Source organism: Tiliqua scincoides, chromosome 2 (assembly GCF_035046505.1).
Source record: "Tiliqua scincoides isolate rTilSci1 chromosome 2, rTilSci1.hap2, whole genome shotgun sequence".
Lineage (NCBI taxonomy): Eukaryota > Metazoa > Chordata > Lepidosauria > Squamata > Scincidae > Tiliqua > Tiliqua scincoides.
This window is the reverse complement of record NC_089822.1, coordinates 226,844,212-227,132,569: the sequence shown is the minus strand read 5'-3', so window position 1 is coordinate 227,132,569 and position 288,358 is coordinate 226,844,212. Positions and strand designations below refer to the sequence as shown.

Sequence of the window (288,358 nt, the reverse complement as noted above, 5' to 3'; positions counted from 1 at the left end):
AGGGAAGTGTGGAAAGGACTGCAGCCTCTGAGCCCTTCTTCTGCCTGTCTACTCAGGCTGCAAGGCTATGACATTTTCCCTGGAGTAAGCCCCATTGAACACAATGGAACTTACTTCTGAGTAGACATGCATAGGCTTGGGCTCTCAGGCTGCAAGGCTATGCACCCTTTCCCAGGAGCAAGCCCCATTGAGCACAATGAGACTTACTTCTGAGTAGACACGCCTAGGCTTGTGCTGCAGATTGGTCCTCCTCCTCCTCCTCCATGTTGGCGCGTGCCCTCTGTGCCCTCCATTGGCTTGGAAGCTGTGCGGGGAAGCAGAGCGTGGGGCGAGGGGAGGTGGGCTGGGCTCAGGTGAGAGCTTGGGAATGGGGGCAGGAGGGGGTCGTTGTGTGGTTAGGCAGGGGCCAGGTGCATGCCCACCCTGCACCCCCAGCACCCACCCAACGAATGCCTCTGTTTTGCTCCCCCCCAATACCACCGAAGGGGAGGGGCCCCTGCAAAAAGGTGCCGGAACTCCGCCCCCGTGTTCCATTAGAAAAAAAGCCCTGTTAATATTAATATATATATATACATACACACACACAAACACATACACACAGGAGGAGCATTTATTGCCCCTTTTTCAATTCTTTCATATACACAGGTGTCCTGTTTTACTCAAGGTGGAACTTATTATCCAGGAGGGCTTGGTAAATAGTTTGCAATTCACCTGATTAGTAGGTCCAGATGGGTACAAGTTATTCCTTTGTACTTGCAACTTGGTGTCTTGGGAACGTATCTGTAGTCTGGATCTGAAAATTACACTTCCCCGAACAGTCAAGGATGGAGAAAGAGGAAGTAGAGGCCAGACTTCTGGGCCACTGCCTGCTTCAGTTTGCATTCTTGTTTGTTACCTGCTCAGGACCTGATCCTATCCAATTTTTCAGTACTGATACAGCTCAGAGGTAAGGGAATAAATGTGTTTGTAAATTGGAAATGGGAAAGTTGGGATATAAATTTAAAGTTTATTCTCAAGAGCATCCAGGTTTTTGTAATACACTATTTTATAACAAAAATTCAGTGATAATGGGGATTGCTTACATTATTCACACATGCAGAATCTGGGCCATCATTTGCCTAAGTGCAGTAATGTAAGTAAACATTAGTGTTTAGACTGGCAAATTACTTACCAGTTGAAATATCCCACAGAAACCCATATTTCCTCTCTCTGTACTAATGTAAATGAGGCCTGATTGTAAACATCTCATGCCTAAATTATACCTTAGAGAGTCAACATGATGCAATTTTCCTAGTCTGAATGATTTCAGTAAAAGCCAGTCAGACAAATGAGTGTAATTGTCCTGACTTCTTTCCCTCTCCAGCAATTGGAAGTTTGGGTCAGGGATTGAATGCAAATTTACATCCATCATCTTGTGGCATGAAGAGAAGCACAGGGACCTGATTTGTAAGAATATCTGTCAATGTCTCTCTCTACCTGTTTGCCTGTCGTCCAAAGGCATCTCTTTATTAACTAATTCAATGGCGGACTTTGTTTGTATTATCCGTCCTTTCCTTTACATGAATTCTGAGCAGCCATAATGGGGGGGGGGGCCAGGAAGGGAAGTCAGATGCACCTAATTTCATTCTTCTGACATTTGAGGCCTAATGAAAAGTGTATGGGAAGCACCCATAGTTTCTTTTTCTCTGGAACAAATTTTAATACATCGCACTCTTGACAGGGTATGTCTGGAAACAGTCTGGTTTTCTAAGCAGTTGTTGGCCTGAGACACAGCTCACTAGGAGGCTTGATGGGCTGGGCTCCCAGTGCCTCTGCGTGGGACTCAGTGAGGCCTACTGCTAGCACCTCAGTTTCCTAGCTTAGAAATGCTGTCGGCCCGATTCTATCCTGGGCCTACAGCTGTGGATCTTGAGATTCGGTGCTGTAAGTACCATTACAGTGGTATGCTGCTCTCAGATGTTCTGAAGCCACTGGTACAAACAGCTGGTGGCTCTGTGCTCCCACCATTGGCCCACCCACTGGGGCATGTAAGGTGATTGTGGAGGGCATGGGCATGTTGGGGAACAATTGGGGCTTTTACGGGGAGGAACTGGTTTGGAGGTGGGAGGGGGAGGATCTTGGAGGCTGCACATGTGCCAAATCCAATCTCTCAGCTGTTTCTAGCCTAGATCAACCCCTTGACTTTCCTTGGTCTTATGCCAGCAGAAGAGCTAGCATGGGTCCAAAAAGATCTATTGACGGCCAGGTGGTCTGTGGAGAGGTAACTATAAAATATTTTTACTTGCCTTTTCCAGACTATCTGAACATCCCCCACCTTAATATACAGTGTAAGTTATGTCAGCTGCACTGCATGCTATGAACTGGCAGGGGACAGAATTGGGCTGTTAGTCTTCTGGTATTGCATGTGGTTTGTTCCATGGGAATTAGGGAAACTGTGCATGACCTTGATGACTATATCTAGAATCATCCTGAAGAAGTAAGGTATAGAGCTGGTGGCTGATGAACAGATTACTCAAATTGCCTCTTTCTTTCCTCTTTGTCAGCTCCCAGTTCCTTTCACCAGCACAGTATTGCCCTATCATGGCCCATCTAGTCCTCCATTTTACTTCACAGGTAGCCCAATTCACTGCAGCTTCCTGTGCTGTGATGCAATTGTGCCAACATGGTATCAGTTGAATCCCACATGGAAGTTTCAATCCCACAGGGAAGGGCAATTGCCCAGCAGGCCTCCTTGGGGTAAGTCCCTGTAGGCTGAGGGTGCAATTCTAACTCCTTATGTCAGTGTTTTCCAGCACTGGCATAGTGGTGCCAATGGGACATGTGCTGCATCCTGCAGTTGAGTGTCACTCACGGAGGCCTCTTCAAAGTAAGGGAATGTTTGTTCCCTTACCTCATAGCTGCATTGCCCTTATGTCAGTGCTGGAAAGCACTGACATAAGGGGTTAGGATTGCGCCCTGAGTGGGTCAACTTGGTTTTTGCTAGTGCAAATCCACAATGAAGGCAGAGGCCTAAGAAGTTCTGCCAGCAGTACTTCAGGATTGGGACCTAAATTACACCTGCATTAAAAGCCAAATTCACAGGCATATAATAAAAGATGTACAGGTTGAATCTCATTATTTGCAAGGGTTCTGTTCCCAGAACTCACATGGATGGCAAAAAAACAAACTAAAGCAAATCAATTTAAAAAACAAAGTCCTTTTGCTCCAGTGATTGAAAAACAGACTTGCTGACCTTTTGAAATGCACACAGAGGCAATCAGTCTTTCTCCAGGCAATGAGTCTTCACTATCTAACTAGCAATCCCTCCCTTCACCAGGAGTCACAGTGAGGGGGAAAGAATGGAAGTGATAATGGCTGCCATTTAGCCCTCCTTCACATGCTCAGGAGGAAGGAAGGGGTTTGCCTTCTGCCTGGAGAGAATGATTAATTGTCAGCTAGCTGCTAAGGACTGTTTTCCTTTAATTTAAAGGGTACTTTTCATCAGTTTGAGATAGAAAAATCTGTGGATAATTAGGTTATACCTGTAATTACTTGCATGACTGTCTCTACAACAGTAAAAAGTAGTTTTGAAAACTGATTTTAAAGGGATGCATTTTTTCCCCTTCTCCAGGGATCAGGACATTCCTTCTAATTTGCAGTGGCCATTCATGTTGAGTCAAATCCATGTATAAAAAAATTAGTGTATAACAAGGTAGGACCTGCACTATTCACATTTGTTCCATCTTTTATCATTCATCCTTAGCATGATCTGAAGCTTGCTGGCTGCAGAACTGTTTTTATGTAATGTTTTAAAGATTATATTCATCTTCTGATTATATTCATTTATATTCATCATATAAAGATTATATTCTACTTTCTTCCCATTCTGGGTCTGGAAAGCAAATCACATGATTTTGTCAAATTGTGGAATCTGCTTTTCTTTCTGCATGAAATCTGCTGAGCTTTTCAGAATTGTATGTTTTGTTTAAAACAGCCAATAACTAAACTCATCTTAAAAAACCCCACAAAGTCACTTCCCAGTTCGGACTAAGGAGGAAACCTTAAATCTGTGAGAAATTGTCTGTGCAAAGACTCAATTCAAAGACTCAGACATGAAAAAACAGCAGTGTGTGGACAGGCCCACTGGAACGGAAGGACAGAACACCTGCATCCTGCATGACCTAAGTCTACTGCTCCACCTAGTTCTTTGCATGATGTCAGTTGCATTCTGTCCATTCTATTTCCTCCTTTTCTATCCCTGTAAAAAAGGTCAATTTGGGGAAAAAAAGACAAACATATGAAAAAGACGTGCAATTGCACACATTATTTAATTTATTTTATTCAAATTGTTTTGTTCCACATTTCTAGTTTATGAGCAGCCCTGCTAGATCAGACCAAAGATTCGCCTAGCCCAGCTTCCTGTTTCCACAGTGACCAACCAAATGCCTCTGGGACAGGGCTGGCCCATTCATGAGGCCAATTGGAGCTATAATCTCAGGCAGCAGACTGGCAGTGGGCGCCTATTCCATCCACTTGTTTGCCTCCTCTGATCCTCCTCCTCTCACTCCTTAAATTGGAAAAGGAAAAGGAGGACAAGCTAACGCTGGTTATGTGGTGCTTTATGGAAGTCTACCAGTGAATACTAGCTGCTAGGGAACAAGAGTGGGAGAGGGCTGCTGCCTCAATGCCTTCCAGAGCATGGCCAGCCCAAGACCTCCTGGAACCTGAGGCAGTATGCCAAATGCTGTTCTCATGCTAAGCTAGTGACTAAGCTCATGGCTGTCCTTAATTGACTCTCAGTCAATTTGATTGGATGATGTCCAGTTCCAGAATTATGAGATGGGGGGGGGTAGAGAGAACTTCTCTCTACCCACTTTCTTCACTCTTTACATAATTGTACAATTCTCTGTCATACCCCCACTTAGCTATCCTTCTTCTAAATCAAAGAAACCCAAATACATTATTTAGTTCTTCCTTCCAAAGAAGGTGCTCCACCCCTCTTGCCATTTTGGATGCCCTCTTCTGCACCTGCATTTTCTTTTACAGTGGACCTAAGGCAACCCGTGTCCCATCATCATTATGTTCTAGCCACTTTCCAAAATTCTTTCTGCTTGGCACTGAGTTGCCACACATCTTAGATGCACTGCATCCCTCCTTCAACCCAATCTACTTTGGGAGGAGACACCCTCCCCTCCATCTACCTGAACCTTACCTGGAAATGTCACAGGTCAGTAGTTGGTAAGGAACAGACCAATGTTACTTCACAGAATTCATATGCCCCCATATTGTTATTCACTTACATTTTGCTCTATAATTCTGCCCATCTGTAAAGGCTCAAGTGGGTGACAATGTACTAATAAAGTACATGAACAAGAGTGCCATATTTGCACTCAAAAGACATGTTTTTCCCCCATTGTCCTTTCCTTACATGGAAAGGCAGGCTTTCATTAAAAGTGTTTGAAAGAAGCACGTTTAATGAAAGCTTGCCTTTCTGCACAAAGAAAGGACCGTGGGGGGAAAATATCTGCCTTTTGTAAGCAACTATATGTAGAGCCTTTAAAATCTGATTTCAATTAAACATATTTGACTTGCATTCTAAAAATCTAAGTGTGAAATATTCACATTTTCATTCACCTTCTCACCTGTGCTGATGAAGTTCACTTGACCATCATGAAGCTTTGATCCCAGTATTGATGTTGAGACTTTGGACCTTCTGCATGAAAACTAGGTGCTCTACCACTGAGCTACCAACTCTTTTCCAGCTTGTACAGGCTGTCCCCAACACAAGTATACAAGCAGTTCCTTTGAGGAGTAGATGCACCAATCAAAATTTCTGACTAGAAAAGATAGATAAGCGCATGGCGGGGGGGGGGGCAGAGTTCTCCTGGCACCTGAGGCAGCATGCCAAATGCTGCCCACCCCTTACCTGGTGAGGTGCTCCTCCCACTTTTAGACTGTAACCTATCACTATCCTCTCCTCTTCTACTCCATCCCCCTCTTCCTTTCCAATCTAGGGAATGAGAGGAGGAGGAGGAGGCCAGTGGATGAACAGTGGAGGCCAGTGGATGAACAGAGGTCAGTGCCCCTCACCAATCTGCTGCCTGAGGCAATTGTCTCACTTGGCATCAATGGATGAGCTGACCCTCAGCTGAGGAAATGGAAGTACAAATCAACTTGTATCCCTTTCCCCCTTCAGTGAGTTTAGGATCCATGAGTACTACATAATAGTGCAGAACACATGAAACAGATGGTTTTCTCTACCCCATTTCTGCTTCACTTCTTGAGAGGATCAGAGGTGTTCTGCAAGCAGGTGAAACCAGAGCTTGAGTTCCTCCCTAGAGAGGTAGCTCTCCTCTCCTTGCATATGTGCAAAACTCCTATGGGCGTTAATTGGAGTGAGACAGCAGTGATGAGAGGGGAGAGTACCCCAAAGGAAGTGGCTGAGGAAATGATATAGTTGGGAAGTAGTCATAGCAAGAAGAATACATTAATATCATTTGAGATCCCAGTGGATGTTGTGGGGATATAATGCTGGTTGATGGTGCTAGTCAGATGGCCCCTGAGGCAGACTCTTCTCTCCACAGAGTAAAAATACCACAGGGCACTGGCAACAGACACATCAATGTGCTGCCAGCAAGCATAAGCTAGAACTGCTGGTGTAAATATCGAGGGGAGGAAAGAAAAGGTTGTCTGCATTTTCTAAGGAAACTGCATAAGGCAAAAAAAGAACCCTGCCTTTTGTTTTCCAAAGGCTGTCACCTCTTGCAAAGACTAGCTCACCCAGTTGAACTTTTGCAGCAGTTCCATCCCATTTTGCAGACCCACCATGAGAGAAAAGGTGAAGCAAATCATTATGAATTGTTTCCTTCTTCCATCTGACTCTCTGCTGTGAGTTTCAGGGCCCAAGGAGATATAACAATGGTGGTTCTATTTGTTTAAATCATGACTGCTAACTTCTCTAGTGCAAATTTTCAACCCGGTTTTTGAGAGGTGAGGAGGTGAAAAGGACACAACATCCCCATTTTTGCTGCCACCAGTTTCACAATGTTATTCTGAGGAGGGCACACTAGGAAAAATGTCATCTGCTGGAAAGAGTGGTGCAGAATGCCATGGATAATGCCCTTCCTTTTGCTCCATTCATCTCCCACAATACATATTATTGGACTTAAGTTCAATAAATAAAACTTACCTCAGTTTTGCTACCTGCTAGTGGGCTGTCAAAATTGGGAGACATTTCAGCATGATTTCAGTTTAAACTTTAACCATGGAACTTCCTTAATCATCTGGAAAGCGGGCTATGAGATCCAGTTTTAATACAAGGGGCACAGAGTTGAAGAACACCAAACCATTCCCTACCCACTGCTTACTTCCCTATATAGGGCTTCACCCCAAACAATTTTCACCCAGTCAAGGTCACTTCCAGAAGCTTGGCTGAAAAGTAAGGAGCTTGGCTGGAGAGAAAAGCATTTGGAGAACAGACGGAAAGAGGTTAAGACATGGTCAGGGAAGGTTCTGTGCTTCTCACCCATTTTGCTGTTAAAATCAGATCTGTACCACCTATGTCATTGGGGCACTGGTTTCCTGGCTGTTCCACAGCCCAGGGGGCCAGAAACACACATGCTGCCCCCTGCCAGACCTGGAAGTACTTGCAGTGATGTGATAACATTACCGCAATTACTTCTGGCAGCGCACACTTTTTTCACATTATTTTCAAAGTGAAAGGAGCAGGCAGTGCTCAGAGCACCATCCACTTCTTTTGCTCTGAAAGAAAAGCAAAAAAAGCAAGCGGCTGCTCCAAGCGGAGTGCAACTGCTTATTTTTGCTTTTTTAAAAAAGTCTTGCAGGGGGGAGTGGATGGTAGTGCTGCTCTCATAGGTGTGCTGCCCAGGGTCACTTGCCCCTGCTGACCCCCTTAGGTATGCCAGTGCATTGGGGCAGTTCTGCATTGAAGTACACGGAACTGCTTCTATCGCATCTTATTTGGCCTTCAGTGATGTTTCGCAAGATGGCTGAACTGATGTGACTTCAAGGTCTCCTTTTTAAAAAATCAAAATAAGACACAACATTTTGGAAGTTGGCTTCAAAGTATTCTTTGTGTATGGTGTGAAAGTACTATCATCTTGTCAGAACTCATATGAGGATGGACAGAATATACAATTAGATATCAGCCTACATCAGTGTTGTATTGTGACTACCAGATTTGTAGAGACTTGGAAGTACTGTAGTATTGTAGAGCTGTCATCAACTGTGGTAAACAGGGTTATTTTGTTTCCCATAATAGTTTCTGATAACCAGTTTTGCAGGTTTGCAGGCCTTCATCTTCTTCTTGTGGGCTTAGAGGCAATTCGTGAGCCACTGCGGTAAACAGGATGCTGAGTTAGTTGAGCCTTTGGCCTATTCTTTTTAAATTCGTGTTGAGTTCCTCCTTAATAGGAGGGAAAAGGATGGGATACAACATCTGAAAAGAAATACATTTTTAACAAGTGCGTACAGAGAGGTGTGCACAGACTAGAGCTGCAGCCTTAACTGAAGGCTGAATTGAGAAGCCAGCATGTGTAGGCGTTTCATGTGTGCCATAGAACACACATGACTTGAGGTGATTTAATCATGACATTTATAAAAAAATGCTTAGCATCAAAAAATAAATTTGGCCAGATTGATTTATGCTTCAAAATTATCACAAAACTGAGAGCCAGGGAGTGAGACACATCTACCCCAGTGAAAGATTTCAGCGGGCCGTTTCATTTCCTCATCGCTTGCTATTATGCTAAAGTGTACAGTATAAAATTGCCCTGAATATACTGAACAGGTTTGATGTACCCCACTATGAGCAAATTGAGCTGCAGTAGTGAACACACAGATACATCCAGACACTGCATATTCTCTGGCAGCACAGAAGAGCCGCTGATTAGAAACAGCTCAGTTTCTCATGTGGTGTTACTGATGTGAGCTAGCAACACATCAGATAGGAACAGCTTGGCTTATGAACCAAATATCAGGCTTGGCTAAATTCTGAGCCTTGCAATAATTTTTCAGTTCTTGTTATCATAAAAGTAATCTAAGGAACAATGCTTCTTTTTATGAGGATCACTGATTTTAGTAAAGGGTTAGTAACAAGAGTTTATGACTTGGCGGGAAATTTCCACAGTGATTTTTTTTTTTCCAAGACAGATGTAAAAAAAAAAAATTTTTTTTTTGTTTAGACCCATCTAAAGTACTGGATAATCAAAATGAGCAAGAGTTTTGAAAATAGTAACAAAAACATGTTCATATCATCTTAACATCAGGCAGAGATGTGAGGTTTTAAAAGGAAAAAAATGGATTCTTCTTCATTTCCACAGTTCAGACAACAGTAAAAAGCCTCTTGCCAAAATGTCATCGTGTGCAACTCAAACCACCTCCCATTGAGTTCAGAATCTGGTTCACGGTTGTATTGCTTTCGACATGAAAACACAACATCTGTATTTGAGGATGGTGGCTGCTAGTGCCAGCCTATTAAATTATAACCAGTTCTTGAAGGGGGGGGGAGAAACATCTGCATTGGAATGAGACAGCAGTTGCATGCAGCTGTCTCACAGCAAGTTTGCTTCAAGCACCCTGGCCTTCCCCTCCATGGTGGCTGTTGGTGTGAAACTAATTCTCAGTACAAGCGTAACTGATTCATAGCTCAGCTTGCTTTTTGGTTGACAATCCACTTCCATAAAACAAATAACTATAAATGTTTGTTGCATCCCCCAGAGCACAGCTGAAGCACAGACTTGTGCACGGAGTACTTTTTCTCTCCCTAGGAGCAGTTGATGTAACTTGGTATAATTACTGTATTCCCATATTATCATTAATTTTTACTTTACAAGCCTGCTGGTCTGCAACGAATTAAAGTGGATGACAAGTTTTATAAACACAGAATATAACTGGCCACCATTTAGAGGAGCCAGTTCGCTTTCAGGAATGGGCTTTGACATATGGATTGGCTCTGCTAGAAGGAAGAGGCTGTTATAGGAGGAACAAAAACACCAGTATCTGGAGTTGTGCAGTGGTGCTGCTGAAGTAAATAGGAGGAGAAGGGAAAAGTGAGCACTAGACTCAGTTCAAACTATCCTACCCTTCTTCAGGCTCAACCTACTCACCAGAACTAGAAAGCCATCACCAGTGGTATCGCTAGCAGGGGATGCGGGCCACACCAGCTGATGTGCATGGGGTTGTATGTGACACTGCTACTTGCCAAAATTTTTAAAATCTTGGTATTTTCAAATACCATTGTATGTCAATTGATGTGTAATTTCATGCAGACTGCAATGAAACAAACCGTGTTGAAATATCTCTATTCTATCAAAAGTTATAGCCAAAAACCCAGCGGGGTGGGGCAATGGTACATCCCCATGCCCAACACCCAGGACATTACTCTGCCCACTGCATGAGAAGAGGTCCATCACGGGGTAACGCACTGGCCTCCTGCACCAGATGATGCAAATTCTAGTGATACCGTTGGCCACCACTGAAAATGCTGCCTGGCTTTATTGTGGTAGTTGACCTTGATGCTGAACCTCAGTTAAATGTGATGCTGAATATGGGAAAAACAAACCAAACCTTACCTATATGGAGTTGCATGTGGTTCTCACCTAAACTAGAGAACAAGCACTTCATTGCTTGGGAAAATGCCATACTGGATTCTTGGTGTGCTGGCACTGTGTGCGCAATGAGTGACCCAGTTTGGATGTCAACCAAAGGGGTTTTTTAAGCAGCTGCAGTGGTGTCACTAGGGTTCATGTCACCTGGCGCGGGATGCCAGCACATCACCCCCCATGCAGTGGGCTGGGCAACACCCGAGGTGGTGGGTGTGTACCATCTCTCTGCCCCCACTGGTTTTTGGGCTGTACCTTTTGATAGAACAAAGATAGAACACATTCTGCATGAAATTACACATTGATTGATATATAACATGATGGTATTATTCCTACAAACTGTGATTTTAGTGATTTTGGTCACTAGTGGTGTCACAGACACACACACACACACACACACACACACACACACACACACACACACACACACAGGGTGTCAACTTACTAGCACCTTATTGCAGCAGTCCTCAAACTTTTAGCGCTGAGACCCACTTTTTAGAATGACAATCTGTCCAAGACCCACCAGAAGTGATGTCCGGTGGAAGTGACATCATCAGGCAAATTAAAATAAATAAGTATAAATAATTAATAATCACCCCCCTAGTAATGCCACTGAGCAGCTGGCATCAACTTTTCCCAGGCCTTGGATAGCTGGCCTACTTAAGAGTGTGCTTTTGGTTCAGAAATGGAATATTAGGTTAGAAGTACATGGGTACTTCACTGAAACTTTGTATTTCCCCACCCCCTTTCCTATGTACCTGAAAAATGCTCTGCTGTAGCAAATACTCATCATTTAAAAAAAAAACACAACACACCACAATCTTCTGGATGATGATGATGAGATTCCAGGAAAACGGCCTATTTATTTCCAGTTTAACATATGACAGAATCTAGCTGTGCTTTTTCTACCTTGATAGTCAAAACAGCTGCAAAGGATACAATGAACGTGCAATTAGCATAGCTTATTATAAAAAATGACTGTCAATCATTAATTTACTAGGTTCAGGTATGAGGCATTGCAGTTGTGATTTTCCTTTCACCGTGAACAAATCAAAAAGGGTGAGTGAGCAGACCTTTCTGAAGGCAGTTCATGCGTTTTCTTTCTGCTGCTTACAGCTGCAGTGAATAGTGGAGCAAAATAAAAAAAAAATGTGTTTGATCTTGGCACACAGCCACTTCTAAACCACTTGGATATTTATTGCTCTGTCTGCTGAAAGGTCCTTACAGGCACTATAAAGCTAAGGCAGTGGAAACACTGGTGTTGACAGCACCCCTTGGTTTTTGCACAGAATTCTAGAGAGCCTCGCCCAGAACCGCCACTTCCGAGCCAAACTAAATATGACGCTAAATGCATGGCTTCCTCTGAACTACAACCACAGGTCTAGCTCCCATCCACCTTTGGGACATCTAATACTTATCTCATGTTGCGATGTAACAATGTTCAGCATTTTACGGGGGCCCCCTCCATGTTATTGGCTGCCAATGGAAGGGAGGGAAGGGAAGGGAGCAAGGAAACAGGGATGATCATGACATCAAAACAGAGTGTAGGTTCTACCTGATGTTACATGGTAGGGGTCTCCAAACCCCGGCCTGGGGGTCAGATATGGCCCACGACAAGCCTCTATCTGGCCCACCTCAAGCCTCTGGATCCCTGCAAGCCTCTGGCCTACTCAACCAAATGTGACCAGAGCTGTGCTCCAGTTGCGTCTGGAGGTATTCTGAGGGCCTCCCCTCAGAATCACTGGCATCGCTAGGAAGTGCGGGCCGCACCGGGTGATGCGCCAGGCGGGGGGGCGTGCCCTGGGGGGAGGACGTGCTAACATCGCGGCTACCCCATCATGCCATACACCATTGGATGTGGAATGTCCAATGGCATGCAATGCAAAAATCGATTTGAAATCGCTCCTTTCTTTCAAAAGTTATGGCCAAAAAACCGGAAGGTAAAGAATGTATGGATCCCTATGGAAAGTGAAAGTGAGCCGTATCTCGTGTTTACTTGCAAGTAGGTGTACTTGCCACAGTCCATCAGAAAGGGCAGGCAGAGAAGAATCCAATGACACCAGAATGGTCCCGATCCAATGAATGCAGGTTACAGAGTAAGCTCCATTGACCACTATGGGACTTACTTCAGATTAACATGCATAGGATTGGGCTCACAGGCTGCAATTCTACCCGCACTTTCCTGAGAATAAATTCCATTGAACACTATGGGACTTACTTCAGAGTAGATTCACTTGGTGGAACAGGACTGGCTCCCCCTTATTTAATTATTTCTTTTCTTTTAATTTAATTATAATTATTTATTTTAATTTGCTTGATGATGTCACTTTTAGCCTTGACATCACTTCCAATGGGTCCTGGACAGATTGTCATTCTAAAAAGTGGGTCCCAGTGCTAAAAGTTTGAGAACTGCTACAATAAGGTATTAGTAAATTGACACAGGGGTGTGTGTGAGAGAGATAGAGACTCTACAAGTTTTCAAAATCACTAAAATCAGAGTTTGGAGGAATAATACTATCATGTTATATATCAATCAATGTGTAATTTCATGCAGAATGCAATGAAACAAACCACACTGAAATATCTGTGTTCTAAAAAAAGGTACAGCCAAAAAACCAGTGGGGGCGGGGCGATGGTACATCACCACGCCCACCACTGGGGCATTACCCCGCCCACTGCATGGGGTGATGCGCAGGCTTCCCACAACGGTTGATGCAAATCCTAGTGACGCCACTGCTCAGAATGCCTGAAAACATCACTTTCTGGTTTTTCAGGGGAGGCACATGGCCTCGCCAAGTGACTTTTTTGGGCTGTCTGAAGACCTTTGGCTTTCTGAGGCTCTCTAATATATTTATTTAAATTTTATATTTAAAATTTATTCATTTTTCCAGCCCTTGACACCATGCCAGATATTTGATGTGGTCCTCTGGCCTAAAAGTTTAGAGACCCCTGTTATAGGGGAAAGGGAGTTCCCTCCCTTTCCCTGTATGCAGTTAGCATTTTTGGTGACATGTTAGCATTTTTTCTTTCCACATTTATGCATTTAGTATTTTTTTGTGACAGCCATGTGTTCCCCTGACATGTAGCTGGATGTTCTGTTCACAGTCATGGCAAGAATTCTGTGAAGGAAAAAGGATTGAAGTTGGATCCAGGGAAGACTGAAGCAGTAAGTGATGGTCATTCGCATCTGGCGTATGTCACTGATTGGCATCGAGAGGAGAAGGGAAATGAAGTTAAAGGAAGACGCATCACTAACGGAGTTCAGTCAGATTTAAGTCTCACCTCACCCTTACTCATGGGCAGCCCACTCCTAACTAGTGCTGGTGCAGCAGGGCCAAGTGGCCTCCACTTTGTCCAGCACTCCTTAGGAGCAGGCTGGAGGACTCTGCAGTGTAAGAGGAGATTTTTTTTTCCCTTACCCTGAGTAACCCCAGCCTGCCCAATGGGGCTGAGTGGATCTGCACCAGCTATTTAGTTGATGCAAGTCTGAGCAGTTCCGTGTGGAGAATTCAGACCCAGGAGGGAGGATAGGATATGGCGGAGGCCTGCTCTGCTGGTCCCACCCCCTCCTGGGGCTGATCTGCCTTCCACCCTCTCCTGCCCAGAAACATCCTTTCCCACCTCCGTTCCACCTTCCCACCACCCAGCCCACCCTCCCACTTTTACCTCTGCTGGTGGCTGATCGTGAGGATGCAGAGTTGGCAGGGCAGTGCTGGTCTCCCCGGTGTCACTCATGCTCCTGCAATGCTGCAAACGTGCTTTATGGCACATTTGTGACACCTAGCATTGGCACAGGGACTGTTGCACCAGCAGAGCAGGTCAGTAGGATTGCACAGTGAGTGGCTTTACACAAGCCATTATTTCTCAGCTTCAGCCGCTCTCTGTAACCCAGGGATTGTAAACTTGGTCCGTTCTCAGGTTGGTGTAAGTATTAATAAAACAAATGTATGTAGAAAACATTGAACATTTAGGGAAAAGTGCTCAATAAATCCTAAACATTACAATAAAGTATTTTACAGTGCAATCCTAACTTGTGCTGGAACAGGCAGGCCAACATGCCTTGTGCTGTATCCAGCACAAAGTTTGGGCGCTTAGTAGTTCAGCCCAGGGAAAGAGGAATCGCTTCCCCTTACACCGGGAAGAGCCACTGCAGCCCCAATGGGGCTACTCGGATCTGCACCACCTCCAGAGGTAGCGCAAATCTGAGAAGCTCGGGGCTGACCCAGGCTGTCTGGGATCTGGGTTATGTCCGGGTTAGGATCTGACATAACCGCCCGATCCTGGTCCCGCCTCCTGCTCCCTGCCCGCCCACCCCTGAGAATGCCCACCGCCCGCCCTCCCCTGCCCCGGAATGCCTCTCTCCCAGCTCTCCCATGATCCCTGCTCTGGCCAAACGTTGGCCAAGCTCAGTCAGCGCAAATTCACCTTCCCTGGGGCCCATGACGGCATGGGGAGGCCGGAGGCCACTCCCTCCAGAGTGATGCAAAAGTGCCTTACGGTGCTTTTACAACACTCCTGGGCCAGGATAAGGGACTTGTGCCGGCCTAACATGTTAGGATTGTGCCCTTAGGACGCAATCCTTACCAACTTTCCAGCACTGACATAGCTGTGCGAGTGGGGCATGTGCTGCATCTGCAGTTGGGGGCAGTCATGGAGACCTCCTCAAGGTAAGGCAATGTTTGTTCCTTTACTTTGGAGTTTCATTTCCCTTATGTCAGTGCTGGAAAGTTGGTTAGTATTGTGGCCTTAGTTAGATCAGAATGCAGCCTACCAAGTCATTTGGGAATGTGTAACATCTGTGCAGAGTGATCTGTACTGGCACCCAGTTTGGGCATGAGCTCAATTCAAAGTCCTAGGTTAAAAGCCCAAGTGGTCTTGATGGAGTTTATCTTAGAGCAGCGGTGTCCAAAGTTTTTGGCAGGGGGGCCACATCATCTCTCTGACACCGTGTTGGGGGCCAGGGGGGAAAAGGAATTAATTTACATTTTAAATTTGAATAAATTTACATAGGTTTACATAAATGAATATATTAAAGATGAACTTATATGAATGAATGAAGGTCTTGCAATAGCTCAAGGCCTATAAAAGGCCTTGCACAAAGCAAGGCTGGCCTTCCCTTTGCTGCCGCTACTGCATCACAGACATGAAACAGCAAGCAGTGGAGGGAACCCTCATTCCACAGCTCTCGCGAGAGGTCAAACAGTCGCCCTCATGCTGAGAGTAGTTGTGTCGGGCCAGTGTGGGCTTCAACAAATCTCCGGAGGGCCAGAGGCTCATTGGAGACTGGAGGCTCCCTGAGGGCCACATTGAGAGGCCTCGAGGGCCGCAAGTGGTCCCAGGGCCGGGGTTTGGGCACCCCTGTCTTAGAGAATGCCTCCTACCATATGTGCCCCTCTCCCTCGTATGCAGTGGATCAAATTCAGTGTTATGTGAAGTCCATCATTAGAGCAAACAGGCTTAACATTCCTTTAGAAAAACTTTTTTTGAGGGGGGGTTTGGGATCTGGAGGGACCAGGGCTGGGAAAGAGGGTTTTAGCTCATTACCATGATCCTGATCTGAATTGGAGCTTACTATTTATTAATAATAATAATAATAATAATAATAATAAAACTTTATTTTTATCCCGCCCTTCTCCCTAACGGGACCCAGGGCGGCTAACAACATGTTAAAAAAACAAATTTTAAAAACATTAATACATAGCAGATAAAAACATTTAAAAACACATTACAGAGGCCATAAAAACAGTAGTCAGATTAAAAGACAGAATAAAAGAGCAAGTCACCGAGGAATCAAGCCTGTAAAAAACTAAAAGATGTATAAAAATGTTAAGAAGGCCAGAAATCAGAAGGCTTGTTTAAACAACAGTGTTTTCAGGCCTCGCCGAAAACTCTCAAGAGAGGGAGCCATCCTCAAATCAAGGGGAAGGGAGTTCCATAATGTTGGTGCCACTACCGAGAAGGCCCTATTTCTTGCAACCGCCCCCCGGACCTCCTTGGGTGGCGGCACTTGCAAAAAGGCCTTCTCTGATGACCTGAGAGGGTTAGCCGGATTGTACAGGAGTAGGCGGTCTCTAAGATATCCTGGCCCAGAGCAGTATAGGGCTTTAAAGGTCAAAACCAGCACCTTGAATTGGGCCCGGAAACGAATGGGCAGCCAATGTAGCCCCCGGAGAAGCGGACTGACAGAGTCAAACCGCCTGACTCCGGTGACCACACGGGCCGCGGCATTCTGTACTAATTGTAGTTTCCGAACCGTCTTCAGGGGCAGCCCCACATAGAGCACGTTACAGTAATCTAACCTTGATATCACCGTGGCATGGATCACCGGGGCCAGGTCTGCATGATCCAAGTACGGTCGCAGCTGGCGCACCAGCCGAAGCTGAGCAAAGGCCCCCCTAGCCACAGCCGCCACCTGGGAATCCAGGAGCAGCTGCGAGTCCAGGAGGACCCCCAAGCTGGGAACCTGCTCCTTCAGAGGGAGTGCAACCCCATTCAGAGCAAGCCGATAATCCAGCACCTGCATCGAGGATTTCCGAACCAGGAGAGCCTCTGTCTTATCCGGATTTAATTTCAGCTTGTTAGCCCCCATCCAGATCCTCACTGCTTCCAGACAGCACTCCAGGCCCTCAACCGCCACCCTGGAGTCTGGAGGAAAGGAGAGATAGAGCTGGGTGTCATCAGCATATTGATGACACCTCACTCCAAACCCCCGGATGACCTCTCCCAGCGGTTTCATGTAGATATTAAATAGCATGGGGGACAGAATTGAACCCTGCAGCACCCCGCACCTCAAGGGCCAGGGTGTCGAACGGGCATCCCCCAGCACCACCATCTGGGACCGACCCTCCAAGTAGGAGCGGAACCACTGCAAAACAGTGCCTCCAACTCCCAACTCGGCCAATCGGCCCAGAAGGATACCGATACCCCCTATTTAACGGGGGGGGGGGGACGACGACGACTGCCATTGGCACCAATGAGAGCCTTTTGAAAAATCAAATAGCAATTGCAGGGAACAATCCAGACTGGGTCCACGGCAGAGCAATGGGTTAAAGCCTCCCACTCTCAGCACCAATGATGTGCGATTATAACATGTATTTTGCTCCTGAGGTCACCTGAAGGGACATTGTTCTGTAAGATCCATCTTATCAGATTGATGACAAGGGGCAGAGTGGCTGCTTAGTGGCAGGAGGAAGGGTCAGCCTTGCAGTATTTCCTCCCCCAAAGTGGCCAGTAAGGTCAGCTAAAGTTTTGCTTTTAGAAGGGCGGTAACAACTTGTCTGTTTCAGCAGAAGGTCTTTTTTTGCAGGAAGGGAGAGGAAAGAAAGAAGAGGCCTTCTTGATAAACAAGCTAGTGTATGATTCCTGGAATCTGTGGGATAGGTTCTTTATATCTTCCTTTCTTGCTGTCAATTTCTCGTTTATATGATATTGTATTTATGGCTACATTTTAAATGGGTATTGTTTTATGGCATTTTTATGGTTGCCTGATTATGTTAAGCACCTCGAGGGCTCCCTGGAGCTGTGTTTGGTGGGGCATAAATTTTAAAATAAATAAATAAAAACCTCTGTGTTCATGACTGAATGGTTCAGGCAATGGATTAGAAAGTCATTAAGGTCTCCATGCATAGGCTTGAATCATACCGATTATACTTTTTAATTTAATTGTATCCAAGTCCCAGTGTGGGATAGCAGACAGTGTCAGACATGGTCAAAAGAGACCTGGGTTCAATGTGTCATTCAGCTATGAAGCTAACCAGGTGGTTCTGGGCAAGACACCATCTCTCAGCCCAACCTACCTTGTAGGGCTGCTTTGAGGATGAAAGAGGTATCCTACCCTGAGCTTCTCTGAAAGGATAGTCAGAATTAAAAAATGAGATCAATAAATCCTGGATCCATCACTGTTGTTAAAATATTAGGATGAAGTAGTTATCAAAAGTGCTTTTCAGCCATTCTATCTTGTAAGAAAACCTGTGATCCTCACTCCTCGTTGTCCCAAACATTTAACTGCACTGCAAGACTCTAAAGATAAATGCCAAGTTTTATTTCTGAGGTGAGCCATTTTGTTCATCAGATACTCTGCTTTCACTTCCCAAAATAGTCAGCCAAGCTTCCAAGAACTGAAATGTCATAACTATGAAAAGCTAATCTTCATAGAGGAGAGGCACCTGGAAAACCTTTTGTTTTTGGCATGTAGGTTTTATAAACTTCAGCCCAACCCTATGCATGTCTACTCAGCAGTAAGTCCCATTGTGTCCAATGAAGCTTACTCACAGGAAAGTGGATATAGGACTGCTGCTTTATGCCTGGGTTGCCGGATGTCTACGCAAGATTTTACACTTCCTTTTGGCATGCCCTTACAAGATCTGAAGAGAAAACTTGTCCAAAATTCCTATGAGACTTATGGTTAGTGTCTGTATTAATAAAGGTACCAGGAAGTTGCAGATTGTACTCTTGAAATGGTGAGATAGCTGATCCTACTCTTTCCAATTTACAGTGAAATATTATTGTCTGATTGTGAGAGTCATAAGTCCAAGTCATCCTTATGTGGATAACAAAATTTTGATAGAGGTATTTTCTGACAATTTTGCATTTCTTATTTTTTTTTAGTTCCATATGAGAACAGAACTGACAGCCAAAGGGTCCCCCCCACCCAATTTCTGTGAATACCCCTCTAAGAGTTGCCAAATTTAACAGATCTGATTATCAAATGTTCATTTTGATGTTACAACAACATCCACAAAATTCAGATTCCAGGAGAAAGCGAAAGATTAATTCTAGGGCTGTTACAGGTGATCACAAAGTGTCCACTCAGCCAGGAAATTAACCAAGAGGTGTTGGGAGAGACATCTGGCAAAAATGGTGATGTCATAGTTTACTGGGCTACTATTTTCCTCAAGATATAAAAAGGCAAAAAAAGTAACCAAACTGAGTTTTTCCAGCATTGAGATTATGATTGGATAGAAAGTAATCCTGAGGAAATTCAAGTTCACAGTCCAAATGTTTTTGTCAGGTTCAAACGATATATAACCTGTTATGAATATATAACCTGTCATGAAACTAGATATTATGGAAGCAGTAGCGTAGCCAGAGAGGGGCGATGCAATATTATAGGTGCCACATCGCACAGTGTAAGCACCCATCAAAGTCATTGGGGCAGCAACAGCAACACGACGGCACTTGCCAATTGGTTCAGCAAGTGCCTGCGTGTTGCTGTTGTTGTCCTGAACGGCTCTGACAGTGCATTGCGGCACTTGTAATACTTACCGCACCACCACGCCCAGCTAGTCTACTGTATGGAGGATGTGTGACTGCTGTTGAAAGTAACAAGGCTACAACTTGGCCTATATCTCCTCCTCTGTAAGGTTGCAATCCTAAACATACTTTCCTGAGAGTAAACCTGTTAGACACAATGGGACCTATGTCTGAGTAGACATGCATAGGATTGTGCTGTAATGCAAAATATGTGACATGATGTCACTATGCTTCAAGTTATACCACTTTATTGGCAGGCCAACACACATTTTGCTTCCTTAAACATTACACCAATTCCTGGGTATATTTGGGGTGCTGATTCCAAAAATGGCATCCGTTTTGCCTTATCTAGTTTTGGAGACACAGCATGGCCTCTTTAGTGAATGGTTCAAGTAGCTTCCTCAAGAGGAAGCCTACACCATGGCTTCCTCATGAGGAAGCTGCTTGAACCATTCACTAATGAGGCTATGCTGTGTCTCCAAATAGACGTGATAGGGCAAAACGGATGCCATTTTTGGAATCCGCACCCCAAATTCATATCAAACCACCATAAAGTTTGGGAAAAACTTTTCTGACCCTCAGTTTTGTAGACCTGTAATTTGCAAGGGCAGAGAAACCTCCATTGATATGACATCATGGCATATGTTTTGTCATCTGAGAACTAAACTTTACTTGGGGAAGGCAGAGGAGGAGGGAGCAGGACTGATGTTGTCAGTGACAGCCATGCACTTCCCATAATGCCGGGTTTTGGCCAATCCAACCCTGCTGTTTAAAAACTTTGTATCAGAAGTAGAAGGTTTAGATGTTTCCTGGTCTTTTCATTCTACATAAAGCACCACATACTTTGTGATGCTGTAACAAAATAGTGTTTCCCTAAGTAAGACTGTTATCACAGGAAATCAGAATGTCTGCTGATTTAAAGATAATCTCAATTCTTTTAAAAATATTTAAGGAATATTGACTGGTGATACTGGCCATGCTACTTGTTTTCTCAAACAAGCAGCTGCACTGATTAGAAGGAAGAGATACTTATTATTATTTTTCTGTCTGTAGAGACTGATGGCCCAATCCTAACTAGGCTTTACAATGGCAGATTAGAGGTTCCACTATCATAAATGAGCAGCCGGTGACATGCTAGGCATGCTGCTAACAGTCATTTTGGAAGTGCTGCTGCTAGCAGTGGTGATATTGGTGGCTGCAGCCAGCTACATGCAAGACTGCAGGTATGCCAGCATGGGGGGTGGGCTGTGACTGGAACATGGTGGAGAGGGGGAGTGTCTGGGCTGGGAGGAGGAAGGCAGGAGGTGGAACAGGGAAGGAGGGGTGGATACTGACGGTAGCAACTTGCCCCAGTATCTACCCCATTCCTTCCCATGTTCCTTCCTCCTCATTTTTCTCTGACCTCCACCAGCAAAATGTTTGGTGCAGATCTGAGAGGAACCATTAGGGCAGTGGGGGCTTGTCTCAGGGTAAGGGAACAAATATTCCCTTACCTTGAGGAGACCCCCATGACTGCCCCCCTGCAGGGTGCATCATGCGTGCTATTGACATGGCTGCATTGCTTGGGGGGGGTTGGGATGGGACTGCTACAAAATCATTTCAATCTAAAATCTTTCCTCAAAAGCAATTCCCACTGATTTTGGTGGAATTTATTTGCAAATAAGTGTGCTTTGTATGACAGCCAGAGCCACTCTTGCATTCCTTTCCATACTTATTTGGAAGTCCCACTGCTTTCAATAGAATTATTTCCAAATATCTATACTTAGGATTGCTGCCTTAAAGGAACAGGGTCCCCTTCTTCCCCGAGTTCAACTGACAAAGATTGCTTGGCAGAATGTCAAGGTCTGTGACTGATAACACCCAGTCTTTTTAGAATTAGGATATGACTCACAGCCATGGGACTTCCTATGAGGCTGAGATGGAGTGACAGAAAGAATCTGTTCATTTGGGCTAACCTTTGCAGCTGCTGCTCATGTTAAAACCCCACAATGTTGGTAAGAATCTTTACTTTGATCACCAGTCCAGTCCAGAAGTTCTGCCTACAGTATGTGCTCTGAAGACCTCTTCCAATTTTTAATAGCTACACGTCTTAACATGCTCAAAAATGTCATTTAGGAATTGTTCTATGAGGGTGTGTACTGATGGAAAGAAAGAAAGAAAGATTAAAACTTCAGTCTTTAATCAGTTCAATAGCTAGAAGATCAATCAACAAAGCTTTAGTTCAGTGGTATTCAAACTGGGGCATAACCCCAGCCTGAAGGCCCTGGCCCTTTCCCCTTAAGGGGTGGGGGGAAGCAGGCAGTGATGCGGTCTGCAGGATCATGCCACTCAGGAGGGCTGCAGGGACTGGGATGCACTTACCAGTCCCTGCAGCAGCCATCCTGTGGTGCGGAGAGCCCTGCGCAATCGTCTGCAGGGCTCCCCAGTTCATTAGAAGTGAAAGTGGAGTGATCGCGCTCCACTTTCGCAAAACTGGAAGTGGAGTGTGATCACTCCACTTTCACTTCTAATGAGCTGGGAAGCCCTGCAGACGATCGCGCAGGGTTCCCTACACACCCAACAGGCTGCCGCAGGGACTGGTGAGAGCATCTTAGTCCCTGCAGCCCTCCTGAGCAGCGCAATCGGGCGGATCACATTGCTGCCTTCCCCCTGCCCCACTGCCTCTCCTCCCCCTCTGCAAGGACTTACAGCAGTGCAAACTCTCCTAGAGAGTTTGAAAACCACTGCTTTAGTTGATTAACCAATGGGGAGCAATGTTAAGGATGCACTTATTTATTTTTGAAAAGTTATTCCCTCCCCCCAGTGTATTACCACAAGAAGGAATGGAAAGGAAAACATTAATAATGGTCTCCAACACGAGGTTAGAGTGGTCATTTATTACATTGCAAGTTCTCAGGTTTCCTTCAGTATCTCAAAAAGGGATTATCCATCAACTAGAAATTCTTTCATTCAGTGTCTGTTGAAGTGAAAAAAAAAATGTGAGGCACATGCTCAAATATTCATCCTGACAGTGAAAAAGATATATGTATAAATACTGCATTCTTAAATACCATGCATGATTTTTAAAATCTACGACTTGACAAAATTCATGTTGGGCGGAATGGATGCCTGAAAAGAAATACAAGACACAAGAAATAGAATTGCCAGAAGAGTTCTAAACAGGGAAACGGTCTGGTGTGGAGTTCAGAAAGTAGTTTGAGCTGGTTTTGAAGAGGAAGCAAGTGGAGGAAACAGGCATGCAAGTGTTTGAGTAGTTTCTGGATTTACTTTGATCAAATACTGTAAATGAGGAAGCACAATATCTCAGAACAGCACTTAAGGTTGATTCATCTGGCGCAAAATGCTTCACGTACAAAATACTTCATAGACAATACGTCGCATACGTTTAATTAAATTCCCTGTTACTAGAAAGTAGTACCTGCATTTTTTGTATTGAGAGCTTATTCAGATGAAAAGTGTCTAATAAATGTATTAAAAATACTTACCCACATATAAGAACAGTGATAATACTATACATTCAGTCCAATCCTATCTCCTGCCAGCCCAGAGCATGCAGCACCATGAACAGAGCACATGTTGCATGCTATTGGTGGGGAGAGCTCACCTGGCCTCCAGTGGGTCTTCTTGGACCTATACCAGCTATTTAACCTCAGGAGATGTCATACTAGAAAAAGGGGATAGGATCTTGGTGTGCAGCATTGCTGTCGAGACCCTCTCCCTCCTACCTCCAGTTTGGCTTGCTCCTAATCCTAATTCTCCACGGATCCTCTCCCAAACAACCCCCACCGCCACCTTACCTGCCCTGTCAGGGTGTCCAGAGCTGTTGACCCACATGCAAGGTCTCTAGGTATTTGTGCCAGCGATTCTGAAGCATGCAATAGCGGCATGGCTTTTGTGCCATTAGAATGTGGCTTATGCTGACAGATCAGAAGAGCTATCAGCAAAAGCCCAACATTGAATCGGGCTGCCCACCAATCTTGGAGAAAATGTATCACCCAAGGACACCAAAAGACATTTTGGCATGAGCTCCCATTAGATCACAGTATTTATCCAGAGACTTCAGCAGATCATATACATTTGTGATTGCTCAGGATGGAACACAGCCCATGCCTCATTATCCACTAGGGCTCCAGTCTGGAAACCCCTATGGATTAAAAAAAACAACCAGTGGATACCAAATCAGTGGAAAAATAGCTTTAAAGACCCACTTCCAGGTTTCTTGCTCTTCCATTTTCTCCCCAGAGTGCATTGGTATAGATGCTATACCTCATTCAGCCACTAGATGGGATGAATAATGGAATTTAATGGAATGCAATATAATTATTTAACAGCATGAGAACACGAGGGAAATTGGATTTTGGTGCTCTTTTCTCTTGTTACAAGGCATTTAAAGGTGAACCTTGGTATCAATGGTGAGTCAAATCAGTGAATACCGAGCTCCCACCTGTATTTCATTTGTTCAATTCTCTATGTTTCTGCCAGTGGTACGGGGTGGGAGGGACACGAAAATTGGCAGGGGATACCTGGTTTAATCCTGCTCCCCCCAGTGAGTCTTTCCTATAATCCAGTGGTTCTCAAACTGGGGCATCACAACGTCCCAGCCTGAGGGCCCTGGACTCTGCCCCCTTAAGGGGGGGAGGGGGGAAGACAGCAGCGCGATCCCCAGGATTGCGTTGCTAAGGGGGTTCAGGGACTGGCATGCACTTACCAGTCCCTGCAGCAGCCTCCTGGGGGTGCGGGGAGCCCTGCACGACCCTCCACAGGGCTCCCCGAGCTTTAGAAAGTGAAAGCGGAGTGATCGCACCCCACTTCCAGTTTGCGATTACAAACTAGAGGCGGGGCGCAATCGCTCTGCTTTCATTTTCTAAAGCTTGGCTCCCTGAGAGACTGGTACAGGGACAGGCAAGTGCATGCCAGTCCCTGCACCCTCCTAGTGATGCAATCCTGGGGATTGTGTCCCTGCCTTCCCCACTCCCCCGCAAGGACTTACAGTAGTTCTCAAGCTCCCTGGGCGTTTGGGAACTGCTGCTATGCCCCTTCCTGCACTTGCTGGCAAGATCCACTGAGAGGGTGGGGCTCTAGGGCAGTGTTTCTCAAACTGTGGGTCGGGACCTAATAGGTGGGTTGCGAGCCAATTTCAGGTGGGCCCCATTCATTTCAATATTTTATTTTTAATATATTAGACTTTGAGGCTACCATGGTATGTGACTGCATTTGGGGAAATGTTACAGACCTGCACTTTTAACAAGCTACTATGTATATTCTTTTAAGAATGATAGTAAATGGGACTTACTCCTGGGTAAGTGTGGGTAGGATTGCAGCCTAGGATTGCAAAAAGTGTTCCTGCTTGATGACATCGCTTCCAGGTCATGACATTCCTTCCGGTGGGTTCTGACAGTTCTCATTCTAAAAAGTAGGTCACGTTGCTAAATGTGTGAGAACCACTGCTCTAGGGGATAGCTTTGCTTTGCCCTATTATCTTGGAAACATTATTCCTGAACATTGCTTACATTTCATGAGGAAAAAGAGATGAACATCAAGTGTTCATGTTCTCTTTGTCATCTACTGATCTATAGACACAGGCAGGGCCTAGGAGAGGGGGGTAAAGGGGCTAATTTGTACCTGGGTCCAGGGTCAGAAAGGGGACCCTGGAGCAAAAGGAGGGGGCCCAGAAATTTCCTGGAATTTTACATTTTCCAATATCACCCAGACTCACTGCCCATGCAGGATGCTGGGGGCATTACTGTGGGTACACATCAGTCCCAGGAATGCATACTTTCCTTAAGCCATTTTTGCCCAACGTTGCATATATGCAACAGGGACCAATGTGTACACCTGTGGGCTGGGCAAAAATGGGTTAACAGTGTCACACATTCAGAGAAACTAGAGGGTGGTGAACCTGTCAATCCAAAATAGGTGAAGAATTGGCTTCATCCACCTGGTGACCTACTCAAAGGGCTGAAGTGGGATTGGAAACAAATGTAAGTTTCCCAGACATACTGTTCCAGCTGGAGAAAGCAGGAAGAGTGAGAGGAAAAACAAGAAATGGCCCTGAGATAAGGAGCATTGTCCAGAAAGATTGATACCTTTGGATAAAAGATCATTTGAGCAAACGGACAGCATTTTGGAGCTAGGCGACAGTGTTTCTAGGAACAGATTGTAGAGCAAGGTAACCAAATAACCAACCATTCATGTGTTTACCTTTTGTTTTAGGAACACTTTGGATGCAAGTAATTGAGGCGGATCTGGGGTCAGAACTCCCAGAAGTGGAAATGGAGCCAGAGGAGGCCTTGATCTGGATCAGGGCTGTGGCACTGAAATAGGATTTTTAACTCTTTCCTGAATCTCCCCCCATATGAATCCTTCCTCCAAGCTGTTTCTCCCATGGGGCAACACATGCAGGTACCATATATGGGTGTGTATATTTCTCCCCAGAGGGCAACTGGAGAAGGGTTAAATCAGAAAAGGGTTTTTAAATGCTTTCCCTCTACCACAGTCTGATACAAATCTCCCAACCTATGACTGTGTTTACTTCTTCACATATTAAAGTTGAAACCACACAAGAGGAACAGCTGCTTGGAGGATGGTAATTTAAAGTATAGAAATGGCAACCATGGGAAGGATTGAAAAACTGTTGCCCCCCATTTCCCCCTTCCCTGAAATAGATTTTCCTTTTTGTTTTCTTTTTAAAAACAGTTCATTGTGTTACTATTGCACACACATAAGCCATTACACTTATTTTCTTCCATTGCACATGCCCAAAGAAAGTTGTATCAAAGCCTAAATAATTAAGGACATAAGGGACCTGCTGGATCAGGCCCAAGGCCCATCTAGTCCAGCATCCTATTTCCTACCATGGTCAACCAGATGACCCAGGCATGCGCACAAGAAGGAGGTGAAGGAAAATGGCCGTATTCCACTTTTGCTCCCCTCCAGCAGATATTCAGAGTCATAGAAGCTGGACGTAGCGTCTAGCCATCATGGCTAGTAGCCAGAGATAGGATTGTCCTCCATGAATTTATAATCTCCCTTTAAAGCCATCTATGTGGACATTACCACATCTTGTGGCAGTGAATGCCATAGATTAATGATGTGCATTGAGAAGAGTTACTTCATTTGGTCCATCTTACATCTCCCACCAGTTTGATCAGCAATCAGTTTGATCTCTCTCAATACTATACATCATGGGTGCCCAAACTCCGGCCCTGGGGCCACATGCGGCCCTCGAGGCCTCTCAATGAGGCCCTCAGGAAGTCCCCAGTCTCCAATGAGCCTCTGGCCCTCTGAAGATTTGTTGGAGCCTGCACTGGCCCGACACAACTGCTCTCAGAGTGAGGGTGACTGTTTGGCCTCTTGTGTGAGCTGTGGGATAAGGGCTTCCTCCACTGCTTGCTGTTTCATGTCTGTGATGCAGTAGTGGCAGCAAAGGAAAGGCTAGCCTTGCTTTGTGCAAGGCCTTTTATAAGCCTTGAGCTCATTCATTCATGTAAGTTCATCTTTAATATATTCTTTTATGTCAACTTATGTAAATTTATACAAATTTTAAATGTAAATTAATTCTTTTTTCCCTCGGCCCTCGACACAGTGTCAGAGAGATGATGTGGCCCTCCTGCCAAAAACTTTGGACACCCCTGCTATACATAATTGCATAATTATTCACCCCACTAGTTGGCTTTTTTTTTCTAAAGTAGAAAGTCCAAAATGTTGAAGTCTTCATACGGAAGATGCTCCAGTTCCTGATCATTTTGGTTGCTATCTTCTGCATTTTTTCTTCCATGAATTTATCTCAGGACAATGAAGCAACAGCTCTGATTCTGAACCAGGAGCTTCAGTCTGGTTTCTAGTGCTTCTATAAACTGGCATGGCACCCCTGTACTCTATGTTTTACTGTCGTTGTTGGCAACCTTCAGTCTCGAAAGACTATGGTATTGCGCTCTGAATGGTGGTTCTGGAACAGCGTCTAGTGTGGCTGAAAAGGCCAATTCGGGAGTGACATTCCCTTCCACACTGGGAGCAAGCACAGTCTGTCCCTGGTCTGTCTCCCTGGCTATGGGCCTTCCTTCTTTGCCTCTTAGCCTCAGACTGTTGGCCAAGTGTCTCTTCAAACTGGGAAAGGCCATGCTGCACAGCCTGCCTCCAAGCGGGCCACTCAGAGGCCAGGGTTTCCCACTTGTTGAGGTCCACTCCTAAGGCCTTCAGATCCCTCTTGCAGATGTCCTTGTATCGCAGCTACCTGTAGGGTGCTTGTATCGCATAGTCTACCTGTAGGGTGCTTTCCTTGCACGAGTTCTCCATATATATATGTTTGCTTTCTTTTAATTCATATATATATATATATATATATATATATATATATATATATATATATATATATATATATATGGCTTTGCTTTCTTTTAATTCAAATATCTGGTGTCAGCATCCACAACAAACTACATCCACAACAAACTACAAACTACATCCACAACAAACTACAACAAAGTCAACAATACAATGTTGTGGATGTACAAACAAACAATACAATGTTGTGGATGTACAAACAATACAATGTTGTGGATGAACAAACTGTTGTTGGCATCCTTCAGTCTCAGAAGACTATGGTATCGCGCTCTGAATGGTGGTTCTGGAACAGAGTGTCCTCTCCAGTGCACGAAGCCTGGGTAAAGTAAGTATGGAGGATAGGCTGTTACCCATGCAGCAAATCCCCCCTCTCCACGTCGCTGAAATGGTCCAATGGAAAGGCAGAGGCCAATACGATTGGTTCCAGCGGCGTCGCAGGAGTTGCCAGAACGTGACTGTGTTCAGCCATGAACTGCCTCAGGGACTCCGGCTACCGATTTTGCCTCGAGGTTGATTCCTGAAGCCTTTTCCATAACTGGATGTACCCACAAGGCAGTGGAGGTTTGGGGTCGGAGTTTTCCTTCTCTCAGATGAGCTGCCTTCCCAGGCTGACGAGTCCCATCGACCCAGTGGCTGTTTAGTTGCCTCTTATGACAAGTACAGGCAAACAGAGGGCCTATTCTTATCCCCAGCCCCCAGGGGAAGTAAAAACTACATCCACAACAAACTACAACAAAGTCAACAATAAAAGGAAGCTAACAAGTTCCCCGGAATGCTTGGTCTTCTTGGTTCATCTTTAGAGCCCAGGAAGTCCAGGTGGGGAGAATGTGCTTTGTATCCTGGTCCCATCTTTTAAGTACACACTAGGTAATTACTTAATTTCTTTGCAGATAACAAGAGAAACAAACAAAAGCATGTTGGTCAGTAGGTAACCAGCCAAACATTTGGACAGGAGGTCTGTGAACAGAGCTATTTTAAAATTCACCAAAGAATGAAATGCAACAAGGAAGGAAGTGAGTAACTGCCAAAAAAATAAAGATTAATGAAGTTGGAAAAACAACACAGGAGGGAAAGCAGTTTGATCTGGCACTTCAGCAGGCAGGGAAGCCACAGATGGAGGAAATGGAAGTGTGGCAAAGCTAAACATGGAAGACAAACGTGAGATATCCCTGCCATCTAACCAGTCTCTCTGCTTCCCAGAATTCCACCCATATGAATATGGCACCTCTGGTTTGCCTCTAGTCTAGCTGCAATGGCTTAAAGTACTGGCTGGATACCAAAGATATACTTCGTTTCAAATCTGCAGAGCAATGATATGGATGACATATGAAAGTAAGAAGAGCTGGTCTGGATCAAATTGAAAGTCTCTCTAGTCCAGCATCTCGCTTCTCACAGTAACCAACCAGATGGTTTCAGGAGTTGGGTTTACACAACCATTTCCTGCTACAGCTCCCCAGCAACTAGTAGTCAGTGCCCTAGTGCCACTGATGATGGGTTTCATGGCAACATCATAGGTAATGCCTTTCCTCTTGTTTCCACAATAATTAAAAACAAAAAATTAAACAGTAACACACAATTAACAGTAAACAAGCAGCATAGAAAACCAATCAATAAACAAAGAGGCTGACAGCCCACTCGTATGGGCTGGCTGTGCTGCTGGAACTCACAATCTAGCAGTGCCACCTGCTTTACAGCAGCACAAAACCCTAGTCACTGTTGCGCTGCTGCAGCAAAAGGTGAGTAGAAAAGTACGTGCGGCAGCAGCTCTCGGAGCTGCTCTGCCCCCATTAAGATGGCAAAGGAGGTATGCCTTGGGGGAGAGCCTTGGGGGGATCAGGGCGGCAGGAGGCAGGGACTGATCCAGAGGGGTTGGATCTCAGCAGCAAATGTGCATGTCAAATCCAATCCCCCTGGGTTCGGCCCGTGTTGCCTGCTTACTCTCTTTGAATGTACACCAGCTACATAGCTGTTGAAGGAGACCCATAAGACACCATGGGGCTTACCTGAGAAGGCCTCCTGATTCCCCCCTCCCCAACCATTGGGTGGACCTCAATGGCACAGCTGCATCAGCACCAATAACAGCATAGGATTGGGGTTTTAAATGAGAAAGCAGGTGGAACAAAGATATTTTCCACCCCCACATCGGAAGGCCACCAAGAAGAGTGACGTTCTCAAGTCCAACAAATCTCACTGCCTTGTGCAATGTGCTCCTCTTGGAAGTGAATGGTAGCGGAGCATCAGGATATCACCCACATGGATTACTGGACAGCAAATATAGAGAATTGTGCTGATTTAGTTATAATGACAAATTATGCTTGACGCATTTTTGTCATGGCGGCTCTGTTAGAATTCACCTTTGCAAAACGGTGCCAGTTTACTCCTATATTAATTTCATGTTTGCACTTTCCTATCAGTACTACTGTTCTGCTCTGCTTTGTCCCCAGGCTGAGGGGGAAAGTAGTTGCCATGCCATACCATGCTCCCTTTCACCGAGTACAGGATTAAGGCTAGTGCTACTTTTGAAACGGTTAGGTCTTTTTTTTCAAAATGATCGCTGCATCTACTCTCTACACCCAAATGGCTTCCATGGAGTCTCTTAAGTGGTCAAGGAGAAACAGCCATAAACAACAATGCCAGGATCCTTTGGCAGTAAATCAGTGGTAAAATGTGAGCACACAGTATGTTACAATTACATTATACAACGACATAACCGAATACCAGAAACACAGGGTTGCTCCACTGTTGCTGGCTTAGTACCATTCATATGATCAAATTTTTATAAGTGAAATGGCTGGAGACATCCTTTATTTTTACAAGAAAACCGAATATGGGGGTGGGGGGCACATGACCCGCAGAAGGCGCCTGCTCCAGCTTTCCAGAGGCCACTACAAGCAGTGGGATACTGGATTCTGCGTGTTGTTATTCAGAGGCATGACATCTGAACCAACCCAGGTTCCCTTTTGATTCTTACTCCTGTGAATGAGTTCATATTAAGATTCAGTACACTCCACTAGCACTTTGTCTGGCTTGCATGCCTGGTTTGCACTGACCCACTTGGTAAGTCAGGATAAGTCATTGTTTTCCCGCAAAAACCATCAAAAGGATCCCTTTCTGTGTGCTGCTTGCAAATGTTTTGAAAGGCAAAGTCATGTTGCACCAACAAAATGGCCCTTGAAGCTAGAAGTTTGGTTTTCTGCTACAGTTCTTGTTTTGGAATGTGGATGAGGAGTTATCCAGCCCTGTCCTTTGATGACTGCTCTACGTTATTTCATGTCTTTTGGCAGGAAGAACACCAACGTGGAGGTTATGGTCTCAACATGCCTCTCATCTCTTTCCTGACCCCCATCTGGGACCAGTTCTGAATCACAAGCATTTTGCTCCAACTCCAGGAAAGTGCGCTTTCTTTCCCATAAACTTTTGGCAACTGGAGCATATCCATGTTGGAGTCACAGGGTCAAACTTAATGTGATGGATACAACCTTATTTGTTTAACTGCAAGTCTGCCCTACTCATTGATTAAGCTTTGGGGTAGGGGTCTGCTTTGAACACTGAAGGAAGCACATGGAGACAGTAGTTCAGTTCTTCCCCAGCTTATGTATTTGCGGTTCACTGTCCCAGGCAGTTTTCTCCCAGCCTGGTTTAATTTTCATGAGAGCCATGTGATAGTGGGAGGGGAAGGCATTTGGGTTCAGCTCCATTCACAAATGTGACCCTTTTAATGTGAAAATTTTCACCGGTGTCTGGGGATGGTCTTCACCATGTGATGCTCTTGACCACTCAGGCTGCCAGATGACCCAACAGCAGCTCCACCAGGTGCCCTCATTGCTGCAGCAATGGGGGCCCTACATCTGGGAGGCTTTGGGGGAGGGGAGGGTGGAACAGATGCAGAGGGATTGGCATATCGCTTAAAAGCCCAGTCACAGGCTGATGAGGAGGCAGCCAGGTGCTAGGAGAGAGGACGCTTGGTAGGTGGGGGCCAAAAGGCAGGGCGCTTCCAACCTTACCAAGGATTGCTGATGAAGTCTGTGCTGTGGAAGAGCTGTGTTCAGCTGTGTACAGCTGAAGCCCCTTCCCTAGGATTCTCTGAAGCCACAGTAGGAACAAAATGACCTTAGTCCTCTCCTTCCTCTGTTAGTCCCCTTTCCGTTTCTTGGGCTGCATGAACTTGGCCTAAAGCCCTGGGGCCCCACGCCCTGGCTCAGGGATGGTTCCAGTGGATCTGCCATCTGAATTGAGAAAGCAGTCAAGTGGCAAAGAGAGGGGGGAACTGAGCAGAGCAGTGTTGCCAGTGACCTCACTTTCCAAATGTGCACAGTCCTCTCCTAACTTCATTTCGTTCCTTATCTGACATTCCTGAGGGTCAGCCAGGACTTACCCTGGGAGAGAGGATGACGCCCCATAATCAACTCATGCTAATTAAGGACTATTGATCAGACGATCAAAAGTCTGTATGTCTGCGTGTCACCTTCCTCCAAGACAGCATTCCCAAATGTGCCAGAGTCACTGCGCCCTTCTTTAGCAGCACCTTCTTCTTCCCAGCTCTTCCAGGTGCTGCCATCTTGGATCATGCAAGATCTCATGCAATCCAAGATGGCGATGCCTGGGAGAGCTGGGAAGATGGGCGCTGCTTTCTTGGATCATGCAAGATCCCCCACAATCCAAGATGGCATCTCCCAAGACAGCCAGAAGAAGAGGCTGCAGAAGACATCTTGCGATGCCTCTGTGAGTTTGCTGCAGCACACAGTTTGGGAACCACTAGGTCTCGCTCATTTGGGGAGCCCATAGGATCGGGCTGCAAGAATGGAAAAAGACAACAAGAAAGCCCATTTGATGGAACTGTTGATGGACTGTACCATGTGAAGGTGATCAAATGTTTGAGCACTTTTCCACGTCAAATATTTTTGACACATATACAAAACATGCACAGGGCAAAGATTTGAAACGAGCCATTTTCCTGGCATGCTAGTTTTATAGGCGTAAGAAGTTCTGCAGTGATGTGGAAGAGCACTCCAAGCATTTGCCACCACCCCCCACCTGCTCTTTGCACTGGTTCAATGGCCCAACTTAAGATATACCACATGAAGTTTCTGTTCACCTGCTTTAGCTCTGGATGGAAAACATGAAAAAAAAAACTGGATGAAAAACATCCTGTGTCAGAGTTGTAAAGTTGCATCATTGTGTGAATTGTGAGTGAGCATGAGCTGGAAAGGGGGAATCCACCTTCAGGATGCTGAAGTGATGCATTTTCATCTTTTCCTGTAACTCAACATGTTGGCATCCTTCAGTCTCGGAAGACTATGGTGTCACGCTCTGAATGGTGGTTCTGGTACAGAGTGTCCTCTCCAGTGCGCGAAGCCTGGGTAAAGTAGGTATGGAGGATAGGCTGTTACCCATGCAGCAAATCCCCCCTCTCCACGTCGCTGAAATGGTCCAATGGAAAGGCAGAGGCCAATACGGTTGGTTCCAGCGGCGTCGCAGGAGTTGCCAGAACGTGACTGTGTTCAGCCATGAACTGCCTCAGGGACTCCGGCTCCTGATTTTGCCTCGAGGTTGACTCCTGAAGCCTCTTCCATAACTGGATGTAGCCACAGGGCAGTGGAGGTTTGGGATCAGAGTTTTCCTTCTCTCAGATGAGCTGCCTTCCCAGGCTGACGAGTCCCATCTACCCGGTGGCTGTTTAGTCGCCTCTTATGACAAGTACAGCCAAACTGAGGGCCTATTCTTATCCCCAGCCCCCAGGGGAAAACTCAACATGAGAGATGAATAATCCACCTAATTTGCACTTATTTGTAAGGCACCTGTTATTTGTAAACTGAAGCTCTGCACAGGACACCAGCAATTCATCACAGACATTTATGAGTGAGATTAATTAAACTGAAAGGAGTAAGACAGCCAATTTTAAAAATAAAAAGGGAGAAAAACCAACCTTGCCAGGTGTTGCATCTTTAAAAAAAGGAACATTGTAAGCAACAGAGCCGACAATATTCCATATTAGATGCATTTTATTCACCTTTCTTCCAAGTATCAGTAACCACAGTAATCTTATGAGGAAGCTTAGAGATAGCAACCCACAAAACTCCATAGCCAACAACTGGAACATGAACCAACCCCAGCCTCTCATACAGTTTGACTCCAGGTGAAACCATATATTGTGGCACCTCACAAATCAACAGGAGGACCTGTACCTTACAAGCAACACACGGCAGCCTTGCAACACGTTCTCCCTTCCAAGATCCTTGATGATTAGTCCAATTTACCTAGCACTTGGGTATTGTTATGATATTTACTTCCCTGCCTCCAATGTTCTGTAACTGGGGCAGAGAAACACACTTCATAAAATGCCACCTCGATTGCCCTTATTGGGACAAAGGTGGGGTCGAAATTCTCCAAACAAAGAAATCAATGACGTCCATTGAATGTTATCCAGGAGAAGAGAAGAATTCAAGACAGAACAGCCATTTACTGCAGCAGCCTGATGTCCTTTGAGGCATGTAGTTTCTCCCTGTTTCTGCTGATTTTGAGGGCTGAAATAAATGTGATGAATTATAGCTCAGCATAAATTGGACATTCAGAAAACAGACTTCCTGGGAGGCTTCTGGACAGTGTTTGGCTTTTGATGGTTTGATTGGAGCCAGGCACTGGGTGGTCCAGGGAAACAATTGCGGGACACAGCCCCTTCCTACCTCTCAGTGGTCCCACCCAGAAAAGAAAACAGAATCTTAAAACTGGAGCATATACATGACTAATTAGCCTCACTGAGGGGAGATTCACTGCCCAATCCTATCCAACACTGGTGTAGTAGGGCCACTGGACCTACGCTGCATCCAGCATTGGATTCAAGTAGTATCCAAAAGGGAACATTTGTTCCCTTACCCTGTGTAGAGCCCCAGCTTGCTCAATGGGGCTGCTTGGATCTGTGCAGCTATTCTGCTCTCCCCCCACCCAGAAACACACCACCTCCAGAATGGGCTCCTGCCACTCTCCCTATGTCCCTCTGCTGCCCAGAGCAACCTTACCTGCCCTGGTGGCTGTCAGATGGGATGCAGCACCTGCAGGACAGCATAGGCCTTCCTGCTGGCACTGCTTACTCACTGGGTGCCTAAAAGCTCTTTACAGTGCTTTTATGACTCCCAACGCTGGCCACAGCACCAGCGGAGCCCGTCAATATGATCTGGCTGTCAGGCATGTTCCTTCTGGTTGTGGCAAAGTAAAGCTTACAAGGTAAAGAACAGGGGTGGTATCAGGGGTTGGAGAAGTCAATCACTGGTTGAGGGTCTGTGCCTTTCAGGGCTGATCCCTGAACCCTCAGTACTGGTGGCAGCCCACTGTGCCATTTGATGACAGGCACGGGAACCATTGGGAGCCAGTGCAAGGCTTTGTCCCTGGGCCCTCAGGAACCTGGCACCAGTGCTGGTCAAGTACCACTTAAGCCATTCATGCCACTGAATTTCAACATGTCATGGTGCATGTGTGCACACTACCAATCGCATGCAGTTGTGATTCTTTGCTCACCTTGTGTGTGTGTGTCCCCACTCATTCACACTAACTTTTCTCCACCTGCATTCAAAGAGGAACTCAGGAGCATGAATTGGCAGCAGATGACATGCTAATGGCTTACTCCCATGTTATGTCTACTTGTGACAATACCGTCACATCTGCACATACAACTCCAACATCTGGAGCCACTGAATCATTCGTACACAGGTACAGGCTGAAACCCAAACAAACATACCGAGAGGGTTTCAAGCTCCTTGCTACTTCATTAAGCAGGAGGGCTGGGGTTGGAAAATTGCAGGACACTATGCTGAAGAGCAAGCTGTGTTGAGAAAGAAGAAGTCATTCTGTTCTGTCATTCAGGTTCTGAGGGTTTAAAGTTCCTTAAAATATAGCCGCGTGTACTCATACGCACCATGCAACTTTGTTCTCCTGCTTACTTAAATAGCAGTCAGGCACTTTCTCCAGAAGAATGAACTGATGGTACTCACATGGGGATGGGACTGTACCCACTGTTTCTGCTAAGGTGCATGGCGGCACAGCCATGCACCTCCCAGCTACCTCCGCACAGCGCACAGCTTGGCAATCTGGAGGTTCAGTGATGACACAATGACATCATTCCCAATGTCCAGAGGCCGAGTTGTGACGAGTCATGATGCTGTGCAGCTTCTGAATTCCTTAGAAGAAACAGTGACTGTACTCTAGAGAAAGCACATGGTTTGCATGCAATTTATCCTAGATTCAATTTCTGGTCCTCCCATGTAGATCTGGGAAACACCTCTGTCCAAATCCCTGCAGAGCTGGCGCCAATTTGTGTAGAAGACATTGAACTAGGCAGACCAATGGGAAGCTTTCTACGTTCAATGTATTTCTCAGCCTCAGAGACACCCCCCCCCAAGTTGGTTTTAAAACATGCTCACACACACCACACGCAACTGGATAATCTGCAAAACACTGCTGAATAAACACACTTCATTTTAGTAGGGTTTGGAACACTGAAGTGGCAATGCTTGGTGGATTGAGCCCAAATCCTTTCGGATTCTCTGTGTTCCTAGATGACTGGGCAAGGTTTTATCTACTATCACAGCAACACACTGTCTCCTTGGAGATAAGATTGTTTCAGCTTCCAAGCCCTGTAGACACCAAAGGGTCTGACTCACAGTGGCTGAACATTACTCAAGCTTCATCAATGGGGCTCTTGTTTCGGACATTACTCTTGATTTTTCTCCAGTCAGAGTTTTAATCTCATGATGATGTTACAGAGCCAAGCTGAGTGAAGCCAAAGCAGAACCATTTCCTTTGTTTATAGCTTTCTTGTCAGGATTACAGTGGTTCTTATAAATTAGACTGGAAGGTTTCTCCACTGAAAGTCTGGAGGTCACAGAAATGAAAGGAGACCAGAATGAGAATCAGCTCAGCTCTGAAGTGGATGGAAAAGTTATAAACCAACACAAATTCTAATCCTTGATATTGGTCCCTTGAGGGCTCTTTTGAGGGATAGGAATACATTACAGTAATGGTTGCACAATGAAAGACAGCAATTTCATCCACCTCTCATTGGAGATGAAGGGTGTTTTCACACACAACACCAAAGCACTTGGTGCATTTCCACATTTTGGTAATGCAGATATAAAACCTAATTAGCTAGAAGGTACAGTCAGTGGAAGAACAGCTCTTCTGCGCTCGCTCTCTCTTCCTCACTAACAACATTCAGAAATGGCACAAGCAGCCAGCAAGTGAACCAGGGAAACTCCCAGTTGCTTTTCAGCGGCACACATAAACATGGCTAAGGAAAAGAGGAAAGAACAGCGGGTTTAAGAGGAAGCACTTCTGGAGCCCTTGAGAAGTCCTCCCAGCTGCTTATCTGCAACCAGCTCTCAACTACATGGAGAGGGGGGCAGGCATGTACTGTAGGTTTTCCTGAAAAAGAGCTACGGCAGATGGAATATGGGAAATTCCTAATTCTTGGATATTTGCAACAGCAGCTGGAAAGGTAAATGTTTATTCAGATGGTTGGAAGAGCCATGGAACCATTTGAGTGGTCATTCCCATGCACTCCTATGACTGTCTACTCAGAGGTAGAATTTAATGGTACTTATTCTCATGTAAGTGTGCAGAGGATTGCAGCCTTGGGAACCTTATCAAACACAATTATACTCATTTTTTACAAATGTGCATCTTATAGAAAGCAGTGTAATGCAGAAGGGCAATGTCCATGCTATGAGGCACATTGCGATGCACATTTGGATGCTCCTCCACATGAACGGAAGCCTGCAGCCACACAGGATCACCTCTGCTGTATTGTAGTACAAACCAGATGGAAAAAAGAGTTGAAATGTCATGCGGTGTGTGGAGGCCACAGCAGTTTAAATGAGCATCCGATCCTGTTATTCTTTTTTCAAAAGGATATCACTTCAGGGACGTGCAGTGCAGGGGCTGCAGGTGAGGCAGAACTGCCCCATCGTAGTCCATGGAAAAGCACCACAGCAGCCCTGCCTACAACCCCAGGAGGGTCTCCTTACATCTGAGAAAGCAGGCAGGGCAGCTGTGGTGCTTTTCCACAGACTACGATGGGGCAGTTCTGCCTCACCTGCCGCCCACACACCATATATCCCTGTATCACTGTAACCTTGAAAATAATCAATCAATGGCTAAAGAGAGCAGACATTTTCAGATGCCTGGGTAGTGAGAATAAAATCAGGCCCTAAGCATGACAAAATACTAAGAAGCAAGGGACTTCGGGAACATGAGTTCTAGGCTACTAATCACTAGTTCCACCTATCTCCGCTAGTAGTGGTATTTCATTGTCTGGCAAGTCAGTGGTCTGACAGCCCAATCCTGAGCTGCCCAGTGCCCAGGACTGCAGCAGCACCAAAATGGCTGCCGCTGCATCCTATGGGTGCTGGACAGCCACCAACAGCCCCTGACGTCTCCTCAGGGAAAGGGGACGTTCATCCCCTTCCCGTGGCAAAATAAGAAGCCCCACAGTGGGGCTACTTGACTCTGCCAGCTTGCCCCCCTCCTACCCCACTCCCTCTCCCACCTTGCTTTCTCCCAACCCTTCCTGCCCAGACTTACCTTTCCACTCCCCGGTGCTTGCCTGGAGCTCTGGGCGGTGGTCCTGTTCGCTGGCCAGCGTGGGCTCAGCGTGGGCTCAGGACAGGTTCATGCTGAGAGTGCTCCAGCACTCAAATTGCAGAGACTGATGCAGGTGTGCCTTATGGCATGATTGTGACAGTGCACACCAGCACTGGGCCAGCACACATCGCTCAGGACTGGGCCCTGAAGGAGCGCAGAGCCCTATTCAGAATGACTGGGCTCCTTACAGCTTTCTAAGGGCAGGAGAGCTACAGGGAAGCCTTTTACCAAAAACATATACAAAAGGTGGGAGACTTGTCTAAATGAGACATGTGCAATTATTTTTTATAGGGATTAGTCTAGAAGTGAACCTAGCACTGGGCAAATGGGACAAATGCCCCGGGCACTGAGTTCACGTGATGATAAGACCTTACTGAGGCTCCCAACTGCACTTCTGGTTTTCTGGGGACTGTAGGGAAGCCTCAGAATACTTCTCCAGTTGCTTGCGCTTAAAAGGTGCGGGGGGCAGCTTCATGTGCAGGGGTGACATCTCACAGGGGGTGGCATCATGGACTTTTGCCCCGGGAGTGAGGAGGGGTCAGTCCATCACTGGATGAGCTATAGGGAAATTGAGCTGCATTCCTGAGATGGAAGAAATCTCATGTGATTGAGCAGCTAAACTAATCCCAATATCATGTGAATTATCCACTCACCACAGGTGAGTGTATGGTGAGTGTTTGGAATGGATCTTAAAAGCAAACAACAGCTTGCCTTTCTCATGGAACACATCACCTTAACCTTTTACCTAGGTGAAAAAACAATTAGGGGGTCTGCAAATCTGGAATAGCTTCAACAGATACTGCATATATGCATCTTGTTTAACACAACAGCGCATTTCATTGATAGGCTCATCAAGAAGGTTTGAGAAAAGTGACTCAGGATAATTCACAGGTGGCACCTACGCCCTCAGAAACTTCATCATATCCATTGATGTATTAATCTATTCTGCTGGAGAGGATGTTGCAGCAATTAACTCTCTGACCACATGAGACTGAGATGGCTCTGTGACAAAATTGCAAACCCCTGGAGAAAAAATGTTCATGGAGATTGCTTCGATTTGGGTCACTTGTACTATGTATTTCCTTCTCCTAAATTTGTTTCTGTTTATTTTAAAAGAAAATCCCTCTAATGTCTAAAGACCTTGCAGGAAAGCGTAGCTGGAAAGGGCACTGGCATAGCTAGAGGGGGGGCGGCGCACTAAATTTTGCAGGGAGCCTCCCTGCAGTGTGCAATCAGCTTCTCCCCCTCCCCTTTGGAACCTCTGTTTAGCCTCACCACAGCGTGCAAGCAGCTCCTCCCCTCCCCTTTGGAGCCATGTGGGCAGTGGGGGGGGGAATGGGGGTGAATGGCTCCAAAGGGGAGGGGGAGGAGCTGCTTGCACGCTGCAGGGAGGCTCCCTGCAAAACTTAGTGCGCCCCCCCGCTAGCTACGCCAGTGCGTAAGGGTTCCCAGAAAAAGTACAACCCTTACACAAGGACAGGCCTTTGCTGAAAGGTAACAACATATGGGATTTCTGTAGACCCTCAGCTAGGAAGTCTCATGCCTGTCATATGGGGGGAAAAATGATCCTGAATAAGAGTCATGCTCAATGCTGTAAGTTCCAGCAGTGTCACAACCATTTCACAATGAGAACGCGGAGCATGGGACAGAACACATGGGCACAAACAGTCCAGATTCAGAATGCCAGATGATTGCAGAAGGAAGGAAATGAACTTTCCAGCCCACGCATATTCTAACAAGTCATGTCTACACTTGCAGCATGGCAAGACATTCCCATGTTCTAAGAAGGGACATTGCTGAATACTCCCCCCAACACCTTTGGAAAAGTTTGGCCCATTAGTTACACCTGTGGGATTGTTTGGGAAGCGGTTCTGGGAGGGGAGAGTGTGGGAGCCAGGTGGGCTTAGCACTGCCCTACCTGCCCATGCTGTGTTTCAATGCTCCTCACCTTCTACTTAATAGGAATTCAGTCTGATTCATATTCTGACAGGTGAGTTGTGTTCCTGGAACATTTTGTTTGCCTGTCAAGAGTCCCAAAATATTATTGGGAATGGCAACTAGTCAGAGCTGGCCTTAGGAGCTGTGGGACTCAATTGGAAACAGGTTCACAGCTAGGGTCTTTCGAATCTTTGAGACATAAATAAAATTTATTATAGAGTTTCTAACTCTATGGTAGAATGGAAAGCAAACAAAATGTGCACTTAAAAGTGCATGTGAGTTAATGGAACAAATGGATGTAGAGTAGATTACCCTAGCACAGGAGGGAGCCTTAGGCACAGGTCCCAACTGGGAACAGTTGGTCCAATTGCTGGCCCTGCAACGAGTGGCCTAATTTCAGAATGAATGCCATTTTGAGAGCACAGGAAATATGTTACTGTTTGCTGTTTCTTCTCCACTCCCAGACCAGACATCAAGATAAGACAGGAGTGGAAAACCTCATGGAGTTCTGGGGAGAAGGGGGGCTGAGTGGAAATGGCCAACACTTGCTTTTCCTCTTCCTTGCCTCCATCATGCTGTGGGATACATCCCTGCCTAGGCAATCAACAGGAAGCAGAGTTTCCAGTCGTGTCTGTACAGGCGAAAAGTCTTCAGGGTCTATGGAAACATCAGGGAAAGATGTTTGGATAACATCATCGGTCAAGGCTAGAATGTAATCTTGAGTCTCACTGCTCTAGCTTCAAGAGGAAGAGCATACTGTAAACAAGGAGAATTGGTTCTGCCGGGTAATTTGACTTGCTTGGGTGTGACCAGGCGGAAACAGCGGAAAGGCCTGTGAACTCTGGACTGCTTCATGCACATTGTAAGGCTTCCTCTGGCTGATAGTGCTGATAGGGCATAATGCTCAGTAGCCAAGGCAAGGAAATATGGAGTACAATGATAGGATTAAGATCTCTATTATGGCATCCAGAGCAGTAGTGTAGCCTGAGGGGGGCAACACGGTAAGTACAGCAGGTGCTGTACTGCACCATGTAAGCAGTCCCTCCCACTTGCCACCTGAGCAACAATGGCAATGTGTAGACACTTGCCACTTGCTGCCCCGAATGCTCCGACAGTGAGTGGGAGGGTCTGCTTACAATGTGCAGTGTGGCATCTGCTATAGTTACCGTGCCACCACCCCACTGGCTATGCTACTGATCCAGAGTAGCTTCAGTCACTCAGCATGTGTACAATCACCAGACAGCCCAAGCACTGAAAGCTTTGCAGACACAACAGAAAGGAAAGAATGATGGACAAAGATGAGGGGTTATGGGAGACAAGCATGCATTACACAGGTACGCCAAAGTAGTACAAGTGTTAGCAAAAATATGGTGAAAGACTGATGCCCAGAACAGACTGCCTTTGATCTCATTCAAGAAAAAGAGGCTTGGAACTGATGATAGTTCATAACAGGTAGACCATATGTATCTACATGAAAGAAAACGTGTAAGCTAATGGTGAAGAAAAAGCACTAAGAAATAAGATCCTGCAACATGTTTTGGATGAATTCATGAGGACATGTCTCTTAGTAGTTATGAGCAATGAGAGTTAAGTGGAATTTCTGTATTCAGAGCAGGCCACCTCTGAATAGCAGATGCTGGGCATAGCAGAGAAAAGTATGGTTATCATTTTCACGACTTGCCTGACAGCATCATTCCTGATTGGCTACTGGAGTTGTGGTTTTTCCACCTACCCCAGACTAAGCGCAGGGTAGGGCAATGCCAGGGAGGCCATGCCTGGCAAGTCAGTGCAGCTCAGGGAGGAGAAATGGGGAAACAGTGTCTTCCCTGACGCAAGCAAGAGTTGTGAGGGGCTGACCAGAACCGGCTGCCAGAGGCTGCCCAACATGGTGATGCAGGCTGGTAACAGACTTGAATTGTAACACTTAGAGGCTGTCCAGCGAGGGGCTGGTGGACCAATTCAGTTTCCTAGACTGTCTTTCACAGGGATTGGCTGTGAGGAAGCTGGGAGAGCCGCAAGATGATCCTAGGTTCAGAGCCAGGGTGACTATGCCAAAAGGAGAGCTCTGGCGAGTTGCTGTCTCCTCCAAGCTAGGGGCCCACACTTGGAGGGGTGGTCTTAGAGGAGGTAGGACCCACTGCATTTACCAATCATTGTCAAGCAAACAATAAACTTGGCCCTTGGATTAAGTGAACTACATCTTTAAATGAAATATAATAATTTTCAAAGTAGTGGTAGGAGAAAAAAAACATTCTAATGAAGGAATTTAAAGTTGGTTTTTGTTGTGTTGTTTTAGGAGACATGGCTAATGGGGGGAGGGAGAACCTGCTGGACTTCTGCACTTCAAAATGTATGACTACACAACCGATGGTGTATTGCTACATCTGTTTTTGAAGACAGAAAGAGCTGTGGGGGATCATAAGGAAGTATTCGTACTTATTCTGTGACCACTGGAAGCCAGTGCCGAAATAACCCCTGCTAACTGGGTAAGAGGCACTTTTTCAAGTGGGTGCTCCTCTTTTTAGCAGGGGGAGAGTAACTGGCCCACCTCACCCCAGCAGTGTCTGTTCTAGTGGCTGTCTGCTGGTGTTCTTTTGCACCTTTTTAGATTGTGAGCCCTTTTAGGACAGGGAGCCATTAGTTATTTGATTTTTCTCTGTAAACCGCTTTGTGAACTTTAGTCAAAAAGTGGTATATAAATACTGTTAATAATAATAATATGATAATTACTGCAGGACCCGACACGGCCTGCCTCCTTGCCTTTCCAGGCTTTTCTTCTCACAATCATCCAGTCTAGAAATGGGCACTTTTTTCATCATGAAAGCAACATCTTCAGACCTCTAAATGAGACCCTGGCTTGTGTGCAGTCACGATACAACAGAGTCCTAAACTGCCCTTCTTTGTAGGAAAATGCACTGTGGTCAAATCAGGCTTTCCTATTATATGCATCGTGACACCTTTCCTCACTTATAAAAAGGACAACGTTCACATGTGCATCAGAAATCACTAATTATCAGGCTGTGGCCCAGATGAGGAGAAAACAATGTTCAGGTGTCCACACAAATGAAATAAAGAAACAAACAGAGAAATACAGTACCTCATGATCTTCTTCCACAGTACCTCATGAAAGTACACGTAGTAATATCTTTGCCATAGTACTACAAAATCACCAATAATGAATGCACCTTGCCTTCTAATCTGCTCAGCAAATTGCCTTCATATTTATCCTTATTCCTTGATTTGGAAAGAAATAATATTTGAGCTGTGTGGAATAGTTAGGTCTCCTCTATGTCATACATTTCTAAGAAGCAACAGCTGAAGTTCTGAGCAGTGTTTGGATGACTATCCTTGGTTTTGAGGTTTTGTGATTGTTGTTCCCTAACAAAACCAAATGCTCTTCTGTTGCTATCTTGGCTGCCCCAGAGAGAGCCTTATCACCCTTCGCTGTTGTTTTCAATTACTCACACCGCCCAGGCAGGGGGCTGCCTGGCTCCTTACTTCCTAACTGCCACCCAGTTGTTTCCTAAGATAAAATAACTTGCCAGCATCAGGAGAATTTGGGGGGAAACTCTTTCTCTCTGTGTGAAGCAAGCAGACTGGCCTGGCTTTAAGGTTTCAGTCACACAATAGTCAGTGGGTTTACCCAGTCTCCCTGGGCTGCCCATTCTTCCACAAGCATTTGAGGAAACTCCAATCCTTTACCCTGTGTCTGATTGAGCAAAACCACTGAACAAAAAAACCAAAACTTGTGACAGGAAGTTCAGCTTTTGGATTGGAAAGCTGGGTTGCCACCTCTCCAGAGGAGAAAACAAAAGCCATTTCTTATTTGCGTACGTTAATCTTTGGGCCCGACGATGGATGCCTCTATTTTTATTTTCTTGTGAACCAGATTTAGCGCTTTCATTGTGATGATTTATTGTTGTCTTTATGTATAGTTGCACTTTATTTTTGGTGTACATTCCTCAACCTTTGGAGTAGTAATATACACATTCAAGTAAAGAAAAATCATTTTTTTTGACATGGATGCAAACTGGATTCCAGACAGGTAGCAACAGGCCCCTTTTACTATCTGAGTTCGAGATTATTTGATGGCTGGTAGATGGAACTTCACCCAATGGTACATTAAAGTCCCACTGCAGTCAAAGAAGAAAACTGGTTCATAATTTCTTTTGATTTCAATGGGACGTAGGTGTTCTTTGGGTTCTCTCCTAGCTTCTTTCTCCAGAACTGAAGACTGACACAATTCCACCTGCACTCTCAATCCCAAGGGACTAATACAAAGAAAAGTGGTCAGCAGGCAATAGAAAGACACAATAGAAAGACACAAAGACATTTGGTAGCAATAAACAGGCCACCTGCTTTTAACGGCTTTGGGATTAACATCTCCACACAGCCCTCTGAAGACACAAAATGGAAAACAGGAACAAGTTTATTTATGAGTAGCAAGTATGGGTGGTCTCAGGCTCAAGGAGAAGGCTGGATGAATGCCCAATTGTACTACATAGAGCTCTGGGATCCAAAAACATGCTTTTATCCACTCTGCTTTGTCCAGTGATAAGATAAATGCTTCAGGATGTGTGCACTGTAACTTCCACAGCACTACCTTCAGAACTATCATCACTCATCAGCCAACATTCAGTGGAGTTGCTCACCTCAAATAAATGATGCTTAATTGGCATATTATGCAGCTATTGTTCCTAAAAGCTTGCCGACTTTCAGCATGTCTTTTGCTCTTCCACTTTGAAGAGTGTTCACACCACTATGTGCTAATAGGCAGGAAAGTGCTGAAGCCAGAGCACCGAAACTCGAGTTGAGTCCCAAGTCTCTGCCCCCTTGACTCAAGTTGCCCACGAGTTATAATGGTGGCCGACACAACTTGTCCAGAGCTGTTTTTTGAGTCATTTTGACTTGAGTCCGAATCTTTTTGAAAAGCGAGTCAAGCCCTGGAAGCCGGAGGGGGGGGGGAAGATGGAACAACCCCCAGCAAGCAAGCAAGCAAGCAAGTACAAGCCCAAAACAGAGTCGCAAGGACACTCAAAAGCAAGTCTTGACTGAAGTCTATTAGAGTAGTTTCATTTTAGGGTAAAACCCCCAAGTCCCAAGTCAGTGCCCAAGTTTTTGACATGCATCATTTTGAGTCCATATGAGTCATGAAAAACTAGTGTTTTTTCAACTTGAGTCCAAGTCATCTGGATCTCAGCCCATCCCTGCTAATAGGTAAGAAAGGGGTGGCTCAAGTGTTACTTTTGACTCCTTTTTCATTCCCAGGAAACACCTACTCACGTGATAAGTGAAGTGCATGAACTTGGAGCTCAATCAGTCAACTCACCAACATTCACTGCTAGAGGGAAGGAATCATGGCTCAGTGGTTGAGCATGTACTTTGCGTACATGAAATCCCATGTGCAATCCTTGGTATGTCCAGATAAAGGCTCTTCAGTAGAAGCCTGCTTTAGCCCTTGCAGTGATTTGGATGACAGATATGGCACTGCAAAGGGACCAGTGGGAGAACATGACACTTGCCTGAGATATTTTGTTTCTGCCCACAAAGCCACCAGAAGTCCAGAAAATGACTTTTAAATTCAATGGGAAGTTCCAGTATGAAATTGTTGAACTAGAATTTAACAATAAATGCAGTTGTATCGAATTAGGATTCTGTCAAGATTGGGGATATTACTCCCACTACAGAAAGAAATTGTTCCACTTTAGGCACTGAAAGAGGATTGTGTAAAACAGAACAACTGTGCTGGGCATTCTTCATAAAATACATTAACCCTTTCCAGCTTGAGGTTCACCTCTTCCTGTGCTCGTCTGGTCTTTAAGATGGGATGGGTCATTTTGAAGAAAAAAAAAAGGATATGTGACTGTTTCACACTGTGCTGGGTTTAAGCAAGCACATATGAAAGCAACCACATTTGTTTTTCTGTGATGTGTGAACCTCGTAAGACAGATTGCTCAGGCACAGCCCTCTGGAGCAGAAACCACTGGTATTCATTCCACAAGCTTTGTCTGATAATGAGCTGCCCCTTTTGTCTCACAGCACGAGAGACGAAGTCATTGGAAAATACAGGAACAGGAAGGAACTGCAACTCTAGCTAGAGCTCTCTGTGTGTGTTTTTTCGGCTGTTGGTATTTCCTGCATGACTTCCACCACGAACCCTCATGTAAAAAATATGTTAATCTGTGCAGGATGCAGGAACTCTGGTCTCTCTCCCTCAAAGAGCAGCAGAGATGGCATGTACTGAGAGCGCAAGCTTTCCCATGGGTCGAGAGAGGAAGCCTCTCACACTAAACAAACACCTTCAACCAGTTAAAGAAGAGATGAAAAGCTGGTCCTTGGGACAAGAATAGTTATGACTCAGGCAGGAAGGAAGAGGTGGAAGCTGACTTTTCTGAACACACCATGAAAACAATGGAAGGAGGATCTGTCTATTGTCTTAGGGACAACTGCTGAACTTCTGAAAAAGAGCTTCATAGTATTTAACTCTGCCTGCTCACTGGCTTCGTTTTAGTGAATGACCAACAGCCCAATTCTACACTGTGCTGGCACAGTGGGACAGCATGGCCTCCGTTGTATCCAACGCAGCTTAGGAGCAGGCTGGAGGTCTCCTTGGGGTAAGGGTATTTCCCCCCCCCATCATGCGTAATGCACCAACCTGCCTTATGGGGCTACTCTAATCTGTGCCTGCTAAATAGCAGGCGCAAGTTTGAGCAGCCTTGTGCCTATCAGCAGGGCTGGGGAGTGGTGGTTAGGATATGGTGCATGCCTGCTTTGCTGATCCTGCCCCTTCCCCAGCTTGATCTGCCTTCCCTTCCCTCTGTTCCACCTTACAGCTGCCCCGCTGCTGCCAGGCACATGCCTTACCTCTGCCACCAGCTGATCTCCCACATACAGCATCAGCAGGATGGTGCAGGCCTCCCTGCTGGCACTCTCTGGGTGCACAAACATGCTTTACAGCACATTTGTGACAACCTCTGCTGGCGCAAGGACCACTGTACCAGCAGATCAGCTAGTTTGGATTCCGTCACAAGACTATTCATTGAATTTTAGCATAACAGAGAAATTCACTGTAGGTTTTTGGGCCTTCCAATATCTAGAACTGTTACTTCAATGTTTTTGATGATAACTGCATGCCAGGGCTGGCCTATCCATGAGACCAACTGACATAGTTGCCTCAGGTAGCAGATTGCTGGGAACACCCTCCTTCATCTGCCCAATTACTTCCACTACTGGAAGTCTGGTGGAGAGGAGAGCAGTGGGCTAGAGTGCCTCATTTTCTCCACAGTTCCTGTTCTGCTCTGCCCTCCTGCTCTGTTGCTTTTCAAATCCAGGAAGTGGGAGGAGTAGAGGCTGGCACGTCCCTCGGTAAGGGTGGGGCAGCATTTGTCATACTGCCTCAGATGCCAGGAGGTCTTGGGTTTGTCCTGGTGCATGCCTCTCTCCTTTTAATGAGTATCGAAAAATAACATTCAAAGAATGTTGTTTCAAACTATGTAAAAGGTAATATATGAAAAAATGACTAAAGAACATGTCTAGTTCTTTTTGTTTTATTAGATTTAGAAATTCAAGCAGCACTGCCCACAGCTACAGCTTCCAAGAAGTACAACATAACTTTAAAGCACCCTCTGATATTCCTGGTGCAGATTTTGGGGTCTTTTAAACAGGTATACTAGAAATGCTCCTTGCTTTTCTCCTGGGAAACTAAATACATTAGAAGTTAAATGAGCTGACAAGTCAGTTGCATTCTTTTTTATGGTCCTACTTAGATCCTAATGTTCAAGACAGAAGTGGTAGAATCCCTGTGGACTACACTACTTTAGAATGAACAAGGAAGCACACTTGATCCTATCCAAATCTTCCCTGCCAATGCACAGGCACCAAGGAGGCACTGACTGCATTCTATGGGGTGTGTGTGCGTGCGTGCGTGCGTGCGTGCGTGCGTGTGTGTGTGTGTGTGTGGGGTTGCACAGGACTCTTCGGGGTAAGCCTCCACTTTCCCCATGGAGGTCTTCAGTTCTACAGAATCAAGGAGAGTGAAGACAGAGGAAAGGAAGAGGGAAGGGGGTTAAGATATGGCCACATGTGACTTACCTTTACCATTTTAGTGGCAAAAGTGGAAAATCTATTAGTAGTTATTTATGCAATTTATATCCCACCTTTCTCCCAGAAGGGCACCCAAGGCAGCTTACAAAAGTGTTAAACATATAAAAGCTATAAAATACCTAATAAATATAAAAGTACACACATACACACAATACAATATTAAAACCAACCAGTGTCAAAGCAGCAGCTATAAAACCACAAGTCAATTAATATAACCACCAACAGAACCTGCAACCCTAAAATACCTTGCTGAGGTCAGGAGCCATTTTGGAAAAGAAACGTCTTTAGGCCTCACCAGAAGGCTTCTTAACCCAAAAAGGAGGGATTCCATAAATCAGGTGCTGCTACCAAGAAGGCCCTATTCCTAGCTGCTATCCCCTTAACCTCTCTCAATGGCAGCACACCCAGGTGGGCCCTCTCAAATGACCAGAGAGGATGGGTGGGCTTATACAGAAGAAGATGGTCTCTCAAATATGCTCAATGAAAATAAACACACACGGCCCATCCTCCCAAAACCAATCTATAACACAGCCACCCATATTTTATCCTATCACTGGCATCAGAACAACTACTCCCACAGATTGCACAATGAAGGAACAAGATAGAGGGAAGAGGAAAGACACTAGTCTGCAGGGATGGGAACTTGAGTCATGTGATCCAAGTCCAAGTGGCAAAAACACATTTTTTTCATTGACTCATGCAGACTCGAGGCCACTCGAGTTTTTTCATTGACTCATGCAGACTCGAGGCCACTCGAGTTTTTTCATTGACTCATACAGACTTGAGGCCACTGTCTCAGCACTCGGTTCCATGCATGCAGACTCGAATCTCTCTGTGTCTGGGTGTGCTTGTTTACTTTTTTTTGCAGCTTGAAAGACCTCGTGGGGCCATCATTCAGACCAGGCGAGCAGCAGGGAAGTTCCAACCAGGAAGCGGGGATTAATGTTTTGTTTTTGCATTGAGTGGGGGGGGGAGCGGATTCTCTTTCCTGTTTTTGAAGGAACTGATGATCATTGGATGAAGGATGGGTGGGCTGATTTGCATGAGGTAGAGCAGAAGGAGAAGCCTAAGGGGGTTCTTGCCTTAGAATTGCCTGGAGAAGCCCAGAGAGGGGGAAGCAGTTCATAGTGATCATGCTTTCCAACCACATGTCTCCTTTTGGCTCCATTGTTACTTGGCAGGAGGAAACCTTATCGATCATACTGGTAAGGCTCCCAGCTGCTGCATGTGACCCTCCTCCCTCTTGCTGCTTCTGTCCCAGCTCTCATGCAGTCTGTCCCACCCCCTCCCACCTTGTTTACAGATGGGATAGGGACATCAAGGGAATGTTTAACTAGAACTCGGATACACACATACACACCCTGTCAGCAGCTCCTTTTTTCCTGTGGAACTGCACCTGACACTTGTATCAAAATGACTTGTGACTCAAGTCTTTTTGAGCCGCGAAAACGCTCTGGGCAACTCTGCCCATTAGGACTTGTTTTTGAGTTGAGTCATGGGGGGCAGAGACTCGTGACTTGACTCAAGTCAAACTGTGCTGGATTTGCCCATCTCTGCTAGTTTGCAAAATATGACCCATCAACATGATGCGCCAGGACCACAGACCTCTCCCAAAACTCCTAGCCAAGTGTTTACCATGTCTAGCCAGGTCCTACCACCATTACACTCACCACCCCCATTCTCACCAATTCCACTCCAGAATCATCCTCACCCTCATATCAGTCCCTCATCTCCCTCTCACAGAGGTCCAGGCTCACCTCACTCTCTCATTCCTCCCCCAATTCCCACACCAAGAGTCAAGGGAAACATCAAAGAGGGGAAGGCCCTCACCCTCATAAGTCCCCAAAGGAATGATCCAAAGGGATGACACTCTTTGGTGGCGACCTGTTGGTCATGACTTACTAGTGGTAACCTGCCCCCACAGTCAACCTGGGGGAAACCCCCAGCCCTGGAAGCTGGCAAACAGGGGTGGGCATGTCCCCTCACCAGGCAGAAATTGTCAAATGTTCGTGCCATGCTCTCACAGGTGCTTGTAATCAAGGCTGCTGTTATTGCCACACTTCTCCTGACCAGTTTGCACCTTCGCGCGCTCTCTCTCTCTCTCTCTCTCTCATCTTCTCTCCAGCAGATATCAACTTGAGTGGGGGAGAGAAGACAATGCTGCTGTTCCATTGGCTGCGGGTCAGCCAGGGGGAAAACCCCAGCCTTGGAAGTTATGGTAGATATAGAACCCAAAGCAGTAACTAAGCAGTACCTTAGATACAAAGCCAGAGGCCTATACATAGGAATTGCATAGATCACGGACCACTCATGAACCAGAAGCTGTAAGAAATCTGTGGCATTATAGTTCGCTCCGTTCTTAATAAAAGGTTCTTTGTGTTACTGAGCCTGCTTCTTGGGTAACATGGTACTGTATGCCAAGATCACTGAGCTGATATTGGAGAACGACAATGCTCTGAAGAGGTGTTTTGTCCGTGGGTGCGGGGACTGATGCAGATAGTGGGAGGCTTCTGAGAGAGGGAAAGTAGCTTAGAGTTACAACTGTCTTTCCAAGGAATATCTTACAGCAGTGGTTTCCAACCTTTTTTCACTTGTGTTCCTCTTGGCAGCCCATTTCCACAAATTGTAACCCCCCCCCCCGTATTAGCAAAATGTTTGATATAGTTGCAGTTATTTCAAATGTATATGTTTTAACTATAAATAAATGGCCCAATAATGGGATTAAAAAGCAATGGAATCATTTTTATAAAACACACAGCAATTATTTTATACTCAATAAATGTTCTGTGTGATCCTTCAACTTGTTTTGAGGTACGTAGTTTTTTGAAATGAGGTTCAACTGATGCAAGATTTAGTCTTAAATCTGGAATTGCATTCCGCTTACTATGGTATTTATTTTTTACGAAGGCATAAGAAGAGAAAGCCCTCTCCACCAGCTCTGCATCCCTGTTTGTATAGTTGGCATATTCTGTTTGTAAATGCCACAAGAGTAAAGAAGGTTTCATGCTACCCACGTACTACACTCTGGGGCTTAGGACAGTCCTCATCTCCTATATATGAGAACCCATACTTCATGTATTCATCACAGCATTTTCTCTTTTTACCTGTTTGAAGAATTGAAGACTGTGCCTTTTCACTGTTTTGCACCTAAGTGTTAGATGTGCCATGAGAATTTCTTGGTTGATCATTTTCAGTATCATTTTTGATTGTGCCAGTTTTCACCTACTGATTGATATCTGATAGTACACAAATGCATGACCAAGAGCTAGCTGTTAGTGGGGCTTGTGCAGCCAGATAGCTGCCTTTGTTTCTGCCTTGCCAGCCCCACACGGAATTCTAATACAGACCTGCCTTTTTCTGCCATTATTCAGTTCTTTTTTGAGTACCTCTAAAGGTCCCAGCAAGTACCACTTGGGGCTACATGTGCCCTGGGGATGTCATAGGTGTGGTGATGGTGACTTATGCAGATAGTGGAATGCTTCTGAGAGGGAAAATAGGTTAGAGTTACAACTATTTTACAGAAGCATACCTTACATTATCCAATATGAAAGAAGCCTAGTCTGCAAATGTCTGAGATTCTAGTGGTTTATGGCCACTAGATGTCAGGCAAAGCCAGGTTTTGAACAAAAGTTGGAAGTTCTTGGCTGCCTAGCCCTCCAAAATTAGATTTTCTTCATCAGGCAAGTAGGATTGCCAAATGGAAAGCTCTCGTACCTTTAAAAGTAATGTAGAAAAGAGAATCTCACCAAGTTGATTTATAACCTCAGTGGTTATAACTCAGATGTATGCTGGGTAGAGATTAATTTATTTGATTTTATTAGGTGATTGAACATATGTACCATATGTAAACCAAATAGCTGTAAGAGCTGTAATAGCACATAAGATAAAACACAAGATCAGTGTTAAAAGCAGCAGTGTTTATTTTGCAGTGCTTCCCAAAACTTGCGGCAGGTGATGCTACAAGTTAGGATGACCAAAGATACTTGCAGACACCCACACACGTCAACCAACCTGATATCATCCGAGAAAGAAACCGACTGAAAGCGACCCTGAAACTTCTGTACTGACCACAGTAGAAGCATCAAATGCACTATTAGGGAGCAGGTGGGGGATGCCATGGGGGCCTAGTGCAAGTTTTCATCAGTTTGACCCTAGTGTTACTTCCAGGCCAAGTGGAGGTGGTTGTATGGAAGGGATGGAAGTGAGGAGGCAGTAGAGCTCTGAAACAGTAGGTCCTCCAAAACAAGTCTCAAACCTCTAAACACTGGCATCGCTAGGGAAGTGCAGGGGGAGTGGGCCGCACGAGGGTGAAGCGCCAGGTGTGCGTGTGTGATGCGCCCTGGGGGGAGGACGCACTAACTTCGCGGCTTCAGGAGCTACCCTGTCATGCCATGCACCATTGGATGTGGAATGTCCAGTGGAACGCAATGCAAAAACAGAATTGAAATAGCTCCTTTCCTTCAAAAGTTATGGCCAAAAAACAGGAAGGCAAAGAATGCATGGATCCCTATGGAAAGTGAGCTGTATCGCGCATTTACTCATGAGTAGGCAAACTTGCCATCCGAAAGGAATCCAACGACACCAGAATGGTCCCGATCCAATGAATGAAGACCCCAAAAACACAAAAGGGAGAAGGAGGTCCCTGCTTTCTCCCAGCGTCGTCTATTGAGCTGGAAATGAAGCCATGTGGCTGCATTTACTTGTGAGTAGGCGTACTTGCCATAGTTCATGGGAAAGGGCAGGCTGAGAGGACTCCAAAGACATCAGAATGGTCCCAATTCAATGAATGCAGCTCCCAAAAACACAAAAGGGAGAAGGAGGTCCCTGCCTCCCTCCCAGCTGCAGTCTATTGAGCCCTATGGAAAGCAAAGCAGCCTCACGGTTGTGTTTCCTCACGAGTAGGCAGATGTGCCTTGGCTGCTGGTCAGGCCAGGCAAAGGGGAATGTGAGGACACCAGAAGGGTCCCAATCCTATGGAGCTGGAGCACAAATGCTCCAGAAGGCAGCCTCCCCCCCCCCCAAGGAGGACAAAAAAGAAGCTTGAACTGGTAAGGGGAATGCTTTCTATTTTGCACTTGTAAAGCCAGGTGGGTCTTTATCTTGATGTGCCTGAAATAGAAGAACTTTAAACTGGGTACTGGGAGAGCTGGAAATCTCACTGATTCTTTTTTTTGGGGGGGGGGGGGTTTATTGTAGGCAGGCTACAGAGTAAGCCCCATTGACCACTATGGGACTTACTTCTGAGTAATGTATAGGCTTGGGCTCACAGGCTCCAATTCTACCCACACTTTCCTGAGAGTAAGCCCCATTGACCACTGTGGGACTTACTTCAGAGTAGATTCACTTGGTGGAACAGGACTGGCTCCCCCTTATTTAATTATTTCTTTTCTTTTAATTTAATTATTTATAATTATTTATTTTAATTTGCTTGATGATGTCACTTCTGGCCATGACATCACTTCCAATGGGTCCTGGACAGATTGTCATTCTAAAAAGTGGGTCCCAGTGCTAAACGTTTGAGAACTGCTGCTATAAGGTGTTAGTAAGTTGACACGGGGTGCGTGTGTGTGACTCTACAAGTTTTCAAAATCAGAGTTTGGAGGACTAATACCATCATGTATATATCAGTCAGTAGGTGGCAAGCTTCTGGGGGGGAGAAGGCAGGTTTTTCCTCAATTTTCACTTTTTAAAAATCGCAGGTGTGACATCACTTCCGGGGCATCATTCTGAGCTTGCCACCAGGCTACATGATCATTAGCTATGCCACTGCTCTCAGTGATTTGTTAGCATGAAAAAGTTGAGTTATTAAATGAAGTTATTAAATGAAGCCTCCTAGATCCTGCTGTTCTCAGATATCAAATTACTGGGGTAAATGAGCCACTCCAGACTCTGAGATGCAATAGTACAGCAGTGACCAAATTTACTTAAGAGCCACATACGATAAAGTTCAAATGTTTTTAATCCAGTGGCCTTTCAGTTCATACCTGGTAAATAATGATAAAGCTTGAAAAATTTTTATTTACCTTTTATATTAATAGTGATGCAAAAAGCAGCTCAGCTGACATTTCCATGAACCATACAATATATTGTCAAAGAGCCACAAGAGGCTCATGAGCGGTGGTTTGACCATCCCTGCAAGCATATGATGCAAGCATTGAGCAAAGGCTATGCCTGGAGACTCTACTGGCCCAACCATGAGGTGAGGTGGACTGCATCAGTGGCAGATTGTGAGGGGTCAGAGGGGAAAGCAGATTTGGGGGGCACTTCACCCCAAGTCTGTCAACATACATATCATCCCCCTCGTTCCCTTCCTGCCCAGGCTGCCTTCCTTCAAGCTGGAAGTGCAGGATTTCTTGCTTTAGTTATAAGGATTGTGTGTGAAACAAAACCGTAACACTTCTGGGTTTGAGAAAACTGCAGAAGCATGGCAAGAAACTTAAAAAAAATTGATACAGTGCAATGGCAAGGGGAGGCAGCTGCAGTTTCAGCATGGGGCAGCACTCCAAGTCACAAGGCCTCTGCTTAGTGAAGTAAAAAAAGGCACAGAAAGACTGTAAGGCCACAGCCTTAGGCAACTGAACTCTCTTAGCGTTGCTAGTCCAAAATGTGAGAACAAAACCTTCCTTTGTTCTCTCTGTGCTAGTTGAAACCACTATTAGAAGAGGTGGCAATAGAGCTTACACAGGTTTTGCCACAACAGTAGATGAAGAAAACCCTCATAAGTAGTGAGGAGTTTAGGACACAATCCTTCAATTTCGTACAGGTTTACAGCAAGGCGTGCACAGGACCTCCTGACACCCGAGGCTGCAAGCCAAATGCTGTCCTTTTTCCTCAATTATATACCAGTCTCTGTTCCTCCCACTCTCTTATGTTCTAGCCTAGCATAACACTTTCTGCCCTCTACATTTCTTTCTGCCATCTTCTTTCTTTTCCAGTCCGGAGAGTGGAAGGAGTGAAGGCAAGTAGGTGGACAGAGATGAGCATCTCCCACCAATCTACTGCTTGAGGCAACCACCTCAGTTGGCCTTATGGATGAGCCAGCTCTACTTTATACAGAAATATTTGAGGGTTGGGGGCAACTGGCTGGCTGCTAATGAATGAGAGGCAGCTCAGATGAATTGCTGCTCTTATTCTACCACTAGATGGCACACAAGGCCACCATTAGGTCAACCTGCAGATGGGAAAAAAATAAAAGTAGGATTTTAAACTTCCTTAAAGGTTGTTTAGGGAAAATTATTTCTTTTTCTCAAGCCACTTCTTATGCGGCCCATATAATTAGAGAAGTATCATGGGTTGGCTGGGTCAGGCACTGGGCAAGGGCCCAAACCCATCGGAAGGCCTCCTGATCCATGAACGCTTACTACCACCGGTGGCTCTTGAGGTGGCATTGGGGGGGTGGGGCATGACACAGCGTTTTAGCCCAGTCCCTTCAGCAGCCTGGCACCAGCATTGCACAGAACCTAATGAGTTCTCAGTGTAGATTTCCAACCCACATACTTGAAGATTGCAATGAGCAGGGCTGGCCCATTGATGATGCAGGCTGAAGGCCAAATGTCAAAAGGCAAGTTCAGGGAGGCAGCAAAATGCCCTGCTCCCAGCATCTCCTGCTGCTCTCTCTGGCCCGCCACCCACAGAGAAACTCCAGTTTGCACTCTGATCCACTTTCAGGCAGTAGCTGCAGTCCTTTTCTTCAAAAAGCTGCCATCCCTGACCTTCAAGTTGCTCTGGACACAGCCTCCTTGATCCACCTTAGTCCTGTTTGAAATGACTCCAAATAGCAGAGAATGGTTGAATGCAAGGGAAAGAGGGTGGCTCCTTCAGTCACCTGGGGGAGGGGACAGCTTGAAGCAAGGGAGACAGCGATTTGGGACTTGCTGGAACAGTGTGTGAGCACAGGCTGGGCCTGGCAGCAGAGTGGTATATTTAGTTTGGTTTTCAACCATCCTATTCTAATCAACCCCATAAACTATCCGACAAGGCTGTTTTGATGCTGTTCAAAACTGAAGTAAACATGCTGATAAAACCTTGAAGGATATTTGGCCAGGATAAATCCATTTGGGTATATGGGGCTCAATTGTTTGCTTGAATTTTAGAGCCCTTTTTATTCCTGACCAGGACATCAGTCACCAAAGCATCAACCCAAATTAAGACATGCCCAGTGTGTTGTCTTGCCCTACGCATTCTGTAAACAGACCATAAAGGCCTGAAGATGCTACAGCCAGGAAAAGAAATGGTCTTTATGAATCCCTTCACTTACTGTCTGATCTATCAAGGCAGATGCCATTTTCTGATATAAGAATATGGGGAAAACTTTAAATTCAATACATCTCCAATCTATGCAATGAAACAATACATAAGAGGAAAAATTTCAAGTGTCTTATATAAGCTTTCTGCTTGGATGCTTTTCCCAACTCTTCTGGAAAGATGATGGTTCAGGTGTCTGCACACATTACACTCAAAACATTTTGCTTGAATTATTCCCTGTTGTGGAATGGATGCTCCTTCTAGGTTCCTTCAACTGCTGAAATCCCTCATTATCTTAAACAGGAGCCCCAGACCTCAAATTGTGGAGTCAAGACATGCAGCTGAGAACCTTTTCAATCTCGAGATGCCATTTCTCTGCTGTTGAAGATGCTGATCATTGAGCTTCCAAAGATGGCTCAAAGAATTTCCTTTCTTTAATGCATGTTCCTTGCCTTCACTGGATGACTACTAGTACAAAATTCTTTTCCTTCCTGCTTCATTTCCATTAACCAGAACTGGCTGTAATAATTAAGATCGTCATCATATGCAGAGACTGACTTAAGCATCACTGGTGCACAGAGTACTTGGAGTTGCAGCCAAAGTACAAGCACAGAAGCAAGCAGAACCAGCCAACCTTTATTTCCTTGCTATTGGTAACAGATAGCATAGCCCTGTACCCAGCTGAAGGGCTCCCAGCTAGCAAGGAAGCATGGTGATGGGAGGTGATTCTGCACCCCCACCTTCCTTTTCTGCAGCCTGAGCAGGCTAATAGTTCTCATGTGACTGATTATGTCAGAGGCAACACAGCTGCATCACGTCCTATGACTTGCCTTTGTACCACATTTCATTCATGGCTTTCAGGCTGACAACTCCAGGATAGCAACAGTTGTCAGAGATGCAAGTTGTGCGGCATTACAGGGCTTACATGAGGAATACAGGCAGTGACTGAGGTACTGAAAGGTTTTTTCCCCTTAATTCTTTGTTATTTTGCCTGTCTCCATGGTCAACATTCTAGCCTTCCTGTCAGCCTTGAGGTAGGTGTGAGAATGCCACCCATTATGTAACAGGGTTGAGCATAGATTTGAAACACCATTTTACCATATCCAAGGATAATAATCAATTGCACTGCCTTTCATTAGCATCGGGAGGATGCAAATAACTTAATTATGGTTTCAGAAAGCATTGGTCTTGCACAGTGTAGGTGGAAGGAGCCCATTTTCTGTCCAGCTCTCCAACAATCCACCCTTTCCTCCCACAAGTAACTGCTGGGAGAAGAGTGTCACTTAATATGTTGATGTGAACACATGAACTGATAATGCAATTGCTTCACATACCTCTCACTTAGAGTAGTATTGCAGAGGACCTGTGTCAATGAAGAGAATGTTGAACATGGACAGAGGAATTCTGGGGTTCAATCCCTATCTGGCCATGAACTTCAATGGTATATCTTGGGGCCACCCTTTTTCAGTACAACAATTTTCAAGCTGTGTTCTTGAGAGCTTGTGTAGCCAGTTTTGGGTATATTCTAGTTACAACAGATGAAGCCACAAGGCTTTGCCAGGGCCCTACATGAACCCTAAAAACATAATCCATAATCTTGTAAGCAGAGATTCCTTGAGACAAACTGATGTAATCACCTTTGGGCGAGGCCACAGCTTGGCAGTCCAGCACAGGTTTTCCATGTAGCCCCTAGGTTCAGATCTGTCACAACTCCAGTGATCACAGCTCACTGTGGAAAAGGATTGGAAAAGGTTTCCGCTTAAGACCTCTGCTGGTCAGAGTAGACGGGATTGGGTTAGATCAGTGTTTCTTAATCAGTGGTACTTGAAGTGGTGTCCAGTGGTATCCAAGGGACCCTCAGACCCCTGCTGCCTGGTAGTGAGACCAGCAACGCAATGCCAAGCTGAGCCTCCTACCTCTGCTTGCCACAGGCAGAGCTCCAGCGTGAGCTTCCTGCATGACTGAAAAAGCCCTCTTGTCCACCCTGAACCTCTTACCGGTGTTTGTTGTGTTGCATCTGGCTTCCTAATCCAGAGGTAACTGGTGACGACATCATCGCCAGATATTTCCGGTGGTACTTCCAATAAGTGGATGATGTAAAGTTACACAGCAGGGGACAAATGTTGAGAAATGCTGGGCTAGATGGACTGAAGGCCTGACTCTGTAGAAGGCAGCTTTGGGGGTCACATAGCATACTGAACTCACACGGCTGTCACAGCTCAGAGGAAAAAAAAACACACACTACAGGCAAAGCCTCAACCAACATCTTGTTCTCTAGAATAGAGACCTTGGTTGACACATTAGCATTTCATGCCCTCACAGGTCTAATAGCTATCAATACCTTTAGCTTACGATTTTTTTTACTTTCTCTGACCCAATCCTGGCAAAACTGTCTGGAAAAATACTGAACACCACAATACTTAATATCTGAGGTCTTTATTTAATTTTATATACAGTATAAGGAGTCACAGACAAACCTGTGACTACCAGACAAGACAAATGTCAATCCCTCCCAACAATTAGCAGCTTAAAAGATCTATAAACTACAGTGTTACGTTCACAAGTGTCATTTCTGTACTCTTCATCCCGTGCAAGTGAGTTTTTATTTTATACTTTTAAAAAACCACACTTACAGTTATGTCAGTTGCCTACTAATGCACGATACCACCTGGCATACACAACACATACACACACATACACACATACGTACTTAGAACTCTTTAGCCACATTCAGAAATCTCTGAGAACACCCAGCCACTTCCCTTCATCATCATCTGGCTTCTTCAGTGGTACTGCTTGCAGTGTTTACTTCCTATAGTTCTGTCCCCCACCCCACCACAAGTAGCTATAAGACAGCATCCTTTTTGGCCAGTGGATCCACCTCCAAAACCCCACAATGAATTTGGATTAGCAAATGTCCACAAAACTGGAATAAACCAAGGAATTACTATGAATACACTCAGTATCACCAAGTACATATTCAGTATCATTTACTGAACAATGTAAGGGAAGAAAAAAATTACAAGTCTAAAAATGTTAAGTTTTCACTTAGGTTCTTTTTAAATAGTAGGGAAAAGGCAAAATATCTGTGAACCTTGGAAAGTGTGTTAAACTGTCACTTTTCTTTCCATCAAGGCAGTCGTGCTACATTCTCTCTCTCTGCGATATGCTGACATATGATTAATATATTCAACACCTCACCCTACCCAAAGAGGAAATTGTGTAGAAAAAAAATTCCACAGTTCAAAAGAGAGCCATACCAGTAAAAATAATAATAATAATAATAATAATAATAATAATAATAATAATAATAATGTTGCACACACACACACTACTCATTGGCAGTTACTGCATTTAACAAGTCATTCAGGAATGCTTCACCTACCAGAAAAATACAGCACTTGTAAAAGGAAGTGAGAGTTTTAAAGCTAGAATCACATTTCAAAACAATTAATTTTTGTTAAACAAGTCTGATGCAGTCACAGCCCTTCACACGCCCAGTGCGGGGGATGGACGGACTGTACAAGCTTGTTAGGAAAAAGGGAAAATAATGACACTAGAACCATGTTAGGATAGTCAGTCAGATGCACACTGACAGCAAACTTTTAGAAAGGGAAGGCGTTGAAAGATGATTATAACTACAGGCCAAAATAATTTCACAGAATGATTTTGGAGATGAGGGGTTCTTATCTATCACTTTCCTTCTGGAAAACAGGGCAGTTAAGTCTAGCAAAAATTGTACATCCTGAACTCAGAAGCTGAATTTTTACAGGAGAGAAATAAAGTCTACTTTTGAGAATTTAACTTGTGGTACAAAAGTGCTCACAAATAATTCATTTCATGGATGAAACAAATCATGAACACACCGTAGGATCAAAGATGATGCCAGAAACGGGGTTTCTATAAGAGGCCCACCTCAGATTGTAGTCCCTCTGCTTTTGCTTAGTTTGAGGATATCACTATAAAAATTAAGGGAGTTGGGTTGGTGGGAGGGGAGAGAAAGCATACAATTCTATCATATATTAGGTAGAGTGGACACGAATTCAGTAAAGAAGTGCTATAGTAGGCCGAATGGTAAGATACTAAATGCCACCAGTTTTCCATCTGCAATTCTAGGGAAAGAAATTATTTTTGGCTTCAGTGTATTGAAATTGGCATATTTATTTCCTCACAAGGGCAAGCAGATATTTGCCTGGGAACAACAAGGCATGATATTATTAGCATGAGGAACCTGAGTATACAAAGGGCTGCAATTATGAAGTGATATGCTGAAGTTTTCAAATGAGTGGAGGCAGAAGGAAGGCTTCCTGCTGCTGACTGATAGAAATCAGAAAAGCAAGTCCCGTTTATTAGCGTAAAAGGAGATTACATGGTTCTAGACAGAGTAAAGCCCTAACAGCAAGAGTTCCTGGACTTCCTGTTACACATCATTTTAGGTCACTTGGGCATTGTTAGGTTGTGAGGTGGAACACTGGCCAAGAGTGAATTACAATATGTGATTAAATTCCAGCACTGTGAAAGAATCAGGCTGAAACAGACAGCCAAAATTAAGAATCCACGTGAATTCCATAGAAATAAACCTGTTGGCAATATTTTAAAAAAGGCTCCAGAAAAACAGGACACCTTGGCCAAAGAGTCACAAATACAACTGACATTCCTACAATCCTTGGGCCAATTCACAGGTCACCAAAAAGCAGGGAAAGCAGAAGACAAATGGCTCACACTGTTTCTTACCACAGTTCTCCAACTAGCTAGATAGTATACCTTACCTAGGTGAGATCTGAGGGTCATCTAGATAGATAAGATGTAGAAGTTTCTATTTGTGTACTAGAAACAGGGAGAAATATAGAAAATACGTGGGGATGAAAAAGGCCAGACAAGCCACTGACAGTTCTGCTTTCCCCACTTCTTGGTAATGTATAACCCAGCTCAGTAAAGCTGTACCAAGTATGACTATACTTGCCAAGGGAAGGGGGTTTGCTCTAAAACATACTATGTGGGCACAAGATACTGAGGGGCTCTAACCACAAAAATACTAACAGTGAACACTGTCAGCCTGCTAATAGGACAACTTTGGTTTCAATTATCAGGAGTTTATTTGAAGAATAAATTAAATCTGGGAATATCTAAGAGATCAGCCTTTTGACCTGATATTTCCTTGAGAATTTACTTTTTCCTTCAAGATTCAGGGTAACTTTTTGAACAGACCCTAAGTGACTGGGTAGTCTATGTCCAATCAACAACCCCAACATTGGTATACAGAAACCTAAACTGAGAGTTTAAATCTCATGGATTATTACTGAGATTATGACCCCTAAATACTGGTTTCTTTTCTCAACACAGAACTTCTGCTTATTCACTTAGTTCCTTTCAAAAGTTACCTTTTATTTCTTATTAATACAAAACACAGAATTCCTTACTCTCAGGAGATTACTGAGAGTTCAGCTGTAACAGATCTGGGGGTGGGTGGGGTGAAAGCTTCCAATTCACCCCTCATGAGAGAAAAAAACAATGTGAAGATTGACAGGAGGATAAAGAGGATCTATTTTTCCCCCCACAATGTTACATCTGAAAGTGCAGGATGACACACAAAATCACATTTGAACAGATCTGCACTCAGCTACCTTCTGCCCTCCTCAGAACTGCTGCAGGACAAGACAGCTCACATTTATTCATACATCTTCATGAAAGAACATCACTTTTTTATTTTATAGGGTAGAGAGAGAGAGAGAGAGAGAGATGATGACCCTCCCAACCCCTAAGTTCAAAAACAACCCCCAATAAGAATAACAATTAAAAAATCCTATTAGAAACAATAAGGAAGCACTGAGAGTTTGAGTATTACACTCTTCAAGTATGCCATTTGGATTTTTAACTCTGTGACTATACATATATTAAAAAACCGTAAAAGTGCGACCAAGGGCTTTGCTTAAAGTATTTAAAGGGCTACTTCAAAATACTGTAGCACAACTGTGCAGTTACTGTTTACAGTATGACTCACCCACTTCATATATCTAGCCAAAAAGTTTAACAGGCCTTACAGAAAGAGAACAGATGCCAGGTGGCAGAAAAGGCTACCCCACCAACGGATCCAGAGAGTTCCATGCATTGCACTGGTCTTCTATTAGAGAAAGCCACCCTGAAGCTACACATTCAGACTCGGAATGTAGCCAGGTTTCACAGCAGCATTATGGGATCGTTGCGGTACCATTGTACAAGGCTGTGCACTAGATTAACCTTTGTTATGCTTTATGTAACCATTTTCTCGTCTTCCCAAAAGGTTTAGTACAGTAGTTCAAGACATAATTTAAATTGCCCATTGGTGTGCTCCAAATTGGTGTTTTAGTTTCGTATTCTTAAGGAATCTTAAGATTTTGCATCCAAAGAGAACCATGCTACATAAAAAAATTATCCAGGATTTCTGCCAAAAAAGAGCTCTTGAATAAAATCTAAAAAATACTATTGCCAATGCGTCTCATAGAGAGAAAACGTTATTTTAACTGTAAACAAATTCACACTCTGACACTTTAAAACTTCAGCAGAGGAAGGAGTTGCTGACTATGCCCTGCCACACTCACTTCCCAGGGCAAACTGGAGTGGGTGGGTCGACAACCAGTTTTTCGTGATATCATCTAGGTGGTGAAAAGAGCCGTTCCAAGTAGCCAGTTATGGCATCCCAGTGCTTGCACAAGAAGGCAATGAAGACCACTATAAATAAAGTGCTGAACGTCCTGCTGCGAGTTTTCATGAGAGGGACAACACAGTTGGCCACTGTGGAGACAAAGACCAACAGAACAGCCATGACAGCCAAGAGGATGTTGATCAATTTGCCCAGAAGGTTTCTGGCAGTGGCATTCTCCAGGCCCTCCAACTGGACAACTTGCTGCTGCTGTTGCTGGAGTTCCATCTTTGAGATTCTGGTCTGACATGCTTCTAGTGCTTCCTGTCGAAAAAGAACAGTTCAGTAATTGCATAGTTCCTTATTTTATCCATGTATATCACTTATTCCTCACCTCAGGGCCATGACCCACCTGGTACTGCATTTGAAAAATCTTCCCCCCTAAAAGGGGGAGCAACTGGTGGAGGTGAACCCATAGGTGAAGGCATCTGTCACTTCCAGGTTCTCCCTGCCGCCACCTATAGGGAGGTAAGAATGGGTTTTTTTACAGGGGTTCTTACCTCCCTGTAGCAATGGCGAGGAGAACCTGGAAGTGATGGGTGCCATCATCTACAGGTCCTCCATCATGTTCCAACCCTGTCTTAAAGGATCAGGTTGGGAACCACTGGTGCATATGCTAGTTACAACCAAATAGTGTGCAGAAAGGAAAGGGCTCAAATGGCAAAGGACAACCACTGGGCTAAGGGAGACATGTGAATGAGTTGCCAGTCTGACACTGACCATGTGCCAAGGACCTGACAGCTAGGGTGGTAATAAAAATCTATGCCTGACACATCCTCTGAATAAAGCACTGGACAGTTACTGATGCACGTGCTGGGATAGTCTGCATTCCTTGATCCTCATTCACAGTCTGCAGGATGTGAGTAACTTCCTGCAGGACAAAAAAAAAGTCTTTTCATGTTGCACAGGTATAGGTACTTAATTAACTGCAAGTATAAGAATGATGCTTGTTTGTATCGCTCTTACACCAGCCTCTTCATAACTTATAAGGACAGGATGGATTTGTGATTTAGACTTGGCAAAAAAAGGCAACAATGTTCTCCATTCCAACACTGCAGCCCTTTAACAGTGATTCTTGGGAGACATATTGAGAAATGCCTCAAACAACACGAAGTTAAAGCCAATTCTCACCTCATTTTCAGCTACTTGCCCTAACAAGTTCTTTCCTGCATTAATGCTCATTTACCCAGTGATAAGGGAGACGGGGGCATTGCTTTGTGCCAATTTCTCAGTCAGTTATATAAGTGTCATTTATACTGAGCAAAAATAGTATCAGTGGGGTAAATGATCAAAATGGAATAATTGGCACAACCCACGATCTTGAAATTCCCAACTCTTAACTTGGTTTGAATGCAACCTCAAGTCAAAATGAAGCATAGTACACAAAGGGTTGCATCCTTAAGGGAAGAAATGCCTCTGTCTGAAACAGTCTTGGAAGAAGAGAGCTAATTGAGGGGCTAATTAAGTGCAACAGTGGCATGACGTGGATCATAGAATACAAATTGTGTTACACAGCTACAGAGGAGGTAGGGTGAGACACATATATAAAACTGTCCTGGGTACTTGTGCCTCCACAGCTTTCTTCCCCTCCACCTCCCAAGTGGTGCTTTTCATAACTGGAAATCTTTCTGGTCTTGGAGCCTGGTCTGGAGAAAAGCCACTGGCAAAAGAGGTATTCAATTGTCCACGCTTGCCCACTTTTCATTTACTTTAAATCACTCTGCTTCCCCACTTGATTGCTTTGTGGTAAATTAATGATCCAACATAAACATTCGCTGCAATAATTTCTAGTTAGCTTCTCAAACATTATGTTTTCCACACATGGTAACTCCTACAAGGCTTGGAAGGACAAGCTACATATAAGTCTTTTACAGGAGTTTGGTTGGGGCCCTTGCTCTCTGCCTGCAGCTGCAACTCTAAAATCCAACTTTCCATATTTGTGGACTAAAAAGAGTTAAGGGCAATTCAGGACTCTGAGAATGCAGTTCAGTAATCAGATTCCATAATCAAAGGTGATTCAAATATAATATTGAACCAACCCACATTTGAAGAAAGTGCATCAAGAGATACAGTTTCAGCAACATGGAGATCTACTTGTCTCTTTCACCCACCTGAATGTCTCTGGCTCGTTCATAGGACTGATAAGCTATTTTTTCCTCCATGCTGGCCAGTTCCTGCTTTAAATTGAGGATCTCATTCTGGTGGAGCTCAGTCAGGTCATTCAGCTGCTCTTCTAGCCGCTCGCATCTAGAACAGAGAAACTTGTTATCAATTTATGTACTTGTACATATTTATTACAATATTTCAGTCCTGTCTTTCAGGATGGCTACTTTGGGGAATGTCAACAATTCTGAAAGCTAAAGTTGGCAAGTTCTTTTTTTGCAATGACAAGCAATGTTTTACCCCTCCTCAGGCTCCTAACATCTCTAGAACTTTGAAGTGCTCTGCAACAGCATCTTAAGTATTTTTCATTGTCAAGTAGCTAAATCTACCTCATCCCCATTCTTGCTGTAATTGAACCTGGAAGTTATTGACTAATTCATAGACCTAATTTTTTAATCTTACAATCATACTGCTAAAAGTTAACCAGCTTCTGTAAAGAAATTGAGAACATCACTGAGAAATGAATGATGAAAATGTGACTAATCTCCCAGGCTAAGAATGTGAAGCGTTAGGCCTGGATTTATAATAATGTAATAAATAATTATTGTTTAAGCTGTGTGGGAAGAATGGATGCTGGGAGGAGGATGGATAGCCTTTGGGGCCTGATTGCATTGAGACTATTAAAGTAGTGACACTTTTTTTTTATTGTTGAGCCTTGGAACCAGCCTCACATGGTCCTTCCCTAAAGAATGTAAAATAGTCTATGAATGTCTATGTAGGGCCACATCATCATATGTATAGGTCAGCTTAGCAGACTTCTATTTAGCCTCCAAGAAAAATTTGGGACAAGCCAGTTCCAAACTATTTACATTCTTTAGGGAAGGATCAAGGCTCAACAATAAAAAAGTGTCACTACTTTAATAGTCTCAATGCATTGGGCCTCAACAAAGTACTCAACAAACAATTAAGAATAGTTATGTGAGGACTTGAGGCTATGAAAAGTTGGCTTAAAATACAAACAGCAAATCCATGTAGGATGAATGAATGGCCAAATGTATGACCCATTATTTAACTATCATTTTTCTTGGCTTTGTTCAAGGGAAAGACATCAAACACTTATTGCCAATCTTGCATCCTGATCTGTTACAAACAATCAGAATTTGATAATGGCAGTTCCATATCCCTAATCTAGAGGAAGCATGAAGGATGTGTTGGAAACGTACTGGGACATGGAAACACTGGCATTATACCTTCTGCTCTAATGAACTGGAGTAATACCAGCATATGCCAAAGTAGACTGTATGTTCCTGCAGGACTATTTGTGCCAGTACTCACCATGGCCGCTGTTTTTCATGGCAACATTTCCATAAAAAGATTTCTGAAAAAGTACAGGTTGAGTCTTGAGGGTTCCAGTCCCAGAACTCACTTGGATGGCAAACATGGCACTATAGCAAATCAATTAATAAAACCAAGTGCCTTTGCTCAGGTGATTTAAAAACAGCCTTGCTGACTTTTGTGATGTTATGATAGAGCCATTAAGACGAGCCATTAAGAGACAATCCAACAATCAGTCTCTCTCCAGGCCCTTAGAAAGGATTGTCTTACTTTTAAGTCTTCAGGGGGAAGGGAGGGGGTCGCTTGGAGAGAGAATGATTGATGGATTGTCAGCTGGCTGCCCTCTCTCTAACTATTGTAAAGAACTGTTTTCCTTTAATTTAAAGGGCCCTTCTCAACACGTTGAGATAAAAATCTCTACAACAGTAAGAAAAGGATTTTAAAGGGGTGCATTTTCCCCTTCTCCAGGGATCAGCACATTCCTTCTCATTTGCAGGGGCCATTCCTGTTGAGTCAAATCCTGTATAACAAGGTTGGGCCTGTATTTCCATATCCAGTAAGTAACCACATGAAACCTTTAACACAATGATTTGGGGCTTCCAGATGAGCTGGTGACCTTTTCAAAAGACACTTCAGTCCCAACATTTTCTGTTCTAGGAACTAAGTGCTGTTTCTCTGGAAACCTCAGAAAATTCACTATCCCTGGGTCAAAAATCTACTGCTTTTCACATCCCTCCTGTAATGGCCAGATGCATTATATTCTCTTTAAGTGTTGGGAGACCGCCTGGGAATACTGGGTGCTGTAGGCTTATACCATAGTCTTTCAAGATTGAAGGTTGTCAACCACCAAGTGTAATCTTTAAATATTTTTTCTATTATAGCAAACTAACTAGACCAGTGTTCCTCAAACTGTTGGCTGGGACCCACTAGGTGGGTCACAAGCCAATTTCAGGTGGGTCTCATAGCACCTAGTTCAGCCGCCACTGAAAATACACAGCTAAAATACAGGGTGCAGAGCTGCTGGGCAGGGACATTTGGCTGACTGTGGCTAAGGTTTGAAGCCTAAACTGATATCACTTCTGGTAATGACATCATTTTCAGGTTAATGACCACTTCTGGTGGGTCCCAACAGATGGGCATTCTAAAAGTGGGTCCCAGTGCCAATAAGTTTGAGAACCACTGAGCTATACTGTTGGAGTGGAACAGCTCTTTCCCTTCCTTCCAACACCACCAATTATGGTGGTGAGGGATCAGCAATTATCAAATTAGAGAAAGTTATCTGCTCACTGGGGTGGGGGTATGCAAAGTAATGCCTTTAGAACTAAGCAGGAAGAGGGAAATCGCATGCAGAGACCAGAGGGCCTGAACCAGGGGAGAGTTTTTCTCTCAGTTGCTTCCATCATGCTTCAATCACTTCCCTCTTTGCTCAATTTCTAAGCCTCCTCAGAGTTGAACAAAGAGGGAACAGATAAGGATACCTGATTGTGGACTTGCCATCAGCTTCCCTCCCTACCCTGGAAAATAGACAAGGAATGAGCAGAGTGTGAATAGGAGAGTGGAGAATTTCTTCCCTCATAAGATCAGAGTACAAGTGTGGGAGGAAAGGGCAATCTGGGATTGGAGAACTCTTATCACTTTTTCCTGCGGGGCCAGCTCTCACCTTGGCAATGGTGTGGATGGCTTTAGGAAAGGGCTCGTCGATTCATGCAAGATGCTGCCATGGCTGCAGACTATGCAAGAGATTGGCCTGACTCATGTTTAGCATGACCATGATACAGTATAGATACATGATCTATACCCTGGAATGCATGGGTTTTGATGAACCTGTACTTCCTGAAGAGAGGAAGAAAGCATGTGCAATTGAATACAGTATAACGTGGCTAAACTGCTAACGTTTACATGACAAACGTGCTCACAAAGGCACATGGGATAAACACAGCCAGGTAACCTTGCATAACTATAATAATACAGTTTTAACACAAGCCTTTACAGTTGCCTCACCAACTCTAATCTTGCTCTGTCAGGACTATTTTGCATACTGAACGTACATGATTCTCTAGGTTCTGCAGGCTGGAAGTGGTATAAAACATAATGGATCACTCCCCCATATGCAGAAAAGGAAGCTGCTTGCTCCTAAAGAATGCTGATGGACATTTTCATCTTGCTGAGATTTAAGGTGTTAGTTTTAACTTACAAAAGTATTGAACACCTAGACCTGAAATATCAGATGTCACCTTTGACTCCCAAGTCAGATTGTGATTACAGTTGTCTTAAGAATATAGAAAACAGCCTTGTATACAGCCAGACCATCGGCCCATCTAGCTCAGTAGAGTTGACACTGACTGACAGTGGATCCTCAGTTTCAGACAGAAATTATTCTCTGTCCTATCTGGTAGTGCTAAGGACTGAATCTGGGAACTCACTGTATTTAGCCACAGCCTCTCTCAGTTAGCCAAGAGAAACTATGGCAACAGAGAGGCATTCTCTGTAACTGCTTCCCAGTGCTGGACACCATTTTGCTTAAGTGTAACACACACCTACATCCCACAAAGCAGTCTTTAAATACAATGCAATACTTGAAAAGCAATTTAGTGGCTAATGATAACCATGGGAGTAAATGCAGTTATTTACAAGAAACCTGCAAGAAAATCTCAAATTGAAAATGGGTGGGTGGAACTGATCTCTGCAATCACCTAGACCACAGAGAAAAGTTACTGTAATTTTGTTCAGCCTCACTCCATCACTTAAATGTCTTTACTGAGATTTCGTGCACATGCAGAGCTGAATCTGACTTTGAGGTGTGTTAAAGAACACACACTTTGGGTCCAATCTTCTGCAGCACCACCACCAACCCATGTGTGATTGCTTTGGAGAGAGAGGAAGATAGATTCTGCTCAGCCTCCCAGCAGAGAGAAGAAGTAGAGAAAAGGAAACTTGCATTCTTCTTTCCCTTGGAATCTGTTCAGGGCAGTTTCAATTCACTACCAGTCATGCTACCAACAGTTTCCAGAAAGTCTGTGGGCAAGATGACCCTGGGGAGGCTGGCACAGTGACCTCCTTTACATGGCCTCCTCAGTTTTCCTATCTGTTTACTCCATGTGCTGGCTGAAAGGAAGCAGACTGCAATTGCTTTCCTTCAACCAACACCCTTGCTGTGCTATCATAGTTAGTGCCTTTGCACTGACTTCCCTGCCAGGAATATTCTCCATCTGAGAATATTCCATCTCCAGGAACAACATACTCCAGAAATTAATAGGAACAAGATGGGGAGCTTCAGCCACAACTCTCAGAACATCAGCATTAGGATCAATCTGTAGCAGAATACTGTGCTCCAGTATGGCTTAACAGCTGTCATACTAACAAGATTGATGCCAGATTAAATGAAACCATGAGAATCATAAGCAGCTGTATAAGACCCACTCCTGTCTGTTGGCTACCCATTTTGAGCCACATAGCACCACCAGCCCTACGGAGACAAGAGGCTTTAGTGAAAGAATATAGAAACATCACCAACAACTCATTTTTACCAGTGCATGCTGATCTTCCTCATCTATCTATCAATTGGTAGGCTTAAACCCAGAAAGCCTTCTCTGGCACTAGCACAACATCTGCACAATAATTTCAACATCAATGTCCATTGGAAAGTTAAATGGGCAGTTGACCATCCAGGAACAGGTAGATATATAGTCAATCCTACACTTAAGGTGCCAGGTTTCGACTTGCCTCGCCAGCACTGGAAAACTTTGAACAGGATCCGTACCCTATATGGTGTTAGTCAAGACTCAATGTTTAAATGGGGGCTAGTATCTACCCCACAGCGTGATTGCGAGTTTTCCTGCCACACCATATATCACATTGTGCAAATTGTGCACATTGGCTGCAAATTGAGGGCATATACTGGCCCATGATCTGACTTTTTCAATGAAGGTAACTCTGTCCTTGAATGGCTGGACGAACTGGACATTGTTATTTGATCTAGTTTGTTATATAAGTCCATGTATTATATGTCATACGCTAAATAAATAAATCCATCCGATGGAGGAGACATACACACACAATCCTCACTTGGGGACAGTTTTGTGAATAGGGGTGTGTGTGAGTGAGTCATGGGGGGCATGTTCTGATCCTTCCAAAAGGGAAGAGTGTCTATTATGAGTAGCAACCCTCTCTAACACCCTTCATTTTCTGGCCTCTGTGCTTCTGAAACTTAATAAGGTACAGTGCTATTTTGATGTTATTGTGCTAGCTTTATAGTGTGGGTTTATTGTGTTTTTGGAATGATGAAGTCTGCTACCAACTTGAACACCTGGAAAACAGCTTATAAAATTGTTGGCATTTATTTTCTAAGACCTTCCAATTTCAAATCTTCCCCAGGGCCTATGTGCTGTCTTACCAGCCCTGTATTTTTTTTTTTTAAAAAGAGGGGGCTACCAAAAATGTAATATGCTCAGTGCTTTCAGAACATTCCAGTAATGTCCTCTAAATACTGTTATTTTCCAAAGTCATTAATACTTAGGATATTCATTGCACTCCAACAGAGAGGGAAGAATACCAAAACTATATATTTTTGTAGGACCCTGGCTGTGGGCCACTGCTAGTCAGTGTTGGCAATACTGAATTAGATAGACCAATGGCCTAACTCAGTAGAAGGCAGCTATTTATGTACATTGTAGCAGCACTGTGGCATGAGCCTTTTAAAAAAGTGGCTCCTACAGCACTGTTTTAATATCTTAAAAAGGTATCTAAAAGTAGTCAAATTAATATGTGCTGCCACATTTTTTACAGCATATCATCCTGGTCCAGCACTAAGAAGTAATACTCAAGAACAAAATTTCACTTTCTACTCCCTTAGTTCCCAAAGTGCAAATGCCCATTTTGTATGTAAGGGAATGTACTTGTGTGGCACAAGAAGTTCCTGAACACTATGGCTTCAGCCCCCACCAACCATTCTAAGCTCCATACAACAAGCATTCCAACAGCTTCACTTTTTACTGCATGATTTTGAAATGGGAATGTGAGAGAAATACCTCAAACATAGCACATGCTAGCAGGGGGGTAATGAACTGATAAGAACATAAGAAAAGCCTGGCTGGATCAGGCCAAAAGCCCATCAGCCTCCTGTATCTCACAGTGGTCCAAGAGATGCCTCTGGGAGCACACAAGACAACAGGAGACCTGCATCTTTGTGCCCTCCCTCGCAGTCCACCAGCACCCCAAGATCTCTCTCCTGATCTGTCACAGACAGCTCAGAACCCATTAGGCTATATGTGAAGTTTTTCCAGGTCATTTATAAACAGATTGAAAAGCACCTGACCCAGGACAGAACCTCAAGGCACACTGCTTTTCATCTCTCATTACTGTGAAAATTGCCCACTGACACCCACTCTCTGTTTCCAGGTCCTCAACCAGTTCCTAAATCTATGAGGACCCTCCCTCTTATTCCCTGACTGTGAAGTTTACTCAGCAGGCTTTGGTGAGGGATTGTGTCAAACACCATCTGAAAATCCAGATATATATAATAAGGTTCTCTCACACCTACATGCCTGTCGATCTTTTCAAAGAGTTCTAAAATGTTCATGAGGCACAACTTGCCTTTACAGAAGCCATGCTGGTTCTCCCTCAGCAAGGTTTGTTCAGTTTAAGCTGATCTCATTTAGCTCTCTTGATATGCCATTAAACATCTACAATTTACAAAAGTTGTAACACAAATACAGACCACCACATTAGTTGGATTTCTTAGGGGGATCCTTCAATGACTAGCATTCTGTGGCACTGGCTAATAGGAAAACAACTGAGTCCACCTTAGCTATATGAATCTGGGCTTTACTGTGAGTAAAAACAAGGTCCTACTGGGCATGAACTGTAACAAAAAAGACTCAACAGGAACTCTCATGACTGCACAGAAAGTTCCTTTTTATCACGTGAACATCTGCTGCACTCTAAATGCTGATAAGCAGCAGCCGGTTTTGGAGTTTGGTCTAGCTAGCCAATAAAACAGCAATTGCAAAAAGAACAGAAATGGAGATAGAGTTGAAGGAGGAGCTAAGAGGACAGGCTAATCTCTCTGGACTATGAGGTCATATCAAAAGCCCAACAGAGGGTAAAACCTGTGCTGCCTGACAACTTGTGACATTTTGTATGGAGTGATTATGATGTCCTCAGAAAGCCGGGGAGGGGGGGAGAGCATGCACTCTAGAAACATCAAGCCCTAGTGAACACAAAAGCAGACACCAGGCCAAGGCAGGCCATAATGAAGATGCAAGACAAAAGCCAAGTGTCTTAATCAGAGAAAGGAAATTAAGCAGAAATTCGTGAACAGGAAACTGAATCCTAGCACCTACAGTAGAACCAGATGGCTCCATTATATTCAGGTCATTCTAAAGTCAGAATTAAAGACTTATTTGAGTTTCACTACTGGCTCTTTCAAGTTCAGCAAATTGCTGAACTAATGTTTTGTTTGCACTGATTCACTTCATACATGCATGGAGAAGCATTAATAGTTTATTTTAGGGAAGATTTGAAACAGGTTTGACTAGTCCCCAAGCAAGGAATCAAGGATGAGTCCTACTCTTATCAAAAGGCAATATTGGTTAATGCTGCAGATAGTGATCATGTTCCTTGCATTTCTGGAATGAGAATTCACACAAAAGCTGCCAGCAATGGAGACTCCACTCTGAGCTGTGCCCTCCTGTGTGCTACATCTGTACCTAGAAAGAGGCCAGAATGATTCCTGCTTTGCAATAAAACAGTGATACTAAAAAAATTTTTTCATTCTATTAGGAAAATTCGGTTCTATCCTTAAATCAGCTGGCAATAAAATCCCCATACAGCCTTTAGAAGGCAGTTTTTGCTTATAAACAGCACATTAATGCAGGCACAATCATCAAAACAGTAGAGCTATGGGCAACTATGGTATTTAGACTATGTTTGCCTTTTTAAGCACAAATATAGCTTAGATAATTGAGATTGCAATCCTATACACATCTGCCTGGGAGTTAAGTCTCATGGAAATCAATGGGGCTTACTTCTGACAGACATGCACAACATTGTGGTGTGAGATTTGTGTTTTGAAATTCATTATAGGTTCCCCACCAGATTGGAGGAATCATCTTCTAAGAAAGAAATGTTAAGGGAAAGGGCAATAGTACAACAGAAAAGAACAAGGCCTGCATATAGAAAGTTAGAGCTTCAATCTGCTGCATCTCCAATTAAAAGCTTCTTAGGGCTCCTAAGCATGCCATGTGCCACAGTGGGTGGGTTATTTTTAAAAACAGGGACCCCAGGGAGCTGCAAAACAGAGCAGAATTGTAGCAAGCTTTACAACTTTGCCTCCACTGTGGTTTTGCTCTGAACTTTGCCCTTCTGTGTGCTATTTGAAATAGGAGGGGAAGAACTTCTGCTGAAAGCCGATAGCCAAAATACATTGGTTCTGACAAAGTCTGGCTCTGATAAACCCTGCTAACAGGGCAAGAGGCACTTTTTCAAGTGGTGCTCCTCTTATATTTAGTGGGGGGAGAGTAAGTATCCCTTTTCACCCCAACACAGTGTCTTTCCTTGTGGCCATTACTGGTGTTCTGCATCTTTTTAGACTGCAAGCCCTTTTGGGACAAGGAGCCATTTAATTGATTTTGGGCACAGTCCTAACCAGGTCTACTCAGAAGTAAGTCCTGTTTTGTTCAATGGGACTTACTCTCAGGAAAGTGTGGTTTGGATTGCAGCCTTTGTCTGTAAACTGCTCTGTGAATTTTGTTGTTGTTGTTGAAAAGCAGTATATAAATACTGTTAACAACAGTTTACAAACTGTAAAGACAGAAAACAGTATTTCTCAACTTATTTTGTCTAAAATGGTGGTAACTAATCAAGTTTGACTTCAACTGAATAAACGCTCTTGAGATTGTATTATTTTAGAGTTCTCTTGCTTTCATTACGGTATAAGGTCAAGTGTTTCATGATAATTGGTTTGAGGTGCCTGGTGATAGAAAAACCTTTAGAGCAGTGGTTCCCAAACTTTCTAGCATTGGGATCCACCTAAAAAAAAGTTTCACTTTGCCAGCCTCTCAAGCCTCTGTGGCTATAATGGTGATTAGGCAGGAGAGAGAGAGAGAGAGAGAGAGAGAGAGAGAGAGTCCAAAATAGCAGATTGTTTAACCTTTGATGCATACAGTCTAATCTGCCCTATCACTTCCATGAACCACCAAAAATTGGTTCATGATCCACTAGTGGGCCATGGACCCACAGTTTGAGAACCTCTGCCACTGTCTCTAAAGTTTAGACATGATTTTAGCTACTAAAAAAATACTAAAATCCACAATCTGGTAGGTGGGAGCACAACCAACATTACAGCAATTGCAGTCAGTATCCAGGCAGAATGCAAAACGCTAGTTTCAACCAGTGGAATTTCAACATTCCACACAGCCCAGAGCCTACAGGGTTAACTGCACTAACTGCTCCCATTGTACAAAGATCATCAGACAAGGTCATGCTCAAAACCCCTCATCTAACAAGATCTGGTATAGGAGCATTATTGAAAATTGATATTACAGGGTTATTCAAGGCTTCAAAAACTGGGAGAGACTGGAGGTGCTATCATAGATAACTACACAGAGGTACAGGAAAAGGGACCTGAGCAAACAGAAGGGACCGATGAGGTATATATCCTTTTAAAATTTAAGGATGTAGTCTGAGATATGCAAGATTGTTAGAGCATGCATCTAGGCAACTCTGGATGTGCCTCAACACATGAAGTAATAGGGAAAGGTAGATGTGCTAAATGCTCACCGGTATCTCTCTTCTTGCAAAGCCTGCATGATCAAGGTATAATCCCTCTGGTAGTGAACTTTAAGGTTCTCAAAAGTTTCATCCAGTCTTGCTTGGTTCTCTCTGATCTCTTGAATCTCATGCAGTATTGCATCAAACCCTGAGCTTGGCATTTCCATAGTGTTTGTTTTGGAGCTTGGTGCTCCGATGGGGATTCCTGTGGTGCTGTTAGCCCCCACAGAGCCCGATGTGGCACTGGAACAATCTTCTTCACTGCCATATTTTGGACTTGACTGAAAGTTATGCACACCTAAAGCCTTTCCCCCAGTCCCATCTTCTTGACCTTCTTCCAAGGAGTCCTTCAAATTAGCAATATTGTCTGCACTCCCAAACTTGTTCCTAATGAGTGAGGCAATTTCCCGCGGTTTGGAAACAACAGCGCCTGCTGCTGAATGTGTCGCCTGGGAGAAACTGGAAAGCCCACCCTTAACACTGTCCACTACTCCTTCACTGAAGCCAGTGACCTTTGCCCCCACATCTTTTAACCCCTGGTGCATATCCCTCAAAACATCTTTTGGCTGCCGAGGGATGCCATTCTGCTCAATTTCTCGCAGCTTCCGATGGTAGTGCTCTAGCTTTTTCTGCAACTGGAGGATTGTCTGGGCTGATTTCTGGTTCTTCTTCTCAAACACCTGTTTGATGCGGGCACTCTGCTGCTTGTCAGCATTGTTGGCCAATTTCAGGTACTCTGCCACGTTGTCATCCCGAGCTGTTTGCTCTATTTTAATTTGCTCTGTCAGCTTCAGTATCTTCTGCTGCAGGTGGGTGATGGCCACTTTTGTGCGCTGAGGATCTGGGGTCCCATCAACAGAGTCTGTGTTGATGCTGCAGTCTGTGCTTGAAGCCACTGCACTAGTTGTTTGTGCAAGGCTGCTCACATCTAACCGCTCAATCTGCAGGAAAGAGTAAAAGAAGTTAATATTAAAGCCAGTTTTGATAACTAGCAGAAAAAGAACCAAGAAAGCCAATTTGGTCCTTTTAAATTAAAAAAAAAAAATACTTGAAAACTAGCAATTTTATGAGGAATATTTATAAATGCATATACTGCTTTTCCACCCAAAAAGAGATTTCAAAGTGGTTTGCAATAAAGTCAACAACAAAAGACCACCCAAGCAACAACCAAGAATCACAGAGAAACAATAAAAGGATAAGAAAATAGCACACTGGAACAAAGAGTATTCCTTGTCTCATATGAAATTCTCACTCTAAGAGTAGAGAAAATTTGGAAGCCTCTCTAGTTTCCTGAGCAGTTAGAAGGATGAAGCCCAGAAGCTCCAACCAGTTGTGTACATTCCCATACTAATTTCAGTAATCAAAAGGACAAAAGGAGTAAGGGGTATTGTGTCCTACAGGACAGACTGCATGATAGAAAGGCTAGTTTCAGAAGCCTTGAAATTCAAATAAATAGCTGGCAGAATAACTTGTTTATATCAAACAAATCTATGAGATAAATACAAGTACACTGATCCACATAAATGTCCAGTTGTGTGAGCATGCCAATGTTGCCTAACCACTCCTCTTCTTTGAGCCCTTACTAGGATCCCAGAACAAATAAAAAAAAAGAATTGATCAACTATTCAAAGTGTGGCTCCCAGCTCCAAAATTGGAAGGATGCTGGTGAAAGTAGTTGAGATGAGGAGCTGGACTCATTTAATAGGGTAGGCATCAATGTCAAGGCAAGATCTCAAATTCCTGAATATTTCCCAATTTTCCCCTTACCTAAAAAAAGAAAAATAATTACATCCACAACCTGCATTGATTTATACTGAAAGGGAAAATTCCAGGACAACCAGAGATTCTCCTCTACACAATATACTGATATACACATGCAAGCAACAAGTGAAAATGCGATTTTCAGATGTGCTACTCTGAATCAGTAAACACTTTAAAAACAATTGCACAGCAGTAGTGCTCTCCCCCCCCCACCTCTCAACACTTATTTTGATAACCAAGAAAGCATTTTTTCCTTCTCTAACCTACCTTGGCTTTCCTGAGACGCAACAACTGTTCCCAATGCATGACTTGAACAAAGGAGAAACATGCCTACATTAACTGGGCTGAAACCTAATACACACAGGCGCTCACTCAGAGTGCTGTAAAACAAAGTTTCAAGGAAGGCAGCTCAGTACAGAAACCAGTGAATCACTTAATTACTCAGCAGCTCCTCCCCAAATGGGGAATGAGTTAGCTCTCCTAACATGAGTATGAAGAAATAGCAACATGACATCATCAAGGACATGAATAAAAAAAAGACTGAGTTTATATCTTAATAAGACAGAAGCCCAGAGAAAAACAAAAAGAAACTGTACAGGATTGCTAGCAGATGAGACATGAACTAGGTAATATGCATGGACAAAGCCCTTTGAAAAGCAAAGGCAGCATCGGAAGTGGTGGGGAGGGGGCAGAAGATGCAGTTCTATAAACAGCTATCTTGTAAGAGCCTTCATCATATGCTCTGGGAGTTGCTTTTTACATAAGAACATAAGAACAGCCCCACTGGATCAGGCCATAGGCCCATCTAGTCCAGCTTCCTGTATCTCACAGCGGCCCACCAAATGCCCCAGGGAGCACACCAGATAACAAGAGACCTCGTCCTGGTGCTCTCCCCTACATCTGGCATTCTGACTTAACCCATTCCTAAAATCAGGATGTTGCGCATACACATCATGGCTTGTACCCCATAATGGATTTTTCCTCCAGAAACTCGTCCAATCCCCTTTTAAAGGCGTCTAGGCTAGACGCCAGCACCACATCCTGTGGCAAGGAGTTCCACAGACTGACCACGCGCTGAGTAAAGAAATATTTTCTTTTGTCTGTCCTAACCCGCCCAACACTCAATTTAGTGGATGTCCCCTGGTTCTGGTATTATGTGAGAGTGTAAAGAGCATCTCCCTATCCACTCTGTCCATCCCCTGCATAATTTTGTATGTCTCAATCATGTCCCCCCTCAAGCGTCTCTTTTCTAGGCTGAAGAGGCCCAAACGCCGTAGCCTTTCCTCATAAGGAAGGTGCCCCAGCCCCGTAATCAGCTTAGTCGCTCTCTTTTGCACCTTTTCCATTTCCACTATGTCTTTTTTGAGATGCGGCGACCAGAACTGGACACAATACTCCAGGTGTGGCCTTACCATCGATTTGTACAACGGCATTATAATATTAGCCGTTTTGTTCTCAATACCCTTCCTAATGATCCCAAGCATAGAATTGGCCTTCTTCACTGCCGCCGCACATTGGGTCGACACTTTCATCGACCTGTCCACCACCACCCCAAGATCTCTCTCCTGATCTGTCACAGACAGCTCAGAACCCATCAGCCTATATCTAAAGTTTTGATTTTTTGCCCCAATGTGCATGACTTTACACTTACTGACATTGAAGCGCACCTGCCATTTTGCTGCCCATTCTGCCAGTCTGGAGAGATCCTTCTGGAGCTCCTCACAATCACTTCTGGTCTTTACCACTCGGAAATGTTTGGTGTCGTCTGCAAACTTAGCCACTTCACTGCTCAACCCTGTCTCCAGGTCATTTATGAAGAGGTTGAAAAGCACCGGTCCCAGGACAGATCCTTGGGGCACACCGCTTTTCACCTCTCTCCATTGTGAAAATTGCCCATTGACACCCACTCTCTGCTTCCTGGCCTCCAACCAGTTCTCAATCCACGAGAGGACCTGTCCTCTAATTCCCTGACTGTGGAGTTTTTTCAGTAGCCTTTGGTGAGGGACCGTGTCAAACGCCTTCTGAAAGTCCAGATATATAATGTCCACGGGTTCTCCCGCATCCACATGCCTGTTGACCTTTTCAAAGAATTCTATAAGGTTCGTGAGGCAAGACTTACCCTTACAGAAGCCATGCTGACTCTCCCTCAGCAAGGCCTGTTCGTCTATGTGTTTTGAGATCCTATCTTTGATGAGGCATTCCACCATCTTACCCGGTATGGATGTTAGGCTGACCGGCCTATAGTTTCCCGGGTCCCCCCTCTTTCCCTTTTTAAAAATAGGCGTGACATTTGCTATCCTCCAATCTTCTGGTACCGTGGCTGTTTTGAGGGACAAGTTGCATACCTTAGTCAAGAGATCTGCAACTTCATTCTTCAATTCCTTAATAACCCTTGGGTGGATGCCATCAGGGCCCGGTGACTTATTGATCTTTAATTTATCAATGAGGTCTGAAACATCTTCTCTTTTAACCTCTATCTGACTTAACTCCTCGGTTAGGAGGGGCCGTTCGGGCAGCGGTATCTGCCCGAGGTCTTCTGCCGTGAAGACAGATGCAAAGAACTCATTTAATTTCTCTGCCATCTCTAAGTCTCCTTTTATCTCCCCTTTCCCTCCCTCACCATCCAGAGGGCCAACCGCTTCTCTGGCGGGTTTCCTGCTTCTAACATATTTGAAGAAGCTTTTATTATTCCCCTTAATGTTGCTGGCCATGCATTCCTCATAGTCTCGCTTGGCCTCCCCTATCACCTTCTTACATTTCTTTTGCCACAGTTTATGTTCCTTTTTATTCTCTTCATTAGGGCAAGACTTCCATTTACGGAAGGAAGCTTCCTTGCCCTTCACAGCCTCTCTAACTTGGCTGGTTAGCCATGCGGGCACTCTCCTGGATTTAGTGGAACCCTTCTTTCTTTGCGGTATAACCTCTGCTGGGCCTCTATTACTGTTGTTTTTAGCAGCCTCCATGCACTCTGGAGAGACTGGACTCTTTTTACCCACCCTTTCAACCTCCTTCTAACCAGCCTCCTCATTTGAGGGAAGTCCGCCCGTCTGAAGTCAAGGGTTTTTGTTAGAGATTTGCCTGGTATTCTTCCCCCAATGTGCACGTCAAAACGGATCGCAGCATGATCACTGTTCCCCAATGGCTCAGTAACGTTTACATCTCTAACCAGGTCCTGCGTACCGCACAAAATTAAATCCAGAGTCACCTGTCCTCTGGTGGGCTCCTTGACTAGCTGATCTAAGCCACAGTCATTTAGCACGTCAAGAAATCCGGTTTCCTTATCGTGACCAGAACACAAATTGACCCAGTCAATATGAGGATAATTGAAGTCCCCCATGATTACAACCCTGTCCTTCCTTGTCACCTCCCTGATCTGTTTCCTCATTTCAAGGTCCCCATCAGATTTCTGGTCTGGAGGACGATAGCACGCCCCCAGTATTACATTGCTGCACAAGCCTGGTAATTTAACCCATAGAGATTCTACGGTGGAGTCGGACCCACCTTCAATCTCTACTTTGCTGGATTCTATCCCTTCCTTAACATAAACGGCCACCCCACCTCCAACACGCCCCTGCCTGTCCCTCCTGTAGAGTTTATAGCCCGGGATTGCGGTATCCCACTGATTCTCCGCATTCCACCAGGTTTCCGTTATGCCCACTATGTCAATATTTTCCCTTGTCACCAGACATTCCAGTTCTCCCACCTTTGCTCGTAGACTTCGGGCATTCGCATAAAAGCATTTATACACGGAATGCCCCAGGATGGGCTGCTTATTCGCTCCTTTGTCCCCGCATCCTCTCATTGTGCCAAACCGTCTATCACATCCCATCACCCTACCTTTCCCAATTTCTTCTCCTACCCTGCCTTTGTCTTGTTGTTCTCTAACCTCCCCATTCTCATCCCATAGGGATGAGGAGTCCCGAACCGGATGCCCCTCGGCTCCTGTCGGCCTTCCCCCAGGGATCAGTTTAAAAGCTGCTCTGCCACCTTTTTAATGTTATGCGCCAGCAGTCTGGTTCCATTCTGGTTCAAATGGAGCCCGTCCCTCTTGTACAGGCCCCGCTTGTCCCAAAACGTTCCCCAGTGCCTAACGAATCTAAACCCCTCCTCCCTACACCACCGTCTCATCCACGCATTGAGACCCCTGATCTCCGCCTGCCTAGCTGGCCCTGCGCGTGGAACAGGTAGCACTTCAGAGAACACTACCTTTGAGGTCCTGGCTTTCAGCTTCCTGCCTAAAAGCCTAAATTTGGCCTCCAGGACCTCCCAGAAAGTACATGAAAGTACATTTTTTTCTACCCAAGTAGAAAGTACATTTTTTTCTACCCAAAAAGTACATGAAAACAAAAAATAAACTGTTTGCAGAGAATAGCTTGCAGCTGACTAGACCCCATATTCAAATAAGCTGTTCAGAAGTTGAAAGGACTTTGAGGAGTGCTTATGGGGGAGGGTAGATATCCATCTCCTAAATATGGATTTGAATGCGAAAAAGTAAGCAAATACAGTTGTGTTATTTATCACATGTAAAACCACTGCATGACAAATTAAGCTCTGAACAATACTGCCACTTTGAGGATGGAGCTGTTGTGGCAGAGATAACTACTAAGCACCTGTCTGGACTAGATAGAAAATTGCTCATTATGCTATAAAACCTGAAACTTCAATAAAGGGAAGGCAGGTTAATTACCACTGAAAGTGCAAACTGAAATGTAACAAATTTGTAAAAGGCGAATGAAAATGTGTATTAAATATTTCCATTTTCATTATGTCACTTTTCCTGTACATTGCTTACTTTATGTAAAACCACTCACCACACATGCACATGATAGCAACAGCTAAAAGCTTCACATTGTCCCAATTCTGAAATTGTTAACATTCTTCTATGGGTGTGTGTATGAATTTGATAGTGGACTACAAGGCAAAACCTGTGGAATACTTATAGAAGAAGATGGTGGAAGTCTGTATACAGTGGGTCCTTGATATCTGTGGGGGATCTGATCCAGGATCCCTGCATGGCACAGCAATAACTTTCCTGGGGCTCTGTTTGGGCTCCCAGCTTCCTCAGAATCCCCTGGATCAGTGTTTCTCAAACAGTGGGTCACGAGCCAATTTCAGGTGGGTCCCCATTCATTTCAACATTTTATTTTTAATATATTAGACTTGAGGCTACCATGGTATGTGACTGCATTTGGGGAAATGTTACAGACCTGTACTTTTAACAAGCTACTAAGTATATTCTTTTAACCATGATAGTAAGTGGAATTTACTCCTGGGTAAGTGTGGGTAGGATTGCAGCCTAGGACTGTCAAAAATTTTCCTGCTTGATGATGTCACTTCCAGTCATGACATCACTTCCAGTGGGTCCTGACAGATTCTTATTCTAAAAAGTGGGTCCCGGTGCTAAATGTGTGAGAACCACTGCCCTGGATATAACTGGAAGGCACTTCCAGTTTGTGCCAGTGAACTGAAGTGCTTCTGAATAATCACAGGTGTGGAGCCTGTGGCGATGCATGGCCTCCCTGAGCCTCAGAAGGTTTCTTGGACACAACAGGCACTTCCAGTTTGTGCTGGCAAACCAGAAGTCCCTTCTAGTTTCATCCAGGGAGTCTTCTGAAGCATAGGCAGGAAAGAACTGAAAGTCACTGGCGTGAACCGGAAGTGCCTTCTGGTTGTGTCTGGAAAGTCTTCTGAGGTCCTCCAGCTGCAGGCTGGATATTCATTGCTGGCAGCTGGCAGCCCAAATATCTGCAGGATATTCAAATCCGCAGATGCCAAGCCTGCAGATAACAAGGGCCCACTGTACTCTTTTCTCCCTTCCTTTGAGGGAAAGGAGAGGAAAAAAATGGTACATGCATGCACGCACTGGATCTTACGTTTTTCCTTGCAGAAGTTTACTGTTTAGCAGACAAACCACTTTGGTTTTACAAGCAGGTTGCTTGTTCAGCAGCACAGAAAAAGGGGAATTAAAGCTCTTGATAAAAGATCAGATTTTATGCTTCTCTCTTCTAAACTGGAAACAGCAAAACGTCTAATGGATAATGAACCTGAAGACTGCTGTGAAATTAGAACCAATGGCAATGTAACTTGGAGAAAAAGATTCACTGGCGTATTTCTAAAGCCCAATTTAGAGCAGACAAAACTAAACCTTTGTCAGATCCTGAGCCAAATTATTCAGCTAGTGAGTAATGCCTAATCCAAGATTTTAGCATTAAGAAATTGTTTCCTGAAAGTGGAGTTCAGGTGCGTAAACAGTTTCATTGCCAAGAATAAAAAGGTGGACTGGTCTCAATTCTTCCCTAACCTTGAACAATGAATCAAGAACTGGCTACTGTCATTAAACATTATACAATATAGTACTGTAGTATAGAGGATCATGTGAACATCAGGATTTATTTGATTTCAGAGTGCAGTGTAGCCCATTCCAGTTGTAATATTAAATGCCATTTAAGATACTCAAAGTTTCCTTCTAGGGCTATAAAAACATCTGCAGTTTGGCACCTTTCCTTTCACATGGGGGATTACATTATTGAACACTGGCGTATACTGCAAAAACATGTAAACAATAGGAACTCACACAAAACTACCTGAACAAGGAGGAGCACTGAGATGTTTCACTATGTTATTTCAAACATTTATGTGCATAAATTAGGTTTTGGAATTTTCAAAGCACATTTAAATCAAACCCACGTACAATGAGAGGTAGGTACCTGAATATGTTTCACATTCTATCTTATCCTAGGGTTCAGAATGGAGCACAGAAATCCAGTCCCTCTTTTCCATCTATTCACTGAAATTAATCTAAAGCTTCTTACTGCAACGATAATCAGAGGTAGATATAGTCTGAACCAAGAAACACAATCCATATCCAGAATAAATGGAGCATACTCATTTAAATTTAGTTTGCTAAAATAACTCTGGTTTATTAAAAGGACAATAGAGGCTACAATTTAAAATGCACTCTCCTCGATCTGCAATTAGTTTCACCTTTGGAAATTGTGGGGGCTTGAGGCCTCACCTTCTCAAAAGCAAGTATTGGCAAGCGTTAAATCACCAACACTTCCATGCACTCTCTTACTTAGATCTACAACCAGTGGTGTCACTAGGATTCGCGTCACCCAGTGTGGGAGGCCTGCGCATCACCCCATGTAGTGGACAGGGCAACGCCCCAGGTGGCCGTGGTGATATACCATCGCCCCACCCCACTGGTTTTTTGGCTGTACCTTTTGTTAGAACACAGATATTTCAACGTGGATTGTTTCATTGCATTCTGCATGAAATTATGCATTGATTGATATATATATAACATGATGTATAACATGAACATTCCTCCAAACTCTGATTTTAGTGATTTTGAGAACTTGTAGAGTCTCTCTCACACACACACACCCTGTGTCAACTTACTAATAACTTACTGCAGCAGTTCTCAAACAATTAGCACTGGGACTCACTTTTTAGAACAGGGGTGCCCAAACCCCGACCCTGGGGCTACTTGTGGCCCTCGAGGCCTCTCAATGCGGCCCTCAGGGAGCCCCCAGTCTCCAATGAGACTCTAGCCCTCTGGAGATTTGTTGGAGCCCTCACTGGCCCGATGCAACCGCTCTCAGAGTAAGGGCGACTGTTTCACCTCTGTGGGATGAGGGCTTCCTCCACTGCTTACTGTTTCATGTCTGTGATGCAGTAGTGGCAGCAAAGGAAAGGCTAGCCTTGCTTTGTGCAAGGCCTTTTATAGGCCTTGAGCTATTGCAAGACCATCATTCATTCTTAAAAGTTAATCTTTAATATATTCATTTATGTAAACTTATGTAGATTTATTCAAATTTTAAATGTAAATTAATTCTTTTTTTCCCCCGGCCCCTGACACAGCATCAGAGAGATGATGTGGCCCTCCTGCCAAAAACTTTGGACACCTCTGTTTTAGAATGACCATCTGTCCAGGACCCACTGGAAGTGATGTCATGGCCAGAAGTGACATCATCAAGCAATTAAAATAAATAATTATAAATAATTAAATTAAAATAAAATAAATAAATAAGGGGGAGCCAGTCCTGTTCCACCAAGTGAATCTACTCCGAAGTAAGTCCTATTGTGGTCAATGAGGCTTACTCTCAGGAAAGTGTGGGTAGGATTGCAGCCTGTGAGCCCAAGCCTATGTATGTCTACTCTGAAGTAAGTTCCATAGTGGTCAATGGAGCTTACTTTGTAGTCTGCCTGCAATAACCCCACCAAAAAGAATCAGTGAGATTTCCAGCCCTCCCATTGCCCAGTTTAAAGTTCTTCTATTTCAGGCATATCAAGATAAAGACCCACCTGGCTTTGCAAGTGCAAAATAGAAAACTTTCCCCATACCATTCAAGCCCCTTTTTTGTCCTTTTTAGGGTGGGAGGCTGCCTTATGTTGCACTCCAGCTCCGTCAGATCAGGACCCTTCTGGTGTCCTCACATTCCCCTTTGCCTGGCCTGACCACCAGCCAAGGCACGTCTGCCTACTCGCGAGTAAACGCGACTATGAGGCTGCTTTGCTTTCCATTGGGCTCCATAGACTGGGAGGGAGGCAGCTGGGAGGGAGGAACCTCCTTCTCTGGTGTTTCTGGGGGCTGCACTCATTGGATGAGGACCATTCTGACATCCTTGGACTAAGGCAAGTCTGCCTACTCGTGAGTAAACACGGCCATGTGCCTTCATTTCTGGCTCAGACTCGCAGCTGGGAGGGGGGAGCTTCTCGGCTATTTTGGGGGGCTGCATTCACTGGATCGGGACCACTGTGGTGTCGTTGGATTCCTCTCAGCCTGCCCTTTCCGACAGACTATGGCAAATACACCTACTTGTGAGTAAACGCGCAATACGGCTCACTTTCATTTTCCATAGGGCTCAATGCATTTTTTTCCATCCGGTTTTTTGGCCATAACTTTTGAGCGAAAGGAGCGATTTCAGTTCCGTTTCTTGCACTGCACTCCGCTGGCCATTCAACATCCAACAGTGTATGGCATGACACGGTAGCTCCTAACCCCAAGATGTTAGCGCATCCTCCCCCCAGGGCGCATCACCCCCCCGGCGCATCACCTGGTGCGGCCCGCACCCCCCTAGCGACGCCAGTGTTTACAAACAGTGTGCATATGTGTGGGAGGGAGGGACAATACACCTCAAAGGGTCTGAATTATCAAAGGAACCATTAGTTGCCGATATCTAATGTCTCTCCTCCTTTCTTAAGCCAGTTCTGCCCAACATTGTATATACGCAACAGGGAGCAAATATATACACTTGGGGGTTGGACAGAAATGGGTTAAAGAAGAAAACATGAAAGGCACAATTTCCATGAATAAGTACAACCACTTAAAGAGACATTTAACATTCTTAACATTTAACATAACATCCTAAATGCTATGGGTTTGCAAAATGTACTAATATTACAAATTAGTCTGAAAACTTGATGTTTTATTGTGCTCTACATGTCTTCAGAAATAGTGCACAGAGCTGACAAACCAGTGAAGCATGCCAGTCCAGGCACATGTGCAGGTCCACCCACAGAGGCAGCACCCTTTTTTAGTTGTCAGAGAACTGAGTACTGAAAAGCAACTATGTTTTTACCAAGGGGTTAACCACTTTGGAATGATTATATGTTATATCAAAGTACAATCAACCACATACTACATCTGCACTGGCCAACCCGTTTCTTTAGTTATACTCGTAATTACTAGATTCCAATACATCAGCATTGTGCTGAAATGCTGAAGATGCAAAATTTATCTTAAAACATTTATACCTGGCTCTTGTACAGTTTGTTGCAGTTTACAGATTTAAATGCAATCACTAAAAGAAGCTTTAAATGAACTATGCATTCCATGAGAAGCAGGTATACATTCACTATCAAGAGTAAGATGAGAGGTTAAAATGCCCCAATTCAACTATCAAAAGCCTGTGAGAATAAATAGGTCTTTCATTTTTTTCCAGAAATTCAGCAAGGAGTAACACTGCTGAATGGGGCTTGTCTATCACTACTAAGATTGCCCTGGTTTTTCTGCCCACCATTCTAACCTACTTGACATTTTGAGCAGAGACCTATTGGAAGATTTGAATAGGCAAGATAGCTCAGACAGGAGGAAAGAGTCTCTGAGATGTGCAAGTGTCTGACTATGAAGGGGTTTAAAGTCAACACCGACACCTGAAATTTGGCCCAGAAACATCACTATCATTGTAATCATTGCAGTATAGGTTATGTATTTTCCTGGACTTCCAGCCTAATTGTGCTATAGCATGTTATTGAATTTTCTAAACTGTTTTCTAGTGCAGCCCCACGTAAGTGCAGCCGCACTGCAGCCAATCCAAGAAGTTACGAACAACATTTTTGTTGGTTCTTAAGAGTGGATGCATCTAGCATATTAGCTGTTATCTTTGCCACAGTTATTGATATTAACTAAAAACAGTTATGTACTGCTTTTTGACAAAAAGCTCACATTTGCTATCTGTCTGTCAGATAGCAATGTTAGGCCCAGAAGTATTCTCAGAGTACATTTCTGTTCCAAAAAGCAACAGGTACTCCATTACCAGGCACAGTTTAGTAAAGCATCAAGTATAAAGGCGTATCTGCTGGGATTAAGAAATTCACACAACAAAATATTCATGAGACCAGAGGCTGCATAAACATAAACCTACCATACATTTTGCACCTGTTGTGATTAGACAATGACATTTTAAATCTCTACATAGATAAATAAGGGATCCCTTTGAAACCTCACAGAGATAGGACATGCAGCCTCACCATTCAGTCACAATTTAGCAAGATATCCAACACTGTAACTCTGCTTGTGAGGTGCTATGAGGTACTGCTAGGATATGATAGCTTCCTTTCTTTCTGGGCAAATTGTGAGAATTTAGTTAAATAGTGCCTATCAAATGTTTAACACAAAGAATTTGGCATGATTTATAATGGGTTCACAGGGTCAAATGCTTGCTGTTTGGTAAGCTGTACACCACCTACTTGACAAGCAGTTGGCAGAAATCACTCTCTTCAAGTACTGCAAAATGACTAAATCAGGTCCTTAAAAAAACTCACTAAGCTAGCCAATGAGTCCAGTACCAAGGGGATTACTGCCCAATAGCTCTTTAGCAAACACCCTGCTGTGATGTGTATAATTCAGTTTACAACATCTTTCAACTGACATCATCCATTTAAAAAAAGAAAAAGACACACAGTTTACTCAGAATGCTCTTATCACCATTTCCGTATTGATCACCCTACACAGCAGGTTGGCTGTTCCATTAACAGAAGACTTGGCTGAAGATTTACAGCTGTTATTAAAATGATTATTAAAATAGCATCTGAAGCAAGCGCTGAGGTTCACAGAACCCCAAGGTGGCAACAGTCACTTAAAAAAAAGAAGACTATTCTTTGGATACAGCCACATGCTTTTACCAAGGTGACATGAATTCAGGAACCAAGAGCACTTTGGAAAAATCAGTAGTGGGAGGGTGTCTATGTGAATTCTCCCGGGCAAAAGACCCTAACTGCATCCCAATCAGACTTATTTTCAACTTAGAGCATGGGGGGGGGGTGATAGAGAAAGTGACCAGTGGGGCATCTGCAGGGAAAGGGTTAATTCCTGCATATCTACCATTCTTTCCCCCACTCCTGCCCATGCACTGGTGTTGCAAGGCAATCACAGTGGAAACAGAGCATTTGGTTCATGATAACAGTATATTGCCAGTAGCCTACTGAGCTAGGGAGCACGTGCAGATGAGCAACTTGTGACACATGTAAAGGTTGTCACTCCCAAAACTGTTTAGAAGCATTACATTTTCATTGTTCAAATGACTTGCTGTAAATCTCTTCTCATTTCACAGGTCAGTATGAATATGAATTGTAACAGATGGGAACAAGAACTATGCTGGTCTACACAAGAAAAACCAAGGGGGTAGGAATGTCACCATAAACAAAAACCTTGATTGGTCTGGACACAGCCTTCCTTGGTTCTCTTTGACAGTTTGAATTTAAATCTCCCTCTTTCTATCATTCTCCCAAGCAATGCTTATTACTACACAGAAGTATGACATGATATGGGTGGGAAATTTCGAGCACTATGGCATTACACCACATGTTTTGTAGTAGTAGGTGTTACTGGGGGAGACAGAGATGTGCTTTTGACAGCTATACATGCTCCTTACTGTCTAGTTCCAGACTAAGAAAGCTATTCTTTCTAGAGATGCTAAGCGAATGACAAATATCAGTAGCACCACAACCTGAAAGGCAAGTTACAGCAGTTTTGGCTACCCTTGATCCTAGGATTTTGCAGAGATTTTCACTTCCTGTCCATATGCTTAAAAGTTTCTGTAGGGAAGTCTTTTTGCCACATAAACCCAGACAGATTTGAGCAAGCTGTTCTGGTACTCAAGACTTTTCCTTCTGCCTTGACCAAACAACTATATTTTCAGAAGTGAAATTGTAAAGAAAAGCATTGCTACATTGCAACTTCCAGTCACAAAAAGCTTCATTGGTTCCTTGGTTAGTAGATTGGTCATGATCCCTGCACACTATAAGTTAGATATCCATGAAAGCCAAATAAAACCAAAGATCTTGTGTTTGAATTCATCCTTTCCATCTCCACTTTAGCCTGAAGTTTTTTGTTCAATAAAATCAATATTGTACACTACTAATCAGAACAGATTATGGAGATAGATGCTTGTTCATCAACTAAGGAATGTGAGAAAATGCCGACTGTAACTACTCAGGTAAAGGTAGAAGTGCAAAGTTCTAAGAAAGAGCATGGGATAAATGAGAAGTACTGGAATTCTTAGTAGCAAGCAACTAAAGTGGATTTACGAATTCAATCAGGATTTCCCCCTTCCCCCCCCACACCCAGCTGCCCCCACCAGAGTACCTGATGCCTAAGGCAGCATGTCAAATGCTGTCCCCTTACCCAATAAGGTGCCAGCCTCTGCTTCTCCCACTCGCCAATGTTCTGGCTCAGAAATCTCCTCCCTTTTATATTTTCTTTTCCTTTTTGTTCCTCAGCAGAGTAGTGGAGGAGGTGGAGACAGAGCAGTGGAGGTAAGCAGATAGAAATGAAGATTTTGCCATGCACATTTGTGTGTCTTCCAGTTACACAACATAGTTAGGACATCTCTTACAAGCTTTACTTAGAGCCAGTAGTGAATGTTTACCTGACTATACTGGCAGTCAGGGGAGAAATGTGACAAGACTATTTATTGCCTGATAGTAGTGGCATTTGCAGGCATGGAGTAGTAAATTTTTCATGTAGAAGTCCCTAAAAAGATGGGAAGAGGGTGAATCTCAGTGGAAGGCAGTTGTTACAGATCTTGAATTACTACTCCACACATTGTATTAAACAGTTTTCATTAATTTTCATTCTGTCCATCCATGAGGCCGGTTGGAGTGGATGCTTTAGGCAGCAGACTGGTGGCAGGGGGCACTGATTCTATTCCTGGAAGGCAAGGATTTCTGAACTACTGTAACACAATTATCAACATCACTGGGATTGGGTTATAACCTTTACCACTGTCTATGAGTTAAGTGAAGCCAAAAGAGGCATCAGACATTAAAAACACTTTACTGATGTCAAAAGGTTTGTTGAAAGAGGAATGTCTTGGGACTTCGCTGGAAGGGTTCTAAGGAGCAGAAGAAAACCATGAGGAAGAAGAAAAGGAGGAAATTCCATAAGGCAGCTGCCACTACCAGAAGGTCCTATTGATAGCTGCCACACCTTTAAGGGGCAGCACATCTAGAAGTGGTACCCTCCCTCTCTGATCAGAGAGAATGAATTGGATTATACAAAAGAGAGGCTATGCCAGGATTATGCCTACACCATGGCTTCCTCAAGAGGAAGCTGCTTGAACCATTCACTAAAGAGGCTAAGCCGTGTCTCCAAAACTAGACATGACAGGGCAAAACGGATGCCATTTTTGGAATCGGCACCCCAAATTCATATCAAACCACCATAAAGTTTGGGATAAACTTTTCTGACCCTCAATTTTGTAGGCCTGTGTTATCTAACACAGTGGAATCCAGAGAGGGTTTTTTTTTTTTTCCAGCAGCGGGTGAACCACTTTTCACTTTAATGTGAATTTAATTTAAACAGCAGCAGCTCCTCCCTCAAAGATGAATTTACCTCCTCCTTCATCCACTTGGCCAACCCATTCTGGGCAGATCTAGCCAGCCAAGGATCTAGTGGCCAGGCAGATGGCCTCTTACTCCACCCTCAGAGTCCACAAACTGAAAAGAATTCCACAAAACTGGACTGAAAGATGCAAAGGGAACATTGCCAGACATGGCCAACAAGGAATCCAAGTTGTTACAGATGCAAGTGATTTTTATCTGCAAAGTGCCTTGCAAACATATCATATAGTGACTATGTGTTCCTCCTGACCTGACAGAGAGGCCTGATGGAATAGGCCTCACACAACATGGATCAATTCTGCTGGGTGGCTCCCCATAGATGTGATGGTGGCAAAGTATACTTTGCTGCCATCGCCACAGAATAGTCCCTAAAATGATCTCTAGCCTTTGTTCAAACTTGCCATGAGTCTTCTGCCACTGTTACTTAAGACGTCTAAACCCTATTGCTTCAACATCCGCAGAGTCTTGGTAAATCAAGGAGCTGCTCCAAGTCTATGGACACAGCAGAAGTTGCTCAGGAGATATCTGATCCACGGCCCCGGCCATCTTCCTGTTCCAGAGATCTACCAGGGCCTTGGATGAGTCACCTGGAAAATCTCCCAGAGCCCTCAGGAAACCATCACATCCATTGACCTCTTAAACTCCTCCACATCCAGATGTCACTTGTCTGGCTTTAATCACCAGGCCCAACACATGTTCCACCTTCTGAGTTGCTGCTAAAATATGCTAGGACAGGCCCACAGTTGTCATGGTGGCAATGAAATTCTCAGCTGCACCTGCCCCTAGGGCCTTGGCATGAACACACTGAAGGCCCCAAGCACCAGCAAGCAGGGGAGGAGGTCTGTAATGCTTTCAATGCTGTTTTTATAGACTTATTGCTCAAGATAAACACATAATTTGTAGCTCAAGCGCATGATAATGAATCTTTTTGCAGTAGTTATCAGCAAGTAAATAACTGATCAACTGCATTAATTCCATCTTTCCACTGCACAAATGAAATTTTTTTTATGAAGATCCCAGTTTTCAAGATTCATATATATGACTGAAGAACCCCTAGGTATTTGATGCAGTCATCTAAGAAACCACCAGAGTGCTGTAATTCTAAACTGTTTCTATTTTAGGACTGGATCTGTAACACAATACACTCAGAAACAGAAAACGTTAAATCAGTTTTATGCCCTGAATCGTTACACACTGCTACTGTTCAAGCTAGCCCATACAGTTTTTAAAAAGTTCTTATTTAGTGAAAGAACAAAAGGAACACCTAAACCCAGTGCTTATGTTAAGGTGATTCAGTGGTCCTGTAAAAGGTATGCCACTGAAAAGTTTCCTTGAGAAAACTGTCACTAGAGAACACAGTTTACAATTCATAATAGAAGAGCTCATTTTCTCCATGCACTTAGAAAATGAGACATCCTCAGTTAATAGAAAGCTAACCACAAACTCCACTATTAACTGGTTTTAGAATGAGTTCCTTGTAATCCTGACAAGCAGCATGGAAGCGCTCTGAAATTCCACATATTTATAGTACTAGTTCCAAATCTGTAATACTAATGATTTGCAGCAAGTCACTGGGAACAGACAAGGCTCCAGATGCCTGGTCTGATCCTAAACCATGGATTATGGATGGATTATATCAACCAGAAGATCAACACATTAAACTATTGCCCACCTAGTGCCAGACTGTGTTAACACAACAATGTGACAAGCAGTTACAATGGTTCAAATACTTACAAACAGGGACAATTGTGCAGCAAGACACACTAGTCACTACAAAATAGTCACTGTGACTATACAACTGCACCATGAAAAGTAAACTAAGAGTTTCTCTGAGCCTAAGTATTCACCTACCAGAGAGGCTGTCCATTATGTTTTTGATGACAGACTGGCTTTAACCTTGTCTCGTTCCAATCAGCCTCTGCTGCAAGTAGGCAATCCTGCACAGTCACTGTACTGTGTTATGACTGCAGCTTTCAATCATCCCAATACGGTAGTTCCCAAACTGCACCACAGAGCACTCACAGGGGCACCAAGTGGCTTTCCCAGCTCACCAGGCCAAGATCTTACTCTCTTCTTGCAAGATGACACCACCATGGTCAGGATGCCGTGGACTTGGTAAGTTTGAAACCACTGCAATATAGAGACACAACAGTCTCCAAGGTTACTCACTTCATGCATGACTGGTTTGGGCTTGCCATCTTCGAGTGAGGGGGCCATGTCTAGAATATCAACTCACTCAAAACACAAAGGGAAAACTTGTCTGAGGGATGGTAAAGTTATTCTTAGTCTTTCACACTGTAAAAAGTGTCTTTCACACTGTAAAAATTAACCTTGCTGTAAGAGTGCAGCATATTTCCAACATTAAAATATGTATTAAAATTTTTTTCCTTAGGAAAAAAAGTGCGCCTTGGATACCAACTTTTTGGAGAACAATGAACTAAATTTTGTGATAATTACTAAATTACCAAACAGAAATCTACATAGGCTACAACAAAATCCCAGCAAGAAAACAAAGTGTGTTAGCATTAAAAAGGTAGTATGTCTCAAATGGTTGGCAACCTTCAGTCTCGAAAGACTATGGTATAAGCCTACAGCACCCGGTATTCCCAAGCGGTCTCCCATCCAAGTACTAACCAGGCCTGACCCTGCTTAGCTTCCAAGATCAGATGAGATCAGGCATGTGCAGGGTAACAGTTGCTGCCAAGTCTTGTTTTAAACTAAAAGTTTGTGAGATACTGAATGGGGTATAAATGCTGAACAGAAACAGAAATCTTACATATTATAAAATGCAGTCTTGACATCAGGGATGATTATTTCCTTTCAAACAGCAAAAGCTAGGTACAGAAACTGCTTTTAGGAAAATCAAGACATTACAAGTACATAGTATAATGCAGAGGCTAGGTGTGATCCAGAAAGCCCTCAAGTAAAGTCTTACCAAACTCACGAAAAGGTGGCTGTAGCAAGCCCATGTTTTCTCAGACTCCATTCCTTAGAGGAATAATACTGGCTGGCCTCCAGGGCTTTAAGGATGACTGGGGTAATGTTTATGAAGCAAACTCTGAAGATTAGCTACACAAATGCTAAGTATTATTACAACAATCACCCTCCGGCTTTTGTGAATACCAAGTTTTCCCACAGCCTGTGCCTTTGTCACTGGAAAAGCAAGTTTTACCAAATTCTTCACTTGTAGATTATGGAAGCTGGTCAAATGCTGCATTCCTCCCCATGTAGCACAGTCAACTCTTATTCTGATGGTTAGATTGCCACAAAAACTTTACTGGATATGGTATAACATACAACATATATCCTGCCTCTTCATGCCTATCTGTGATCAAAGAAAAAAAAAAAAAAAGCAAGGCTACCTCAGGCACTCAACAGTGTTCTCCATTCAAGAAATGAAACTTAAGCCATTTCTGCCTTTGTCATATACACAACAGGGACGAAATGTGTACGCTTGTGGGGCAGGCAAAAATGGGCTAAGGTTACCCATGAAGTGAAAGTGACTATAACAGATGCTGCCTGTGATCCAAACTAGTTGATGTCATGACACAGCTGACACAGTGGCGTGGCCACAAGAACAGAGCAAACAGACTCTCCACAGACAGGAGGACACTACCATACAGACAGAACCCACACAGCCTGAAAAACTGCGTAAAGTCAAACATGCTTTTGGGAGCTGTTACTCCACAGTTTAGAAAAAACACAATTCTAGTTCCAGTTTCACTGCCCTCTGCCTTGCTTTCTACAGAAAAAAGAAAGCAAACATTTTAAATTAGAGAGACTAATGATATAATCCAGACAAAAACACTTAAATAATATGAATAGGGAAGACTACGTATTTTTGAAGACTAACCCTAAGGAAACTCAGCTACAGCCAGGATGACATATATTCTGTGCCACTTCCCCCCACACAGCAAAATTCTGTGCTGAATTCTGTGTTGCAAATGAGGCAAATAAGCTTTAAATGCTAGCCATGGGACAAGAAGCTGTATACAGGGCATTGAAAGGACCTTTCTTTGGCTCCTGAAGCAGGTCCTGCTCACAGACTCTCTCAACTACTCTCCAGTAGGGCCAGCCTAGCCATGAACTGATTCCGTGAACAGTGGGCTGAGAGTCTCCCTGGAATTGCAGGTCAACTCACAGTTTGGACCAGAGGTTAAAGTAGAGGGTTTTCAGCATATTGACAATACCCATTGTATATTTCATAATCCAAGCAAGCATTGAAGATTGTTTTAGTATGGAAGCTGCAGGCAGATGAGATCAAACAAAAGTTGCATCCATGCATAATGTTTACATTTAAAGACTCTCACAACTTGTTACCATCATATTAGAGGCTACAAACTAAGATCTTCTGATAATAACATTTGCTCTGTTTAACTTCATTATCTGAGTTGGAACCAACAGCTAAGTGTAGGACCTTTACTCCAATTGTGCAGAAACTCAAATGACCTCCTCATGGGGGACAGTCAGTTCTTGGATTATGGCTGGAATGGGGTGACTTAATGCAGCACTGGTAGGTCAATGTATAACACATCCAATACAATGCAAAATGAGGAATGGAGGATGAAGACACTTGGGGTCCTGCGACCCAGCTGTTTTTAATCTCTTTCTATCACAAAATCCTGTGGGATCTGTTGTGAGCCCTTCAAGCTTTCTTTTGTGATCTGATGGCCACTGATGGCTTATCTCTAGTCATAAATGGATCCATCCATTGTTCTTGCACTTTGCTGAGGGTGCAGTAGCTAGTTCAGGAGGCCATTTGCTTTGCTAGCATGGCTCTTTGAGTCCAGTCATGGAGTTGAAGTAAGCTATTATTGGGGATCTTTATTTTGTATTGCTTAACTGCTTGTTTGCTCCCAGTCAGGAAGCTCTTAGGATGTGGGTTTTGGTCACAGGGTCAGATGTTAGAGCCCCAGGATGGGGCAGTGGTTTGGGAGTTAGACCTGGAAGATCCAGGTTCAAATCCCCACTCAGAAAGCTTCCTTAATGACCTTGGACCTGTCATTATCTCTCCGTTTCACAGGGATGTTGTGAGAACAAAATGAGGCAAGGAACTATGTACACCACCCTGAGCTCCTTGGAATAAGGGTAGTATAAAAATATGAAAATAAATGTGCTGTGCAAGCAAAGTGCAGTCATTCATGGAATTTTCCAAGGAGTAGAGCCAAGGCTCTTTCTAAGTCTGATAATATTTGGGGGGGGGGGGGGGATAATAGTACACTGCACAGACAATTAAAAGTGTGGCCTTCCTCTTAGACTGTGGATCAGACGCCTCTTGCTATCAGTTCTGCCAAAACCATGCTGTGCTCTCTGGACTTGCACCGAGTGCCATATTCCTATGTATACAGACATGTTCTTCCACATGCTTCAGACAAAATAAGGCCTGTTAGGCAACACACCACAGGAAGTCTCATTACAGTTTTCCAATGTGGAAATGCTTTTGAAGCAAATCACATTGCGTAGAATAATGCACGCATTGATTTTTTTACATTATAAATGAAAGAATCCACTGAAGAATATCTTTGTCATTTTCCATTTCTTAATGCTTGCCTAAACAAGACCTTAGAGACAAAAAGCACATGGTATTTTATTTTAAATGCTTGCACTGACCCTGTTTTCTTTCCAAAAAAAAGTGCCGAGAGGCATGCAAAATGCAATGACACTACAGCAGAAGGGTACAGGGATCTTAATACAGTCCAGCCTAAGAGAACAGAACTAGGAGGGAAAGAACCTAGTAAGGGGCAATTCCCAACCCATTAAGAGCCCCATTAGGCTAATCCAAGCAGTCCATTCAGGAGCCTGCAGAGTAGGTTACGCCCGTCAGCAGCCATTTGCCTTCCTGAGCTTTTGTAAACTCACCTGGGAAGGCCAGCCCCCTTTCAATCAGGAAGGAAGGAGGGAGGAGGAGCCAGCCAGGAGTATAAAGCTAGGCCGGCCATCGCGTGAGGCTCTCTCCAGACGAGTGTGGCCTCTGGGAACCCAGTGCCTCGGGAACTAAGTGCCAGGTAAGGCACGAGAGTTTAGCATCTGGGCGAGTTCAGCAGCAGGGCGAGGAGGCCAGGGCCCCATACACTGCCCTTCCTCTTCCCTTGAGAAGAGGGCTGTTATACAGTGTAGGGTTTTTAAAAGGACCCCTAAATAAAACAACAACAACAAAAAAGCTATGCAGTCAGACAGCCAGCAGCAGGGTGGGGGCTATCCAGTGTTCTGCATCAAGTGCCACATGTATGATTATATGCCTCTGGGCCATAAGTCATGGGTGTGTCCTCGGTGCAAGGAGCTCCAGGGTCTCAGGGAACGCGTCCGCTCCCTTGAAGCCTTGGTGGCCGACCTGGAGAAGCGCAGGAAGGCAGAGGAGGACCATGGGGAGACTTCTGGGGACGATCAGGCTTCATCCCAACCTCAGGCGTGCAGCTCCTCGGCTGCCCGGGTGGGAAGTCTCGGGACTGGAGGACGTCATCCTGGAGAGGAGGGAAACAATCCCCTAGGGGGGAACCCTTCTCCAGGGGATGGGCCCGTATCCGAATGCACTCGGGATACTCCTCGGAGGGAGGGGGGTCGGGGGCTTCTTGTAGTGGGGGATTCAATTATTAGAAACATAGAGAGGGGGGTTTGCGACGGATGTGAGGACCGCATGGTGACTTGCCTGCCTGGTGCGAAGGTTGCGGACATCACTTCTTGTCTAGACAGGCTAGTAGACAGTGCTGGGGGAGAGGTAGCGGCTGTGGTGCATGTCGGCACCAACAACGTGGGCAAGTGTAGCTGGGAGGTCCTGGAGGCCAAATTTAGGCTTTTAGGCAGGAAGCTGAAAGCCAGGACCTCAAAGGTAGTGTTCTCTGAAGTGCTACCTGTTCCATGCGCAGGGCCAGCTAGGCAGGTGGAGATCAGGGGTCTCAATGCGTGGATGAGACAGTGGTGTAGGGAGGAGGGGTTTAGATTCGTTAGGCACTGGGGAACTTTTTGGGACAAGCGGGGCCTGTACAAGAGGGACGGGCTCCACTTGAACCAGAATGGAACCAGACTGCTGGCGCATAACATTAAAAAGGTGGCAGAGCAGCTTTTAAACTGATCCCTGGGGGAAGGCCGACAGGAGCCGAGGGGCATCCGGTTCGGGACTCCTCATCCCTATGGGATGAGAATGGGGAGGTTAGAGAACAACAAGACAAAGGCAGGGTAGGAGAAGAAATTGGGAAAGGTAGTGTGATGGGATGTGATAGACGGTTTGGCACAATGAGAGGATGCGGGGACAAAGGAGTGAATAAGCAGTGCATCCTGGGGCATTCTGTGTACAGATGCTTTTATGCGAATGCCCGAAGTCTACGAGCAAAGGTGGGAGAACTGGAATGTCTGGTGACAAGGGAAAATATTGACATAGTGGGCATAACGGAAACCTGGTGGAATGCGGAGAATCAGTGGGATACTGCAATCCCGGGCTATAAACTCTACAGGAGGGACAGGCAGGGGCGTGTTGGAGGTGGGGTGGCCGTTTATGTTAAGGAAGGGATAGAATCCAGCAAAGTAGAGATTGAAGGTGGGTCCGACTCCACCGTAGAATCTCTGTGGGTTAAATTACCAGGCTTGTGCAGCAATGTAATACTGGGGGCGTGCTATCGTCCTCCAGACCAGAAATCGGATGGGGACCTTGAAATGAGGAAATAGATCAGGGAGGTGACAAGGAGGGACAGGGTTGTAATCATGGGGGACTTCAATTATCCTCATATTGACTGGGTCAATTTGTGTTCTGGTCACGATAAGTAAACTGGATTTCTTGACGTGCTAAATGACTGTGGCTTAGATCAGCTAGTCACGGAGCCCACCAGAGGACAGGTGACTCTGGATTTAATATTGTGCGGTACGCAGGACCTGGTTAGAGATGTAAACGTTACTGAGCCATTGGGGAACAGTGATCATGCTGCGATCCGTTTTGACGTGCATGTTGGGGGAAGAATACCAGGCAAATCTCTCACAAAAACCCTTGACTTCCGACGGGCGGACTTCCCTCAAATGAGGAGGCTGGTTAGAAGGAGGTTGAAAGGGAGGGTAAAAAGAGTCCAATCTCTCCAGAGTGCATGGAGGCTGCTTAAAACAACAGTAATAGAGGCCCAGCAGAGGTGTATACCGCAAAGAAAGAAGGGTTCCACTAAATCCAGGAGGGTGCCCGCATGGCTAACCAGCCAAGTTAGAGAGGCTGTGAAGGGCAAGGAAGCTTCCTTCCGTAAATGGAAGTCTTGCCCTAATGAGGAGAATAAAAAGGAACATAAACTGTGGCAAAAGAAATGTAAGAAGGTGATAGGGGAGGCCAAGCGAGACTATGAGGAACGCATGGCCAGCAACATTAAGGGGAATAATAAAATCTTCTTCAAATATGTTAGAAGCAGGAAACCCGCCAGAGAAGCGGTTGGCCCTCTGGATGGTGAGGGAGGGAAAGGGGAGATAAAAGGAGACTTAGAGACGGCAGAGAAATTAAATGAGTTCTTTGCATCTGTCTTCAAGCCAGAAGACCTCGGGCAGATACCGCTGCCCGAACGGCCCCTCCTGACCGAGGAGTTAAGTCAGATAGAGGTTAAAAGAGAAGATGTTTCAGACCTCATTGATAAATTAAAGATCAATAAGTCACCGGGCCCTGATGGCATCCACCCAAGGGTTATTAAGGAATTGAAGAATGAAGTTGCAGACCTCTTGACTAAGGTATGCAACTTGTCCCTCAAAACGGCCATGGTGCCAGAAGATTGGAGGATAGCAAATGTCACGCCTATTTTTAAAAAGGGAAAGAGGGGGGACCTGGGAAACTATAGGCCGGTCAGCCTAACATCCATACCGGGTAAGATGGTGGAATGCCTCATCAAAGATAGGATCTCAAAACACATAGACGAACAGGCCTTGCTGAGGGAGAGTCAGCATGGCTTCTGTAAGGGTAAGTCTTGCCTCACGAACCTTATAGAATTCTTTGAAAAGGTCAACAGGCATGTGGATGCGGGAGAACCCGTGGACATTATATATCTGGACTTTCAGAAGGCGTTTGACACTGTCCCTCACCAAAGGCTACTGAAAAAACTCCACAGTCAGGGAATTAGAGGACAGGTCTTCTCGTGGATTGAGAACTGGTTGGAGGCCAGGAAGCAGAGAGTGGGTGTCAATGGGCAATTTTCACAATGGAGAGAGGTGAAAAGCGGTGTGCCCCAAGGATCTGTCCTGGGACCGGTGCTTTTCAACCTCTTCATAAATGACCTGGAGACAGGGTTGAGCAGTGAAGTGGCTAAGTTTGCAGACGACACCAAACTTTTCCGAGTGGTGAAGACCAGAAGTGATTGTGAGGAGCTCCAGAAGGATCTCTCCAGACTGGCAGAATGGGCAGCAAAATGGCAGATGCGCTTCAATGTCAGTAAGTGTAAAGTCATGCACATTGGGGCAAAAAATCAAAACTTTAGATATAGGCTGATGGGTTCTGAGCTGTCTGTGACAGATCAGGAGAGAGATCTTGGGGTGGTGGTGGACAGGTCGATGAAAGTGTCGACCCAATGTGCGGCGGCAGTGAAGAAGGCCAATTCTATGCTTGGGATCATTAGGAAGGGTATTGAGAACAAAACGGCTAGTATTATAATGCCGTTGTACAAATCTATGGTAAGGCCACACCTGGAGTATTGTGTCCAGTTCTGGTCGCTACATCTCAAAAAAGACATAGTGGAAATGGAAAAGGTGCAAAAGAGAGCGACTAAGATGATTACGGGGCTGGGGCACCTTCCTTATGAGGAAAGGCTACGGCGTTTGGGCCTCTTCAGCCTAGAAAAGAGACACCTGAGGGGGGACATGATTGAGACATACAAAATTATGCAGGGGATGGACAGAGTGGATAGGGAGATGCTCTTTACACTCTCACATAATACCAGAACCAGGGGACATCCACTAAATTGAGTGTTGGGCGGGTTAGGACAGACAAAAGAAAATATTTCTTTACTCAGCGTGTGGTCGGTCTGTGGAACTCCTTGCCACAGGATGTGGTGCTGGTGTCTAGCCTAGACACCTTTAAAAGGGGATTGGACAAGTTTCTGGAGGAAAAATGCATTATGGGGTACAAGCCATGATGTGTATGCGCAACCTCCTGATTTTAGAAATGGGTTATGTCAGAATGCCAGATGCAAGGGAGGGCACCAGGATGAGGTCTCTTGTTATCTGGTGTGCTCCCTGGGGCATTTGGTGGGCCGCTGTGAGATACAGGAAGCTGGACTAGATGGGCCTATGGCCTGATCCAGTGGGGCTGTTCTTATGTTCTTAAGTTAATACTTTGCCCTCACCACAATGCTGAAAATGATTGCATTGCCTGTGTTATTCTGATGGGGGGGGGGGGGGAGAGAAACCTTCAATGGAAATTTCTACATAGTGACATGGGGCAACACTAAGTAATGTGAATCATACCAGCAATTGGCACAAGTGCTGAAAAAACTACCCCGTCATGTGATTTTGCCTGATTTTGGACATACATATTCTAGCAACTGCAGAGAAAAACACTGGGTCAGTACATGTTTTAAGTAATGTGCAATTTGGCCCTTCACTGCTTTAAAAAGATACTCAGGCTGAATTGGACCTTTAGGGGAAGACACTAGGAAAAAAAAACACCTATGTTTTCTTGTTCAAATTTTCCACTTGCTAGTACCCTCAAGAGGCAATACTTTGGTTGGCTAAAAAGATAATGGTAGACCCAGGCACTGAAAACCTATAGAAATCCTGCAAAAGATCTGAGATTTCAGGTTGGCTTATGCAGACCTTTTTTTTTCTGGAAATCCAGTTAAATGTTTAGTTCTAGTTCAGCACTTTTTTTGTCAGTGCTCTCTCTCTCTCTCTCTCTCTCTCTCGCAAAAAAAAAAAAAAGACTCCAAGACTGGAAATTCCAGGGATGTTATTATCAGCATTCCACAGCCAACACTAAGAAAAGATGAAAGCCCCACATCTGAAAGATCAGTACAATTATTTTCAAAATGAAAACAGAACTAGCTATAGACATTTGATGATTCCCCCTCCCCGCCCCAAAGAGTTTGGCACATGTACTGAGGTAAATGAAATAAGCAATGCTTGCTCTTCTTGGTTTAAATCTGATTGTTAGAAACAGAGCATGTTTTAATTGTAAATAATTTCACATTGTGAGTTCATTATTCCAAACAAATGAGTCTGACTGTAACATTTCTAGCAGTTCAAAGTCTAGCTCAGCAACGTGTAAAAGTATTAACATGGAAGAATACAACTCTTCAATACTTTCCTTGAGCAAGGATACCACCCAACACTACTGTCTGGACCTGGTCAGCCAAGAATGAATGGAACCACTGCAGAACAGTGCCTCTAAGCCTCAACTCTGCTAACCTGTCCAGAAGGACACCATGGTCAACAGAGTCAAAGTCAAAGTCAAGTCAAATATTGTTTATTGTATTAGCTAATAGCCGTCACAATAAGATAAAACATGTAAATCCAAAAATACATCAAGATACAAACAATGATAAAATGATAAAATTAGGTCAAAATCAAGCACAAAAGGCACCTACACCCATCATATTAAGGAATCTCCTTTACAATCTACCGCTATTTCCCCCAGGTAGTTGGCACGAATAGTTCTGGCAGCTTTAGCAAACAACGCCACACTATAGGTGACCGATGGGTCACAATCGGAAAGTAACCAATACAATTTCGTAAGTGTGTTCTCCCCTTGAAGGGTAGCCAAAATAGGCTCCAAAAATCTTACCCTAGAATGTTGATAAAGCTGACAATGAAGCAGGTAATGTACAATATCTTCAATCTGTCCTGCTCCGCAAATACAAAGCCTCAAATGCCTGGGAATGGACATATATCTGCCATCTAGAACCGCAGTTGGCTTAGTTTGAAAACGCAGTTCAGTGAACGCCTTTCTCAAGGAGGCAAAGGTAAGTAAATAAACAGAGTCAAAAACCACTGAGAGGTCTAGGAGGACCAGCAGGGAAGGAATCCCTCTGGCTAGTCCTTGATGCAGGTTATCTGCCAAGGCTACCACAGCAATCTCCATTCCAAAGCCTGGCCTGAAGCCAGATTGAAAGGGATCCAGATAATTAGCTTCATCCAAAGATCTCTGATGTTGAGATGTCACCACTCACTTGGTCACCTAGCCCAAAAAGGGAAGGTTCAATACAGGCCAGAAAGAATGGACTTACTTCTCCCTATCGACATTCCAGCTGAAACAGGGAGTACATACTACTGTTTCATTTCAAGTTAGATGACTTCCTGTTATGATCAGAATGACTGTAGCCAGCCTACATAGTTATGATCTTTATTCCTGAATAATGACTATATCAATCAGACAATGGTGCTTACCAAACCAGGCACATGCAAACACAGAGATGTAACACAAGATTCCAGAGTGATTTAAGATGGAAGCAGGCTCATCACATTTACTAGACCCTAACAGACAGCTTCACAGAACAGCAAAGCTATTAGCCTGTAGTCAAGTATGCTTTCACAATGATGTGAAATTCTTTCAAGTCTTGGTAAAAGGAGATAAAGCAATAGAAAAGCTACATTCTGCACTCTCTACATACATATTTTTCTCTCTACTAATATAAAATCTACTAGTTTCAAACCACCAAAATGCAACAAGTAATAAGGGCTCAACATTTAAAGATTTATGAAAGTCATTCCAAACAGTACAGAGCTCAATGAGTAGCCAGTCACTTTCACATCTCCTTAAGGAGCCGATGAAGAAGCTAGTCCTAGCAATTCACTAACTCTCTACTTTTTTAAATTTTTAGACTGTTTCACATAACCTTGAATTATGATGTTGGAGAAGACTTTTGAGAGTCCCCTGGACTGCAAGGAGATCAAATCACTCAATCCTACAAGAAACCAATCCTGACTGTTCATTGGAAGGACAGATATTGAAGCTGAAGCTTAAATATTTTGGTCATATCATGAGAAGGGACGGCTCTTTAGAAAAGATCCTGATGCTGGGAAAAATTGAAGGCAAAAGGAAGAGGGGATAGCAGAGGATGAGATGGTTAGATAGAGTCACCAAGGCAATGAACATGAATTTGGACTAACTCCGGAAGTCAGTGAGACAGGGAGGCCTGGCGTGCTGTGGTCCATAGGGTCATGAAGAGTTGGACACAACTCAACAACAACACATAACCTCAGAAATAGAGTTCAGACAGTCAGTGATGGACAAGATATCATCCTTGTATGTTATACGGCCCGTCAAAGCCCTCATTAATATACTTCACCAGGTACACAAGCTTCCCTCCAAGATTATTGAGAGTATACCCCACCCCAAGAGTGATAAACATGACTGACAAATTTGTAAATTCACATTTTCAAGAATATCCTGTGGATCTAGGTTCTTCTGCAGTTATTTTCTATCACACAGTTTTTTCTAACTGAATGCTTCAATTGGTAGTACCAGTGCCACCACTCTATATACAGATGACAAGGACATTTCTTAAGGAAACAGTTTACTCAGAACACACCATGTCTGTGTAAATATGAGAAGATTTATATTACCTTAATAACTATGGGTCATTGTACAATTATTTGACCATGTGCTTCCTATAATCTAGGATACCCTGTAAACCAAGACAATGATCTCTTGATACAGAGTTATCAAAATGTGAAACATATTCTCTGTACCCCTCTGTACTCTGTAAGTTCTGAACTTGCAGGTTAATAGCAAGCTTAAGAATTTCATAATCCTGTACATATATGACTTTTTCCATGAAACAAGACGAAGTTCAGTATTTTCATTAATAGAAACAGGCAGGGGTTTGCTTTTTCATTTATTTCTATACATGTTTGTGTACTGTGCTTTGTGTGAGAGTTTTAAAAAGCCAAATGTGATTAGATTTTTTAAAATTTTATTTCTGAGGGTCACAGTTTCAATGACAATGGTATATTGCCTATACCTGCTCCTTCGTCAGCACCAAGGATGATTCTGCAGTATATTCCCATGAAATGCACATTTATAGCTGAGGAAGCAAAGCAAGCATTTGCATCAAAAGAGCTGCTTGACCAAAACATCCATCTGACATATTGATTTTACTAATCCTCTCTTCTACAAGAGAACATGCCACTTATAATCAAGATTAACACTCACTCAGACAGGAGGTTCTCAAACTTCCAAGCTTCTTAATTACAGATGGTAAAACAACTACAGGATTACAGAAAAGCCAAGTTAGCAAGGGGGAAAAAACTGAATTACTTATTAATGTCAGTTGCTAGTGTAGTTTTAAATAGAACAGCCAAATGGGATGCAACTACGCTTTTCTGGATTATCTCACCTTGACAGGCTCACAGAAATTATTTTCACAGCACACACAGGTACAGCAGCACCACATAAACATTGTTGCATGGCCCACCTGCAACGTCCTGTCCAGGGCTCGGTACTGCTCGGGCTATCTCCCGGACTGGCTACTCTGCTCTCTACATCTGCAAGATTGAAAGAGCTCTGGACACTTGCTGTATAAACAATCTGCCAAAACAAGCAGCTCTGTGTGCTCCAGTACCACTGATGCAAATGAACAGTTACACTGAGCACACATATGGTATATCCTTCTTCAGCAGAGAACACTGCTTTTTTAAAAATGCAAGATCACCGGCACTCAAATTTAAAGCTACAGAGCACAGACCTTTAAGTCAATTACATGACACTTTAAACAAACATTCAGCATGATCCTGGATACTGTAAGAAATTAATGCTACTTGCACAAGCCTTGGTCTCCTTCCCCATGCCAAGTCATCTGGGTTTAGAATGCTCTGGAACTGGGCAGTTAACATGTATTGGTGCCTAAAATGTGGATGCAAGGGAATCCACAGAGTTTTCAGCCTCAAATTTAGAATCTGGTGGCTTCTATTAGCCTTTATACCAAACTGGAAGTGTCAGAGATTCAGACATCCAAGTCAGCAAAACATCACTCTTCACAAGGCACTATGTGGAAGTATATTCCAACATATTATTATTATTATTAATTTTTACCCGGCCTTTCTCCCCGAAGGGACTCAAGGCGGCTTACAAAACAAGGTTAAAACACATTAAAAACATAGTTTAAAACAGATAAAAAATAACATTGTAACATATTGTAAAAACAGTAGTCAGATAAAAGCTAGTCAGATAAAAGCATAGCGCAGCAAATTTAAAAAAGGATCAAGCCTGTAAACAGATGTTAAAAAATATTAAGAGATGTTCAAAAGGCCAGGAACTCAGAAGGCTTGTCTAAATAGAAGCGTCTTCAGGCCTTGCCAATAAGTTTCAAGAGTGGGAGCAGTTCTTAAGTCAAGGGGAAGGGAATTCCATAGTGTTGGTGCCACTACTGAGAAGGCCCTTGCCGCTGCCCCACGTACCTCCTTAGGATGCGGCACTTGTAAAAAGGCCTTCTCTGATGACCTAAGAGGACGGCCGGATTGTGCGGGAGTAGGCGGTCTGTGAGATACCCTGGCCCACAGCAGTATAGGGCTTTAAAGGTCAAAACCAGCACCTTGAATTGGGCCTGGAAACAAATGGGCAGCCAGTGCAGCCACTGGAGAAGCAGACCGACAGAGTCAAACCGCCTACCTCCAGTAACTACACGGGCTGCTGCATTCTGCACTAGTTGCAGTTTCTGAACCGTCTTCAAGGGCAGCCCCACATAGAGCACGTTACAATAATCTAGCCTCGATGTCACCGTAGCATGGATCACCGTGGCCAGATCTGCACTATCCAAGTATGGCCCCCCTAACCACAGCCACCACCTGAGAATCCAGGAGCAGCTGTGAGTCCAGGTGGACCCCCAAGCTGCGGACCTGCTACTTCAGCGGGAGTGCAACCCCATTCAGCACAAACCGATATTCCAGCACCTGCATCGAGGATTTCCGAACCAGGAGAGCCTCTGTCTTATCCGGATTTAATTTCAGCATGTTAGCCCCCATCCAGATCCTCACTGCCTCCAGACAGCGCTCAGGACCTCAACCGCCACCCTGGAGTCTGGAGGAAAGGAGAGATAGAGCTGGGTGTCATCAGCATATTGATGGCACCCCACTCCAAATCCCCGGATGACCTCTCCCAGCGGTTTCATGTAGATGTTAAATAGCATGGGGGACAGAATTGAAACCTGTGGCATCCCAGACCTCAAGGATGCAGTCCAGACCTTATTTCCAACTCATTTCTGAAGAACTGGGAATTCATAACCCAAATAACTACTTCCTTTAGTCCTGCTCCCTGAATTGACAAGCTAAAACCACTTTGGAAGAATGAACTGAATGGCATGAGAAAGCCACTAATGCAAGTGCCAGCTGGGATAGATAGAAAACTAAACAAAGTCAGCCATGCAACTATCAACATAGAGATTCCTGAACTCAGTCCTCTCCTAACACCTACCAGGTGAAGAATGGAAAAATTGTGGAATCAGGGTTGCATTAAAACATAGCATGCTATTGGCTCAAAGAGCAAGCCCAGAGTCTCAAACTGATTATGATACATGGGTTCTTGATTAATATGCTAGCACTGCTAAACACAGACTAATGCAGTGCACTCCAAACTACTGCCTGTGGGCTAGATCCAGCGCACTGAAAAGTTCTTCCCTGTCCTGTGCAGCGTTTACCATTCCATGCAACAGCTTCATAACTTTGCCTCCATTCTTCCCAGAACCTCATGCTGGGCAGCCACTTCTCCTGCCCATCACCCCAGCAGGCTCTGCCCCTGGATTTCTGGGCAGATGCAGCTGCTTGGTGCAAGAATGATAAGTGCTGTGTGGGATGAAGAAGGGCTTTTCAGTGTGCAGTGGTCCTAGGGTTTGGAGACAGCTGGTCTAGTGCACTGCACTAATGCAAAATACTCTGTTTCTTGGCCATACAAAGATACTCAGTGGAAAGAATTGGGAAGTAATTTAGATCTCCCACAATACAATACCTGCTTCTGCTTTTCTAGGCAGATCCATGGCTGACACAAAACAGTACAGAAGTGCAGTTGAGCTCTTGATAACAATCTCAAGACATGTTTTAAAAGTCAAGAAGGAATTAATATTCATTTTAATTGATAATGCAGATGATGTGAAGAAGGCTGCTGGCTATCCTAGACAGACTTTTATAGATCAGTGATCTTTAGACTCCCAATATGCAGTGATCTTTCTTCATGAGATACTGCCAGTTTCACAAACAAAGATATTAAACAATCTGAAGATATTCCAGAGATATGTAAATTCTACGCACCCTCTGTGCTTGATCATCTGAAGGCTCACATAATTAGGTTTAGTAAACCAATGAAAGCCAAGCAGGGAATGAAACAAGCCTGCACTGCCACCAATCCCAAATCAACTTTCCCAACTTCTATTATAAAATGCTTTGTGAAAAAACCAAACATTTGCCTATAGAGACTCCTCTTGAATTTCCCATTTCCACAACACTTTCCTTCAGTGGCATTTTTTAATATCCATTTCCACTATGAGCCCTTCTTATATGAATGCAACCCAAGTGTCTCCCTTTGCAGCTATTCCAAAATATTTTATTACTGAAAGCAATGTTAGAAGTTCCAGTGCTCTTACATTATATACAGACTGCACTGCAAGGAAGTGAAGGTATGCCCCATAGACACAGTTTGGTTTCCAAAGCAATAAGAAAATAAGAAGATCTCGCTGGATCAGGACAAAAGGCCCATCTAGTTCAGCTTTCTGTATAGCAGAGTGGCCCAGCAATGCTTCAGGGAGCACACAAGACAGCAAGACACAACCTGCATCTTGGTGCCTTCCCTGCATCTGGCATTCAGCAGTAGTCTACTTCTAAAATCAAGAGCTTGCACACAGCTATCATGATTTGTAACCCATGATGCACTTTTCCTCCAGAAATTTTCCAATCCCCTCTTAAAGACATCTAGGTGAGATTCCATCACCACTGTGGCAAGGAGTTCCACAGACTACATGCTGGGAATTTTCTTTTAATTCTCCCAACACTCAATTTTAGTGGATGTCCCCTGGTTCTGGTGTTGTGTGAATCATTTTTTGTTATGTCAATCATTTTCTGGATTAAAAAAAACCGATCCTACAAAAATTATTTTAAAAGTGTTTAACACAAAGAATGTCCTTTTCCAAAAGAAGAGGCAAGCTGCAAACTAGTAATACAATTAAAAAAAAATAAAGCCATAAAAGCTTGAAATAAGCATGTTTATTTGAATATCTATGGCATTTGGGAGACTAAAATGCAGCCTAAACACATCTTATATACAGTAATTTTAACAAGAAGCTTCAGTCAACATACCATCCTCAGCTTTGCCTTCGTTAAGAAAACACACAGTTCAAACTTACTTTCCGAGATGTATTAAACTTCATTTTCTGGAGGCTGAAGTATTAGCCTCCCCCCTCCCACATGGAAGGATGGACTCCTCCCCAAAGCTCTGGTGCAATCTGCATTAAACAAAATTCCAAGTGTTTTCACTTATCATTCAGACACACTCTTACAGGTTAAACATTGCCAATTTTGTGGATCCACCTCCATCTCTTACCTTCTTGCTGTTCAGTTTTTTTTTACTGACAAGGTAACACTACACAATACAAAACATTTTAAACACTGGTACAAAAGCAGCAAAACAGTAGTTCTGTAATGCAGGACACTACCACACACTCTTACATGTCAAAGGCCGTTAAGAGAATGTTAAACTTCTGAAGTAGTGTGTAAAAGTTTGATGGAAGTACTATGGAAGGTTTGAGCTTCAACACAGCCCATGTATGCTCCAAAAAACCCTCTGTCCCATCTCTGTTTCCAGCAATGTAATCCTTACATTACATTTAGTGACATACTAGATCCAAACAAACTGTCATTTTTCTCTCTCTTCAGTGCATCTTCCCAGATCTAAAGTTGCTTAGTGGAGTGGAAAGTAAATGGAGGAGGATCAAACTAACAAAGCTTACACAGCTTAAAAACTTTGGAGATTGAATGTTCATATGACTATAAGAACAAGGGAAGGCTCATTTCCAAGTCTGTTTGGAACCAATTAGTTGGGAAAAATGGAGAGGGAACAGTGTAAAGCCTTTGTTGAAACAAGGCTAGGGCCAGAATGAAGTAATCTAAGAATGAAAGCAGTAGCAACAGAAGGGCAAAAATCTCTAAGACCAGAAATAATGTAAACATTTCTATATATCATTCCCAGCAATATTTAACAACTGAAATAATATTTTTCGCCTGACCTTCACAATGCCCTCAAGACTTAACACACACACACAAACATCCTAACAATGCATGTAACAAATCTGGTTGAGTAAGAGTTGCAAATACAGGATCATTCATTAAAAAAATTAAAGATCAGTTAAAGAAAATATTGCATTCCAGTGAAACAGCAGGAAAATTCAGAGAGCCAGTCAGGCAAGTAAAAATCACCTGTAGAAAGGGAAGAATAGACTGCTCAGTGAATGTGTAGGCTGGATTTCCATCTTATGTGTATCACCACTCACATTATTGTGCCTGTTACAATGAAGCAGTCGTTTCCCAACCCCTCACCCCACCCCAGTTCCTTGCTAAGGGCAGATTCCATTGTTCCATTTTCTATCCATGGAAAAATACTTGCTGAAAGCGTTACACGGAATTCAACAGTCTCTCTCTCATTCTAGAAAAATGACAAAGATTATGTGGATGCTGAATACGAAGAACAATATATTTTACATAAGATTATTAACAATATAAAAACCTGCTTTAAAAAATGTTTCAATTACATAACTACGGTTTATCACCAGCGACCAGCACTGTAGGATATGGATCAGTAAGCTCTGGGGCAATATGCATACTACGACAGAATAAGGGAACACCACAGCAGAATTAGGGGAACACCACAGACCAACCCCATCTGTCTAGTAGCCGGGAAACATTTCCAAGGTAAAAGTCAACAGTATTTAAGGCTAAACATTTTTATTAAAACAAAATACGCAGGTACTTTTGACAGCAGTTCAAAGCAGCACAAGTATCCATGCTATTTTTCAAATATGAAGTATTTGCTTAAAAGACAAAATGGAATAGTAGAAGACAAACTGGAAATGATGCCATTTATAAGATTTACTTACACAGTGAGCCTGAGTGAGATTGGCAAATGTAAGATTCCAGGAAATTTCTTGGCTCACTCCTTCGGTTCCTGGGTCTCCCTTTTGACCCTGCCCCTGGGTATAAATCACCCCCTGCACCCCACCCCCCATGAGGTCCTTAGTACAGTTAGAAAACAGTGACTTTTAGATGAATTCGGAAATTGCTTTTTAGTTGTTTTTTTTTTGGTTGAAAACCATCTATGGGCATTGTTAATGCCCAAACAAATTTAGAAGCCTGCATGTTTTACTTCTTCCATATATTCTTCAACCCTCACTTTTTGTATTTTTATTAAACTCTGTTTAACTATTTACCTGACTATAACTGCTTGAACTCCATTAAAGCCTTGCCCTGGTCATTCTTGAACCCTGACTATGTGCTATTGGACAGGTTTGGGGAGAATTCTCTAAATCAGTGTTCTGTAATCTTAAGTTCAGGACCCCAATGGGACACCAAAGCCTCCGTTATGGGGTCATAGCAACTTATTGGAATGAAAAAGGATGAAGACCACTAGACTAAAGCATCACCAGGTAAAGAGGGTGTCATCTGGTGTACCCCCTTCAAGTACCAGAAGATTGTGTCCCAGTCTAAATTTCTTAGAAATTTGCTTAAATTGCTATCACTAGTGGCAGACCATGGTAGCTTTTTTTGCTCTCTTTAATAAGAACATTTGGTTACAGTGAACAGTGCTGTGAGGACACCACGAGGGTGGGAGGAGGGTGGCAATGAGGGTGAGGTGGGCAGATAAGGTCCTGGGACAGGATGTGGGATCGAAAGTGGGTTCCTCACTCACATATTTCCTTCATTTGGCACAAAAAAGTTGAAGTCCACTGCTTTAAATCAGCATTTCTCAAACTGTGGCTCATGAGCCAATTTCAGATGGGTTCCCAATTCCTTTAATGTGCATTTTATTTTTAATATATTATACTTAATGCTATCATAGTGTGTGACTGCATTTTGGGAAATGCTACAGATATGTACTTTGAACAGGTTACTGTGTCTATGCTTTTAACAATGACAGTCAATGGGTCTTACTCCCAGGTAAGTGTGGATAGGATTGCAGTGGGATTTTTTTTTAACAGACAGCAACTGCTTGGGAGGGTTTGGAAGGGCTTCTAAATGTTTAAACTTAAACTTATTGTAAACTTTTAATTTACTTTATTTAATTTATTTTATTTTATTTTGTTGTGGGGTGATGTTAAAAATTTTCCTGCTTGTTGATGTCACTTCTGGCCATGACATCACTTCTGGTGGGTTCCAACAGATTGGGTCCTGCTGCTAAAAAGAACCACTGCTCTAATTGGAAGGAAGCTTTTGTGAACAGTATTGCTCTGCCTGGCTTTGGCCTCATGGTGGCAGCAGTCTTTCAATTTTGACCCTGTCATAGAGACAAATCAGGAAAAGTGGGATGGCACTGGCTTCAGGCATTCCCTTCCTCCCAAATCACCATAGGTTTCTCAGAGGGACTTACAACAAATAAAATAATCCTAAAAATATACATCAACTATTTATATTTGATGTATATCAAATACATATACATTTGATACGTATTTAATATCATATGACAGCTGAAATCCAAGACTTCAAAAGTGATCTATAAGCAGCAAACACACACATGCACAGGTTGGCAAAAACAACAATGTGATATACAAACTGTTTGACTGCATTTTGGAAAAAAGTGAGAATGTCATGCAAGGACTCTTGAGAAAGGAGTTTCAAAAGGAGAAGGGAGCCACTGCTGTAAAATCCCTCATCCTCGTTCTCTCTGATCCAATTTCAGACAAATAAGTAATTCTAAGTAAGCTCATCAAATGATATTCAGAATGTACAGACTTACACTGTACAGGGGAATGGTAAATGACACTGTTCAGAGAAATGGTCCTTCCCATGGATGGAGTCAGGGTCATAAGCTCAAAACCAGCACTCTGAACTGTATTGGAAATAATAGCTATACCTAATGTAGTAGTTCTGGCACTGGTGTGATGTGCTCCCTTTAATTCCTTCACATGAATTAGATGTTTGTATTTAGAACTAACTGAATTTTCCAGTCTTCAAACTCAGTCCCACAAACAGTCTGGTCTGGAAGTTACCAAGGCATGTGTTTCAATGGCCAGGTGATTTCAAGAGAAAACAATTTCTTGCATGTAACTTCAAGACATGTGGAAATGCAAAGTAGAATGGATAAGGCAGCCAAACAGGAGACAACTACATATATATATATATATATATATTTTCCCCATTTCACAAAATGAACTACAAGTATAGCACAAAACATAGTTCAACATTCATCTTCCCTGCATAAACTGGTAACTTGGTATGATGCACACATTTTTCCTGCTCCACTCTTGTTTGATGTTTTTGCATCTTTTGAAGTTAAAAGTGCACACAAAAAGCTATAGTTCCTCTTGCCAAAGCTGTTTGACCACAATGGGGAAAATACAAGATGTGTATGAAACCTGGGGAAATGGCATTCTTCCATCTTCAAGTCTCTACAGATTAGAATTTGTAAAGAGCTAGTTATAAGCATTTACAACCCAATCCTAACTGGGTGCCTGTCACGAAGTACAGTAGGGCTGAAATGGCCACTACTGTATCCTGCGGGACCACAGAGGCAGTCAGAGCTCTCCTTGGGGTAAGGAAGCATCGGTCCCCTTACCCCATGTTGGGCCCTGGCAGCCTCCATGAGTCTACTTGGATCTGTGCTAGCTCAATTGGTGGGGCAGAACTGAGTAGACCAGTGTAGGTTTTGGAGGCACGGGAAGGAGGATAGGATCTGGTGGCAGCCTCCGCTGCCATTCCTGCCCCCTCCAGGGCCTGAACCTCCCCATCCTGTCCACCCTCCCCCACCCAGTTTCACCCCCTCCTTGACTTCACCCTGAAACACCTCCCCACAGCTTGGTGGGGAAGTTATTGCTACTGGCTCCCAGTGGTTATCTGGTCAGTGCAGAGCCCAAAGCCCATTGGCACTGGCCTCCCTGCTCCCTGCTGGGGCCTCCCTTCTGGTGCCTTATGGCATGTTTGCAACAGACGCTTCTGGTCAGCATGCGGGAGACCAGCGCTGGCCAGGGGTAGGATTGGGCCGTTGGTTTCTTGTGGCTTTGCTTCCAATGTGTTACAAAACATTGGTCCAAATAAAGAATTTTTTTTCTGCAGAAGTCATTGTTTTTGACTTACACAGAAGTCCGCATTGTTCAGAATACTTGTGTGTACAGAAAAGTGCAACTATTTATGGAATGCACAACCCTTCAAAGAGACTTGTTATATAAAATTCTGGGAAAAGAACTGAATAAAAGAAAATTGCTGGGAGGGATATAATCTGCTACGGAGAGGATGACATGCCAGACCAATAAAGCTTCTTCACAAAATTTTATCCAAAATAAATATCCAACAGAAGAACAACAAAAATAGGAATACACTGTACTAAGTTTTAAACATCACATGTTAAATTGTTGAAACGACTGGTCATCCACATAAGTTTGGATGTGCTGAGAGGAGCATAAGAGCTGTCCCTTTTGTGGGCTACAGCACAATCCTTGTGATGCCTGCTTATCTGTCTCAGAACTCCTCCTCCCAAGACCAAACTTGTAGCAACCATCAGTACAGTGTAACAGAGAAGGGAGGGAGGATAAGGAAAGAAGAAGACAGGGAAAGCATGAACTTAGGGGAAAGTTTAAAAAAATTAACTGCTCTACTGAATTAATTGCTCTGCTAAAATGTCAAGGTAGTCCTATCAGTTGGCAATGTTTCTTGGCAAACTAACAAAGTGTCTAACTAGCTAACCACTTTAGATGAACTTTAGAAGACAGCACACATTTTAATTAGAAAAGCAAGCATCCTTGAACAAGTCAAAGTGAGACAAGGCTACTCCCTCTTTGAAAGTAAGGAGGGGGCAAGAAGATGAGAGGGACGAAGTAGAAAGTACCAGGGAAACTTCTGCCTTTGAAGGCTCTTTGTTTGAATTGCAACTAAAACAGAAAAAGGCACATATAGATAAAGCTAGGACAAGATAGTCTTACCCCAAATTGTAATTCACTTATGGAGACATAGTCTTAAGGAACCAAAAGGTTGCTTAATTTTAGAAGTCTTAAGAGACACTTGACAAAAGAAGTTTAGAAGCCTTTGCCTTGCAGAAGTTGGCAGAGGGCCCCACACTGCTTTACAAACACACAGAAATGAGACGATAAGATAGGCCGCTCGTACCAGGCCATTCTAATAAGGGATGAGTAAGTTCTGCCAAGAAAATATCTTATGAAGTCGGCCTTCACACCTGTCTTTGTGTTATACTGCTCTCGTTTAATGAGGTTGGTAAGAGGACATGTCAAAAATACTCTTAATTGAAATGATGGATGTGAATAAGGTTCAACACTGGGTCAACACTGGGTAAATGGAATCATAGCACACCCTACCGGTTTTTGAATACTTTGTAATTCAATATGTTTAAATGCCTAATTTTGCCTTTTATGGAAACCTGTAACCTGAAAACACACCTATCAGGTGTCTCTAATGTTATCTATAGCCTATTAGAAATTTGCCCCATCTATGATGCGGATTTTCAGCGAATAGGAAATCTAGATTTCAGACAAAGAGCCGAGAATTGTATAAAAGGTGTCCCACACCTCTGAAAAGGGCCTTCTGGATTTGCTGAGCTTCCCAGAGGCCACAGGCATGCCTTGCTGAAACAATAAACAGCCTTCATAGCCTTCCACCTTTCAGTGTCTTGCTTATTTGGTCTCAGTGGCACTGGACAGACCCACTCCTGTCTACCAACTGGCGCTATCCTTCGGGGCAGGGTACGACACTTGCACTTTTCCTCTTCCACCACTTTCATACTCCAGGGAAAAGCAATGTTAGCAATAAAGGTGAGACTTTCTGAAAGTAAGACAGAATTCTCAAGTCTCAATGCAAGGCAGGAGAATCTTAACAAGATTTTATTGGTATATTTACTGAAAAAGAAAAATTTTACTGGAAATAAACAAAGAAGACTGTGCACTCATAGAGATGTGAAGGCCCAGAAAAAAACCAGTTTTCTCCGTTTTCTTCCTGAAGCCTTTTTTGCTTTCTGAAAAATAAGAAAAATTGAAAAAAAGAAAAAAAAATGATTATGGAATGTTTTATTTTAACATGATGAATAAAATATTTTAAGACCAGGTGTTCAAATATTTTCCAAATCATTTCTAAAAAAAATATATGGTATCAGATTATTCTAATTTCTGTGCAATGAGGACAAGCAAGTCCTAGGTTACAAACTGAACTCTACAATGCAAGAACAAGATGCATTTTTTCCTTTAGGAGGTGCTGCTATTGTCACAAGAAAAGAAAAAGGTTTCAGTTTTGTTTTTGTATGTGGATGGGTATGTTTGGTTCTGTTCTGTCCTCTTCACTAGGCCTCAAAGCATTGGAAGAAAATACAGAGCAACAAAGAGGACCTGAAAGTATATATTTAATTTAAAAAGGTAAGAGTTTACATTTATCTGATTCCAGAAAACTGAATCATTTAGCTACATTAGTTTATCTTTATAACCTTTGTGTAAATAATAATTTAATTATTACTAATGTGGTTCTTTACTTCCCCCACCCACAACCATAGATTAGTGTCTTCTTGCAAACTAGCCATTAAATTATTTGTCTTTCCTACTCCCCTGAGGTCCCCACCCCCCACATGGGGTTGTGTGTGAATAATCTTATTGGCTTGCTCTATTGTACTTCACACTTTGGCTTTTTACTAGTTGCGTTCTTGCAGCCTTGCTAGTTGTCTGTTTATTATAATACAGATATTTTAAATTAAATTCTTGTATATGTGTTCCTAGAGGCTTTTGATGCTACATTAACCACCGGAGGTGTGTGTGAATAATCTTATGCTTGAGAAATTATCTCTGAATATTTTCTTGATCCTTACTAGTAATACATTAAAGTTTGAAAGGGTCAGGAGAGAGAGAATAATTCCTTTAGGTGGAATAGGTGCTTTGATGGCTGCTAATTCTTGCCTTATTTCCAGTGGTCTTCCTTCACCTCATCCTCTTTCAATAGTTAAAAGTGGAGATAAATTGTGAGGTCAGAGCACGCTGAATTTCATAGCAAGAGATTGACAGTGTATATATTTGAATTGATTGTAGAATATATTATTTAATTTTTATTTCATTGTATGGGACGTGCCAAAAATTTATGGGCCCTGGGTGCCACATGACCTTCGCATGTCACTGAGTCAGACACACCCCCCTAAGTTTAGCCCCCGACTTATCCGAGGGTCATAGAAAATTCCATGATTTGTGGCTCGAACCTGCCCTCGACTTATCTGTGAGGCTGACTTATGCTTGGGCGTCTGCGGTATTTGTTTTGCTGACTGGCAACGCCAGCAATATGAAAACAGCATGGGAGATCATAATGGAGAAGTATCCACATATTACTGCAATAGGATGTGCATCTCATGGGCTAAACTTGCTTCTTAATGATATTATGAAACTGGACACCCTTCAAATGATCTATAGAAGAGCAAAAGAAGTTATAACACATGTAAAAGATATTCATATCGTAGCTGCAGTTTTCAAGAAGCAAGCAGAAAAAAATGCAAAGAATGAAATAGTGAGACTAAAGCTCTGTAGTAAAACTCAGTGGGCTGGAGTGGTGATCTCCTTTGAAAGTTTACTAAAAAAACAAAGAAGCTCTTCAAGAAACAGTAATAGTTGAAGATCTTAAAGTACCCAGGAGTGTGAGAAACAATGTTCTTGATCAGGATGTCTTCTGGGTTCAGCTGAAAAATTCCCTGAAGATTCTAAAGCCAACTGCTGCAGCAATCACTGCATCTGAATCAGATAATGCACTTTTGTCAGAAATTCCTTATGTAATGACCAAGATAAAAACAACTGTTTCTGAAAATATCAGTATATCTCCACTTACATCTACAGAAGAAAGTAAGGTGAAAGACTTTATTAAAAATAGGGAAGAATTTTGTTGCCATCCAATTCATGCTGCTGCAGATTTGCTGGATCAAAGATTCAAAGGTGGAAATGGATGACAGCACTGTTACTGCATTTGACTTGATTACAAAACAAGCATCACATTTAGGACAATGTTGAGAAGGTACTTTCAAATGTTGCAGAATATAGAACATCTTCAGGGATTTGGTCCAGGAACGCAAGCTGGGATTCTGCCAAGCATATTCCTCCTGCAACATGGTGGCAAGGTCTTTGCAAAACACAGCCTCGGACTCCTCTTGCTTCTCGCCTTCTTCAGATTCCTCCATCTTCTGCAGCATGTGAAAGAATCTGGTCTATGTTTGGAAACACTGACACGAAATCAAGAAATAAACTGACATGTGAAAGGGTAGAGAAGCTTGTTTCAATCCGGGCAAACCTTCAGTTTTTAGAAGTTCATAATAACTGATAATGAGACACAACAGAGTAGCTGCAGAGACTGAAACTGAAAATTACAGCTCAGAAAATGATTCTGATTAAATTTCATGCCCATTAATTGAAACTTAGTCCCTTCTATACACTTCAGTTCTTTTTATGAGAATTGGTTTTTTAAATTGTGTTTAATACTGTGGAGAGGAAATATGAATAATTGTTACTTCTGGACTTTTAAAAATTATTTGTGGAGGTTGTTTTGTCGGTTCCACATAAACTAGTAAACAGTTCAGGAGATTGTTGCTCCATTTGTTACAATTACCATTAAATATTACCAAAAAAGTAAATTCTGTTTGTAATAATTGTTTGGATACACTATGTTTTTAATATGCTAATTGTGATAATTTTATGCCAAGTCAAATTGTCCATAGTCATATTTTATGTTCTTAAAGTAACAGAAAGACTTTCAATCTGGAAAAGAAAGAAGTGCTAATGTAGCATTTTTTCAATTTTTCCAAAAATTTCCGTTTTTTCCGGAAAAAATTGGGTTTTTTCCGAGCTTCAAAACTTCTGAAATTTTACATTTCTATTACTAAGCATTGCCTCTAAATCAAAACCTTAATGACCTTAGAAGTGCAGAGTACAGATTATCTGCTTGTACTACAGTATGTTCAAGATGATCTAAACTTAACATATACATTTTCATTACTTATGTGCATATGATCTGAAAATATAAATCAATTTACTGTAATTTGGTTCCAGTGTAATAGGTAGAAATTGCAATTTTTTGAAAGTCAAGTTAACAGATTCACTTCTTCCAGCGTAGCTAGGATTGACAACACTGAATCTATATGCAGAAAGAAAAGACTCAAGAGAAATTTCATTGGTTGAGTGAACACTGTCAGTTGGGTTTGGTCTTCACTCAGATGCTTAAAGTGCATTTTAAGTTCTCTAGGCGTTATAGAGTGCTTCAGTCTTGAGCCATCTTGTGCAGAAATGGTCAGATAATAACAAAGTCTTCCAAGTAGGAAGGGCTCTCCCACATTCCCCAGACTGAGAGCCCAAACCTGAACAGTGTGCGCTGACTTACTGCTAGCGCGCACTTCGCAAATGTGCCATAAGGTATGTTTGCGAGCCTTACTGCCAGGCGAGCACCTGTGCTACCCAGTGCTGGCCAGACATCTGCCTCCATTGCTCAGCAGACGCATGGACCGCCGAGTCGTGGCATGGTAAGCGGGGAGGCGGCGTTACAGGGAGGGGGGAGGCAGGGGGACAGTAGAGAGATGGCAGGCAGGAGACACACTAGGGGGAGGGAGCAGGGAGGGGGGTTCGGTGGTGCTCTGCTGCACCGGATCCAGAGTGTTCATGTGGGGCTCAGCACCCTACACCAACGCCCATTGCGGGGCTACTTCCCTTACCTGGGAGAAGGGGCAAAAGTGCTGCCCGTGGTAGCCTGTGGTTTGCAGGATCCAGCTACCAAAGCTGCATGCCACAGGAGCTCAGGGGTCCCATGAGTTGCCTTGTATGCAGGCACACTAAGAGACTATTCACCAGTAGCAGGACAAAAAAGATTGCCTAGCAGATACCTATAGCCCTCCTGCCACTGAACAGTGAGATAGTTATGAATATGTATGGAATGTTCTTAAAACAGGGAGAACATTGTTGGAAAGTTGGTCATATTTTCTTGTTTACTGAAATATGAATAATCCATTTGAGAATGACAGACAAAACATCCTAAATACTGCACAGTAAGAAGACATGATACTTTTCCACGCTTCAGTGTGGAACCCTTTGGTAGCTGTGTGGTAACATCTCTGGATGCTCAGCAAATATGCCATATGTCACTGCCAACTTCCAGGTCACAAGCTCCAAAGAACCCGGTTTGGAGTTATGCAGCTTAGGGAGAACCCAGGACAAGTTATTTTCTAAACTCTAGCCTAGCAGGAAGGCACAGCAGTTGTCTGTAATATACATCTTACTTAGTTACAAATCATTAAAAAAGAACCTAAATGGGAGCCACAAAATAATGTGCACTCCTATTCTCATAGCCCTGCCCCAAGTTCCATTTGATGAACATGCCAGAAATCAAGGCCAGAGAACCACTGTGATGTGGTACTGAACTTGGACCAGAAAGACCTGGATTAAAATCACACTTGGGCATGAAGTTTATTGATAGGGGCCTTGAACAAATCTCTATTGCCAACCAGTCTATGTTCTTTCTTACTAGCTTCCCCTGGGAAGCCCACAAGCAGGACATGAAGGAGCTAGTTCTCTCCTGCTATTAGTTCTGCAGGAGCTGAGCCCTTTGCAGGGTAGTTAGCAGCTATTGTACCTGATTTTTGAATAGCCTCAGGGCTTGAGACAATTAGTTATCTGATCTTTCCATCACCCTTTGGCAACCCCTTTAGCAACTGTGGGTCCCAACCCACAGTTTGGGAACCACTGTTAAAGAGGAATATATTGCAGCTCCATAAACATTTTGGTTCTTGTTTTCCATGTCTTTTTTAGTTCTACAATATCCTTTTGGAGATGGAACCACCAGAACAGTACATGGTGGCTGCACTCAGTTCCACTCAGAGGAGCATGCACCATTCATATGTGCTCCCCTCTGCCTCTCATGTGGCTAAATGTGTTATTTTCTACTATAATAAATAATAGTTTTCTACTTTTGGAGAAACTGGTTTAATCAAAACAGGAAGCAATGCATTAAACCTCACATGCAGAATAGGAGTGTATGAAAGCAGCAGGGCATGCTCCCAGACCTCCAAATCATCATTTAGGAACTTTAGAACATTGTCTTAATGTAGCCAATATTTCAAATGGGCAAATCACAGATTAGGACTTTATAAGGTCACTTACCTCCCCAGCTCAGACTCTCCTTTGTGGTCTACCTTGAATTTGCATCAGTTTTTGCACTGTATTCTAATAATTCATTAGAAGAAGGAAAAAAAAAAGGTTCCACCACAAATGAAAGGAAATAATTTAAATGCATTTGCTATGTTCCCTTTTCTTTGCCCCAACAAAGCAGCTCTGTTGTTCTGAGAGCAAGAGCTAGGAGACCAAATACAGTATGCCATTCTCTTATTTTCATTCCTATGGATCTCTTATTTGCACGTACTGCTCCGCTCCTCCCTTAATTTTGCAACTCCTGATTCCACTGGTAGCTGATGTTAAGCTGCACAATGCTAAAGCAAGCTGACCTTTCATAACCTTTGAGCAAACAAATTGTGTCAGCATGGCTGAATCAAAGATGACTCAGAGTAAATATAAAACTGCTGTAAGTCTAAGTCACAATGAAGTGATTAATCATAAAAAATTAAAAGTCTATCTGGAGTAGTAGCAGTAGTGATGGAATCTTTATTCAATTCACATGAACTAGTATGCTTGAAGAAATATTAAACTGAGTTAATGTTATAGCACATTAGGAGAGCAACTATTATATGTTTAAAGTTTTGTTTTCTATTCTTTTTGAAAGTAGAAGCCTTAAAGTACCGAGTATCTGTTTCTGAAGCATCTCCTATTCCAGAATCCAAGCACCCAAATCTATCTACTATTGTTATAAAGACAAACTGAACTGAAATAGGAAGGCAAGGTCTGGTTTACAACAATCCTAAAATATTAATGTTGCTCACTTGATCTCCCTTTGGGATTTCTGTTAAATCTGTGAACAGAAATTCTAACATGTTCATGCAGATTGAATTTCAGTTTGTGGCTAAACTCAGATCTCAAAGCTGGGGGGGAGACACTTTGATGAACTGCTCTAACGAGGACAAAAGGGTCAAAAACTTTTTGTATTAAGATTCATGTCAGCTTTATGATACCCAACTCAAAGCAGTGCAAGACTACTGCTGGGGCAAAAAGTATTGTGAATGCATATAAAGCCCTTTCCACCAAAATTCCAAAAGAAACCAAGTGGGCTGCACAACAGATGTTAACTGGATAATATACACCCTCCCAATTGGGATCTGTCCACACAGTCAACAAGTCTTATACTTTTTACACTACCATGGTCATTTTCTTCATTTATTCCAAGTTCCTGACCCACCGGGTATTATAGAAAGTTATAAAACAAGAGCTCTTTAAAAGCAAATTTCACAGCTGGAGGCAATATAGAAGGAATGCTGAATGTTTGTACTGGCTGTCTGTTTTCATGTTGAACTTGCACACACTCTCTTTAGAACTACAGCATAACAACAGTAATAAAGGAGGATAGCAAGACATACTGTATCAGAAGAGAACGGCGTGGTTTCCATGCTGGCTCTGAAATGGTCAAAAGAATGTGCAGTCAAGCCTAAGACTTCTCACTAGCTTGAACGTGCTGTCCTAGAGAGCAAGGCTAAGCAAAGGATTGCTGGAGCCTCATTAGACTAAAGTCTACTCTGACAATACAGTATGAATAGCATATGAAAGCAGGGGCACTCTAGGCATGTTGGCAGAGTTCTGAGTGGATGTTCTAGAGACTGCAGCTCCAAACAAGAGAACTGCCCTGGGTCACATGAGCAATCTTCAACAGCATCACAGAGCCCACTAAAAATATTCCCAGCTTCTGACAGTAGAAAAAAAAATCTGATGTTCACTTCTGCAGTAATAGAGCAAGTAAGGATGCCTTCTTTCTCAGTCTACAAGGGACTCAATCCAAGATATTAAGGCTGCATTGCAGCATTCCAGGTCAGCCCTGCTAGTTTATGTATTTCTTTTTCAGCCTAGGGCAGGGTTATTAGTTACATACTAGTTACATTTTGTCTTCGGTTTTGAGAAAGACTCAAAGAGCTCCCCTTGCTATAGCCAAATTGCACTTGGTCTTTCATGAGCCTGTCATCTCCTTTACTGGTCTTCAGACAGTAGACCAACTGTAGCTTTTTAGGAGAACAGTCATGAGAAATAACTGCCCTTTTAGGATAAAAAAAGCAACAGATAGTCTAATAATTGTATTGTTTGGTTTATATTACTATTTTTTATGAAAATATAAATATTTGAACTGGTTTTAGGTATGCTGTAAGCTGCCATGGAGATTTTTAGACTCAAAAGTGACCTATAAAAGTTGATACTTTCTCAAGACACAGAAAAAATTTCCTATAAAGCAAATGAAAGTTAATGAAGCCTTTAAATTTGGCCAACTCAAAAATCAGAATAGCTTCTTCCATCTTCCGTCCTAACAGATTCATTAGAAATAGTTGCTGTTAAAGATAAATAAAACTAGAAAAGCTGGCAGGCATAGAATGAAATAATTCAATAGGTGAAATATAGCACATTGTCTGCAAATACTTTGCCACATATAGGAGTTGCATCATTCTATTTTGGAAAAGATCTTTAATCCTGTATACCATCTTGTCCGCACTTTATGAAGAGTGAAAAATAAACTTTATGCATGAAGTGAAGTACTTCTAGAATTTCCCTTTTCCCACGTAAGCAACTACTTCAGCAACTACTCACAGCTGAACACTGACTCCTCCTTGTACATGCTCCTTTGCCACCCCCACCCCGTCCTCTATTGCTCATGTCAGATGACATGAGAATGGCCAGAAACCACAGTAAATTAGGGCTTCCTCTTAATGAACTCTGACAGCAAGTAAGAAATACTGTTGTTCCTTCACAAATTGACTACTGAATAGCCAACCAATTATGCCAGTGGTTCCCAAACTGTGAGTCACAGTTCCCCGGGAAGTCATGGAAGCCAGCCAGGGGAGTAGCGGAATTCTCGCAAAAACTTGCCTCACTATACAGTGTATAGTAAAAGTTCTTCAACCTGTGAGTCGGGACCCCAACAGAGTTGCGATGCCTCATTTTGGGGGTTGTGACAACTTTTCAGAGGCTGTGCAAGAGAGGGCTTGGATCCAATAACAGCATTGTCTTATCAAAACCAAGATATAATCTTGCAGCCTCTTCTCGCCGTCTTGCCCTGCAGCCCCTAAGGCCAGTTCTGCTCAGGCTGCTACCTAACAGGAGGAAACAGGCAGGTGGGATGGGGATGGGTTCCCAGTCTCATACTTTATTGTACTTTATTGTGGTTGTGGCACAAAAAGTTTGAAGGTCACTGATGCATAGGATCGTAGCCTTAATGTGGAACCATGGCCAGTGGCCCAAGCAGGTCAAGGCAGCCAGTCGAAGAAGTTTCGGAACCACTATATTATGCAGTAAAAATCATCCAATACGTTTAACTAAAAACTGAGTTGCATATATGTATATACAGGTGCAACCTATTTGCCCACGGATTTTTTTATCTGCAGATTTGTCTCAAAGTGAATGGGGTGGAGGAAATGGAAAGTCACACACACCTTTGCCTCCTTTGCCCTGCACTGGCTTCTCCCTCCATTTCCAGGCAGCCCAAAACACTGCAAAAAGGCTCCAACTCACCCAGGCAGGGAAATAGCCCTGGAGCCATGGAAGAGGTTCCCCTTGCAAAGGAACAGTAACACTCTTGGAGCCCCTGAGCTGAGAGGCTGAGAAGGGGAAGGGGGGCAGAAAACCTCTGTAGCCAGAGCACGTGCAGCAAGGTGGAACACTCTCTCTCACTCACACACAGACAGGGGCAGGTGCAACAGAGAGGATTGCTTTAAAAAACCCAGGGAGTGTTTGCCCAAATCTCTCCCCCCCCCATGGTGCAGGCTCTCCAGCCTACAGAAACAAAGCAGTCCAGCAAGGAAGCCTTCCCAGCAAGCAAAGCATGAGATTTAGGCTCCAATCCTCTCCACACTTTCCTGGGAGTAAGCCCCATTGACTACAATGGGGCTTACTTCTGAGTAGAAGTGCATAGGGCTGGACTCTTAAAAGCTCAGCATCCCACCTGTGGAAGGGGGAGGCAGAGCTGAGGGGACTGATAACAGCTGCCTTAGTTTCCTTCCAGCCCCGAGTGTCAGGCTGCAGCGTATTTGTGTAACTCTATGGAATTTAGCACAACTCGGTTTTTTCTTAATCGCCCCAGTCAGGGAACAGAACTAACGTAGATAAATAGGCTCCACCTGTACTGCATGACAGCAGCAGAACGAGATATCATATGCATGCATACTGAAGCTTGTCCTCAGTCAAGTTTGTCCTCTGATTACAAGAAACTACAATGCAAATTTGTTAGGGGATAAAGTGTGTGTTCTCCATTCACAACAGGAAAGTGATGGGGGCATCTGAAACAAGTGAGCCTCTGGATCACAGCCTATATTCGGAGCGTAAATTTTATAACTTGGCGGGAAAGAAGAATAAAGACTTTATTTTGCAGGCAGGCAAACAGCCCTATCACTTCTCAGTTTAGAAATTAATGGCAGTGGAACTCCGATAGTCTGACATCCAATAGTCCACAAATCCTGATATTCTGGCATCAAAAATTATCTACAAGTGCTCCCAACTTTGCTGGCCTGGTGATGGGATTGCTGAGATAGGCTATAGAAGCCTGCTGTATCTAGGGACAACCTGAATAGTTTGGTAGCAATGAAAGTATGTAGCAACTTCCAGGGTTCATCAGGGCAAGCTAGTATTATCAGATAGTTCAGCATTTCTGATAATCTGGCGCTGCCGAGGCCCCAGAGTGTCAGATTATCAGAATTCTACTGAATTGGTTCCTTAACCTGGCCTCAATTTTTACTCTTCTGACAACTGTGTCAAGCTATCCTCTCATCTGTGCAATCCAGTTGGATCTGTGCAATCCAGTTGGAAATGGACTATCTACCTCCTACCTCGGTTCTGAACGTATTACCCCTCTTCATTCCCAACGTCTAGCACCCCATCTCTATATCCATGATAGGTTCTCTTATTTTCCAGTGCAGCATCTGTCATACTGAAAGTTGTAGCATATGCAACTAGGTTTTCAGTTCAGAAACATGCAATGCCTAAAGTCAGATCTATAAGCTGAGAGTCATGAGTTTTCAATACTTGTTCTAACCACTCCATCTAAAAATAACGCATTCCAAGTAGATAGAATTTAGAAGAGACACTTGCTTCCTGTTGCCAATTCAAGTATATTCACATGCAAGAGTTTTTTTTTTTTGGTTCAAGAGTTTAATTATGAAAGTTTTAATACTGAGAGGATGCTTTTAAAAAAGTTTCACACGAATGCAAACCCAGAATACATTTTAAAAGTAGTGTATGAGATTGTATTCTCAGCTGAACAGAACTGGGCTCCAGTGTGGCTTCATAAGATGTCAGAAATAGAACTAATTTCTTTATCAGAAGCTGGAGCTCTAGAACAAATATTCACAAATATTGTTTTTATAGTTGCTTCTTTGCATAATGGTTAAACTTCAGTAAAACTTACTGCCTTTTTGTGAATGTAACCAATCCATATGGCTTAATACTTGACAATAAAGTTAAAGGGAATAAAAGGCTTATGCTATTCCAGAACCTGCACAAACTGCTTTACTAAAAGACTTTTAGGGCAGTGTTTCTCAAACTGAGGGTCGGGACCCACTAGGTGGGTCGTGAGCCAATTTCAGGTGGGTTCCCATTCATTTCAATATTTTATTTTTAATATATTAGACTTGATGCTACCATGGTATGTGACTGCATTTGGGGAAGTGTTACGGACCTGTAATTTTAACAAGCTACTATTTATATTCTTTTAACAATTATAGTAAATGGGACTTACTCCTGGGTAAGTGTGGGTAGGATTGCAGTCTAGAATTGTTAATTTTCCTGCTTGATGACATCACTTCCAGTCATGACATCACTTCCAGTGAGTCCTTGACAGATTCTCATTCTAAAAAGTGGATCCCAGTGCTAAATGTGTGAGAACCACTGCTCTAGGCTATTAAGGAAGGAGCTCGCTCTTAAGCACTCAATTAGCTTTTAAAACAGCTGTGGCAATTATAAAAATTCATCTTAATAAGCAAGTAGTACAAACTATGTTGGTAAAACTTCTCATACTGGTGTATCTAGGAAAAAAGTTGTAGTGAACTCTCAAGTTATCTAATAGGGGAGAAAGCAACATCTGTTAATGCCAAAAGTTCATTAAATCAAAATGCACTGAAATGAGTGCAGTTCATGAGCAGAACTTATGTGATTTGTTTTATAATGAAAAACAAGATAACAAAGTCTGTTAAGGTCTATTGAGGATTTACTACATTTCTTTAGGGTTAACACATAAACATCATCTATGCCAAACAAAAAAAATTTAGTCTCACTGATTTCAATAATATTATAAAGTGCATGCGTACCTTTTCTAATAAAATCAATTGAACCTAAAAGTGCTTAACCAACTGGATTAATTCCAATGCACTTGAAGCAACTTGAAATGGTTTTTCTTTATTGAAGATTAAATTTAGAGGAAAACCACTTAAGAATTTGTTTTAATGATTGGGCAGCAACCAAATATTGGCCACATATCTTAAAAACATTCATTTATTAGAACACTAATCCTTCATAGGTTAGATTCACAATGGTCTTTTCAACAGCTTTCACTAGCTTCCCCAAAACACAATATAAACTCAGTAGAAACCATACGTACACTAGTTACAGTTCACCATGGTTTACAAAATTAGTAGAAAGAGACTTGAATTTTCAATTTTGTAGCAGTCTGACAAACATAGTTGAATGTATAATACAGTTTTGCAATTAGGAGCTCACCTAGTCATGGTGACAATAATTGTAGGACTATAACTAGACACATTCTACCACTATTAGTATGAGGGCCCACCAGTCTGAGCACACTTACTCTGTCAGCCAGAAACAGAGGGTAACCTAAGGGTCAACTATAGTGCAATGCGTGCTTCCCCAGTTGGTGCAACTTAAGTAGTAGTCTGTAGCTTTTGTCAGACTATCACGCTCTTCGAGTTAGGAGTCAACACATAGATGTCGACAGTCACGGTGATCTGCTTTGTTTTACTGACTGGGCAAACAAGGAGCAAGCTGTGGCTGCTGCTTTTGTGGTTTCCCCTGCATTCTTACAATGGGGGTTGGAAAGCAAAGAGTTAAAGCAGCTATGAAAATGCATCAGAGCACTGTAACTGGGATAATCTTTCATACTTTAACTTCCTCTCTTTTGGATGAAGATCAAGCACAGCTACAACAGCTACTGTTGACTGCTGTGTTTCAGTGATTGAGACCACAGGAGCACTCTAGATGTTGCAATTATATTCAATCTTCTGCTGGGAGAAAAAAGGGAGATATATTCAGAACAGAGGGAAACAAGGAGCTAGGTAATCACTCATGCAACAGGTCTTTAAGGCTAATATTTACCACCATTAATGAAGAAAAAAACCCAGCAACTTACCACTTGGGTTATTCTTTCACCTGAGTTTCTATATTGTCAGGAGTCGATCAGGTCAGCAAGCCTTGGTCAAAGGCTCACTTAGCTACATCTATGCTTGAACTGTCAGTATTCAGTGGCAGTATCCAATATGCCATTAGAAGGGATGTAGGGGACACCATGGGGGACCAATGCAGGGTTTTGCCCCCAGAAGCCTGATACCACCACTGCATACAATCCTGTAAATGAGAAGCCACTTCAAGTTCTAAGTACTCCTCTGGGGTCTGCATTTGCAAGGAAGCACTAGTGCAATAAGCCTGACCTTCATCTTGTATCCTCTCTTTCTTTAAGCACCCACAATTTAGTATTAGCCTCTCCCATGTCTGGCCATACTTCTTCCTTAAAGAAACCAATTCAAAAGTAATACTGTATATAATTGCATTTAGGACATTATCATATCCACTACGACACACTGTAGATACCTGCCAAAAGGGCAAGAAATTTCTGCCAACAAATCAGGCTTAGATCATCACGTTGCCTTATCTCTGAGGTCACTAAGGGGTCAGGGCTTTTCAAGTAAGTCTGGGCACTAGAAAAGCAATGCAGAGATTATTAGAGCAGTGGTTCTCAAGCTTTTAGCATTGGGACCCACTTTTTAAGAATAAGAATCTGTCAGGACCCACTGGAAGTGATGTCATGATCAGAAGTAGGAAAATTTTCCAACAACCCTAGGCTGCAATCTCACCCACACTTACCCAGGAGTAAGTCTCATTTACTATCATTGTTAAAAGCATATCCATAGTAGCCTATTAAAAGTACAGGTCTGTAACATTTCCCCAAATGTAGTCACATATCATGGTAGCATCAAGTCTAATATATTAAAAATAAAATATTGAAATGAATGGGGACCTACCTGCAATTGGGTCCCAACCCACAGTTTGAGAAACACTGGGCTAGAGGCTTCCATTAAAATTAAGCATGTCTTGTTCCATTTTCCAAATGCTGCTGCAGCCTCATTCCATTTTGCAAATGCTAGCATTTTGCAGAGGTTGTTTTTTAAAACACAAGGATATAATCCTTGTTTGAATTTGAAACAAAGTCTCAGGTTACAATTCAGTACACCAGTGGCTCTCAAATTTCCCGGGAGATCTACTCCCAGGGTAAGTCTTTGTGGGAGTGCGGGCAGGGGCAGCAAAGCGATCCCCAGGATTGTGCCCCTGCAGGGGAAAGGGGGGCTATTTTTCAACAAACCATATGTGCTCCCAGGGTCCTGGGGTGTGGGGAGCCCCACGGAGTGCTTGCAGGGCTCTCTGCAGCTTTTAAGCAGTGAAAGTTCCAAGCGTGACGAAACAGGAAATTCCACTTCCGGTTTAACTGCGCTTGGAACTTTCACTGTTTAAAAGCCATGGAGAGCCCTGCAAGCACTCCACGGGGCTCCCCACACCCCCTGGACCCTGGGAGTACATATGGTTTGTTGAAAAATAGCCCCCCTCCCCCCGCAGGGGCTTGATCCTGGGCATCGCTTTGCTGCTTTCCCCCTGCCCCCATCCCTTAAAGGCATCTTTACACAAGCTGGTGGGTTATGACCCACCAGTTTGAGAACCACTGCAGTACACCATTACTTAAGAATAACACCCATGGAAAGAAATTGATCTCCTCCCGAGTAAATAGGGTTGCAACTGTGTACAGCTGCACTTGGTTACAGTCATTCCTTGTTGCTTGTCTCTCTGTTGTGAATTGAATTGCACAATCCCAGTTATGTGTTACAAGTTGTATGTTATACATAGAGCCTCAGGCTTAACACACCAGGGACCTTAAAGAAGGATTTGATTAATGGTTCTTCTGCAGTTGTTTCCAACCTTTTTTCACTTGCATACCCCTAGGGAGGCAATTTCCATAAATTGTACCCTCATATTAGCTAAATGTTTGTCATTAATATAAGCCCTCATCTCCTTTATATGAAAACCCTGTACTTCATGTATTCATCACAATACTTTCTCTTTTTATCTGTTTGAAGCTAAAGACTATGCTTTGCACTGTTTCGCACCAGAAGTGTCATGAGAAATTCTTGCTGATTCATCACTTTCCATGTTTCAGCTTTTTTACGCTACTGGTTTTCAATCACTGATTCATAATTAATTGCTGACCAAAAACTAGCTATTGGTGGGGCTTTCACAGCAAGCCACCTCCTTTCCTGTCTTGCTGGCCCTGCAAGGCAGTCTGGAGCACTATCTGCCTTTTTCTACCACTATTCAATTCTTTTTTCAAGTACCCCTAAAGGTCCTGTTGAGTGCCCCTGGCGGCACATGTACCCCAGGTGGGAACCACTGTTCTACTGACATGTTGTTTGCAGTGCACTAACTCTGATAGAGTTTACAAAAAGGTTGCGAAGACCAGAATTTAAGAATAAAAATGTATCTTAGGCTCTTTTACTATATTTCTAATAGAGACTGTACGGTTCTTAGATAACAATTACTGGTAGGATCTGGCCTTGGGTAAAATCAGACAAAACTATAGTCAGACACCCCCCTAAGTTTAACCTTCTGACTTATCTGAGGGTCACAGAATATTTCATGATTTCTTGCTCCAAAACTGCTCTCGCCTTATCTGTGAGATCAACTTATAGGTGTCTACAGTGGATAAAGCAATGGTGTATCCCACTCAAGGCTAAACAGTACTACAAGGCTGCAGTTCCAGGCTTGCTAGATCCCTGAACATAAGAACTCCTTTTAGGGGCTGCAACATGAGGCAAAAACCAGGATGAATGGGGTGGAGGAAGACTCTCATGATCATATATTTTTGTAAGTTTGATCAGTTGGCTCCAACTCACCTCTCTCTTAGCAGCCTTATTCTTATTCTGCATGGCTTTTAAATGCAGCCCCTTACTCTTCCTCCAGCTCTGTCCTTGGCATATTTATATTTGTATCAACATTGCATGGTGGACATTGATTAGCATTAGCAGTCCAAGCCAATATTTTGAAGCATATCCTCGTTCAGCTTTGCAGAAGATGCCTTCTAATGAGGTGGAATTATTCAAGTAAAGAAGCTGACAGATACAGCAATCAGTCTCTAGAGCAAGGTTGCCAGACATCTACTCCCTGGGGCTTTGCTTCCCTCTTGCACTCTCACTGTACATCACCTCTCTGAAACATTCTGAAAGGTTTGTTGCTTTTGTGTAAAAGAAAAAACTGATGGGTACAGTGGATTCAAAGATTCAACACAGTTCAGTATAATGGGAAGGGGAAGAAAACATTGTAACTATAACTAGCAGATAAGTATTGTTCATGCAGTTTTGGCTATTGGAAGCAAAATCAAAGTTCATGTTACACCCACATTTAAAATATTTGAGAAGATCAATGATTGCCACTGAAATATTTCTATATGAGTGTTCTGTACAGCGTGTTTGGGATAGTTCTCTCCACCTCAAATTCTTAGCTAACACACCTTGAACTCTTTGGATTTTTAGCAACTAGGTTTCTTTATAACAGAGGAGAAAGCAACATGGAATCAATTAGAAAGCAATGTTAAGAGAAGGTTATGATTAAGTGCTAAGCATGAGAGAGTACTCTCCCATATCAAAAGATGCGCTGAATTAGAGATTGTGAAGCGTAAGATCAGAATCTCACATTCGACGAGCTATATATACAGTACTAAATCCTCTGAAATTAAACTGATTTAAAAAGATGGGCTACATTAAATTGGAAAAATATCCTCCACAAAGAAAGCTTCATTTGACAATTAAATTTAAAATGGAAAAAAAGAGTTTTGCCAAAACAAAAATATAAAACACAATGCCCTCTACATTTGCTCATACATATGAGCAAATCTTATACATGCCTTCCCTTATGCTCTGGTCATTATTTGAGTCCTTACATCTTGATTTCTGGGGAATGATAGGCATCCACCTGGAACAGGGCCTTCTCAGTGGTGACACTGACACTGAATGCCCTCTCCACAGAGGCCCAATTTCCTACCTTGTACCCTCTCCAGATATAAAAATCTGATAGCTCTTTGAGGAAGGTGTGTTGAAGCACTTTTAATTGTGGATTTTAGTAGGTTTTTGTTGCCTTTTAATCAGTTTGCTTTATTTTATGAGTTTGTTGTCACTGTTTTTTTAGGCTGTAAGATGCAGGAAAGGTTAGAAATTTTTTTAAGTGCCCTTGATTTGTTTTAGTTACCACTCACTGAACAGAAAAGCAAGTGAGAGTTATAAAGGGTTTACTTGTTGGCATCCTTCAGTCTCAGAAGACTATGGTATTGTGCTCTGAATGGTGGTTCTGGAACAGAATGTCCTCTCCAGTGCGCGAAGTCTGGGTAAAGTAGATATGGAGGATACCCATGCAGCAAATCCCCCCTCTCCACGTCGCTGAAATGGTCCAACGGAAAGGCAGAGGCCAATACGGTTGGTTCCAGCAGCGTCGCAGGAGTTGTCAGAACGTGACTGTGTTCAGCCATGAACTTGAATATTTACAATATGTTTCATATTGTAGGAACTGAATACCCAAGCAAATGGAGATGAGGCAGCCATATGCCCTGTGCACATGATCAGAGAACCCACCTTGTATGGCAATCTCATTAACTATTTTGCTCTCAATACATCCAAAAGTTAATATGTAGTCTGGTTAGAGCCCCTGTGTTGGTTTTAAAAGTGAGGTAAGAAGATGAGTGAAATTTCCCATCATATTAAGTGAGTCAACTAGACATTTTCCCTTGGCATACAGAAACAGCCTAATTCGTTGTTCAAAGGTGACTTATAATAGGGTAACAAGGTCCTGCAGTACTATTGAGGGATGTCATCACTTTAATAACCATTCACTAAACTTCCCAGGCCTAACCCAAAAGTTTAGGACTGATCTCACTGTAGCCAGCCTACAAAGCATCATTGTTGAGAGAGAATGACTTGCTAGTCTAAGGGCCATTTACTCCATCAAAGACAATGTGCAGAAATAGCACCTTAGTATGTGCTCAGAAGTCTCACAACAAAGTAGTGTGAAGATAAGAGTCTTGCTACTCAACTTTACAGAGAAAAGGGTGCATAACAAAACCTCTTGGGGTTGTGAAACAGAAGCATCATAAGTAGTTTTAGTTTAAATATAAAAATACAAGTATAGTGGAAGAGAGTAGTAGGAATGGACGGACAAATCTTTTCAGAATACAAAACATAGTCATAACAGAAAAAGGAACAGATGTAAATGTACACAAAGGCATAATTATGCTAAAAACTGTTCGTGCTAAATGCCAATCTTTTGAAGAAGGTTATAATCATTAACAGACCTTTCAAAAACACTGGCATTGTTCATGTCTAATATACATTAATACTCCAACAGCATGGGAGATATGCTCCCCAAAGTTTGTGCACTGTTATATTACATAATAATCAAAAAGTCAGAAAACAGGTACCCACTGACCCATAATGTACTGTACCCACTGGCCATACCAGGATGAACAGCACTGTAATGAACCAGTACTAAAGGAAGCTGCATTATTGGATATATATGAACCTGTATGCTAAAATATATACCTAAGAAATTGTTCTTATTTTCCAAAGATAAGAATCTATTATATTCAAAAGAAAAATGGGATGGTTGCTTAATAAGTAAAATCACCATACAGAATATAAAGCTTTAAGGTTACTTTCTAATATAATGTATTTATTTATTTATTTATTTATTTATTTAAAGGATTCATATCTTTCCTTTACCTCTGTGAGGGCAACCAAGGCAGTTATCTAAGTATATATTATGTATGTACAATACATATATCAGATAGCTACTTATGTATCAGGGGTGTCCTAACCCTGGCCCAGGGGCCACTTGTGGCCCTCGGGGACTCCCAATCCGACCCACGGGGAGCCCCCAATCTCCAATGAGCTTCTGGTCCTCTGGAGACTTGCTGGAGCCCACACTGGCCCGACACAACTGCTCTCAGCATGAGGGTGACTGTTCACTGAAATGATTGGGTAGCCTAATCCCATCCTTCCCTAGTGCCCAGGGCTACAGTGACACCAAAATGACTTTATCCTATGGGGCCAGGTGCCATGTCTCCTCATGATAAGCACAGAAATTACCCCAATGCAACACCCAGGCAGCCACAATGGGTCTTCTTGGACCTGTGCCCGCTGCTGAGTGGGTGCAGAATCAAGGAGACCCAAGTTGTGTTTCCAGACCCAGGAAGGGCGTTAGGATACAGCAGCAGAGCCAGCTGCCATATCTGTCACACTCTTCCCCTCCCCTCCACTCTGAAAAGCCCTGCCAAAGGCCATACTCAGCACGGGGAGCTCTCAGCAGCCAGGTGCTGAGGCCCAGTGCCAACTGGTGCTGGGCTCAGCACTGGCAACACATTGTTAACGCCTGCAGAAAAGCGCCTTAAGGCAATTTGCAACAGCCTGTGATGGCAGTGCTAGCAGAGTGCCATGCCATAGTCCATAGAATTGGGCCCTAAGTCATTAAAAAATGTAATCATCCTTGAGTTACAAGAAAGATAAACTATAATTTTATGACCATCTACTTTATGACCATTTACTTCAGTTGGTGGCAAGTACAATCTGAGCAAACACATTTACAGTTTTTTTAAAATCTGAGAGAAATTTATAGGAATAGTAGAACAGTGTTTATAAAAAATGACTATTTGCAACAGAATGCCAACAGGCTAAGATGAATAAAACTGCACATAGAAGTTGTACAATAGTGATGATTTAAAAAACCTTATTATGCTGGGATTTGTTTCAAATGCAAAGACACTTTCAACATTTTGAATACTTACTGCATAAAAGGCAGCAGAAGCCTAATAATTCTTCCTGGTCATTTATAACGAAGACATCCTTAAGGACTGTTGGCACACAAACTTCTTTATTATAAAAACATATGCTTTACCCAGAATAAATAAGCAGATTCTCTTTGTGGCCTTCAATTCTATATTCTTCTTTAACCAAATACAATAACTTTTTGAAGTATGACAGTAGGGGGAGCTTGTTCCCTTTCTAAAGACCTCAAGGAACCTTGTTTGTACTATAAAAGGCAAATCATGAAAAAAGCTATTCAGAATGAGAGAGCATGCCAATTCAATTCTAGTAAAGAAGAAACTGTTGTCCCCTGGTCCCCAAATTATGTCACATATTTGTTAATCTAAACTTGTACAGCTGTCAGCCAAAAAAATGATCCCTATGTCTTAACTAAGGAATAAATAATTCTGCCAACAACATTAGCACAAGTGCCAGCACTCTTCCATCCACCCCAGTTAAACATATTCAAACATATAGTATAGTTTTTTAAGGACGAACAGTCCTCTAATTCAGTGGTTCTCAAACTTTTAGTACCAGAACCCACTTTTTAGAATGACAACCTATTTGGGACCCACTGGAAGTGATGTCAACAAGCAGATTAAAATAATTATAATTAAATTAATGTAAAACAAAAAAGTGGAAGCCATCCCTGTTCTGGGAATGGGGAATGCTTGCTTACTTGCGAGTAAATGTGACTGTGTAGCTTAGTTTTGCTTTCCATAGGACTCAAAACATTTCTCAGCCGGGACGGATTTCCTTCTTGGGTGTTTTTGGGGGGCTGTGTTAATTGGACCAGGACCATTCTGGTGTCGTATGATTTCTCTCAGCCTGCTCTTTCCAATGGACTAAGGGAGGTTTGTCTAATCATGAGTAAACACATGATATGGTTCAGTTTCACTGTCTATAGAGCTCCAAGCATTTGCTTCTCAGCTATCTGCTTTATCAGCTAAAGCAGGGATGTCAAACATAAGGCCCGGGGGCCGGATGCAGCCCGCAGAAGCTTTTTATCTGGCCCTCAGGCTCTCAGCTGCAGACCTTTCAGTTAGAGAATGATACCAATGTATCACACAATGATTTTAGATTCAAGTTTTTAAAAAGTGGATATCAACAAAAATGGCAATAGCAGAACTTCATTCTTACAAGAACTATGTACAAGAGTAATCCATAATATATTTATTGAATATGTGCTTGGTGCTCATGTTGCATTACATAGATTTTGCATCGTTTTACTTATTAAACTCACATTTTTTAATTGGAGGCAAGTCAACTTATCAGAGGAGCAGCAATTAGTGAGTTTAGAAGTAAACAATGAAGTCAGGTTGTCACCAGACTGAAGAAATCCTAGTCAATTAGTGAAATGTCTAACCCAGGAGTGTCAAACTTAATGCCTGCAGGCTGGATACAACCTGCAGAAGCTTTTTATCCAGCCCACAAGATAACTGGGCTCTTCCAGCACCGCCATCAACTGCTCTCGTTTGCTCAGCCACGAAGTGATGCCTTGGCAGAAGTGGTGCTGCTGAAAGGGCTGTGCTGGAAGAGTCCAATAATCACATGCCCTTTCAGCAGCACCACTTCTGTTGAGGTACCATTATTGAAAGTGCAGCCCGCATGATAAATAAGCTCTTCCAGCACCACCCTTTCAAGTGTGCCACTTCTACCAAGGAGCTAGGAGGGAGAGATGGAAGGAGATATCAGAAGGCAAAAAACTGTAAGGGGAAGACTAAGAGGGCTGAGATAGGGAGAAGCTGCCAAGGAGATGGGAGAGGTGAACTATCATGCAGGCTTTCAGCAGTTCTCCTTCTGCCAAGGCAACACTTTACAGAGCACTTTTCAACTGCTGAGCAAAGTAATGCCATGGCAAAAGCATGGTAAAAGCACGTGAAAGCAGCGTGAGTGATTATTGGCTCCCCCATATCTGGAAAATATGAACAAGATTCTCTCTTCTGCCATTTCCAGTTAATGAGCTCCTAGGTGAGAACTAAGTCGTTATTTCTGATCATCACTTGCTTAACCCATTTCTGCCCAGCCCAAAAGTGTACATATTCGATCCCTGTTGTATATATGCAACACTGGGCAGAAAAGGCTTAATGGGAAAGGTCCTCATCACCAGTCCTCAGCAAGTGCCATGAATGCTATTTGGCCCACTGTATGAAATGACATCCCTGCCCGAACCCCTTTCTCTATACTCTAACACAGGGGTGTCCAAAGTTTTTGGCAGGAGGGCCACATCATCTCTCTGACACTGCTTTGGGGGCCAGGGAAAGAAAGAATTAATTTACATTTCAAATTTGAATAAATTTACATAAGTTTACATGAATGAATATATTAAAGATGAACTTATATGAAGGTCTTGCAATAGCTTAAGGCCTATAAAAGGCCTTGCACAAAGCAAGGCTGGCCTTTCCTTTGCTGCCACTACTACATCACAGACATGAAACAGCAAGCAATGGAGGAAGCCCTCATCCCACAGCTCATGCAAAGAGGTCAAACAGTTGCCTTCACGCTGAGAGCAGTTGTGTCAGGCCAGTGTGGGCTCCAACAAATCTCTGGAGGGCCAGAGGCTCATTGGAGACTGGGGGCCACCTGAGGGCCGCATTGAGAGGCCTCGAGGGTCACATGTGGCCCCAGGGCCGGGGTTTGGGCACCCCTGCTCTAACAGTTTTAAGATTCAGTCTACCAACTTAAGATACCCAGATATCTGTTGCTGCTATTATGCATTTGGCTTCTGTAAAATGTCCCTTCAATCACTTGTGAACCTAATGTGCCTTTTTAGAGTACCCACTGGCACCCATTATTACAGGGTGTTTCACACCTCACATGACCCAGAAATCTCTATAAATAATAAGTCTAATAAATATTCTCTAATTACAAATTTGTTTTTTTAATTTATTAAATATTTTATTTATTTATTACAGATACAGGTGAGGAAAATGGTTTAGACTTTGGGCAGGTACTACACAGGTTACACATAAGGATATGGCCCTAGATTACAACATGCATTATTCAAAAAGAAAAAAGAAAAAAAGAAAAGCAATCAAACGACTGAAAAAACCCAATAATCTTCAAAGGTTGGCAGCCTTCAGTCTCAAAAGACTATGGTATAAGCCTACAGCACCCGGTATTCCCAGGTGATCCCCCATCCAAGTACTAACCAGGCCTGACCCTGCTTAGCTTCCGAGATCAGACAAGATCAGGCATCTGCAGGGTAACAGTTGCTAATTATCAAATAATTATTTGATAATTAATCATTAATTAAATTAATAATTAATAATCAACAGTTGCAAATAATCTTCAATACAAAAGCTATCATATTTGCCATTATAAAAAAATTTATCTAAACACTTGATATTGTTTAACTCAAATTATCTATCCAATCATAAAAAGGCTTCCAATATTTTCTTACTCTACCTAAATCTCTTTCATTCTTTCTGTTAAGACGTCCATTTCTGCTATTTCATAAATTTTGTCTATTAAATTTTCTCTAGTTGGCACGTCTGTAGATTTCCAATTTTGCGCAAAAAGTATTCTTGCCACTGTAACAATATGTACAATAAGGTATTTTCTATATTGGTCTTTCATTTCTGATGTCACATTTAGGAGTAATATTTCTGGTTTGAGTGGTAATACACAATTCAATAACTCTTGCAAGAATTTATGTATCATTTTGCAGTATTTCTTTGCTTTTTCACATGTCCACCACATATGATAAAAGGTTCCTTCAACCTCTTTACATTTCCAACACTGGGTCATCACATAAGAATACATTTTTGCTAATTTCTCTGGAGTTAAATACCATCTATAAAACATTTTATATAAATTCTCTTTAAAAGACACTGCTTTAGTTATCTTAATATTTATATTCCAAATTTGTTTCCAGTCGTCCATAGATATATCCAAAAATTTTTGCCCAGCACACCATTGCATCTTTAACTATTTCGTCCTCCTTTCTTATCTCCAGGAGAAATCTAATTACAAATTTAAATGTGTTTGTGTACAGGGGGTAATGTGGTCCACAATAATTCCAATTTTTACCTCAGTGGTCCATGAGCTCCTAAAGGTGGGAGCCTTTAAGAGCAATAGGAACTTCTTAGTGGTGCATCACAAGCAATATTTTCTAATCTAAGGTAATCATTAGGGTTACATAAATTGAATCAAGGCTCTGTAAGGCTAACTACTAGCAGACTGAATAGGATCTCTGTGCACGAGAACACTAAATTCACTACTATGGACTAGTGTGTGTTTTTAAATCAGGCATATACTTAACTCTGAATATGCTAAGGACTTACAGAGAAAAGCAGCACTCTCACTGAATCTCAGCTAGAAAAGACGAAAAAAGTCATACTCTTTCCATAGAGACCATCATTCCTTATCTGAGTGGTTCTCGAACTTTTCCGGCCTGTGGCTCCCCTGATCCTTGTGGCCATTGGCCACAGCTCCCAATTACCTCACCTCCCCCCAAAATGCAGATGACGGTGTTATAATTATACACTAGAAACAAAAAAACAGCTGCCAGCACTCTGAGGTTACAATCCTAACCACACTTATTGTGCCCTGAGTTGGTTAGCAGCACACCTGGAGGGTTTTGGAAAGGAGGGGGGGAGAGAGAAGTGATGAATTTGCTGGGGGAGGGGAAGACTTTGTTTTGTGTGTACAGGTCCAGCCTATTTATACACGGATTTTTTATACACGGATTTGACTCAACATGAATGGCTCCTGCAAATGAGAAGGAATGTGCTGATCCCTGGAGAAGGGGAAAGTGCACCCCTTTAAAATCAGTTTTAAAAACTGAACAGTCCTTTAACAATAGCCTCCTTAATGAGAGGGGGGCAGCTGGCTGATAATCCATCAGTCCTTCTCTCTTCAGCAGACCCCTCCCTTCCCCCTGAGTGAAAGAAAGGAGATAATTTTGCATTGGTGAAGGGAGGAGCTAAGTGAATCCATGATGGTTGTCTTCTTAATGACATCTTACATCACAAAGGTCAGCAAGGTTGTTTTTAGATCACCAGAGCAAAGAACCTTTGTTTTAAAAATTGATTTGCTATAGTGCATTTTTTGCCATCCACGTGAGTGCTTGGAATGGAACCCAAGCGAATAATTAGTCTCAACCTGTAGTTTTGAAGTTCTACAAATCCATTCTTTCAGTGAAGTTTCTTTTGCAATAAGGTAGTTAATCATGCCTACCCAGGAACTACAGAGTGCTTGTACACAGTTAACTCTCTAGATCTGCAGAAAAGTGGAAAATAAATACTGCTGAATTAATTATGCCAGAATGGAGATTAGAAGGCAATATCCTGTCCTGGTCATTTCCTTTCCCCATTAAGTCATTTAAAAGGAAACATTCTAAATACAGCAATAAGTAGGAAATCTCCTGAATGATAGTTTACCACACTTCAAAATATCCACTAAAGTCTATACAACTGGTCATACCTAAAATCACTGTACACCAGTTGCATATCAGAAAAGATCTGCAACTATTCATTAGAGATGGTCTACTTCGAAAGAGGTGCACAAAAATTATCCAGAAAAGTAATCATAGTATCTAAAAATATGCTCTTTGCCATACTAAGCAACTTGCATCTGAATACTGTTGCTTGGACTCCCATTTTAAATGTAGTGTGGCTATTGCAATGATTTCACCTGCAAGGTTCCAAGTGTTTCCTCTGTTTAGAAGAACAGTGTTGCAAGGACAAAAGATGGAGCTTGAGAATGAAGAATTTGCTTTAAACAAATAACGTATGCAGTTATAGTCACACACAATAATCATATGTGTATTTCAGCGACCCATTAAAAGACAAGTGTGAGTATACTGGATCTTTAAGTGTTAAGACTTGTCTCCTACCTTAACAGTCTGACAGTTCCTCTGATGAAAGTCATGACTAACCCAGAAAGCAGGATCTTCAAGTGTATATTTTACAGCAACATAAATTCTACCCACCCACCCACACACACAACAGTAGGATCATTTTTATTTCCCCTGCAATTCAAACTAAAAGCTTTGTAAAGTCACCTTAATGGGTGCTGTAACAAGTTATAATGCTGATCATATTCTCCAGGCTCTTCCAGAAGTATTATCAATATGTAGGGAAAAAAAGCACTTTTAGAGTTCTTGGGTACTTTGGGTGTCACAAAAAGCAAAATTAGAGGGATGAAATGTTAAAATCCATTCTAGCAATTCCTTTTTACAAGTCACTTCATTCATGTTCCCAAAAGTTTAATTACGTATGCATATATATATATTGTTATAATGAAAGGCTAAAAGGCAAGAATCACACTTCTCCCACTTCCACCTTCCCCATCAAACTAAAACAGTAGTTTTCAAACTTTAAGCACCAGGAGCCACTTTTTAGAATGAGAATCTGTCACAACCCACTGAAGTGATGACATTACCAGAAGTGACATCATCAAGCAGGAAAAATTTTTAACAATTCTAGGCTGCCATCCTTCCCACACTTACCGAGGAGTAAGTCCCATTGACTGTCATTAAAGTATATACATAGTAGCCTGTTAAAAGTACAGATGTGTACCATTTCTCCAAATGCAGTCACATATAATAAAAATAAAATATTGAAATGAATGGGGACCCACCTAAAATTGGCTCGCAGCCCACATAGTGAGTCCTGACCCACTGTTTGAGAAACACTGGACTAAAATGTTATAAATGTTAAACGGATGACATTATAGCTATACCAAGGTGAGGGAGAAAGTAATCAGATGACATGTATAGACACAAACATATCTATGACACCATAAATATACATGAGTATATTTTACAAAGTTTCACAATCAATAGGAAACTGGTTCCTGTGACAACAAGGCTTACAAGTTAAAATACTGATAGGAGGGAAAATGAGAGGGAGAGACAAGGATAGTAAGGGATCAGTATGAGCAAAAATGCAGTTATGTATACTCAGTGCTTTTTTTGTAAAAAAAATAGGTGCAGGAACTCACAACTTTTTATTTATTTATTTATTTTTAAACCATTTTTATACATGCGCGTGCGTGCGTGCGTGCGCACACACACACACACACACACACACACACACACACACACGTCCATCCAGTGTCAGATCCCTGGTAGCAAAAGCACTCCTGCCACAGCTGGAGTGAATCACCCCATTTTTTTTAGGTGGGGAGGTGCTCCATTGGGCTATAGGAAACTCTCTCCATTGGGCTATAGGAAACTCTCTCCATTGGGCTATAGGAAAGCCTATACAGTAGTTAAAGTGTTCAGAACAAATATATAAGGTCTTCAGCCCAGCTGGTGGCCATCAGTGCCTCAAGTGTTAGTTCCAAACACTTTGAACTTAAGACCTCTGGTGGCTCAGTGGTTAAATTATAGATCTGTGGAGCTGGAGGCCTGCGGTTCAAATCCCACTGAGGAATAATTTTTTTTTTTTTTTTTTAAGGTGGGAAGGTGCTCCATGGCTGCAAAAGGCTCTTTTTTTAAATTTTTTTTTTTTAAGTCCCTGGTAGGACTTAACCCACAGCCTCCAGCAGGGGGCTCACTCCAGGAGCTTAACTGTGGGTTAAGTCCTAACTGGAACTTAAAAAAAAAAAAAAAGTTAAAAAAAGAGCCTGCCTGGGACTGAACTTTGAGGAGTTTTGCAGCCTCAACTGTCCCCCCTTTTGGCAGCTAGCAACCAACCTTTATATTTTGCAGCCATGGAGCACCTTCCCACCTTAAAAAAAAAAAAAAAATTATTCCTCAGTGGGATTTGAACCCCAAGCCTCTGGCTCCAAAGACCTATAATTTAACCACTGAGCCACCAGAGGTCTTATATTCAAAATGTTTGGAACTAATACTTGAGGCACTGATAGCCACCAGCTGGGCTGAAGACCTTATATATTAGTTCTGAACACTTTGACAACAGGCTTTTCTATAGCCTAATGGAGAGAGTGCTGGGCTGTGGAGCACAAGGTTGGAGGTTCGAATCCCTCCCTAGCCAGCAGTGCAGAGTGGGGTGGTGCAGGCAGGGGGGAAAAAAGGTGGGGGCAGAGAGGAGGGGAAAAAAGGTGCTGGAACACCGTGCGTTCCATTACAAAAAAAGCCCTGTATATATACTAAAGGAACTTTAGTATACATGTTACTATGTTAAGTAACTTGGACTTTTGTGTTAGTACAGGCGTGGTCAGGTATCCGTGGTAAACTGAAACCGTGGATACAAGGGGACGCTCCTCCCATCTTCTGGAGGCAAGGTGAACTCTGCTCCCCTCACCTCTGGATGATCCTCTGAGCCCAGCAGAGTCCACGGACATCATTCGCAGCCTGGACGAGACTGAGCCAGAGAGTTAAAAAATGCTAGTTTCTCGGTGAAACAGGAAGCGATGTTTTTAATGCCTTATAAGGCCTTATAAGGCATTAAAAACGTGCAAACAAAACCAGGACTGAAGCACCCGACGACCTCCTGGAACACTTCCATGTGCAAATGCCAATCCAAGCATTCTGTTGAGCCTGTTAGTCAGTATTGTGGACATCTGGCCAGATGTTCCAACACAATTAGTGTCAGGTTGTTCTCTCTGTCCAGGGCAGGAAACTACATGCTTTCTTGAGGAAGACCTTGTTGAGGTCCCCCCAACAACTAAGGAAGGCCTTCAGTGCTGTATTGTCTGTATGAATTAACATGTACTTCTGATTAATTCTGTGCATGAAGGAAAGGAGCACCAGACAGATAGGCTCCGAGTTCTAACCAACTGATGCTCTTCAAGGATTCTGCTACCGACTAAATAATAAAATAATAATACAGGTATTTCTATACCGCCTTTCTTGGTCCTCAGATTTCACCTCGGACTTTATTCAAGGCGGTTTACATAGGCAGGCAAATTTAAATCCCCGTAGGGATTTTTACAATTTGAAAGGTTCTATCTTTCAAGAAACCACAACATTCAGATGTTTCTTTCTTTGATCTGGTCGTACATTCTGGCCTCCATCCTCCCACGCTCAGAGCAGATGGAATAACTCGGCTCAGCTTGTCAGCTGCTTCAAGGTCGCACGGTGCCGGTAGCCTCAAACTGGCGACCTTCGGAGAACAAAACGGCTAATATTATAATGCCATTGTACAAATCTATGGTAAGGCCACACCTGGAGTATTGTGTCCAGTTCTGGTTGCCGCATCTCAAAAAAGACATAGTGGAAATGGAAAAGGTGCAAAAGAGAGCGACTAAGATGATTACGGGGCTGGGGCACCTTCCTTATGAGGAAAGGCTACGGCGTTTGGGCCTCTTCAGCCTAGAAAAGAGACGCCTGAGGGGGGACATGATCGAGACATACAAAATTATGCAGGGGATGGACAGAGTGGATAGGGAGATGCTCTTTACACTCTCACATAACACCAGAACCAGGGGACATCCACTAAAATTGAGTGTTGGGAGAGTTAGGACAGACAAAAGAAAATATTTCTTTACTCAGCGTGTGGTTGGTCTGTGGAACTCCTTGCCACAGGATGTGGTGACGGCGTCTAGCCTGGACGCCTTTAAAGGGGGATTGGACAAGTTTCTGGAGGGAAAATCCATTATGGGGTACAAGCCATGATGTGTATGCCCAGCCTCCTGATTTTAGAAATGGGTTATGTCAGAATGCCAGATGCAAGGGAGGGCACCAGGATGAGGTCTCTTGTTATCTGGTGTGCTCCCTGGGGCATTTGGTGGGCCGCTGTGAAATACAGGAAGCTGGACTAGATGGGCCTATGGCCTGATCCAGTGGGGCTGTTCTTATGTTATCTTCAGGCAAATGGAGGCTCAACCCTCTAGACCAGACCTCCTGACTAGGACTCTCTCACAATGGAGAGAGGTGAAAGGATGTGCCCAAGGATCTGCCCTGGGACTGGTGCTTTTCAACCTGTTCATAAATGAGCTGGAGACAGGGTTGAACAGCGAGGTGGCTAAGTTTGCAGATGGCACCAAACTTTTCCAAGTGGTGAAGACCAGACGTGATTGTGAGGAGCTCCAGAGGGATCTCTCTAAACTGGGAGAATGGGCAGCAAAGTGGCAGATGTGTTTCAATGGAAGTGTAAAGTAATGCACATTGGGGCAAAAAAACTCTGATTAACAAGGATAGGGAAGGAGAATTTTAAAAAAAGCAATACAATGTCTGTTGACTAGTCACAATTATGTCCTAAGTGTAAGCAATTTCCATAAGGTAGAGAAAGCAAAAGGAGAGAAATTGCTAGAATGAGAAAAGGGACACATAATGGCATAAATGTGTAGGGGGTGATGAAGGGGAAGAAAAGATATAGGGAAACTATGTGGATTTCCCAAAGAGACTTAGGTTAGGAATATGGGGGTTTCAAGGAGTAAGGAAGAAAGGTAAAGGGAAGAAAATGAATGACTGGAAGGAAAGGAGGGAAGAAAAATTCCTGAGGTTTGTGCCATTGCAAAAGACTGAGAGGCTAAAGAGTGGTTCTCTGTAGACTGAACAAAAGACAAGGGATAAGCCCATTGGCAGGCCATGAAATCACTTCACCCAGCTGCAGTGGGGAAGTTAAGTCTCTCTCACCAAATACCTCCCTTTAATAAATGTCCCAAGCCTCTGAGAGGAGTAGGAAGAAGAGATTTTCCTCTCTTGGACTTCTTGATGCATTGGGTGATTTTGTTCAATGGAAGCCCAAAGCTGTTTTGGGGCATCCCTTAACACAGTTCATTCACATACAACACTCACACAGAAAGTAGGAAAATAAGGACTACACATATTGATTTGAACATGACAGACAATGATAGCGGATTACTTTTGGATCAGTGGTGAGGCTGATCAAATTTATTCATCCATATCTGCTGGACTGAGTGTAATGTGTTGCAAAAGCTATGGGGCAAGGGTAACGAGATTGGGTGAATCTCCAGCTCAGAAGACAGAAATAAGTCTTAAAGCTAACCCTAAAAACCAGGCATTTCCTTGAGGAAACACTTCCTTGCTCTTGAAAGAAGCAGGCAAATGAAGTCAGAGAAAGGCTGGAATGGAGAGGGAAGAAGTGGATACCAATCCTGTGTGCTGGCTTGACATGGGGTGGCCTTCACACAGTGCCAATGGTAAACTGTTCACCAGATTTAACAGCAAGGCAAGATGAAAGCAAGGACAGATGAGTGAAAGGCATGACAATGTAATAATTCAGGTTTTACACCCATATTATCAAATAGGTAGAGGTGTTGGAAAATAGTGTTTTTTATTTTACTCAGAAGTAAGCCCAATGTATTCAGTAAGACTTCAGCAGTAACTCTCTCTTACTTATCGAAAACAGACACCTCTACTAATGGGATATTTTGGGGGGTGAGTTAATGAACAGATCTTTTTTCTGTTAAAAGTGATTGATGGGTGCTGCCTTCGTCTTTGCACCAGGGTGAGGATTCAGTAGCTAGTTTAGGAGACCCACGGGATCATTAACATGCCTCTTTCATGGAGTTCAGCCATGGAGTTGGCATTACTACTTGTAAACCAGATTAGGTTAAAGTAGCATCACTTGTTACTACTGCACAGCATCAACTGTGGTTTTTGTAAGTGAGATAAATGGTATTCAATATTTGCATATAAGTGCATCTTGATGACAAAAGTCACACTTTATATAAGTGTATGCAATTCACATGGCAACCTATTCCTGCCTAATTTGGAACCTACCCTGAACAGAACCCTAGTTTTACTTATCTGGGGCATTTGGTGGACCACTGTGAGATACAGGAAGCTGGACTAGATGGGCCTATGGCCTGATCCAGCAGGGCTGCTCTTATGTTCTTACTTACACACACACACAGAATTACAGTTGAAGCATGTGCGATATCTAATGACTATAGGTATTCTTAAATGTTTTTATTTTTCACCATTTTCCCCCAAAGAGGAAAGTACAGAAAGCAGTGTTGCGTGTTTTTATTTTGTTATCAAAAAATCACACCTCTGCTAATGTGACAGTAAGATGATTTTCTATCTTCATTAAAGATCTGTGCCCACCTTAAATGTGTGCAGACCTTGGATGAAAATTGGATGAAGATTAAATAACTGCTCAGTCAGAAAGGTAACTAAGGGCACAATCCTAACCAGGTCTACTCAGAAGTAAGTCCTATTTTGTTCAATGGTACTTACTCTCAGGAAAGTGTGGTTAGGATTGCAGCCTAAATTGATTTGGGCAAGTCATTTTGCTAAGCCTAGCCAACCTTATTAAAGTGGATGAGATTATAAAAATTATACTGTCATGCATACACATAGGTAGAGAATTTGGAAGAGATTGGGAAAATATTTTTCAAGTGTTTGCTTTTACATTTGTTAGACTGATTTGTCCAATTTCAAACCGATACAACATGACATGTAGCAAATATTCCTGCTGTACCAAAAAGGGGTAATTTTCTGCCATTTCATTTTTCTTTCCATATCTTACATTAGCAAATTGTACTAAATGTTCCATAAACCACGTTGTTGCTATGCTGTACATTCATGTCCCATAGGCAAAAAATGGCCAGCATTTCTTTCCTTGGGAATCCTAGACCTTCACATTTAACAAGTATGCCTTCCTAGACACAAACAGCCTCAAACATAACCTCAGATGCATGTTTTAAAAACACAATAATGTTTTAAATAAGAATTGTACTAACCTCCATTACTACATTAAATTAACAGTGATACTCTATACCAATGTTTCTCAAACTGTGGGTCACAAGCCAATTTCAGGTGGGTCCCCATTCATTTCAATGTTTTATTTTTATTAAGCTTGATGGTATGTGACTACATTTGTTACATGTTGTGAAATCTTACAGATCTGTACTTTTAACAGGCTAAGGGCACAATCCTAACCCACTTCCCAGCACCAACGTAAGGGCAATGCAGCTCCTAGGTAAGGAAACAAGCATTCCCTTACCTTGAGGAGGCCTCCATAAGTGTCCCCCAACTGCAGAATGCAGCACATGTCCCAATTGGCACAGCTATGCCAGTGCTGGAAAGGGTTAGGATTTGGGTCTAATATGTATACGCTTTTAACAATGAATGGGGCTTACTCCTGGGTAAGTGTGGCTAGGATTGTAGCCTAGAATCGTTAAAATTTTTCCGACTTGATGACATCACTTCTGGTCATTTCATCACTCCTGGTGGTCGGGACAGACTGTCATTCTAAAAAGTGGGTCCCAATGCTCAAAAGTTTGAGAACCCCTGCTCTATATACCGATAAAGGCATGCCTGAGTCATCACATTTTTCAAATCTATTCACATACTCTGCCCCTTACGGAACTGACATTCCAGGACTCACATGTTTCATAAACCATCAGGGATTAATTTATGTGACAGGACAATACATCAGAATATACAGAGGATGTATTTACAGGGTAATATAAGTTTTGCACATTGAGAAGCTTTCAGTTCAAGTGATGACAGTTGGCCCATATGCAGACTGAATCAGCCAAGCACATTATAGCTCAGAGACAATGCAGCAACTGCCCCAGGGTGAACTGGGAAGCAGCCCTCCACTAGACACAACAGCAGATTTTTCCACGGACTATTAAAAGCAGTAGAAAGGAACTGATATGGAATTACTGCCGATTATCAGTGCTATAACATTTTAATTCAAAGATTTTCAGGTCTGACGCTGATAATGAAAGGTTTGAGGTGTTAGACAAGTGCCCAGTTTTAGCTATTTCACCCTCCAAGACATTCTGAAACATCCATATTATACAGTTTAAAAATCAGAAGTCCATCAAGTCTGCTTGCCTGACATGCAATACAAAAGAGACAAACTACCACCAATCAACTCACCTATGGACCACTGACGGTCCTAGAGGGGGGGGGCAAACAGGGCAAATGCCCCTAGAGCCGACCCTCCAGGGGCACCTCTCAGACCCCCATGCCCGGAGGGCCCAAGAGGGCCCAGGATCGCTGCAGTGAGGCAGCTTGCTGCCTCTCCGTCAGTGCCTCGGCGCTGACTGAGCCGCCCCCCCCTCCTTTATAGAAGGATAGGAGACAGGTGCCCTAGAGAGGCACTTACGCTCTAGGGCACCCATCTCGTCTCCTCTTATAAAGGTGGGGGGGTGGCCCAGTCGGCACCAAGACACAGCCTGAGAGGCAGCTTCCCGCTGCCTCCCAGGAGCGTCCCTAGGCTCCCCTGCTCCGCCTCTGGGAGCATCAGCGGCAGATGCCCTCAGAGGAAGAGTGGAAGCGGCGTGTGCCCCCTCCGACTTTGGAGGAGATGCGTGCCGCTTGCAAGACTTTGGAGGAGATGCGTGCAAGCAGCACGGAAGGCTCTGTGGGGGCCTCTGCTGCCTCCTCAGTTCCCCCTTGTTTTCAAAGGGGGAACAGAGGAGGCAGCTGCGTGGAAGTAATTGCGGTGACAACATCACCGCAATTACTTCCCGGTCAGGTGCGGGGGGGCAGAGGTGGGTGAAATGGGGTGTGGGGGGCAGAAAACTGGGGGTTGCTCCGGGTGCAGGGACCCCCAGGAATGGCTCTGCTATGGACCCTCACTCCTCCCTGTTCCCCACACCTCTCATCCCTAAGCAGCGAACAGCATAAAAGCAGCTTCTGTCATCTTTCAGTGAGTTCTCTTTTCTTTGTGAAGGGCAGGGTGCCCTGGAACGGGTTCGGCCCAGCCTTGGAAAGTGTCGCGGTTCCGGAGTGGTGGAGATGGGCACCGCTAGGCTTCCAGTGCGGCAATGCGACCAATCCCAGAGAAGTCAGAAGGAGCCCCGGGAGGAGAGCTCTTTTCTTACATTCTTATATTCTTAAGTGCATCCCCACCCCTTTCAGCTCAAGCTGACTGCAGTGTGCTCACGTGTCCGCCTACAGTGTAGTAGAGCAAGGGTTTCTAAACTTTTTGGCCGAAGGGCCGCATCAAATATCTGGCACAGTGTAGAGGGCCGGGAAAAAAGTAAATAATAAAATTTAAATATATACATTAGAGATGGAACTTAGATGAACGAATAAATGAATGGACTCAAATGTCCAGGATTTCTCCAAGCACCAACACAGTCCAAGAAATAAAGCACACACTTAAGCAGACCCCCATTCCCCCACCTCACAAGCCCAACTCTGGTTGTGTTTGGTCAACTGAGCCAGAGGCTTTCAGGGGATCAAAGGCTAGCCGCGGGCCAGACAGAGGCTGACCGCAGGCCGCATCTAGTCCCTGGGCCAGGGTTTGCAGACCCCTGTAGGAGAACCAAGAGGTGCTGGAAAGGAATGAAGTAGATTCATTCTCATTCCAAGAAGTGAGGAGGAATGAGGTGGGTGTGATGGCAGTCACAGAAACTGGTAGACAGAGAGGGAGGAAGTAGCAATGGGAGGGCCATCCTAATTTCAAGTTCAGTAGGACAACAGGAGATTGTGTGCATGGTTCTAAGCTCTAAGATACTCGCTGAACTCCAGTGCCTCATGACAGATTCCCTCCTCCTTCATCCATACTCCTTCCTCTCCAAGAAACAGTCAGTATGAAAGTCACTGCTATGCTCATGCAGTTCCCCTTTCCTCAAGAGCAATCAGTTAAAGCTAAAAAGAACAGGAATGTATTACTTTAGAGAAGCAGTAACTTGCCCACTGAGCAAAGCTTAAAACTGGGAAGTATAGGCAACCCCCCATATCCCTGGTTCCTGCAAGCACAGTTTATAAATTCCACCCCCCATTGCACAAATGACTTAACTTTGAATGACTGCAGCTCTCCTGTCCCTATCTCCCAGTGCTGTTGCAAACGCTAATAGTAAGCAGGTTAGGAGAGCTGAAAACAATGCAACGCTAAGTATGTTATTTTTAGCCCTCTATCCCACTTACTCCTTCCCACTGGCTTTTGCAGTAGCAGCAGACACAGCAACAGGAAAGTTGAAATCAGACAAAGGTAAGTCATTTGCACGATGGGGTGGAATTCGTGAACTGCTTCTTGTAGGGTTTGCTACTAGCTGCTACTGTAGATACTCTAAACAGCAGAAAGAACCAACTCTCCCCCTCCACAGATATAGGGCAATGCCTGTAATTAAGAAAGGGGAGGACCAAAGAGGAGGTGGCTCATGCTTCTGCATGCTGCAGCAAGCCCTTCTGAGCTTGGAACTGAGGAAAGAAGAGCATCATGATCTTGTCTTTGGTTTCAGAGGCTTTAGCTTCTAAAGTTCATCACAGAGCCTAATGAACAACTCACCCTGTGTAGGATAATGCCCTGAAGATTGCAAATTTGGGGGTGGCTATCTAAAGTGCTGTCACACAGAAGAAGGGGAAGATCTGTTATATATGGCTCCTGAGTGCAGGATTAGAACCAAAAGAGTTGAGACTATAGGGAAGCAGATTCAAGTTAAATATGAGGAAGAATTTCCAAACTCTAAGAGCAATATGACACAAACACCACCAAGGAGGAGAACACTCTACTATATGAGGTAGATTGTTTAAGTAGGAGCTGGGTGGACCTTTCAGAGATGCTGTAGAACAGTGGTTTCCAATCTTTTTAGCACTGGAACCCACTTTTTAGGTATGACAACCGGTTCTCCCCCCCCCCCCCCCCGACCAGGAGTAATGGCATTGTTTTAATAAATCATACTCAGCGTCACCATTTGGCAACCTATGATAGTATACATATAACAGTTGTTTTCAGGCATGTGGAAATACCTGAAGGGCAGGAGGTCTGGTCTAGAGGGTAGAGCCTCCGTTTGCCTGAAGATAACATCTGAAGGTCGCCAATTCGAGGCCACCAGCACTGTGAACGGCGAGACCTTGAAGCAGCTGACAATCCTAGCCGAGTTATGCTGAGTTATTCCACCTGCTCTTTGGCCACTGTCAGCCTGTATGGGAGGAAAATGGAGGCCAGAATGCAATACCAGATCCTTAAAGATCCATCTGAAATGTTGTGGTTCTTGAAAGACAGAACCTTCTTCAATTGTAAAAATCCCTATTGGGATTTAGTGTTGCCTGCCTATGTAAACCGCCTTGAATTAAAGTCTGAGGTGCAATCCGACGACCAATAAAGACAATATATAAACACCTGTATTATTATTATTTTCAAAAACTTATTTCTCTGTTTGGTGGGTCCCTGAAAATGTTGCAAAAATGCAAACTTTTTTAATGTTGTGAAAATGCATCAATGGTAGTAAATGAGGTCTCCACAACCCCCTGAAAATCAGCTCCTGACCCCAGGTTTGGAACCACTGCTGTAGAAGGTGCCTGCATGGAGGTTGAAATGATTTCGTCAATATGGGATGTGCACGTTTCTTACTCAGGAGTATTTATGATTGCAATTTTTTTTCCTGCACACTGACATATGTAAGCAGACTCATATGCCAAACTGTTATACGTATAAACTAGTGTTTGAAACATGGAAAAGTGTGCACTGTCCTCTGCAACTCTTAGAATAAAGCTGACAAAAGACAGGCAATCTGTTTATGCCTGTATACATCTGCCTTTCATAAACAGAACTTGTGGTTGAGTTGGGCAACTTTATTTATTTGATCTGTATTCCACCTTTTTCCCCAAAGGGCACCCAAGGCGGCTAACAATCAATTTATAATACAAACAAAGTAAGAAACAAATAAACATTAAAAATAAAAAAAAAATTAAAAACAATTAGAATAAGATAAAATACATAATTTATAAAAGTCACTCTTATAAGGCCTGGAAAGCTTTCCTGAATAAAAAAAGTCTTCAGGGCCCGCCGGAACTTTAATAACGAGTAAGCTGTCCTCAATTCAAGGGGGAGGGAATTCCATAGTGCATGTGCCAACACCAAAAAGGCCCTGTTTCTGGCCGCCATCCTCTTCACCACTCTTAATGACAGCGCAACCAACAGGGCCCCTTCTGAAGACCTCAGAACGGACCAGACTATATGGAAGAAGGTGGTCTCTCAAATACACTGGTTCCAAGACATTTAGGGCTTTAAAGGTCATAACCAGCACCTTGAATTCAGCCCGGAAACGAATGGGCAGCCAGTGCAGTCACCGGAGTAGCAGTGTGACAGAGTCAAACCGCCAACCCTCAGCAACTACCCGAGCTGCCGCATTCTGCACTAGCTGTAGCTTCCAGACCGTCTTCAGGGGCAGCCTAGAGCGCATTACAATAACACAGGTCTGCAAAATAATTTTTGGACAGCTGTTTTGGTTTTGTTGATTGATTCTTATGTTTTTTGGTGCGCTGAATTCAAAAACGATAGCAGTTTTGTCCTGGGACATCAGGTTTTCGAACAAACGGGTGGTCATAGTTTTAAAAAATCTCTTAACGCAAATATTTTATTTACATGAAAAATATTAACTCATTTGCACAGGTGACAACAAAATTAACACCACACTCAAGTAGATTGCTTGTGAAATCATCTTTTTTTAAACTCTAAACTTCTTTTTGAGCTTTTCCTCTTGTAGGTGGCTTCCGGAAGATCCCTATACAACATCCAGCAGTAGTCAGCCATCATCGTTACACTCCATTTCCCTTGATACCTTCTTTCCATTTCTTTTATATCTTGATGGAAACGTTCTCCCTGCTCTTCACTCACTGCTCCCAAATTTTCAGGAAAATAGTCAAGGTGTGAGTTGAGAAAATGGACTTTTAAGCTCATGGAGCAACCAAGCTTGTGGAACGCTTTCAACATTGTTTCCACCATTTCCTTGTAATTTGGATCCTTTTGGTTCCCCAAAAAGTTATTTATGACCACAGTAAAGGCAACCCACGCTTCTTTTTGAGTTGGAGTCATTGAACTGATGAAGTCTTTGTCGGATATGAGTTTTCTAATATCCGGGCCAACAAAAAACCCCTCTTTCAGCTTTGCCTCCGTTAAACCTGGAAACTTGGATCCCAAGTACTTGAAGCATTCGCTATCTTTGGGAAGTGCCTTAACAAATTGCTACATTAATCCTAATTTTATATGGAGTGGTGGTAATAAAACCTTCTCAGGGGGTACCAATGTATCTCTGAGAACATTCTTTTCACCAACAACTAGACTTCTTGGTGGCCAATTTTTTTGCTTCCAGTGATTTTGTTGGTCTCTACTGTCCCATAAACATAGAAAACAAGGGTATTTGGTGTACCCAGCCTGTTGTCCCAGCAACATACACAATACTTTTAAATCCCCACATACCAACCAGTTTTGGTTTTGATAACCCACTTTCTTGAGTACCAACTCCAAGTTCTCATAAGTCTCCTTCAAGTAAATCAAATGAGCAACAGGAATGGACGCATAATGGCCACTATTGTGAAGTAAAACTGCTTTTAAGCTTCTTTTGGAAGAGTCAATGAAAAGCCTCCATTCAGAAGAATCATACTGAATGTGGAACTGAGCCATCAACCCCTCTAAATCAGAGCAAAACACCAAATTGCCCTCATGAAAAAAGTAAGACAGAAAGTCTTTTTCCCCGATGTCTGTACCATGCAAAAGATGTACCTTCCATCAACAAATTTTTGCTTTTAAGTCTAGAACCAAGTAATTCAGCAGATTGCTTAGGTAGATCTAGGTCTCTCACCAAATCATTGAGTTCCTCTTGCGAGAAAAGTTTTGGTTCGTCAACTTCAACATCTGAAGAACCTGATCCATCTTCAGGCTGAGGTACAGTTCCATTCTCGTCAGGACAAATGACTTCATACAGGTTTGTAGGAGGGTCAGGCACAGGGATGTCTGGAGCATGGGGAAGGGGACGAATAGCAGAAGGAAGATTGGGATACGTGATGGTGCACTTCCACTTTGAATTGTACCCCTTCACATCACAGGAACAGAAATAACAATCATCACTATGATTCTTTGGCTCGTGCCACATCATAGGAATTCCAAATCGAAAAGCTTTTATCTTGCCTTTTGACCAATTACGAAGATCTTCGACGCACCGCTTACATACTTTATGAGGAGCCCAAACTTTATCTTGGTCACCAAGTTTTAATTTAAAATAAACGAAATAAACTTTAACAAAATCCGTAATATTCAACTGCTGCTTTTTCACCATGAACTCTCCACATATGAAACAAAAACTGTCAGGCGAATTTACACACTTTCTTGGAGGCATTGCACTAATTTTGAACCACACAGACAATAGCAGGATGACGACTAAAATGAAATACAAGATTGTGGAGGAAAGAACATGTCCGGGCATGCCCTAGCAAGCACACTCAACAATGCAGTGATCACCATCAGGACCAATAAACATGTATTTTCATGTATTTGGGAGCACTGGCAGTTAAAATAAATTTGTTTTTCCATGTTCCGTTTCCCCCCCCCCCAAGTATGATGAATTTGAAATTTAGTGATTTCCAGCTACCTGTTTGACCAAGGCACATTTCGATTGTGAAAAAACCTGACGTCCCAGAAAAAAACGGTGGTCATTTTTGAATTCAGCGAATTCGAATTTTCAGATAAAATTATGAAAACAGCTTTTTGGTTGCAGACCTGTGTAATCTAATCTTGATTCACCCATCATCATAAACATTGATCTAATGCAGTATTATTCAAACTGTGCAGCACAGCTCTTTAGGGAGGTGCCAGGAACTCCAAGGGGAGGCGCGGGGTGTCTTCTCGCAGTGATACAGCCACACCCCTGGGGAGAATACGAGCCCGTCTTCTGCCCGTCTGTGCTTTTTTTAAAGCGGAAGTAACGGGAGTTGCTCAGCTGCAAGAGTGGTTGCTGCCACCCCGCCCTCCCTCCACTCCAAGGCTGCCGCCTTCTGTGTTCGCTGCATGTTTCCAAAGCTCTTCGACTCCAACCCCCATCTGGCAAGTACCGAGCATGCTCAGCTTGCAGTCCTTAACCCTCGCTGATCCTTGTCTGGTTGGTTCCTAGTTCCCAGCCTGGGATCGCTTCTCATCAAAGTGAAATCTCTCTTTACAACCCCTTCCCTCTTCCACTCCCCCCTTTCAATCTCCAAACCTTCCCGCTTTGCAGTTGGCAAAGGGGGGGGGAGGAGCACACACTTTACTTGGCCAGGAGCAGAAAAAGGGTCCTGTTTTTAAAGTGATTTATTAATCTTGTTGTTTGACTGAAGAGGAGAGGCTGTATTTTTAAAGTGATGAATCTTGCTATTTGAAGGGAATACTTATCAGCCATTGATGAAGTGATTGCCAGCCCAATCCTATCCACACTTTCCTGGAAGTAAGCCCCATTGACTCTAATGGGACTTACTTCTGAGTAAACATGCATAGGTTTGAACTGTGCATCTCCTAGTATAGGAGACAAATCAGCTTCCTAATCAAACCCTTATCAGCTCTGATATATTTCATGGTCTATTTTTGTTTTCCCCACCAGCTGCTGGAAAAATTTAATTTCATTAAATTAATAAAGGGTTCAATCCTATCCAAGGAGAATGGGAGAAATGACTAGTTGGATTGGGGTCCATAGGGGTGTGTGTGTTTGTGTGTAATGTTGGTCAGACTGGCTGTCCACAAAGTTCATTTGATAAAACAATTCTATTGGTATGCTTACAAAGTTTAAGAAAATGAGTCGTCCTGGACCAGACAAAATCTACCTACTCCAGAATCCTGACTCCAACAGTGATCAGCAGCTGATCATTTATTAAGCATGCATATTGCTGTGTATTAATAATATATTTTTAAGATCTGCATTTAATTAATGATATGATTAATAATTAATATTAAATATATATTAACTATATTAATATTTATTATAGTATAATAAATATACTATTATAATACTATATTTAATATATTTAATTTAGTTAATATTTCTGGCCACTTCCTTTTTAATGATGTCACTTCCAGCCCTCAGGAACATGATGGGGAGTCATGGCCAACAACCACGGGGGTCAAGGGAGTCACTGGCTGGAAAAGTTTGAGTACCACTGACCTAATGTTTTGAAAATTGTAATGTTTCTCCTGTCTACTTCTCCTGATCCAGGTACTGACATAGTATTGACATGCCTGGATGTTTCAGAATTTCATGTACTATTCTGAGAAAGATATTCTCATTTGTAAACTTTTCAGTCTCTCCAAGTCAATATTTACCACTGCGGTCTTTTGCAACTTAAACTTCACATGGAATACATTTTTCGTTTAAGCCTTCTCTAAGTTTCTTTTATGGCAATACTGAATCTTGACAGAAAAACTTATCGTTATCCAAACCTTGAATACTGTATTATCAAACACATTTTATGTAATAACTTTTATACAAGAGGAAGCAAGCTCCCTTTGGGGACTGTAATAGGTTATTTAAGAGAAAAGAGTATTCAGATCAATTATGCATATTAAAATCCTTGGTCTGTTTGTAAGAATTCCCTAAAGCAAATATCTACCTAATAAAAGCCAAGTAACCCAAAGCTTCTCTAAACAGAAACTAAATGACCCTGTATATCACCCAAGTTCCAATCCGATACACAGGAAGTTGCAAGAACACCTCCCACAGAGTTACAACAGCAAACTGACTGAACATGTCACAGCTAAATTCATGATCTCAGTACTGCATGCAAACTTCTCTGCGGGCAAAAATTCATTCAATGGGCTAGCTACACTTATCTTGTATAGAAGAACCCAACAGCCATTCTAAACAAATGACACAAAATCCTGTTTGCCTATTATACTGCAGTGATCAAAAACCATAACTTGCTCTAAGACATTAGTGACAGAATGGTAGGTCAAGAAATACCATTCTGAAAGTAATTTCCAGTTAACAGCAACAAGAAGCTGTTGGTTTACAATTTTCTCTGTATTCTATTACACCTTATAGAAGCAGTTTGGGCAGTTTAAGAACCATGAACTCACTCATTCCTTAATAAGATTCCTTTGTTATTACATACCAGTACACAGTACAATTACTGGATAAGGTATTATTTCATGCTATAAAAGCAGTAGAAGGACAAAGAATTAACACATTGGAACAAGTAATCAAAGGGCTTCGCTAATCAGCTTAGCATTCATTACATTTTCACTGCCAAGAACCACGTCCTGGTCACCGAACTGAACAAAAAACAAGGCCCATGTGCCTCAAGTCAGTGTCACTTAGACAATAACTACACCCATGCGGAGGCTGCTCTATAGAGTCAGCCACTGTATACTGGCTCAGCATATGGACTCACTGCTGCCAAACATCCCCCTCGTGGCAGCAAGCTAGGCAATATGGGCCAGTTTACATGAAACAGTTTGTTACATGAAACCTAGCACAGGTGGTTTAACTGGCCTGCACATAGCAGCAGCACTAAGTGAAACAGCTGTAACAACTGACAGCTGCGTCTGCTCCACTGGTTGGGAAAGTAATATACTACCAAGTATGTTAGCATTTCATTAAGTCAAAGATTTGGAGTTATAGTGGTGTAAATACTTGTCAGTAAACATTTCTTTAAGGAATCAGGAGGTGAATTGCTGCACACAGCAACTGTAACTCTGGACAGCCTTTTAGCTCGGTTTGAGGCATAGCTGTGCCATTACCTGACCTATTTGCTTTTCCCACAAAATATACACTTAAGGAGCAGGTACGGATGAAGGGACAAGAGACTTATGCCAAACAGCCCCCCTCCCCCAATTTAGGTTTTTAACTAGGTTTTGCAAGTGTGATTTTCAGATCAAAGCAACTATCTACTGTTTCTGAAGAATGCATAGCAAAAAAATATTTCTTTTATTTATTCTACATTGAGGAAAATTGAAGACAATCATGAGAGTAAAATTAAGAGTGATAAATTAAAGTTTCTTCCATTTGTTCAAATACAAAGAAGCTTCATGATCACTGATAATATCAAAACCCACATCCCCTTTTATATTTGTTTTTACTGGAGAAGCAGTTAAAATGCAAACTATTTGACTGAACATTTGCTTGTTTAAAAAAACCTGCTGAGATATTATGTCAAAATGCAGCACTGAAGGCAAGTGAACAGAGGGCAAGAGGTACAAGAGGCCCAGCTTTACAACATGGAAGTCTAACGAAGGCCCAGCTCTAGTTAATTTATTCACTTTTGACCCCCCTCCAAAATATGGATTTATCTTGGATCTGAACCTTAGAGACAATAAAACTTGACACCATCTGTGGATTTAAAAAAGTCATGTGGAAGTTACTATTTGAGACTACTGAGCTTGGGGCAGTCAGTACACAAACAGCACAAAGGAATGCCATTTATGGAATTTTGGGGTGCTGCAGTAACTCATTCTCCAGAACAGAAGTAAAATAGCATCAAAACTATGTATATATTCAATGAATGCAAGCCCTTAAGTGACAGAGACTGTATTAGTGGCACCTGCGAAAAAGTTTTGTTTTTCCATATCAGTTATTTGAAAGAGTCTCACTTCAACAAGTTAAAAAGGAAATTAAGGCTGTTCTCATGCTCCTTTCTGTTACAGATCGATCACTACATTTAACACCCAACATAATTCTGAGCCTCATTTTGAACAGAGATAGAAGAGTTCCATCACTAACCAATAAGTACAAAATATATGTTCTGGGGCTTATCAAGATGATAAAATTATTCTCTTATCGTATTTCGGAGGAGGAGACCTACAAAGGAGGAGACCTACAAACCCCAATGGGTACAGCAGTCATGTTATGGAAAGCCCCTTGCTTTTTTCTTTTCAAAAGTCACCCAATAATGTGCATTCTAGTACACGAAGAAACACATTCATCTTAGAAAGAAGGAATGCACACAAAAGCTTTGAACCAAACTAGTCTGGAAGAGCTTTGCATCAGTGTTACCTTGGTGGCAAATCTACTCAAAATCCAAGGACAAGTCTGAATAAAGATTGCTACTTGATCAAGAAAACTACAAAGGTTTCTCTTCAGTTTAGTAGTCTCCTCTTTGCAGATAGTGTTGTGTTCTGATCACAAGGTGAGGAGGACAAGTCAGTACAAAATTTGGTTGCTCACTGATAGTATCAGGGACACCATCCAGAAGCCTTCTGATAACACTTACACAACCATATTCCAGGCAACACTCTAATCGCACAAGTCCTGCTACTTGGTGAAAAGAATCACAAAGTTTCAATAGACTTTGAATGCAAAGCCAAGTATCCTGAAACCAAATACTTCCTTGAGAAAAACAGTCTGTATCCTGTTCATAAATGAGCAACAGCTGCAAATGTGATTATCTGGAACTGCATTTAGAGATGGAACACAACAGAAACTTAGCCACCACATTTGGCAGTACAGGCGTGCCACCGTATCAGCAGGGGTTCCATTTCAGAACTCCCTATGAGTAAGTGAAACCGATATGGGTGAACACCTTCCCCTTGCCCCTGGAGGGTCCTCTGAGCCCTAGAGCTAAAAAATGTCACTTCTAGTTTCTCTGTGAAACTGTCAATTCCTGTTTTTCTTTAAAACCAGAAGTGACATTTTTTAGCTCTAGGGCTCAGAGGACCCTTCAGAGGTGAAGGTAGCAGAACTCCCCTCAGCCCGAAGGGGGGAGCGTGGGAGAGGTGCAGACCCAATCCACAGAACAGAATCCATAGATAAAGGATTCACAGATATGACCCCCATTAGAAGATTGGGATGAGTAGTGGTCCATAAATTAAAAGGAGCAAGAGTAAGACATGTCATAATTTAAGCAAGATTCCTACATTTACATGGTAGAGAGAGACATGCAATGTATGGCTATTGTTTACAAATAGCACTTAGAATTGAAAAGTGCTGTTTGCACCAACAAGCATTTTATTAAAATCCTTATCAGAAAAAGCAATGAGAGAATTTGCCAGAAGGGTAAGAAGTTCTAGTCTCAAAGCATTACGAACCCACACGCATTTTCCACAAGGTAAGCAATTAATGCCTAGTATCACTGAAAAAGGTATCACAAGGTATCACTGAAAAAGAGTTCTGGAACACTCGTGTCAAGCATAAGGCCCGTGGATCAGGTGCAGCCCTCAGGCTCTCCCAGCACCACCACCACCAGTTCTCAGCTGCTGAGTTCTGCTAAAGTGTCACTGCAGAAAAGGCAGCCCACATGATAACTGGGTTCTCCCATATCTTGCAAATATCAAGATTTGTGTATTTTCTGTTCTGTCATTTGCAACTAATGAGTTCCTAAGTGAGCCAACAGCGCTTATTTCTGATCATGACTTGCTTAATGACATGACTTCCTGCTTAATGATATCACTTCAGGCCCTAAGCAAGCACCATGAATGCTATTTGGCCTGCTGTATGAAATGAGATTGACACGCCATTCTACAGCAACTCCCTAGAAAGCACACACTTGCAACTTTCCATCAAACCAGGCATTAATTGTTACCTTATTCTCTCGATACCGAGCTAAACAAGCGCATCGGTAAAGCAGCTACCACGTTTTCCAGACTCACAAAGAGAGTCTGGTCCAACAAGAAGCTGACGGAACATACCAAGATCCAGGTCTACAGAGCTTGCGTCCTGAGTACACTTCTGTACTGCAGCGAGTCATGGACTCTTCGCTCACAACAGGAGAGGAAACTGAGCGCTTTCCACATGCGCTGCCTCTGACGCATCCTCGGCATCACCTGGCAGGACAAAGTTACAAACAACACAGTCCTGGAACGTGCTGGAATCCCTAGCATGTATGCACTGCTGAAACAGAGACGCCTGCGTTGGCTCGGTCATGTCGTGAGAATGGATGATGGCCGGATCCCAAAGGATCTCCTCTATGGAGAACTCGTGCAAGGAAAGCGCCCTACAGGTAGACCACAGCTGCGATACAAGGACATCTGCAAGAGGGATCTGAAGGCCTTAGGGATGGACCTCAACAAGTGGGAAACCCTGGCCTCTGAGCGGCCCGCTTGGAGGCAGGCTGTGCAGCATGGCCTTTCCCAGTTTGAAGAGACACTTTGCCAACAGTCTGAGGCTAAGAGGCAAAGAAGGAAGGCCCATAGCCAGGGAGACAGACCAGGGACAGACTGCACTTGCTCCCGGTGTGGAAGGGATTGTCACTCCCGGATTGGCCTTTTCAGCCACACTAGACGCTGTGCCAGAACCACCTTTCAGAGCGCGATACCATAGTCTTTCGAGACTGAAGGTTGCCAATACAATCCCTTAGAAGTGCCAAGTCAGAGAATGCACATCAACTTTTTTGAATTCTTAAATCATGGAGTTTGAATAGACTAATGTAGCTAAGCTACTATTGCTAGACAAAAATATTCACTGGGAACATGTTGGAAGCTGGTTGATTGAAGGCCTCAAAGAGTTGTCTCCCGTGTCAATATTCCCATATTGACTGATCAGGTATAAAGAAGGAATAGAATGTTAAGTTCATGGCAATATGAAAAATGGGATTTGTTTTTGCAATATTGGAATGCTATCCATAGGAATCTCCAGTTGGAACTTTAAAAAATCATTGGCTCATACTTCCAGGTTTTATCTACTGAACCCACACAGTCAACAGTGCCATGTTGCCATATTTGGGAATCTGAGCAGTTGAGGGAGGAGCCCTCAAGATTTTGCAATATCAAAGGATTGCTCACTCAAACTTCAACTTATTTCTGTACCATCAGCAACCACACACGGAGAAGTTCCAGTCAGCAAACAGAATATGCAATGTGGCTTAGAATCATGGTCTAAACCAGGGGTGCTCACACTTTTTTGGCTCAAGAGCTACTTTGAAACCCAGCAAGGCCCGGAAATCTACCAGAGTTTTTTTTTACAATGTTCGCGCCATCATAACATATAACATTTATGTGTACAATGTATGTTGGTGTACCTTGAGCCCCACTGAGTATAACAGGACTTACTCCTGAGTAGACATGCCTAGGATTAGGCTGTGAGGCTGCAATCCTAGCCACACTTACCTGGGAGTAAGCCCCATTGAGTACAATGGGCCTTAATCCCGGCGTTTCCTCCCAGAGGCACCTGAAGGGGGGGGTCGGCACTCCGCGATCTACTCATTTTGCCTCGCGATCTACCGGTAGATCGCGATCCACCTATTGAGCACCCCTGGTCTAAACAGAAGTTATTTTCAGGAATCACTTTATAGACATACCCATCAAAAATGAACCACTCACCCACAGGTGTCAACTCTTCATTACTGCTCAATCAGTTGTATAACAATGAAGTTTAGCATATGAATGCTATTTCACTTTTATCTCTATTTAGACCAGATCTAAGCTGACTATACATTTTTAGTGTGAAGGTCAGGTAGTTACACACTGAGTTTCAAAGCAATTCAGAAAAGCACTACATAGGAATAAGTTCTCAGTTATGCAGCACTAAAACACACACCCACATGCATCTAACAGGATTGTTGTCTGCATGCTAGAGCAGTGGTTCTCAAACTTTTTAGCCCTGGGACCCACTTTTTAGAATGACAATCTGTTGGGATCCACTGGAAGTGACATGAATGATGAAAATGAAAGTGATGTCATGACTGGAAGTGACATCATTAAGCAGGAAAATTTTTAACAATCCTATTCACACTTACCTGGGAGTAAGCCCCATTGACCATCATTGTTAAAAGCATATACATAGTAGTCTGTTAAAAGTTAAAGTCTGTTAAAGTCTGTTAAAAGGGGATTGTCACTCCCGAATCGGCCTTTTCAGCCACACTAGACGCTGTTCCAGAACCACCTTTCAGAGCGCGATACCATAGTCTTTCGAGACTGAAAGTTGCCAACTACTGTTAAAAGTACAAGCATGCATCGCTTAACAATCATTCACTTAACAACAGACCGCATACATGATGGTGATAAGCACAATAAGATGCTCCTAATGAGGCAATCACATCTCCCATAGCCAGCAGCAGAGTGTCTGTTCACACCATGGAGAGGCTCTTAATTCAAAGAGGCAATCACTGTGCAGCTAACTAGTGTCTGGCAGGGAGTGTCTGTTTGCACAAGAAAGGCAATAGATTGGACTGAATGTTCACTTAATGACCTAATTGTATAACAGGGATAGGAGAATGTATCCCCGTTATTAAGAGGCGGTACAGATCTGTAACATTTCCCCAAACGCTGTCGCATATCATGGTAGCACAAAGTCAATTAAAAATAAAATATTGAATTGAATGGGGATCCACCTGAAATTGGCTCATGTTTGAGAGTGCTCTAGAGAAGATTTTTCTGTCTCTAGCAGGAGGTTGATGGCCTTGGAGAGCCCTTTCAAGTTCATAATTATATGAAGGTATGATAAGAGTGCTAGATTAGGGAGACCCAGATTGAAATCCCCATGAACCTCAACGGGTGACCTTGGGCTGATAAAATGGAGTAGGAAAAAAAAACATTGCTTCAAGGGCTTTGGAAGAAAAGTGAAATTTAAATGTAATATGCTTAACAGATGGGACTGCTTAACATATGGGAACAGACTGAAGGGGTCCATAAATTCACAGTTCTATACACTAAGTGTTCTCTGCATTTAAGTAATATAGTTGGATCCATGGAGGCTCCGTTTCAGAACCCCCCATGGATACTGGAATCCAGGGTTACCAAAATTCACATTTGAAGCCCTTTAAAAACAAAAGTGCCAAAAAAGCATAATGCATTCTGGGATGAGCCTGGGAGAAGAAAGGAACCTTCATGCAACCCTGAAGTGTGTCTTTCAGTGTTAAAAACAGCTCTACAGGAATGGAAACAGTGTGGTTTGGCCACGAAAAGGTTGGATTTTGGTGCTTTTTTAAAAAGTGCTCTAAATGTGGATTTAGTATCCACTGGCATCCACGATGAATCAAATTCACAAATGCTGGACATACGGATACTGCTGTCCAGCTGTGCACTGACAGACATTAATTCAGTAACAGCTATTTGGAAAGCTCTTCTTAACCAGATTTGAAATTAGCTTCAAAAGGAACTCTGGTATATCTTAACCACTGCTCATGTTTATATTAACAAACTTACACTTAAGCTCATGTTTATATTAACAAACTTACACTTAAGGCTAATAGCAGACAATTTTCTTTCTGCAAAGGGGAGCAAAGGAAACACTCAATTTTCATTGATAACTATAATTAATTCACTTTTGCTGGTGGATATGCAATTGATCCATACAAAATGGATCATAGTGGTTATTATTTACATGATGAAAACAGACAGCAAATTCAAACATCCTACCTTCTGAGCTTAGAGGACAGCAGTTCTTCAGAATTTACATGTAATTGGAAAGTGAGATGATTCTTAAGGACTGTGTCTTGCCTATTACCATGCTCACCTTCTGTAAGCTGGAGAGATCATTCTGCATGTCCCATCATCAGCTGAGATGCAGTTAGGAAATAACAGTGAGGACCTTTATTGTGGAAACACCCAAAATGTGCAACTTCGTACGTCATAAATTTGGGATTGCCCTATTTTGGTTTTCTACTGCCTTCTGTTTGACATTTTCCTTGTCAGCTACCAGCCTGTCAGTTTCACTTTCTCAATCCACCAACGATCAGGTCATGACCCACTGATGGGTGCCCTCCCACAGTTTGGGAAGTGTACACTTGAAATTTTGATTTCTTGCCTCAATGTCCATTACTTTATACTTATTTATGTTGAGGCACATCTGCAATTTTGCTGCCCATTCCTTGAATCTGACGAAGTATTTCAGTTACATTGTTCCCTCTATCAAATGTTCCAACAGGAGATTTTTATTTTGTTTTAAACAGCCTTTTCATGAAAAAGGGTAGTTTTAAGCTCACAGTAGCATATGGAAATTAGCTCACTTGAACTTTAATCTTCTGTGTTATGATTCCATAATGGTGTCTTGAGACTTACTAGTAAAGTTACAAGAGCCCTGTAGAGCCCTGTGTCTTCTGACATGCACCATTTATTACACAGCACTGGAAAAATGTGGAAATCACTAGAAGGCTTAGGGGAAGTTTGTTGATTTTGTTATGTGGAAAAATGCGAAAAAGCCACTTTGAGTGCCCAGCAGAGAGAAAGCAGGGTAAAAACCTTGTAAATAAAAATAAAAAGGAACCTTTATGGCAAACTTACATGCACAATGCATTAAATATTAAAAATACAGTGGTGCCTCGCAAGACAAAATTAATTTGTTCCGCGAGTCATTTTGTATTGCGAAATTTTCGTCTTGCGAAGCACGGCCATAGAAAAATTTGTCTTGCGAGTCACCAAAAAAATCACAAAACGCTTTCGTCTTGCGAGTTTTTCGTTGCGCGAGGCATTCGTCTTGCGAGGCATCACTGTATATAAAAATGAAAGGAGATGCATCTCATTACATGGTGGCATTAGACCTCTGTGTGTGTGAGTGTAAGAGACTAGCTCTGTGCTTCTCATTCTTTTTACCATTGCGACCCGCTGCATTAGCCATTGTGGCTGTGTTCTGTCCCAGAAAGCTTTGTAGCTTCTGGGTAGTGCCAGTGCATGGCCCTTACATTGGCCATGTCACTCCCCAGAATGCCTTGTGGCTTCTAGGTAGAACCCCAGAATGTTGTGGTGCCACAGCTAGCACCAGCCTGTAACCCACCAAAAATCAGGTTATGACCCTCTGGTGGTTTCAAACACAGTTGAAAGTGATCGGTTTGAGATCCAGTGGACTAGCTTTTACTCTTGCATAAATAAATACAGTGTAAGAAAGCATTATTTACTGCATTTGTATCCCACCTTTCTCTCCGAAGGAACCCAAGGCAGCTTACAACAATAAAAAAATAAAAACAAATGAATACTTCACAATATACAGCATCTTAAGAGCTACCAGACATTAAAAGGGTAAAAAGAGCAACAGCAGCAATTTTCTGAAAGCCCCAAGCCTGTGAACCAGATGTTTAAAAAGATGTTAAAGGCAAAGAACTCAGAAGATTTGACTAAAAAGAAATGTCTTTAGGCCTCGTTGGAAAGTTTCAAGAGGGAGTAGTTCGTAAATCAAGGGAGAGGGAATTCCATAATATTGGTGCCACTGCTGAGATGGCCCTATTTTTTGTGCCACCCCACATACGTCCCTGGGTGGTGGCACTTGTAAGGGGGCCTTCTCTGAGGACTTAAGGCAGTGGTTTTCAGACTGGGGCGTCGTGACGCCCCAGCCTGAGGGCCCTGGCCTCTATCCCCTTAAGGGTCGGGGGCAGGCAGCCACATTATCCCCAGGATCATGCCGTTCAGGAGGGCTGCAAGGACTGGGATGCACTCACCAGTCCCTGCAGCAGCCTGTCAGGGGTGCGGGGAGCCCTGCGCGAGATGCCGGCAGGCTTCCCAGTTCCTTAGAAGTGAAAGTGGAGCGATCATGCTCCACTTCTGCGGAAGTGGAGTGTGATCGCTCCACTTTCACCTCTAACCAGGTGGGGAGCCCTGCAGGCGCTCGCGCAGGGCTCCCCGCACCCCCGACAGGCTGCTGCAGCGATCACGTCGCTGCCCCCCCCCCGCAAGGACTTACAGCAGTGCAAACTCTCCAAGAGAGTTTGAAAACCACTGACCTAAGGGGATGAGCCAGACTGTATGGAAGTAGGGAGTCTCTTAGAAACCCTGGCATGTTGATGGCACCCCATTCCCAATCCCTAGAGTGGTTTTATAAAACTAATAAAACCAGAGAGATTACTAACACTTAATACAGTACATCTGGTAGTTTTTCATTGGAAGAGATTTTACCACATCTCTAGAATATCAGCAAAACCAAGAGCTTAAGATGCAATCATCACCTTTTCTACATGAGCAATGGGTACAAACACACAACTACACACCACTGCTCACTACAAGTATTCTTCATAACATTCTTTCAACTCCCATATTTTTCTTGCCAGTTTGTTCATGGAAGATAACTAACATGCAATCAGTTAGTGACCTGACCCTAACTTACTCAGGGACAGGGGATGAGGCAGGAATAAATACTGTGCTAGAAGTCATATCTGATAGAATGCTATTGCTAGTATTTTTCCTACTGGAGAAAATATTGCTTCTTTGCCCACTAGACTTGTGCAGCTGCAGGTAATAGAAGTTGCTCTAAAATGACTGACGTATTGCCAATGGCAAGTGACAATTCTATGGCCTACCAGCCAGGTACAACTGAGAAAAGGCCTCCCTAGCACCACCAGGAGCATTGCAACCCAATGCTGAGGATGAGGTGGGTTGCTGCACAGTTAAGATTGGGAACCACTCAATCTTAGGCCATAACTGCTACATAATCACTGTACCAACAAGCTTGCTCCTAACAGGGGACTACTCAACATCGCAGCAGTGTTTGGCAATGGGTGCACTCGCTTGCGTCTCTAGGGTGTGGGAGTGTGTCAGAGGAACAATAAGTAATATATCTTATATTCAAAGAGATAGAAACAAGTACAGACATAAGAACATAAGAACAGCCCCACTGGATCAGGCCATAGGCCCATCTAGTCCAGCTTCCTGTATCTCACAGCGGCCCACCAAATGCCCCAGGGAGCACACCAGATAACATCCTGGTGCCCTCCCTTAATACATAAATACACTTAATCTTCATATTGAAAATAAAGATGTTCTCTCAAGCTTTTTAATCTGTTCAATATAGTATTTAATGGCTGCTGTTTTTTCCTATTTATCCATTTTTATTGTTGCTCTTGATTGCTGTAAGCCATCCTGGAAACATTTTACACTGAAGAGTGGATATAAATTTGTTAATAAAATATGGTCATACACAGGCTCCACAGTGGTGCTGTACCTCATTACAACTCTAGTGACCAAACGCACTCTTGTATGCTTATTCATCAGTGGGACAACACATTGAAAAATGGAAGAATCTCCCTAACACTATTGCTTGCTACTTGAGTTATGCTCTAACTCTACATTCAACTGTGGACAGAAGCACAGAAAGAAGGATTAGGCAAAGAATTAAGTATGAGGAGATGCCCAGCATTAATTCATTTTCTCTCTCACTCACTCACACACACACACACCCCCAAGTTTCTAGGCTTTATGGCTACAAATCAACAGGACAGGACTAGACGAACCCCACAGGCTAGTACTTGGCTGCTCTCACCTTAATGAAAGATTCAGTAATTAGTATAGAAGAATATGTCTCCTTTTGTGTAAGCATGTGACTACAGCAGCCATATGAAGAGATTCCAATTACACGATTGTACAACTGCTACAGTTCTCATAAAACAGTTTGGGTACTACATCAAAGAACCCCAACTTTGTTTTGCAATACTCTACAGTTAAACAACAATGATTCTAAAAATTTACACCTTTCCTCAGATAAAGAGATGGGCCTATGTCTAGTTCAACTTTAAACAGAGTTTCAACTGCTATGGTAAAACTGTTTAATAAAATTTATAACAAGCCTCTGAAGCAAAGTGCACTATTGATATGCCCCAGATCATAAGCATACTACTAGAAATTATTTCTGAACAGTGCTTAGAATAGGAGTACAGGAACTGAGGAATTTTGCATGTGGGGGGAAGGGAGAGGTGGTTCTCCCTCCCAACTGACTGCATTGCTTATACAAATACTTGCAAACACCTGATGATAGAGGAAAAAATTATGGTTCCCATCCTCATTGATAATGGATATGTTCACTGCTTAGCTATTTCAAAAATGCAGATGAACTCTGAAAAAGGGACACAAAGAATATCGGCTCATTGTAACACCCAACCTTCCAAATAGCTTATCTGCAGGGAGTGCATTTTGACCTAAATGCAGTGATCAGCTGCTGATCACTGCATTTAACACAAAAAGAATGCCTTTATAGGCATTTTAGTGAAAGATGCAAACCACAGGTTTTATTTTAAAACCTATCTGGTTGTAAACCTTTGGAGAACCAAGACTGCACAACTCAAAAACATATCTACTATATATGAATTATAACTAGAATTACTCTTATCCAAGAAGGCATTTCAGACTCTAGTTTTAGTCAATTTGATTTTTTCCAAAATATTGTGTTTGAAGCTAAACATGGATTTACTAAATGAATCTATCTGCTTGTCCAAATTCACCCAGTATCCTTTTTTCCAAAAAGTACTTTAACATAAGCGAAGCAGCTAAATCTCTTCCAAACAACTCCTTTGTTCGTTTCACAGAAAAGCATGCCTAATACTTTGAAGTGATACCAGGAGCTGCTCTCTCCTTTGCCAGGTGGAGTTCCCGATTATTAATGAAATACTATCCTTCCCAGCAAGTCCATGTGCTCTTTCCCATCTTGCTTTTCCATCCACCCACATTCTGGCAGGATAATAAGAACCCTTTTTCCTTTACACCATGCAAGGACACAAGAGATTAAATCAAAAAACCAGAAGCAGCAGGCTCACCCAAGTCCATAGCGACAGTTCTGGTTTTTTTACGCAGGGGGAGGGGGGGGAGAGAGAACCCTATGTCTGCCAGTGGAGAGTTTGCTTTAAAAACCTTTGTGTCTGTTAGAGGGAAGAACAAAAGAGAGCTGCTTTCTCTCATACACAGACCCCCGCCCATCTCTGTAGTAATAGAGATTTTACTGATCTACAAGAGAAAGTGATATAACCAGGACTGCTCAACATATCTTGGTCTCAAAAGTAACCTACCTTTGATAGCTGCCTCCTGAGACTGAAGCGTTGGACCATGGTCACCCCCTTTTTTTCCAGACAAAGCAATCCACAAGGGGAAAGGGGGAAAGGAAAAAGACTGACAGCTGCCTAAAAATGTCTCAAGAAACACATTCTGGAGGCTGCCAGCCAGACAACTCCAAGGGGATCCTTCCTAGCCTTCAAACTTCAAAATCAGTACATTGTTCTTTTTTTAAAAAAAAGCCTGTGAAACATGCAGGCAAAGGCAGAAGCAGGAAAGGAGAGAAGGAGGGGCAGAATCAGGAGCCGTTTCACCCTGTGCCAAGCTTATTAGCACTTCCTGTGAGTCAGCTGTGAGGGGTCCTGACAGATGGACCAGCCCCCTATCTAGATTCATTAGCTAAATGTTGCTGCAGAGCCACCTGAGCCTTGGAAGGGACAGACTTGCTTCTCTAGTAAATACAGGGTGGGGTTAGCAAGCATGTGCTTGAAGTGCCGGTAAGGAGATTAAACAGCCAAAATATTACCTGAAGATATTTAAGCAGCAGACCCTCCATTTTGTCAGTGTTAGCTAGCTATGACACACACACTCCCTATATTCCTCTACCCTAATTTCAAAAACACAACCCAGCGTGTTCAAATCTAGGGAGAGAGAAGGGGGGGGAAAAAGAGGCTTAACAATGGCTCAGAGGAAGCAACACTTTCCACGCCTATGCTCAGCAACTTCAGAGTTGTGCCTAACACTGTTGGCTGCACAATTTCCTCTTATTCATGTGGTGGGGGCCTCACCTCCTTAGTGATCAGGTACAACTGTGCATACTACAGCAATGACATCAACTTTGCTAAAGCAAATTAGAGGTGTTTGCTTTGCTCTGGAGGGCTAGAGAACTGGCAAATGATTAATAAAGAAAATGAAGCCTGTGTGAGCACTAAAAAGTCATCACCTCAAATAAAAGGTGGTGACCATTTTACCACTAATTAGCATAAATCTTTCCACTCTATTGACTCATAGGTTTGCTCCTGTAATAGGCTCTAAGTGATACTTACCTAAAACCTCAATTGGAAAGAAGAACTCAAAAACTGGTGTGAATGCTACCAACCCTGGACAAAAAAATTGGCACTACACCAAACCCTCAATTTAACACACTTCAGAAACAATGGGGCATTTTCTGCTTCATTAAGAACTAGTCACACGTTTTGAAAATACATGCCTCCTTTGATTTCAATGCATTTTGATTTAATAGGCTTTTGACATTAATGGAGACCCCTCCCACCCATTAATCTGTTAAATCAAGGGTTCACTATATCTGCATATACTATAGGTAAGTGCTAGGAGATGGTTTTGAGAAAGGCAGACAACTGCTAATCAAACATTGGTTAGCCCAGGGTGTCAAACATAAGGCTTGCAGGCTGACTGTGACCGCAGAAGTTCTTTATCCTAGCAGCCCACACAATAATTGAGCTCTCCCACTGCTGCCCTTTCAGCAGCACTGTGTCTGCTGAGGATCCTGGAGAAAGAGATGGAAGGAGGCTTCAAAAAACAAGGAATATTATAGAAGGGGCAGGCCAAGAGAGGTGATAGACTGAGGCACTGTCAAGCTTCTGGGAGAGCCCAACCATCACATAGGCAATGGTTTCAGCAGCATCACTTCTGCAGATGCTGAATATACTACTGAATAGAAGTAATATACTAATTACTAGAAGTCTGGATACTTTGTACCCTGCAGCACTATTACCACAGGCAGCCCCACATTTAGATTTTGCAAATATGTGTACATACAGTGTTACAAGTACTAGCCCAAGCAGTGTTGGGCTACTATCATGTGTTTGCATACAACAGTGCACAACAGGGCTAACCAAAAGGTATTAGGGACTTTAGATACCAACACAATATAAGGAGTATACATTCCAGCTCTGAAAACCACCTTTAACCCATTCCCTGCCACCTCCTGTGTAGTTGAGCATTCTCCTGATCTTGGGACAATGCTGATTTGAAGGACTACCTCCTCAAACAAAGTGATCCATCCCAGAAGATCAGAGTGTCTTGAGTGTCCCACCACAGCCAGAAATGTACTTAACAGTGATATGTGAGGGAGCTGCCTCTGCAGATACAGGCAGGTAATGGAACTGCCTGCCCCTGGATACAAGGCTAGTTCCTGCCACCGCTCCATTTACGTAACTACCATTCACATTAACCCATTTTCTTGTTTTTCTTTATTATTGCAGTTTTCTTGTTTTTATACTTATTTTTTAACTTATGTGGTTCTGAAATTGTTTCTGAAATTGGTTTGATTTGGTTGGTGGCAAATTGTATTGCTTTGTTTTTTTTATTACACCGAGTGTCCATTTTATTGCATTTTACTGTGATGTTAGGATGAAAAATGCAAGATGTAAATATATTAAATAAAGAGGGACAGTTGAAGCTAACAGGCATGCCAAAGATATTATAGGCATCCATAACATATGCACACTTGCATGCAACAGACTCAACTTGTGAGAGATGGCTAGGAAGAAAAGTAGTGACACCTCTTTCGTTCAGTGCTAAGGAAGTGGACAAGGCCCTGTCCATCACCCAGTCCTCTACTGTCTTGGGGCCCCTGAAAAGAAGAAAAATGTGAGGCTTTGTTCCAACCTGGGATCATGCAAGAAATGAGAAGGTTGTATGAAGGGTTCTCCTACACCACATGATATCAGGCTGGGCTTCGGTATAAAACAAAACATTGCATTCCCAACATATCAGGTGAATCAATTGGCTAAAGTGTTTCCCTGAATTGCAATTTTGACATCTAAACTAAATCAAGTCATTAGCAGTTTTTAAAAAAAAAATAACACTAGTATGTTCTCACTGTTCAAATTGTTGCCTCGTTTGTTTGTTCTAGGTTGTTTACAACTGTTACCATCTTGAAATCAGATTAAATGCTCAAAACCCATTAACCTGCCATTTTTCTTTTCTGTACTGTCAAAAGATCTCCTCCTGTGCTATGATAATCTAGGATTGTGTTTACAGTGCCTCAGCATTCTGAGGTTAGGCCAGCTGTCATAAGCAACTGGGCATTTTCTGTGGAAGCATCCCTGTTACAGCAGAGCTCTCTGCCCCTAAGATGTTTCCAAGTTCTGTCTCCTTCGGCATTGTGACCTAAGTGCAGTTGCTGTGGTCCACCAGGGAGGGATTTGGGGAGGCAGTAAGATGCATAAACTGGTAAGCCTGACCTTCCCCATGCACCTGGGGTTTCTTGAAACACAGATCAAGTAGTTTTTTTTAGTTGCCATCAGAAAGCAGCTTTATTCCAAAGCTGAGGTAAAACTGGGCTGCCTTCTCTCACCTCATTTATCTGCACCTACAGAAGCTGATGGCATACCAGGAACGCTTTCTATGAGGGTGAAGGGATCCCCATTCACTACACCTGGCCTTTGGGTAACATTTTTATTCTATTGTATGTGGCTTTTAAGGATATGCATATTCTGCTGCTGCTGAGCTTTTATTAATTTATGTCCATTTTATTGCTTGGTAATGCTTTAGATCAGTGTTCTTCAATCTCAGGGTTGGGACCCCAATAGGGTCATTGTTGTGGGGTCATAATAACTTGCAGGAATGGAAAAAATTGAAGACCATTGGACTAGAGCACAACCAGGTAAAGGGGACATTCGATGTAATCCTTCAGGTACCAGGCAGATTGTTTTCCAGTCCTATTGTGCTAAAATTGCTTTCACTGACTTCATGCTTTTAAGCTTCATGCTAACCTTTTCTGTTCTCTCTAACAAGAATATTTAGTTATAGTGAACAGTGCAAGGAGAGCATTATGGGGGCAGCGAGTAGGTGGTGATGGATGGAAAGATAGGTGCGAGAAGGGGGCAGGATCAACAGTAGGGACCCCAGTCTCATACTTTATATACTGGGGTTATGGCATGAAAAAGGCTGAAGATCACTGCTTCAGATAAAGCTTAGCTTACTTTGTGATTTTGACAGAGAAAACAGTATCAAGGGAACACTTAAAAGCATGCCAAAAAATGGAGGCATTTGCCAATAGTGAAACCAAAATTAAATATTTGGTTTCAGCTTGGCCTACATATTAATAGCTTTATAATACAATGTGACCTGTCTTAAAAGCTGTTGGAAATAAGGACTATCACAGGATCGCGCACTGGAGAGGACACTGTTCCGGAACCACTATCCAGAGTGCAATACCATAGTCTTCCGAGACTGAAGGATGCCAACATGATCACTGAAGCCTTAAAATGCAATCCTATACATGTTCACTCAGAAGTCAGTCTTGCTATGTCCAACAGAACTTACAACTTTGTAACTGTGCTGGGGACTGCAGCCTTTAAGTTTTAGTTTCTTAAAACCAACTGCACAATTTTTCACATCACTTAAGAAGCAAGCATAGTAAAGATCACGGACTTATGCTTGTATACGATGGCTAGTCTAATGTACAGACTACTACTGACAGGTCAAGTTGGGGAACCAGTAGTTCAGAGGATACTGAAGAAGATGGCTATGGTGATGGGAGGAAAGAATCCAAGCTTGGGTAGGGAAAGTTTACTGATGAATGAGGTTCTAGTGGCATGTCTTCATTCTGTCTGGAATATCATGGTCAGTAGGAAAAAAGCGAAATACAGAGACCAACTCCAACTACATGTACTTTTATCCAAAGATGTTAAGCAAACACACAGACTTGAAGTACAACATGTCCGTGTGCTGTTGAGTCATGATTTACTACTGACCTACTTATGATGCACTGCCCTGCTTCACATTGCATGAGGTGAACAGCTGTTTAAACAGAAGCTGAGAATCAACACTTGAGGCACTATAGAAGCAGTAACTCCAGAGTAACCTGTTCAACAATGTCTTGCACTTTATAACAATAGGCTGGAAAAGTACCAAACATTCAAATGTTTAATACTCAGGTTTTACATTTTTCACCTACTGTACATCATATAGTTCCACACATAGGTAAACTTTATCACTTATGCATATTTCATAGTACAGTATCCAATTAGAGAAAAAATCTAACTCCTCCTTCCCAACTTACATTTGGAAAGACACAACTGAGTTCTATGCATGTTTTCTTGTACTTGGATGCTTAGCCAGAAATAAAAATAGGAGCCACATAGCTGTGACTGAAAGCAGATGCTCTTCACCATTTCCTCCCTTTTCTGTAACATCTAATGGCGTTTCAGCTCCAAATGATTCTGGAGCATACTGATTTGGGCCCTTGGAACAGATAATGTTTTGGAATCTCTGGACTGACACATCTATCACTCTGGAATTGTTCTGTACAACCAAGTGACATAACTTATTACAGGCAAGACTAGATATGTCCATCCCCCTCCTCCCAAGTTTCATATGGAAATAAATACAGGTGTGTATTATACAACTATCATTTTAGAATATCGATTAAAATACATACTTTTACATTCTTCAGCATTTTAATTTTCAGTTGTGACATAAATCAGACCAGAGGCCAAAAGCCTTCTACCATTCAGAGATGCAGCTATATGGTGCTCAAAATATAAAGAACCATTACAGCTGTTGTCTCTTTCCTTCATATAGAAATCTGCAGCATTCCAGCTTCACTGTTTTATGCTTTTGATTGCTAAATGTCTGTTTTCTTGTATGAATCGTCACATGAAAGTAAACTGTTGAGACAATGTTCAACAGATCTGGCAATGCCGAATTGTCTATAAATAACTGAAGGCCCAGCAAATCTTTTAATTCTTGTTTCACATACCAGACATTACCAAGATTCTGCATGATATGTCATCTCTTGGAACTTTTTATTTCACTTGGATCTGCAGTTTCATTACATTCAACAGAAATTCACTGCTGCCTTTCCTCTTTCATAAGCACGTGGTCTAGTCATGGGATTAGCAGCTGTATGACAGAACTATATGACACATTAACAACTGAATGCTCTCCCTGCTTTCTGCCAAAGTACTGACTATGCAATAATGTTTCAATATTGCAGAAGTACCACGCTGACTACAGTCAGGTTAGCACCATTCTGACTGCTAAGAAAATGTTCCTCCCAGAACATTTAGTTTGTCCTGCCAAATGATGGTATTATTCAATACCAAATGATGATATTATTCAAACAGTTCAGAGACTATTTGCATCCAGAGACATTTTAATATGCTAGAAAAGAATATCAACCTATCTACCATGCAGACCACTACCACAACCTCTTAAGTGTCTCAAAAGCTATATGCTAGCAGTGGTCTTCAACCTTTTCATGCCATATCCTATAAAATGAGTCTGGTATCCACTGGCAATCCTGCCTTCCTCCTGGGACCCAATACACTCAACCCTCACCCTGTCACTGTCCACAACCCACCCTGTTTCTAACTACCTCTTGTGTCTTAACAACTCTGTGAGGTAGCAGCCCTGAGCAGGGCCAGCCTTAGGAGCTGCAGGGCAAGACAGTCAGAAGAAGCTGTGCAGGATTATATCAAGAATTCAGTTTTGATAAGGCAGTACCATTATTGGATTGAATCCAAGCCCTCTCTTGCACAGGCTCTCAAAGATTGCTACGACTCCCTAAATGAGGCTTTGCAACCACACTGGGGTCACAACCCACAGGTTGAAGAACACTGTGCTAAAGAAATTAGACCTACAATTAACTGAATTACTGTGCCATTTGCTTGCTAACCAATTGCAATACCACTGTATCAGAGGAAACAAATTTCATTCATTATATAGGCTACATAATAAATCTCATTAGTGTCAAAACCCTCAATACTTAAATTCATTGGCTAAATGCTTTCATTTTCCAGAGAGGGGGACAGACTTTATTCATTCAAACATCATCAGATAAAAGGAAGAAAACTGCTATGCATTGGTGAATCAAAAGCTCTTACCACAAGCTTTGTGTACAATACATACTAACAAAAAGCAAGGAGGTGGAATACATAAAAGAGAAACTGGGACAACTGTAACAAGTGGCCAGAGCCAACCAATGTGCCTTGATTTGGAAGGAAGAGAAACATTTTCCAACTTCAAATGCTGAACACGGGAAGGGAGGAATCTCAAATTATTCTGGTACAGGTCTGTCCTCTCTATCTGTGGATTCAGAACCCATGGATTTAACTCACTGTGGGTTCCAAACCTGCAATGGAGGGCCAGATCTTAGCACCTGGATATGACTGGAGGTGATCTCCTGGCTCATCCAAGAGGCCTTCTGAGACTCGCAGAAGCAGCACAACTTCTGCAGGCATAAGAACATAAGGACAGCCTGCTGGATCAGGCCATAAGCCCATCTAGTCCAGCTTCCTGTATCTCACAGAAAGGGGCCTCAGAAAGGCCCCTGGATCTGCCAAAAGACACCTCCGGTTTTCATAAAAACCACTCTCACATAATACCAGAACCAGGGGACATCCACTAAAATTGAGTGTTGGGCGGGTTAGGACAGACAAAAGAAAATATTTCTTTACTCAGCGTGTGGTCAGTCTGTGGAACTCCTTGCCACAGGATGTGGTGCTGGCGTCTAGCCTAGACGCCTTTAAAAGGGGATTGGACGAGTTTCTGGAGGAAAAATCCATTATGGGGTACAAGCCATGATGTGTATGCGCAACCTCCTGATTTTAGGAATGGGTTAAGTCAGAATGCCAGATGTAGGGGAGAGCACCAGGATGAGGTCTCTTGTTATCTGGTGTGCTCCCTGGGGCATTTGGTGGGCCGCTGTGAGATACAGGAAGCTGGACTAGATGGGCCTATGGCCTGATCCAGTGGGGCTGTTCTTATGTTCTTATGTTCTTAGGTGCCTTTCCAGGATCTTCGGGGGGGGGGCTTTCTGGGGCCCACAGAGACCAGTCTCAGAACACCTCCAGTTGCAACCGAAGGTCATATTGGACCAGACACCCTGGTGATACTGAGGTCCACTTGTATTTCTTAAATTATCCATGCTATTTCATTATGAAAAGACGACAATGTGCTCAGGCCAGACAGAACACCTATAATACCAGCTCCCATGCAATGGCCTGAATGTTTTATTATTGTATTATATTTTATAAGCATTTTGAAAGCTGCCTCAGCTATTTGCTTTGAGAAATGAAAAGTTGGGTATAAATTCTTTTAAAAAATAACAAACACAATGAACATTCAAAACACTACAGAAAATCTTTGTTTTACAGGATACTTAGCACAAGGGTTGCCAGATGTAAAATACATTTTTCTAAATATCCTAGCAGTCCTATATTACTTCCTGGAACAGATCACACACAACTTTAAAAAAAACCAAAAAACTCTTATCTGACAAACCTTATTTTTTGTACAAGAGTATAAAATTACTGTTTCATGATATCTGTTAATGTGTTTTTAATGTTTTTATCTGTTAAATTATGTTTTAATCTGTTTTTTAATATGCTGTAACCGCCCTGGGTCCCTTTAGGGATAAGGGTGGGGTATAAATAAAAATTATTATTATTATTATTATTATTATAAAATGAGTATAAAACTGTTCAGAGCATTGACTCAAACCATTTCCATAGAGTTCACAGTTCTTTTATTCCACTATTAGGAGTTCTTGAGAAAGAATGCACTAATACATGGTTTTGCAATAAGCTCTAGGCCAGTGTTTCTCAAGCTGTGGGCTGGGACCCACTAGGTGGGTTGCAAACCAATTTCAGGTGGGTTGCCATTCACTTTTAATATATTATACTTGATGCTACCATAGTATGTAACTGCATTTGGGGAAGTGTAACAGATCTATACTTTTAACAGGCTACTCTGTATAGCCTTTTAACAATGATAGCCAATGGTGCTTACTCTTGGGTATGTGTGGATACGATTCCAGACTAGGATTGTTAAAAGTTTTCCGGCTTGCTGATGTCACTTCTGGTCATGACATCACTTCCAGTGGGTCCCAACATATTCTCATTTTAAAAAGTAGGTCTAGTGTGACTGAAAAGGCCGATTCGGGAGTGACAATCCCTTCCACACTGGGAGCAAGTGCAATCTGTCCCTGGTCTGTCTCCCTGGCTATGGGCCTTCCTTCTTTGCCTCTTAGCCTCAGACTGTTGGCCAAGTGTCTCTTCAAACTGGGAAAGGCCATGCTGCACAGCCTGCCTCCAAGCGGGCCGCTCAGAGGCCAGGGTTTCCCACCTGTTGAGGTCCACTCCTAAGGCCTTCAGATCCCTCTTGCAGATGTCCTTGTATCGCAGCTGTGGTCTACCTGTAGGGCGCTTTCCTTGCACGAGTTCTCCATAGAGGAGATCCTTTGGGATCCGGCCATCATCCATTCTCACAACATGACCGAGCCAACGCAGGTGTCTCTGTTTCAGCAGTGTACACTACTGAGTACGCTTCTGTACTGCAGCAAGTCATGGGCTCTCCGCTCACAACAGGAGAGGAAACTGAGCACTTTCCACATGCGCTGCCTCCGACGCATCCTCGGCATCACCTGGAAGGACAAAGTTCCAAACAACACAGTCCTGGAACGTGCTGGAATCCCTAGCATGTATTCACTGCTGAAATAGAGACGCCTGCGTTGGCTCGGTCATGTTTAATGCTGATATGTTTCCTAGAAGTTTTATACCTCAATATTTCTTTACTCAGCGTGTGGTTGGTCTGTGGAACTCCTTGCCACAGGATGTGGTGACGGCATCTGGCCTGGATGCCTTTAAAGGGGGATTGGACAAGTTTCTGGAGAAAAAATCCATTATGGGTTACAAGCCATTATGTGTATGCGCAACCTCCTGATTTTAGAAATGGGCTATGTCAGAATGCCAATGCAAGGGAGGGCACCAGGATGCACGACTCTTGTTATCTGGTATGCTCCCTGGGGCATTTGGTGGGCCGCTGTGAGATACAGGAAGCTGGACTAGATGGGCCTATGGCCTGATCCAGTGGGGCTGTTCTTATGTTCTTAATTAGTAATCGACTCAACACAACAGGCTTTACTGAGTCAGGGAGACAACAGCCACAAAGCTCAAGGAGAACCAAACAGAGGACACTTAAGACCTCCAGTGTTAGGAATGTATATTGCTTTAAAAAAGTCTAAGGACACAGTCCGAAACTACATTGGCACGTGGATCAAATGAGGATTACTCATTTGGAAAAACTTTATTGGTAGCAGGACAAGCCAGTTTTCCAATGCTCAGAAGCAACTTGGGACTTGGCTTCCAGCTATAACCTCAATTTTCAGAAAATGTTTGAGGGAGACATTAAAGGGACATTATTCTTTTCCACACAAAAAAAAAGGAAAAAAAGAAAGGGCCTTCTAACTGGGAAAAATGTGCGTACATCAGGAAATACTGTCAGAAGGTGGGAGAATGAGCATGCTGCTGCCACAACTTCCTCTACCAAAGGAGAAAAGGTCAAAGAGCACAGGCCGCACTCATTGCTATCAAGGTGGGAAAAGGTACTAGAACACTAATGTCATACAGAACTCCATAAAGGCAATTTAAACAATTCAGTGCTGTATTACAGTCCAAAACTAGGCAACTGAAGAGTTGCAAAAGTAGAACATACACATCACTAAAGCTTATACAGCATCAAGAATCTTAAGAGCTCAGTTTTCTGCTTATGGCTTCAGTAACCAAAGTGAGGTCTGTCAAATCTGGAGAGAGCACAGTTAAACCTATTCCAGTTATGGGAGGCACTGTATTGCGCTACAAGATTCAAATTCATTCACTGCAAGTAAATAAAAAGTCTGATCAGAACTGTAGCCTTAGTCAACTGCAACACATACTACGAATGGGACAGCAAAGAAGATGAGTGCTCCTTATCCGAAATGCTTGGACCAGACGCATTTCAGAGCTTTTAGGATTTTGGAATACTTGATGTATGTGTGTGAAACGCATGATGTATGTGTGTGAGCGCAGAATATTCCCCAACAGAGGGAACAAATAATGTATTATGGCTAGTGATGCTTTAAAATGCACTGACCTATTTGCCCTCAGACGGTATATTTCAGTTTAGGCTGGGACTACTTAGGTGGAGTATGTAATATAGAGGGTTCAGCTTGGAGACTTATCTCAGACTTCTTAGTGGGGAACTATTACTTCCAAATACATTGTACCAAAATGAAAAATACAATCCATGTATCTATGCGTTTAAGAGCAATAGTTAGTTCCTCTCTATGTAATCTGGGGTAAATCAAACCAAACGTTTAAATTATGCTTTAGTCAAACTATTTTAGAAAATAGAAGACCTACAGCACCCTCTATTGGTAAAATATTGACAAGGAAGAGTTCAAAAACACTATGTTCTTGACTGACGTTTAGGAGCCCCAATGATTTGTTTTCCGCTTGTGAAAATATCAGTCACAACTGAAATTTGCAACCTCAAAACATTTCTCTTAACATGTCTGAAGTTTAAAAAAGTTTCAAATTAAGTGAAGTCTGCAAGCTGCTTGCAATCTTCCAGTTTGCAATGGAAAAATTTTAAAGGATGTAAAACATTCTACATTAATTCCCTGTTTTCTGTATTCATTCTCACAGCCATTTTTCCTCTGATTTGCTGCTGTCTTGGCACCATTTTTTAAAACCTGAAAGACCACTATCTGCACTGCTCCAGTCCTGTTGGTTTTGGCTGATAAACACACTAGAACACATCAAAAAAACATTTTTAACTCTCTGATTCTCAGTACTGATACATATAAACAGGGGTGGTGTCAAAGGTCAGCTACTGACATCCCACCTGTCAGGCCAATAACTGAACCCACAGTGGCAGTAGTTGTGCCCAAGGGATCAAAAAGGTAGCAGATGGCAGCTTGGGAAGACCCAGTGCAGGGCTTTGTCCTAGGTTCCACAACAACCTGGTTCACCACTGCATAGAAACACCCACCATTTAAAAAGCTGAGGAAGTCTGCTGCAAGACAATAGACACTTGTATCTGGTGGTCTTAAAGATCTGAAAAACCTTTCTACCAACTTGCACTTTTGAAGTGCACTTAAATTATCAAGAAAGGTGATGTTCTGAAAAACACAAAGGTTTGTTAGACTTTTAGTCTCCCATTTTGATTTGGCACAAGACAACAACAAAGAGTTTTTTTTTTTATTTGCTATTTCTGCCCTACCTTTCTCCCTAAAGGAACTCTAGTAAAACAACAACAACAACAACACTGCAGTGGTGGGTACCAATAAGGTGCTTTCAGATGTTTTCAAAGAACAATCATTTACACAGGAGATTAAAAGAGTGTAACATTCTACTTGCAGAAGCTGTCAGTCTCACCTTCTTTTAGGATAAAACATAAGAGCCTGCTTACACCACCCCCATCTTTCTGCATTTTACTTGCATTTTTGATGTCCTTGGGGAGAAGTGGTAGCCAAGTCTCTTGCCTTCACAGTTCTTCATGTTTTAACTTGTAAATGGATCAGAATACTCATTTGTTTAGCATTCTACAGTGCAAGTTGTGGGGTAGATGTGCATTGCATTCAGGAAAATAGTGCAAACAGATTTAATAATATTTCTATGCAGTACTATTTTTAAACAAAAAGTAGTTTGCCAAAGCTTTCTGAAGCAGCTTTGTTATAAACTGTTCACTTTTAAAACCAGATTAAATGCAAAAAACTTGGACATTCTAAGATAGCAATATCCATTCTCCACAAATGGATGGGCAATGACCATCCTTAATAAATTTGCAGAATAATAAATGCCAACAAATAAACATGATAAAAGTATAAATACTGAAGGATCTGGCAATCGTGTTCTTTGTCATCTTTGACTAATTCATGGATGCGTAACTCAGACCCTCTATCTTACTGTCTGGACCTTTACCTAAAATCATTATGTTACTCACCACCAGTTATGGCAGATATTAGCTATGTCAAAAGACTTAGTGCGTCAGGTTCCCAAGAGCAGCAGGATTACTATGGAGAAGCAGGTTGCCCACATCATTTCCTTTTTTACTATCAGCATTCTAAATAGCGCTGCCCTAAATAAAATAAGAACATAAGAAGAACCCTGCTGGATCAGGCCAAGAGTCCACCTAGTCCAGCTTCCTGTATCTCACAGTGGCCCACCACATGCTTCAAGGAGCACACAAGACAACAGACACTACCTGCATCCTGATTGCAGTGTCTAATTCCATACCTGTCCACTTCTGAGGAGAGGTCCAGCTATGCTTGCAGTTTGTCCAGATAGACAATGATCTGAACTAAGGGAATAGCTGCAATCACTTCATGCATGACTGTATTAAGAGAAACTCTGGGCACACACAGCTGCACAGACATCTACCACTTCCACGCATATTTATCTGTATACACATCTGTCATGCTTTACATAAGACAGCTACTTTTGAGGCTTCATAGATAATTCGTATTTGGCAAAAGTCCCAGTCTGAGAAGGTTCCCTAACCTTGGTTTGTACGTTTATCACTAGCATCAGTAAGAAAACAGAAATCTACATACGTCATTTTATATCTTGTTTAAGTAAAATCCCAGGAGTCCCAGTCAGCACTTCACTTTTCTTAGGTTTTGCATTCAGCTATCCAAAAACATGCCTGGTACAGAAAAAAACCTACCACCACTCAGAGACAGATTAATCACAGTTTGTAAAACAATCTTGTAGCCCTGATAGTGTCTTATCAATATGCAATTACCCATTTACTGCCATCTTGACAGTTTATCTTATTTTGCTCTGACACATATACAATACAATCCTATCTCTATACAACACATCAACATTTAGCCTGGGCATTTTAATAGAAAATAGCCAACACATGTGTCTCATGATCAAGAGATACCATTCTATCACCAAGAAAATACCAGCCTCAAGAATAGGGAAAAATTTTCCTAGAAGCAAGTAAAAGATATAGAAAAACCACAGTAAGACAATTTTAAGTTGGGGTTCACATGCTGGAAATGGTGCATTTTCCTCCATTAATTTAACTGCCAGAAGCTTTGGCAAATTTGTTCTACAATAACCAATTTTATTCAAGTTTACAATAGGCAACTAGTTGTATCAGAGGAATAACAGCCATTTGATGCAATATTCATGGTTGAGATTGTAGCTTATCATCCACCAATTTAGAGATGCCTCTCCAAAAAGGAATGAGTTAAACACTTCTCTTCTGGAGGAGATCCAGCTGCCAAGACTAGAGGCCCACTGATATAGTCATTTATCATAAATCATCTGCATCCTTCTAACCCACCCACCCCCAGTGAAGGAGCTTTCCTGCACACTTTTAGAAACTAAAAATAGTTTTTCATCTGTGGATCTGGCTCAACATGGGTCCCCTGAACCTGCACTGAGGTAGACTTGATCCCTCTGAAGTTGACTGAAGCTGCGCTCCGGTCACATTCAGAGTGCTTTCTGAAGCCTGCAGAGGCTATGTGAGTCTACCTGTGGCCTCTGGCAGCTTCAAAATGCTTCTTAGATGCAAAAAACATGACTTTTTGCCTCTAGGAAGGATTCTGAAGCCTGCAGAGGCCAAGGGCAGATGGGCATGGCTTCAGAATGGCTCTGGACGCAACCAGAGCAAAGCTCCAGACACATTTGAAGCTCAGGTGGGCTCCAAAAACTGCATTTACCGTAGATACTCACCTATAAGGTGAAAAAATTTCCTCCCTGAAACGCAGCCTGAATCATTGCCCCGCCTTATTTCCAGGGCAGGCAAGCGGCGGGGGGGAGGCGAGTGAGCCAGCCGTCCAAACGCTTTTGTGGGAGGGGGGAGGGAGGGAGAAAGAAAGCGATCTTTGGAGAGGAGGCGCTGTACAGGCTGGGGCTGCTGCTGAGTGTTTGCAGCTGCCTGCAGCTGCGCTCCACATGCTCCTTCAGGCTGTTGCCCAGCTGCAGGAGCTTGATGCGCTGGGCAGGGGCATCTGCCATAGCAGCCATCAGCAGCCCCCCCTCGCTCAGCACCACTGCCCAAGGACGCATCGCTGAAGCAGTAGGACATGCAGGAGACAATGAGCTGTTCGTGCGTGCGCGTGTGGGGGGCATCTGAGTGAGGGAGAAGCAGTCATTTGAAAGGGCTGAGTCCATCTCCTCTTTCTTGTTCCCCCTTCCCCACTGTATATAAACTTCAAGCACTCCTTAGAAAGCCCAACTTGCTAATCTCCTTCCCATCTCCCCACAGATGAAGCTGGACAGGGTAGGGGAAGGGGGGAGAGTGATCTTTTTTTTAAAAAAAAAGGAGAGAGACAGGCAGCCTGCAGAAGGCTGTACCTTTGTTTCTCAAGCCATTGAAAGCGTTAAGTCCATCTCCTCTTTCCTTCTTGTTTTTACCCCCTTCCCCTTTATTGAATCTAAACTTTAAACTCTGTTGCAAAGCTGAGGCTTGCTAATCATTCACCACTGATGAAGTTGTACTGGGGGGAAGAGGAAGAGTTAACTTTTATAAAAGGAAAAGTGTGTGTGTGCGCGTGTGTGAGAGAGAGAGAGAGCACTTAAAACAGTTAAGGCTACAGTCCTATCCTCACTTTCATGGGAGTAAGCCCCACTGACTATTAAGGGACTTGCTTCTGAATAGGCATGCCTAGGATTGGGCTCCCAGTCTATTCCCTCTTCTCGTTTTCCTCTCCATCTCCCCCCTTATTGTATATAGTCACACTTCAGTCTCTCCCTTGCAAAGCTTTTTGCAAACTTCCTCGCTAACTTCATTTCCCCCTATCCTCACTAATGAAGTTGAACTGGATAGAAAAAGTTCCTGCATTTGTGTATGGGGGCGGGGAGCATCTGTGAAAGAGAAAAGCAATCTCCCTGTGTGTATGTGTCCTTTGCACTGGAAGAGTCCTGGAGACCTTGCAAAGATGAAAAACACAGGAAAAGCAGAGTAGAATTTAAAGTAGAATTATTCTGCAGCAACAGGTATTTTAGCCAGAGATCTTCGCTGCATGCTGGCAGGAGCTCTGAAGCACTTGCAACTGCTGCTTATGTTGCAACTACTGCTTAAGCTTTGAGGAGAGCATGTTTGCTTCTGCAGTATCCCCAGGCAATCAGGCACTTATGCAGCAAAGTTTAGCTGCCTCTAAGATCCCATTGCAATGTACTGCACCCATGCAGGAGCCACTGAAACCCGCCTGGGGGAGAAGTAAGGAATTAATTGCAGTCCCTGAGGTCCCCACCCCCCACTTGGGGTTGTGTATGAATAATCTTATTGGTTTGGTCTATTGTACTTCACACTTTGGCTTTTTACTAGTTGTGTTCTTGCAGCCTTGCTAGTTGTCTGTTTATTATAATACAGATGTTTTAAATTAAATTCTTGTATATGTGTTCCTAGAGGCTTTTGATGCTACATTAACCACCAGGGATGTGTGTGAATAATCTTATGTTTGAGAAATTATCTCTGAGTATTTTCTTGATCCTTACTAGTAATACATTAAAGTTTGAAAGGGTCAAGAGAGAGAATAATTCCTTTAGGTGGAATAGGTGCTTTGATGGCTGCTAATTCTTGCCTTATTTCCAGTGGTCTTCCTTCACCTCACCCTCTTTCAAGAGTCAAAAGTGGAGATAAATTGTGAGGTCAGAGCATGCTGAATTTCATAGCAAGAGACTGATAGTTTATTAATGCTTCTTAATATATTTGAATTAATTGTAGAATATATTATTTAATTTTTATTTCATTGTATGGGACATGCCAAAAGTTTATGGGCCCCGGATGCCAAACGACCTTTGCATGCCAGTGAGTCAGACACCCCCCTAAGTTTAACCCCCCCAACTTATCTGGGGGTCATAGAAAATTCCATGATTTCTGGCTCAAAACCTGCCCTTGGCTTATCTGTGAGGTCAACTTATGCTTGAGTGTCTGCGGTGGTTGTCCGCGGTTTTCAGTATCCGCAGGGTGTCCAGGAACAGATCCCTCGTGGATACAGAGGCACCACCTGTATTGTTTATATCCTCCCCTCAACCCAACTTTTTTTTTGTTTGTTTTATTCTAAGGGAAGTCAGGCCATGGGTTTAAGTGATTTGTCCAAGATCATCCAAGTCTTGTCCATCAGGGACTGAACTTAGGGCAGTGGTTCTCAAACTGGGGAGTTGTGATGCCCCAGCCAGATGGCTCTGGCCTCTTCCCGCTTAAGGGGTGGGGAAGGGGAAGGTAGCGAAGCAACCTGCTGAGGCACACTGCATTGAATATGTGCAAGTGCTTGCTGCCACTTATCAGAGCCTGCAGCACCCGGGGTGTAGGGAGTCCCGCATCAGCCTCTACAGGGCACAAAATTGCTAATGTAACCACTTTTTGCGAAACTGGAAGTGGCCACAATCTGAGGGTTTCTGCAGTGTGGGGAGCCCTGTGGGAACTTTCCACATCCCTGGGAGGCTGCTGCAGGCTTTGGTAAGTGGAAGCAAGCCCCTGCGTCCCTCCAAAGCAGTACGATCCAGGTTCCCCCCACCCACCCCCGCACACTCACTATGGCTCAAACTCTCCCTGGTTTGAGAACCACCGCCTTAGGGGAATACTGCCATGGCTTCAAGTTTTTATTGAGCTCACACAGAGACTATACCACAAATAGTTGATATAAACAAGGATGTACTGGGAAGATTTGAGGAGAGACAGGATGTATAATATCAGGAAAAGCTACATTTTATTTTTACTAGACTAGATCTGTTTTTAAGACATTAAGTTAGTATACCAATCGCAGCAACTCTAGGAAAACACACCCATTGCCTCCAAACATTCACTAACCATCATCAATTTGTTAGAGACTCAGCTTATATTTAAAACTGCAAACAGTAAAAAACAACATATTGCGTAATAACCCCTTAACTACAACAATTCCCTAACACGGAAAGTAACCAAGCAACAGGAAGCATAGTCCCTTAACATCAGTGTTAAGATACTGATAAGTTCCAGATCGATTTTGGCCATGCTGAGAAATGTGGCATACATGAAATGATAGTTTTAAAAGATTAAACTTTAAATTGGGTTTTAAAAAATACTAGAACATGTTGACCATTGCCTTCATTCATGATAGACTATAGATACTCGCCTATAAGGTGAGAAATTTCTGCCAATAAATCAAGCATAGATCATCTCCTCACCATATTTGTGAGGTCACTCAGGGAACAGGGCTGTTCCTACAGCAGAGATGATAGGGCACTCAATCTCCATGGCAATGGGTTCTAGGGCAAGCTGCAGACAAAGTTAACCTTTTCACTGCTCCTGAGACTTCCGTTTACATCAAGCAAACCTTTAGCAGACCCTTCTGCACCCTTGCTCTATTTTGCAAATGTTTCACAGAGCTCTGGTTTTTAACACACCACGATGCAATTCTCATTTCCATCTGCAACGAAGTCCAAGTCTACAATTCAGTGCACCATTACTTAATAACATCACTCATGGAAAGCAATGGGATCTACTGCTGAGTAAATCAGGTTGCAACCATGTGTGGCTGCACTTGCTCATAGACATTCCTTGTTGCTTGTCTCTCCACAGTGCACACTCCCACTTATGTGTTATATGTTATACATAGAACCTCTGCCTTAACACATCTGGCACCTTAAAGAGGGATTTGATTAATGGTTCTACTAGTATATTGTTTAGAGTGCACATACTCCAACAGTGTTTACAAAAAGGTTGTGAAGAGCAGAATTTTAAAAATTAATGAATAAAAATGTATCTTAGGATCCTTTACTATGTTTTTTACTAGAGACTACACAGTCCTTAGGTAACAATTACTGGTAGATTATGTTTTAGGATCTGGCCTCAGGTAACTATGTAACTAAATCTGAGAAAACTATAGTCAAACACCCCTCTCCAAGTTCAAATCCCTTCTTTTCTCTCCCCCCCCCCCCCCGACTTATCCAGGAATCATCGAAAACTCCATGATTTGGTCTTTAACTCTACCCTTGACTTATCTGTGAGACTTGTGCTGGGGTTGCTGCAGTGATTCAAGTTCAATTGCAAAACAATATTTCCAGAACAGAACTCACAACAGCATTGTCTTTTCATCAAGCTGTTCCTTATAATTTAAGCTCTGAGCAGTCACCAAGTAGAAACCTAGCTGCAAAACAGCAACTAATGCCTACACTTTGTAATTATCCATTTTTGATTAGGTAAATTGCTGATCATTTAACAGGTATATCAAGAGAGCAGCAATTTTTCAAGATGTAGTGGTTTGGGAATTAGACTTGGAAGGTCCAGGTTCAAATCCTTGCTCAGCCATGAAGTTTTTTCAGTGACCTTGGGCCAGTCATGACCTTTCAGCCTTACCAACCTCACAGGGTTGTTGTGAGGACAAAAAGGAGGGAAGGAATTATTTACACTGCCTTGGGCTTCTTGGAGGAAAAGTGGTATAAAAATTTTCACACCCGATTCCCTTCTCAATGACCTGTTAAGAGACCCTTTTTTGTCTAGTTGGTTTCTAAACATTGATTCCAAATTGAAGTCCTTAGATCTTTCACTGGAATCATTAGAGGGCCTTGATGTTAACAGGGCCTATAAGCTAATCCAATCTAGGCTCTGGGAAGCTGAATTTACTTCTCTTTCCGCAGATCTTAACCCAGTTTGTTCCCCTCTTTTTTTTGGTCTCTGTCCTTTACCAGGTCAGCTTTCGAAATATTTTGATACCCTAATAAATCCTTCCCTTAGAAGGGCTTTTATGCTTGCGCGTTTTAACATTTTTCCTTCCTCATACCATCTCGGCAGATTCTCTCACACTCCTCGGTACAGCAGACTGTGCTCCTTTTGTCACCTTGAGCCGGACACATTGGAGCACATCCTGATTTATTGCCCAGCGCATTGTCCACTTCATAAGTTGTTTCTGGATCCCTTTTTACGTCATCCTATTGTTCCATTTATTGATCCCTGTTTCGCTTCGCTAAGTGATAATCAGGCAGATATTACCTTAGCAGTTGCCAGGTTTTTATCCCCAATTATTAAAATATCTTCCATTTCCTAAATCAATTTTTATTTCCCATCTCCATCATGTATATTTTTTCAGTGGTCGATTATTATTTAGTGACTGTTGTAATTTTTATGCTTATATGCCAATAAAGGTATTATTGTATTGTATTAAAATTTGAAAATTAAAATTTAGCAGAACAGAGGGATCAAAGAATCAAAATTTAAGCCAATATCTTGCAATAAATAGGCTCTTAATTTTTCCTTCTATTTTCTCCGTTTAACCTTGATTTATATGTTAATCAATCTTTTTACTGCCAACCTTAGACATTTTCAGACTTTCAATAATCTTTACTCACTTCACCCTCAGATTCTTGGCTATCCAAATCTTCTTTTCCTCCTTCCATCATTCTTCTGTTGAAGCTTCAATTTTCTATTGATCACTATACCAAGAGAGATTGGCATTTAAACATTTTGCCTAGCTCATGCACTGTAACCATAATTTTCTCTGGTCTACGCCAACAAGCAGGTCTAGTAAGCCTCTGGGGAATAAGAGCAAGTAGTACTAAGAACTCCTTCCCTTTTCAATCAATAAGACCCATCAAAATATCAATGTACTTAGCCCTTATTCAATACTCCATTATGGTGTACTACGTAGACAGATTTTTATCATGAACGTTTCTATGAATTGTCACCTCAAGCAGAATTTTAAAAAATAGATCCCAGAGGGTGAATATTTAGATCAGGGGTGCTCACACTTTTTTGGCTCGAGAGCTACTTTGAAACCCAGCAAGGCCCAGAGATCTACCAGAGTTTTTTTTACAATGTTCGCGCCATCATAACATATAACATTTATGTGTACAATGTATGTTGGTGTACCTTGAGCCCCACTGAGTATAACAGGACTTACTCCTGAGTAGACATGCCTAGGATTAGGCTGTGAGGCTGCAATCCTAGCCACACTTACCTGGGAGTAAGCCCCATTGAGTACAATGGGCCTTACTCCCTGCATTTCCTCCCAGAGGCACCTGAAGGGGGGGTCAGCACTCCGCGATCTACTCATTTTGCCTCGCGATCTACTGGTAGATCACGATCCACCTATTGAGCAGCCCTGATTTAGATAATACAGAAGAATTGAACCACAGTGCCAACACTCGTCAAGTTGGACTAGCATCACATTGCAATTCTATCAAGCCTGCATCAAAACACGATATGGCAACATCCAAGCAAGATGAAATGTGGTCTCAAAACAATTCTGATTTACAGACTATTTGATACAAAGAAATGCCCCAGCTCATTAGGGAAACAGCTTTTCCCTTTTACACTGCAGTAAAATCCATCATTCAACATTCAATAATTAAGATTTCTTATCAAAACTTTACCTTTCTTAAGTTTAAACTCATCAAGATTCTCTCTTGGAATACAAGTAATATGGGTATTACTGAGTGCTCTTTTCCATCACAACTGAAAGAATTTTCAGAAATTCTAGAATAAGAATGCCAAATGCTAAAGTATGCTCCATGTAATTGTTTTCTTTTAAAGTAACAGCAACTTCCTACCAGTGTTACATGTGCACTATAGGAAACACCCTTTCAAATGACTGTTTTAAAAAAATCACTATTAACAGAGGTCTATTAAATAAATTATTTACCAAACTAAATCTGCATCATAAACTTCATGTATTGAACTCCAAAATATATAATGGCCACCAAACTAATGCTTTTGGCCCCAAATCCAGACAAGTCAAAGAGTCTTTCCTATTCATTCAAAGACTCAAATTCAAGAATGCAAGAGAAGTAAAAACAAAATGAGAAGTGATGAAATGCAGCAAAAAAAAAAATAGTTTTAGATGTTACATGCTATAATAGCAAAAAGGGTAGAATGATTAAAAAATAAAACCGGACAGTGTACCTATTACTACTTTTATAGAGGTAAGAACTCTTTCAACACATTGCCAGTACTGTTACTTCACTTTTAACAATTACTTGATGAAACAGTGGATTTGTACTATAATACAAGCCATGCAACCATAAGTACAGAATCATAGTTTCAATTCCACAGTTAAGCAGCACTCTGACAGAGTACAAATAAAAATGTGTGAAGCTTTACACTGAAATATTTAGAAGTTAAGTGGCTCATTACAATGTTTTAATTAGCACACTTTCCATATTACAATAGATTTATTTTTCAATTTCTAAGAATACGAGAGGCATGTACAGGAATTATTCCAAGAACCAGCAGACTCAACAAGCTGCATACACTGGTACATGCCCAGTTTATTATTGGAAACAGGGAACAGGTAGGCTTCTAAAGTGTTCACTATAACCACCAGGTATATACATTGTACATACTTTGTCTGAGATCTGCTGAACAACCACATGATCTGACCATTTCATGTGAGGTTGCCATGCATAATTAGCAGAATTCAACACAATTCTGCTAATTATGCACGGCATTCTTACATGAAATGGACAGATCATGCCATAATCATTAGTTCTTGAACAAACTTCTATTGCAAATTTGGCCCATGATCACTATTTTTTATCAGGCAGAGCACTGATTCCCAACCTGTGGTCCATGTGGTCAGAAGTGACATCATTAAGCAGAATGTTATGTCATTAGAAGACAATAGCCAGAAATAAGCACTTTGTTCTCACACAGACACACATTAGCTGCAAATGACAGAAGAGAAAGTGTGCAAATCTTGGTTTTCAAGATATGGGAGAGCCTAATTATCATGCAAACCACCTTTTCAGCAACACTGCTTCTGTAGCAGCACTACTTCACAGTTCAGCAAAAGTGCCATCTTTGCAGAAGCAGTGCTACTGAAAGGGTAGCCTGCAAAATAATTGGTCTCCCTCTCTTACCCCTCTTGGTCCTCCAACTTCCCCAGTAGCATTCCTTGCCTTCTGAGGCCATCTTCTGTCTTTCCTTCTCAGAGCCTTGGCAGAAGTGGAGGTTCTAGGGTGAGTATTACTTTTCTGTGTTATGAGTTGGGGGGAGGTTTGAGAACAGAGTTTTCCTTCTCTCAGATGAGCTGCCTTCCCAGGTTAACAAGTCCCATCTACCCGGTGGCTGTTTAGTCACCTCTTACGACAAGTACAGCCAAACTGAGGGCCTATTCTTATCCCCAGCCCCCAGGGGACCTCAGGAAAACTCTGATCCCAAACCTCCACTGCCTTGTGGCTACATCCAGTTATAGAAAAGGCTTCAGGAGTCAACCTCGAGGCAAAATCTGGAGCCGGAGTCCCTGAGGCAGTTCATAGCTGAACACAGTCACGTTCTGGCAACTCCTGGGACGCCGCTGGAACCAACCGTATTGGCCTCTGCCTTTCCATTGGACCATTTCAGCAACATGGAGAGGGGGGGATTTGCTGCATGGGAAACAGTCTATCCTCCATATCTACTTTACCCAGGCTTTGTGCACTGGAGCGGACACTCCATTCCAGAACCACTTTTCAGAGCGTGATACCATAGTCTTCCAAGACTGAAGGATGCCAAATTAGAGTTGGGGGGGCTGCTGCTTTTAACTTGTATTTTTTTGCTTTTCATAGTTATTTTCATGTCATTAGCTGCTTCAAACATCCCCTTGAAAGGGAGAAGCAGAACAGAAATTCCATTAATAATAAAGACAGCATCAATACGGTGCAGCAAGTACGCAGAGCATTCCAATAAATATTAGATTATCAGCTTACAACTGGAAGCACTTCGAAACAATGCACCTGGAAGAGAGACAAAGCTTTTTTCATACTGGTACAGGAGCACTAATGATAATGAAAATATTTCTACTATAATGTACAATGGAGTTAGATTTTAAAGCTGAGAAAGAATTCTAGGACACTCTTTGCTCAGGGAATATGCAAAGAATAGTAATCTTGGCATTACTACTTTTCCATACTTTGTGACTCTTAGAGCAGTTTTGTAACATGCATGTTCAACATGGTACAGATGATAAAAAGACTTTCCTTAGTCAAATCCACTCCATACAAATACACATTGGCCTGAATCTCCAACATTCCGCTGTTAACAGTCTGCTACCCAATGTGTTTGAAGCTCAGAAATCCGCTCTGAACTAAACCTTACTGGGCAAATTCAGAAGTGGTAAATAGGTATCTAGGAGGCAGAACTCTTTATAAGCCTATGATTCCATTACAGTTCATCTATTGTGATGCACAAAAAAATCTAACAGGTTCAGATTTGTCTCCCAGGAACAACATGTCGTAAGACAGACACTCGTTTTAGTACAATACAGGTCCAACCAATTTATATACTGATTTGACTCAACACGAATGAAATGTGCTGATCCCTGGAGAAGGGGAAATATGCATTCCTTTAAAATCAGTTTAAAAAACTGAACAGTCCTTTAACAATAACCTCCTTAATGAGAGAGGGGGGGCAGCTGGCTGACAATCCATCAATCCTCCTATCTCCACTAAACCCCTCCCTTCCCCCTGAGCACATTTGCATTGGTGAAGGGAGGAACTGAGTGAAGCTCCTTTCTAAGCTCTTGGAGGACAACTAATTGATGAATTGTCTTCTTAATGAATCTTATCTCATATCACAAAGGTCAGTAAGGCTGTTTTTAAATCACCAAAGCAAAAAAACTTTGTTTTTTAAATTGATTTTGCTATAGTGCATTTTTTGCCATCCATATGAGTGCTTGGAACTAGAACCCATGCGAATAATGAGGCTCAACCTGTAGTCTCATACAGGTAACAGTTCTGTAGAAGTTAGCACTCTAGAGATTTTCAACCTTTTTCATCTCAGAGTACAATGACAAGGCACTGAAAATTATTAAGGCACACCACCAGTTGTTTTTTTTTTGTTTTGGGCTTGCATCCCCCAATAGATGTACTAATAAATGACCCTCCCACAAACTCTTATCAACCATTCACAGAACAGTGGTTGAAAATCACTGCTTCAGAGACCTGAATGGTTAGCAACCTTCCAAAGATAAATGCCTGCTCTCCATGGTTATGTTTAGCCAATAAGGAATTTTGGTCAGAGGGTTCTTTTTTCATTTTTAGTAGCACTGGATACATTTGTCTTGTCTTTCCCTAAAGGAGCTTAGAACAGTACAAGGTTCTTTACCCGCCTTAATTTTATCCTCACAATCCTGTGAGATAGGTTAGGCCCATGGTCATCCAGTAAGCTTCCTGGTCAGTGGCATCACTAGGTTTGTGTCACCCAGTGCAGGAGGCTAGCAACTAACCCCCATGATGGACATCCCCCCATGCAGTGGGTGGGATGAAAACCTGGGTGGTTGGGCATGGTGATGAATCATTACTCCACCTCCACAGATTTTTTTGCCACACCTTTTGACAGAAGTATTTCAGAGTAGTGTTTCATTGCATTCTGCTGTAAATTACATATCAAATGGTAAAGAACATGATGGTATTATTCCTACAAACTGCAATTTTAGTGATTTTGGTCACTAGTGGTGTCACACCCCCCTGCGGGTATCACCTTATTGGTTCCATGCCGTTTCATAATAAAATCTCATTGGCTCTTTGAACAATCAGTTTCATTGGTTCATTTTGAATTAAGGAAATGTACTTTAGTTATACAAGACAGTTGCATTTTTGTTTTCTGTGTTTTTGTCCATAACATTTGATAGAATGGAAATATTTCATTTCAGTTTTTTTATTGCATTCTGCCATAAATTCAGCACTGAATGGTATATAACATGGTTTTATTCCTACAAACTACAATTTTAGTGCACTTAGCAATGCCATTGTTCCTGGCTGATAGTGAATTTGAACTCTAGTCTCCTCAGTCCTAATGTACCACATTAGCTCTTATGACTTGCTTCCCAGGAACAGTTTTTTTTTAAAAGTTTCAGATATTTTAAGCTGCCTCATCTGTAAAGATGTTATCATCAACATCTCCTTTTATTTTAACTGAAGCCAAAGGTCAAAACAACCATTTAAATTAGGAAAGAGAAATGGAAACAAATTCCAATCAAAGTCAGCTGGCTTTATTCTTTTTGCTTCAGCAATTTTATTTTAGCTCTATTTCCCATTATTCAAAATTATGCTGTAACTCTTGTTGTATTCAAAGTATAATATGCCTAAACAATGTCAGGTTTTAATATAAAAATCAAGCATACTACTAACACAATATTCTTCATTTTCCACAGTAGTCAAATGATTAATTGGATTCTTGAAAAGCAGAACACATCTGATGACAGAATGAGGTATGGTATAGTGCACATATCATGAATCAAAGCAGCAAACCAAGCATCACTGGCTTTAAAGTGTTTTATAAAAACATATTGCTTCCAATATTAGATCACTGTATTTTTAAAATGTGTCATGAGTCTGCTCCAACTGCTCCCCTTCTTCTCCTAATTCGTTCTATAGATCGCTCTGGCTTATACTCATTGTTTTTTATTTAGATTTGAATAATTTTACTACCCTCCTAGCCACTTCACTGAACTTTCTTTCAGATTCCTCAAGCAATGTGCATGTCAGTGGCTCACGACTTCACAACCTGAATCTGAACTCTTGTTCCATACTTCCTATATTACACCGACTAGTCAAAAGAGGAAGCTGCAGATATTTCAGCCTAGCCAAAAAGCTGTACCTAGACTACAAATGGTTTTTTAGCACAAATGTCATTAGCAGGACAGGTATGCTACCTTGGGCATTTGCTGTGGCATGGGAAAGGAGGGATATACATTTTTTTTAAAACAGATGTAAATATAAATGTAAATAAATAAATGACCCTCTGCTGTTGGCTGACAGCACTTCATAGTCAAGACTTAAGATGCAAGGACACTTTGCACATTGGCTGTGAACAGAGACACATAAGTTTGCCTTTGGGTCTTAAGGATCAACAAAACATGTCAAATGCCAGAACTGCTCATTTGGTTTACATTTTCTATACACCCTCATGAACCCTAAATTCTTGCACAGTCTTTCCAGAATTGTGGTAAAACTGAATGCTTTCCACATGCGCTGCCTCCAACGTATTCTCGGCATCACCTGGCAGGACAAAGTTCCAAACAACACAGTCCTGGAACGTGCTGGAATCCCTAGCAAGTATGCACTACTGAAACAGAGACGCCTGCATTGGCTCGGTCATGTCGTGAGAATGGATGATGGCCGGATCCCAAAGGATCTCCTCTATGGAGAACTTGTGCAAGGAAAGCGCCCTACAGGTAGACCACAGCTGCGATACAAGGACATCTGCAAGAGGGATCTGAAGGCCTTAGGAGTGGACCTCAACAAGTGGGAAACCCTGGCCTCTGAGTGGCCCGCTTGGAGGCAGGCTGTGCAACATGGCCTTTCCCAGTTTGAAGAGACACTTGGCCAACAGTCTGAGGCTAAGAGGCAAAGAAGGAAGGCCCATAGCCAGGGAGACAGGCCAGGGACAGACTGCACTTGCTCCCAGTGTGGAAGGGATTGTCACTCCCGAATCGGCCTTTTCAGCCACACTAGACGCTGTTCCAGAACCACCTTTCAGAGCGTGATACCATAGTCTTTCGAGACTGAAGGTTGCCAACTAGAGGTAAATGAACAGCACAAGCAGACTGGAGAGTATCAAGAAAAGAATTTAGGTAGATATACAAGCCTCAATTCTGCTCCACTCAGCAGTACTACTGAATATCTATCCTGCACAAGTGAATATCTATTCTGGTGAACAGAACAGATCTGCTCATATCTTTTTCCAAGACTGAGGTCACTATTACTATAACAGAAGAAGAGGAGTCCTTCAATAGAGAATGGAGGGTTCTTTGATGCTTTGAGGAATAAGTAGAAACATGGAGGGGAGGAATGAAGATTAGAAGTGAAGTTGATGAGCTGGATTATTCACTGGTTACAGGAACTAATTCACTGATTATAGCAACTACCATAATAGCCCCTCTCTATTGTCTTCTATTTTTGTCACATCTGCTCCATTTCCAACAGTCCTAGAATACCCACAATTCCACTCTGAGATGCTGGAAAATATAACAAATTTTTATATAACAAGTTATATGACAAAACAACTTTAACGAGTGCACTAAGTAGTGACAGTATCCTGAACAATACTACTTTACCAAACTAGTGGCCTTTCTGGCTCAATGCAGAAGCGAAACTCACTTCTCTACTGCTACCTTTATCAAGTAAAAACAAGCAATCCAGGAGACGTTTAGTACTGGGCATTATCAAAATAATTTAGTTGATAGCAACACAAAACATGAAAGATACTGAACAGATTTGAATATTGAAGATTTGAAGGAAGGGGGAATAGTCACTATTAAAATTTCAATCAATATGACTATCAAGTTGTATCTATTGTTATTGCTGCTGTTGTGATCTACTTTGATCACAGACTGGTTGTAGGGAAAAAAATGACATAGAAATAGGAAGAGAATTTAATGAAATTACTGGACTTTAAGCTTAGCCCCCAGAAGTGAAGGCTCTAAAGACTAAATGAGCTTTAACAAACATCAATACAAAGTTATTTCATTCTGAAGAGGTTCTTTCTGTTCCATTCTCAGACACTGAAATATTAACATAATTTCTGTTACCTCTTTTGAAAGTTATGTTCCAAAACATTTATACAAATCAAATCAATTCAAAGAAACAAACACTGCAGAGCAACAATGGCAATTACCAAATTTTCCTCTTTCATAGTAGCACTGTACCAGATTTAGAATAACCACAGAGCATCAGCATTTCTGATGTTACCAAGAACCGAGCAGAGGATGTGACCAGTGCTCTCTTCCAGTCTAAACATAATGCTGTGGAAAAATCACAACAGATGCAATCCAAAGGTTCAGAATTTAGGCATATGACCAGTTTTTAAAATTTTTTAAATTAATCCAGAATTATAGTAGCTAACAACATTTTTCCTATGTGCAGGATTCCCAACTCAAAATGATCAAGAAGCTTTCCAGACTTCACATGAATGTACAACAGGATTCTTGATTTTCACTGCCTGGTTATGATAAATACGTTATTCCAGGAGCCTTCTGAAACATGGTTATCTTTTTATAACTAACTAAATTATTCCAGATACAAGTTAAAGAATATGAACTGCTACTCAACAATGGAAACCCTCAAACAAATGTTCTTTTAAATGCAGAAGCCAACTATAAGGTTGACAGTTAGATGAGAACCACTGATAGTGCCTATTATGCCTGATCTTGTCTGATCTTGGAAGCTAAGCAGGGTCAGGCCTGGTTAGTACTTGGATGGGAGACCCCCTGGGAATACCGGGTGCTGTAGGCTTATACCATAGTCTTTCGAGACTGAAGGTTGCCAACAAGAAGCACAGACATAAGATTTGGGGGAGGATACTCCTTACTATTCTTGAGGAAGTTAAGGCCACAGAATCTGGACATGAGTAATACACATGTAGGCCCCAACTAAAGGTTTGTTGCATCAGGATGACATGCAACAGCTCGGTAACCTGTGTACACTCTACACAAAACCCACATCAGTTTGGAAGGTTCTCCTCACTGAAATAATTTTGCAATGTTTGATCAGGGATGTCAAACATAAGGCCTGCAGGAGCTCCTTATCTGGCCCTCAGACTCTTGCAGCACCACCATCAGCTAAATTCAGCTGCTGAGTTGAGGTGTCACTAACATAAGAACATAAGAACATAAGAACAGCCCCACTGGATCAGGCCATAGGCCCATCTAGTCCAGCTTCCTGTATCTCACAGCGGCCCACCAAATGCCCCAGGGAGCACACCAGATAACAAGAGACCTCATCCTGGTGCTCTCCCCTACATCTGGCATTCTGACTTAACCCATTCCTAAAATCAGGAGGTTGCGCATACACATCATGGCTTGTACCCCATAATGGATTTTTCCTCCAGAAACTCGTCCAATCCCCTTTTAAAGGCGTCTAGGCTAGACGCCAGCACCACATCCTGTGGCAAGGAGTTCCACAGACCGACCACGCGCTGAGTAAAGAAATATTTTCTTTTGTCTGTCCTAACCCGCCCAACACTCAATTTTAGTGGATGTCCCCTGGTTCTGGTATTATGTGAGAGTGCAAAGAGCATCTCCCTATCCACTCTGTCCATCCCCTGCATAATTTTGTATGTCTCAATCATGTCCCCCCTCAAGCGTCTCTTTTCTAGGCTGAAGAGGCCCAAACGCCGTAGCCTTTCCTCATAAGGAAGGTGCCCCAGCCCCGTAATCATCTTAGTCGCTCTCTTTTGCACCTTTTCCATTTCCACTATGTCTTTTTTGAGATGCGGCGACCAGAACTGGACACAATACTCCAGGTGTGGCCTTACCATCGATTTGTACAACGGCATTATAATACTAACCGTTTTGTTCTCAATACCCTTCCTAATGATCCCAAGCATAGAATTGGCCTTCTTCACTGCTGCCGCACATTGGGTCGACACTTTCATCGACCTGTCCACCACCACCCCAAGATCTCTCTCCTGATCTGTCACAGACAGCTCAGAACCCATCAGCCTATATCTAAAGTTTTGATTTTTTGCCCCAATGTGCATGACTTTACACTTACTGACATTGAAGCGCATCTGCCATTTTGCTGCCCATTCTGCCAGTCTGGAGAGATCCTTCTGGAGCTCCTCACAATCACTTCTGGTCTTTACCACTCGGAAAAGTTTGGTGTCGTCTGCAAACTTAGCCACTTCACTGCTCAACCCTGTCTCCAGGTCATTTATGAAGAGGTTGAAAAGCACCGGTCCCAGGACAGATCCTTGGGGCACACCGCTTTTCACCTCTCTCCATTGTGAAAATTGCCCATTGACACCCACTCTCTGCTTCCTGGCCTCCAACCAGTTCTCAATCCAGGAGAGGACCTGTCCTCTAATTCCCTGACTGTGGAGTTTTTTCAGTAGCCTTTGGTGAGGGACCGTGTCAAATGCCTTCTGAAAGTCCAGATATATAATGTCCACGGGTTCTCCCAAATCCACATGCCTGTTGACCTTTTCAAAGAATTCTATAAGGTTTGTGAGGCAAGACTTACCCTTACAGAAGCCATGCTGACTCTCCCTCAGCAAGGCCTGTCACTGCTGAAAGGGTAGTCCATATGATAATTAGGCTGTCCCATATCTTGAAAATATGATCAAGATTTGCATATTTTCTGTCATTTGCAGCTAAAAATGCTCGTAAATGAGAAAAGGTGCCTATGTCTTTTCATGATCTGCTTAATGACGTCACCTTTGGCCCTCAGCAGGCACCATGAATGCTATCCAGTCCATTGTATTGAAATGAGTTTGACACCCTTTGCTTACATAGTCACATGCCACTGTTGTAAGATTAACAAATCACTTTTAGATCAATCACAACAAAACAAAACTTGTTCATTCAGAGAACTACTGCATATTTTCAATTTCCTTGCAACAACCCCTACCAACTTTCATTTATTGTAAGAATACCTAGAACAAAAGACTTTCAGTCCTCTCCAGATAGTTTAACAAATGAGAAGGTAGAGAGCAAGTGTCAACAGTATTCTTTTGTTCAGGTGCAGCCAAATCAAGCCAGACAATATTTTCCCTCTGCAAGGAAAATTGGGAGAGGGGGAGTGCAGTTCTGGCAGAGAGGGAAGGGGTTAATCATTGCATTCCCCATACAGCTGCTCCACCAGACCAAACTTCTCATGTTAAAAATTTAAATCTAACTTTTTACATTAGGTTTTTCATTTTAAAACAAGCAATTTTAAAAAGAGATGCAAACTTAAGGCAACCTATAATATCTTAAAACAGAATTTGTGACCCTCTTATTATATACCTTTTTTTATAAATAATTAACTGAGGAACACATATTTCATCAGCCATCATACAATGTAATAGTTTGTGTACTTATATTATGGCTTGATACCTGGAACTAACAAGATACCACAAGTATCATCCACTGTCCATATACGTGACCTTTTCTACACAATCAACTAATCAAAAGCAACACTCTTATTTATAAATATATATGGTTCTATATAACAACAAGGGATGTTTACCGCTAATCTCACAGAGAAAATTCATCCCCCATGTCACTACTTTGTGGCGGCGAAAAAGTACAGGGCAAGTGTTAGAGGAAATAGAGTTGCCTAAATATTAAAGAAACATTAAAAAGCAGCACCTTCTAGGGTCTATACCAGCTGTTTTCAACCACTGTGTGCTGCAAGGCTGCCTCAGGTGTGCTGCGGGATCAGAGGAGGCAGGGTTAGGGCAGGCAGCGCAAGCAAGGGGGCGGCTGCTTTGCATCCCACGCAGCAGCTGAAGAGTCTGCAGCAGCTGAAGAGTCTGCTTGGAGCTTGCTCCTACTACTGAGCATGACTCAGGCTGCAACCCGATCCTCACTTTCCTGGGAATAAGCCCCATTGGCTATTATGGGGCTTACTTCTGAGTAGACATGCACAGGGTTGGGCACGAAGGTGGTTGCTGCCTGCCTGCGTGCTGATTGTCCAACCAGAGAAGCTCGGAGGAGTCAGGAGGTGGGAGCTGAGTCAGGAGGAGTCAGGAGGTGGGAGTGAGTGAGAAGAGGGAGCCAGAAGCGGGCATGTGAGCGAGTCTGCTAAGGCCCCCAACCTAAGGGCTGGCTAACTGAAAAGGTCCCTTTTCCTTGCCAGTTTGCCTGCAACTCCCCAAAGCGGCCCTCCCTGCACTTTGGGGCTTTTAGAGGAAGGGCACTGGGCCACAATCCCATCCACACTTTCCTGGGAGTAAGCCCCATTGACTATAATGGGGCTTACTTCTCAGCAGGCCTGCATATCATTGGGCTTTTGGTTGCACTCTTTTTTCTCAAATACACAAGCAGGCAATTGCACTTCTTTCTCCTCTTCTCCCCCACCCCCTTCCCCAGGCTTATTCCCCCCCCCCAAAAAAATCTCATAATCACAGTTAGCAACTCTCTTGCTGTCCCTCCCCTCGCTTGTATGCACCTTCCAAAGATACAGAATCACTGCCTCACATTCTCTCTCTCTCTCTCCCCCACCCCCAGTTTAATCCTGCACTTGTTTCAATCAGGTCTCCTCACTGCCCCTCACTTGCCTTTCTCCACTATGTGATCAACCTGCCCTGTCTTTGCCAACACTTTCTGGCACTTTTGATAACAGTTTGAACATAGGATTTTCCTCCTTTTCAGAAGCCACATATACTTCCCTCTCCATGCTTGTCAATTTTTTTGGTCATGTAATGATTTAATTATATTAATTTTATTAATTCAAGATTAATTATAATGTAGTAATTTAATGTAAAAAACTGATAGTGTGCCTTGACAATTTTAGTGCCTTGTCAGTGTGCTGTGAGCTGAAAGGTTGAAAATGGCTGGTCTATACCAATGAGCAGCTGTCTGCAAAAACCTAACATGGTTGTAGGCAAGGGTGGTGTCCAAGTTTGGCAAAGTAGAGTGTCAACTGAGGGCCCATGCCCATCAAACCATCTACCTGACTGGGCCAACCTCTGAACTACCAGTACCAGGGGCAACAGTAGTGCCAAGTACACATCCATGGGCAATGGATGTCATGGGGGGCCCTAGCAAGCTGACACCAACATTTGTTACAGATCGTGAGACACTCATTGTGAGTCATTTGAAGACATGTCTTTGCTGGAAACAAGAAAGAAAGTGTGGCAAATGTTGACAGTTGAATAAAGAGATACAAGACCTCATTGTCAAACTAAAGAAACATTAAATCAATATGTTTTATGGCAATAGCAACTGACTAGCATGCATTTAGAAAGTATCTAAATAAATGAGAAAATTGGCCTTTCATCCTGGGGAAAGAATTATGGAACATGTGGGTTGGCCCTCAATTCAGTCATCCTGGTTCTCATCCAGCAGCCTTCACTCTCCCAGCACTTATTTCTTCCCCTACCAACATCATACAGTTTTGCTCATTCTTAGGCCCTACACGAGCCTTTCAGTGCATAGTTTTATTTGCCCTTTCTTGAATTAATACTGTTTTCTGCCTCAGTATTTTGAATTCTCCATCTACTCTTGGGCAACTTCTGACTCTGTCTACAAGCCCCCATATCTCCTGAGTCACAGTCTCATTCAACTCACCTACACAAGTTCTCCTGGACTTAGTGAGATATTTTAGGCTCCACCTAAGTGTCCTCCAACTTCTCTCAAATCATATCACAGGCTGCCTGAGAGCATTTCATTTCATTCTCCCAGAACTCAGAATATCAGCAAACATCCCAAAACAATATAACAGTTCAGACAACATGTGCCAGAAACTTGTGCCACTGGTGATGGATGAAAATACCTTCGTATCTTTCAAGGTGGAAAAAATACAGATGGGAAGCCATAAACTCACTAGTGTTTTCCAACAGCTCTATATCCCTAATTCGGTAATAGCTAGAAGAACCAGTTTCCCCAACAAAAGAAACCTTTGACACCTCATAACTGAAGCATAGCAATTTTTGCACACAGAGATCCAAGAACATCTGACCAAACAGTAAAATTTAAAACCAATGATGTTATGTTTCATTCATTTAGCTGTAGAGCTTATCCTCTTTTTTTTATCATAGCTTTGAAAGACATGATGCAGAATTCAATGAATTACCATCGCCTTGCATTTTAGTTGGTTTCCTATAACTATTATTTTTAACAAAACAAAAATTTGAAATTGGAACCTTAACACCATCGTAATCAGATTCCATTTTCTGCCTTGAGAGCACCCAATACAGAATATGAGAAAAAGTCCAAACTTACAAAAACTGTAAAATGGGAATACTGTTTTTGAAACTGGGATGAACTCTTAGGTGTGTATACTCAACACTAATTTCTAGTACTCTAAGACATTTTCAACAGAACTAAAGACTACAAGGCAAGTCAATATTTCTCCTTCTTGATCCCACTGCTTTACCAATGGAAAGTTACACAAGAATATGCACCAACATGCAGAAACACACCCAATGCTTTCTTATCCAACCTACAGGCATTGACCTTCACAATTACAATTTTATAGTACAGCAGAACTCTTGGCGTACTTTAGGTCCAGTCCATACATCTTAAATTCAATTCAATGCTGCACACACCCCTGAAACATGGAACAGAGTTACTTCCTTCAGAGTAGGAGTTTTTTTAAAAACGACTTTTGCATTTTCTTGTTAAATTTATTTTGCCCGCAGGTCAGCAGTTACAATACCCAGAAACCTGGAGAATGAGAACGAATGCTTGCTGCCATTATTTGTTATTAGCAGTGCAATTAAGAGTTACATTAAAAGATTTAGCTCCACCTCCTGCTTTCACTAGTCAGGCTTAAGACTCACTTTAGCATCCAATAAGAATACATATTTTGCCATAAAAGGAACTCACCCGCTCTGCTAATACAACCTCTTCACCAGCTGCATAGAGAGGAGATGCCATTTCCAGAACAGACAAGTTAGTAGGTGCATCGGTAGTCGATGAGGATCTGGGTCGGCCTGAATGAATATCCTGGACTGACTTCCTGTTGATCTGGGGACTTCCTTTTGGAGGATCTGACTTGCCCCGCCTGCTATGCAGGCTTGTTCCTCTCTTCATTTTAGGGGGCACTCTGATCTGCTGGAGAACTCTGTTCAGAGCTGTAGGATGGGTAGAGACACCATCAATTTCAGCACAGGTGCTTTGGTTTTCAAATTCCATTTCAGGGTCCATATCAACCTGAGCTTGCTGTACCTCATGGGGAGACACTGAGGACCGCCTGCGCTGATGCTGGAAAAGGTGCTTCAAGCCTTGACCAATCACATTAATATTCTCCAAGGCATTGTGGGTAATTTTGGACAACTTTTGCTCCGCATCATGCTGCCTTTTGGTCTCTTGATCTTGAGATTTGCCTCCAAGGTCAGGGTCATCAAAGAACTGTTCACCACCAGAAGGCTCCATCAGATGACACCTGACAAGTTGGACTTATCAACAAAAAACACAGATATCCTGTGTCTTTCAACTTTTGCTAAAAAATGCCAAGATTGTCAGCCAATAAAGTATGCAATTGCTTCAAGAGTGAATACACATGCAGCTGTGCCACGGTGGTCTCATGCTTATCTAATGTTAAACAAAAAAACTAAATTACACATCATGCACAAACAGGTCAAGATAATCCCCTGTGGAAAAAACCCCATGCAATTAGTTTACTCTTAACTTATCAAGCATTCTTTCACCATGGAGATCAAGTGCAATTCTGCTATGAGCAGAAAACAAACTTAATGAACAGTTGGAATATGCCATAATGATAAAACCAAGGGGGGAAAGTGAGAAAGGTCTGAAAAAACCATTTGTAGACCTAGGACCAAATGCTGTGTTAAACAGAAGCTTAGCTGGTGTCTCCCTGCCAAAACACCACCTAGGCTAAGAAGATCTGGGCAGGGGTATCAAATACAATCCAAGCTGTAAATATATATTATATCTCAGTATTCTCCTGGATTTAGCACCTATCACCATGGTATTCATGAATGATTGCACTGCTCTAACACATAGCTATGTATTGCCCAAACATGATAGCAAAATGTAAAGTATCTGCTTTCAAGAAGAAATAAATTATATAGCCAGGGCAGATACATTTTCAAGTTTCTAGGTGCCAAGGTAAGTAGTTACTAGTAAAGTCTAAGAGGCTGAAGCGTCTTAAAAAGGCCTTCCTTTTTAGACATAAGCAGCAGCAGGATGGCAGCAGCACAAGTGGCTTAGTTCAGATTCTTAGAAGTTAGTAACGTAACTTTCCCCCACAAATACACTGCTTCAAGTAAGAGAAGATGAGCAGTAACATGTCAGGTTGCAAGAGTGTAGGTGGAAAAAGGTGAAGAGAATCCAAAGTAACCTGAATGGTAGGAGGGAAACATTAACAAGGAGCAGAAAGATACACACACCTGTTACGCTTAAAAAAACTGCATGCATAAGCAGTGCAAGATGATAAATTACATCACAGAAACGAAGCTCTCAGTCTTGGCAGAAAGCTATAGAGTTTTGAAAAGTCCATGAACCTCTTACATGTCTAGGTTGCTAGGGATTTTCTGCAGAGGTTTTTTTTTAACATAGAACATTATGATATTTAAGGTACCCAGATTTATACTTCTTAAATCTAGTTTAGGGGGTCCCTGAGAAAAAGTATGCAATATTACAAGTATTCGTAAATGTAAAAAAAAAAATTAAAATACTCAACTGAGGGCCCAATCCTATCCAACTTTCCAACTCTGGCATAGCCACAATGCAGCCCCGTGGTAAGGGAACACATGTTCTTATATCTTGAGAAGGCCCCAGTGATTGCCCCTCCACCACAGGATACAGCACACACCCCACTGGCACAACTGCACCAGCACTGGAAAATTGGATAGGATTGGGCCCTAAGGCTGCACTCCTATACCCATTAACCTTAGAGTAAGCTCCACTAAAAGGAACTTACTTCTGAGTATACATGCAAAGGATTGCACTGTGACACATATTTATTCCAACTAGATACCAGGGCCATCGAGAATGGTTTCAGACCCATGTGAAAAAATTTTTGGGTCCCCCTGCAAGGGCAGACTAGTTACAAATCTTTATGCAAGACAAAAACATATGCAACATAGTCAGGTCCCAGGCTTCCATCAGGACCACCAGACCTCAATAGTTGTACCAGCTCCTCTCCCTCCACCTCATCAGCCATGCTGGACACATTATCACTATACTGCAAGAATATAGAAATATGGCAAAGAATTCCTTTAAAAATCTTCCCTAGACTGTTAAGAGAAGCAACATCAGGATGCTGCTATTTTGCATAATGCAACCATAACTATAAGCTTAGGAGGCTTTTTTAGTACAAATTTTTGAAATTTAAAGATAGTGTCTCATTAATTCCCATCAGTAGTTTATATGACCATACATTATCTCATTTATGAGCAGTGGTACTCTACTTGAGGCTTAAACCAGCAATAAGCAGTCACTCTTTGGAATATTTTCTTGTGGCCATCCATGTTTAATCACAATCACCTCTTCTTACACTTCAATTTGATAAACATTCAGAGACAGAATGTAACCGCTCCGCATGGTGACACTGTCAATAAGATAGTCATTCATGTTATACAATGAGAAAGAGAATCCCAAGTACCTATAGGTCTCTTCATTGGATAGATTGAAATGAATTTTCTCAACAGTAAAAAAAAAAAAAAATAGTTTGTCCACACGCATTTATTTAAATACATTTTTACAATAAAAGACTAAAGGTAGCTACACCTTGTGTGGTAATATTTCCCTGTTCTGCTTGGAGTTCTTTGGACCCCACTCACTGTATCTCATCATTTTGGGGTTGTGCATCTATAAAGACACACTATGGGTAGCATCCCATACTGTAGGATAAGGTTGGGAGCTCCCTCTATGACTACAAGGAGCCCTTCTGATGATAAAGGAAACACTTGTTGGGATGCCATCTTCCATTTTTCATACAGAAAACAATCTGTAATCTTTCCCCATCCAAGTTTCATGTGCTCAGTGTGGTACACATCTCCACTGACTTTCAAAAGTTTATTGAAAAATTCTGGTGCAAGTGAGGATTAGTATGGATAGAGCCCTTTTTATATGATAGCTATGCCAACTTCATGACCATCACTGGGCACTGGAACTTTAGAAAGGTTTGTTGAGAAGGGGGTGTGTGTGGCATGGCAACATTTAATCATGCCACAACATCATAAGATTTACAAGTCACTATGGTTGCAAGCATGAAGAAAGTCAAAAATCTTGGTGTCTAGCATAGTTTCTGGAAGTACATGGTCTGCCAAGGATCTCCACTTTTACTTTAACACAGACACAGGTTTCATGGCTGTTCAACACCTGAAAAGCCATCTGGCAATGGTAACAGCCCAAAGACAACTACCTACTGAATGGTAATCACATGACCTACTGAATGGTAATCCCATGCGCACAGTGTGATTAGTTATGTCTAAATACCTCCCCATGGCTCCTGCAGCAGTTTACAGAGTTGCAAAATTTCAGCATGCCAAAGAAGCTATTGGTCACTGAATCCAGTGTATAACAGCCATGTTCATATAATGCCTTTCCTACAGGAACTCATTGTGCTGCTATTTAAAAAGTCAGAACATACTGGGAGAAAATGTATTGCATTTGCGGCTGAACCAAGTGGACAACTGAAGCCTGCTTCTTTCTAATGTGCAGGTTTTAGATAAATAAAATAAACAGAGCACATTTAGAGACAAACTTGATTGGAACTCATGCTTCAATTATTTTTTACTAAAATAGTAAAAAAAGTGTCCTATTCAGTATGTGAAACAAGCTGCAGAATTCCATTTATCCAGCCAACGCACAGCAAATATGTTAGCAAACTGCAGAATTGCCCTTACAGAAGGGAAATTACTTCATGAGACTTTCAACAAAGCCATTGTGAGTTTATAAGAGAAAGCAACTCACCTCCACCATTTATCCTCAAGCATAATTGGCTGGTGGGGCTCCTCTGTCAAACAGCAGCTTAAAAAAAAATAGAGAACATTTTAAAACAGGTATTGGTACATCAAGACAATACTACATAACTGAGCATTCTTAGACTTAAACACTTCTGCCTCATCTTAGCATCACCTCATAGCACCAAGCACACAAATGGAACAGCTTCAGTGCATCTGCTACTACCTGCACACATCCTACCACAGTTCAGCTTCAATTACCCTGCCCCTATTCTGTCTCAGACATCACCAACTGTTGCGAATCTGGCACAGAGAAAACCCTGGAACAACACACTGGGATGCTGCAAGTCACAATACAAAGCTGAACCTTCCAAATACTCGTAGCTATTTCAGGAAAGGTTTGGCATAGAGGTCTAAATCTTCCAATACCTGCTCTATAAATGCTAAATGATATCTAACATTTTTAAAATGGGGAGGGGGAGAGACAGTAAAATTCTCCAGATTTTATTCAGCTTTTTAAAAATTAATCAGAACAAAAATGAAAAGATTAGAGAGAGAGAAATGTGTAAGTGTTTAGCTGTTTCTATTAACACCAATCAAGTACTTAAATACACTAACCTTCCAGATCATTTTTGGATTACTTTTACAGTCTAATTTGTTCCGGCCTTCCTGCACAAGATTATAGAATCACTGAAAACTTTAGAGAAATAAAGTGAATAAGAAATAAAGTGAATTTATATAGATATATAGATCTGTTTCTCTCAACATTTGTCCCCCACTTGGGGGGGGGTAGACATGGTCTGTCTACTGGAAGTAACCATCAGAAGTTATGGTCGGTAATATAATATATTCGTCAGTTACTTCTGGATTGGGAGGTCAGACTCAATGCAACAAACACCAGTAAGAGGCTCAGGGGTGGATGGAAGGGCTTTTCTGAGAACATGAAAAGCACATGCTGAAGCTCTGCCTGCCAAGTCTCCTATTGCTGCTTGTTGTATTGTGTTGCTAGTTTCGCTGCCAGGCAGCAAGGGCCTGGGGGTCTCATGTATACCACTAAACACCACCTCAAGTACCGCTGGTGGTACGAGCACCACTGGTTGAGAAACAGTGATATAGATAAACCAAATAGTTATGAAGTATTCACTATCCATGTTACATCAAAGATACAATCAATTGCATCTGACAATATCCTATGCTTGACCTGACACATTGTAACATATTTGTATCATACCTTCCCCTCCAAGAAGCTGGAACAGCTACTGGCAAAGACTCAGCTGTCAAGTTTCTGGTTCAAACCTTACCTCTCTCATTAGGTGGTTTTAGGCAAGCTACTGCTATTCTTCTATTGGACTGCTGCAAGGATCATCAAGCTAAAAAGTATGCAAAATGCTTTGGACACTTCAACACAAATACCAATAAAAGCAGTATATGCTTGTCCAGAGTCATGGTGGAAACATGATCCTGGGTTTACAGCATCCAAGCTCAGCATTCTAGTCACTGCACCAGAATGTCAAATCATTGCATCATTGATTATTAAGATACACTTACATATTTTGAGAGAACTGGATCTCTTCACTTCACATGCTTTTACACAGACAACAGATGTTGCCCAATTATTACCCTAGCTCCTTATTTCTTGTTATCCCATTGGAAGCATTAAAAGAAAGGGCTTTATACAACAGCATTTTCTCCCATCCCAGTTTTGACTACTGCTAAAAAAGCAGTACGCACCCAGATGCTTAAGAGAGCATCCAATACATTGCATAGTCAAACCAACAGCAGCTAACAAAAGGAGATTAAGAACATTCCTTGCAAATAAGCTCAAATGAAGAAGAAATCTCCCTGTATCCATGGGAGTAGGTTCCAGCTGTCACTGTAGATACCTGAAACCATGGGCAGCACCAAACTCTACAAAAGACAGTTTATAAATTCCACCCCATCATGCAAATGACTTATCTACCATTTGTAGGATGGGGGAAATTTGTGAACAGCAGATAAGCAAAACCACAGGGGGGTATCTGCAGCATCTGATGACCTTTAGCCTAGCGGTTCTGTTAGAACACCTGGAAGAAACTAGTAACTGTATTTAAGTGCTGGTGATTTAGAGAAATATTTTGACTTAATGGGGGAATGTGTTCATAACACATTGAATTTGAAGAAAATTTAAGGTCAGATGTGTTTCCTTACTACTAGTACTACTACTACATCATCTTCAACTAAGTCCTTGCTTACAATGTATAGTACGGACATGAGTACTAAAATAAATCCTGGATACACACCTAGAGCCCAATCCTGAGCTCTGCACACCAGCATGCACTGTCACAAATGTGCCATAAGACATGTTCGCAAGCACTTACCACAGGCCCAGCGCTGGATCTGCACTGAGCCAGTGTTCGGACTGCTGGGCCGTGGAGAGGTGAATGGGGGCGGGGGGCAGAACCGGTGGAGCTCAGCTCTGCTGGATCCTGAGCCGCACGTCAGGCCATGCAGTCTGACACAGGACTCCTCGATTCTGCAGTGGTTCTGGAGCCACTGCAGAATCCCATTGTGAAGCTAATTCCCTTACTTGGGGGAAAGGAACAAAAGTCCCCTTCTCCCAAGGAGGTAGCAGTGGCAGCTGCCCGGGGGAGGGGGGGACAAGTTATACAGCAGCTGATTTTGGTAGTGCAGCAGCCCTGCATTTCAGGTAGCTCAGGATTAGGCTGTTATTTCTTAAAGTTACTAACAGCACAATCTTAAACATGTCTACTCAAAAGTAAGCCCCATTAAATGAGACTTACTCCCAGGTGACTGTGTACAGTATTCCAACCTAATACACAGACAAAAAAAACCAGCCCCAAATACATAAGCATGTCTGTTATACACTTTATGCTCTATGGCTTTGTGAGGTACAGGGAGGTCACATGTGCAGCCTCATCTCTCTGTCTTGCCCCACAGACACACCTTGCTCAGGCTGTTACCTTCCAAGGCTGTTGTGAAAACACAAGAGGTGAAAGAGGTTGGTGTTTTTGGAAATTTCTGCAATTAAAACGTTTCTATCCACATAGCTCTACTGGAAGCTTTATTACAAACATTAAGTAGGACTATATTTTCACCAGAGTTGACTTTTTTTAATTGACAGCTGTAAAAATAGAAACAGCACCACACTAGAAAAATTCCTCCTTGTCATTCAATTCCTTTTATGAATCTAAGCAGGTAGCTTTGGCTAAGAAGTTTATTTCTGAACTTCAATCTTCTATGAGTTGGGCCAAGACAGTTACATTAACTCTTGGTTTCCTTTCTTATCATTTGCGAACAAAAATATCTCGATAACCCAACCAGCCAGCACTTGACACTACTGAAGATGTTCTGAACTAGATGTTCTGAACTCATTCTTTGCTATTGCTAGCTGCTGTTATTGTGTGTGTTCTGCTATAGGAAGGTACTTCAGAACACTTACTGGAACTTGGGGCCAAAAAGGAGAATGTACAATTATTTTTCCCAAGTTAACAAATTGTATACTCAAATGAAAAATGTAAATTAAATTTTTCTACTTAAGCTCCTTTTTATATGCAGTTTGAATCCAACCATTTCCAATGCAATGCATAACAACTACAGGTACTTTTTAAATGGGAAACGTGAACTCTGCACATAAGTAGACCAACTTAGAAGTCACTGTGCAACTTGTTAAGGTTTTCTAGTATTGACATTTTCAAGTGTTCCAGCGCCCATAGGAATTTAAAAAGCCTACTGGCTTTTTAAAAGAATGCCTTCAGGGGTGTCATCATCCAAAGAATATTTAGCTTTACCAGATAAGTGCTCCTAGCTATGAGAAGAGCAAGTTCCTTCCATTTGATTAAGAACTGACTCTATTAATAAGACATGCAAGCATTAGAAACAGGCCTTCCCCCCAAAAAGTTAACTCCCATGAGTACCAGTGGTTGAGCAAACGCATTACCACACTGTCCCTGGTAATTGCAGTTGTTTGGTACAATCCACATGACTGAAGTTGTAGTACAGATGCTAGAACACTACAGCTTGGACATTTCCCCTGTGTATCACTGAGTAATTTACATTTAATTTAATCTGTAATTTACGTACCCAGTTTAAAAGTTCACACACTTTTAACAACTAACAGAAGTTTCACTGGATAAGAAATTCAACCTATCCTAAATCATAGAGTACATAGGCCTACAAAATTGAGGGTCAGAAAAGTTTTTCCCAAACCTTATGGTGGTTTGATATGAACTTGGGGTGCTGATTCCAAAGATGTCATCCGTTTTGCACTATCACGTCTAGTTTTGGAGATATAGTATAGCCTCATTAGTAAATAGTTCAAGCAGCTTCCTCATGTGGAAGCCATGGTATAGGCTTCCTCATGAGGAAGCTGCTTGAACCATTCACTGAAGAGGCTAGCGCAACCTTAAACACTCAAAGAGCCATTTGGACCCATTTTCTGGAAAAAAGAAAACCTCAGGAGCCACAAAACCCTTTTGACATCTAAAATGAAGATAACACTGCATATATAGTTTGTGCTCCCCTCTTATAGGTCCCAGTTATATAATACACTCCCCTCTTGTAGGTCACAGTTATATAATACACTCCCCTCTTATAGGTCCCACTAAAAATCAGGTCCAGACCCACAGTTGGAGAACAACTGTTTTAGATTGTGCACAGGTGAACTGCTTGTGAAGGATACTGTCATTCTTTACAGTCATTTACTTCTGTACTTTTGTAAATGCCTTTACACACAATACTACCTCTGAACAAGACCACTTAGTACTACTTAACACTGTTCACAAAAGTGCTCCTGAACAAACAAGCTAAGAGTTCAAAACTGCATAAAATAAAAGGCATACTAACAGTGATTACTTCCCAACAATGAAATATGCTTTGGTGCTACATATACAGTACGTTACACATACAGTATAGAAACATATGCAGAATACCATCTGGTGCAGGGGTCTCCAAACCCCTTTCAAGTTTCCAAGTGAAGGAAATGGGGCAGTGAGAGGGTGAGTGAGTGGCAGGGGAATGCTGAGTGGGCAGCTTGAAGGCTGTAATCCTGTGCACACTTTCATGGGAGTAAGCACAATGGGACTTACTTCTGAGGAGACACACACAGGATTGTGCTCAGAGCTTGGGAGGAGGACTGAGCAGCTGCACTCAATTGCTTGCTTTTGCGCTGCGGCTCAGGCAGGAGGGAACATGCGGCGGGGGCTCGCCCTCAGCGGCGGTGCGGGCTCTTTGGGCAGGAGCTGCTCCGCCAGCCCGTTCGCGCCGTCTCCTATGGGGCACAGCCGCAGGATGCGTGGGAGCTGCGCTCGTGCGCTCAGGCTGGTGAGCGGCGGCTGCGTCGTGGGAGGGGCGAGCCCCTCCCCCCCAGACGAGTTGGCCCCGCACGGAGCCGCAGCAAAAGGCTGAAAGAGCCGCTTGCGGCTCCAGAATGGCAGGTTGCCGACCCCAGGGCTATGCCATGTCTCCAAAACTAGACTTGATACTGCAAAACGGATGACATTTTTGGAATCAGCACCCCAAATATACGCAGGAATAGGTGTAACATTTAAGGAAGCAAAATGTGTGTTGGCCTGTGATATCATTGCACAAAACAGTTTCTATGCAAGATTCAAATTATTGTACTGATGTATTAAAGTACATAACCGATCAAGTAAAGACAGATAGAAGACAACATATACTAACAGATCTTCAATAAATACTTAAAACATCCAGTTTTATGGAGACAGAGATACTACATACATTCAGCCAGAGGTGGCAGAAACTGAAGTGACCATGCATCACAATCTGTAGAGTCAGGCAAATCAAGAAATGCAGCTTATGCTGAGAGCATTTGCTCTTCAAGCATTATACACTTGCTGCAATAAATCTTATATCTGAACCTCAAGTTAAGACAGTGTTAAATATAAATTGCTTCACAAATGTAAACACAATCATCATTACTATTTCAATTACAGAGCCATTACAGACTGAACTTTTTAAAAGCCAATTTTAAAAGACCTATCAATAAGAAAGTCATCTTGTCTAAATTCCTCCATAATACTTCTATACATGTAGGCATCAAGAACTGAATTTATGCCAACGAAGACTGAAGTTTTAAGAAAAATCAGCTTCTAGTCTCAGTACTTTCCCAATGGTTTAAATCAGAGGTGTCCAAACCCTGGCCCGGGGGCCACTTGCGGCCCTCGAGGCCTCTCAATGCGGCCCTCAGGGAGCCCCAAGTCTCCAATGATCCTCTGGCCCTCCAGAGATTTGTTGGAGACTACACTGGCCCGACACAACTGCTCTCAGCCTGAGGGCGACTGTTTGACCTTCACGTGAGCTGTGGGATGAGGGCTCCCTCCACTGCTTGCTGTTTCATGTCTGTGATGCAGCAGAGGCAGCAAGGAAAGGCAAGCCTTGTTTTGTCCAAGGCCTTTTATAGGCCTTGAGCTATTGCAAGACCTTCATTCAGTCATATAAGTTCATCTTTAATATATTCATTTATGTTAACTTGGGCAAATTTATTCAAATTTTAAATGTAAATTAATTCACTCCCCCCCCCCGCCCCGGACACAGTGTCAGAGAGATGATGTGGCCCTCCAGCCAAAAACTTTGGACACCCCTGGTTTAAATGCACAAATAAAAGAAACAAGCATTCCAAGGACCACCTCCTTCCATACAAACCAGCAGTGCACTCAGATCAGAGGTCTTGTTCCATATCCCCATTATCCAAGATCAGATAAATGGGGACACAAGACAGGGCCTTCTCAGTCATGGTACCTGAAAAGTAGAATGCCCTCCCAGATTCTTTGCTGCTTTACCTATGATGAACACTGCAATGAGTTAAAATAATAAAAATTACAAATTCATTCTATTATCATTCAAGTTTACCTTGTTAGCTCTCTTAAGGACCTTTGCATCAAAAGCTGGGAGAGAATTTTTAATAGCAATTTTATTTGTTAAAATTATTTCTATCTGGTTCACTCAATTTGTGTAGACAGAATACACAGGAGACCGATTGTCAAATGACTCTGTGCAAGATTATGTTTATTGGTACCACAGTCTTTATATCAAAATTTATACAGTAAGTAATCCATCAGTGCAAAATTATGGCCCAGATTTGTTCAGTGATGTTTTACAAAGTATTTTCAGTATACCAGAAAGCAAATTGGTATTCTTTGTTGATATAAAGAAGAATTGTTTTTCTTGTCCACAATTCCATAGTAAGGAATTGTCAGCCTCTCCTCTCCCTGCTTCTGACATTTCTGCATGAAGTAAGTTGATTCTCCACTGTGCATTACTATCTCAAGCTCTAAATTGGCAGCATACCACCTGCCACACAAGAGAAGCTGTTGTAAGAATTTCATATTTACAGAAAGCTGTATATTTTCTAAATCCTTCAAAAACTTCCATCTTCACTAGGTTCAACTGAGGTCAGCTCGTACACTATTATGCAAGCCCAAGAATATCAGAATTGTCATGGTTCACTGCACATGTGCATATTAAACTAATTTCATCTCCAATGTTCTTTACATTTTAGCTGTTTGTATTTAGAAACAACCACATGTCATTAGGGGTTTTTGGCACTCCTTCCCAGGGAAGAAATGCTGTCTCCTCACATTCTACTTCCAAACTGATTTTCTTTCACTGTTTATCTATGCTTCACCAGAGCAAGGCACGTGTGTGTACGCACACCACACACACCCTACCTTGAAGCAACTGCATACAGGGAAGGCTTCATTAGCCAAATCCTCCAGTGACTATTGATCAAGAGAACTAAGGTACAATAACACTAATTCACCTGATTGTCCAGCATAACTGGAGAACAAGATCACAAACACTAATACATAGTGTTATAAACATCCAGGGTAGCATCTTAAGTAGTGCTCCAACCTTTGAAGCTTCTCCATGAAAAGAAAGAGCATTATGCTTATGCAAGGAGTCTCCCATTAACAGAAGGAGTTTCTAATGAAAGCACCAAACAGAATATTCAACTTTCCAGCACCAATGCAGCCACAATGCACCCCCCTCCAAGGTAAGGGAACAAGCATTCCCTTACATTGATGAGGCCTCCATGACTACCCCCCCACTTTAGGAGGCAGTATATGCACCAATGGCATGTCTGCATCAGGACTGGAAAGTTGGATAGGATTGGGCCCTTAGTGTTTTTTCCTACTGTAATGAGATTTTTCTCAAACTTTTGCTCTTATGGTTCCATATTTCAAGCAGCCTAAAGTGTGGGCATTTCTCCATCTACAAAGGTGTAGTTAGGTTTGAAGATCAATTTCAAAGAGCACATTAGCAAAGTATTTCCTACCATCTCCCAGTCCAGGTTCATGCTTGGCAAAGTCAAGACAGAATTTGATGTGGAGGACAAGAACTACTACTTATGTGAACACTGGGTTTTTTAAATAAGAATCCAAGACCTACCCACTAATATATATTAAAAGCATAATGGAAAATCACTGCCATTTACACTGATAATCCAATTCATTCAACAGTGCTGATTGTTAGTGACAAAATAATGTCAATTCTTTATGCTGTATATAACAAACGTACAAAGGATAGCCAGAAAATAACAGTCACCCTCTGAATAAATATTTTCTGTTAATACTGCCGTGCTCCCCTACACCCAAATGTATGCTGCTGCCAGCCAACATGTCCACAGCCACTGCAGGAGCATTTTTTACCATTTGATCCTATGCAAGCTTACTTGGAATATAGACTGGGGGCACTGAAGCAAATACAACTTATTCCAGTTATGCATAAGACTGTAACCTTAGAACTAGGAAACATCTATGAATTTCAGCAGGTGCACAATTCAAGATACAATTCAACCAAAATGAGGATATTCAAGTCCCACTGAAAGCATGAGCTGAAAGGACAATATGCCTGCATTTCAGGTTGTTTCAATACCCTAGAACAGTGCTTTACAAACTGTGCACCATGGCAAAATCACAGGGGTGCAGCAGAATGTCCCTGGTGGCCTCTTCTTCCAGGCTCTCCTAGGTGTCACCTCTTGGAACATATGTGATCTCACACAATCCAAGATGGTTGCACCAGGGAGAGCCAGGAAGAAGGCACTGCCATGAAAGAAGGGCACCATGACCATGGTAAGTTTGGGAATCACTGCCCTTTAGTGCACATCACTTTCCTCCAGGAATCAGATAGTAATCCCCATCTTTGACTAAAATTAGTCAAGGAAACAATTAAATCAGGGTTTTAATATTTTTTATTACTTTGTTCTGCAACTAAGCCATGACCCAAAAAGAACCATATAATTCATCAATACAGATGTAAACATGCACTGTTTTATAATACCTAGTTTTCCCCACAACTACCATGCAATATGGATCACTATTTATATTTTGATTCATCGACTGGCATGGCAGCCATGAGCAAAGCCTTCAGGAAAATTCATGGCAAGAAGGGGATTCAATTCAGTCTTCGAAGTCACTATGGAATTAATGCAACTCATGATTCTGCAGATCATCAGTAATTTTACTATTGTACTTCTAATGTTATGTTACTAGTGGTCAAATCAGATTAGCATCAGATACTAAGTTCTGCAAAATGATAGAGTTGTGCCAATGTCAGAGTCACGATTTGTGTTCCAGAAAATGAAAGATGTTCCATAAAATATCACCATGTACACTGCTTTTTAAAATTTTTATATGACATTCATTTACACCATAGCAGTTTCCTAAAGTTAGCTTCAATCCAGTAATTAAGAGGTACCAGTGATCAAAATGCAACTAAGCTTAGTGAAGAAACAGTATAATTTCAACACAAGCACAATGCTGCTTTATGAAATACAAGCCTATTTCAACAACCACCCAATATAGCATCTGCAAGTCAACCATCAACAACAAAAACTGTCTTCAACAACCAGACACCTTTTCCTAATCCATTATTTGACTCCTGCCTAAAAATGCACAAATCTCCTTTTAAAATTCCGTAAGTTTTCCCTGAAAACTTTCATTCCTTTTAACAAAAGGGAATTGGATGTTTCCAGATGGCAAATGAACAGGTAGAGAAAAATCACTGTCCTCTTAAAAAGCGTACTTAAAAACACACATCCACACACACTGTCATGTAGGATAATCACAGCCACCAGAAAGGATGCTGAAGACTTTGACATCACAAGTACACATAATAGACTGCAAGTTAAATTCAAAGGTATAGGCAGCAAGTATCAAATTATCTGGAGACGGCACCTCTCTTTAAGAGACTTCCTTACTTCCAAGCTACTTCCAGTAATACACCACAGGGCACACACAGTCTCCTTCCACTCAGATGCACCTGCATTTTAACATCCAAATCAGTTCCCATAATCCTGTTCATTCCTTGGCTTCTGTTCTGCTCTGAATTTGAGAACAGGGATGTGTTCTGTTTTGTAACAAGTCACCAAAAAACAGATCACTGCCCTGTTCATCACAATACCATAAAAACACACTCAACTCCACAAGAGATCCTCTATCCCAGGGGTCTCTAAACTTTTTGGCCAAAACGCCGCATCAAATATATGGAACAGTGTCAGCCAGAAAAAAAAATTAAATATAAAATTTAAATAAACACATTAGAGATGGAATTTAGATGAAAGAATGAAAGAGCTCAAATGTCCAGGACTTCTCCAAGAATGAACACAACCCAAGAAGTAAAACAAACACTTCCCCCACTCCCATTCCCCCACCCCACAAGCAGAACTCTGGTTGTGTTTGATCAACTGGGTCAGAGGCTCTTAGGGGATCAGAGGCTGGTTGCGGACCATATCTGGCCCCCGGGGCCGGGGTTTGGAGACCCCTGCTCTATCCAACACAAATACTTCTGCACAATCACCTTACAGATACAACCCCTGCCCAAGGGTTACTCTCAATGTTTACAACTGTGTCCTGCTGAAAAGCAGAGTCCGAGAGAAGAAGCTGATCAGAAGAACCACCATAAGAGTAGCACAGATACAACTGGTGGTACTTGAGGTGGTGTCTGGTGGTGCACAGGATCTCTGCCGCTTGGCAGTGAGACCAGCAGCAATGTGACAAACAGCAGTAGGAGGCTCAGTGAGCAGAGCTCCAAAGCATATTTTTGCAGACTGAGCGTCTTACTGGTGTTTTTTTTTTTAAATGTTGCATCTGGCCTCCCAACCTGGAAGCAAAGGGCAACGATGTCATCACCAGTTACTTCCAGTGGTGCTTCTCCAGGAGGTGGACCAGCCATTTTGCCATGGCGCATATGTGCACCGCGAACGGGCCACAGGTGGGCCGTGGGAAACTGGGAGCTCATTCATTGGTAGGGCCACTGAGGGACGTGAGCCTCGTCAATTGTCAAAACGAAACTGATGGTGCGCCTGGAGCATTTTCGAGCCTTGTCAGTGTGGTGAGATGGAAAGGGTTGGAAGTCACTGCTGGTGGACAGGCACAGTGGAGGGGCAGGCACTGAAGGGCTGCAACAGACACTATTGCATTTCAACACACACACACACACACAAAGTTGCAGGCAACACCAACCCCACCACAAACTTAGGGAGCCAACTCCCACCCCCACCTTGCACCGCGCAATGCACCTTGGGACGAGGGTCCCTGCCCGCCCACCACCCACTCTGTGAGGGGCAGCACTCCGCCTATGACGGCTGGTGGGGGAGGGGCGGGCAGCACAGCTGCGGAGGGCTCCGCCGAAGGGCGCTCCCTGGGCAGGGCGGAGAAGGCGGCGGCCACTTACCGGCTGTGGGAGCCGGAGGAGGCGACGCCCCAGCGACTCCTGCGGTGGCGGCGGCGACGGCGGTTGCTGCTCCATCGCCCGGCTCCCAACGCCGCCGCCACCGCCGCCGCCTCACGGCCGAGAGGACGCGGCGTTATTGCGCAAGCGAGGAGGAGGCCGCGCGCGCGAGCGCGCCTCGCATACATACACACGCGCGCTCTGACGTCATGGCGAACCGGGGGGCCGCGTGGGGAGGAGGAGGCGGGGCGAGGAGCCGTTCGAGCGCCTGGCTCCGCCCCCCGCCCTGCCATTGGAGGGGGAGGTAGAGGCGGCGGCGGTGAGGGGGCTGCTTGGGAGGCTGAACTACTGTGGCGGGGAAGAAAGGGGCGGGGCCTGGCTTCGTGCGGGGGCTCCGCTCCAGTGGCGAAGCCTAGAACGAGCGGTGCCTTCCCCTCCCCCCTCCGTTGCTAAGGAGCGAGGCACGCGCTTGGCCGCGTGCCCAACGCACGTGCTGTGATGGGTTCGGCCCCCTCCCCCACATGCCACTCTGGGTCTCAGTTACCTCTTCCTGCCCCCCCCAGGGTGAGGCACCTTTGAGCCCAATCCCCCTCCCCAGTGGGTCTACTCAGAAGTAACTCCCATTGCGTCCAATGGGGCTTACTCCTAGGAAAGTGCGCATAGGATAGCCCCTTCCGATTCATTCCCTGTTGGTGGCCACATCTCTACCTGCACATGTCTGTGGCAAAACATGGCGCATGCCCCGGGCACCATCAAGTGGGGGGCACCAAAGCATGTGCTCCAGTCGCTTTCCTGTCATGCTGATGACATCATGACCCTGCATAACATCATGATGTCAGGCGTTGCGCTGGGCACCAGATGCCCTGGGTACACTGCTGCCTGCACATGCTTTCATGCATCATGTAACCTGTTCCTTTTCAGTGTTAGGCACGCACACTCTGTTAGGCAATAGGTTTAGGGGAAGCCCACTGAAACCCCTTCCTGCTTTCTTTAGGACAGTGATCTTCAACCCTTTTCATGCCATGACCCCATTACATACATGCAGTACGAGACTGGGGACCCACTGTTGATCAGCCCCCCTCCCAGGACCCTATTCTTTCACCCCTGCCTCCATCGCCCACTCCCTGGCCCCTTAACACCCTCCCAGCACTGTTCATTGTAACCAAAGATCCTTATCAGAGAAAAAGAGACAATGTTACCATGAAGTAAAAACTGTTTTAGCACAATTGCTAAGAACCCAAGCAGGACAGAGACACCATCTCCTGATACCTGAAGGGGTACACCAGATGCCTCCCCATTTACCTGGTGGTACTCTAGTCCAGTGGTCTTTAACCTTTGGCATTCCTGTAAGTTGCCATGACTTTGCAACTGACGCTTTGCGACCCAATGGAATCCTGACCCCAACAGTGAAGAACGCTGCTTTAGGAGTTCGCTAGTCATGGTTGATCTGCAGAAGGAAAAGTCTATATAACCCCACTTTGTCCTAATTCTTTCGCAGTTCCAGCTAGATGAGACGTTAGTTAGGTACTGGGGCAGTGTTATAGCAAGTCAACTTGACTATGTTTCAGCCTAACATCAAAATTACATTTGTTTACATTATTGCAGTGCAATAGCAAATCTGTTGCAGTTTTGCATCCCACTGCTCAGTCCACTTTCAACAAAGTATACTTCTGACTTCAATCACTTCAAGATGGTGATATCTCCTCTTTTCAAAGAGAGAAGTACAAGATTCTTGAACCAACACCTGATTCAACAGTGCACCAACATCACCAACTATGGGACTGTGGCTGTTCAGAATTTGGCCTGTAGTTCATATTCATTTACAAACTCTAAAGCCACTGATTCGTAAAGGAATTAAATGTTTCTTCTGAAAGGTAGATACATATCCAAAGTATTAAGATGGCCCTGTTTGTTCTCCATCTAAAAAGGCATTCCCTTCACCTATAACTAGAGGTGTTTATTTCTAGTAAGATAGGATTACTGCCCAAGTCTTAACTGAACATAGTGGGCTTACTTGAAAACAGTGCTTGTTTTACTTAGAAGTATCTCTACCTATAACAAATCCATCAACTGCACTTTGCATGCAAACTCAAGACAAGGCTATATGCAAACAAAAGACAGTCATTTACCTGCTCTTGAAATACAGACAGCATATGTATCTAGTACTGAATTCCAATAGCACCAACTGTATGAAGAGTATCATGTTAGACATTTGGGGTAGCATTAGTCATATAGAAAAGGCTATGTTCCCAATTATCTAGATAACCCAAGAAATTATTGCTGGCAAGAGACTGAAAATTAGCCCCCACACACCCACCACATCACTTTTCCAGAGGAAACTAGACCAAGAAATACTCATTTCTCTACTGCCCAAACAAGGTATACCAGCCTAAATTCTGGCATATGAGTTTACAGTCAGACATCGAATGGTACTTATTAACACCTGCCATTTTCATTTTGAAATACATTTTACAGGAAAGTATTTAAATTAGCTTGATAATGCATGAACTTAACTTGGTATTAGGTTCTAAGGAAACCTCAACATGAACCTCAGTTTGCCTTTGGGCTGGGGTGTTCCCACTCTGTGTCATCACTAAAGCACCTGGATAAGCAGGTTTCCCTGCACTCAAAGGAGGACAAGTAGTTGCTAGGCAACTCATTTCTTTCTGGAGAAAAAAACAAACCCTAGGTCAACCTAAGCTGTTTTAGAAGGAGTAGTGTGACCTGGTCCATATTAGGCTCCTAACTTGATGTTAGGCTTGTGTTGAGGTCTCTCTCCGATTTTTAAATGTATGTTTCTATACCCATCCCCCTTACATTGCCAGAGACTACAAATGATTCCTATTTAGACTTGTATAAGCAACAATAACAGACTTTCCTTGGCTTTACAGAACTGTTTCAGACATTTCCTTGTTAAAAATATTTCTATCCCACCTTTCTACTCCAAGAGTAGGCTTCAAGGTGGCTTACAATGAATGTTAACCCACACAAGATCAACACTGCATAATGAAATAACCTCAAAACAAAAGCAAACAACCCTGGTAACATAAAAGGAACCTAATCCAACAAAACTAAAGCAAAGGCCCTAACATTAAGAAAAAAATTCAGCTACCTCCAGAAAACTGACAAAATAAAGCTAGCCTGATCTCCATGAGTAGGTAGTTCCACATAGGATACTACCACCAGTTTTCCAACAGCAGCAACACCCTCAGGAGAACCTCCCACACACAACTCCTATCATAAAGGAAGCAGTTCTTCAGAATGCCCTGGCCCTATGCCATTCAGTGTTTTAAAAAGCATTCATTAGCACCTTGAATTGTATTAGGATACAAACCCTCAGCCAAGCCACCTGGTGCTGGTTAGCACTCACACAACAGTATTCTGCACCTAATTCAAGTTTTTAAGTGGTATTCAATGTAAAGAGATAAAGAGGTATTACATGTAACCTAGGCTGCAAACCTAAACACACTTTCCTGGGAGTAAACCCCACTGAGTATCATGGGGCTTACCGAGTATATAGGCATAGGATGGGGCTCCTAGTTTTGGTGTAACCAATACATGGATAACCATAGCCAGGTCTAACTGATTGAGGAAAGGATGCAGTTGGGGTAATAGCATAACTGGAGCACAAGCACTCCAGGCCACAGCCACCACTTGAATAAAGTCCTTTTCAGTTGGTATCAGTTCAGTTGGTACCAGTTTACCAAACACTGGTTTCTTCCTATCTCTTTCAATGCCCCAGTGGCTGAAAGCAGAGCCCATGCATATCACTGGGGTAACACAAAGGTACACTGAAAGTATCAACAGAACATTTGACTGTGTGTACCAACACAGTGCCATATCCTATCCAAATTTCCAGTACTGATGTAGCTGTGCCAATGGGGCGTGCACTGCATCCTGCTGTGGGTGGACAATCATGGAGGCCTCCTCAAGGTAAGGGAATGTTTGTTTGTTTACCTTGGGTCTTCATTGAGGTTGCATCAAGGCTGGAAAATTGGATAGGATTGGGGGGAAATGGGGGGAATTATTGTATTGCCCCTCTTATTTCCCAAACTTTATCTTACCTGAACCAAGCTGTTCAGTTTTTAAAGTACAGTCACTGTCCTGCAATAGAATATCCTGATGACTGGGTAGTTCAAAGGCAGCCCCACTCAAAGAACATAATGTGATGGGGAAGAGATATTACTTATCAGCCAACAATATGTGCAAAAAGAAGCTAGAAACCCATAAAACTTAAAAATTTTCACTGAGCATACCTATTCCAGGGTGTTCCTTTCCCCTCCCTTTTCAAAAGCATACATCAGTGCTAACACTTTTCAGGTGGGCAGGGAGGGTTTTGATGGAGGTTACTGGAATGTTTTCACAACCTGCCAAAAACCCAGTTGGAGATAGAACCTAGTTACTACAGAAGTTTCCAAGCTTCTGTTACTCAGTGACAAGAATTAAGTTAACCTCATGTTTTCACTGCAAAATAATGGTGGATAGAGGATGCTGACCAACATGGGGGGAGGGGGAAACAGACCTCAAAAGTCAACTATCTTCTCAATGCCCATAAAGCATCGATAATATTGCTCCTTGTTTCATTTTCTCACCTTTGTCCCCCACACATTTGCTCCATTGGCTCCCAGGGCATTGCCCACCTTGAGTCAGCAATTTGCCCATCCTTGCATTTTTGAAAAAAAAATTGGCAGGGAAAAGGTGTTCTGAGGATTGGAGAGGGATGTGTCATCAGCAAATAAAAGGCTTTCAATAAAAGTAAATACTACCTGTGCCACAGTGATATGTTTTACTTTTGCAGGGATACAAGCCTGTGTATTATACTAGTGTGCAAAATGAAAGTTGCATATTATTTCTATATAGACATATTTTACATTGCATACTGAGGTGCATTTATTCCAGGGGTAGATCGGGGGGGGGGGTCATGGGTGTGTGCCCCCCCCAAACTGTCATGCCAGTGGGGAAGGGCGCCTGCTAGGATGGGGAGCAGTCCAAGCACAGCAGGGAGCCCTGCCTGAAAGAGGTGGCTGTACTGGCAGGTAGATCTCGGCTCCCAGTTTCTTGTGGGAGCCCAGGTCTACCCACCTAGCAAACCTCAGCCACGGAGACCTGTACATTTGGCTCTATGTCTGGGCAGGAGCCTAGGTCTAACCATCCAGCAAATCTTGGCCACAGAGGCCAAAATTCAACCCGGAGTCCAGGTCTACCTACCTGGTGGTGATCATGCCCCCCCCCCCAACACAAGTTCTGGATCCACCTCAATTTATTCTATGCAAATTATTGTTACATTGTTTTTATAGGTGATACCCTACAGATGCCTGATCTTGTCTGATCTTGGAAGCTAAGCAGGGTCAGGCCTGGTTAGTACTTGGATGGGAGACCACCTGGGAATACTGGGTGCTGTAGGCTTATACCATAGTCTTTCGAGACTGAAGGTTGCCAACCAGCACTGCATCTTCCAAAAACTCTCCAAAAATATTGCAGGTCTCTGACATTTCTTCATGCTAATCCTTTAATTTTGCACTCCAGTATGGATACCCAACATAATTGCCCACTCTGAAAAAATAGTCCCCCACCCACCTCTAGAATCCTGACTACGGCCTGCTTGCTCCCTATGGAGTTTCTCTAGCCTGTTGGCCATCCTGGGAAACAGTAAGAGTCAGGACATGATCAGTTGCTAGCAGCAGTTCTCTTGCATCTCTCAGTTAATAACTGAACATTTCTTCCCCCTCACATTATGGTCAGAAATGAAGAAAAGAGAAATGTAGGTGCTTCTGAAACAAGGAATCAAAAGGAACATCATAACCCCACAAATCTTTCTGCCAAGCTCAAAAATTAGAGAGGAAGAAAGAGACACTCTGGTTTGCTATATGTTTTCAAATCATCTGAACATTTTACATCTCTTCTTTTAACACATTCATATGGATTTGACCCTGGCGGGGTTGGGGAATGAAGCATATTAATTAGCACAATCACACATCATTTAGCTTTAATTCAAGGCTATTCTAACAAAACCAGTAAAAATCCCACTAGAAATATAATACCAAACAGTCTTCATTTGAGCTTGTGATATTTATCCAATGTGACTGATCCTGTGTATTTTTAGAAGGCTGCATCCCTTTGAGTGGAAACTAATTTGATATGAGGGAGGAGTGCCCTTTATCAGTTTGTCTGGTGCAATTACAGTGCAATCTTATATGTGCCCCCCCTTTTTTTTTTTAAAAGCCCCATTGGGTTCAATGGGATTTACTTCCAGGTCAGAATTAGAGGACTGCAGCCTTGGACCCTCACCAGATGTGCAGTTATTCCATGGGAAAATGCATCCATGGGGCACAACTGATTAGTGTCAACACATGTGTGACTCCGTCACTCCAATCCAGGAGTTTCTTTGTGGCAAAAGCCACAGTAGTCCCTCCTCTAGTGCTGTCAATTATCCTTCAGCTGATTTCCTGTGTCTTCAGAGCAGGAAGCTTCCCCATAAACTGACTGGCACTGCCAGTCACCATCCAAGAAGTCCTAGGCCAATAGAACCAGGGAAGGGAGCCAATGGACAACACTGCTTGCAAACTAATGGGTGTGCAGCAAGCACATAATTCATTTCAATTGCATGGAGGCCAGGCAAGCGCAGCCCTGGGTCCTTTCCCATACTTCGAGTTTTGAGGAACAGAACAAGACCAGGTTGCTTTTCATCAAGGGACATGAGCAAAGGGAAGAAAGCAGGGGGAAACAGCACATTCCACATGTTTGAGATTTTAAAAAATAAATGTTTGAAAGAAAAACCTATGCCCCAAGATGCCCTAGCCCAAACATTTACATAAATAAGATAGCTAAACTATCTTGTAGGGCAGTGGTTCTCAAACTTTCCAAGAGATTTACTCCTGGGGTAAGTCTTTGCGGGGGTGAGGGCAGGGGTAGCAAAGCGATCCCCAGGATCGTGCCCCTGTGGAGGAAGGGGGGCTATTTTTTCACAAACCATAAGTGCTCCCAGGGTCCAGGGGGTGTAGGGAGCCCAGCACAGTGCTTGCTGGGCTCTCTGCAGCTTGTAAACAGTGAAAGTTCCAAGCACGAAGAAACCGGAAATTCTACTTCCAGTGAAAAAATAGCCCCCCTCCCTCCCAGGGGCATGATCCTGGGGATAGTTTTGCTGCTTCCCCTTGCCCCCGCCCCTTAAAGGGAATGGGGCAGCTTTACACAAGCTGGTGGGTCTTGACCCACCAGTTTGAGAACCACTGTTGTAGGGCAAATTATTGAGCCAAATGTGTAATATTTTCCCCAGTAATCAATGTGGCAGTTGGTGAAAAATTATTATTGCCCAGCTTCAGTTTGGTGGAACCATTGAACAACAGATACACTGGCCCAGTGTTTCTCAAACTGTGGGTTGGGACCCACTAGGTGGGTCGCGAGCCAATTTCAGATGGGTCCCCATTCATTTCTATATTTTATTTTTAATACATTAGACTTGATGCTACCATGGTATATGACTGCCTTTGGGGAAATGTGACAGAACTGTACTTTGAATAGGCTACTGCGTTTAAGCTTTTTACTCCAGGGTAAGTGTGGGTAGGATTACAGCCTAGGATTGTTAAAAATGTGCCTGCTTGATGATGTCACTTCTGGTCATGACATCACTTCCAGTGGGTCCTGACAGATTCTTATTCTAAAAAGAGGGTCCTGGTATTAAAAGTGTAAGAACCACTGCTAGCCACAGGCATGTTACATGATTGGCCCGTCCAACTTTAATAGGAAGTTCTTTTCCCAAGTTCTGTTCTTTGATAAAGAAGGCAGGGTTCTCTCCAAACTACAGGTCAACAGGACAACCTACCCCAACTGGAACCAGTGACTTGACAGGTAGGCTTCATGTGCCTGGATCTGTGTGATTTCTGCCCAAAAGATCACTCTCTGCAGCTGTTTCAGAAGTGATGGGCTGGATTACTCAGTAGTTCAAATAAAGAGATGGGTTTTTTTTTTCTGGAACAAGAAAGGGTATATTTTAAAAGTTTGCTGACATGTTACACGTTAATAAACATTCTTAGTGTGTTTATTGCATTCCAGTGCAACAACAGCTATTTACAAATGCACACAAAACAAGTGCTTGGCAAACGGGTTCACAAAAGGGGGGGTTATGTGACCCCTTGGTGTGGTAATCTCCTGGTGCTTCTTCACTCCTATCTTTCCATGTGTTGCATGTCCTCAGCAGTCCCAACCAGCATCCTTATGTTGTCCACTCTTCCAAGGCGTCAGGCCTGGTGGCCATATTTTCCAAGTATCGCTCCTGGTTGACCCCCTCTCCAAGCACTCATTCCACATTGCAATGTCTCTGTCCTGTAGGTGGCTGTGGGTCGCCAGGAGCCTTTTGCTAATTTCCTGGTTTGCCTGCAACAGGAGAACTTGATATGCTGCCATTTCTGCCTATTCCTCAGATCACTCATCTTCTCTACCCCGGTCATCCAAGGTCTCTGTTGCTCAATGTCTGCAAACAAGAGCAAGGTTTTAACTAGTACAGCATCTATCCAATTCTTACTGTTGTCAGTGCCAAAGGGGTGGAGAGCATAATCCATCCCCTCCCAGCTCTCCTGCCTCCCACTAATGCCCTCCTACTTGGAAAAAGTACTGGTTTCAAATAGTATGGAACTTGTCTGATATTCACTGCAGCCAGTGCTGAGGGTGGGAACGACATCTATCCACCTCCAGCTATCTCTGCTGCTGCTGACTGCCCCCTCCCCCAACTTTCCAAAGCATTGATTTTAAATAATACAGTACTTGTTCTATCCTTACTGTAGTCAGTTACAAAGGCAGGAAATATATCAAATCCCCCTTCTGGCCCTTCCCACTCCCACTATCCTCTCACCTTCCAATGTATAGGGATAGGGAGTAATTACCTGATTCTGAAAGTGTCTGTTGCAAGGGTTCAAACAGCAGGGGGCTGCCTGTATCACCCACAGCTTGGGATGACTCAACTGAGCAAAAGATCTAGTCTGTACAGAGGAAGACTCCTTTGCATGAACTGGCATCAGGCTCAAGACAGCTTCTTCTCCCATGTCCCTTGATTCGTCTCCTCTATTGCATCACCTCTGAGCCACTCATGAGGGACAAAACTGCCTCATGGCCCAAAAGAATTTGTTAAAGATGTCAAAGAAGGTCATGTTTGTTCTAGAGCAGGGGTGTCAAAACTTTTTGGCAGGAGGGCCACGTTATCTCTGACACTGTGACGGGGGCCAGGGGAAAAAAGAATTAATTTACATTTAAAATTTGAATAAATTTACAGAAATGAATACATTAGAGATGGAACTTATATGAATGAATGAAGGTCTTGCAATAGTTCATGGCCTATAAAAGGCCTTGCACAAAGCAAGGCTGGCCTTTGCTGCCACTGCTGCATCACAGATGTGAAACAACAAGCAGTAGAGGGAGCCCTCATCCCACAGTTCACACGAGAGGTCAAACAGTTGGCCATCATGCTGAGAGCAGTTGCATCAGGCCAGCGTGGGCTCCAACAAGTCTCCGGAGGGCCAGAGGCTCATTGGAGACTGGAAGCTCCCTGACGGCCAGATTGGGAGTCCCTGAGGGCCACAAGTGGCCCAGGGCCAGGGTTTGGGCACCCCTGTTCTAGAGCACCCAAAATGGCTATTGTTCTCCTGTATCACTTTGTAGTTCCCCAGCTTTGTTCCTACATGTCTCAAGGTCACTCTGGTAGCCCATGTCCTTGAATCTCTAAAATGTAGTGAAACTGCTCCTTATTTTGGTAAATTATTTTTGGTGCAAGGATAACCCACTTCCTGCCAAATGTCTGTGAAGGCTCTCAGTTCTTCCATAATGGTACAGAAGCCCCTTGCTGCTAACAGGCATAGCTAGAACAGCTAGAACACAAATTTCTTCCATCTTTAGTTGATCCTGAGATTCAACCAAAATACAAGCCATGGTAGGTCTGCTTTCATACCTTTCTTTCCTATTTGCCACAAGCAAAGTGGACAATTGTGTTTTAACAAGGGGAGAATAAATAGCAGGAAATGAGTGTTCTACTGGGAAGTTCTGCTCTGCCATTCTACCTCCTCTGATATCAGTAACCACATGAGTTTTGCAACCATATGTTCAAAATCCAGGTGAAAGATTCAGAATACAGGGAATATAAAGTGAAAAGGGTACTTCTCTTATTCCATGGGAAAACACACAGATAAGGAAATCCATCTGGGTTTTGCCTTAAACATGTATGTTATTCTGTGGGAAATGCTTGTTTCCATGGTGTAGATTCTTGCACTCTTGGTCTTGGCCTGATTCTATCAACAATGGGGAGGGATAGATTGTGTCTCTTTAAAGTTAAAGCAATTCAGTTTTGGTTTGTGTTATTCATTTGCCCATGTAAATTGCATGTCCAAATTCATTTTTTTTTTCTTCAGTAGGTACATAACACAGAAAAGCACAAGGTTACTTATTTTATTAGCACTCACTGACATTTAAAAAAAAACAACAGGCTTAAGCAGGATTTTATTGCTTATTTTTGCTTTCAAAATGTACCAGGAAGCTATAATTTAACTGACCCATCTTAAAAGCATTATATATCAAGCCATTAGTAAGCATGACTAATCTTATCTACCATATAACTACATTAGTAAATTACAGCTAACATGGCTTTTACAGTTTCATTCAATAGCAATAGCTTCCCATTTATGGCTCCACACAAAGAGAACCGCAGGAAAGCCAGTCCTTTGTCAATGCGGCAGCACACTGACTTTACCAAGACAAAAACCACAAGTGGAGCCTCATCAGGGAATAATACCACTCACATGTGGTGCAGTTTGCAGTAGGATTTGCAGATCTCTGGGTTCTGACTGTAAGCTTCAGGACTATCAAGCAGCAAGAAGAGGAGCTGAGGGCCCAGTCCAACTTTCCTGCACTGGTGTAATTGCAATGCAGCTCCCAGGTAAAGGAACAAATGTTCCCATACCTTGAGGAGGCCTCTGTGACTGCCTCCCAACACAGGAAGCAGTGCATACCCCATAGGCACAGCAGCACCAGCACTGGAAAATTGGATAGGATTGGGCCCTGAGGCTGCTACAGCTTGTGCCACATTTTCCTTCCCTGGTCTTGTCATCCACTCCCTCTTCCATTTGGTGTAACTAGCAGAACCTCAGATATTCTGCACAACAGGCAGGAGAAGGAGACTAGAAAAGGAACACACGGCAGAAGCTATAGCAACCACATCTCCCCCTTCCTCAATAGTTTTAGAGCATTATCACCTTTTAAACAACCTGCCTATCTTCTTTGCCTTTAACAGCACCTTCCCAATCAGATATTTAAGACCCAATCCTATACAATTTTCAAGGGCCAGTGCAGCTGTGCTAATGGGATATGCACTGCATCCTGTGGTGGAGGGGGGTAGTCAGATAGGCCTCCTCAAGATATGGGGGCATTTTTTCCCTTACCTCAGGGCTGCATTTCTGCTGCACTGGTGCTGGAAAGCTGGATAGGATTGGGCCTTAAGTAGGCAAAGTTCTTTTTATGGTAGAGATATATGCAATGCAGAAATTAAAACTTTGCCTGCTTCATGACAGGCTACTGTTAAACATACAGAAGCAAGGACAATATTTATTTTATATTTCACAGATTCAGAACTTACAGTATTTCCCCTTACCACTAAATATTGATAGCCTTGTCCAAGGGGCTCACGAACTAGAAGAAATGATGGTATCCCTGAATAAAAATCTCTGGCTTGCAATCTGGAAAGAAAAGCATTGGCAAGTAAACCTATATGCACAGCAGCTCTATAAATCTTTATATACAAGAAGAGGTTTTATATGTAATAAGCTAACTTGTTTGTGCGATGTTATCTTCAGGGCAATGCTGCGGACTGGCAAATCCAAGCCAAAATTGGGGGGAAAAAATCCTATTATCTGAGATTTATCTAAAAGTTAACTGTACAATTAAACTTCTCCAAAAGTTGTTTGTCTAAGGTTATCGCTACGGGTAGTATTGTCACTTTTTTCTGAGTAGGATTGTTGTGCAAGAGAGGATAGCAACTGAAATGATGCTGTTTTTCCAGCACTGGTGTAGTACTGGAAAAGCTATCCCAATGAACGTTTGCTGTCATACAGTTGTTAAAGGCACACAGCTTTTGTCTTCAGAGATGACAAGTTTAGAAGGATTTGGAAACATAAGTAATCCATATAATCAAGAGGAGCCTGTTTAATGTTTACCGAACTGTAATCTGAAAAATTCCTGTAAAAGTTGGGAGTTGTCATTATAATGATCAAGATTACAGCCCAAAATAAGAGATGTGTTGATTTTTAAAATGGGAATGCAACGTATTTTTGAGAAAACATTCCCTTGGGTAATGTAGTCAACACTACAGTACTTACAATTTGTCAAAAATTACCCTCCATCTTTTTTCTTTGATGCTAACTTGCAGCAAAGGTTAATTTCAGGCCCTTTCTGGGCTCCTAGAGGGTTGGACACCAGATTCTTTTTTCTTCATCCCATTTTTCAAAGATTGGCAGTCTTGTGACAGTACTAGGTCCCATCTCAAGTTGTTGGATGCATTGAAACTGGCTATTCTAATTTCCCCCCATGCCAGTGTAATATGCATATGTACTATATCTGAACATAAGAATTGGACAGCAACCAACCCCAATATGATCATTAACATGAATGCAATTTATTGGCCAGCAAAGAGAAAGATCCCAAGAAAATACAGCATAAAATTACTGAGAAGAACAGAAGATTTTGTTTCTTGATGGACAATATCACAAAAAATGCACAATTGACTATGAGACAGAAGCACATAACCGTGCAATCCTATGCATGTTTACTCCAAAGGAGACATTTAATTCAATGAGGCTTACTGTCACGTAAATGTACATAAGATTGCAGCCTAAGGGCCCAATCCTATCCAGCTTTCCAGCTCTGGTGTAGCCACAATGCAGGCCTGTGGGAAGGGAACACATGTTCCCATACCTTAAGAAGGCCCCAATGACTGCTTCTCCACCACAGGATGCAGAACACACCCCACTGGCACAACGACACCAGCACTGGAAAATTGAATAGGATTGGTCCCTAAGTGACCCAGTTCCTACAAAGACTAGCGCTAAAATATTATACCTTCTTCAGTAATGGTCCTGCTAATGGACCAGCTGAGCAATATTCTAGCATAGATTTGAGCATTTCACCCACAACTCTTCTCCAATATAGCACTTCAAGACAGAAGAAGCAAACCGATCTTATAATCCAGGCAAGTTCTTCTAGCTGAACAACAGCTACTGGGGGTACCCCCAGCTAATCACACAGCTTTTTCCATTCAGCTACCTCATTCTTCCCACTGAACTAATTAGCATTTGGTATTAACCAGAGTATTTTTTTTCTAAAGCCTTGCTCTTCGAAGCACTGTACTTACATCTGCCCCCCTCCCACTGAAAGGGTTTTGTTTGCCTCTTTTGTAAAGGCAAAGGTTCTACAGGAGAAATGTAGATTATCTGTACAAAAAAAAATGTAGATTATCTGAGGAGTTAATTACCCTACACAAAAGGTAGGTTAAAGATTTCAGGAAATAAGTTTATTAATGCTGCCTATGAGTATAAAAGCCTACTATGTGCTTGTGCATAGTTGTCCTAGAAGAGCTTGTCAGTTTTAAGTATTTATGAATTTACTGTACAATGTTTAAGAGCCTTCAATGAACCTAGCCTATGGTCTGCTGTGAAAGGGTTTTGCAGAAGTTGTATATCACAAATCATGTTGTTTCACCAATGCAGAAGACAGTGGCAACCTAGATACCTTGTTTCCCTGAAAATAAGACCTAGTGTGTTTTTTTGAGAATTGCTGAAATATAAGACCTATCCCAAAAATAAGACCTAGTTGTGGGTCACCCCACCAGAAGGGGTGGGGGCGAGTGGACAACATGACCAGGAACGCTGTACTCCTGCGCACGCCACCTAGAAAGCGCCTGCTGTGCTGCCTTGGGACTGAGAGTGGACAGTCCTATCTGCAGATTGGTGACTAACTTCTTAATGAGATGCTATAGCCCTCAATCAAGGACTGCATTGCCTCAAATTTCACACAGGGAGATTCATTCAGTAGCATCCCAAGATGGCAACTATTCTCTATCGTGTTATGTCAATGAGATTTGAAAACTAGCAATTCCTGCACTATTGAGACCTCTGGTTTTTATCATTAGAACTTGGAGTACAGCTCCTTAGAGGCATGAAGTAGTTTTCCTTCTGAAAACTCTGAAAAGCACAAATGCTGCAGCAGCAGCAGCAGCATCATGTCTCTCTTCTCAAACTGTTCACATGAGAGCAGGAAGTTCTTGATTCTGGAAAGATCTGCCACTCTAGTAATCTAAAAAATAAGATTAGTTGCCCAGTGTTCAATATATTACACCGGAAAAAAGTATATTAAAATACTGTAAACCCAATTTTGCCGCTTTGGTCATTAATCACTATAGAAACCATCACCCAGTAACAGTCTAATATGGATTCAGAGCTTCCAACCAATGCCATCTGTACATTTGGAGCTAGTGATTCAGATGCAGTTTGCTTCACAGGTTACTTGAGCAGAGCTGGTGATAGGGGAATGCAGGGATATTTGTTGTACTGTAAATGGCAAGTCTAAATATGACACTGAAAGCCTGAGTTATTTCCAATGACAGATACATTCTTTCAATTTCCACGTTATTAGGGGGACCAGGCCCTCTCTACGTCCCTCTGTGAGACTGTTGATCTCAAGAGAGAGCAGTTAAGAGTCAACTCCTGACTTTGTGCATTAAACACCACCAGAGGGTTACTCTCCCAGTGTGAGAAGAACACTAAGGGCCTAATCCTATCCAATTTTCCAGCACCTGTGCAGCCCCAAGGTAAGGAAAGAAATGTTCTCTTACTTTAAGGGGGCCTCTGTGACTCCACTGTTCTCCAAATGGCTTCTGTACATTGGCTCAAATGTTCTCCACTGGTTTCTATACAGTGCTGATGTCATTGACGGATGGCTCAATCCAAACTCCCTGTGCAGCAATGCAGCAGTGTTAACTCAGTTAACACTATATCCTCTACTATATCCCACTACTATATCCCACTATATCCCACAATATCCTCTAAAGCAGTGGTTACCAAACTGGTGGGTCATGACCCACCAGCCTGGGAAGCACTGACCAATGCCCCTCTAAGGGGCAGGGAGAAGAGGAAGGCAGCAATGCAATCCCTAGGATTGCACAGGTGCTAGGGGGAGGTTTTTTTTTTTTTTACATTAACCTGCAGCCAGCACTGCAGTCCTGGGGGACCCAGGGGGCATGGGGAGCCCTCTGCGGGGCTCCATGTGCCTGCAAAACTGTAAAAAAAAAAGGGGGAGAAGGGCACTTCTGGTTTTGTTGTGAAAACCAAAAGTGCCCTTTTTTCCTTTCCCCCCCCAACAGTTTTTTAGGCATGGGGAGCCTTGAGGAAGGCTCGCTGCACCCCCCTCCCAGCCTCCCCAGGACTGCAGCACTGGCTGCAGGTAAGTAGAAAACAGGGACAAGCAGTGCAGGTGAGGCAGAACCACTCCCATAGTAGTCCATGGAAAAGCACTGCAGCCGCCCTGCCTGCTTACACCTGAGGAAGCTCTCCTTACACCCAAGGAGGCTTGCCTTACACCAGCTTTCTGAGATGTAAGGAGAGCCTCCTTGGGTGTAAGCAGGCAGGGCAGCTGCAGTGCTTTTCCACTGACTATGATGGGGGTGGTTCTGCCTCACCATATCCACACCACATGTCCCTGATAGAAAAGCCCCCTCCCATCCCTGGCAGCAGTGCAATCCTGGAGATTGTGTTGCTGTCCCCTCCCCCTCCCCTGCAACAATTTCCAGTGCTCCCAATTCCCTTGTAGGAGTCTGGGAAGCACTGGTCTCCTTGGGAGAAGGGAACATTTATTCCCTTGCTCTGGGGTAAGCTCCTGCCAGGCCACTGGATTGACTCAGATCTGTGCCTGTTCTAAAGCTGTCACTAGTCTACATAGATGCGGGTTAGAGCATTGAGGCTGGGAAGGGGTTTAGGATACAGTGGATGTTGCTGCCGTTAGAACCGTTCCTTTCCCTCTGCCAAACTGCCCTAACCTATCCTGTTCTGCCCACCCCTCTCTCCTGCTCCCTGTGCACACTTATCTGTGCCAGTGGGTATCCAGTGGCCTCAGGTGTGCAAAGCTGGCCACTAACATGTCATCTTCTGCAACAGCCAGAAAAGGCCTAGCACAGCCAGAATGTTCATTCCAGCAGCACTAGGTACCTTTTAGGATTGAGCTCTAAGGGATCTGCAGACATCCACCAACACATGTCCTGGAATGGTTCTGGATATCTCTTCAATTGCTTTCCTTAGATTTCAAATGTTGCATTTTCTACAATGAAGTTTGTGTGAATTAAAGCTCAGGCTCGGCACACGTGCTACTGTGGATTAAAAATGGCTATTTAATATAGATACAGAATGTAGCAATTAATGAATCATCACCAGAATTAAACAGGTAAAAGGGGCTACAAAAAGGGTTTGTTTTGCTTAAACACATGGTTAGCCTAATGCGATTGTTTTTTTTTTCTTCCCTAAATAACAGCCCCTGCTCGTATTTGCCCTGTGAAGAAAGCTATTGATGTCAATAGGAGTATCTCTGCAAGGACAAATTGCAGACAAGGATGGTCCAGATCAGGACTGTGGCAGTGGCAAAGGGTTATGGCTCCTTTTCTCCCATGCCGTTGCCTTGATCTAGTTTCCCACCCCCCATGACTACTATTTATGAAAGAAAAAATAAACATGTCGGGGCTAAGCTCTTACTTAGCATAACTTACAGTTTGCTCTTCACTCCATTTTGCAAGCCATAACAAAGGGTAACTGTTGTGTTTTGATACTCATAGCTAAACACTGTTCATGCACAACTGTTTATTCAAAAGTCTAACTGGGAGCAAGCCCTACTGAACTTGAAGTACAGATTCATCAGATCAGGCTGTCACAGAACAATCCTATGCATAGCCACACAGATGTACGTAAGTCCACTGAGTTCAATGGGAGACTGACTCCCAGGTAAATGTGTACAAGATTGCAACCTCAGTGAATTCTGTTTAGAGTGTTGCAGAATACTGAATATGAGGGCACTCATTCCATTAGATGTGGTATTCATGTAAGAAGGGCAATCTCTTGCTCTAATCCAGGCAAACTTTTTGGCAGGAGGACCACATCATCTGTCTGACACTGTGTCCAGGCTGGGGGAAAAAAAGAAATTTACATTTCAAATTTGAATAAATTTACATAAATGAATATGTTGAAGATGGCACTTATATGAATGAATGAAGGTTTTTCAATAACTCAAGGCCTATAAAAGACCTTACACAAAACAAGGCCAGCCTTTCCTTTGCTGCTGCTGCTGCATCACAAAGATGAAACAACAAGCAGTGGAAGGAGTCCCACAGCTCACACGAGAGGTCGAACAGTTGGCTGTCATGCTGAGAGCAGTTGCATTAGGTCAGCAAAGGCTCCACAAGTCTCCGTAGGGCCAGAGGCTCATTGGAGACTGGGGGCTCCCTGAGGGCCAGATTGGAAGTCCTCAAGGGCCTCAAGTGGCCCCAGGGCCGGGGTTCAGGCACCCTTGCTCTAATCTAAAAGGGTATCAAAAAGATCTGCTTTATGCTAGGTCGAACTGTTATTGGAAAGAAACAGGCCAGCTGTCAGAATGAAGAATTATTATCTTTGTGGTGTACATTCTATAAGTAAGGAACACATACATCAAATACCTCCTCCCTCATCTACCTGGTACATTAAATAGGTTAACGTTTCCATTTCAGTAGATATAATTTGCTATTGTAGAGTCTGGGACTTCTGTAGAGTTATGGTGGGAGCAAATTCAGCCCAGTGTGTCCTGTATTTTTAGCATGATCATGTACAGTACTTCAGAGGAAATTCACCTGCAAGACACCACCAGTAACTAGGTCAGATGGAAAGCAGAGTGCCTATAAAATGACCCTTCTGTTAGCAGAGCTGTGGGGGGAAAAAGTTAATCACAGTGAAGCTGAGATTTTGTTAAGAACTTTGCTGCAACCTGGAAAAAACTGCAGCAATTGTTATTCTGGCAGAACAAGAAGACAAGTAACAGAAGCTAAATAAGTTTAATCAAAGCAGGAGGGAGGAATCTACAAGTATTTAAAATTAGGAACTGATTGACAACGCCCCATACTGGGGGGGGGGGTGCTATTGTTCTTCCAACACCCCTTCTAACAGTTGGCACTGGGCCCAATCCTATCCAACTTTCTGATGCTGGTGCAGAAGCAATGCAGCCCTGAGGAAAGGGAACAAACATTCCCCTATCTGAAGAAGGTCTCCGTGACAGCCCCTCTACTGCAGGATGCAGCACATGCCCTGTTGGCACGGCTGCACTAGCACTGGAAACGTGGATAGGATTGGGCCCACTGTCAGTAATTATTCCCTCCTCATGTAGACTATTTTTCACATACATCTTCATACCACACAATTCCTGGCATTTTGAGCGAGCAAAACCTTATCTTAAGAATTGTTTCACGTATTCCAAAAGAGGAAATTAAAAAAAAAATCAGAATTATTTTCAATGTTCCCTCAAGTTTCCAATTTTTCCACTGGAAAAACTGAAAATTGAACTTGGGGTATAAAACAGAAACAAACCCCCCCTCCCCATTTTTCTGTTTTTCCCCAGGCCTTCACATCTCTACTCCTAGCCTAGATATGCCACAAACCTGTGCTGTGTATGTCACAGTCACCAAAGTGATAGAAGATAGTCTTAAAGAAACAAAACAGATTATTTCTAATATACGAGTTTTTTCCCCACCTGTCCCTTTGTTCATGGCCTGAGCCCAAATGTTTCTGGGGAGTGATGGCCTGATTCCCAGCAGCCATTGCAGCCAGTTGCTTATCTGAAATGCTGGATGGTTGACAGTATTGGATTTAGCACAGCATTTGGATAGTTTTGGCCCTAGAATGTGTCTGCTCAGATCATTGCATTATAGCAAGCACAGCGTTTAGGAGCCAAGAAAGAGATTGTAATAACTCTCCAGTCCTCAGCTTAGCAAGTTTAGCCTCAGACTTACTAGCAGAAAATTTGGGGACCCAGTTTTGAGTCCATGCGCGTGATGTTTGTTTATAAATATATATTTTCAAAGGATTAAATGCACCTCTTGCTAGAAGTCACTCAGCGTATACTCTATCCACCAACTCTGCAATTCATTTTTAGCTTTGATCTTCAAAGACGATTTCTAGAAATTGGGGCATTACATTTAAAAATGAATGGAATGTAAGCAATGATGGCAGATTATCCCAGGTCTGCTGAGTTGTAAATGCTACAGGATTAAGAGAATTACGAAGAACATATTCCAGAGGCTAAGTGGCAGGTGAGCGACACTGCTTGTTCAGTGTTTACTCAAACAGAGGACATACATTGCAGTACACATCTATTACATAGTCTGATTTATTAAGAGACATTGTTGCTGAAAGTGGGACCTTAAAATACATTCTGGCAAATAAAACAACACAGTTTAAACACATGAAGAAAATCATGTTTAAAACCATTTGTAGTCACAGATATGTATCGAGACTGCATCCAATCAGGACTGTTTTTTTTCAAATGCACACTAATGAATGTACTTTGAGGTATTTGTTCCTGTACTTGTGGCTACAGGCCACGCGGTTAAGTAGGCAAGTTCTATCAGAAGGTTACTCAAAGCAAAATAAAGATTATGTGCAATGTGTGAAATTCCTGCATATTAGTTTTACAAGGAAAACCACATCTCATCCATAGAAAAAAGATTAATGAAAAACAAAAGTTTAGTTTACAAATTAGTATTATAAGCATATCGGTTAGCAGCTAGAGCACATTACACACGTCTCCTCAAAGTCACTGCAAATAACTGCCGAGTGAACATGGTTATGATTGGGCTGCACAAATGGGATCTATTACACTGTGTAACTCAAAAATTGTTTCTGTTGAATTTTTAATTTTTCTTATACAATTCAGAGGCACTGATGCCAAAGGTAATCTTAGAGGTTTTTTTGTATCATCAAAACTTTTTTAGTTATTTTAAATTTTGTGTTTGTATCTATTATTAATTTTGTATTTGTTATTGTTATTCTGTTGCCTAAAATGTATTGTAATACACGTCATACAACTGCATAGCATAAATTGTGGCTAAACTATCGATGCTATGCCAAAAATAGCAGCATTTTTGAAATCCTTGCACCAAAAATCCTTGCACCATAAAAAATTTCCAATAAACACAAAATTGTAAAAATTTTGAAGTGTTTTTCAAGCTACAGCGCCATCTGGTGTAATAATCTTGCTAATATTTTATACACTTGATTTCTAAAATTATTAGTTGATACACATTCAAGAATGCTCTCTTCCAGAATTGTCTGATATGGAGCCCCAGAGTAATCAGAGTCAGAAATGAAGACAAATTGATGATCAGCTCAGTTCTTTGCACGTTTACTCAGTCTCCTGTGAAATAAGAAACCTAGGATGCAATTCTAACCCCTTATGTCAGTGCTTTCCAGCACTGTAAACGGTCTGCAGTGCTGTAAATGGTCTGCAGGTGTTCCGTGAGAGTTTGAGGGAGAGTCACTTATTAATAGGGCCAATGGAGGATGTGAACCTCCCACCAACAGCATGGTGTGCCTTGTCAATTGTCAAAAAACTGATGGTGTGTCTTGAAAATTTTAGTACCTTGTCAGTGTGCCATGAGACAAAAAAGAACGAAAACCACTGGAGTAGGCTTAAACACAAACTGTGAAAATGAAATTCCTCTTGTGCAAAGAAATGAGACCTATGACTTTGGTTCAATTCTGGCTTTAGGTTGAAATCATGATCTCTGTGAAATTTGTACTCTTCAAAATGAATACAGTATCTCTCAAGGAAAGATGACTCCCTCCTTGTCCTGCAACTTAACAGAAGTAGCCCTATACAGGTTTCCATCTGCTGAATTAACACAGGTAGCCAAGAATATAGTGACCCTTGCTCATCATTCATAGTTACCTCTGCAATTTGATATTTCATGTGTAAAGATCACAAGACAGTACAGCAAAACTAGGAATCATTTTTTCTGCATGAAGTCTGATGTTTGTACACATCAGTTTCCTACTTCTACTGCATCACTGACACCTACCAAATGTATTTACAAGAATAATTATTAATAATTAGCAGATTGCTTGTAATGCGTGCTCCATTCATTCTTCAGATCAGAGAATAGGACTGTCCTTGGCAACCACTGGGAGGCAGCATCAGCCTAGATTTGACTTCTTAGCAGGCTAAGGGCCCAATCCTATCCAATTTTTCAGTGCTGTTGCAGCTGTGCCAATGGAGTGTGCACTGCATCCAGTGGTGGGGAGGCAGTCACAGAGGCCTCCTCAAGATAAGGGACCTTTTGCTCCCTTACCTTGGGGCTGCATTGCGGCTGTGCCAGTGCTGGAAATTTGGATAGGATTAGGCCCTAAGATCACTACAGTATAACTCACCACAAAAATTAACCAAGGCCATACAGGATAGAAATGCATGAGGCCCACTAGCTATCCATCCTGCCTTTGGTTTTATAAGAACATAAGAACATAAGAACATAAGAACAGCCCCACTGGATCAGGCCATAGGCCCATCTAGTCCAGCTTCCTGTATCTCACAGCGGCCCACCAAATGCCCCAGGGAGCACACCAGATAACAAGAGACCTCATCCTGGTGCTCTCCCCTACATCTGGCATTCTGACTTAACCCATTCCTAAAATCAGGAGGTTGCGCATACACATCATGGCTTGTACCCCATAATGGATTTTTCCTCCAGAAACTCGTCCAATCCCCTTTTAAAGGCGTCTAGGCTAGACGCCAGCACCACATCCTGTGGCAAGGAGTTCCACAGACCGACCACGCACTGAGTAAAGAAATATTTTCTTTTGTCTGTCCTAACCCGCCCAACACTCAATTTTAGTGGATGTCCCCTGGTTCTGGTATTATGTGAGAGTGTAAAGAGCATCTCCCTATCCACTCTGTCCATCCCCTGCATAATTTTGTATGTCTCAATCATGTCCCCCCTCAAGCGTCTCTTTTCTAGGCTGAAGAGGCCCAAACGCCGTAGCCTTTCCTCATAAGGAAGGTGCCCCAGCCCCGTAATCATCTTAGTCGCTCTCTTTTGCACCTTTTCCATTTCCACTATGTCTTTTTTGAGATGCGGCGACCAGAACTGGACACAATACTCCAGGTGTGGCCTTACCATCGATTTGTACAACGGCATTATAATACTAACCGTTTTGTTCTCAATACCCTTCCTAATGATCCCAAGCATAGAATTGGCCTTCTTCACTGCCGCCGCACATTGGGTCGACACTTTCATCGACCTGTCCACCACCACCCCAAGATCTCTCTCCTGATCTGTCACAGACAGCTCAGAACCCATCAGCCTATATCTAAAGTTTTGATTTTTTGCCCCAATGTGCATGACTTTACACTTACCGACATTGAAGCGCATCTGCCATTTTGCTGCCCATTCTGCCAGTCTGGAGAGATCCTTCTGGAGCTCCTCACAATCACTTCTGGTCTTTACCACTCGGAAAAGTTTGGTGTCATCTGCAAACTTAGCCACTTCACTGCTCAACCCTGTCTCCAGGTCATTTATGAAGAGGTTGAAAAGCACCGGTCCCAGGACAGATCCTTGGGGCACACCGCTTTTCACCTCTCTCCATTGTGAAAATTGCCCATTGACACCCACTCTCTGCTTCCTGGCCTCCAACCAGTTCTCAATCCAGGAGAGGACCTGTCCTCTAATTCCCTGACTGTGGAGTTTTTTCAGTAGCCTTTGGTGAGGGACCGTGTCAAACGCCTTCTGAAAGTCCAGATATATAATGTCCACGGGTTCTCCCGCATCCACATGCCTGTTGACCTTTTCAAAGAATTCTATAAGGTTGGTGAGGCAAGACTTACCCTTACAGAAGCCATGCTGACTCTCCCTCAGCAAGGCCTGTTCGTCTATGTGTTTTGAGATCCTATCTTTGATGAGGCATTCCACCATCTTACCCGGTATAGATGTTAGGCTGACCGGCCTATAGTTTCCTGGGTCCCCCCTCTTTCCCTTTTTAAAAATAGGCGTGACATTTGCTATCCTCCAATCTTCTGGCACCGTGGCCGTTTTGAGGGACAAGTTGCATACCTTAGTCAAGAGATCTGCAACTTCATTCTTCAATTCCTTAATAACCCTTGGGTGTATGCCATCAGGGCCCGGTGACTTATTGATCTTTAATTTATCAATGAGGTCTGAAACATCTTCTCTTTTACCCTCTATCTGACTTAACTCCTCGGTTAGGAGGGGCCGTTCGGGCAGCGGTATCTGCCCGAGGTCTTCTGCCGTGAAGACAGATGCAAAGAACTCATTTAATTTCTCTGCCATCTCTAAGTCTCCTTTTATCTCCCCTTTCCCTCCCTCACCATCCAGAGGGCCAACCGCTTCTCTGGCGGGTTATCATCCCCTTCCATCTGGAAGGGTTATCATCCCTTCCTCTTTTGGGAGAGCTGTATAGCTCTCTTTATAGCATGCAAAGTGCTTTACAATCACTCTTATTCACAGCATCCCTGAGAAGGCTACTGAGAACCTCTCATATGTCCAGGCAAACCTACTTTTGCAATGAACTGCCATAAAGCACTTGTCTGCCTGCATCTACTTTATACTATTTACTACTTTACATTGTCACTTGACATAAATGAAGTAGCACATTTTGGTGTGAGGAAGTTACTCCTTGCATGGTGTGGATACTGAGAGCCAGCATGTAGCCATGGTTAGGGTACTAGACAGGGATAGCATCAGGGGATGGCCAGTTGGTGCAAATGAACCAGGTTGATCCCTGAAACCTTGGTACTGGTGGCAGCGATAGCAACCAGTGCACCATCAGAGGCCAGTCAGGTACTATGGGAGCTTCAGAGCAGGACTGTGTCCCCAGGACCCCTAGCAGCTGGGACTGGACTGGCATGGGAGGAGTCCTGGGTTTAAATCCCCACTAAATCTTGAAACGTCCTGATTAATTTTAGGAGAGTCTCCATCTCTTTTGGGCCAGTCTGACCTACCTCATAAACTTGTTGCAAAGTTAAAGGCAGAACTATGTATACAGCTCTGAGCTGGGGGGGGGGAATGGGTTGCAGGGAGCCATCCTGAGGCACAGGAAGGCCCAGAGAAGGGGCCATAACAACCCCCAGGTATGTGAACCCCTCATTTTTGTGGTGGTGTAGAAGTGCCATTGGGGTACCACCACCCCGCTTAAAGGCATAGTGGCCATTTCCCACTGGCTGGGGCATTGCTACATCCCAGTCTGGGAACCTCTGCTCTAGGTTTATCATTTTGCAACCTGGACACCAGGGATACATTTTCAAAATCTCCTCATGCAGTAGGAGACAAAGTAACTTCAGATGCTCTTGCTCATTTGTTCCCAATCTTGACACCCACCCCACTTCCTTGGTGTGCAGGATCAGAGAGCAAATGGGCAGAAGCAGCCATTGCTGCCTTACCTTCCACATCATCAGTACATTTAAAACAGGGGTGCTCAAACTTTCAAATTTAGGGATGCTGGACCTTTAACAAGTGTACAGAAGAGAGAATTTCAGCAGGTGCAACTTGTCATCCCACAGATGACAAGCTGCACCTGCTGAAATTATCTCTCCTACACAATTTTAAAGGTTCTTTCTTTAAAAATTCAAAAATTTCTTGCCACATTGGGCTGGAACAATAATTCCTTCCTTGCCCCAATGCAGAGATAATCCCATTTACCAAATCTCCCAAAATAACACCACATGTATTGTGTGCAACTTATGTCATCTAATAGCCTTGTCAAAAAAAAAAAATCCTAAACTAAACCTATTACTTTTTTTTGTTTGTTTTTAGTTAACTTTCTCTGGAGTTACTTGCAGTGCAAGCCTATGCAAGCCTATGAAAAAGGTCAATAGGATTTCAGGCCACATTCCTTACTTGAGAGCAAGCCCCACTGAACGCAGTTGGACTTTCTTTTCAGTAGGTATGTATAGGACTGCTCTGTTAGGACCCAATTCTAACCAACTTTCCAGTGCCAATGCAGCCACAATGCTGCCCTGAGGTAATGGAGCAAAAGTTCAGCCTCCATGATTGGCCCCCAATGTAGGTTACACACGTCCCATTGACATGGCTGCACCAGCATTGGAAAGTTGGATAGGATTGGACCCTTAGTCTCTTCATTCTTATGTTTTTTTCATTATGTTCTTCTATTGTGATTATTTTTTATTGTTGCTTTAATGTGGTTTTAACATTGTTTTATTGAGGTCTTGTAAGCCACCTGGATTTTCCCTTCAGTGGAGTGAAAGGTAGAAAATAATTGTTTAACAGCAGCCAGACTAAAAGAAAGTTATCAGCTGAAGCCCTTCCCACCATTCACGTCCATGCCAGAAGGAGCTTTACCTGCTGAATACATGTGCGCAGGGCCAGAAAAAAGGTGGTAACCTTAATCTCTACTCATTAGTGTTGGCACATTTTGTAAAGCTCTTGTGCCCTTGGCAGAAATTCAAGAGATATAACCTTTTCTTGAACTAAGATGCTGTGTTGGAGGAAATGTCCAACATCTTTTGAAAGCACAGAGCCCCTGGCAGTACTCAGTGATTCTCTTCTGAGAAAGGGGAACATCTTCATAATCCTAAGAACATAATAGGAGACTCAGTGGATCAGGCCCAAGGCCCATCTATCTAGCCCAGTTTCCTGTATCTCACAGTGGCCCACCAGATGCCTCAAGGAGCACACAAGACAACAAGATACCTGCATCCTATTGCCACTCCCTTACAGCTAGCACTCTGAGCTAGCCAGGTTATCCTAATAGGCTATGACATGACTCCTTCCTGGTGTTTCAGATTATAAGGTTAAATGAGGGAGTATCAGTTACTTTTGTATGAACACGCTTGGATTCCTTCTAGGGTGCCACTGTTCTGTATAGTCCTCCTGGGAATCTCTTGAATGAAAGGTTTTCTCAGACTTGAAAATTGTCAGGAAATGACAGCATAATAAATGGTCTGGTTGAGAGAGGAAGTTTTGGATTCTGAACACTATGTCACTCAGGCATAGAAAAGCTGTTTTAAAAGCACATGGGAAAGATTTCCCAGCACCTACCATTAGCAGAGTCCTTATGGAACATGAATCCTTTCTTTAGTCCCCAAAGAGAGAGAACTGAATTCCTCCCCTGACTATTGAATACAGGGCATCGTTCAATTAGAGAAGACAAGTAATACTGAGTTGTTAAAAATGTAAACGTCTGAAGAGGGCGCTGCACAGTATTTGTAGGAGTGTGCTGTGGTAGGAGGAGATAAGTATGCTGTGAGCCATATGACATTCTGAAAGTTTAATTACAGATCCAAAGATCACAAATTGATCAGGACAAGTAACCACTGTAATTAGAAGCAGTCTAATTATAGAGGTTACATAATCTGGCTCTTGGTGGGGTTTTCTCCTGCTTTGACTTCATGGCTAGGAAACATAGCTTCTTCCTCATCTTTTTTTATGCTACCAAAAGGTGGTACAGTCAGTGCGCATCTTACAGCTGACTTGCATGAATTCACTTGCCCCTTCCGCCCCAAAAGAGAAAAGTTTAAATAGCATGGGTGACTCTGTCTGCTGCCATTCCACTTGCTCTGTTATGCAAGCCTGAAATGAGAGAATGAAGCTGCAGTTCCGTCAGTTACTGGGTATCTCATGTCTCTTCAATGGTACTTTTGGTTCTTAAAGAGTCAGCAAGCACTTTTTGGCTTTAAGGGAGTTTTGACTATACATCAGTGTTTCCCAAAGTATGGGTTGGGACCTACCATTGGGCCGTGAACCAATTTTTGATGGGTTGTAAAACGTTTTTTGAAATGAAAAAAAAACAACAAAAAACTTTGCAAGCACCCTTGCCCAGTTTGCAGAATTCAGAGGTGATATCAGAAGTTTGAACTGGGGCATGTTCTTAACACTGTTTTCCACTGACACATTGCTGGTTGTGACACTTCCGACTGTGGTCACAAGAAAGAGAGGTATTGTTTGTTCATTTACCTCATATTGAGTCAGGCCACTGGTCTGCCTATCCCAGCATTACTCTTTTGAGCGGCAGTAGTTCACTTGGGTGACAGTTAGAGAACTTTCTTGATTCTGTATGTGAGATCTTTTTAACTCAGGAAAGATTCTGTTTGCAACAAAAATGCTGTACTGCTGAGCTAAAGCCCCTTCCCTCTGTTTCCTACCATATAGATGTTTATGTGAATCCATTCCATATTTCCCCAAAAATGCAACCAGATTTTCTTCATTTGAGTTTGAAGCATGCCCAAACCCTGCAGAACTGGTTTGGTAAGAGCCTGCAACAGGGCATGAAAAACATTTGTATGTCCTGCAGGCAATGAAGGCACATGCAAACCATGAATACTTAAACAATTCCTTGAGAGTTTGGAAAGAAAGAGTTATCAGTGGCTGGAACAGGAAATACAGAACCTCTATCCATGAGGATGATGCTGGCACAATCCTCCCATCACCAGTAATCTCTAAACTCTATTTTAATAGGGGGCGTGGCTTAAGTGTTTACCTCACTTAAATCCCTGGCATGGAAAGCGCTTAACTTTCAAGGGATTGTGCTCATTCTTATGTGCTAAGATTGTGGTCTAATACATAGTTAATATGCTTAAGTGCACTGATTTCAGTGAACTTAACAGTACAATCCTGTGCATGTTTACTCAAAAGTACTGTAAATCTTGTTTTTCAATGGAGCATATTCCGGGTAAGTGTGCACAGGATTGTGGCTCTAGTGACTGTATCAGTGTGTGGGATTGTGCCTTGTTTCGTTTGCTTTCCTTAATTCTTCTATTAGTCATACATATTATTTGTATTGCATGTTTTTCTTCTATTAGCTGTAAAAAAAAACCCAGAATATAGGTATATAAGTAAGAGTCACTGGCAGTTTAAAAAAGAAAAGAAAAAAGCAAGACTAAATAAAAAATATTCTCAGACCAAGAGGAAGAAACTTCAGCAGAAATTAATTAGTAGAAGAACATAATTAAGAGAAGAAATCATTTACTAGGATTGCGCTAATCAATAGCAAGACAGCACTGCTGAAGAAATAATTGCTTGAGAAAGGAGAAGAATAAAAAAGTTAAGAAGCACTACAAGTCAGGAAATTTTGGTCAAATTGAAACACAATGGGGTCAGTATTTATTCAGAGGTAAACATATGTGACTTTGGATCTGGATTTACATTTGAAAATTTCAGGACAGTCAAGTTTTACATCTTGATATGGCCAAACTCAGCAGGCATGATCCTGCCCTCTCTCCACATATTTATATATGCTTCATTGGAACAACTCTATGGTTGAAGGCAGAGGTTCCTAAACTGGGGCACTGGGATGCCCCAGCCAGGTAATCTCTGTTGCTGCCCCATAAAGGGGCAAGGTGACAGTGACTGTGGTGACACAGTTGAAACAATCACACTACCACCAGTGACAGAAGTTTTTCTTCTTCTAATGTGGGGGTTGTTAGGGCTCTCTGGAGGTTCGGGGGAGCTGGCAACCCTCTCTGTAGTCCTCCCTGCACCTCCAAACTGCTGTAAATAGCTAAAAAAGCCTCTTTCGGTTTTGCAGTGGAAAACAAAAAACTCTCTGAGAGCTTGGGAACCTCTGGTTAAAGGGATAAATAACTTTTTATATTCTTCTTTGTTCCAATTGTGTCCATGAGACCTTACCACTGAAGGTCCTATGTGCATACTACTCTATGTGTATAGACTCTGTACATGCAACCAGAGGGACTGCACAAAGGGAGGCTACTACTTTGGGGAGGGGCTGTAGTTCAGTGGCAGAGCATGTCTTGCATGCATGTCTTTCCTAGGCATGAGCAAGACCCCCACCTGAAACTCTGAAGAGATTGCTGTGAGGTAGTATAGTTGACACTGAACTACGAGGATTGTGATTTTCAACCGGTGTGCTGTGGCAACATTGATGTGTCATGATTGGGCTGCAGGTGTGCTACAGGAATGTGAGGGGGGGGGATAATTTATTAGTAGGGCCATTGGGGCATGTGAGCCCCATGCTGGCAGCACGGTATGCCTTGTCAATTGTAAAAAAAAACAAACTATTGATGTGCCTGAAAACTTTGGTGCCTTATCAATGTGCCATGAGATGAAAAAGGTTGAAAATTGCTGAACCAGAAGGACTAATAACTTGATTTAATAGAAGGAAGTTTCATATGTACAATTTGGGTGAATAGACTCTATTTAGACCACCAGAGAAACACATGGAAACAGGGACAGCCAGGCTTGGCCCCAAATCTCAGATGAGGAGTATCACTGTCTTTTGCTCTCCCTTTGCTAAACTTTTGAATACTTTATTTTCATTGATTTGTGGCCCTTTCACAACTTTGCAGGATGACCTGTATGCATGACATGTCCCTGTCAAATAAGACAATAATTTTATATCCATGTATCTGTAAAGTGCATATTTATTCATAAACAAACATGTTTCTTTTAATCTTTTGAAAGCTTATAATTTTCAGAATAACTGAAATGCTCAATAGCCTCCAAGCCCTAAATTCCACAAAGGGGACAGCAGGTATAATTCTGATTCCCCCCCCCCCACTGCATCCTTAAAAAGAACTAAGGTCTAGCAAGGATTATAACATAGCTTCAATACTATTATTTGTTGCAAACACCCTTGGAGCTTCTACACCCAGGATTTGATTTTCCTTGTGGCATGGCTTTTGAGAGCCAGGGTGATGTAGTGGTTTGGGTGATGGACTCAGACCTGGAAGATCCAGGTTCAAATCCCCCCTCAGCCATGAGGCATCCTGGCTGACCTTGGGCCAGTCACTTTCTCTCAGTCTCACCTACCTCACAGGGTTGTTGTGAGGAAAAAAGGAGGGGAGCAACCATGTACACCACCCTGAGCTCTTTGGAGGAAGGGCAGTATAAAAATGTGATTATTAATAATAATAATAATAATAATAATAATAATAATATACACTGTTAAACATTGAACATACGAGGTGAAAACTTTACACAACCCTTCTAAAAGCTGTTTTAAACAATGATATTCATATCATTGGTAGGCTATATCTTATTTCTACTCAACAAATGGAAACCTTGGTTCAAAACCATTTCAGCTGAGAGAGGAGGTGGTGGTGGGTGGACTGGCTCTGTCTCTTAAATCACACCAATTATAGAAAACTACTACAATCATAGAACTTTCTAGTTTTCTGGTGCAAAACCAGCATCCCTGTTCAGTAAACATTTTCTCCATTTTACATGTCTTTTAGGATGACAAGGAGAGGAAAAACTTGCCATTTAAACATACAGGACCATGAGAAGTTGGTAATGACTTTCATTATGGATGAAGATTGGATCCAAATCATGCTGGGTCTCAGCTGAGGCTTAAATGAAAAGGAAGTTCTTGGTAGCATACTCAGCTCTGTTGTATATCATCCTTCTCTCTCCTGCTTTGCTCTCTCTATCAAAGTTTTTAGTAAATGCTGGGCTGAGGCATTGCAGAACATGCAGGGGAGTTATGGGTACTGAAAGATGTGAAACACTGAGTGATCACAGCAAGTGTGTGTGTGTGGGGGGAGTTGTTTATTTCAGAACCAGAGATCAATGCACATATACAGCAATAACAGATGTGATTTGGAGGTGCAATACATTTCTTATATTACTTTCCACCAGGAGGTTAGTTGAGGGGGAGTGGAGCTCCAGAACCACTAAGCCTGAGTAGTGAAGTCAACTACAGAAGTGCTCAGGTGCTGCCTTTGAAACATTTTTCAAAAGCTCCTAAGCTGAAAAGAATCATCAAGTTCAGCAGGAAGCAAACTATCTAAGGGCATAAGAGCCCAATCCTATCCAACTTTCCAGTGCCCGTGCAGCCATGCCTACAAAGAGTGGGCTGCATCCTGCTATGGAGGGGCAGTCAAGGAGGTCTCCTCAAGGGAATGTTTGTACTTTTATCTCAGGGCTGCATTGCAGTTGCATCGATGCTGGAAAGTTGGATAGGATTGGACCTAAGTTATTATCTGTTCTAGGCCATCATCTTTCCCAGGAGTTAGCTGAGAGATGTTACCTACCTAGTGTGCTTTTCAGAACATATGAAACATGTACACATAGAAATGTACTGCATGTGCAAGGACAGAGTGCAGTGGCCAATGGTACTGTTCAGTGCATATGAAGAAGAGGGAGGCAAGAGTGAAGGTGCAACTACAAGACTTTTATTGTGGGAATTATATAATGCAATTGTTGGAAGAGACAATAAAAAAGAAATAATGCAATCTTATTTTGTCATTCATACAAGCAGGCCCTCAGCAGTTCCATCAACATCCAGTGTAGGCAACATCAGCAGTTCCAAAAAAAGAGAAAGCAAGCTAGCAAAAAATCCTTATAAGGGAAAGGGGGCACATGATGGTGTGAGAAAAGGGGGGGGGGAGAAAGGATGTAGAGAAATCAGGAAGATTATCCGGAGAAAACTGGGACTTTTACAGTGGCAGGAAAGAAGAGGAAGATGAGAACTGTGGAGTGGGGGTTGGGTGGAAGAGAACAGGAAGTGGGAAGAATCCCAAGGTTCTGGCTGCAGTGAATTCGCTGCTACTGAATCATTGTAGCCTGAACCAAGCAAGCAGGGCTGTAAGCAAGTCACGAGCCTCTCAGCAGGTGGTGAAATTACTTCACTCACTTGCACTGGGAGGGCTAGTCAATCCCTCCAGGAGGTTCCTCTTAGCCAATGTACCAAGCCCCTGAGCAGGAATCAATGGGAAGCAGTGATTTCCCTTGTCCTTGATGGACCAGTTAAGGGGAATCGTTTGTTGGAGACCTGATGCTGAGCTCTTCCTGAAACAGTTAACAGGTTAAGAATTTGAAACCTATACTCACCCAGAGGAGTAAAAAATAGAGACACAAAACATGTCAGCAAAAATGTGAAGGAATCAGAGGCTAGAGCTTGTGGATTTCATGAAGGTCTATCTACACTTACCCCACATAATCTGAACACTATAAGAAGTCTGTTTAACTCCGCTACATAAATCAATAGGAGCTACATGTGCTCTGCTTTGCAGGATCATGCATAGAAAGAAGTTTCATGTTCTGTAGGAAATGTAAGATACCTCAGCAAACTTTAAGAACTAGAATTACATTGAAAGCTTTTGTGTAAAAAGGAACCTTGCACTGAAATGATTACTGACTTGTCTCTACTCTTCAAGCAGATCAGATCAGGTGTGTCATGGCAGAGGACAGTTGCTCACAATTGCCTATTATGGCAGGAACATGCTTTGGTTCAGTGGCGTCTCTCTGGTTTGCGACACCTGGTGAGAAAGGCCAGCGCATCACCCCCATGATGGACCTCCTCCCCTGCAGTGGATGGGGTAATGCCCCAGGTGGTGGGTATGGTGATGCACCGTTGCCCCACCCACTGGTTTTTTTTGCTATAACTTTTGATAGAATAGAGATAATGTGGTTTGTGTCATTGCATTGTGCATGAAATTACGCATCAGTTGATATCTAACATGATGGTGGTATTCAAAAGTACCAAGATTTTAAAAATTTTGGCCAGTAGTTGTGTCACCACACCCCTCTAGTGATACCACTTCTTTTCTGAGGTCTACTAGGTTACATCTAGCAGAGATAATGTTCCATGAAGTTCATGAACCCACAATAGGGCTGTAACATTACACTTGTAATGGTGTAAATTTACACCATTACAAGTTTATTGTATCTCATGTTTAGCCCAAGTGCATTATTCATGGAAAAAGTACATCATTTAAACATGTTTTGCTTTCTTGCAGAATAAATGTGTGGAACAGAGTCACAAACAGGTTACATTATATACTTCAAATCACTATGGTCTTCTTCTTCTTCTTAGTATTAGTATTAGTATTAGTATTAGTATTAGTATTAGTATTAGTATTAGTATACCACTTCACAACAAAATGTTCACAAAGCAATTTACAGAGAAAAATCAAATGGCTAATGGCTCCCTGTCCCAAAAGGGCTCACAATCTAAAAAGCCTAGTTTTTAGGCCTAGTTTTCAAACAGGTGGGGCAGGTAATGGGCTGGAGGGGTGGATGCTGATGGCAAAAGTGCATGCCAGATTGTATCTCCCATTTTCCAGGCCATGCTACCCCTAGCCTCTCATTGGACAGATGCCGTGGTCCCTATAAATGAAACCAGAAGTTCCACACTTCCAGGGTTGTGAAAACCATGCACAGGACGGTAAGGAAGTGGATGATCCACTTTCCAGTGGCGTCGCTAGGGGGGTGCAGGCCGCACTGGGGGATGACGCACCCTGGGGGATGACGCGCTAACATTGCAGCTTCAGGAGCTACCCCGTCAAAACTGGAAAGAAAAAATGCATGGAGCCCTATGGAAAGTGAAAGTGAGCCGTATTGTGCGTTTACTCGCAAGTAGGCGTACTTGCCATAGTCCATTGGAAAGGGCAGGCGGAGAAGACTCCAACAATTTCAGAATGGTCCTGATCCAATAAATGCAGCCCCCAAAAACACCTGAGAAGGAGGTCCCTGCCTCCCAGCTGCCCTATTGAGCCCTATGGAAAGCAAAGCAGCCTCACGGTTGTGTTTACTCATGAGTAGGCAAACGTGGCTTGGCTGGTGGTCAGGTCAGGCAAAGGGGAATGTGAAGACACCAGAATGGTCCCAATCTGATGGAGATGCTCCAGAAGGCAGCCCCCCCCCCCACTAAAAAGGACAAAAAAGAGGCTTCAACTGGTAAGGGGAAAGTTTTCTGTTTTGCGCTTGCAAAGCCAGGTGGGTCTTTATCTTGATATGTCTGAAATAGAAGAACTTTAAACTGGGCACTGGGAGGGCTGGAAATTTCACTGATTCTTTTTGGGGGTTGTTATTGCAGGCAGACTACAGAGTAAGCTCCATTGACCACTATGGGACTTACTTCAGAGCAGACATGCATAGGCTTGGGCTCACAGGCTGCAATCCTAACCATGCTTTGCTGAGAGTAAGTCCCATTGACCACTATGGGACTTACTTCAGAGTAGACATGCATAGGATTGGGCTCACAGGCTGCAATCCTTCCCATGCTTTGCTGAGAGTAAGTCCCATTGATCACAATGGGACTTACTTCAGAGTAGACAGGCATAGGCTTGGGCTAACAGGCTGCAATCCTAACCACACTTTCCTGAGAGTAAGCCCCATTGACCACATTAGGACTTACTTCAGAGTAGACTCACTTGGTGGAACAGGACTGGCTCCCCCTTATTTAATTATTTCTTTTCTTTTAATTTAATTATTTATAATTATTTATTTTAATTTGCTTGATGATGTCACTACTGGCCATGACATCACTTCCAATGGGTCCTGGACAGGTTGTCATTCTAAAAAGTGGGTCCTAGTGCTAAAAGTTTGAGAACTGCTGCAATAAGGTGTTAGTAAGTTGACATGGGGTGTGTGTGTGTGAGACTCTACAAGTTTTCAAAATCACTAAAATCAGAGTTTGGAGGAATAATACCATCATGTTATATATCAATCTATGCGTAATTTCATGCAGAATGCAATGAAACAAACCACACTGAAATATCTGTGCTCTAACAAAAGGTACAGCCAAAAAACCAGTGGGGACGGGGTGATGGTACATCACCACGACCACCACTTGGGGCGTTGCCCCCCCACTGCATGGGGTAATGCGCAGGCCTCCTGCACCAGGTGACGCGAATCCTAGTGCCGCTTTCTGCTCTTTTTTAGTGAGTGGAAAGTGGATCAATGTGGCTTGCATCTGAGGTGGGTTGGACAGAGGCAGACTAAGGGTGAAGGGCTGCACCCTGCCATCTGCTGCAAGCCATATCAGCTCTCTTCATGGCTAGGCTGGCTGTGGATTAGATATTCTTGTCATTAACAATTAACAGCATCCTCTCTTTTCATTCAAAGTCAAATACTACCCCTTGCATCCTGAGTCTACATCAGCCCTATTATATGAGAATGCCATTTATCATCTGCTTTAAAAAAAAAAAAAATCTTTGACTGAGTTGCATTTCTCTTGGAAATGGAGAACAATATTATCAAAAGCTCAGTGAGGGAAATAAAAGGGATGTAGGCTCTCATCTAATGAAAGGAAAGATGGCAGGTACAAAAGAGCTTGGAGAGAATGGGGAGATTTTCAGGTTCTCTGATGCCTTGTGTGCTATATGACCTCCTTGCTCCTTTCGCATTTTAATAATCAAGCTTTTAGTTATTCTGTATTATAACACCAGCTGTAATTATTGAATGTGCAAAAGCAATGAGTTTTTACAAAACAATTTGGAGATGAGAAGCAGGGAAGTGCAGGAAGAGTGAGAAAGGGGTTGATATTTCTTCTGTGTGCCATGTGGCACTGGTTGGCATAGTAGCTCTTGGGTAGCAGAGGGAATGGGGGTGCTGGAAAGCACCGCTGGTAGCTGAATGAGTGAGATCAATGCACAGGGATCCATGCACAAATGAAGAACCCAACATATGTAGACCAATGAACTAGCACAACAACCAGCACATGGGAACAAATGAACAAAAGAAGCACATTTGTTCTGTGACCCAGGCTGCAATCCTAACCACACTTTCCTGAGAGTAAGCCCCATTGAACAGAATAGAACTTACTTCTGAGTAGACCTGGTTAGGATTGTGCCCACAGTTTTTTATAGCCTAAAAGCCCATAGAGAAGCAAAGAGGCTACTGTGGGAGGAACTCAACAGAGCCATTTTCATTGTGTCTTGATGGCCCTTGATTGCCCATCCCCACCTTGGGATGGGTGCTTCTCTTATTTTGTTTATGGGAAACAAATGCGCTTAAGCAATAACTGCTCTGTCAGGGTCATATATACAACACTTAGAGTTAGGAACCGACACTTAGGGCACAATCCTGTCTTTCACTTGGGCCAATGCAAGTCCCTTGTGCCAGCCTGAAAGTGTTGCAAAAGTGCTGTAAGGCAGTTTTGCACCACTTTCTGGGGAGAGAGGCTGGTGCATGGATGAGAGAGGGTGAGTTGTGTTGGCCGAGGTGTTCTGGGACAGGGAGAAGGCAGGCAGAGAGCAGAAGGCAGGGCCAGGATCTGACAGTTATGCCGGATTCTAACCCCATTTGTGGGCAGTACTGCACAGCTCTGGACTGCTTGCATTTGCTCTACCTCGCCAGGTGACGCAGATCCGAGTAGATCTATCGGGGTCACTGCAGTGCAACATGGGGTAAGGAGAAAGGCTTCCCCTTGCCTCGGGCTCCCCTGCTTTTGGCCCTAAACTTGTGCTGGATGCAGCACAGGCCTACTGGCCTGCCTGCTTCTGCTGTAAGTTAGGATTGCACTTAGTTGAGTGCTGGTCTCAGCCTTGCATTTAAATTCAACATACTGAGTGTGCGACACACAAAAAAGTCAATTGAGCTACTATTGTATCAAATAAGATGTTAATTTTCAAGTGAATTTATATCAAAAACCAGTTAAATTAACACACCCTCAAGTCGCACATAAATATAGACAACACGTTCCTCTTACTACGTACTACTGTAAGCATGATTTGTCTGAAATCTGGTAGATTTGTTTCCAGAGATCCTGCTGACAACATGGGCCAAACAATGAGGCTTGTGTTAACAGGGTTGTGAACAATTGTGGACCTGGTCCTGGTACCATGTGGGAGCACAAAATACTGTCCCCACTTGAAAAACAGCACTTCCTGTTTTCTGGCATTTTGAAGGCCACAGAAGGCCTCTGAGGCTAGAGAGGCCATGGACAGCCTTCCTGGCCCATAAAAGGCCTTCTAAGGCATCAAGAATGGGCCTGAAAATGGGCCTGAATAAAGAACAAAAATGGTAGCAGGGGGAAGGGTGGCAGTGTGCCCTCCTGTGGGATGCCACCAGGGCATTTCCCTCACTCCCCCCCCCCCCGGTATGCCAGTGATTGTGAAACAACAGGGTAAAAAAAAAACTGCCAGTGCGTGTTTTCTTATTTGCAAAGAACTTCACTTATCTAAATTAAACACAGAGGCATTAATAAAGCAATAATATTTATTACACACTTCATTACCCCCTCTGGTTAAATATAATTGAATTATGTTCTTTGGTTGTCAGGAGAACATTCTGTTGAAGAATGTCACAGAATTATACCTATTTTACTACCCAATGTGTTCTGCAAAATGCACCAACAGCATTTAAATCCAACAGTTAATTAAATAAACAATTTGGATTGAAACTGGTCTTTCTTGTTAACAAATATCAATTCCTGAGTTCATTAAGGCATGTTCCCGTGGCATGATTAATTGAAATAAGGGATTCAGTGCATGCATCTGAGTATAGGGAGAGATACGCCACTGCGATCCATAACCCTGAGAAGATTCACCCATAATTAGAGCAGATTCACTTTCACTTGGGCTCTTTTCACACACCTAATATCTGTCCTCCTACAACAAAAATATGGATAGAAGCCCTGCTTTTGGACAGTTTGAAATATGCAAAATAGTTTCCCCTGTCAAAAGAGAGATGTCATGATTGGTCTCTTGATAGGGAGAGACTGTTGGTTTGTCGAAGAACATCCTTCAATCCCTGGCATATCCATTTAAAAAGATCTTGCATATGATCTTACGATATGGTCAAATCATATGATCACCATGGGAAAGATCCCATGGTGCTAAAAAGGGTCAATGAGAGTAAAGAGAAAATAATTAACTTGCTACACTTTAATGGTACAACAGGACCTGTTCCCTGAGGTAGGCACCTTGCCCATCCTACAGCTACAGCCAGCCCTGACTATTGGTGCTTTATCATTTGATCAAGAAATAATTACTTTTAAAAATCCCAGTTAGGTCTTTCACTATGTGGCAATGTGTTTAAATAGACTTTAATTTCTTCCTGACAGTTCAACATTTTTAATAACATGTTCATCCTGTACTTCCTCCAAGTCTCTTAGAGTTCTCCAAGACTGAACCCTAAGGTTGGAACTGCAAAGAAGAGGTTGTTCTTGCCTATGCCCTTGTTATGGCAATCCTGGGAAGTAACAGCCCAATCCTAAACTGTTAGGAGGAGGAGCAATGCCAAGATGGCTACTGCTGTATCCTGGGAAGCTGTGACAGCCACTGGAGTTGGAAGAGGACATTTGTCCCCTTACTCTGGGTAAGGACGCAGGACCTGCAATGGGTCTACCTCCAGTATGCACTGGCTATTTTGCAGGTGCAGACTGGAGGAGCTCTGTGTCAGGCTTTTCAGCCTGACACAGAGCATAGGACTCCCCTCCCACCCCAGTTCCTCCCCCTGCCCCACCCCCACCCCAGAATGCCTCCCCGCCACCCAGAGGTCTTCTGTTACCGAGGCAGCATCCATCTGGTGCTGGGCTGAGTGCTAACTGCCACTGAGCTGGCACCAGCGGTCTCTACATTTGGGCTCTAAGTCAGACTGAACAAAAGCAACTGGCTCCAAAACATCCCATGACCTTTGTGGGATTTCAACACCCAAGTCTACCCAGTCTTAGAAGAACATACGAATTCTGTCACCACAGACAAGTTCAAGTTGCTTTTTTTCCTCACTATAATGCACACCAAAAGATGGAAGGCTTTCCCAAGATATGTTTTCCACACAGATCTCCAGTCAATTCCTGTTATCAGGTGGGATTAGGTTCACCCAGCAAGAACAACAAGAAACCCAGCAGGTACCTAATCATTGATCTTATGGGAAAATGGGATTGGGGGAAGTTAAACTGGCACCCCTTTTTGTCAGGGTGACCCCAATCTCAGGAAATGATCAGGACTCTGATGCTGTAGAGGGGGTGGGGAGGGGGCGCTAACTTGAGCAGATGGTTTCAGGCAGTGCTTTATTTGTAAAAAAAAAAAAAAAGGTGCAAGAACTCACAGTTTGTTAATCTTTTATTTATTTATTTATTTATTTATATATCATTTTTTATTGGAGAAATAAAATATTTTTTATGTGCTTCCCCCCTAAAGATGAACTTACTTCTGAGTAGACATGCATAGGCTTGGGCTCTCAGGCTGCAAGGCTATGCACCCTTTCCCAGGAGCAAGCCCCATTGAGCACAATGAGACTTACTTCTGAGTAGACACGCCTAGGCTCGTGTTGCTGATTGGCACGGGGGCTGCACCAGCCAGCTTCCTTCCCCTCCTCCTCCGCCAAGCCAGTACCTGGGCATTCCGTGGGTGCGGCAGCCCGTCTGGCTGGCTGGCTGGCTGTCCGTCCTCCTCCTCAGTGTCGGCGCATGTCACCCGCGCCCTCCACCGGCTTGGAAGCTGTGCGGGGAAACAGAGCGTGGGGGAAGGGGAGGCAGGCTGGGCTCAGGCGAGAGCTTGGAGATGGGGGCAGGAGGGGGTCGTTGTGCCGTCAGGCAGGGGTCAGGCGCCCACCCACCTTGCACCCCCAGCACCCACCCAGCGAATGCCTCTGTTTTGTTCCCCCCTCCTGGAATGCCTCCGAAGGGGAGGGGCCCCTGCAAAAAGGTGCCGGAATCCATCCCCCCACGTTCCATTAGAAAAAAAGCCTTGGTTTCAGGATGGTGGATGATTGCAGTTGGCTTAAAAATGGCTGCTGCAGGTTCAAAATGGCCACAGACAGCCAAGAACAGCCTGTGAATGGCACAAGGTAAGTTACATTTGTGTTGCCGTGGATAGGTGAACCTATAGGAAGACACTGTGCAGACCCTGAGGATTTACTGTATGTTCAGGGGCTAAATTGTGACCAAATATGGCCAGATAAGGCACCAATATTGCCCTCTGCTGCACATTAAAAAATTAGAAACCTAAGCACTCTTCTTTTCAAATTTTGCAAGAGAAAAATAGAGTAACTTTTAATTTAAAGACATCTGGTCCACTCAGGATCCTCTAAACTACTATTGATTTTCTTCCCTTTGCTAAATCATGTGTTTCTGTCTTCCACACTTTAGTAAGAAGAAAATGTTCATTATGCATCTTATCTAACTCATCAGACAAAAAAGGCCTACTTTAAAAGGTCAGCTCTGATTTCCTTAAAAGTATGTGGATGAGGGTTTCTGGGTAGTCTGGAGCCCACTTTTATTCATCATCATCATCATCATCATCATCATCATCATCATCATCATCATCATCATCATCATCATCATCATCATCATCATCATCATCATCATCATCATCATCATCATCATCTTCTTCTTCTTCTTCTTCTTCTTCTTCTTCTTCTTCTTCTTCTTCTTCTTCTTCTTCTTCTTCTTCTTCTTCTTCTTCTTCTTCTTCTTCTTCTTCTTCTTCTTCTTCTTCTTCTTCTTCTTCTTCTTCTTCTTCTTCTTCTTCTTCTTCTTCTTCTTCTTCTTCTTCTTCTTCTTCTTCTTCTTCTTCTTCTTCTTCTTCTTCTTCTTCTTCTTCTTCTTCTTCTTCTTCTTCTTCTTCTTCTTCTTTTTATCCTTTTCTAAGATCACTTATTAGATCTCATTACCACAGTCATGAGGGGAGGGGAGAAGAGAATGGGCAGTTGATAGTTTTTCAAATAAGGATTTAATGCAAGGCTTATATTTGCTGCTGTAAAAGTTCCTGAAAACTTCAGTACAACCCTTGTATAAATGATGTCAGTAAATTGTAACTTTATTACTCGGTGTACAGGAGGCAAAAGTCAAGCCATTTTGCCAAACTTTAGCAAGCAGTTGTTGATGGGATAGGCCGGGGCCCACGAGAAGGGGATGAGTTGGGGCCCATGAGAGGGGGATACAAGGGGTAATTTGTACCCTGGCTCAGGGTCAAACAGGGGCCCCAGAAATATTACACTTTGTTTTACACTTTGTGATCTCACCTGAATTTGCTGCCCACGTAGGATACACGCAAGATGCATACACGACAGTCCTTAATACATTGTCAAATCTGGGACGAAGCTGGCCTTCTACAGTAGCATTTTGATTTGTGGACCTGCTCACCATGGAAGAGTGCATGGGAGCTCAGGGACACAGCTGCGGGGCTATAGCTACTGCAGAAGTAAGTTTTGGTACATACAGGATGCTTTTCATTCTAGTGTGAGCTGAAATATGAAGATGCTAATTTTTTGTAATGATTTTCTATATTTAAAATTTTTTAGAGAGACTTGGGAGTGTGTTTGTTTTTCTGTATTACTGTATCTAGCTGCTTATGCCACATGGGCAAGTAGACCTTGGCTCTGCATCAGGAAGCCCAGTAGACCTGGGCTCCAAACACGATTCTGGCTGTTGCCACCTTCCCCCTGCCCTGTTTTTCCCCACCCCCATTCTACCTGCCCCTGTCATCACCCTCCCTCATTCTGTTTTACCCCTCCCCTTTGGGAAGGGACTCAAAAGAAACTTTGTACCATGTAATAAGACTCCTCTCAGAGGCCCTGGGAAAAGCACCCTTGCTGATGTCAGCAGCTCACTTCCTTTGCAGCTGAAAGAGTTCTTGAAGGAGTGATTAATTAGGATAGGAGGAAATTATTTTTCAGTGATTCTAATTAATCCTCTCCCTGACTCCTTCCCTCTCAAAATGGGGAGCTCTAAGAGAATTAAAACTCATAGGGCACAATCCTACCCCAATTTCCAGCACCATCACAAACATTCCCTTCCTTTGAGGAGGCCTCTGTGAGTGCCCCCCAACTGCAGGATGCAGCACACGTCCCATTGGCACAGCTATGCCAGTGCAGGAAAGTGGGTTAAGATTTGGGCCTTAGAAGCAGAGCATCCTGGGATAGAAAGAGAAGAGAAAATAAGGAGTGTGCCTCATGGTGTCCATCATATTGCATCCCCCGGTTCTAATGCACAATCACCTCTCGAATAATAAAGAGCGTTCAAGGCTCAAGAAGGCCAGCTCATCCCCACCCCTCGAAGACACCTTCCAACATTCCTTAGTACCTGGGAGCTGCTGTGTATACTCAGTCCTTGCCAGGCTGTTTGGGGAAGGGCATTTTCCCCTTCACTTTTCCCTGTTCATTTACAAACATATTCACACTACTTCTCTGTAATTAGGAAGCCTCCTGAGTATATAGAAAGTAGAAACTACCTTGCCTTTTGGTTGTGTTTTGCTTCCAGTCTAACAGGCATTCAGCCACCTGAGTACACTATTAGCAGAGCTAAATAGACAACAATAATGAGACACTACCCTGTCTCGGTTTCTTATGGTATAGTAATACATTCATCTTAGCCACAAAGATACTTCTTTGTTCCTGGAACAATAAGTTAGTCCGTTAAAGACATTCAACTGGGGAATAATGGAATTGTTAAATTCAAAGCTGTTAAAAGGATGGCAGCCGTTAATGGATGTTTTTCTTTCTTTCAAGGCCTTTTATTTTGACTTTTGTCTTTGTCTAATTTCTTCACTCATAGATGCCTTGTTCTGAATACAGATAAGAATAACTATGAAGTGGTATTTGTGTGAGTAACATGTCCTTACTAATGCACTGCCGATATCTGAACCTTCCAGGTTAGGGGTATTTTTTCTACACTAGCCTGACAAAATTTGGAAACATGTGACAGATTGTGACGATGCCTCCCATCTAATTAACTAGCTGTCTGGAATCTCAGACTTTCAAGCTCCAGGAAGATTTTCTTAGAAAAGAGGCTTCAGAGCACATTCAAATCAATGGGATGATGTATGGGTATATGCACCCGAGGTTTGGCATTGAGATGGAGCTACATTTTTATCAAGACACATTTCACAGAACAGCAGATCAGATGAGCCAGTGTGATGGTTCACAGTTTTTCATATCAAAACAACATTTCATGCCTGCATTGTTCAGAAAACATTGTTCAGAATATTTAACTTAACATGCCTGGTTAAGTTAAATATTCCTGCACATTGCAGTGGAAAGGCTGTAGCTCTGCGGCAGAGCACTTGCTTATCATGCAGAAGATTCCAGACACAATACCTGGCATCTCCAGGTAGAGCAGAGAACGCTTTCTGTCTGATGCCCTGGAAAACCACTACCAGACAGTGTTGACAATACTGAACTAGTTAGACCACTGGTCTAACGCAGGCTAATGCAGCTTCCTACATTCCTATAACATTATGTTATACTGTCACTATATTGAAACTACGATAAATACACACCCATGCACACAGAAGCATGCATACAAATCACAGTTTGTGTACAGCTGTCCTGGTTTCTTGTTACATTTTTGTACATTTACATATGAAAAAATCCACACTGAGACAAGAGGAACAGTGCACAGAGTGCACAGAAGCACAATCCTGAGCTTGGCACGCCAGCGCAAAACTGCTGTGTATTGTCGCAAATGTGCTGTAAGGCATGTTTGTGGGCCCTAGTGCAGGTGCTCTGCCAGTGCTAGCCCAGCACCAGATGAGCACTGGGCAAGCGCCGGGCGAGTGCCAGGCAACCACCGGAGCTCCACTACTCGGTGATCACACGGACTACTAAGCAGCGGGGAGGTACATGAAGCTGTGGGGGGGAGGTGTGAGGAGGCATTCTGGGGAGGGTGGAGGCAGAGGGAGGGTGGACAGGAGGCATTCTGGGGGGAGGGAGCGGGGAGGGAGGGAGGTGGCACCAGTGGCACTTTGCTCCACCAGATCCAGAGCCTCTGTGTGGCCGCCCGACAAGGAGGCTCTTGATTCTACAGTGACTTTGGGTCACTGTGGAATCTAGCCCCATTGCAGGGCTGCTCGCTTTACCCAGGAGAAGGGGACAAAAGTCCCCTTCTCCTAAGGAGCCACCGGTGGCTGCCTGGAGTGTGCAGGATGCAGCGGCAGCCATTTTCGGCACCACTGCAGCCCAGCGCACCAGCCAGCACAGGATTGGGCTGCCTGGCTGCAATTCAACTCTTTCCTTAGAGTGTTTCCTTTTGTTGAATAGGACTAACGTCTGAGTTGACATGCATAGGATTATACAGTAAATTTCTTTCTACCCTTTCTTTTCTGTATACCATGTTTTCTTGCCCTGATCCAACTTCTCTATACATCTCCTCTATACACAGCTCTTGCCAGTTCAGGAACTACAGGCATAATCTGGATGCATGTTCAGATATGCAGCCAGGAGTGATGTTGTCCATTCACACTGTACTGCTTCCCATGGGCTGCACAGTTAGGTGCCCATCCCAGAGTGCTGCAGGACTCCACAGATGTGTTACTCTGAGCTCATCCATAATTTTTCTGGCTCTGGAGCAATGCACCAGTTTGGTGGGAAAGGAGGGAGGTTCAGAGGAAGCTGCCAATGAAACCAGGCCATTGGTGCATCTAACTGGGTGTTTTATAACACTGTTTGGGTTTCGAGTTCCAAACAGAGTCTTTTCCTACTTCTGTTTGGAGATACCAGGGATGAAACCTGGGATTGTTTTTGCATGCAAAGCAGGTGTTCTACTATTGGCTGGAATCACTTCCCCAACTTCAGAGGGGCACTAGAAATGCTTTTATCATCAGCTCCAAGACTGACACATTTCAAGTGGATGCTCACCTTCAGGGGCACTGGTAAGGCAAAGCAGCCTTCAGTATTTCCTCAAAGTAATTCCATATGAAGTAATATATAAGGCTGCTTTGTTTCATCAGTGCCCTGAAGCATGGAGCTTGTAACTTTGAAGTTGCCCTTCCTTCTTTTTCTTGATGGGAACTTCTCCAGCCCAACCCACAGAGCCATATAGCTGCTCATCCTACTCTGAATAATAGAATGACATGAAGGAAGGTGAGAGGTTCCTATCTCTTAATCTTGCTCAACTCCTTCTTGCTGCTTCAAAAAGCCCTGCCAAGAGCTGGGAGTAATGACTGGGGAGTCATGGGTCCCTTTTTATAAGCAGCAAGCAATCATGGGAGGAAGAGGCAAGACACTACAGGCTGTGTCAGTTTCTCACCAGAGAGTTGCTGCCCTGCTTCAATAGGAAAGTGATGGAGCATCTCCCAGGTACTACCATGACTCCTCCCATCTAGACTGGCCATTGCAGGAAAGGCTGTAAAGACTTTCTGTTCAGGTTGGGGCTTTGGCAGGGGGGCAACAGTAGCCTTTCATGTGTTGGCTTTGGTGTGACTCCTGGCTTTGATTGATGGCTTCCAGCAGCTCATGGGGACAGCTTATTTGCAGAAGTCAGTTGTGCAGTGCCAGTGGTGTTCTCTAAAAGCAGCATTTCAATTTCCTCACAGCAGTCAATGGCAGTTGCTTATTTATAGGGGGACATAATTGTGGTAGAAGCTAGAACTGCCTTCTTCCTCTGGTGATGGCAGTGTGTTGGGGTGAAGATCCTACAGTACTTTGCTGTTTACATGGTCTCATATAATTCAATGGGAGCCATTGGGAAATGAGCAAGTCTCTATATCTCTATATTCTTTCATCTACACAGCCTCACTCTAGTTTCAGGTTCTTGATCATGCTAGAATGTGGTTGAACTTCTGAATTGGCATCTATATACCTCTCATGTATATGATGTAAGGGGTGACCTCACAATGCAATCCTATGCATGTTTACTTAGAAGACCCACTGTCTTCTGGAGAGGGGGGTCTTACTCCCTAGTAAGTCTGATTAGGATTGCAGCCTAAGTATATTTTTTAGGTTCTTTCATACTGCTCTTCTGTCAGCTGAAATATTTTTTCCAGGAGGACCATCTAACCAAAAATGCTAAGAAAAAAAGAGGTATATTCATTAACCCCAAATAATTCTCAAACCCCCTATAGTAGCATAAAATTTAGTGCATTGTAAACTTAGGGCGCAATCCTAACCCCTTATGTCAGTGCTTTCCAGCACTGGCACAGCGGTGCCAATGGGACATGTACTACATTCTGCAGTTGGGTGTCACTCACGGAGGTCTCCTCAAAGGAAGGGAATGTTTGTTCCCTTACCTCAGAGCTGCATTGCCCTTAAGTCAGTGCTGCAAAGCACTGAAAATAAGGGCGCAATTCTAACCCCTTAATTCTGTAACATTAGGGAATGGATTCCCACCCCAAATATTGTTCTGATTATCTCATCTGGAACAACGCAGTAGCACTATCACATGCCAAGTTTTGACACATGAATGCTAACTTTTAAACATTAAAGAAGTTTTCACTTGGTTGGCTCCTTGCTTGCCTTTTAAAAATGCATTGTGACAGTCTCAGCATTAGTGTTTCAGGGAGGGTTATGTGTATGTTTTTTTTTTGAAAGAGAGACATCTATATTATAGTTCTCTGTAGTTTATTTGTTTGCAGCATGATGTCATTGCTTTTCTCATGCAGAAGACAGGAAGGATTAATGTTTCTGTATGACCCTACAACCAGACTTGTCACATCCCTCCCATGAATAGACTGGAGAAGGATGTGAATTCTCCCACTCTCTTCTTGTGGTACAGCTTTTTGAAGAAAAAGTCTTTGAAATGTTTGCAGACCCATTTAGAATGCCAGGCCAGGGCTCAGCCTTGAAATGTGCAAAGTGTTCATCAATTAATTTTGAAATGTATGTCACAACATTGCCTTCAAGGTGGCTAAAAATGATATAAAAAAAAACCATGCACAAAGCATATGGTGAAGCATAATTACATAATTTAAAATCACACTCTAAAAACATGAACGTGTTAAGAACAAGCTCAGAGCAGCTGAACACAGCACCAGACAGCATCAGTACATACAGCATCTAGTGGTGGTGGTGGATGGTCATGAAGCCTGCCTCATATGAAGCCTGCATAGGCCTTCTGGTGGCCCATGGGTCTCCTTGGACCTATGCCAGCCATATAGCTGGCATACATCTGAGGAGAGAAAAACTATATAGGAGTAGGGTGGGTATGAAGGAGTAGGGTGGGTATGGCTATATAGGATCCTGGCACATACTTGTTTTTCAAGCAGTTTTTCAGGAAGCTGTGCATGCATAAGTGATAGAAGAGGAAATCTTCAAGCATTCGAATTGCACTTCCTACTTTACCTGCTTAAATTACCTGCTTAAAAAGCAGGTTATACGCTGTGAACCCTATAAAAGAAAGAACCCAGTACAGCTCTTGCTTTCCGTTGGTGTGTTGCTCATATGATTCTTCTTATAAAGGTCCACTGATAAGGAAATAAACATCTGGATGCCCCACTAGTGATGTCCTCTTATGAGAGGACATTTGAAACATACCTGAAGATAGAGTGTTCAGTCTTCCATGGAATATCTGGATAGTGAGGTAGGCAATGTCATTTAACCTCCCGGAGTAGTAGGAAAACCAAGCCACCAAGCCCTGGGGGCTCCATAAGACTGCAACTATGATGGTAGGGTCCTTAGGTGATGGCCTCCTAGAGCCAATATCATATGCCTTTAACTGCCTGGAGGAAAAGTGCCTCCCTTAGTGTCAGGATGGAAAGCTGATGACTAACAGTGGGCACAATACTATGCAGGTCTACTCAGAAGCAAGTCCTATTGTGTTCAATGGGACTTACTCCGCGGAAAGTGAAGATAGGATTGCAGCCAGTGATGCAAATGTTCTGCAAAATGCCATCATAGCAAACTGTGTTGCATTCTGATTTTGAAGTTTGGAAGCCGGTCCTAGGAGAGGGAGTAAAGGGGGTAATTTGTACCCAGGCCCAGGGTCAAAAGGGGGCCCCAGGAGCCAAAGGAGGGGGCCCAGAAATTTCCTGGAATCTTACATTTTCCTCTCTACTCAGACTTGTTGCCTGCATGGGATGCTGGGGACACTACCACGACTGGGGATGCTGGGTACCCTATTGATCACATGGGTTAGTAGAGCTGGGCTCCAGCTGTCTCTATCCTCCCTCCACCCTGTTTTGCCCCTCCCTGTCCCCATTCTGCTCACCCATCACCACCTTCCCCCACTCTGTTTCACCCCTCTTCCTTTGCAAAGGGGCCCAAAAGAAACTTTGTAGCCCCTGATAAAATTCCTCTCAGAGGCTCCGTTTGGAAGTTTCATGTACAGTTTGAATACTTTAAAACATCACATCAGTGCTATGAGCTGGCTGATCCAATGGTCTGACTCAGTGTAAAGTAGCCTCATATTTGAATATAACAATTAATTAGGGCAAATTAAAATAAATCATTGATGACTACTGAGGCTGAGCCAACCCCTTTTTCCAACTAAGGAAAGTAAAACCCTGACAGGTCCAGCCCCAAGACTGATGTGAGAAGGGAGCCCAGGAGAAATGAATGCAATCAAGCAGCAACCTCTGATAGATGCAACCTTTTCTATCACACACAGTGAGTCATTATTTCAAAAGCCAACATTTTCTCTCCTAAGTGTGAACTTAGCTGTGCATTGAGTGACAACAGTATTTGGCTTTTGGCTTTTTGTCAATTGCCTGCAAGTTCCATTCTCATTATTCCTTCTCATCATCCAGAATGTCAGTGTTTCATCAAATTACGGGATTGCTTGAGAGCACACTGACCAAATCAGTTATTTACCAGAGAAACACTTAGGGCCCAATCCTAAATGCCACTGTGCCAGCGGTACATGTGTGCCACCAGCAATGGGTGTCGCAAATGTGCCGTTGTCGGCACCTGCTGTTGTCGGCACCTGGCAAGGAGGGAGCTCCTGTGCTGAGCAGAGTCTGCCACCATATCCTATCTCTCCTCCTGACACACCCCAACACTGGCCTCCAAGAGTCTGTGCCCACTCAACAGTGGGTGTAGATCTGGAGGGGCTAAGTAGTGAATGAAACAGGACAGTCTTCAGGATCAGCTCTTGAAGATTCCCTGTTTTTCACCAGAAACTACAGATCTAGAGACCTGGTAATGAGTGCTTAGTAGAGGCACTGTTATCCTGGTGGCTTTAAAGTATCTGGAAAGTTTAGAGCTCTGCCATAGAGCTTTCTTTTCAGGACTTTGCTGGTAAGGCAGCAAGCTGCTGAACCCCTGTGGAGATACCATCTGATCGAAAGAAGAGATTTGGAAGAACTAAGTAAGTGCTGTTTATGTTATGCAAATTCCGGCTATAAAGGACTGATGTAACTCAAGGTTTTGGAAGATAAGAAAGAGGGGTAAGACTTATTCACTTTACTGCAGAGATCATTGAGCACTTGGTATTACATGGAGCATGATTTCATTGATATATATGTGTAACCCTGCACTGGATATAATTTCCTTTCATTAGACTTTGGATTTTGGACTATTTTGGATCCTTCATTGTGGCAGGATTTCGTGAAATATGAATAATAATAATAATAATAACTTTATTTCTACCCCGCCTTTCTCCCCGAAGGGACTCAAGGCGGCTTACAACATATTAAAAACAATTTAAAAAACAAATAAAAACATATTAACACATACTAAAAACAGCAGTCAGAGTAAAAAAAAAATAGGTAAAAAGAGCATAGAGCAGCAGCAAGTCATAAAAGAATCAGGCCTGTAAAAAAATATTAAAAGATGTTAAAAAGATGTTAAAAGGCCAAGAACTCAGAAGGCCTGTTTAAACAGAAGGGTCTTCAGGCCTTGCCGAAAGGTCTCAAGAGAGGGAGCCATTCTTAAGTCAAGGGGAAGGGAGTTCCATAGCGTTGGTGCCACTACTGAGAAGGCCCTATTTCTTGCAGCCGCCCCACGTACCTCCCTAGGCGGCGGCACTTGTAAAAAGGCCTTCTCTGATGACCTGAGAGGGCGAGCCGGATTGTACAGGAGCAGGCGATCTCTAAGATACCCTGGTCCAGAGCAGTATAGGGCTTTAAAGGTCAATACCAGCACCTTGAATTGGGCCCGGAAACGAATGGGCAGCCAGTGCAGCCGCTGGAGAAGCGGACTGACAGGATCGAACTGCCTACCTCCAGTAACCACACGGGCCGCCGCATTCTGCACTAGTTGCAGTTTCCGAACCGTCTTCAAGGGCAGCCCCACATAGAGTGCGTTACAGTAATCTAATCTCGATGTCACCGAGGCATGGATCACCGTGGCCAGGTCTGCACGATCCAAGTACGGCCGCAGCTGGCGCACCAGCCGAAGCTGAGCGAAGGCCCCCCTTGCCACAGCCACCACCTGGGAATCCAGGAGCAGCTGCAAGTCCAGGTGGACCCCCAAGCTGCGGACCTGCTCCTTCAGAGGGAGTGCAACCCCATTCAGCGCAAGCCAATAGTCCAGCACCTGCATCGAGGATTTCCTAACCAGGAGAGCCTCTGTCTTATCCGGATTTAATTTCAGCTTGTTAGCCCCCATCCAGATCCTCACTGCCTCCAGACAGCGCTCCAGGTTCTCAACCGCCACCCTGGAGTCTGGAGGAAAGGAGAGATAGAGCTGGGTGTCATCAGCATATTGATGGCACCCCACTCCAAACCCCTGGATGACCTCTCCCAGCGGTTTCATGTAGATGTTAAATAGCATGGGGGACAGAATTGAGCCCTGTGGCACCCCGCATCTCAAGGGCCAGGGTGTCGAACAGGCATCCCCCAGCACCACCATCTGGGACCGATCCTCCAAGTAGGAGCGGAACCACCGCAAAACAGTGCCTCCAGCTCCCAACTCGGCGAACTGGTGAATAGTCTCTGTTGTGTCTATTAATGGAGACAAAAAAAAATTCTTCAAATTCCATAGGGGAGAAAAAAACCAAGAGGAACTTTATAGTAAAAGAGAGTTGACATCTAGTGGAGTAAAAGAAAATTGCAAAGAGAAATGATACTCCCAGAAGAGGAATGGCAGATCCTGATCCACAGACAGCTGGAGAATTTGCTTGTGATGAGCAGAAATCAAATTCTACAAATACAAATTAGTGTGGAAACTTTAAACAAGTACCTAAATTGTGTGAACTGGAAGTAACATCGGAGAAAACTAATGATCAACAATTTGAGCTACTAACTGATGGGGTAAATTGGAAGATAAGAATTCAAAAATTATCGGATTGGATTGGAGAAGAGATACCACGAAAAATAGATCTTGAAGGGACTGATCAAGAAATTGTTCAAAAGATGGAGAGAACATATCAGGAACTGGAGTTGTTGGGAGGAGTAAGAAGAGGATGGATTTTCAAGAAGCAATTCTTGAGAGATGTTGATATGAAGTTTACTAGGAAAAGAAAGAAAAAGAAAAGAGAGAAAAGTTTAGAGATGATATGCAAGATTTGATTGCTACTCAAGATGATGACATGATTTGGTAGTTGTGTAATATTTGATTCAAGAAAAGAAAAAATATATCCTTTTTATAATTTTTGTTTGTTTAATATTCAAGATAATGATATGATTTGGTAGCTGTCTTATATTTCATTTGGGAGAAGAGAAAATATGTGCTAGTATTTTATAGGTTAATTTTGATGAATTAGATTTAGATGAATTTTGATGAATTAATTTTGATGAATTAGAATGATGAATACTTAGTAGTAATTTGTTTTAGAACAAGCTGTGTTAAAAAGTTTAAGATTTTATTGAAAGAAGGAACATAAAGAATGATGGGAAAAGAAGGGGACAGATAACTGATGATGATGGAAATGATGTATAGAGAATATGAAACAGGGTTTTTAGAGATGACTATGTATTTTTATTTTTTCTTCCTTTTTATAATTGTTTTTTATTATATTAAGAGATATAAGAAATTATTGGTAGAACGAATTATTAATTAATTGGCATATGGTATCCTGCAACCTCAATGTTTGTATGTATGTGTTTTGTGTCTGTGTTTGTTTATGTCTTTATGGAAATGCAAAAAAATAAAAATAAAATAAATAAAAAGGAGAGATGCAACTGGAAGAAAAAAACAAAACAGTGGGTGCAGATCTGAGGAGACCCACTGAGCCATGGCACTGTTATCCAGAGTAGGAGAGGAAATGCTCCCTTCCCCTAAGGAGACCTTTGGCAGCAGCCCTGGTTGTATAGGATATAACGGTGGCCATTTTGGTGCTGCTGTAGCCTACAGTGCCAGGACGGATAGGATTGGGCTGCCCGGCCTCCATTGTGCAGGCCAATTGCATGAGGACAGTACTGGCTCCAATTGCCTTGACTAAAAACGATAGGGCAGAGCAGCTGAATGAAAGAAAGAAACTGGAGTAATGAGAACAGCCTGACTGAGAAATCTGATCAGCATGGGTTGGCCCATGAATTGACTTTTCAGTTGATTTTTTTTGGTTTTGGGAGTGTGAATGGCAAAAATATCAGGGTGGGAACTTATTTGAAACACACTTATGTAGAAATTTTCAGTGATAACACATCAGAGAAACCACTCTTTTTAAACTATTTTCGCTAATATGATAATTTTTGAGATTTCCCATGGAAGACACAGGAAGCTGGACTAGATGGGCCTTCTAGGATTGGACCCTTCTATCTGATGGATAGGCCTTCTAGATGGGCCTTCTAGGATTGGACCCTTCTATCTAGGAAGACCTAGATGGGCCTTCTAGGATTGGACCTTCTATCTGATGGATAGGCCTTCTAGATGGGCCTTCTAGGATTGGACCCTTCTATCTAGGAAGACCTAGATGGGCCTTCTAGGATTGGACCCTTCTATCTAGGAAGACCTAGATGGGCCTTCTAGGATTGGACCCTTCTATCTGATGGATAGGCCTTCTAGATAGCCTTCTAGGATTGGACCCTTCTATCTAGTCTGATGCAGTCAGTGTCAGCTCAGTTGATTTTGCTTATGAGCAGAACTGCATCATGCACTCAGGCCTTTTTCTGAGATGGAACTGAAGGTATTTGTGAGAGTATAAAGACGTAGGTGTAGAATTGGATGATTGTCTGGTGGGCTGGATCCAGGGTTTAACTGAAATGGAAGTTGTCTGATTTCAATCCCACAAACACAAACACTCAGACTACAACCACATTTCCAAACCATCTTAGCTGACCTCAAACAACACATTTGTATACGGTTAGCATACATACACCAAGAGGAGCTTGCAGTACAGAGGTGGGTCAAAGGGTGAGGTGAGTCAAAAGGAGTGGAAACAATGTTCACTAGTTTTTGCGGGTAGATGTGGAGCAGGTTCAACAGCTATTGATTGCATTGTGGAAATCCATCTCAGGATTGTTTGCTTGCCTTTCACCTGAAAGGAAGAGATTTGAATTGTGTGGAATATTCTTGAAAGAGTTAACAGGCTTTTCACACATCCAGCTTTTGGGTGACTTTTCTGGCTGACACAAATGTAGGAGATGTGACCACCTTGTAATTGTGAGATAATGAGCTTGGGAGAACATTTGGCATACACAGCTCAAGACAGTCACTGATTTCTAATAAGGAACTCTATGCTGTTTTCTGCCCACCAAATCACTACCTCCTGAGCAATGCCACAAGACAGGATAAAGTTTTGTTCCATCTTTTCATAGAGTAAGTGAAAGGTAGGTCAAACGTCTCCATTTTTTATTTGAAAAAAGGAAGAGATCATTGCACTATCTCTCTCTCCTTCCCCCCCACCACATTCAAACACACTTTTGTGCCTTATGTGGGATAAAGCTGTCTTTGCCATGTGGCAAGATGGCACAGATGACTATGCTACCTAGGTTTTCTTGGTTTTCTATATGTGCTCATGAGAGAGAGAGAGAGAGTTTTATTTAAATTTATTTCCATAACCACACACATGGCTACAGCCTATGAGTCACCTTTTCTACTAGTTATCTTTTATTTCTGTTGGATGTTAATCAGTAGCAATCAGGTGGTTAAGCTGGATCATCCATCCAAAACTGCCTAAGCAGGGTCTTGGAACTGAGTCACGGCATGAATCATTGGTTCAGGTAGGTTGGTAAATTAATGTCTAAAACTGTCTTTGCCTACATTAAGGATGGACAACATCTTTAAACTGGGGTGGGTGGATTCTCCTCAATCAAACTCTGTTAGAGATAATGGGCAAAAAACAGAGATAGCAGAAGCGCAAACTGGCAACTGCAGTGTGTGGTGCTCAGAGCACAGGGAAGAACGCCAAAAAAAGGAGGCAAGACCCAGGGAAGTACCAACACCAGAGTCTATTTACAGGCAGTATTTACAAGTAGAAGGCAGTTCCAGAAATTGGCAAGCAGAGGCAGTCCAGCAAACAGTCCAAATAGTCAGCAAACCAGGTATCAGTCCAGCAGAGATTCATGCAGCAACTCACTACTACAACTCACACAGTGGAGTGTGCTTGTTGGACATTTATACTCCTGTCAGCCAATGGGAAAGGCCATGACCTCATCACTGAGGAATGTAATTGCATTGTCCTGGGTGGGGATTGCATCAGCTTTTCCCATCTCTCCTTGTTTTGTGCAATGACTCAGCACTTTGCCCTGATTGGTCCTTGCCCCATTGCCTGACAGGTAGGCTTATATTTGCTTACACACAGCAGCAGTCTAGTAGGCCTGCCTTATCCAGCCACCAAATTGCCTTACAGTATGGGGCACATACTGTAACAAACTCCTTAGGTGACCCCTGATGATGACATTCTGTAAATACTATATGAATGAATGAATAAACCTTTATTAGGAATAGATAAAGAAACCATAAAAACAAACATAATCAGTCCTAATCCCGTTTATCAAAAACGGAGTTAAGTTACTAAATTACTAATAGTACATTTACAGTTCAACATAAAATATCAATTTTTTTTGACAGATTACATTAAGAAGGCTTAGAAATCACTAAAAGTAAAAATTTAGAAACTCCCTCTAGTACATCTGGTGAGCAGTCATTTAGGAGACGCTTCAGTTTTGCCTCATCAGAAAGACCATTCATTTTGCCGAGAAGTGGAGTCATGTAAGTGTGGCGGGATCTAGTGTGCCAAGGACAATAAAAAAGAATGTGTATGGTTGATTCAATATTTCCCAAATTACAAGGGCAGAGGCGTTCTTTATATGATATTTGCCTATATCTGCCTTCTGTGACCTTAGATGGAAACACATTGAATCTTGCCAAGGAGATTGCATGACGTTCAGAAGGGTTGATCAAAATACTCAGATAAGAAGGCATTTGCCCATACTTGTGGGATAGAGAAATTAAGAGGGGAGCAAATTCTAGAAGCAAGTTCAAAGAGGTTTTGTGCCTCAATGTCTAGAAATGCTATATAATATTCCCTTCAGTGGCTTTCCTGGGAGACACACACTAATGAACTGAAGGACTTTCCCATCAAGATATGTGAGATTCTCTGTGCTTGAGTCCACATTTCCCAGACAGCTAGCCATTGGCTTGAGTGATAAACAGCGCTTTGTGTGCTGATTCTTGATCAGTTGATCCACCCCCTTGCTCCAAAAGCAGCATGTGAAATGCTGTGGCTCCCCATCTATCAGGAAATGGAAGATTGCCCCAGAGGTCTTTGGAGTCATGAAGGGGTCTCAGGAATGGACTGATGGTAGAGAGCCTCTGTCCTTGCTAAGAAAGCAGCAGGGATTCAAATGAGCTGTCAGCCCCTCAAATGCACTAGTCAAGGGTACTCCTCTTGGCAGGAGGTCTGGTCTAGTCTAGAGGGTAGAGCCTCCGTTAGCCCGAAGATAACATCTGAAGGTCACTAGTTCGAGCCACTGGCAGCTCTGGGAATGGCAAGATCTTGAAGCAACTGACAAGTTGAGCTGAATTATTCCACCTGCTCTTTGGTGTGAGCGAAATGTTGTGTGGTTCTTGAAAGATAGAACCTTTCTGTTATTGTAAAAATCCCCTTGGGGGTTTAGAGATAGCCTACCTATGTGAACCACCTTGAATGAAGTCAGAGGAGTAATCTGATGACCCGAAAGGCAGAATATAAATACCAGTATTATTATTATTATTATTATTATTATTATTATTATTATTATTATTATTATTATTATTATTATTATTATTATTATATGCATAGCAGTAGTCAAACTGCAGGAGAAAGGAACTGTAACCACTATCCATGTTTTTCCCCCTGTGCAGTTTCTGCCCTGCTGTGGCCAAAAGCCATTTTCTTTAATTGAGAAGGTGTCACTGCTGCAATTGCAGAATGAGCACCAGCTACTGTGGAGACAATCCAATTACTGCCTGGTTCACGCCAATTTCTTTTTTTAATGCAAGGCTCTCTGGACATAGCAGAAGTTAGGAAATAAGAAACTGCTTTATACCAACTCAGGTATTGGTCCATTTTGCTCCATTTTCTCAGAGTGGCAGCAGAGCTCCAGGATTTCAGACAGGGACTTTTCTCTGCCCTTCTTTGGAGATTACAGGCATTAAGGCTGTATCACTGAGTGATGCCCCCAGTTTGAATGTGATGTTCCCTAAGCTGAATTGAGGTGGGTAGGGAGCAATGTGCCAAGAATCTAGTTGTGGCTGAGAATACATGTGGGTGCAATCCTAACAAGCTTTCTAGCACTGAGGTAAGGGCAATGCAACTCTGAGGAAAGGGAACAAACATTGCCTTACCTTGAGGAGGCTTCTGTGACTGCCCCCCAACTGCAGGATGCAGCACATGCCCCACTGGCACAGCTATGCCAGTGCTGGAAAGCTGGTTAGGATCGCACCCTGTGTTTGATTAATAAACTGAAACAACTAGAACACAATCCTATGTCAGTTACACATGGGGATGCTCCTATGAAGAAACATTGTAGTGCAAGGGAGAAGTGCTGTTTTCTGGGGCTGTTTGCTTTAAGAGCTGAAGCAATCAGCACTCTGGACAGCACCTGCGACATTTTTAACAAGTAATGTATACCATTAAGAGGGAAATGTAAGATGCCAAGTTATTAGCGAATGCTTAGAGCAAAACTTGTCAAATCTTGTGATGCAACAAGACAGTGGAAAGCTTTCAGGTTTCATTGGCTCTACTTCAGCAAGATAAATTAGTCTATCAAAGTGTGTCTTTACTCTATGTGTATTTGCAGATACACACTCTGCAACTCAAAGCCCATGATACATTTCCTGTACATTTATACTAAAAATTTCCCTGGACACATTTTAGTATGGCTGAGACCATGGCAACTGTAAAGTGTCTATTTAGAACTTCTGTTCCTGGAATGAGAATAAGAAGGAAGGGACTTGGAATGGCTTTGCATCTCTTCCACTGTGCTGCAAATGAGGTGTGGCAGCCACTTACAAGTGGCAAGGAAGTGATCAGGAGGCAAGTCTGGAATGCAGGGGGTAGAAAGATGGCAGAGAAGCAGGCAGAAAAGTCTGGAAGCACAGGTGAACAGCTGCAGTTCCTTTCTAACTGGTAGCAATGGGTAGAGTAGAGAAAAGGTTCTGACTAAGGTTCATATGCTGTTTCTAGAGGCGTAGGTAGTAGGTGTGGTTCAACCCTATTTACTGCCCCATCCTATCCCCCCTCCCTGCCACCGGAATTAGTGTATTGGTGGCAGGGCACACTTTACAGCTGTTATAAACAGCCTGACAAAAGCACATGGAGTCACGTGCTTCCAGCCTGCTGCCATACACACCAGAGCAGCAATGGACCTGCCTCTTGCCACACCCCAGGGCAAAGGTATGCAATGGTGCCCCCAACACAATGCCACTCCATAATTACCCAGCGCAATGGAGCCTTGAGCAATGCTAGGAATGACTGGGAAAACCTTCTGAGGCTTCTCCATGTTCTTAAACAGTACTTCCGTGAAACCTTAAGTTTGCTTAAGTTAAGCATCGGAAGCCTCAGAAGGCTTCCCACAGGCTGGAGCACTGTGTCCATGCAGCTTGCCCCCCTGCCACCAGTGTGCTGGATTGGCTCTGTATATGGCATCAGGAGATGGAACACTTGGCAAACCAGGTATGTCAGCAGGTGAAGGGCAGAACATGGGAGGGGAAGGCATGATGGAGGTGGGAGGGGGCGCCTAGTGCAGGTGACTTGCACCGGATTCTGTCCCCTCCAATAACAGCTGGCAGGCCCCTTTTCTCGCCTCCAACTTGTGCCAGCTGCTGCAGGTTCAAAGAGACCCATTGCTAGTCAAGGGCTTACGGGGAAAAATATTTTCCCTTACCTTTCCCAAGCCTCCTGATTTACCCCCTCCAGGATACAGTGAATGTCTTTTTGGCACAACTGCATCAGTAGGGAGTAATGGTGGAAAGGATTGTACTGAGCTGTTAAATTCCTTTGTCCTTGACTTCAATAGGAGATGTATTACCCACTTTTGATGTCCTCCCTCTAAGTGTGACCAGGAGCAACACCTTCACTAGGCAATGGGCAGCACCTGCATTTGTAGCAGCTACTACAAGCAGTCTGGGTGATGTACAAGGAGGAAGCCACTGGATCGCTGTAGTCCTTTCCTTTCCCCCAGCTAGGTAACTCGGCTTGGAGGATGAAGGACAAGGATTATGGTTGCATGTGGTTGGTCTGTGGAACTCCTTGCCACAGGTTATGGTGATGGCATCTTGCATAGATGTCTTTAAAAGGGGATTGAACAACTTTCTGGAGGAAAAGTCCATCACAGGTTACAAGCCATGATGTACATGTGTAACCTCCTGATTTTAGAAATGGGCTATGTCAGAATGCCAGATGCAAGGGAGGGCACCAGAATGAGGTCTCTTGCTATCTGGTGTGCTCCCTGGGGCATTTGGTGGGCCACTGTGAGATACAGGAAGCTGAACTAGATGGGCCTATGGCCTGATCCAGTGGGGCTGTTCTTATGTTCACTGTATTAAAGATTTATTAGATTTATTATTTATAGAGAAGATTTCTGGGTTGCTGCTTTTGTTGCCAATTGTGACCACAGGTGGTCCATTCTCTGTTCTATCTGGTGGTCTGTGGGGAAGCATCTCCCAAGTGAGTGACCCCATGGACTACCAGAGATGGCACTGCCCACAGCTGCAGCTAACAATTTATTGATGGTTACAGACATCTGTTCTCCACCCTCTCTGGTGGTCTGTGGGGGAGTGATCACTCAGCAAGATGCTTGAAGTGATCAAAGGTGATTTTTTTTTTTTTGAGATCTCATGGACCTTATCTCAGGGACTCATGGTCTACCTGTGGTCCCCGGACCACATGTTGGGAACCAGTGGGCTAGATAGACTGATGGCCTAATTCGATGTAAGGCAGCTTGTTATATTCACATGGAAGATTTTCCATTCATGCAATTTTGTTGCCTGCCAAGGTCTGACAGAACTTTTCACTGTTCACATTTTGTACTCAGGTGAATATCATTTAATAATCAGTCATGTCATTCAGCCACTTCTCTGCCATTTTATCAATATGTCAGCAGCATTTCAAGTTGCTGCTGTCAAATATACCGGCTTGGCCATGCCACTCATTTCACTCATCAGCTTGTTCCCTCGTTGCCTCTTTTCTGTACCCTCAAAGTGAACAGAACTGTTTATAGAAATGAGGCTAAATGGTAATCATCAATGAAATGAAACTGGAAACGCATCACACAGGACAGAACAAAACATGGCAGCCTCCAAAATAATGGGATTTTTAAAAAATGGCAATAATCCTTATGGCATATTTAGATGCTGTATTCCTACCTCTGAGGAAGGCGATGCCAGTGAAGATCTCTGTGGTAAAATGAAAGGCAAGTGCAGCAAACAAGAGGTGTCACTAGGGTTTGTATCACCTTGTACAAGAGCTCCTCCCATCCTGGACCATACAGAATAAATTATAGTTTCATATGCACAACCTAAATGCATTGGTATCACTACGGTTGGTGTCACTCCCAAGAACTTTATTTGTTTGTTTGTTTGAATATATAGCACAGTACAGATCACCCAAAAAATTACTAACCAACGAAAAGCCAGTGGCCAACTTGATGGCCCTCACACAACAGAATAAGAGTTCTAGAATTAGTTCTGATCCATGGGAATGAGAGCTGACTTATACTAACATCTCATTGGTTACCTGCTGTGTCATAACAACACCTCATTGGCTCTTGGAGCAATCAGTCTCATTGGTCACTTTTGAGTTCAGACAAACCACTTTTTGTAACATAAGGCAGTTGTGTTTTCCTTTTCTACTTATTTGTCCATAATGTTTGAGAGAATACAGATATTTAAACGTGGTTTATTTCATGGTGTTCTGCATTAAATTCCACATCAAATGATATATAACATGATGGTATTATTCAAAAATACCAAGATTTCACAATTTTGGCTAATAGTGGTGTTTCCCCCAGCCTGAGTAGATCAGCTGGTGCAATTTGCACCCTCCAGACCCCTCTAGCAACATCACTGCAGTAAACACACACAAAAAATGAAAGACCAAACAACAACAACAAAATCCCAGGAGAAACATGAAATATACAGTTTAGAAAACAGCACTGAATACAGAGGTTCTTTAATACTGTGAAATACTAAATAAATACAGTGATGTCTGAGTCCTGTCCAAGCCTTGTGAAGACTAAACAAAATGTATATGTTATCAACCATCCCTGATGTACATGAAAATATGTTCATGGGAGGGGCCTATAAGCAGTGGAAAAGTGCAAGTGGCCAGTTTACTTGTGCAAATAACAGTGCACATACATGTAATTATTTACACGAGTATGCTGGCTGATGTAATATCTTACTCCTAAACAAGTATGCATAGGATTGCTTTCTGGTATGCTGACAAGAATTCTTGTGGGATGCCTGTGTGGAAACCCTCATCCTGTTGACTGCAATTAAGAATTACTAACAAGGCTTACTCCATATTTACAAAATACATATGTAGTCTTGTATGAAATGAAGGGTGCATATATTCTTCCTTGGGGCCTAATTTGGGCTTACTTAACTCTCTCACATGTATTTTGATGACAAATGGAGCAACCAGTACATGCATGTATATTTTATAGTTGATATCCTGTTGGTATTAAACTTGTGGCTATTCATACACAATTACACGGGCAGAGCAATCCTAAATTGCACTGGAACAGGCAGGGCAGCGGGCCTGCGCTGGAACAGGCAGGATACCGAGCCTGTACTATATCCACCACAAGTTTGGGGCTGACTGTGGCTCAGCCAAGGGCAAGGGGAAACATTTCTCTTTACCCCAGGGAGAGCCGCAGTGGCCACAATGGGACTAATTGGATCTGTACCACATGCTGATCTGAGCAGAAGGGAGCAGGCAGGAGCAGTTCCATGCTGCCTGGGAACGGGGGCTAGAATTCAGCATAACTGGCAGGTCCTGGCCCGCCTCCCATTCCCTGCCTACCCGTCCACAGGCCTGCCCTCCCTCCACCTTGAAATGCCTTCCTCCCACCTCCTCCCTGCCCTCCACCAACCCCCCCCCCGACCCCTGCACCAGCCAAGCTTGGCTGGCATGGACTTACTGCTCGTTGCCACTGTGGAGGCTGGATTTGGCCACCTCCGTCCACAGGCGTAGCTTATTTCCATGGAGGTGCAAATGTGCTTTACAGCACATTTGTGACCCTCCTGGGCAAGAGCAAGGGACTTGCACCGGCCCAACGAGCACTTAGGGTTGTGCTCTGAGTCTTGTGAATCCTAGGCCTAGGTGGCTACTGTTATAAATGTACAGGCCATGCATGCCAAAGGCACAAATCCCCTTGCTTTAAAAACCAATACAACATGCGAAACTATGCATGCCATCCTGAGCTCCTTGAAGGGTTGGAATAATCAGTCATACCTTGTGTGGTGCAGAAGAAGTGGACAAAGCAAAAACACCATTCTTGCTTCTCTGTAACGTTTGAAACCATGCTGAGCTACTCTATCTGAAATAAAGCAACAACCGTTTCATTGAACTTTTGCTCCTCTTGTTTTCCTGCTTCAACAGGATGAAGTTCATCAAGTCACTGGTGGCCCCTTAATGTTGAGTCACAGAGGCAAACTGAAAAGAAAATAAAATCAGGGCATTTAATCCCATGCCAGGACATCAATTTGGGGGAAAAAATCAACCTCTTGGAACAGAGGTCAATGCGTCATGATAAATGAGATTAAATGCTTGAACCAGACTCCCTTTCCACTTAATGGCACCTAATATGTAACTGGAGGAGCGTATGATTCTCTCTTCTGCTCTGATCAGAAAGAGCCTTCCAGATTCAGTTGGGAAAAGATTCAGAAGAGGTCCCTCAAAGTGCTTGCCATGTGACCCAGAGATGGTTCGATAATCTATTTCTTTCAATCAGTGCTCAACAAAATTCACTTTGTTTTTGCTTGAGGCTAAGCCCAGGATAAATCACATCTATCACTGGTTATATTAAGGAGGTATGTAGCATGCATTAGGGTGCAATGGTGTGAGGGTAAGTAAAAGGAGTGGTGGTGAGCAAAATAATACTTTCTGAACTTTGTTTTTGGCACAGCCTTCAAACCTCCTGTGCAATACTGTGTTGTAATCCCCAGAGGCAGCAAACCAGATTGGGCAATTCCTAGGCATACTTAGAGTCTGGATACTTCAAGGCAGCCTAACACCTTTGGATGCTCCAACTGATGAAAGAAGTCATACCAGCACAAGAGCCACAAGCCCATGGCATCAGGGATACTTGTTACCTGTGGGTACCTGGGCACTGTGCAACCTTTTGCAGGCCAGGATCTATTGTCATTTTGCTTCAGAGTCCAGCCTCAGGTTTGGCTGGTCAGGTCTGAATTGTGATCATCAGTTCATTCAGGTAACATCTTTTTCAGAAGGGAAACTCAAAATGGATTCACTGCAACTAACCAGAGACTCCAGTGTGAAAGCCTCTGAATATTTTCCAGCAGCTATTCATAATAAATAGCAATGCAGAGTTTCGTTCAGATGAGATGGCTTTGTTCTCATTCAGGGGAAAAGATAAGTCATGTTTGAACTTGCAACATAATGATTTTGAATTGGAAGTGCTGCTGCCAAAAGTGAGAAAAGCCATTGGGAACAATGAACAGTAAACGTTCTAATTCTGTCTCATTCAGTGGTGTGTAATTTCACACCATGGATTTCCAGACTTGCACAGTTAGCATTGTGAGTGACATTAAAGGAAACAGGAACTGCTGGGAGGGAAAGAAGCGACATCCTGATGCTGCAAACTGGCAATTAGCCATAAAGCCTAGCCCTGTTCCCCTGCTTGTGGGAGTGATGTCTTCTTTTTTAATTGAGTCATTCCCTCCCCCCCAAAAAAGGAATGCATGAGCTGCAAATCTGGGGCTTAATAGAGGCACACCTGGGAACATATGAACCCAACACTTTATGAAGAACAATCAGCTAGGGCTATACAGAGAGAGATGCAACAAGGAGAACCTTTTAATCTAAACTGCTGACTGATTCTTATCTTTTCTGTAAAAATTTTTAATCCTCCTTTGTTTTCTGCTGCAAATTGTGGCAAAAATTTTTTTAAAATGTTGTGGCTTTTCTACATGAACCAGGGATGTGGATCTGGCAGATATCTGGATGGGTATTCCTCAGCCGAGGTCAACATTGAAAATGCCCTCATTCCAAAGTCAGCTTGCTTCAGATATGGTAGTGGCAACCCAGGAAGGGTTTCATCTCTAGATAGTCATTGTGCGAGAGAAGATAACGGGAGAGAAATATTGACTTTTTATTCCTGATGAATGCTTGACTTTCATTGATTCTAGGGTGGAAAGGTTGTGATACCTAATTCTCACTAATTCTCACTACACTTGTCCCCAGTCCCCTATTCCCTTTTGCATGACATGAGAGTTGAAGCAGAGGTTCTTGGAAAAGTAGCCATTTGAGTGCCATCTTTCATCACACATTTCCCCAGCATCTGTGGTATGTTGCGGAATAGCAACACTGAATTGCATCCTACCAACAGAGGGTAGCATCTAATTTTCTGAATTGATACTGCACCCTTTCCCTTTTAGTGTTTATTGTAAGGGTGTGATCTTGGCCATTTTCTCTTCCTTTAGGGTACATATTCTCTTCCTTCCTGACTTCCTTTTCGTGTAGATGTGTGTTTCTCAGTCAGTGCTCTCAGTTATTTTATTGTACCTGCATACATCTAAGCACAGCTATGTAGGAACATAAGAACAGCCTAAGAACATAAGAACAGCCGGATCAGGCCATAAGCCCATCTAGAACATAAGAACATAAGAACAGCTGGATCAGGCCATAAGCCCATCTAGTCCAGCTTCCTGTATCTCACAGTGGCCCACCAAATGCCTCAGGGAGCACACAAGACATGGAGGCCTGGGAGGCCCAGGAGTGTTGCAAATGTGCTTTAAGGCATGTTTGCACCTCCTCAGGAGGAAGCGCTCAAAGAAGCACTGGCCTGTGGAGGCTGACGCAAGCCTTTCCACTGGCTTCCTCGACGATGCGGGTTGCATCGGTCAGGCTAGGCTGATGCAAGGAACAAAGGTAGGTGGGGGGAGGCTGAAGGGAGGCATTCCTGGGGGGGGAGTGGGCGATGGGCAGCTCGGGGGTGGGCGGGGAGCGGGAGGCGGGGCTGGGATCTGTTCCCAGGGAGAACGGAGCAGCTTGAAGCTGATCCGCTCTCCTCAGACTTGTACTACCTCCTGAGAACATAAGAACATAAGAACAGCCCCACTGGATCAGGCCATAGGCCCATCTAGTCCAGCTTCCTGTATCTCACAGTGGCCCACCAAACGCCCCAGGGAGCACACCAGATAACAAGAGACCTCATCCTGGTGCCCTCCCTTGCATCTGGCATTCTGACATAGCCCATTTCTAAAATCAGGAGGTTGCACATACACATCATGGCTTGTACCCCGTAATGGATTTTTCCTCCAGAAACGTGTCCAATCCCCTTTTAAAGGCGTCCAGGCTAGACGCCATCACCACATCCTGTGGCAAGGAGTTTCACAGACCGACCACACGCTGAGTGAAGAAATATTTTCTTTTGTCTGTTCTAACTCTCCCAACACTCAATTTTAGCGGATGTCCCCTGGTTCTGGTGTTATGAGGTGGCACAAGTCTGAGGAGACCCATAGGGGAATGGGTGCCTTTCCCAGGGGTAAGAGGAAATGTTTCCCCTTGCCTCTGGCTGAGCTGCTCTTGGCCCCTATCCTGCGCTGGATACAGCACAAGCCTCCTGGCTTGCCTGTTCCAGCGCAGGTTAGGATTGCGCCCTAAGTGAATATATGAGCTTCCATGGAATTGTGAATAAACTTAACTTTGAAGCCTTTTGCCTCAAGTTTTTTTGTGCCTTATTAGTTGCAAGCAGCCTGGGTAGAAGAGTAGCCTCTTTGGTTGGGAATTGCTCTGCTGAGTCTAGCTCTATTACAACATGGTAGGTATTTATAAACCAGTCAGTTCTGCATTATTCAGTAGTTGTTTCCATTTATGACCAATTTTCCCTTGGATGAAAAAAAAAGGGCTGTGATACAAAGTCAGTGGGTACTGTCGTATTCCTCTACTGCTTGTCAGACAAAGGAACATTGATATAATGCAGAGGAAAGCGTGCTCCTTGGTATCCACTTTCTTTCAAAGCATCTATATCATTGATAAAACTCTTAATGCAGATCTAAAAATAAAAATCATTTAATGCTCCAAGGCTGTTACCGTCTCAAATTGAACTATGTTGTCTTTCTGAGCAAACTCCATGAACATCTTGGAATTGCCCATGTGGGTGTCTCTGTAAGTTGGGAGGACAATAATATAAAGCACTCCTGCCAATAGCCTATTACTAAAAACTGATTGGTGTGAAGAGTCGATTAAGTGAAATTGAAGATATTTTAGTCAACAAATGGCACTGTGCTTCCATGCATACTGCAATTACTGTTAACATAGATGCCGTTTATCCTCTGCATGCAGGTAATTTGGATGGATATATACTTCTGTCCTCACAGCTGCTAGGCAGAGATTGCCTCTTAGGCGAAGCAAAGACAGTACATTTACACAAAGTCAAATTTTCTGGTTTTTTACTTCTTCATTATTTTGTTTTTGAAAGCACCATCACTTCTGTCTGTTCAATGTTAATCGGAAATATGGCATTTGGTATACTCGGTGTTTCTCAACCAGTGGTACGGGTACCACCAGTGATACTTGGTGTCTGATGGTACTCATGGGACCCCTGGACACCTACCACCTGACAGCAAGACCAGGAATGAGAGACAATAAACAACATTAGGAGGCTTGGGCAGAGCTCCAAAGCATGTGTTTCTGTGCTCAAAAAAGCCCTTCTGTCCACTGTCTACTGGTGTTTGTCACATTGCATCTAGCCTTCCAACCCATTGCTGGATGATCATCGCTGTCACCTGCTGTCCTGGCTGTCAGAAGGCTGTGTCTCCTGCCCCCCCCCCCTTTCACTGCCCATTGTAAACCTACAATACTCTCGTAGAATCAGAGGTTACTGATTTGCAGGAGATTTAGGATGGACAAAAAGAGTCTGTTCTTTTTGTTCTATTTCTTCACACAGTGCATAATTAGTCTGTGGAATTCGTTGCCACAAGATGTGATGATGGCCACTAGTTTTGGATGGCTTTAAAGGGAAATTGGACAAAATCATGCAGCAAAGGTCTTTGAGTGCCTAATGTTCACAATGATTCTACGAGGGTCGCCCAGAAAGTAATGCACCACATTTTTTTTCTCAGCCTACAGTAATGGTACGAATGTGAAACTTTAGATATACATTATTTGAATTTTCAGGAGTGCGCACACAAATTTTTGGTTTCTTCAGACAGATAGCGTAGCTGCAGCAGTGTTTTGAAATGGTGTCTGTAAGTGATGTACATTACAAGCAGCGTGTCGTCATTGAATTTCTCACTGCGGAGAAAGAAACTATTGGGAACATTCACAAACGTTTGTGTACAGTTTATGGAGAATCTGCAGTCGACAGAAGTACGGTTAGTCGCTGGGCACAGAGGGTGAGGCCATTAGAA

General features: G+C 43.0%; 1 protein-coding gene and 1 pseudogene across 3 annotated transcripts; both read right to left on the bottom strand.

Moving 5' to 3' along the window:
- Positions 1-59,530: 59,530 nt before the first annotated feature.
- On the bottom strand, positions 59,531-222,187 carry TMCC1 (transmembrane and coiled-coil domain family 1). Of its 3 annotated transcripts, XM_066616459.1 has the most exons (6): positions 222,061-222,187; positions 210,380-210,436; positions 206,324-206,571; positions 76,006-76,937; positions 65,901-66,036; positions 59,531-64,053 (listed from the first exon to the last, which is right to left on the bottom strand). In XM_066616459.1, exons 3-6 carry the CDS (start codon positions 206,528-206,530, stop codon positions 63,739-63,741), a joined length of 1,590 nt encoding a protein of 529 aa, XP_066472556.1. In that variant the 5' UTR covers positions 206,531-206,571; positions 210,380-210,436; positions 222,061-222,187; the 3' UTR covers positions 59,531-63,738. The 3 variants fall into 3 exon arrangements, with proteins under 3 accessions (XP_066472556.1, XP_066472555.1, XP_066472557.1); XM_066616458.1 differs by lacking the exons at positions 210,380-210,436; positions 222,061-222,187 and having other exon boundaries at positions 206,324-206,872; XM_066616460.1 differs by lacking the exons at positions 206,324-206,571; positions 210,380-210,436; positions 222,061-222,187 and adding an exon at positions 191,442-191,526.
- LOC136643526 (5S ribosomal RNA) lies at positions 94,470-94,586 on the bottom strand (annotated as a pseudogene).
- Positions 222,188-288,358: the final 66,171 nt, after the last annotated feature.

Bases quoted from the DNA above. Each gene is read 5' to 3' on its own strand.
- TMCC1 (XM_066616458.1), bottom strand. From the start codon at position 206,872: ATGGAGCCTTCTGGTGGTGAACAGTTCTTTGATGACCCTGACCTTGGA. The intron at 66,037-76,005 runs GTGAGCATTTAG...TCTCTGTTCTAG, and splicing joins TTGCAAGAAGAGAGATACCG to ATGCGAGCGGCTAGAAGAGC. The intron at 64,054-65,900 runs GTGGGTGAAAGA...CTTTTTCGACAG, and splicing joins AACGAGCCAGAGACATTCAG to GAAGCACTAGAAGCATGTCA.